This window comes from Amphiura filiformis, chromosome 2 (assembly GCF_039555335.1).
Source record: "Amphiura filiformis chromosome 2, Afil_fr2py, whole genome shotgun sequence".
NCBI classification, from domain to species: domain Eukaryota; kingdom Metazoa; phylum Echinodermata; class Ophiuroidea; order Amphilepidida; family Amphiuridae; genus Amphiura; species Amphiura filiformis.
Genome location: NC_092629.1, coordinates 67029014 through 67317371, shown reverse-complemented (window position 1 = coordinate 67317371; position 288358 = coordinate 67029014). Strand labels below are relative to the sequence as shown.

The following is a 288358-nucleotide window of genomic DNA, read 5'->3' as shown; positions in this document are numbered from 1 at the left end:
GTTTAAATGATCTTACATAGCATTAGAACGCTTACCAAGCAATCTGAATCCTAGACTTATACGATTTCTTATTGATCATGGAATGAACTGATTTACACTTAAAAGAAGATAGAGAGAGAGAGGAGGACGACCAGATACAGTGGACGTTAATGTTTACGTCGCGAAATGTTCACAACGCAAAAAACGAAACCACAAAAATAGGTGAGACCAATCGCAATCGCAATCGTAATTTCAGATTCTGTCGACGAAAAATGGCACAGTCGTTATCAGCAGCTACTGGAGTACCAGCCTTGTTACTATCTCCGAAAATTTCAGTGTTGAAACAAATATATCTGTGGGCCAAACTTTTCAAATGAGCGATTTAGTGAAGAGTATCTGCCAGTTGTCGTTGCAAAATCTTGGTCATTGTCTTGTCTTTTCACTCTTCACCGTCATAGGTGTACTTGGTAATGTAACTTTACTGTTCACCATTCTCCTTAATAGGCAACTTCTGAGTGTTCCAAATATTTTCATCGTCAACTTAACAATTGGTGATTTGGTGTATATGCTAGCCACGGCACCTTTCAACATCAGACACGAGTTAACAGCATGCTGGTTGCTTGGAACAACCGCGTGTAAGATTAAGCACTATGTTCCTATTGTTGCTCAAGGAGCATGTGTGTTTTCCCTAGCTGCCCTCAGTCGTGAGAGATACACAGCTATAGTTAAAGGTTTTGAGTCCAGACATAAAAGTTCGCGACGAACACTTTTGATAATTGGCATTTGTTGGTTCGTAGGACTCATAATAGGAATACCAGTATTGGTAATTACTAAAACAAATACATTTGGTTTACTCTGTCAGTATATGCCGAATGATGATGGATTTACGTGGGCCAAAGGATATGTCATTTTCATATTTTTAATCTTGTATATTATCCCGTTTTTTGTGATTTCGGTAAATTATGCTCAGGTAGCTCGTACGTTGTGTAATAATAACATAGCACGATTGACAGACAATAATCAGGCGGCCATCAGACATGTCCATGTAAGGAAAAGACTCGCATTAATCGTGATTATAATCACAGCATTCTTCGGCCTCTTTTGGTTTCCGTACCACGTCTACCACATGTGGTATATGTTTACCAAAAATCATAGTAATATCCGAGGGAATACAATTCAAGTTCAATTCTTCAGACATTTCTATAACTATATGTCTCTTGCTAACTCATGTCTTAATCCCTGGGTAGTTTTTTTGATGAGTTCTGCGCACAGAAGTCCACTGATAAGATGCTATAGAAAGCTATCATGTTCTGGATGGCAATCAAAATTAAACCGGCGAAGACAACCAAAGATTACTTCGATTGCTGTAACATCATCTGGGTCTTATGGGACTTCAACGTCTACATCGAAAGTATAAGATTTCGTTGTGCTGATAATACTATTGCCGAACTCAAGTATAAACCGTCTGAATTGTTTTATGAAAATCCGTTTTTGTCTTGATCGCTATAATTTGACTCGGCGAATTTGCACAGATATCTGAGTATACAGTGACCTTAAAGCACTTTTTATATGCTAGGTACTTTTTATATAATATTTTTCAGTAAACCTTTGACGAGCGCGTACTACCGTGATGTTGCCAAGTCAGAGCTAAAAACGCGTACTCCGCAAAGTTCATCTATAAATTTCCACTCTGCAACAGCAGATTGCCTCAGAAGCCAATCAGAGACAAGTGCGTTTCAACGCAGTAAATGTGCGATGTACGTTTAAAATACGCTGTGGTCAAAGGTTTACTGCAAAGTATTATAGTAAATTGATTAATTGTCGGCATTCTGTAAAAATCATATCGCTTAAGGGCTGGGGTATAGACGTTTGCACAGCATTTTGTGTGGGATATGACAGCACATCAGACATATCGATTTACATTCTGAATACGAAGAATGTCTTTCTGGTATCAAATAATTTGGATTTTTTTTTTATTCGCAAATTATTAAAAATTTATATTTTGACATTTAGTAGTCCTCAAAGTAAATTTTATAAATCTAATTATATTTACTTAAAGTGTATGTAGCTGGGAGGAAAGGCAGATGAGCATTTTTTCCAATACGAAAGATCAAAATATTTTAAAATATTTTGATCTTTCGTATTGGAAATCTTGATTTTTTTCCCAAAACACCTAAACAATTGAGGTCTTTTGGGGAGAAAAATGACCGTCGGCTTTTCCTCCCAGCTACATACACTTTAAGCACATATCATGGGTGCCACTTTTAAAACGGTCTCTTTTCTTACACAATTAACCAAAGTGACTGAACGCAATGACGTGTGACGCTATAAATTGGTCCACATGGGTAAAACCAATAGGACTATACATATCTTTTTACATTTTGTAAATATTTTTTGACTTATTCTAAGTGGACCGTATGAAAACTTTTTAATAATTTGGCATAAAATTTGTATTACATCGCCAATGTCGTATTCAGAATGCAATTCGATATGTCAGATGCACTTTCATATCCCACAACTGCTGTGCAAACGTTGTTAACAGAGCCCTTAATGACGGTTAATTCTGCCCTCTATAATATAATGTAAGTGACTTTGGGGGTATGTACATGGTCACTTGCGTCTAACTAACCTAGCTAACTGTTTAAGTGACCATGCATATACCCCAAAGTCACTTGCATTTATTATGGAGGGCAGAATTAACCATCCATTTGTTGCCGAAATGAGTAACATGTAATTGTGGACATGGCTGTGGATCACGAGATGCCCTTTTAATACTTAAAATTTGATGATATTTATCCTACCATTTCCTACCCTTTTCTGTATAGTGTTGAATGGCAAGAGGATTTGGTCACGCTTGCTGGTTTTAGTATGTCGTGCCCATGAGTCTCGTGCGTATTTATAAATACGTATTTATAAATATAGTTGAAGGTAGCTGGTTACGCAAACCAAGCGAAAACTAGACCAGATGACACTTGAATCAAACTATTGTGTAGACTGTATTCTCTTTCGTCATTTCGTCATAGATGAACTTTGAACTCTAGTATTATATAGGGCAAAATGTATACTAAAATTGGTATAAATATCATTAATAGCAAAAGTTCTCAAAACAGATCTAAATAAAATAGGTACTCACTAGAAATATTTCGATTCCTGTCAGGAATCTTTTTCACGCTGGTTTGGTGAATTGTAGTGTTTCTAGTTGTTATCTGCAATCTGTAAGACTAATCTTGATGACGTCACATGAGTTGCTTACCGAATTATGATCTGCTCGTAGATTCGATGTTGGCTCTGCTCCTTATGTAAGCGGTTTTTGTTGTTTTGTTGTTTTGTTTGTTTGTTTGTTTGTTTGTCTCTTGGTCGATGATTTTGGCCTCCTCTTACCCAATTATGTGATTGTTTGAAAACTTTCACAAGAGCACAGAGTAAAGCTGCAACTTCAGAAACATACAAATCACTCAGCCATATCAGGACATTCCTGATAGGAGTCAAATATTTCTGAAGTACCTTATTTATTTGTTTTGAGAACCTTTGCTAATAGGAACTTTTTATGAACGATCCTGATGAATCTCTTTCAAGCGATTTAAAAGGATATTGTACAGCCTGTCTCAAAATGCTTACATCTACGTCAAGGGCACAGTCTTAGCTCTCAAATACCGTTTGTTTTGTTCAATTTGCTTTTTTTAATCTCGAGATATGTTTAGTTAACAACGAAAGGGTAAAATCACAATTGTGCCACTTTTACTAGGGAATAGGGCTGTTACATGTAAATCAATGATAGCTGATGTTGATGCGTCTAACTCTAATACACCCCCCCCCCCCCCCCGATCAGGGCTCGTGCATTAGATGTGTCGACATCAGCGCGCTTGCATTATTTTGTCTACTTTCATTAATTTGTCAAATTTTATGAACTTTTCTAAGTTCATTAAGTTCACTAAGTGCAATATACGAGCGTATGTGTGTCTTGAGTGACAAAGAAAACTGTCTTTACCATGATATGAAATCATTGACATGTATTTAATTTTACAGCAAAATGTGAAATATTTATTTATCTTTTAATTTGTCGTAAGTGGAAAAAGAGAATCATTATAAAACAGTAAAAACAATCTTGTATTGTTGTGTAATTGATGCATTTTTTTAAATTTCATGAAGGAATTCTCGATAAACTTGATGCTATCATTGATTTTACATGTACAGCCCTCTTCCCTATAGTAAAAGTGGCACAATTGTGATTTTACCCTTTCGTTGTTAAGTAAGCATATCTCGAGATTAAAACAAGCAAATTGAACAGAACAAACGGTACTTGAGAGCTAAGACTGTGCCCCTGACGTAGATGTAACCATTATGTGACAACGGTATTTTCTAATTGCTAAAGAGGGCGCTTTTCACTTGCACAATTTTTTTTTGAGACAGGCTGTAGAGATATTTGCAAATGTAAATCTGTGAGGTGCATATATTTCTGTTATTGGTCGAGATATTTGATGATGTGAATCCGCAAGGTAATGAATAAAATTATATTTCTTTTCATAAAATGTGCAAGATAAAACCCAGAGAGACCTTGATGAAAATCACCACATGCATTGTGTATACTTCATGGTGTTGTCTTTCATCATTGTACACACATTTACATTTTCTCGTAATGCAAAGTTTCTCAAGTATCGCCTCAAGACAGATCTTATTTTATTAAAATGAATTTAGATAAACGCTTCAAAAAATTCGGATATTTTTCAACCGTTTTACCTTAAGGAATGATTTGAATAACAATGAGTTTTATGTTTACAAACGAATTATATATTCACTTTTTATGTACATTATGAAAATTACTTCATGTAAGTAGATTTTTCATATCAAAGTAAATATTTCATAAATGTATAAAAATACATGCTCCAGAAACTGTTTATTACTAACAAGGTGTGTGCTGATTTCTATATGCTAAGAAAGAAAGAAAGAAAGAAAGAAAGAAAGAAAGAAAGAAAGAAAGAAAGAAAGAAAGAAAGAAAGAAAGAAAGAAAGAAAGAAAGAAAGAAAGAAAGAAAGAAAGAAAGAAAGAAAGAAAGAAAGAAAGAAAGAAAGGGAGAAAACATTTCATGGATTCAAAATTGTGATCTTTATGACACGAAGCGAAAGAAAGAAAGAAAGAAAGAAAGAAAGAAAGAAAGAAAGAAAGAAAGAAAGAAAGAAAGAAAGAAAGAAAGAAAGAAAGAAAGAAAGAAAGAAAGAAAGAAAGAAAGAAAGAAAGAAAGAAAGAAAGAAAGGGAGAGAAAACATTTCATGGATTCGAAATTGTGATCTTTATGACACGAAGCGAAGTAACCAACGATATGCCATGGGAGAAGTTGACAGTGCTGCTACGGGTACTATATTGTGTTATTGATCTTCGATACGACGAATTCATTCATCTAAAATGGGTGATTTCAATGGCATCTTTCAAACGCAAAGTATCACACACATTTGAATGGGCAATGTCTGCATATGGACATCGCGTATAAATTCATAAGGGTACCTCTCGCTTGTGTAGTCGCTTTCACGTGACTTTCGTTTGATCACTTATTGACAGTAGCCTGCCTATCATAGCGTTAATACGCTGTCAGGTCAATTACCGATTTAATGGCGGAAGCCCTTTGTCCCGAACAAAAGGTACCTCTCGATGAATAGCGTTTCGGAAACTCAAATAGGCACAAAGGAACAATATGCGTTACGTAATCTATTTCCTCTCCTTTCTATCTAACCTCCTTGTGTATAACCTACAATAACAATCAGAGGACATTCCTGAACCTCGTTGACTTGGGGATGATTTGAAATGACCGCCAATTATGACTTTATTAATAGTAGTGTGGAAAAGAGACACACGTAAAACCGAAAAAGTTACCATTCTGTTGAAGGAGCAGAGTTCAACAAACTATAACCCCGCTTCTGGATATCGTTTGAAGTCAATTGATATACTATTTTAAAGCTTATGATATATATTTTCATAACACGAAATAAAACAAAATTGACCGGGGCCGACTTTACGGCTGATTCGTAGTGTCCAGTCACACATTATGTTGATAGACCGTTATTGCATCATTAACTCTTGTTATACTTATTATAACTAAATTTGCATGAATAACAACAGCTCTACTACAGCGTAGTGGTTTCATTACTGCATTGTGATCATGAGGTCTAGAGTTCCAATCTCATTATCGCCGATTTTTTTTAAATTCTGCTCTTTATCCCTTTTTAAAATTTCAAATGACAGCTTATCGATTCTGATCAATTTTGAAATATGTGAGATTATAATTTAACAATGTCTCAATATACTGGTTATGGCTTCCTTACAATTTATATACACACATATGCTCACATTAATTTCAGTGTCAAAGAACCAATTGTGACAGGTTGTTGGCACGTTAATTGGTATTTCTCAATCATTTGGATTAGAAAGTTTCATAGAAATGAGACAATTTTCAATCCTCATAGTTTTGTCCAATTTTCATCTCTTTAAAAGAATTATCATTTCAAATTTCCATTAGTGCGGTGAGTTGTGATACAACGTATAGAGATGGAGATACAGATGTGAGATACTGAAACGTTGGTGACCATCCTAGAAATGGCCGTCAGAGGGTTACTTCTGCAGGGCAGGGTGCATCTTTAATGTCCGCGTTCTCTCTGTAGAATTCTGTTTGAGTGATTTTTGTTCCCAATTAAAAGTAATCACTTTTTTTTTCCTTACTTTCTTTTTCTGCCAGTGCTTCTTATCAGTTTGCCATAAAATTTGTATTTTATCGCGATTTTTTTTAAATCTTATTTATTTGATATCAAACGGACATCCCTCGTATTCCGGTGTGTCTGATTTGCTCTCAGGTCCCACAAAAATACTGTGCAAAGGTAGGTCTGTAAGCCCTTAACGACCAATTATTTTCATACAATGGCAGATAAAACACATTGAAATTTTAAAACAAATAAATAAATCTACCAAAGAATGTTTTTTCACGTCTTTCTCTTTGAGTTATCAATATATGAATATGTTTTCTAAAAGATATTGTTCACACATTTTCTCAACCAACAGCAGGGCTGTGGTAGAAATAAGTGATTCTAAATAGATTGCTTCCATAAATGATCCAGGTGATAGTACTGATGGTGAAATAAACACAAATTGATAAATATTTTCAATAACAGAAGATGCATAATTGTTGATCAGACAAGTTATCTCCTACCCAGCAACACCTGGAGTTTACTTCATTTATCGTATTTCTTCCATACGAACTACAATGCAGTACGTTATTGATCATGTGTATTGCCCCATTGGAAAGGTTCGAATAATGAGTCTATAGACGAATCCATTTTCACGCATTCCTACACCTCAATGGCAGCCATAGCTGGGTCCCCCTTAGGTCTATCCCACCCAAAATGTGAAATGATGTGGCCTTGGATATTAAACTACATTCAATCACCCGTGTTACACGTAGACAAAAGAATGATGAAGTTTACAACGCAATACAATTCAACATCAATTTTTAAGCGGATTTAATCACCCAATTAGGCAGTGACAACACCGGACCCAATAATGGCCCACTGCATTCTGACCATCACTTGGCTCGTTGGATTCAACGCACTGAAGAGTCTATTGTTCTATTGTGTCCGATTTGAGCGCTGACATATTGGAAAATGTTGCCAATCAATATTAATGAAGTCGTGCGATCGACACCTACAACTGTTCAATTGGGCGACTTTATTGTTAGGTGCGTTTATTCATACATTGGGCGTATCGAGCTGTATCGGTTGGTCCGCAATTATATTTAATATAGTATTATAGGCCTACAAGTATGATTTGCTTTGCTTTATTGATTGATTCAGAAATAGTATGGCTATATGCTTCTCGAGTTATCAGCAAATATATCACATTTGAGGTCCAGGGTAGACTCCTATATACGCGATGCTCATGTAAAATACTATGGTAGGCCTATACATAATAAAACACGATGTGGACCGCGGCTAATGTCCTTAAAAATACTACAGTAGGAGTGATATCATAATTACTTCAAATCCGTATATGTAGACCTATTGGCAAACAATGTAGACAACTTACTTGTGTAGATTCTTATATCCGCCACACAGAGCTAGCTCGAGATACTCTAGCTAAAATACAGGTTTACATTTACTATCTTACATTATCTTGCTGTATTTCAGCTAGAGCCCCAAACAACAAGCTTCCGGTTTTTTTTGGAGAACAATACTGTTACGTAAGACGAAGAAGAAACCCGCCCGGAGCCCGCCCTGCTCATTATTTCATTGTACTTATTGCAATTGCCTCCACACATTACGTAATCAACACAAAGCTTTTGTGAGGACTAGTGAGTGGATAAGAAATTGACAGCGGAGGATACGAACGACACGCGGATTAGTAGTTGTCAATCATGAATTGCTGCAACGTTTTAGTATTTTACTGCATGGCATTCCGCAAGCACCAGACAGGGTCTAATTCTGCATAAAACCGGGCAACGTTATTTCTATAGATCTGCTGCGCATTCAAATTGCATTGTATTGCATCTTAATTTCATTTGTGTCCATGCTAATTATGTTTACACAACATGAACTCACGTGTTTTCAAGCAAATTCGCCGATAATAGGTGATCAAAAGCGATCGGAATGTTACAAAAGTACAGATCGCATTCAGCTTACTTCATATGAGATGATCTTTGGAAAAATACGGCATAATTTGAGAATTAGACCCCGTCTGCACAGAGCGCACACTTTGCCTATGCTGCTGAACTGTCCGTAGCGAAATGGTAGAGCAAAGCGTGTTCACTGAGTATAATCAACTGAGCGCCCGAACCAATTGGGGCGCTGCAATAGGTTTGTATTGTAGGTGAACCTCTGTTTTGTGTGCATGCGACAACTCACGCACACCCTTGGGATGGACTAGTACAAAAGGTATCTCTCGTTCGTATAGGCGCTTTCACGTGACTTTCGTTTCATCACTTATTGCCAGTAGCCTGCCTATTATAGCGTTAATACGCTGGTCAGGTCAGTTACCGATTTAATGGCTGAAGCCCTTTGTCTCGAACAAACATGACAAAACGTACCTCTCGATGAATAGCGTGTCGGGAACTCCAATTGGCACAAAGGAACAATAAGCGTTACATAATCTATTTCCTCTCCTTCCTATATAAACTCCTTGGTTGGATTCGTCTATAGAGGCCCTGCATGTTTTTATCGATTGGCTCCAAACAAAGGATTTGAATCGGTGTCCTTTGCCGTAATCATGGCGCAGTGTAGTCCATTCAATCAAATGTTGTCATCAACCTATTTGATTGTAGTGCATTTGTTATGTGTGTGAGACGAACTGTCAGGGTAGATTGCAATCATGCTTTTGTTGAATGCATTTGAGAAGTCCGCCATATTTACGGTATGATACGTCATATGCACAACCCTAATTACAATCCCAAAAGTCCCCCAAACCACATGACAAATTTTATTAAGACACACTGTATGCAGGATCCTTTGTATAGGAGCTACAGCAGCAAAACCTTTACAATTCGTCAGCGAAGTGGTTACCTAACTCCCATGCTCCTTTTGGAATTGATAGTACCTGCCATAGACTTTCCGTCGTTTTATCTTTTCAGTTTCTGTTTCCGTATCCGTATCCGTTTTTGTAAGTCATTGTTATTCTGAAGTGGTAGCCTCCCAGGTGTGACCAATCTTTTATTTAAGCCTTTTGTTAGTTACAAATAATTTGAAGCTCGTGAATTTCAGTTTTCGTTTTGGTAAGTTATGTTAATTTCTGACACGAAACCTTGAGATGAGAGGGTTGGTGCTAATCTAGACAAAAGAAGAGTCTAAATTTTACGGTCCTAAATTCGTGAAAAATTGTACGGCTTCAATTGACTTGCATTTGGTGTATATGCACTTAGGCTGAGATCACATATACGGTATACGGTTTATTTTCAACGTTTTTACAGAAAAAAGTGGACCTTTTCATTCGGATTAGCATTTTGTCATATTAATGTGAATCAATTTAACAATGTTAAAGAGAGGGCGCTAGACCATTAAAAACACCGGTGTTAACACCGGTGTTCCATAATCTTGTCTCTCCAGCCCTTTTTGACACAGGCATCTACCTCTATTGAAATAAGCTGATTGGTAACTTGCGTTTTCGTATCTGAACAATAGACTGAAAATATAAATACAATTAAACTGAAAATATAAAACGACCCTTTGTGTTGCGATCATTTCGATCATGATTCAGGACTCAAAAGCGTGATCCAGTTGTTATAGTGATAATCGGATTACACGTAACACTTCGCTGGCGAATTCAAATGGTTATATTATTTATAATGATTATATCGCGCTGCACTAGTACAAGCACGCGGTACCTCTGCCTTGAACAATATCATGCTGATAACTAGCACCTGTAAGATTAGTATCTTTGAAAAGAGCGGTATTGTATTCAATCTATGATTGTAGACATACACAGGTGATGAGTACAACCTGCTTGTAGTGCAGCGCGATATATTCAAAATTGTTTTCACCTATTGCTATGGTAGTTAATCCAATTTATTACGTAACTTCGCCAGCGTATAACCTTTTTAAGGAGAACACAACATGTCAAAATTCGCAGTATAAAATGCTGCATCCAGTGATATTATTTACTTGCTGAGTGCCCTTTAAAAAACAGCAACTTTTTCAAGTGTAACGATACTTTTTATAAGCAGTTTATATATCATTAAGACAATGGTTAACTGATATCAGATAACCAAAGGGACAATGGCGAGAACCCTGTATTTTTACCGGTTACCAGGGTTCTTGGATATGTCTTATACAAAATAAATAAACAAAATTGAAACCAGTGAATCCAGTAATGCTCCTTTTGCTATTAGAGTGCACCATTCCTACGTGCAAACTTACTTTGTTATCAATAGGTCATGCTCTTTATTATCAGCTAAATTAAAATTTGATGCAGATGTCAAAGTCCGCCTATGTGTTAACTCCCATTTTCGATGTTGATTGCAATACTGGAAACACAGAAGCGGAACCGTTTTCAATCACATAAGGTAAGTTTCTAAATCTGTCATGATTAATGAAGAATTATATTTCATCATTATCCAGAGATCAAGGCATGGAATGTTTAAAGGCCCATTCAGTGATTTACTCATCAGGATAATCGTAAAAATCATTAAATTCAGATTTTGGTACATCAAGTCATAGATGTGAGAATATTCAAATTAGCTATACATGTATTTGAATGGGGCTTCAACTTCATCAATACTGCTGCTTTCTTCGTTTTTTGCCAAATTTTTCATTTCAAAAATACCAAATAACAATTTGAATGACTTATCCTTCACTTTTAAGCAATTTATAAATACTTTTTTAAAGGACTTAAAGGAGAATGGTGCGTTCAAGAAACTTCATCTCATCTACAAGTATATCTGTGGCAGAGGATGATTTAAGCACTTCCCACCACGCCACTGTGTTGACTTGCGGTTAGCACAGCTGTGTGAGTGAACATGACACGACTGCTCGCACATAGCATTGACGGCCATGGTTTAATTTGAATTTGGACTGATATATTTACAATAAAAACGCAATCACAATGCTGGTCGATTTCACATTTTATGTTACCTACAGAAGGTGTGAATTATCCTTCATGCATACATCACTTTAGATCTGAAATCGACCAACTAATAATGACACACGCACAATTCTTAAACAACATTTTTTGCACAGAGTTCAATGGGATTTGAAAAGTAAAGTGGCAGTTGAAACTCTGGTGATAACACGTTTGCAGTGCATGATGGGGCTTCCTTAAATCATCCTCTGATCTGTGGAAAGCTAACATTTTTTTCTCGTTGAACCTGTGAAATATGAGGGCTGTAATACAGATTGGTATATATGTTTATACATAGCTGAAATTTCTCAATTTTGCGAGGGCACACTTACATTCTGACGTCATGTGGATAATGTTATTACATATTTTGGTACCACTGGATAGAAGATTAGGCCTAAAAAACAGTCATGATGCAGTCATGTCTACAGTAGAATTCATCTCGACCTTTGCAGGACTTAACCCCATTAAAAGCTATTAAACCAAGATAACACTCATTGAAACAGCTCAACTGATTAAATCGGATCTTCTCTGGTTGTGTACAAGTGTCTGTTTTCATGTGCGATATCGCAATAAAGCTGGTATTATAGCTTCAGTTGGGTAACCGATTATAAAGGAAACGAAAGGAAACAATGGTATGTGTACCTTTGTTCACGAAATGAGACAATGGCGTGCTTTTTGTAAACCAGCATTCTTGAAAATGAGCAACATAATGATTGTTGACTTAACACGGTTTGGAAATAATTTCTTCATATTTTTGGGTGTTATCTGTCGTTTACATATCCTTCCTAAAACACAAAAGTGCGACCCTCTCCAAACACCTAAATTAGCTAAAAATTTAGGACATGTTACAAAACTATATTGTCTAGAATTTTAGAAGAGTACTTTTAATATTGGCCGGTTATTTTTCACACAGCGACGTTAACTAGGCAATGTACTATTACCTATAACATTAACTAAAACACCAAAGTACGAATATTTCCAAACATCTAAATTAGCTAAAATTTAGGACATGTTAAAAACTATATTTTCTAGAACTTTAGAAGAGTACTTTTAATATTGGCCGGTTATTTTTCACACAGCGACGTTAACTAGTCATATCCCCATACTTTTAACATAGGGCTATTTGTAGAGGTCACGCGTCAATGGGAAAGAGCACTGTGTATTGTGTATAGGAAAACGGACAGTAACTGCAGTATGTGTTTTATTGGCTTAACATAAAAAATAGGGTAGGTCGGTCGGCATTTTTTTTAAATAATTTTTTACGCACATGTAAATTGCTTAAATTTGAACTTTTTTAACATTTTTACATTTTTTGACATTTTTTGTTGCAAAAATATAAGAAAAAAGTCTAGGGTCGGGCCTAATTTTAGGGTCGGTCGGGTTACGCCAATCAAACAATTTTTTAGGCCTTATAGCTATCCAATAGAATTAGACCGTATTGGGGTGGTATAGAAATCAATAGGGGTGTGTACCGTCCATAGTAAATCGTTTACAGCAAAATATGTCAGTAAGACAATACTTCAAGTTCTGGAGATTCCTCTCGACAGCTTTAGTTCTCAAATGATCATCGTCCATGGGCAGGAAAAACCTGTGTGTCTTTGGCCCTTGGACATGTTTAAAACAAAACTGCAAATAGGTTTATTATTTGGAGGTTTTGCCTTTTTGCTTTAAACAAAAGGAGGTTTTTCCTGCCCATGGACGTTATATCACTGTCTCTGAGATGACCTTTAGCATTTAAGGGCAACATATGACTCAATTGGGGAAAAGGTTACATCAGATGACCTCAGTCCAGCTGTCCAGAGATTGACTCAAGCAATCGATCACCAGTTGGTAATACGAGTCATGCTGGAAGTGTTTGGGACCATGTTGTAGTGTTGTTGTATGACTGATTGCCGCCTTTTTCAGCTAATAATGTTGGTGGAATATGGCCAATATGTTTAAGAGACTGTAGCGTAAATTTATTTACAACAAAAAGATTTTTAAATGACATTAACACTGCTATATGAAAAAGTATGAATAATATTATTTTAAAGTTTAAATGTCAATGTAATATTTATTACAATTTAACATTAAAGTATCGACATTTATCATATTTCCCTTCTTTTTAACAACCAGATGGCCCAAGATCTCTCACAACTGTTAGAATGTGCGATTTGTACTGAGTCCTTCGACGACTATGAGAGGAAACCAAAAATTCTGCCATGTCACCACACATTTTGTCTCAAATGCGTCGGACAAATGTCTTATAGAACCCGGAATAGAAACATAATGGTGAAATGCCCAAATGATAGCAAGATATTTGATGTTCCATCTAATGACGTTGCCAAACTTAGCAATGATCTCACGATGATGTCATTACTTGCTCATACCACGAAGACCCAAAGTGAATCATCGAGAAAATCCATGGAAGAAGATGGTGATATCAAGCGAATTTTGTCTCATCGTCTTCGAAGTCTTAAACAGGAAGTCACAAAGATGAAACTTGATCTGGAAAAGAGTCCAATTGGCTGTGACAAGGAGATTCGTGAGGCACGTGCATCCATTATGGAAAATTGTCAACAGTTGAAAGGTCGTCTTACATTTGCTGTTGAAGCCAGACAAGCGGCTCTGTTGCAAGAACTTGACTCATTTACGCAAAGACAATACGATGAACGTGGTGAGAAAGCACGACGCCAACTACAGGAGGTAACGGACTTTTGTAACAGTATTGAACGCAAGATGAATGGCTTATCGCAGAAGGAAGCAGCTCAAAATCTCAATAGCTGTTTGGAACTTCAGGAGTCTACCAAATCAACCTTCGATAGTTTGGGATCAAAGGAAACCATCGAAATTGTCACAAGATTGACTCACATCCCAGTTGACGAAGCAACGATACAGGGCTTTGAGAATCAGATCACTACGAGTGGATACATACATGTAGCAAACCCGTCCAATATGAAAGAACCACAGATATTGGAATATTTTCCAATATCTGAGGTAGAACAATATTGTGATTCCTGCGGGGGATATATAGATGAAATGGGTGAATGTGAAAATGGGTGTTATTTACAATATTAAGTGTGACCTTCGTTTTACACATAATCACGTAGAAACGTTAGCCAGCGCTCAAAAGACCGATAAACATTATGTAAGAATTCTGCTCACGGTGCTTTAGTACATCAAGCGTTTCAAATTTGCGTTGTAATGCAGAAACTGGCTTATTGAAATGTTTAGTTATTCGCTGTCCCTCTAGAAGTGACGTAATAATCGGATTAACTACCATAGCAACAGCATCACCTGTGTATGTCTGCAGTCATAGATTGAATACAATACCGCTCTTTTCAAAGATGCTAATCTACAGGTGCGAGTGAATAACATTTCTTTGACATCTATGGTTCAATGCATAGCTACCGCGTGAATACTGTAGTGCAGGGCGATCTATTCCAAAATTGTATTCATCTATTGCTATGGTAGCCTTACGTCACTTCTACAGCGAATTGATTTGCATAGCAATTTTATTAGTAAAGTGGGTTCACTCCCTAAACTGTTATTATTTTTCCCACCAAATATCTAGGCCACCACAATTGCTCTACGGTAAAACATTGTAAGTATGCTAACACTTTAAAAGTTAAAGCTTGCTTGCTTTGAACCAAGTGTTGTGCGTTTGGCAATTTGGGAGGGGGTGGGTTCAAAATGATCCCATAGGATTATACGGGGTCAACATGCACATTTCAAATTGCTCAAATATCCCTTTCAAATATATCAAATTATTTACATAAATAAATAAACAAATAAATAAATAAATAAATAAATAAATAAACAAATAAATAAATAAATAAATAAATAAATAAATAAATAAATAAATAAATAAATAAATAAATACATAAATAAATAAGTAAATAAATAAATAAATAAATAAATAAATAAGTAAATAAATAATCTGATGCTCTACCACTGAGCTATGACAGCATCTAGTGATGAGGGTCGAGTTTTTAGCGTATACAGTGTTTGTCTGTGATAATGCCGCCTCGTGAAATAAATAAATATAAAATCTCAATTTTTAATTTAAATTTATTTGATAATTTTCTAACCTATATTTTCTTTAGAGCAGGGACAAATATTTCCCCTTTTATCCAATTTGACCGCTAAATAAGAATCTACTTCTTTTATTACTGATTTAATTCCGCGATTTGTTCCATTAAGGCGTGGGGTATGGGCGAACTTGAAGTACAGGTATCTGGAGAGGGGAAGCAACGAGTTACCCCAAATCACAGCGGCAGGTAGTCAGTGGGTCGCCAAGTGCTAATATATATTTATTTTGGAAGGTTCGTGTTTGTTTTAAATTTTGGGGCGTTTTCCCAAAATTTGATGTTTTTGGTGATATTTCAAAAAAGCGACATGCCAAAGACAACTTTTTGGGCACACACTTTGTTATTGTTATTGCAGTTCTTTTCCACATACCTACGTTACCATCTGCTTGGGTGATTTAGTAATATTATGTATTTTATGTCTGCAATTTGTCGTTTTCAATGCAATTTAAGCTTATCATGAAATTAAGAAAAATATCTGCTCACGCTGCTTTTAGAATTTTTACCTGATCGTCGGCTTTTGCAGGCAACAGAATGCAGATTGGCTCACGATAAATGTCGTATTCCTCTATGTGGATCTATTGATGATAAAATTACTTTGAATTCCTTGTAACAAGATGATAACTTACCTCTGTTTATAGGGGTTCGTCGCTGTGGCATGGAAAAGCCGTGGCCGTTAGCGCCGTATCAATATCTCGAAAAAGGGTACGACTAGCGAGAATGTGTTCATATTTCCCGCATGAAAGCTTGCGTCAGCGCCTAAACTATACTATTATGGATACGTTGGTTGCCCATTATCAAACATGTGCTGTGATTGGTGCTGCTCTTTGTATAATGCCAGAACCGATTAGCAAGCCGCCAATGACCGACCTTGTTACAGACTCTTAATCTGTTATCATGGTTATAAAGCATACAGATAAAAGACTTATTGGTTTAGAAACTGGTCAATGGATAATCCGTCAGGGCACACACCACTTTGACTATGTAGTAAAATAATAATAATAAAGACATTTATAAAGCGCTAGTATGCAAGAAAGCCTCTTAGCGCTGTTATACAATGGATAAAAACATTATAAAAACACATGAGTGGAGTACACAAAGTATATAAACTACATTACAGACTTAAAAGCTACCATTACAGACTTAAAAACTACTGTTCCCCAAACACAAGTGACTGAAAATTCACAGGTTACAAAGCAATAATCTTGAGCAAAAATATAACTAAATAGTATGGTACAAACTTAAAAGTACTATTAACCAAAAACACAACATTATAAAAGGTGACCGAAATATTCACATGTCACATAGCATTAAAAAAGGCAAGTTAACACAGTAATATTCTCAAAAGTTCAAAAAAGGAACATCAGTTGAAGTGCTGGTTAAACAGAAAAGTCTTCAGTGATTTTTTGAAATGGTTGATGGATTGGATGCTCCTAATTGCTTCCGGAAGCTCGTTCCATAATGATGGGGCAGTTGAGGCGAAAGATCGCGAGCCATATGTGACAGTCCTTGGAGCAGCTGGTATTTCGAGTAGTGTGAGATATGAAGAACGTAGGTTACGCTTCGGTTTGTACCCAAAAATACCCATTAGAGAGATTGCGAAATTTACGTGAAACGTGATACGGGAACGCGAACGGCAAGCTACATTAGTCGAAAATCGGTTAGTATGCCCTCTAGAGGGTGAAATCTATTGTGAATTGGTCAATCGTGGAATTACCGTAAGGCGATTACGTTGCGGTTGGTAGCAAAAAATGACGTTCCAAAATGACAAAAAAAACGCATTATAAAATGCAGAAAATTGTTATGTTTGTCGTGTTATGAAGCAAATCAAAGTATCCAAATAGAACAAGTCAAGATCGTGACGTCTTACGACATAATGCGGCAGAATTGTCTGTTTGGGACGGGTGACAGCAGTTCGTGCAACGTCATTTTTCGCCATTGCTATTTCGTTGCATTAAACAACTGTCAAAGTGTTTTGCTTATGGATACTATTCAGCAAACACCAAAATGTTTTTAAAACATGGTTTTTGGTTTTAGTTTAAACAGTTTGATAACATATCAATATCGGTTTATTTATATAAAAATCATGAAAACTCTTTTTTTAAAACGTGTTATACTGAAAAAATAATACAACAACATTTTAAACCAAAATTCAAAATGTTATAGTAAAATATCGTTCGGCAAACATTTTGTGTACTTAAGTCTATTGTGTTAGAATGTTTTCCAACAAGTTTTGAACAAAATGTTTTTGAATGTTAAAACCTTTTTATTCCCTTTAACCCGACATTTAACGTGTTCTGTAATATATTTGTGTTTGCTGGGTAGTAATCGAACTAGGCACATTAGATTATCTATTTTCATTTTGCTTTAAAAAGTAAACAGGGTACTATTTATATGATAATGGAGTTTGTTTCTTTTTATTCGAATATATACACCACTTCCTAGGCATCCAACACCAAACTCTGTTTAGGTTATTTAGACAAATATCATACACGTGTGAACATAGACCTATGCTCATTTTCCAATAGCTCTCAAAACTCAAATATCGCTAATCTGGACTGAATGCTCAGAGCAATTATAGATACAGCCAGTCGTATTTGCATATCAATAGGGCCTACCGAGGAAAGTGGGTTTGATGAGAGAAGATAATCTTCTCTGGTTCGATGCACAGAAGGTGAATCAATGTGTGCTCCCTATATCTTTAGTCTTGGTTCAGACTCTATGCGGCTATCACAAACATAATACGAACGACGAGCGTTAGGACCGACACAGACTGGCTGTGTAGGAGGCTAGTTTGGATGTGAACGGCATTATCACGTTCTACCGCATAATGCCGCAATCCGTATCCCGTATGGCGTTTGCAGTGAACGCCTCTTCGCAATCTCTCTACTATTGATTAGGCGCGGATATTAAATGCACAGCTCCTTTGCGTGTATAGCAGAAAATTATAAATAATAGAATGTTTGGAATTTAGTAACTAAAATACTAACTGCATTCTGTATTATGTATTTATTTATTTACGGGTCCTATGTCTATTTATTTATTTGTTTATTTACTGACATTTGAATAACATCGTACATTAGATAAATATCAGTATTGATTTATTCTATTCAGCAATATCAAGGACTACTATCAAACCTCTCACAGCAAATAGCTAGTTGGCTTAGTGGTAATGCATTGAGTTTCAGAACCGCGAGGTCCCGGGTTCGATTCCCAGCTCTGCCTATTTTTTGTCAAGGCTGGGAAAAATATCAATTTCTGAACTGCTAATTTATTTGGCGCGCGATCTGAGCTATTCCTTTTCTGATGGCTGTGTCTCTTGCAGGCACACTCCCTCTGGAATCCAAACCAGGTTCCTGCCCATTACCCCTCCCTTAAGCAATATCAAAGATTAATGTCACACATCTCACAACCGATATTTAGTTGGCTTAGTGGTCTTGCACAGTGCTTTTTAACCGGGAGGTACCGAGATCGATTCACACCTCTGCCTGCAATTTGTTTTCAAGACTGGGAAATAATAACCTGACATTCGCCGCTGACATTCGTACTGCAGAAGCGGAGTTATAATTTGTTAAACTTTGGTCCTTCCGTAAAAGGGTACATTATTTTGGCACTACATTATTTCCTTTTTTCCACATTGTTGGTATTAAATATCAAATGGTCATAGAGAGAGAGGTGAATTATAAACAAAATACTGGAATAACTTACGAATTTTGGATGAAAATTCGCAAAATTCGTAAGTTATTCCAGTATTTTGTTTATAATTCACCTCTGTTTCTACGACTGGATGAATCATAATATACATCAACATTCAAATGGTCATAATTGGCGGTCACTTCAAATCATCTCCAACTGAACGAGGTTCAGGAATGTACTCTCATTGTTAATTGTTGGTTAACCCACCACTTGAACAGGATTTAGCCAAAGCAAACCAAGACTTAAGCTGTTTACTAATGCTATACATAAGTATAAGCTTATTATCCTCTTCAACAATAGGATTAAAGATTGGTGTTTGACTGGAATAAGATGAGAAACATGTCGGACAAATTAGGGACATATGAATACAACCTCTATGCATATTTTGCACTGTAACTCGAAATACAATTTGCCGACTTTACGAGCGGTTTGAGATGGATGGTCACATTATGTGCTAGTGTCATTGGTTATTGTTAAAAGGCAATAAGGTGTGTAATTGCAATATTTCCTCTGAATAGGAAAGACTCTCTACATCGAACCATGGATGCTGGTGGTTCGAATTTAGCCCGATCCTGACTCCACTTCGCAGCGCGATGCAGTGCTGCGATGCTTTTCAAACAACTCAGCATCGCGCGATGAAATTAAAATGTACATGTGGAGTCAGTATCGGGCTTTAGGAGAAGGTATCTTCCAAACCCAATTCCAAATGTGTGTTGGATGTATGCTTGTGTACTTTTAGAAGGCGATCGTAATGCGCTAGAATTAAGATTAACTTTATCTTTCACTACAAGTCAACGGTAAAAATAAGATTTTCGGCATTTGAATCACTATTCGTATATTTACCAAATTTAAATCATATAGTTTAGTTCTCAAGTTTATTTCTTGCCTCTTCGTCCTTTCTCTCTCTAGGGAATATTTATATACGAGTATACCATGCCTGCATTCTTTTATAGGATGAAACAATTAATTTTTCATTCGTGACTTATATTACTGTTCATTTGGTTTGGTATAAACAAATGCACCACAATTTGATTTGGATTACCAACGTCAAATTATGACTCTGTCTTCATAAATTTTAAATATGACGAGCATGTAAGATAGTTATAAATTAAACACAATCGTTATCCGTTAAGTCAAATAAAAATAGAAAATCAAGAACAATGTATTAATATTTTATTTACTATTGCTTCTTTTGTATTTTCATTTTAAATCCGTAATCTATCTAAGTACAGTGGTGGAATATAAATGCCACTTTGTTTCTACAGATGTTAAACGTTATTACAAAGAAATCAAAATCTTGTTCAAAGACAATGATGTCATGAATGATGAATCGCAGTGTTTGCAAATAAAGTAGAGATTTTTATACTTTATAAATCTGAAGAGGTGGAAACATTTTTAAATGGATAAAGCTTCAAATCAATTTGTGTTATCTTTAGTATAAAATTAGTGCCAGAGGCATGCATACCCAGGCCTTTTTCAGAGGGTGGTGAGCAAGGGGCCCGGGGGGGCACTTCAACTTTGGAGGTGACGCGTATGTAGGGCTGTTAAGACCCCCTTTTCAGCATCGCTGTCACCCAAAGACCCCATATTTTTTTACGAACACATGCTCTGTCACCCGAAGACCCCTTATTTTTCCATTTGATCTGTCACCCAAAGACCCTTACAAGTTCAATTTGAACAGTAACTTTCATTTATCACTGATTTTGTTACTTATTTTGAAAAAACAAAGAAATTTGAAGCCATTCAGAACTAGAAATTCGATTTTCGAGGTTTCTGTGGCGCTGTTTCGGTTCTCACCCAGAGATTCCATTTAAAGAAAAGGTCATGTTCTCACCCAATGACCCCATATTTTTTACATTTTGCTCTCACCGAATGCCAAAAATCATGCTCTCACCCAATGACCCCATATTTTTTACATTTTGCTCTCACCGAATGCCCCTTAGTGCGAAAGTGCCAGCCCAACACATATATCCATTTCAAATTGAAGTGTTGTTTCCCCGGGCAAGGGGGGGGGGGCAAGGCAACACTCAGGGGGATGACAAAAATGGTAAAGAATGGGTTAACAATGACAAGTACAAAAACGGACTAACAATCGTACATATCAGGTGGTAATAAATATGTAATTTTTGACAATATTTTCCTATAACATTTTTATTTCACATAATATTGATTTCAAACTTGGTCAAAGTGTTCCAAATGATTTCCAGATAAGTTATACATATTTAATTAGCTAGCATAGCTAATTAGCATTTATTAAGTCATATTATTAGCTCATTAACTAAACTGGCCTCAAAAAGAAACTTATATTTTTTCACAAGGTCATATCTTAAAATCCTGTCCATAAAAATGAACCAAAATTGCACACAACTTTACTTCAATACTCTACTCTAAACACGTGTTAGTAACCAAGCAGTTGCCCAACTGACACAACAGCAAAATACACTGACACATACCAACTTCCTGGACCACATTCACATGCGAATAACTGGCACCCAGCAAAAATAATTTCCAAAGAGTCAGTGGAATAGTGTGAAACGGGCTGCTTCTGCCTTTCATACACTTTCTTCAAGAAACAGGTCTTGTGCCACACTATTCCACTTACTCCCAAATTTCTTGTGTTGGGTGCCAATTATTGGGCTGTGAATGTGGTCCAGGAAGCTGTTCCATGTCTGTGCACTTTGCTGTTGTGTTCGTTGGACAACTGTTTGGATACTGACCATTGTTTAGAGTAGAGTATTGAAGTAAACCAGTGTGCAATTTTGTTTCATATTTATGGACAGGATTTTATAATATGACCTTGTGAAAAATTATAAGTTTCTTTTTGAGCCTAGTTTACATTGATTTTTGAAAAGACAATATAAATTAATATACTTTATTAAGAAAACCGCCGGAATGTCCGATTTGTTTCAGACAAAAAGCATATTGATCAGTATAATTTGTTCTATTCTATTAATCTGCTTTTTAAACATGCTCAGATTATTTTAAATTTAATGTATTGCAAAGAACATGTTGTTATATGGTGTATACGCTGGTGAAGTGACGTCATAATCGGATTAACTACCATAGCAATAGATGAATACAATTTTTGAATAGATCGCTCTGCACTACAGCAGGTTCCACTTCAATCATATACTAGATTGAATACAATACCGCTCTTTTCAAAGAGACTAATCTTACAGGTGCAAGTGATTAGCATTTCTTTGACATCTATGGTTCAATGCATCGGTACCGCATGAACGTTGTAGTGCGGAGCGATATAGTCCAAATTGTATTCATCTATTGCTATGGTAGTTAATCCGATTAACTACGTCACATGGCCAGCGTATTGTAAACCAGTGAGAGCCCATCGTTTATGAAAACCAGAAACCAGAGTGTACTTGTTACAGTACCCTGAAGGACGTTACACGTTTCACCATTAACTATGACTTTTTCTATCAGGAATTTCTTGACCCAGTTAAAAGTCATTCTCACGATTCTATATTTTCTGAAATTGGGCGATGATGAGTCATACATTACCCTATCCAATGTGTCCCAACATTTTTGAGCAGCATTGTGGCTTGTTGAAATGTATAGTTATTGATACCATAGGCGTAGATCCCGGGGATGGGGGGGGGGGTAATCCCCCCCCCCCCAATATTTTGCCAGGGGATGGTCCATACAATCATCCCCCAATGTTGACGTCTGTATGTGGGTTTCTGGTCATATTAACCTCATATTTGGCCATTTTAGCCGCGCGCATTTACTCCATTTTTCTGCCAAATAACTAGGCCAAAACAATCGCTCTGGTGTATTTTGTGAAACATCGTAAGTAGTGCTAACATTCTAAAGGCTACCTTGCTTTACTTGTTTTGGGCCCTGGAGCCCATAATATTTAGCAGAAGTGCTTCATTGTGATCGATTGCTGTCAGTGTACCAAGTTAGAGCCTGAAAACTGATTTATTTACTGAGAAACGATAACTAATTGAAATACCTAATCGGTCGAACTCAAAATGACAATGGAGGTTAAAATAACACTACATTATACGATCATAATTATTAATTTGTATTAACGTTGTCCTGAGATAAGAGAAAACTAGAACGGTTTTAGCAACACAAAGGTGGGGCCAGAGGCTTCAATCAAGTTTTACCTGTCTTAGTGGCGTCATAAATCAGTTATTTAGTAGCTAAAAAACTCTAATGCAATTTTGTGCCTGGAGTAAAAAGTTTTAAATTGTAAGGTTAAAAGAACACTGGTGCAATTTCTTGCCTTTAGAGTAAAGTGTAAAGCTATCTATATATTTGATTTTTTAATATAATGAACATTGTTGGATTATATATTGAGTGAAGCGGGGGAATTAAAGTAGGACACAAAACTGTTTGACACAGTGTCATTTCTCTTTTGATTGGGTGGCTCCGAAAAGAGCCGTTGGGTTTAATAAACATACCTACTGTTTTCTAGCCTTGGAAGGTTACTAGGCTTGACGGGACAGCTAGTCCCGTTATAAATGATGCCTGTTGAAGCCCCATTTAAATACATGTAGCTAATTTATATACTGTCAGTATATAAATTAAAGATTCGTGTTTTTATTTTGTTTTGTTTGTTTTATTTCTTCTTTAACCTGGGACACTCAATCAGTTGAAAACACAATTAATCATCTGTTCTTCCTTGGGGCACAGGGGAATGTAAATTCCTTATTTTTGTCTTATATACACGGCTGAACCACTAGACGGCTATGTTAACACATTTATGACAATGACAAAGGTACCAAAATCTGATATTTACCATCTGCTTACCAAATTCTGCTAAATGCATCGCAATTTGATTGATTTACCACCGTCAAATCGTGATTCTTGCTTCATCAATTTTGAATTAAAAATTAACCACAATCTTTATCCGTCAACGAACCCGGGAAATAGAAAATAGTTTTATTTAATATTGATTATTTTTAAATTAAATATACCGCCGTAATCTATTATAAGTACAGTAACGGAATATAAAAGCTATTAAGTTTCTTACAGATGTCATCGATATTGTAAAAATTAATTTGATTCTTCACAAAGAGATTAACATCTTGATCCAAGATAATGATGTTATGAGTGATGTGTCGCAATGTTTGCAAATAAAGTAGATATGTTTTATTATTAGGAATACATTAGGAAATGAATTAGGAGAAAACATTCTGTTAATAAAATACTATGCTGAGCCACCAGCCTGGGTGGCTCACGCTCCAGTAATTTCAGATGATTGAGCTCAGTAATACATCAAAGAATATCTTCCAATTCATGAAAACAAATAGATAATTAGCTTATCGGATTAGAGGGAAGGTCTTGCTGCTCAGCGAGTGTTTGTAATTATCATCAGGTTTTCTCCAAATTCATTCTCTAATGACATTACAAGAGGAGGAAACTCCAAATCATATATTGGTACGCGTTATGTTCCTGTCAATAGACCCCCCTTCTTTGAGCCCACACTGAATGGCCCCGTTTAGGCCCCAAGAGTCGTACTCAGGTATGCACAGATACGTCACTTTCATATTCCAGTGCCCCCCCCCCCTCCTCCTCCACGGAATATAGTTATGACTTTATGTCATAATTGCCCTGTTGACCTACAAAAGTGTACTTCGGATATATTCATAAATGCGCATTACATCATTGAAAATCGCTGTCAATCACTGAAATGGCGACCATTGAACGAGTGGTTCGATGCTAATTTGTAAACATTAATTACGATCGGGAAATGTGTAAACATTAATATGCCAAAAATCAATGTTTGAACAAAATCAACCAATTTCATATTATAAGATCGTACATTATGGCTTTAATGGCCATCTTCTCCCTGATGCACCAACTTGTCTCGTGATATTACGATAAGTTTTTTGACGAAACATGTAGAATGTCACAGATGAATAATTGATTATTCAATAAATTTTTAGACATATCTTTTATTTACACCGGGATGAAAATGCATCTTTCAATGCCGCCTAGCGGCTACTGTTGATATTCTGTCGGAACAAAAACAGGATTTCGCAATAATATGCCTAGACACCGCTCCGTTACGACAATATTAATATACAGGGTGTTCCAACGAATGGTGTGACATAGCTGGTATGCAATACGACATCACTAAGGACAGAATCATCCACATTTACATTTAAAAAAATTCTGTCCTCCGCAAGGTACCACGGGGCAATTCGAATGACACTACAATAAAACAGGTGATAGGTATGAATGGTTGTGGAATGGAACTAGAGACCTGTTCCTCTGTTACCTTAAAATTGTCCTCCAACATGGCTGCCGTTTCAATTGTTATTTCCGTTACGGTTGGTTTATTGCATACATTCTATTATAAAAAGTACATTTAATCAGAATCAATTTAATTGTATGGATTATGCTGGTTTCAGACTCTTCCCCCATTTGCCGCTGAGCGGCGTGACGCTTCATTATGCCGCGCTCGCACTTTTCTGCAAGCGGCGCGGCACGCCGCTGAGCGACAGCTGCATGACTATGAAAGCCAACGTTGCCTTATGTTGTTCTTATACGTCAGAGCAGGGAGATAAAATGACAAATGCCCTGTTTTCGTCAGACCGGCACCACTCCCGATTTGACTTGAATTCAACTCCTAGCGATATGCAGCTTTGGGTAAAACGGTGGAGTGATCAATATATTGGCTTGCCGCTGGTCACCGCTAGCATTTTTGGTGCGACTACGCAGTGAAGCTAAACCGTCGTCAGAGCGTCAAAGTGGCAAGCGGCAAGAAAGTATGTAAGTTTGTAGTACGCGAAACTGCGCACGAGTACAACTCTACAACATTTATGCACTCTGGAATTAATAGTATGTGTTTGTCAACTTTTCCGACGTCTTAGTTTGCTGTTATAAAGCAATAGAAATTCTTTGTTGTGTATGAAATAAGTTAATGAATGTAGATCCCTTGCTGTTCAAGAGATTGGACACAATCAGAGGATGTTTAAAGGCATTCCCATAACCCAATGGGGTTTCTGACCTTGGTATGTCTGGCTTTTGTACACATGTGGCAAGTTGACCATACCTTGCATTGGGATTGTGTGCAAATATCTGGTGTTTTCATCCTATTATTTAACATTCAAAACATCGAGACTTATGAATAAAATTAATGCAGTGGGACAATATGAATGTTTCCTGTAAGAAAATCAAATATCAGTCCTAAGTCTCAACTATTAGCTCGTTGGCTGCAGTTTTAAAATGACCATTTTGTGTGTGTGGCAATGGGGACTTTGCCTTTAAAATTAGGTTATATTGATCAAATTTCCCAATCATAGTGCATTGTAGGAATACCTTTAAGCCTCCTCTGGGACACAATAGTAGTTGCGTTGAATGTTGATGCGTCCGATGAACGAGCCCGCAGAGGGAATGTATTGGACGCGCTGTGAGTCCAATTTCTTATACGCAATTTATTACCCCTAAACCGATTGTGAACTTGCGTTCAAACAACTAAGAGCCTGAAAATCGATAATGACGCTATTGACATGTACGGGCGGAGCTCCACTGACTGCGTTTTTGGGGTATTTTTCACTGGTTTGCTATCATTTACTTATCATCCACATTTAAATAAAAAAATTCTGTCCTCCGCAAGGTACCACGGGGCAATTCAAATGATAATACAATAAAACAGGTGATAGGTATGAATGGTTGTGGAATGGAACTAGAGACCTGTTCCTCTGTTACTTTAAAAGTGTCCTCCAACATGGCTGCCGTTTCAATTGTTATTTCCGTTACGGTTGGTTTATTGCATACATTCTATTATAAAAATTATTCCTGACATCGGGTATATTTAATTCATTGGCAGAGTTGCGTTATCTTGACCTGAGTCACAATCGTATTCACACACTACCGGAAGATATCTTCGAATCATTAATTGCATTGATTCACCTTGACCTGAGTCACAATGAGTTTACGACATTGTCAGCTGGAATATTCACATTCTTATCAAATGTTTGGACCCTTAATCTTAACATGAGTCACAATAACCTGACTACATTGCCGGATGCTATATTCACATCGCTAGAGGCAATAGACGGAATCATTGACCTGAAAAGAATCAATTTAATTGTATGGATTATGCTGGTTTCAGACTTTTCGCACTTTTCTGCAAACGGCGCGGCACGCCGCTGAGCGACAGCTGCATGACTATGAAAGCCAATGTTGCCTTATGTTCTTCTTATACTTCAGAGCAGGGAGATAAAATGACAAATGCCCTGTTTTCGTCAGACCGGCACCACTCCCGATTTGACTTGAATTCAACTCCTACGATATACAGCTTTGGGTAAAAGGGTGGAGTGATCAATATATCGGCTTGCCGCTGGTCACCGCAAGCATTTTTGGTGCGACTACGCAGTGAAGCAAAACCGTCGTCATCAGTGCGGCAAAGCGGCAAGCGGCAAGAAAGTATGTAAGTTTGTAGTACGCGAAACTGCGCGCGAGTACAACTCTACAACATTTATGCACTTCGTGTATTTTTCTAACAACTTTTCTGATTGGCCATGTGGTTTTAGTGTGTGAATGGCTGTTACATCTACTGATGTGCCCCCAATTTAGGCAATTTCTACAGCATTGCCTCTCTCTGGAATTAATAGTATGTGTTTGTCAACTTTTCCGACGTCTTAGTTTGCTGTTATAAAGCAATAGAAATTCTTTGTTGTGTATGAAATAAGTTAATGAATGTAGATCCCTTGCTGCTCAAGAGATTGGACACAATAAATGTAGTTGCGTTGAATGTTGATGCGTCCGATGAACGAGGCCGCAGGGGGAATGTATTGGACGCGTTTTGAGTCCAATTTCTAATACGCAATTTATTACCCCTAAACCGATTGTGAACTTGCGTTCAAACAACTAAGAACCTGAAAATCCATGATGACCATAATGCAGTTTTGTCCACGGCAAATTCACCGTGACCTTTTCAGCCATAAATCCGCTTTGTGAAGATTAAACCGAAATATGCAGTACTAAACCATTATAGTAATCGATTTTCCAATGCAAATTTCTTACCACGTGATAATATTAATCCAATGAGCGATCGAATTGTCCGCTACGGTCGACTAATCCAATCGATAATGACGCTATTGACATGTACGGGCGGAGCTCCACTGACTGAGTTTTGGGGTATTTTTCACTGGTTTGCTATCATTTACTTATCAAGGCGGTCCCCCGTTATTATAAGGACTATGCTAATAATTTAAAGATTGACATATAGAAAATAAACCATACTTGATTGACAGAAAGTACTAAATTGTACCTATTACGGTTTCGTGGCACCCCTCTTGCAAATGCGACCAAGTCAGGGCGGCCCGGTGAAGCAAAATGTGCATTGGATTAACACGGGAGTTTGGATAAGATGTAGATTTCCTTTCTCATACAAATGTATGGTCCCCCGTTATTAAAGCTTGTACCGGGTTAAAAATTCAGATATTTTGAATAAAATAAGTAATTGAAACATAGTCCAAGTACTCAAATCATAGCTTTTATACTTTTTGATATATTACGCTAACTAGTTCATCTCCTATATCTATAACACAGCGCTACCAGTACGGGTCAATTGCCTATTGTGAGTGCCCCTGTGTTGTGTGCATACATGTAGTTAACAATAACTACATGATGCGGGGGAAGCACCTTCATTTAGTTATAGTATGTCTCGTCTCAAGTTGAGAGTAACGTCAGATTTTTGCAGTAGCAGATTCAGTGTGTATACGTGGTTGCATCGCCCTTAAGTTCTACGCGTGTGTCACCCCGCGCGATTAGGTTAGCGCGAAAGACCGATTATAGTTTTGTTCCAAAATATTTTACCGTTGATACAGAACATTTAAAAACTCTTTTGCTCCGTTCAAAATGTCTGTTAGCAAATGGCAAGTACAAATGAAGAGCTCTGTTGCAAAAACCCTTACATCCACTTTTGGCTGACATTGTGTTATTGACATGACATTATAGCATGTATAGTGTGGGTAAAAATACCTTCATACCACTTTTGGAAAATATTTTCTTCATGTATAATAGTAGCCTTGAATGTTCTTTAACTATTAAAACCAAAAGGAACTATTTTAGGGTCACTATGTTTGAAAAAAAAATCATTGTAATGAACGAAAGCTGTAGCTTCGGAAATGCTCAAAAACGTCATTTTCCCGGATTTAATTAAAAATTCATAATTAAAAAAAAATAAATGAGATAATTCAATTTTTCTTTTTGATTTTGAAAGCATTAGTCAAGTTACATAAAGTAGTGTAAACAAATTGGCTGAAATTTCATTGAAAAGGCGGTTTCTAGAAAAGGGGTAAATTTATTTTGTTGGAAATGCCCTTACATCCACAAAAGGCGCGATATTGAAGAAATAATAAAATAAATAGGAAGGCTTGAAAATTGTACCAAAACTATTCTTTTAATTTCTATTCATCAACAATTTATCCGAACCCAAATTGAATCAAATTGAATCAAATCGAACGCAAGTAATACTTGCACAATTAAAAAAAGCTGTTTTTCTCAAAAAGTCAAAAGTGGGTGTAAGGGGTTTTGAAACAAAGCTCTTCAAATATTAAAGCCAGACACAGCTCGTTTTCTTCTTCAGGAGAATGACCCTGAATTTCATAACCCAAGAGCCGAATCATTCAGTTACTTTGTTTTAACATATCACGGCTATATTGCATATTGCATAACTTTTAATAACAATAAAGGAAGGTATAGCTAGTCGTTGATATATAACATATAAAACCCTTTGCTCCATTCATAACTTCGCGAGGTATATGGTCGTATTATATAGTCCAATTCGCTAGGCAGAGTAAGGCAGGTGACAATTTAATTATATTTAAATTCACTGAGTGCCATATCAACGAGTTATGTAAACTATCTTTTGAAATCTGATTTCAAATATCGATTCGATATAGTAGTGGAATAAAAAAAAATGAATTTTCTGGAGAGAAGGACACTTTGATTTTCATCGGTTATATATGTAATATGTAACCAGAAGCGTAAAACAGTAATGTGTCAAAATGCATCTCCTCTTTAAGTTGAAAGTAGATGAAAATTAGTTGCATTTATTATTATAAATAATCTAAAAAAATACTATCAAATATTTTTAATATGGGGGAGGAGTCATCAGAGACACAAAACGCTGAGTGGGTTGGTGCGGGAGGCGCGAAGCGCAGAAACCTTTGAAATACGTGTATTATACCTTAAAATCATGATTTTTACCTTAAAATTATGAACTTTACCTACTAAATTTAATTATTAATATTACCCTAAACTTTACCTTACATTCTTATTCAATGGGTGCGTCTTGTAAAGAATTCACGTAATTTGATTGGTTTTCTGGTGTATAATATCTCACAATAGTTGATAGTGATATTAGTCAGGGCGCGCGCCGCCACGCAACGGCGGCACTTGTTGCTCCTCAATGATCACGCGATAATGCTTTCGCGTAATACACGTGCGAGAACTAAGAACGCAATTCGGCGGCTTAGATGTTCGTGATGGTTTCGTTCATTTAAAACAACGGGGATGTCCTCACAAAAGTAACTTTATTTTTGTCTGAAAAAAGGCCGTTTTTCTCACAAAAAATACAATAAAACTGAATAAGAATGAGAATAAAAGATAGGATTTTGTCTTTTGCCTATCCAATATCGTGTCATAATGGATGGGCTGGACAATATTTTTATCGTAGTGGATACCGGCTGCGCCGACAGCCACGACTCAAAATATTGGCCAGCCCATCCATTATGACACGATATTGAAAGGCAAAAGACTCACCTAATCGCTACGCCACTGATACTCTCCTGTACATCACTTATTAGACCTTATTAGGAAAAGTACGTTAGCCAACGTTAGCTATTTGTGCAATCCCTTAATTCGAGTACAAAGTTTATACAGGGGTCAAATTTCAAAATTGCTCAAATTTATTCAAAATATTCCTCCGGTCATAAGGATTCAGAAAATGGTACAGATAATAGGCGGCCACTGGCGGCCATTTTGCTTCGTACATGATGTTATCTACATGTCGTAATACTTTTGCAAAACAATATAAGTTAACAGGTTTACCATTTTGAATTATATGTTGAGCATACAATATCTTCTGTGGTAAATCTATGAGATATGACGGTGATTGTTGAGGTTCTTATATGCTTGCAGAATGGTCGACTGCAGATTCGTCAGATAACGCTTTTTCAATGGGGAATGAACTTTGCTGTTTGGATGATGTCACGATGTGGTTAGCATTTATTCCGTATTGAAAAGCGTGTTCCGACGGATCTGCACTCGACCGCCCTCTTGATAGAATAAAGACCGTCTAGACCAGCTAGTATTCTCCTCCGCCGTCAGTCTGATTCCAATCATTACTCCACATAGCGTGTTGGAAAGGCGGAGGAGACTAAAGCTGTAGTGACGAACACGCCTTCGTTAAAAATGACGTGTCTCAGGTCCAACATCGTTGTAACCACTCGACCCGGAATAGCTCTTATGAACTCTCACCCTCCTGATTGCACAAATGGCTAACGTTGCATAATATATGTAGACTGCTGCCCTCATTCGTCAACCATCTGGATTGACGACTGAGAGAAAATTACATGGAAAAAAGTTACGGACTTTTTCAACCACTTGTTGTTTTTAAAACTTCAGAGCGCGATCTTGTCATAACCGCGCGGTACAGCGGCTCGGTACAGAGGCATCGCTAGCAGTGTTGTAGACCTCGAGTATTGTCCTTGGACTCCTCGAGGACAGGTTTGGAATTCCTTGGTCCTCGGACATGTAGTCCTTGGCCTCAGACGTGTAGTCCTTGGCCTTGACCTTGGCCTCGGACCTCAAAGTCCTTGGTCCTCGACAACAAGGACCCGACAAGGACAGGCAAAATAGGCTTATCGTGCAGCGTTATTTAATGTGCATATAAAATTACCTTAAATGTTGATGACAATATGACCCCCGATCGGGCGTGGTTTAGTATGGTTCATTATTGTGAAAGTCCTTGGCCCTTGGACTCGGCCTCGGAGACAAAAGTCCTTAGCCTCGGAGGGTTGTCCTTGGCCTCGGACACCATCTTCTTGCCCTTGGCCTCGGACACCAAGTCCTTGGCCTTGGCCTTGGCCTCGGACATGAGGTCCTCGACTACAACACTGAGTCCGTCCGCTGGTTAGTCGCGCTACGGCGCAAAAGCAAAGTCGCAGCGAATATTTTCAGGAGTCCGTCACGATATGAACTGTAATGCTGGTTTCATACTTTCATGCCGCTTGCCACTGAGCGGCATGACGTACAGTGAGCAATGCAGCTAAATGGACACAATCAAGGCATATGATTGGCTGATACGTCAAGCGGCAAGCGGCATGCAAGTATGATAGTGGCATTAGTTATTCAGTCGTCACTACGAAGCCAGAAGCATACAAACACATGCGCAGCGTAGACGAGTGATGCGTTAGTCTATGATGCATGACCCACAAAGAGAGTATATGCCAATTCTGTTGCTGTGCTTCTATGGCCTTGGTTACAACTGATAAATAGGCTTATCGTGCAGCGTTATTTAATGTGCATTTAAAATTGCCTTAAATGTTGATGACAATATGACCCCCCGATAGGGCGTGGTTAAGTATGGTTCATTATTGTGAAAGTCCTTGGTCCTTGGACTCGGCCTCGGAGACAAAATTCCTTAGCCTCGGAGGGTTGTCCTTGGCCTCGGACACCATGTCCTTGCCCTTGGCCTCGGACACCAAGTCCTTGGCCTTGGCCTCGGACATGAGGTCCTCGACTACAACACTGAGTCCGTCCGCTGGTTAGTCACGCTACTGCGCAAAAGCCAAAAAGCGCAAGAGTCCGTCACGATATGAACTGTAATGCTGGTTTCATACTTTCATTCCGCTTGCCAGCCGATTTGTGCTCCTTCGTCACTAACAAGTGACGGAGGAACACAAACCGGCTGGGGCCGAGACAACTACGAAGCCAGAAGCCTACAAACACATGCGCAGCGTAGACGAGATGCGTTTATAGTCTATGATGCATAAAGAGAGTATATGCCAATTCTGTTGCTGTGCTTCTGTGGCCTTGGTTACAATTGATTCGCCAATCTGCATTACTATATTTCCATAAGCGACCCATAGAGATAAGCTCTTCTCTCCAGGACATTGAACATGTTCAATGGAAACTTGTGATTTTGATCTAACCCGTATTTCGAAATGACGAGCAAAGAAATAACAGTAAAATGTCTTTCGATTCCTGTATCGGCCCATTTTCCGATTTTTTTTTAATTTCGAATATATTAGAGTGTATTTGCCTTTTACACATGGGTGGGTTAAACTGATCTTTTCCGTTGACATATTTAAGGAATGAGTCAATCTCATCGCCAAATAATACAATCAATTCGCCGTAGAAGTGATGATGTAACAGGATTAACTACCATAGCAATGGGTTAAAACAATTTTGAATGTATTGCGCTGCACTATAAGCAGGTTGCACTCATCACTTGTGTAATTATATTTGCGTATTATAAGTGCAAGTGATTATAGAAGTAGCACTAATCCCTTACTGATTAGGTATAATACTTTAAGTGTCAGGGATATGTATACATTTGAACTTGGTTTATTTATGTACAAGCATGAAAATGGATTTTTACCAAGTGTTTTTGATGATTTGTTTGTAAAACAGTCTAAGATCCATGACTTAAACACCAGAAATAAAGATCGTCTGAGGCTTCCTTTTATCAAAAAAGCTTTCTGTGAAAAATCTATTAATAGGGATGACCACTGTTAATACAGTTTCCACTAGAACGATTTTTCATTTACTGTGTGCGTGCACTCACACACGTATTGTCTATGGAGAAAGTGATCGATACAAGAAATCCCAGGCCTGTTAAATGGCGCACATACTTGTTTTGATCCAAATGTAGGCCTATATCAGGGTGTTTCAAGAAATTCATGATTCCACCAGAAAACATTAACCAAACTTTTTCCTGTTTGGTCAGTAAATAGAGAGGACCTTCCTTCATGAAGAGATCAACTTTTTTAATGAAAAATTTAATGAGATGAGAACTACAACAGGTTGAAGTGACACCATTCCGTGCATCAGGTGTTCAAACGCAATTATCTCCGAATTTGGAGTGAATCAGACAAGCAAACTTACATACTCATAAAATTTAACTATTTTTGAAGACAAAATGTGCAGGATGTTAAGAAATTTAAGAATGTTTAAGCCTACCGCGGCCCATCTCAAATCTTTTACTTCCCCGTGCACTACTCACTACCTAGTCTGTGTTACAGACCGTGTACCTATATCCATAGGGAGAGAAACTACTGGGAACCACACACTCTCGGAAACCATAGTGGGCACATGCACACACAGTGTATTGCTCAATGTAGTAAAGATAACCTTTGAGTTGGAGCAAATTTCTCAAAATTGGTAGTGATTAATGTTACCAAACTTATGCCATGATGAAATATAATAATTTTTGAAGATAAAATGTGCTGACCTTAAAAGATTGAACAATGTTTAAGACTACCGCTATTCATTTGAAATAATGCACTTATTGTCCATCTCCTCTATGGAGATATTTTCCATGGCGGCCATCTATGATCATGCTTGAGGTTTCACCAAACAAACCATGGGTTTTGAGGTCTTATATATTTTTGTTGTATGTCAACAAAATCGATTAAATTTTCAGGATGATCTTATTTTCATGTTGTTATAAGCAAATATAATGTTCCAGAAAACGCCAGTTAATAAATACATTAAGAAAAAGTACCTTAAAGTTGCACTTTCTGTTAGTATTCCTTTTTGGACTTTAACTTTTTAACATGTTCTAGCAGCCCTATATAAAACCGTGACACTCGAAAGGCCATATCTCTGGAATGAAACGTCCGATTAAGATTATTTAAACGCCAAAATGTTTCTTTCATCAATTCCAAGCCAATAAGTTAGGTCTGAATCAATTTAAATGTACTTCAATTTTTAGTGGACATGCCTACTATTAAATATGCAGCTACTAAGTTATGGAATAATGTTGATAACAGCATTAAAAGTTCATCATCGATTAATCAATTCCGCCATGTATTTAAGAAACATCTTATGCAAAGTTACTATTAACTCTTATTGTATCTGGTTTATATAACCAAATTGGATATTATTTATATTTTATGTTACTTATTTGTGTTGTGCATTTTCTTATTTACTATTGTTAACTGTTATTTTCATGTATTTAGGTTAATTCATATCAAGATATGACAGCTTACTGTTACTTCATTGAAGTGACAGTCTGCTGTCATGTCAAATGATGAATTAACCAATCAAGGGATCACAGATTTTCAGGCCTCTCCTTGGCCTTGAATGAATGTGTATGTCTGCATTCATAGGTTGAATACAATACCGCTCTTTCCAGGTCTTTATCGATATATGGTTCAATGCAAAGGTACCGCGTGAACGTACTAGTACAGTGCGATATATTCAAAAATTAGTTTAACTTGTTGCTATGGTAGTTAATCCTTTTACATCATCACTTCTACGGCGAATTGAAAAAAGTTGAGGAAAGAGAGGAGATACCATTTTCACAAGGACAATATTGTACGATTTTGTGTAAAGAATGTGAACTAACATTAATTATGTATTGCTTCATATGCCTTAAAAGAAACATGCCTAACAATAAATTGGAAATACATGCCATAGACTTTGTGTTGCGATCATTTCGATCGTGGTGCAGAATTCAAAAGCATAATCCAGTCGACATAGTGATAATCGGATTACACGAAACACTTCGCGGCGAATTATCAGTAACTGTTTGATATGACCATGACGGTTTTAATGCTTAATTGTGATTACATTTAATGACACGACTTTGAACATTCTGACAATCCAACCATATATTTAGTCGACCTCAGATAACCTTTAACAATTTGGCTCAGAATTGTCAGTGATCGACAATCTGACAATCTATACTTAATTCACCTCGGATGACTTTGACCTGACCTTCAACATTTTCTCGCTTTATACACCCATCATGTCCATAACAATTTAACTCTTACAACTTCCTGTCAACTCTCTAATTCATAACTCCAAACTTCTGTCTGTTTGCTTTTTTTGTCTTTTACTATTTAGTACCCTACAGTTTTTTAATTAAATGGCTAAAACTGAAACAAGAAGAGTCTTTAACAAAGACACAGTTCGCGGATCAGGTGTAGGCTATAATAATATGTTCTAATTTTTCATATCTAATCTACTATGCACTGATTTTACAATAAATTTGTGATTTAAGGCATAATGATACCAACATCCTGACTCTGGCTTATATAACTCGCCAGCAAGGAATTCGTTGAAATACAAGCATTTACAATCAATAACATTATCATTGGCCTACTCAATTACCATGCAGATATAGCCTTGACCCAATAATTATTAGGGTTCCAATTAAGATAAGCAAACATTACTGGTAGACAGAGTAGACAACAGGAACACAGATTTTGAGCCTGCAGTGTTCAAAAGTAGAATTCAATGTCATTTGTCAAATATTATAGATCCTAAAAACTTTATTTGTGAAGGGATTTTCATCGTTGAAAAAACGAAATGTATGTTTAATATTTCATTTATAGCAATTTTCTTAGTTTTCATCCATAAATAATCACAGGGTTTTATCTGTTTACAAAAAAGGTGTTAAAAAAACTTGCCGCCTTCGGCGGCGATAAAAATAACTACAACTCAAATCTTGAACAAGCAATCATTATATTTAGACAGATATAGCAAACTTTCCATGATAGATATTGTACCCAAGACAAAGTACACCCAAATTAAGTGTCAATTCAGAGTTAACCCACCATGGCGGAAAAAAGGTATACGGGGTCAATGACATACAGCGATATATTCCACAAAATAAATACAAGCAGTTAGATTATTATATGATTCAGCGAAGTATGTAAGTTTAAGAAAAAATTCAAACGAAGCAAAATTATTTTTAGAAAAAAAGGTCAATGACATACAGCGATATATTGTGAAATATTGTTGATATCTTCCTCTTGAGATTTCTCCTTAGGTCGTTTACAAGAATAACTCAGCGACAAGGCATATTTGTTTCGATCCCCAGGTATATTGTCCCCATATTGTGTTGAACCGTAAGTGTAATCATTGATTTTATTTTCATTTTTATTTTTCAATTTAAGTGGGTAAACAAAAAAATATATCTGTATCTATAATGCCATTGAGATCATATTACAAGGCGGCATTAACAGCCAGCGTCTTAGATTACAAACATAATAACGAAATCACACCACTGACGAAAAAACAAGAATATTTCCCAATACTATAAATACGTATATTTGAACATTGCATAGCAATTTTAAATGATTAAAATCCTTCTAAAATTATATAATATTATGTGTATCATACCGATAAATGACAAGCATTTGTAGGGTGTATGGGATATACATACACCCTTGAAACGATCTACTCATTTTGAATAAAAACTTGTCACATTTGACAAGGGAATCTATTCAGATGAACGACATAACTGATTTCTCTTCAAAATAACTCATCAAACGATATGAATGAAATAATAACAAGCTATTGACTAGTGAAGTTATAACAAAATTAGACTTCTACGCTACACTTGTTTGTTTTTGCTAGCGAGGTTGAGACACCTCCTCTGATGACATCACAGGTGTTGATGACGTCAGGCAGGAAGATGTTGTGGTGTCCCCTTGGCTCCGGGGGTCAAGAGGTTGTTCCATACAAGCTCATACAGGGTCAATGGCTAACCCTTTGTCACGGTTCAGTTTAAGTCTTTTAGTTCTAATAATGGATTGCTTCCATGACCCTACGAGGGAATCCTTTGACTCCCTCTCTGACACCTTTACGTTTTCCAGTCAATCTGGTGTCCTTTTGCTCCTATCAATATGCTCCTTAATCGCTGATTTAGATTTGTGTTCTGTTAGCCCGCCTCTTTTTGAGCTTACATCCAGACTCACCAATATACAAGGAGTCACAGTCTTTGCAAGAGATGCTGTACACGCCAGATTGCTTTTTTTGTTCAGTTTTAACCTTATAGTGGTGGTGACAAGTGATTGCGTAGGGTATTCTGAGGTTTGAACTCTGTGCTAATAATAATACCTGCAGCACTATACGATACGATGTTTCCAAATGTCCATAGACCAAGTCCTTATGCTTTGTTTATTCAAATTGCAGTCACCTCAGAGAACACGATGATCATAATTATAGTTGAGGGTACCGATTACATTTATCTAACTTAATTTACTAGCATAAGAGTAAGGGGACAATTGAGGTACAGTCTGCTTTTTGGCGATTGGGAAGGAAAACAGTAGAAGTGAAAACTTCCCGGGCTCGGTTTTGAACCACCGACCCCTTGGGTGCCAAGCTAGACTTCTCCGTAGTGCACTTGCCCATTGTGCATACTCTGGCTATTACATACACAAAACTTCCTCTGTTTGTAGCTTCCCAAGTTTTTATGACCATTTTTGGAATACTTTACTTGCGCTTGCAGTTGCTTTGTGCATTTAAGGTAATAGGAATAATCACTCGAAATTAAACCACTGACAAAGGTGTTATTGGCCTGCGTCTGTCATTCTTACCTATCGTTATCCGATCCGATGATAATGGTTAAATCTCGAACAAATCGCTGGTCACCAGCACAGTAAAAACACCACCCGCATTAAAGATACACGTTTGTTCGCTAGTGACGTGATAAGGAGTCGCTTTATAGTCTAGGACAAATCAAACATGAAAACAGGTTTGCAGAAGTAAAAACACTTATGTTTATGTAAAAATGTCTCCATTAGTAAAGCATACTTTTAACGAAATATTATCCAAAATAGGCTTTCAAGTTATTTCTTAAGGGGTAGGTCAACCACCTTTGCACATTATTTTTGTGGGACTTGAGAGCGTATCAGACACGCCAAATTGCATTCTGAATGCGAGAAATGTCCTTCTGATATCAAATAATTTTTTTGAAATTCGCGATATAATATAAATTTTATTGCTAATTATTAAAAATTAAAAATTTTGAAATTTTTGACAATTAACAGTCCTCGAAGTAAACTTAATAAATGTAAAGATATGTATTTTTAAATACATATCTTTAAAAAGTGTATGTAGCTGGGATTAAAAGCCGACCATCAAATGAACGTTTTGACCATTCGTATTGAAGATATACATTTTTTTACCAAAAAAGACCTAAAATATTTAGATGTTTTAGGGAAAAATGTATATTTTCAATGCGAAAGGTCAAAATTTATTGCACCATATATCCTCCAATGCAAATTGACTCAAGTGACCTTCAGGAGCAGGTGGTGTAAACTTACATTTATGCAGAATTAAAGTGTAAACATGGTAAAGTCATATGCATGATGGGATATTATCTGAGATTGACATTTCTTGTTATGTGGTAGGTACAATAATGTTACAACTTCACCTGTAAAGTGTGATGAGGCTTGTGGATCAACGTCTAGGCGTTGTGCCTGTGCGTAGCGCACTATAAATCACTGTGCTTTTTTTCTGCTTTTTTTTACCACAGACATTCCAGAGTTGGACTGGCCAACGTTGTTTCTCCTTTAAAGGATAAAAATAGAACTGGTTCTATCTGGTTTTTTCTTTGCCCCCCCCCCCCCCAATAATACTTCCCACGAGGGGTCGAAGGTTATAATGGGCCAAAAGATAATATCTGTTCTATCGTTCTATCATGCTGTAATATACCTCAAATTGTTCCTCTCATTGCTAGGAATTAAAAGTCAATTGTTATATTGCACTAGGGTACTTAGTTCAGGATTTATATTATAAATAAGGTCAAACATGTCCAATATCTCATGCACAGACTAGCCACATTTTCAAAATGCATCGATTCAATTGAAATTTGTCTTAAATTACTCCTCTCGGCAAACAAAATAGGAAATTATGCGTCAAATGTTATGCTTGTAAGTTGTACATATTTGTATTGGACTTTGGCTGCATGAACTCTGAAGGGGGACATGACAATACATAAAATACACTTAAATTGTGAATTAAGTATATGTTTGACATTTCTTATGTTTAATTTTGACCTCTGTGTTGACTCTTTTTTGAGGCAATCAATTCCCCTTTAACATGTTTAACAATAATATCTTTTTGAACTAATAAAAGGTGACTTTACATTGTTTTATGCCAAAACAATTAGTTTATGCATTGTCAAGAGCTTGCACTGCTCCTTACAATTACGGGCCCACTGCGGTCTCTTTTCTTTGCCTTTACGGGTCCATTATAAGGTCTGTTTTCTTTGCTCTTTTACGGCCCATAAGGCAAACAAAAGTAGCGGGCCCGTAAAAAAACAAAGAAAGGAGACGTCTTTAAAAATAAAAAAAAATACAAGATAGCATTAAAGCACACACTCTAATAAATATTTTACTTGAATTTACTTTTTGCTTTTGCCAAAATGACCATCCTCGATATAATGAAATCTTCGAGAAATCCGGGGAGTGGAGCTTAATCGTGGGAACACAAATTGAAAAGTATTTTAGAGTATTAGGGCAATGCTAGTTTCCCTGCTTGACAAATTCCGCAACAATTCCATGAGAGTCTCAACATCACAAGTTCCCATCATCCATGATGATATTTACCACGTTTGAGACGTTTCAAATGGACTGGGCTTGTCATCAGAATCCATCAACATCGGCCCCCTCACCAAGCTTAAACAACATCAGCAGTGACCAAATTCAGAAGAATCATCCGGGAATGACCTCGCATGAAGCAGATATGAATAACGCAAGTGGACAGAGGTGAATGGAGGAGGCTTAGGCACAACAACCAAATTTGTTCGATCATTGGATCGACCGTCGATGGTGCTTCGATGCTTGTTATTTAAGAACTATCAACTTACTAATTAATGGTAAATGTGTATAATTTGTAATTAATTGATATTGTTAATATCATTACATGCACAGATTCATATGTTATCAAAAATAATAATAGTCAATTGAATTAATAAATAATAAGGATCGACCAAGCATCGATGGTAGATCGAAATAATGTGGTTCTATCATCTTACTCGGCAAAGGGCAAAGTGATATGACGTCCTGAGGATCTAAGTCAAGTAAGTCAAGATCCGATCCGATTCGATCCAATCCGATCCGATCCATAAAGTATTCGGCGAAATTTTAGGCTTTGTGGTTAAATCTGTTTTTGTTTCCTTGAACTCCAAGTGAAAGAATTATGAAACCATTTTTATTTTTTGCTTGCTGTCGTTTTTTACTCCATTAGTACAAAACATATATTCAAGTAAACTACGTATACGCCCAATACTATATAAATGTTAATAGATAAATCCAAGCTATACATCGAAGATGGTTGAAATTAAGTGGTAATTAATTTGGACTTACTTGTGTTGATACAGCTACGTTACTTTACAGGTCTGTTTCGTAAGGCCATAGGGCCTCACTCATCAGAAGCACATATAACCATATGAGGTAATCACAAAAATATTGGAAGGATTACACAATGTTACATAATAATAACAATAACCATTGCACTAGTGTTATGTAACATTATGTAATCATTTTAATTTCAAAACATATCTGTAAAGTAATGTAGCTGTATCAACACAAGTCCAAATTAATTATAAATGTTATATATTAATTTTCATTTAATGTCACAGAGAACATCATCACAAAAATTTATATTTTAGAAACTCTTGAATATTTCCACTTGAACCACTTAAGTAAAGTGGTATCCAAATACAAAATTGTGTGTGATTTCCCCCTGTTCAAATTAAGCTGTCAAATCAGTTAAAGTGGTATGTGGCTTAAGCATGTTAAGGGATCTAGAATGAGCGTTTATTGCGTTTCGACAGTATTTTTTGTGGGACATGAGAGCACCACAGACCAATCGAATTGCATTCTGAATACGAAGCATGTCTTTCTGATATCAAATAATTTTCATTTTTGAAAATCACAATATAATACAAATTTTATGACAAATTATAAAAATTTGATATTTTTCAAATTTTGATATATAACAGTCCTCGAAGTAAATTATATAAATCTAATGATATATTCTTAAAGTGTATGAAGTTGGGAGGAAAAGCCGACGGTTAATTGAAAATTTTGACATTTCATGTTGAAGATATGGATTTTGTTCCCAAAAAGACCTAATTTTGGGGGGTGTTTTGGAAAAAAATCCATATCTCCAATTTTTCAAAATTTTCAATTGATCGTCGGCTTTTCATCCCACCTACATACACTTTAAGTATAAATCATCAGATGTGTAAAGTTTACTTCGAGTACTGTTAAATATCAAAAATATCAATTTTTAATGATTTGCCATAAATGTGTATTATATTGCGAATTTCAAACAATCAAAATTATTTGATATCAGAAGGACATTCTTCGTATTCAGAATGCAATTCGATATGTCTGATGTGCTCTAATGTCCCAAAATAAATACTGTCCAAACGTTCATACCCCTTCCCTTAAGTGATAATTTGAACACCATCTCCTCGTCGCAAGATGTCAAGTGTCATTAAATAAATGGTGAAGGTGAAGTATTAAAAAGTATAATTATTTCAACGATTGAACACCATAAATACCATAAATCTGAACGTTCCATTAAGGGCTGGGGTATGAACGTTTGGACAGTATTTATTTTGGGACATTAGAGCACATCAGACATATCGAATTGCATTCTGAATACGAAGAATGTCATTCTGATATCAAATAATTTTGATTTTTTAAAATTCGCAATTCAATACACATTTTATGGCAAATCATTAAAAATTGATATTTTTGATATTTAACAGTACTTGAAGTAAACTTTATATACTTAAAGTTAAAATAATTTTGATTTTTTTAAATTCGCAATTCAATACACATTTTATGGCAAATCATTAAAAATTGATATTTTTGATATTTAACAGTACTTGAAGTAAACTTTATATACTTAAAGTTAAAATAATTTTGATTTTTTAAATTCGCAATTCAATACACATTTTATGGCAAATCATTAAAAATTGATATTTTTGATATTTAACAGTACTTGAAGTAAACTTTATATACTTAAAGTGTATGTAGGTGGGATGAAAAGCCAACGATCAATTGAAAATTTTGACCTTTCGTATAGAAGATATGGATTTTTTTCCCAACACACCAAAAAAAATTAGGTCTTTTTGGGAAAAAAATCCATATCTTCAACATGAAAGGTAAAAATTTTCAATTGACCGTCGGCTTTTCCTCCCTGCTACATACACTTTAAGAATATATCATTAGATTTATATAATTTACTTCGAGGACTGTTATATATCAAAAATTGAAAATATCAAATTTTTATCATTTGTCATAAAATTTGTATTGTATTATGATTTTCAAAAAATGAAAATTATTTGATATCAGAAAGACATGCTTCGTATTCAGAATGCAATTCGATAGGTCTGAAGTGCTCTCATGTCCCACAAAAAATACTGTCGAAAAGCAATAAACGCTCATTTTAGATCCCTTAAGACAGCATGCCTTGAATTTCACAATTTAATCCATCAATATCTACGACGCAATATTACATAATGTCGTTAAAAGGTGAATGTGAAGTTGTAAAAGTGAATTTGTAAAAGATTTGAATGAGATTATGTTTACAGGGTTTGCAATCTTGTGCGATTTAATACCTACTTGTGCGGCAAATCTAAACCTTTTACAATCTGACATATCGTGGCGGTCTATAATTATAATTTTGTCAGAATTTCAGTTCTGATTACATAATTTTTCACTTTCCCACTACCAAAATGTCAAACTCTGTACAAAAAATTGAATTAGGTAAAAAATGGTTTTCTGTTTTGGGTGTAGATTTTTCAACAAACTTATGGACATGCCAGAGATGAATTACGACAAAGTTATGGAGTCGGTGACAGGTTTTGTAAAACCATAGGTGTAAAAGCGGGTGTAAAAGAAATACAACTGTATGCGGAAGAATTCTCTTTTGATGCCCAGGTTTAATCATCTTTTTTTCCTAATTCGTCTAAAGAATTTTTTAAGGACCTGCAAATTTTATTTGGAGGAAAAAGAGAGGGATATTAGATCAACTATCAAATGATTACTCTGATGGTGGTTTAAGATTGTTAGAGGTAGATTTGTTCTTTGAAGCACTGTAACGTACTTGGATCAATGTTGATCTTGTTTAATATCAGAATGATATCAATACCGGTAAAGTTGAATTTTTTAGGTATGAAGAGCAGTATTATTGGTAATATTATTTTAAATCCTAAAATCTACATATATTTAACTTTCTTAGGACTTTTAGATTTTATATATTGGACGTTTCTAATAGAAGTTACAGGATATTGCGTAAAGATGGTAAATTCCAAGTTTTGACAAAACAAGCTAATTTTGAAAACCTGTAAAATTACTAACTGTTCAGCACAAGGTTAGTTGGAAAATGTTATGCAGGTACATTTGTTGTGTCCTGTTCTTATTTCCACTAAATAGTCAATATCTGTCGATTATTTATGATGGTACAAAGCAAGGTAACATCCCGCTATCTCTAAGGTTCGCTATCACTAACGTGTAAAGTCTATGGAGATCCGAATCCCGCTATCTCTAATAGAGAAAAGGGTTCGCTACACCTAAAAAAAGGTCCGCTACTTCTAAGGTTCGATATCGCTAATTTGGAATAAGGTTCGCTAGTTCTAAGGTTCGATGTCACTAATTTTAAATAAGGTTCGCTATCACTGATTTAAAATAAGGTTCGCTATCACTAATTTTGAAAAAGGTCTGCTATCACTAATTTATGAAAAAGGTCTGCTATCACTAATTTATTTAAATAAGGACAGCTATAGCGAACCTTACTTAAATTAGAGATAGCGAACCTTATTTAAAATTAGAGATAGCGAACCTTATTTAAAATTAGAGATAGCGAACCTTATTTGAAATTAGTGATAGCGAACCTTAGAGATAGCGAACCTTAGAGATAGCGAACCTTAGAGATAGCGAACCTTATTTAAAATTAGAGATAGCGAACCTTAGGGATACCGGGATTGTTAAAATTAGAGATAGCGGACCTTATTTTAAATTAGTGATAGCGAACCTTAGAGATAGCGAACCTTCAATAAATTAGTGATAGCGGACCTTATTTATAATTAGAGATAGCGAACCTTATTTAAAATTAGTGATATCGAACCTTAGAAATACGGAACCTTATTACAAATTAGTGATATCGAACCTTAGGTATAGTGGACCTTTTTCGTAATTAGTGATAACGAACCTTAGGGATAGCGAACCTTAGAGATAGCGGTCCTTAGAGATAGCGAACCGTCGCCCAAAGCAATCCCCTGTATGAAAATAAAGGGTTTGTTACGCTTGAGTGACCTTATACTGGCGGCAGTTTTGAAGATCATTATTGAGGAATGAAATTGAGGTTAAGTATGATTTGAAAATGAATCCTTTGAAATATAATATATAAAGGTAAAGTATGTCTGGGTTCAGTTCCAAACCTGGTTTTTACAAACAAAAAAGGGTATTTCTGTTACCTTAAGGGGGTACTACTGGAATTTCAGTGACTCAAGACAAGCGGTACTTTATTTATGATAAGAAAAGAGGTACCACTAGAATGTACCTCATTTCTTAACGAATATAATGAACCACTTGTCTTGAATCACTGAAATTTCAGTGAAGTAATTGGATTCTTTGCCCCTATAATATACATAACTTTTGTTACCAGTGTGTATAGTTATTTTTTGAGAAAAATGCAAAATTAGTCACAAAATTTATAGGGTGTGTAATCACCACCTTAAATCAAAATCGTATACTTTTTGGGACCGACTAAAAATGAGTAATCATGCAGTAAATTTGATTACTATCTTAATCAAAATTCATATTTATAGAAGATGTCAATATGCATCGCTCTTCTTTTTCCCTCTTCAAAAAGAAATAAAAAATAATCTCGAAAGATTTATTTATCTAAAAGTAGGCATATCACCTTAAAATAATCGCAGCAGAAACACGTTATTTAATGTTCCTACATTATTGAGCTTTATTAAAGCATCAAAAATCAAAAAACAGAATTGAAATCGGTCAATGCATTGTGATGTAGCGTCAATTTAAAGATGCTCGTAGATGGAATGAAATCCTGCCACAAATGGCTGTAATGACAAAATTGGCACATTTCGAGATTTTGAAGGTATATTTAGACGCTTGCTTGAAAAAGCAGCATTAATTTAAATATCACATGTTAAATTCCTATCTTTCCTGACTTCGTTACAGAAAACAAAATTAAAAAATCTATCATTGAATAATCATAATAAATTAACCAAATATACTATTTTAGCAATTTCGGCCAATCTGCAGACAAATTAAATCTCAAAAATGACTAAGTTCAGCTAATTAATATGCAAAATTGATGCCAATAGAAAACCGTACATGATATAAAGGTGCGGGTTTTTTTGCACACATATGTATACAACGTTCTTTCAATTGATAATTATTGCTATTATTATGCAAATTAGGCATGAGTAATTTTAGGTTTTTTTCAATATTTAATGAACGTCTGTTCATTCATCATAATTTTTAAAAGTATGATCCTGTTATGAGGTTGAATAAATGAACTGCAGTTAATTATTTAAAAACAATACAAAAAAAATAAAAAGTTTGACATTTTGACGGTGTCTAGAATATAATTTTAATTTTTACTGTAAACATGGTATGTGTCACCATTACTCAAAGCCAAGTCCGAAAAGTAAAAATTAAAATTCAGTTGCAATGAGACTTTAAATTAACATTTTGTCATCTGGATTAACATGGGAGGACAATCGGAAAAGTGAACAGCAATTTTACTGTACCGCGTATACAAAAATAGTATGGCCTTGGACACACACAATGGCTTAGAGCTATTGCGGTTTGGAAAATTACTCCCTAAAAAAACATTGATTAATGTTTTGCTTCAACTGGTTTTAGGGAAGTGTTTCATTTGTTGTCGACGGAATTAATTTACATGCTAAGAAAGATTAGTATTTCAGCTAAATGGTGGTAGTTCCTTTACTTCAATAGGCCTATATTTACTGATTTATGAGCGATTTTCAAAAATCCATAAAAACAGGCAGTAGCTCTTAAACAAAACAATTTTAATTTAGGAGGAACCGATGTTAGCCTCGGAAAGGCTTCACGCATCATATATTAAAAATTTAAACAAATTGGATAAATGAAGCATATGAAGAAATTCATTTATCGACATGGATGTTTTCTAAAATTGGCCAAATTTGAAGCGCGCCCTTTTCAATTCACTGTTATGCTTGCATGCACAGTGTAGCAGAATTATTGTGCAGCCACTGTGACATACCTACTAAAAGTCTAATTAAGGCGTGGGGTATGAGCGACCTTGAAGTACAGGTATCTGGAGAAGGGAAGCAACGAGTTACCCGTAGTGACTTGGCCGCCGAGTGTTAATATATATTTATTTTGGAAGGTTCGTGTTTGTTTTAAATTTTGGGGCGTTTTTTTTTTTTTTGATATTTTTGGTGATATTTCAAAAAAACGACATGCCAATGACAAATCTTTTTGCACATACTTTGTTATTGCTAATACAACTCTTTTCTGCATACCTACGTTACAATTCGTTTTTGTGATTTAGTAATATTATAAATTTTGTGACTGCATGTTGGCGTTTTCGATGCGATTTTAGGCTTACCGTGATTTAACGTTAATATCTGGTCTTGCTCCTTTTATAATTTCACTTTGATCGTCGGCTTTTGTAAATAACAGAATGAAGATTGGCTCTGAATAAGTCTCGTAGTCCTCTTGGTGGGTTTTTTCATGATATATTTAGTTTGTATTTGCATGTAACAACCCAAAACCGACCTCTGATTTCAGGGTTGAAGGCTGTTTTCGGAATTTCCGTGGACTCAAACAAGTGCACGAGTGGCGACTATGGTTTTATACTTCCCGCATTGATGATTGCGTCTACGCCTAACAATATACTTTTATATGTTGACTGTAGCTGGTATATACTGGTATACAAAGAATTGGTTACATGTCAATGACCATTAACTTCAGGGATAGACCCTTGGATTATTTATGCGCCTTTCTATCATGCAGTATCTTTACCCGCAGACATGTGCCCGTGTCATGTGCCAATATTGCGTAACGTTAAAGGTTAATACATTTCTTTGACTTCGAAGAAACTGTGTGATTCTATGGCCTAGCGGTCTAAGGCGTTGTGGTTTCCTTAGACAGGTGGTTCTAAGTTGCTGTTCTGGGCGTCGCTTGTTCGAAACCGTGCGTCTGTCACTTTTCTTATGCTGCTTTATTTTTCCAACGTTAGGGCCTAGAAAAACTAATTTATAATTTATTTATTTATTATTTATTTATTGATTGATTGATTGATTGATTGATTGATTGATTGATTGATTGATTGATTGATTGATTGATTTTATTGATTTTATTGATTTTATTGATTTTATTGATTTTATTGATTTTATTGATTTTATTGATTTTATTTATTTAATGACGTTTTGGGGCTCGAGAGAACGGACACATTTATTTATTTATTTATTTATGTATTTATTTATTTATTTTTCGATTGATTATTTGATGAGTGAGTGAGCAGATTTATTGATTGCTACTTTAGTTGTGGGATTTCTATGTGATTTTGAATGACATCGTACATTAGTATTGATTTTTTCCGTTAAGCATTATCAAGAATTAATATCACAGATTTTGGTGCAGATAGAAAGTTGGCTTAGTGATACTATCCGTTGATTCAGAACCGGAAGGTGCCGTGTTCGATTCCCACCTATGCCTATTTTTTTAAAGACTTGGAAAATTTCTGCAGTAATTTTATTTGGCGCGCGATCTCAGTTATTCATTTTCTGATGGCTGTGCCTCTTACAGACACCCTCCCTCTGGAATCCAAACCACGGTTCGCTCATTACACCTCCCTTAATCCTGGCACAAAAAGTATGTAAGAAAATAAGGATTACTAAATACTAAATGTTGTCTACATACTTTTGTTCAAGCCTTTCAGTGGCTTGAGAAATCAGCACTTTATGAGCTGCAAATACATAATAATAAATAAAAAGAAATAGTATATTACATGTAGTAAACAGTATGTCTCATAGCTCCAGTGCGCATTAGGAAATTAATGCCTGAATTGTCAAAAAACCATTTAGTTTCCTTAAAAAAAGTTTTACCATAGTATAAAGAAGGCCGTGATTTGCAGTCAACCGATAAAATTTCCGAATATTTCAGGTTATATTAAGGGATCTAAAATGAGCGTTTATTGCGTTTCGACAGTATTTTTTGTGGGACATGAGAGCACCTCAGACCTATTGCATTCTGAATACGAAGCATGTCTTTCTGATATCAAATAATTTTCATTTTTGAAAATCACAATATAATACAAATTTTATGACAAATTATAAAAATTTGATATTTTTCAAATTTTTGATATATAACAGTCCTCGAAGTAATTATATAAATCTAATGATATATTCTTAAAGTGTATGTAGCAGGGAGGAAAAAGCCGACGGTCAATTGAAAATGTTGACCTTTCATATTGAAGATATGGATTTTTCCCAAAAGACCTAATTTTTTTGGTGTTTTGGGGAAAAAAATCCATATCTTCAATACGAAAGGTCAAAATTTTCCACTTGATCGTCGGCTTTTCATCCAACCTACATACACTTTAAGTATAAATCATCAGATTTATAAAGTTAACTTCAAGTACTGTTAAATATCAAAAATATCAATTTTGAATGATTTGCCATAAAATGTGTATTAAATTGCGAATTTTAAAAATCAAAATTATTTGATATCAGAATGACATTCTTCGTATTCAGAATGCAATTCGATATGTCTGATGTGCTCTGATGTCCCAAAATAAATACTGTCCAAACGTTCATACCCCAGCCCTTAAGGGACCGATCGTTATTGAAAATATTTTTCTCTATGATAAATAATTATGTCAAAAACTCAGGTTTGAAAAAATTAAACAACTCAATTATAAAATTCGTACATTGTGGCTTTAAATATGTCTTATTTCCTTCCTACGAAATTTAATAATATACAATGTACCATTAAAAAATGAATGTCACTGAGAATCTCATCGTAAATCCCAACACTTGTATTTCAGACATCACTATAGACTCTCATGAATATTTTATTATCTTTCTTGTACATTATAAGAATAGTTTTATATTGAGTACAAATCTATCCAAATACTTAAAACACATTAATCTGGTGGTTGCAAGATGATATGTGCCATTTAAAGTGAATTGACAATGATTTAGCGAGAATGATATTAAAAGCTGATTCTTGTAGAATGGCTTACATCATTCAACATTACTTTTTAAAGAGTTAATAGCACATCTGGATTTATCATAGTGTTACACAAGCTCAGGATTTTATGACATAACATAATCCATGACAAAATAAAAAGTGTCAAACTTGCCAAGGTCATGACCATCTAAAAGAACATTGTGATATCTAAGGACAAGGTTACCTGCCCAAATCTTAGTATGAACATTTAGTTATTGTTGGCAAACCTGTTCCGACCATTAGGCCATGTAAGGCGGTCGCCTAGGGCGGCAAACGCAGAGGGGCGCAAAAAAAGGCGAAAAAAGAAAAAACGGGAATGGAGAAAGAAAATGGGAGAAAAAATGCAGGCGGATAAAAAGAAAAAAAGGGAGGAAAAATAAAAAGGGGGCGAAAAGAGAAACAGAAAACAGGGCGGAAAAGGAAAAGGAGGACCTGAGAAAAAGAAAAGAAACGGGGCAGAAAAAAGGAAAGAAGACACGGGCGGAGAAAAAGAAAGATGAAACGGGCGGAGAAAAAGAAAGAAGAAACGGGCGGAGAAAAGGAAGATAAAAATGGGCGGTGAAAAAAACAGAACGAAAAAAGAAAAACAGAAGAAAAAATAGAGGGGTGAAAAGAAACAGAAAACACTAAGTGTCGAAGAAGAGCAAAAAGTGGGATGAAAAATACAGAAAAGAAGGAAAACCATGGGCGTAGATCCCAGGGGGATGGGGTGTAAATATTTGGGCAGGGGATGTTGTGATGTGCCCCGAGTAATTTAATTTGATTATCTTTGTTTACAAAGTTACATGAGTGATGACATTTTGTGGGAATTCCCCTCTCAAATTGAGCAAAACAAGTTGAATCATATCTAATTTGGAATATTTGGAAACCCCCCTGAGGTTGTAAAGTGAAGATGACATGACGGGATTCCCCTCAGGAAATGATGTCATGTGAAAGGTTGATGTTATAATTAAGACTTGGGAATTTCCCAGACTGCAGAATAGTGTGAAGGTAGTAATAGCCTATTGATAGAATGGGGTTGAATTTCCCAGTGCTTGATATATAAGAAAATGCAAACAAATTATTGACACAGTTTATAGTGTTGATCTGGGCTAGCTAGCTAATATGCTTATAGTCCAATTCCTTCAAAGAAAGGAAATTGCTAACCAGAAATATTTTACGTAGTCAATACACTACTACCTGTTAGTGTTGTCGGAGAAGATCTAGAATACGTCAAAGAACGTACTTCTTCCAAGAAAGGAATATATATTCTTCTGCCGAGTTGCTGAAGTCTGGTTAATGGAGCAACACAACTGTCAATATAAGTGGGGACAACTGCATCGCAGTCCTGCTTCCTGAAGATATTGTGTGAAAGGTGGATATTGTGTGATATTGTGTGAATAGCACCAAAGCAGCGCAAGGAGTTAAGTTTGGAGAAAGCAGCGCAAGGCGATAACGGTTTGGAGAAAGCAACGCCATTTTTGTGTGAGGATTTCATACGCAAGGATATTTATAAGTTACGCAAGTGTACACTGGATTTTGCTGATTTTCGCAGGACAAGTGAATAAGGATATATTACATCAGTCGTCCAGAACATTACAAGAACTCTTGGATACTGATAGAGTAAAACTGTCATTGTGTGATTTTATCATGTATATGCGATATTGTTATTATATGTACCAATCAAACTCCGTTTTCAATTAAAGACTTGGATTTTGTTAGCTTAATCAAACAGTGTATTTGTGTTGTGCATTCGTGTGATTTTGGCCTTGATTCAAGTACGACTCGTAACAATGGTCCATACAATCATCCCCCTCCCCCAATGTTGACGCCTGTATGTGGGTTTCTGACAAATTAACCTCATAGTTGGCTATTTTAGTCCCATGAGTGCAATTTTTTTTCGCGCTTCGCGCGAATTTATTCCATTTTGGCACCACATTTCAACAGTTTGCTTCAAAATGGCAAAATTTTTCGCGCGCTTCGCTCGCATTTGTATCACGAACTTATTATGTCGCCAAAAGGTGCTGAATTCACTATACTTCAAGGATTTTTTTCCAACCCCATCCCTCAATGTCAAAAAGAAATCTATGCCACTTAGGAAAACGGTCGCAAATGGTCGTATACAAATAGGTCAAAACTGATAAGTTTTCAAGGGGGTAACCCCCTTAACACCCTTTGGTGGGGCGGCAGGGAGAGGATTTGCCTAGGGCGGCAAAATCCCTAGGAACGGCCCTGTCTGCCAGTTGACCAGGCCAACGATTTTAGGCAATGGTGGAACACTGTCAGGGTTTCATTCTGTTTCAGTACGGAATAGCACATTAGGAGAGAGTGGGGGTAAGCCCGAACACCTTTTCATTTAAAAGCCTATTACTACACATTAACACAACGTAAGATAAAATCGGGGATAAAATAAACCATACCAATATTAAGAGCGGGTAATACTTTAATTATAAGCACGTTCTCAATAATTCAACCTTAATTAGTTAGTAGATATGATGAAACCAAGAAAATAGGGGAACGGCGGGTAATCCCGAACGCGGGTAATCCCGAACGGTACTGGGCAAGCTCATTGAAGAATGAATTTGGAGTGTTAAAATGAAGTTTTGATTTAAATATAACTTTTGATTTATTTCTAGAACCTCGGTGAAAGATTCAGCTCATGATACATATAGCACTGTTAGATCAATGCAGATTAAAAAAACCACTCATGACGGTCGTTCGCGAGTAACCCGCACACGGTATCATTACTGTTTTCTATAACCGTTCTGGATTAACCCACCACTCATGTATTACCTTTTCTTAATTGTACTGATAAGTTATTTATGTCAACACGATAATTATGGTTACGTCATATTTTTAATCAATCAATCATCCTCATGTCTAATTAATTGTACAATTCACCCCTCTTCATCAAAACAATATTTCCTACGCGTCCGAAATCCGACCTGACGATGAGTCAAAAGTATCTAATTTTGTTTTTAATATTTTGTGAGAAGAACCCCCCAACCTCTTGAGCCAAATGTGCATTGTGTGGTTGCAAAAGAGGAATTTCATCTGGAGCTATCAAACAGATTTCAGGTCTTGAGCATGGATGACGCCACACCCATCGCCACGAGACCTTTGAAACAGCGGTTTGTGAAGTTGCTGAGAAAGTTATTGGCACAAAATCCACGCACAAAATATTCCAGAAAACTTGAAATTCAACAGCTATCGAGACTTAAACTTGAAAGGGATGAGGCCAAAAAAGCGGTACTCCATTTCAAAGTCTCGTCAATCTAGAGAAAGATGGAGGAACTTGAACACCAGCCTTTACAACTCTTATAAATCTGATGAGCTTGCTACCCTCAATAAGCATATGGAAAAAGACGAGATGGGGAATTACACCATCACCTCATACACTCGCTTTCTGGGAAGAACTCAAGGAAAGGGGTGAAAGTCAAAAAGAGGGATGGATCAGCCCCAAACAGTGACCATGAACTGCTTGAGGAATGGAAGGAATGTTTTAGCTCACTCCTAACATGCCTAACAACGACAGTGGCACAGCAGCTTCAGAACTTCCTGCACCAGATCTTCCTATTTATCACGGAGCCCCCAACTCGTGAAGAAGTAGTCGAAGCAATAGCAGCCACGAAGACCAACAAACCTCTCTCTCATGACAAACTACCGTGGTGTTTCACTTATGAACTAAATGTATTAGCTCACTCCTAACATGCCTAACAACAACAGTGGCACAGCAGCTTCAGAACCTCCTGCACCGGCTGTTGAAGATCTTCCTCTTATTATCACTGAGCCCCCAACTCGTGAAGAAGTAGTCGAAGCAATAGCAGCCACGAAGACCAACAAGGCAGCAGCATTGAACTGTGCTATAACTACTGAAGCACTTCAGGGAGGAGGGGATAGCATGATTGATATGATTCTCGAATTCTGTATGGAAGTATTCTCAACCCTGGTTAAAAACAAGTACAAAAAAAAGTACTGTACTTTGAATGTACTTTTAAAAAATGTACTTTTTTGAACGCGAAATAAGTACATTTAAAGTATAAAAAAAGTATAAGAAAAGAAAAGTACAGTAAAAGTATAAACAGACCAAAAGTACATAAAAGTATACTTTTTAGCCATAGGAAAAGTATACTTTATTTGGCTGTGTGAAAAGTATACTTTTAATACTTTAAATGTACTTATTTCGTGTTCCAAAAAAGTACATTTTTAAAAGTACATAAAAAGTACAGTATACTTTATTTAACGATAGGAAAAGTATACTTTATTTGGCCATGTGAAAAGTATACTTTTTTGGTCTTGTGAAAAGTATACTTTTCACATGGCCAAATAAAGTATACTTTTTCAAATAATAAATAAAGTATACTTTTCACATGGCCAAATAAAGTATACCATGCTCTACATATGGCTTAATAAATTATACTTAACATATGATTAAATTTGAAAATTTTCTTGTTGTAAGAAATTATAAAAAGAATATTTTTAACCACCATGGTTGCTTTCTTGTCCAGGTAACACCACACATGTCAAGTTCAAATGCCTTAATTGTCCCTTCCTCCGGGGCACATTATTGCAACACCTCAACAACAAATGTACAATAATACAAACAATATTATAATAATCAATACAAAATCAGATCAATGTTGAATAGTTCATGCATCAAGCCCGGGCATAGGCATTTTGGAACAAATGTGTTTACAAGTTATTTGCTTTGAAATTACACAATTATGTTCTTGGTAGAGCGAACTAAAAATAGCAGGTTGTTCCAAATTTGTGCAGCTGAAACATGAAATAATCTGTTGCCCCACTGGTTTCTGGCAACTAGCTGTTTCTTGAAGAAGTCGTTGTGTAGCAGAACGGAGATTACAAGCTGGTGATACAGTTCTGGACCTGATATATACAAAGTCTTGTAGACAACAAATTTCTTTGTTCAAAAGTAGCTAATGCAGGTCATGTAAAAACAGGTGTAATGTGGTTTCATATGTAGACCTATATGTTCATGCATGCCACTGGCAGCACTTGATACAATGTTTCGAATTATCTGTATAGTCTGTGCAGTTGAGTCTTGTGATGCCATGCAACAGAGTTGCCAATGTCTATCATTGAGGTTATTGAATTCCCCAAACATAGCACATTATACCATTGACCATATGGGTACGGAGAATTCGGCAGTGTTGTATGTTGACTGCATGGGCACTCATGAATGAAGCTGAATGAGCGTGTAAGCTTACCCAATTATCAGCATTATATGGCATTTCTTGGTGTACAAAATATTTTAAACAATAACAAATACATAGTACCTTCTTTTGTGTCCATTGAATGCAATCAGAAATCCAAGTCATAGCATAATTATATCCATGTAAAATCCACAAAATGAGAGCTCCCATCTTAATATGCCATGTCAAAAACAGCTCCAAACTGAATGGCAGTTATTTTTCAAATCCACAACAATATTGTCATGTGACAATTTGCATATCAGGTCAAATGCTAATCCAAGAAAAGTACAAATTAAGTACACTAAAAAGTATATTAAAAGTACAGTTGGTGACCTCCTAAATGTTTAAGTCCCAGAAAAGTACAAATTAAGTACAATGGTGCTTTTGAAAAAATGTCTGAGTCTGAAAAAGTACATTTTAAGTACATTTCATGAGGTCCAAAAAAGTTAAAGTCCAAGAAAAGTACAAATTAAGTACAGAAAAGTACAAATAAAGTACTTGTTGATGGGCAAAATCTTTGGAGTCAAAGAAAAGTACAAATAAAGTATAGAAAAAGTATAATAAAAGTACAAAAAAATTTAACAAAGGGGAGAAAAAGTACATTCAAAGTATACTTTAATTGTACTTTTCACTCGAAAAGTACAATAAAAGTACAAAAAAGTACACATAAAGTATACTTTATTTGTACTTATTTTTAACCAGGAACGCTGACACCGCCACGTCAATGGGTCATAAATGTAATTATTCCTCTACCAATGAAAGGCGAAACCTCTCTCTCATGACAAACTACCGTGGTGTTTCACTTATGGACTAAATGTATTAGCTCACTCAACATGCCTAACAACAACAGTGGCACAGCAGCTTCAGAACCTCCTGCACCGGCTGTTGAAGATCTTCCTATTATCACTGAGCCCCCAACTCATAAAGAAGTAGTCGAAGCAATAGCAGCCACGAAGACCAACAAGGCAGCAGCATTGAACTGTGCTAACTACTGCAGCACTTCAGGGAGGAGGGGATAGCATGATTGATATGATTCTCGAATTCTGTATGGAAGTATTCTCAACGCTGACACCGCCACGTCAATGGGTCAAAAATGTAATTATTCCTCTACCAATGAAAGGCGAAACCTCTCTCTCTCATGACAAACTATAAACCGTGGTGTTTCACTTATGTCCATTGCCGCAAAAGTGTACAACAAGATCCTTCTGAATAGGATCCGACCTCGCATTGATCCTTTGCTGAGAAGCAACCAGGCTGGCCTTAGATCAGGTCACAGCTGTGCTCCGCAAATACACATTTGAGGAGGATCATGGAAGGCTAGAGTACCAACTTTTGTGGACTTCAAAAAAGCCTTCGGCTCCATCAACAGGTCCGTCATGTTTTTAGTGCTGCGGCATTATGGAATACCGAAGGTTGTGGTCAATGCCATCCAGGTGCTCTAAAAGGACTCCAATAGTGACGTTATGGTAGATGGAAGTATCTCAGAGCCCTTCCAAGTAACAACTGGAGTGCTTCAGGGTGATGTGTTGGCACCATTCCTGTTCATCATCCTGGTCAGTAGACTAGCTTCTGAAGAAATCAACTTCTGGAATTGACGCTGGAATCGTCAGGCAAGCAGGTATCCTGCTAGGATGCTGAATTACCTGGATTTTGCGGATAATATTGCCTTGTTGGAATTTTCCATAGCCCGGCCCAGTCACAGCTTACTAGGACTGCAACTGCAGCAGCAGATCTAGGCATCGTCATCAGCGCTCCTAAGACAGAATATATGACTTCAAACTGTAACGCCCAGCCATCACTTAAAGTCTATGGTAGTACCATCAACCATGTCACAGACTTCAAGTACTTGGGTTCCAAGATGGGCTCTATAGTGTTGGAGACCTAAAAAGAAGAAAAGCACTAGCCTGGGCAGGTTTCTGGAAACTGGAACGCCTTTGGAGAAGCCCATCCCTGGTAATCGGAACAAAAATCAAGCTGTTTGAGATAACTTGTGTTACTGTCTTTCTGTACTGGTGTGAGTCATGGACATGGAAAACAAGATCAATGCATTTACAACATCTTGCTACAGAGTCATGTTAAACATCAAGCGTGTGGATCGGATTCCAAATGAAACCATCTACAATCTGACCAACACCGACCACTCCACTGTGAATAATTAGCATATTAGCAAGCCAATACACTGGTACGCGTGAATTGCATTCTGGTCAGGCATCCCGAAACAACGGCCGAGCGCATGTCCCGGTGGAAACAGGAAGTGTTCGCCTTGGCAAAACCGGCTCGCCCCTGTACACTTTTATACCCTCTATTCATACTGATTAATCTTTAAAATTCTCATTATCATTCTTGACAAGATAGCCCATGCTGTATTTACTTCGCTTAATTATTTCTTTATTTTTAGCTATATGATGCACATTTTCACATATTTATGATTTTTTGTTTTATTTTTAACTAATTTTTTAATGGGGGGTGCTCTCATAATTTTTTCATATTCCTCGTATCATGCTTGACAATATAGGTCATGTTTTCTTATTTATTTCGCCTCTTATGTATTTCTTTATTTTTGTTTTTTTTTTATATCATTATAGCGCCATCTATAGTTTGACATTAGGGGGCCTATTTGATGTATTTTTGCGGACGAATTGGTACTGGGGTGAAGTCTTCCGAATCTATTCCGATTTCATTCTATGACTACCCAAAACTCCCGTGTCGTGTAAAATGCGAACAACTGGTAGCCTGTAAAAACCGCTGTGTTTCATGATTTCTCCGGAAATACATCGACTTGGAGCGTCAAATTTCAGGATAGCAATGAGAAAAATAGTATCTCTTATGTGATACCAAAACCTCATCAACAATGAAAAAAATCGGGTGGATGATGCTGTCGATCGGGTTACGGACCTTTAATGTTCTAATATATCATAAGCCTATTATCTATAGCCACCCTATAATTTGCATAGCCTAATCGATCGTTTTGCAACAATTATTTGAGTTTGTAAAAAATTATTTTAATTTGTAAAAAATTATTAGAGTTTGCAAAAATTATTTGAGTTTGCAGAAATTAATTTAAGTTTGCAAAAATTATTTGAGTTTGTAAAAAATTATTTGAGTTTGTAAAAAATTATCAGAGTTTGCAAAAATTATTAGAGTTTGCAAAAATTATTTGAGTTTGTAAAAAATTATTTGAGTTTGTAGAAAATTATTTGAGTTTGTAAAAAATTATTTTAAGTTTGCATGTCCCTCATGGTACACCGTACACTAGGCAAAAAAAAATGTTTGCTTGCAACCAGGCTTGCAACCCAAAATCCTTTAAAATTTTAAACCCATTATAACATTTTATAATGTTTCCATATTAACTGTGTCCCATGCATGTATCATGCAGTCATTCTAATTGAATCCATTTATGGGGTGTATCTTGCGTATTGGAAGTTTGAAGTGAAGTATTTATTTATCTATTCTTTCCAAATGAACAATGTTCATTGCCTATGCCTATACAGTAATGAGTCATTAAAAAAGATATACTTAGTATATATTTTTCCGACCGACCTATCCACCCAAAAATCCCACTGGAGGGCGTGCAAACAATTTTCTTCTGTCTGCTTCTTGGGGTCTGGCCTCATACAGTCCTTTTATTTTTTCTATTTAGTGTTGTGCGCCCTTATGTTAATGTACAGCACGTGTGCATTTGTTTTGATTGAAGCGTGTGATTGCGAAACTCACGTACTCACCAAACTCGATGACGATAGCTGTTGAATTTCAAGTTTTCTGGAATATTTTGTGCGTGGATTTTGTGCCAGTAAGTAACTAGAATGTGTCCATATTATTTTAATGCGAATACGGAATATTAGGTTTTATTGTTGACATGGTGTAATTATAATTTTGTCAGTTCCAAAGTCCTCAAACGTTCGAAATTTGTACTCGTAGTTACTACAACTGGCATGACTGGATCTATGTAAGCTTATAATTCTAATACTGTACTACTACCATCATACCATGACTACATGTAGGCCTACTGTTACCAGTAATACTAACATGTAGCAGTCTATAGTTTTCAGCATGGTACTTCAGCGGTCTGCCAAAAGTGCCAATTTGGCTCAGTTTTAATGGTGTACATACGAAGTGGGGTTCTGATTCTTATTTTTTTCTTCTTGACCTTGGTTGTGCAGTCCTCGTATAGATCATGAGTATCAAATGGACTGCGAGGGTGGTCATGCGTGGTACAAGGTGATTACTGCCAGGAGGCCCTCTATGCAGTCTTGAACTCAGGGAACAGGATGCAGCTGGGTTGGTTGACAGGCTGTTCCAGTCACGGATAGTGCGTGGAAAGTATGAGTTTGAGTAAGCTGTCGAATTGCACCACGGATATTGAAAGCGGGAACCATGGCCTCTAGGTTCTGGTGTTTGAAGCTAGCGGACAAGTCATGTACTGGGAGTGTGAGAACACCTGATGTCGATGAGGTCAAACCGAATGCGGTACATCATCTCCAGCCTGCTTTGGAGACGTCTGGTAGCCAAGGTGGGCCATTGGAGATCTTGAACCATGGCCAGGGGCGTAGCAAGCGGGGGGACAGGGTGGACGAAATCCATGGGCCCCGCGGGTTCAGGGCCCGAGCACAAAAGCAAAAATTGAATAAGGGCTGATGCCGGGCTTGATTTACCATTGCCTTTGGGCCAGATGGGCACGGGTTGGGGCCCCCAAAATTGCCCTATATACATCTTTCTTTTAACTCCAATAGCAGCATGTTTTTTGGCCAAAATAGGACAAAATTGTAAAAATTTCCGCGCTTCGCGCGCATTCAAGTACCAAAATTCATGTTGATCTGGTATTAAAGTAGTCTGAAATTGATTTTTTTTCACGTGCTTTGTGTGCAAATGTCCTAGTAACATCGGAACAAAATATGTTAATCCATTTCTATATTATACGTAAACCAAAACTTGGCCACTGACTTGAGTGCACATGCCTTCCTCGGTACGTGAGTTCGGGGCCTCAAAATTTTGGCCTGGCCCATGGCCCCCATATAAGGTAAATCTCACCCTGGTTATAAGGGCCCGTACTACTCCTTGTCCATGGGCCCCTGTTGCTCTTGCTCCGCCCCTGACCATGGCTGTCACACTGCTGGAGCTACATAGTTACCGGTGACAAACCTAGCACAACTTCTCTGAACCTGCTCATGCTCATGCTCAATCTTTCTGATGTTGCGTTGTGTATGAGGGTCCCAGGATGTAGTGGTATACCGGTACGGTACTCAACTATAGGGCGGATGAAGGTTTTGCAGCTGGTCTCTTTGATCTTGTGTCCACAGTGGCCAATGTTTCTGCTAAGGAAGGCTCTGATGGAATTAGCTTTCTTTGCCACAGTGTCAACAAGCTCCAATTGAATCACATAATCATCACATCGGCACCTCATTGAGTCATTCGCTGTTCAAACTGTGTAGTATTGTGTGACCTTGTTCTTTTTACGCAATAATCAGACAGAGCAGACACTGCTTAAGTAATTTGCTGAATAGTATAGCCCGAAACATCATCCTATCAATTCACAATTCCGGTCATTTTACGTCCACTTTCACAAGTTTTATCATCATGTGAGGCAAGGTAGGAAGTGAGACTGGTACTTACTTTTTTCTGTGTGCCCTTTGTTTTTGATAGCTCCAGATTCAGACCTTTGTATAAGAAATTGTTGAAAATGCAGAGAAGAACTAGGGCTGGTTACCACTAGTTGTTGCCTATTCATGCAGTTATCGATGTAATAAGCTAGCTAGCCCAGTCGGCAGTCGGAGCCTACAAAACATGCCGCATTCTTCATGAAATCGGGAATTTACACAAATTTTAATGCAAAATCAGACATATCTAGAAAGGATAAAAATCAAATTGTCCAAAAATTCTAGTTGTGACTTGTTAAGGACTTAATTCCGCCAGTCAATCAAGAGTGGATAGTGACGGACGTTTTAGCTGGGCAACTGGTAGACTGGCAGTGGTAGTCCACTTCTCAAGTGGCTACTTAATTTGGATTGTGGTTAACATGTTTAACATGGATGTCTATGGATTATCTATTTTCCAGCCTACTAAAATTAGCCACAATGTGATTCATCTTTAAATGGATCCCGGTGGATTCAGTTTGTATTTAAAGGTAGGACGTATGACCGTTCCAGGATTTGAAAATGACCCTCAATTTCACAGTGAATTGAGGACATAAATGCAACAATCTTACCCCCTATTTTGTGCTAAATCAAGGAAAATTTGCCCCCAAATACCCCACTATTTTTATCATTTTGAGGATGCATTTTCATTTCACCCCCTTACCATGGGGAATTGTGGACATTTTTTTTCCATTTACCATTCCAAGGACTCTTTTGAATTTTGCCCCCCCCCCCAATTTCACTTGGAAATGAGGACAATTTTTGTGTGGAACTTCTAAAAGAATGGAGAGAAAAGTGCTTTTTTCTCAAAATTTGATTTTTGATCATGTTCTTTCACAAATGCAACATTCTTTTTACCGGTATGATAAAGTATGATAAAGTGGGTTTTATTGATTGGCCAATTTTGATGCAAAAGAGACTTGATGATATATTCCTATTCTTTTGTATATATTGGTCAAAAATATCATTCTAAATTCAAAACAAAACCATGATGATCAAAATTGTTTACAAATTGTCAATAACTCTGGAGCTGGGCAGGGGGGAGGTTGTATATCACAAGGACTGTCAAAAGCAGCGGCGTAGCTGGGATTTTATCCAGGGGGACAAGCCTGTATGGGGCGGGGCCCAAATGCACCAAATTTCCCTGCACTTGGGGGAGGGGGGGCCCAAATAGACAATTTTGCCAGGCTTATTGATAATAATCGTATGGTATACAAATAGTGTGATAGTACAAAATATATCATGAGGTCAAATTTTGACTGTTCTATTTCACGAGGCGTAGCCGAGTGAAATAGATCAGTCAAAATTTGACCAAATGATATATTTTTTCTACACGAATATTGGCATGTAATGTTTGTTTTATATCATGATATCAAATGGTTTCTTTTCATGCCATGTGATAGTATACAAATATTGACTGCAATGAGGGGCATGGTTAAAATTATAGGCCCAAGGTGACCTCAAAACCATGGTCATGGTTTGGAGAGCAATGCGGGCCTATAATTTCAACCATCACTCGAATAAAAAGCAGTCAATATTTGTTTTATATACCAAATCTAAAGATTCTTGTCATCTGTATGATTAAAAGCATCGATTTTGGAAAGAGAAATTAGTTTCAAAGCGAACGGCACATATTACAATCTGCGATTTCCGCGTAATTATAGCGCGAGCAAATATTAACATGTGCGTAATATCATTTTACGCTGGGAACAACGCACACGCAGAACTATGCCCGGGGAATAGTTACGTTTTTGCAGGCATAGTCAAAACTATGCCCGCTCTTTTAACCAATCAGATGGCGGGAATCTATAGATGAGGTATATAATAAAAACTATCACATGGCTAAAGTCACTGTAATCATGATATAATATTGTATATCGTATGGATTCCCCATCTCTCTGCCTCTCCTCTCCTTCTCTCCCCCTCTCCTTTTTCCTCTTTCTCCCTCCTTTTTCCTTGCACTAGGGGGCGTGGGCCCAAATAGGCAATTTTTGCCAGGGAGAAATTGCCCCCCGGCCCCCTGTCTCCCCAGCAGCTATGCCAGTAATGCCACTGGTCAAAAGTGTTCTATAATATGGACCCAAAACAATTAGGGGAGACCGAGGAGTGTTTAACAATTTAATACCCCGGGTTTAATACACAACTTTGAAAGAGTATCTGTAACCAACATTGGGTTCATAATCATACTTATGCATAGTCTGTAATAATTGTTGTATGTTCCTTTATACTTCAGTGTCTTAAATATGTCAATATAGAAACAATTAGTAAGTTTATTCTGATCCAGATAAATTATGCAAAATTACTACATTTTTAAGGTTAAACTTTATCTTATCTTCGTGTATGAAAAATTCATGAAATAGCAGGGTTCGCAGGTTTTTGCCGCAGGTGGAAAAAACCGTGGTTTTAACCGCGGTTTTAACCACTTGGCAAAAACAGTTTTTGCCAGTTTATGCCGGCAAAAATGGCAAAAACTGAAAAAGTGATTTATAGTTCAGTTTTTACATCTCAAAAATTTTTTATTAAGTTACAAAAATAAGTTCTCAAGTGTAACAAGGCCAGATTTTGTAATTATAAGCAATATATTAAGAAATTAAAGGCATGCGTTTTCATTGCCCAAGTGCATTTAACTGAAATGTGGCATGTATCCAATTCAAAACTTTTTCATTTCAAGGACTTGATGAGACAAAAAATATGTTGAATGATTCATTAAAAGTTGTGTGTTACTGTTTATGAGCTTTCTGTGCCACTTTTTAATATTTGAGTGACTATATGTGAGTTTTTGCCAGTTTTCGCCATTTTTGCCGGTTTAAACCAGGCAAAAACTGGCAAGAACAGTTTTTGCCAGGTTTTTGCCACTTTGCCGGCAAAAACAGGTTTTTGCCGGCAAAAACCGAACCCTGTGAAATAGTCATTTTGTCCTGCCCAACAGGGCCGTTCCTATGGATTTTGTGGATTTTTGCCGCCCTAGGCAAAGCCTCTCCCGGCCGCCCCACCAAAGCATACCAAAAAAGTGTTAAGGGGGTCACCCCCTTGAAAACTAATCAGTTTTGACCTATTTCTTCCCTTTTCTTTCTCCATCGCCATTTTTTCTTTTTTCGCCCCTTTTTTTTGCGCCCCTCTGCGTTTGCCGCCCTAGGCGACCGCCTTACCTGGCCTAATGGTCGGAACGGCCCTGCTGCCCAATAGCTATACTGATGCATAAGTGAGGATTCTGTGTTGATATGCGATTTCAGCTATGTTAGCGCTAGCGTCATATTGTATCATAGGCTGGCAACACCGTGTTTACATTGCTGTGATAATATACGTGACGAGAGTCAATACCGGTAGTTTTGGTTCGGTTATTTAAAGTGGTTATAAATCCCTTATAAACCCCTTTCCCAAGCCCAAGGAAATAACACATGATGTCCAGAAGTGGACTCCACCTAAGGATGCAGAAGAATTCTGAAAAATCGACGGGTGAAGAGTACAGAACGTACGCAAAGTGTGAGCACTGTAGCTAAAATAGACTAAAACTTTCAATTTTCGCCGCTCGGACAGTGCACCCAATCCACGCCAAATTTTTCAATTTTATCCAGAGGGCGCTGTTTATATACCAGCTAGTACCGGACACGATTGAAAACAAAAATCAAAATGAACTCGTTTCACGCACCAGTAATGAACTGGGACAGTCCAGACCTCCCAAAAGAATTTAAGAGATTCAAGCAGCACTGTCTTTTCACATTTAAAGGCCCACTGGCAGATAAACCAGAGCTACGTCAAGTCAATTATTTGATGACATACATGGGTGATAAAGGCAGAGGTCTACAGCACATTTGAATGGAAGCCAGCAGTTCCAGCGGATGAAGCAAATAACATTGCAGCCCAACCTGCTGAGGATGCCACGCTTGATGGAGTGTTTGGTAAATTTGAAGCATATGTTGCACCAAAGAAAAACGAAATCAGAGCAACGGTAGCATTCAATAACAGATATCAACAGTCAACAGAGAAATTTGACAATTTCGTAACAGACTTGAAAATTCTTGTCAAAGCATGCGGGTACCAGGAAGAAGACCGAATGATCCGGGACGCCATAGTGTTACGTGCTAGGGAAACGGTGGTCAGAGAAAAATGCCTGGACAAAGGAGATGAGCTGACTCTATTCAAAGCAATTCAGATTGGTCAAAACCAGGAAACAGCCAAAGAAAGCATGAAAGCAATGTCTCAAAAAGCTGAAACAAATCTCCACGCAATCAAGAAGACACAGAGAAGTCACAACCACGGTGCAAAGCCGAAGAATGGATCCGACAGAGGTCCAGACAAGAAGAAACAGATGTCGGACAAGACATTCCAGTGCAAGAAGTGCGGTAGAAAGCATAAACCAAGGTCATGTCCTGCATGTGGAACAACTTGTAAATCCTGTGGACAGAAAAATCACTGGCTGTCTCATTGCCCTTCAGCGAAGAAAGTCGACCAAATTGGCACAGCTGAAAGCACATATGAGCCTGAAGAGTTCTTCGTAGATGCGTTAGTCACTGAAGACGACGATGAAGAAGAGTGGATTTTACCAATGAAGATTAACAATATCACAGTACCGTTCAAACTGGATACTGGGGCTGGATGCAATGTTCTTCCAATAGGTGAATAAAAGACTAAAACCCAGACCAGAAATGAAGAGGGCGGAGGTGAAAGTTAAAGGGATTACTGGAGCACGAATACCCATAATAGGTGTTTGCATGGCACAAGTAACATACAAATCAGGAACAGTACTATTACCATTCCACATCTCAAAGGAGGGTGGAAGACACAATAGGTATCAACCAGTGTTAGGATTGAAAGCCTGCAAGAAGCTAGAGTTGGTCAAAGCTATCTGGAACATAGAAGCTTTAGGTGGACCATCAGTCACAAGATACAAGATCCTTCAAGAAGAGTTTGGAGATGTGTTCGAAGGCCTCGGATGTCTACCGGGTGAACACAAGATCAACGTAGACAAAGAAGTGATCCCCGTGAAGAATGCCTGTCGGAAGGTTCCATTTCCGGTCAGAGAGAAGTTGAAAGCACAACTTGACAAAATGGAACAAATGCAAGTCATTGCCAAGATAGATGAACCAACTGATTGGGTTCATGCAATGGTAACAGTGGTCAAGAAAGATGGCAACCTAAGAATATGCCTTGACCCCAGAGACTTGAACAAAGCAGTCAAGAGAGAAGATTTCAAGTTACCATCAAGAGAAGAGATGATGGCACAGTTTGCAGATGCCAAATATTTCTCCAAATTAGACGCCTACTCAGGTTTCTGGCAGATCAAGTTGGATGAAGAAAGCTCCAAGTTGTGTACATTCATCACACCGTTTGCCAGATATAGGTTTTGAGGCTCCCATTTGGAATCTCAATGGCTCCAGAAGCATTCCATCGCAAGATCCACTGTCTGTTTGAAGACCTTGATGGAGTTGACACCATGATGGATGATTTCATCGTGTGGGGTGCTACAAGAGAGGAGCATGATGAACGTCTAAGGAAAGTGTTGGAGAAATGCAGAAGTGTAAACCTGAAGTTAAACCTTGACAAATGCCAGTTCGGAGTCAACGAGCTGACATACCTAGGAGACGTCCTTAGCGACAAAGGAATTAAACCTGATCCTAAGAAGACTCAAGCAATCCACGATATGCCACGTCCAGAGTGCAAAGGTGACATTCAGAGATTTCTTGGTATGGTTAATTATCAAGCCAAATTCATACCAGATGTATCAGCCAAGGCAGCTCCACTTAGAGCACTGCAAGAGAATCAGAATGAGTGGTTATGGGGTCCTGAGCAAGAGTCGGCATGGAACGACCTGAGAACAACACTGACTACAAGTCCAGTCTTGAAGTTCTACGATCCGAAGAAACCAACAAAGATCTCCGCTGATGCTTCACAGAACGGCTTGGGCGCAGTCTTACTTCAGCAAGATTCAGATGGTTGGAGTCCTGTAGCCTATGCATCGAAAGCGATGACAGATGCCGAAACTCGCTACGCTCAAATAGAAAAAGAGTGTCTGGCGCTGACAAATGCATGTGAAAGATTTCACCAGTTTGTACATGGTATGACATTTGTGGCAGAAACTGATCACAAACCGCTAGTCTCAATCTTCAAGAAGCCACTAGCAGATAGTCCGCTGCGCCTACAGAGAATGCGCATAAGACTCCAGAAGTATGACTTCAACCTGATATACACACCAGGAAAGGAACTGTTCACAGCGGATGCTTTATCAAGAGCATTTGATCAGTCAGAGTCCGCGAAGAAAGATCCATCGCTGGAAGAAGAGGTAGAAGCATACGTAAATGCTATCATGACAACATTGCCAGTAGCTACTACAAGAATGGAGGAGATTAAGGAAGAAACCCTTAAAGATCCTAATCTTACAAAGCTAACCAATGTAATCCTGACTGGTTGGCCAGATGAAAGGAGACAATGTCCATCAGAATGCAGAGAGTACTGGAACTACAGAGAAGAGTTATCAGTAGTCCAAGGCATCATCTTCAAGGGTGATAGGATAGTAGTACCCTCAAGTATGCACAACAACGCCATGTTGGAACAGATCCACAAAGGGCACTTAGGAATTGAAAAGTGCAAGCGTCGTGCAAGGGATGTACTTTATTGGCCCAGAATCAACTCGGACATTGAAGCTATGGTACAAAGTTGCCCAGCATGCATTGGAAACCAAAGAAAACAGCAAGCTGAACCAATGAAACCACACAAGGTACCAGATCGACCGTGGGAGAAAGTTGGGGTGGACCTTTTCACAATAGATGGAAGAGATTATGTTGCTATGGTAGACTACTATTCACAGTACATAGAAATCAGCACCTTGACAAGCAACACCACCAGCAAAGCTGTAATCAATGCCATGAAGTCAAATTTTGCAAGACATGGGACACCTATGGAAGTGATTAGTGACAACGGACCACAATTTACAAGCCAAGAATTTGTAGATTTCAAGAAGGTGTGGGACTTTAAGCACACAACGTCAAGTCCACACTACCCAGCGTCAAATGGGCAGGCAGAGAATGCAGTAAAGCAAATGAAGTCCATGATCAGAAAGGTGACTGCAAGTAAAGAAGACATTTACCTTGCATTACAGATCTATAGAAGCACACCACTAGAGCATGGAAAGTCACCAGCAGAACTTTTGTTCAATAGGCGCATTAGATCTAACCTGCCAATAGCCAAAGTCCTATTAGGCACACTAACAAAGTCTTCAAATTCAACGAAGAAGATGAAAAATGAGTTGAAACGAAGACAGAAAGCAAACTATGATAAGAAAACTGCTTTCTTAGCTCCACTGAAAGTGGGAGATACTGTAAGAGTACAGAAAATGGACAAGCCTACTACTAACAATCCACTTTGGTCACAGAAAGGTGTAATCTTGGAAGTCCTTCCAAATAGATCCTACAAAGTGAAGACTACAACTGGTGAAGTTTACAGAAGAAATCGGCGTCATCTGATGAAAACAACAGAGTCAACGCTTCCTGAAGAGTCAGATGAGGAACAAGCTACAAACCAGCAACCAAGTCAAGCTACAAATCAACAGCCAAGTCAAGCTTCAGAGTTGTCGCCTGCTGCAAGCAAGTCACCAACAACAGCAACAGCACCAGTTCGTAGAAGTAGTCGCGAAGTCAAGTTAAACCCAAAATACTACAGCGAGGAGTATACCGCTTAGACATTTGTTAAAGTTACATTCATTATTGTGTGGTAGCAAGATAACTATTACATAAATAATATGTTTGTTAAGGAAGTTGTAAAACAAAATTTGGACAATTGTACATGCATCACAAGAAGTTTGAATGTATGAAATGTTTGAGCAGTTTTGTATGGTATATTATGCAACTTTACATACCATAAAAGTTTGAGTTTAAAAGTTACTCTAGAATAGTTAAATGAAACAGTGATTGGTAACTAAGCAGATATGTTTGGATTTCTTTTCTGAGAACATGTTTGGAAATCAGCATGTCCAAATTCATGCTAGCAAATTTCATTGTTTTGTCAAAAGATTTTACTAATTTGTAAATCTGCATAGTTAAGATCTCACTGCATCATACATGTAGTTATGTTTGTTGGAACTTTGAACATCTTAATTGTTAAAGCAGAACGTGTTCTATAATTCTGAAATGTTAAAAGTGTTTAAACTTCACACATGTTAAAGACAATCACAGACTCAAAAGTGACTCAAAATATAGATGTAAACACTGAGTGAAGCTTTATTCATCACTATAATATTTTACACTGCACAGGATTTGAAGTGCATATTTGTAAAGCGTTTTATGGAAAACAGCTAAAATGCAAGGATACAGCAGAACTGAAATAACTCTGAACATTTGAGAACTTTCAAAAGTGTCAAGTTTTGCTGAACTTTATCTTTTCCGTCAAAAGGGGGAAGATGTGTTGATATGCGATTTCAGCTATGTTAGCGCTAGAGTCATATTGTATCATAGGCTGGCAACACCGTGTTTACATTGCTGTGATAATATACGTGACGAGAGTCAATACCGGTAGTTTTGGTTCGGTTATTTAAAGTGGTTATAAATCCCTTATAAACCCCTTTCCCAAGCCCAAGGAAATAACACATGATGTCCAGAAGTGGACTCCACCTAAGGATGCAGAAGAATTCTGAAAAATCGACGGGTGAAGAGTACAGAACGTACGCAAAGTGTGAGCACTGTAGCTAAAAATAGACTAAAAACTTTCAATTTTCGCCGCTCGGACAGTGCACCCAATCCACGCCAAATTTTTCAATTTTATCCAGAGGGCGCTGTTTATATACCAGCTAGTACCGGACACGATTGAAAACAAAAATCAAAATGAACTCGTTTCACGCACCAGTAATGAACTGGGACAGTCCAGACCTCCCAAAAGAATTTAAGAGATTCAAGCAGCACTGTCTTTTCACATTTAAAGGCCCACTGGCAGATAAACCAGAGCTACGTCAAGTCAATTATTTGATGACATACATGGGTGATAAAGGCAGAGGTCTACAGCACATTTGAATGGAAGCCAGCAGTTCCAGCGGATGAAGCAAATAACATTGCAGCCCAACCTGCTGAGGATGCCACGCTTGATGGAGTGTTTGGTAAATTTGAAGCATATGTTGCACCAAAGAAAAACGAAATCAGAGCAACGGTAGCATTCAATAACAGATATCAACAGTCAACAGAGAAATTTGACAATTTCGTAACAGACTTGAAAATTCTTGTCAAAGCATGCGGGTACCAGGAAGAAGACCGAATGATCCGGGACGCCATAGTGTTACGTGCTAGGGAAACGGTGGTCAGAGAAAAATGCCTGGACAAAGGAGATGAGCTGACTCTATTCAAAGCAATTCAGATTGGTCAAAACCAGGAAACAGCCAAAGAAAGCATGAAAGCAATGTCTCAAAAAGCTGAAACAAATCTCCACGCAATCAAGAAGACACAGAGAAGTCACAACCACGGTGCAAAGCCGAAGAATGGATCCGACAGAGGTCCAGACAAGAAGAAACAGATGTCGGACAAGACATTCCAGTGCAAGAAGTGTGGTAGAAAGCATAAACCAAGGTCATGTCCTGCATGTGGAACAACTTGTAAATCCTGTGGACAGAAAAATCACTGGCTGTCTCATTGCCCTTCAGCGAAGAAAGTCGACCAAATTGGCACAGCTGAAAGCACATATGAGCCTGAAGAGTTCTTCGTAGATGCGTTAGTCACTGAAGACGACGATGAAGAAGAGTGGATTTTACCAATGAAGATTAACAATATCACAGTACCGTTCAAACTGGATACTGGGGCTGGATGCAATGTTCTTCCAATAGGTGAATAAAAGACTAAAACCCAGACCAGAAATGAAGAGGACGGAGGTGAAAGTTAAAGGGATTACTGGAGCACGAATACCCATAATAGGTGTTTGCATGGCACAAGTAACATACAAATCAGGAACAGTACTATTACCATTCCACATCTCAAAGGAGGGTGGAAGACACAATAGGTATCAACCAGTGTTAGGATTGAAAGCCTGCAAGAAGCTAGAGTTGGTCAAAGCTATCTGGAACATAGAAGCTTTAGGTGGACCATCAGTCACAAGATACAAGATCCTTCAAGAAGAGTTTGGAGATGTGTTCGAAGGCCTCGGATGTCTACCGGGTGAACACAAGATCAACGTAGACAAAGAAGTGATCCCCGTGAAGAATGCCTGTCGGAAGGTTCCATTTCCGGTCAGAGAGAAGTTGAAAGCACAACTTGACAAAATGGAACAAATGCAAGTCATTGCCAAGATAGATGAACCAACTGATTGGGTTCATGCAATGGTAACAGTGGTCAAGAAAGATGGCAACCTAAGAATATGCCTTGACCCCAGAGACTTGAACAAAGCAGTCAAGAGAGAAGATTTCAAGTTACCATCAAGAGAAGAGATGATGGCACAGTTTGCAGATGCCAAATATTTCTCCAAATTAGACGCCTACTCAGGTTTCTGGCAGATCAAGTTGGATGAAGAAAGCTCCAAGTTGTGTACATTCATCACACCGTTTGCCAGATATAGGTTTTTGAGGCTCCCATTTGGAATCTCAATGGCTCCAGAAGCATTCCATCGCAAGATCCACTGTCTGTTTGAAGACCTTGATGGAGTTGACACCATGATGGATGATTTCATCGTGTGGGGTGCTACAAGAGAGGAGCATGATGAACGTCTAAGGAAAGTGTTGGAGAAATGCAGAAGTGTAAACCTGAAGTTAAACCTTGACAAATGCCAGTTCGGAGTCAACGAGCTGACATACCTAGGAGACGTCCTTAGCGACAAAGGAATTAAACCTGATCCTAAGAAGACTCAAGCAATCCACGATATGCCACGTCCAGAGTGCAAAGGTGACATTCAGAGATTTCTTGGTATGGTTAATTATCAAGCCAAATTCATACCAGATGTATCAGCCAAGGCAGCTCCACTTAGAGCACTGCAAGAGAATCAGAATGAGTGGTTATGGGGTCCTGAGCAAGAGTCGGCATGGAACGACCTGAGAACAACACTGACTACAAGTCCAGTCTTGAAGTTCTACGATCCGAAGAAACCAACAAAGATCTCCGCTGATGCTTCACAGAACGGCTTGGGCGCAGTCTTACTTCAGCAAGATTCAGATGGTTGGAGTCCTGTAGCCTATGCATCGAAAGCGATGACAGATGCCGAAACTCGCTACGCTCAAATAGAAAAAGAGTGTCTGGCGCTGACAAATGCATGTGAAAGATTTCACCAGTTTGTACATGGTATGACATTTGTGGCAGAAACTGATCACAAACCGCTAGTCTCAATCTTCAAGAAGCCACTAGCAGATAGTCCGCTGCGCCTACAGAGAATGCGCATAAGACTCCAGAAGTATGACTTCAACCTGATATACACACCAGGAAAGGAACTGTTCACAGCGGATGCTTTATCAAGAGCATTTGATCAGTCAGAGTCCGCGAAGAAAGATCCATCGCTGGAAGAAGAGGTAGAAGCATACGTAAATGCTATCATGACAACATTGCCAGTAGCTACTACAAGAATGGAGGAGATTAAGGAAGAAACCCTTAAAGATCCTAATCTTACAAAGCTAACCAATGTAATCCTGACTGGTTGGCCAGATGAAAGGAGACAATGTCCATCAGAATGCAGAGAGTACTGGAACTACAGAGAAGAGTTATCAGTAGTCCAAGGCATCATCTTCAAGGGTGATAGGATAGTAGTACCCTCAAGTATGCACAACGCCATGTTGGAACAGATCCACAAAGGGCACTTAGGAATTGAAAAGTGCAAGCGTCGTGCAAGGGATGTACTTTATTGGCCCAGAATCAACTCGGACATTGAAGCTATGGTACAAAGTTGCCCAGCATGCATTGGAAACCAAAGAAAACAGCAAGCTGAACCAATGAAACCACACAAGGTACCAGATCGACCGTGGGAGAAAGTTGGGGTGGACCTTTTCACAATAGATGGAAGAGATTATGTTGCTATGGTAGACTACTATTCACAGTACATAGAAATCAGCACCTTGACAAGCAACACCACCAGCAAAGCTGTAATCAATGCCATGAAGTCAAATTTTGCAAGACATGGGACACCTATGGAAGTGATTAGTGACAACGGACCACAATTTACAAGCCAAGAATTTGTAGATTTCAAGAAGGTGTGGGACTTTAAGCACACAACGTCAAGTCCACACTACCCAGCGTCAAATGGGCAGGCAGAGAATGCAGTAAAGCAAATGAAGTCCATGATCAGAAAGGTGACTGCAAGTAAAGAAGACATTTACCTTGCATTACAGATCTATAGAAGCACACCACTAGAGCATGGAAAGTCACCAGCAGAACTTTTGTTCAATAGGCGCATTAGATCTAACCTGCCAATAGCCAAAGTCCTATTAGGCACACTAACAAAGTCTTCAAATTCAACGAAGAAGATGAAAAATGAGTTGAAACGAAGACAGAAAGCAAACTATGATAAGAAAACTGCTTTCTTAGCTCCACTGAAAGTGGGAGATACTGTAAGAGTACAGAAAATGGACAAGCCTACTACTAACAATCCACTTTGGTCACAGAAAGGTGTAATCTTGGAAGTCCTTCCAAATAGATCCTACAAAGTGAAGACTACAACTGGTGAAGTTTACAGAAGAAATCGGCGTCATCTGATGAAAACAACAGAGTCAACGCTTCCTGAAGAGTCAGATGAGGAACAAGCTACAAACCAGCAACCAAGTCAAGCTACAAATCAACAGCCAAGTCAAGCTTCAGAGTTGTCGCCTGCTGCAAGCAAGTCACCAGCAACAGCAACAGCACCAGTTCGTAGAAGTAGTCGCGAAGTCAAGTTAAACCCAAAATACTACAGCGAGGAGTATACCGCTTAGACATTTGTTAAAGTTACATTCATTATTGTGTGGTAGCAAGATAACTATTACATAAATAATATGTTTGTTAAGGAAGTTGTAAAACAAAATTTGGACAATTGTACATGCATCACAAGAAGTTTGAATGTATGAAATGTTTGAGCAGTTTTGTATGGTATATTATGCAACTTTACATACCATAAAAGTTTGAGTTTAAAAGTTACTCTAGAATAGTTAAATGAAACAGTGATTGGTAACTAAGCAGATATGTTTGGATTTCTTTTCTGAGAACATGTTTGGAAATCAGCATGTCCAAATTCATGCTAGCAAATTTCATTGTTTTGTCAAAAGATTTTACTAATTTGTAAATCTGCATAGTTAAGATCTCACTGCATCATACATGTAGTTATGTTTGTTGGAACTTTGAACATCTTAATTGTTAAAGCAGAACGTGTTCTATAATTCTGAAATGTTAAAAGTGTTTAAACTTCACACATGTTAAAGACAATCACAGACTCAAAAGTGACTCAAAATATAGATGTAAACACTGAGTGAAGCTTTATTCATCACTATAATATTTTACACTGCACAGGATTTGAAGTGCATATTTGTAAAGCGTTTTATGGAAAACAGCTAAAATGCAAGGATACAGCAGAACTGAAATAACTCTGAACATTTGAGAACTTTCAAAAGTGTCAAGTTTTGCTGAACTTTATCTTTTCCGTCAAAAGGGGGAAGATGTGTTGATATGCGATTTCAGCTATGTTAGCGCTAGAGTCATATTGTATCATAGGCTGGCAACACCGTGTTTACATTGCTGTGATAATATACGTGACGAGAGTCAATACCGGTAGTTTTGGTTCGGTTATTTAAAGTGGTTATAAATCCCTTATAAACCCCTTTCCCAAGCCCAAGGAAATAACACATGATGTCCAGAAGTGGACTCCACCTAAGGATGCAGAAGAATTCTGAAAAATCGACGGGTGAAGAGTACAGAACGTACGCAAAGTGTGAGCACTGTAGCTAAAAATAGACTAAAAACTTTCAATTTTCGCCGCTCGGACAGTGCACCCAATCCACGCCAAATTTTTCAATTTTATCCAGAGGGCGCTGTTTATATACCAGCTAGTACCGGACACGATTGAAAACAAAAATCAAAATGAACTCGTTTCACGCACCAGTAATGAACTGGGACAGTCCAGACCTCCCAAAAGAATTTAAGAGATTCAAGCAGCACTGTCTTTTCACATTTAAAGGCCCACTGGCAGATAAACCAGAGCTACGTCAAGTCAATTATTTGATGACATACATGGGTGATAAAGGCAGAGAGGTCTACAGCACATTTGAATGGAAGCCAGCAGTTCCAGCGGATGAAGCAAATAACATTGCAGCCCAACCTGCTGAGGATGCCACGCTTGATGGAGTGTTTGGTAAATTTGAAGCATATGTTGCACCAAAGAAAAACGAAATCAGAGCAACGGTAGCATTCAATAACAGATATCAACAGTCAACAGAGAAATTTGACAATTTCGTAACAGACTTGAAAATTCTTGTCAAAGCATGCGGGTACCAGGAAGAAGACCGAATGATCCGGGACGCCATAGTGTTACGTGCTAGGGAAACGGTGGTCAGAGAAAAATGCCTGGACAAAGGAGATGAGCTGACTCTATTCAAAGCAATTCAGATTGGTCAAAACCAGGAAACAGCCAAAGAAAGCATGAAAGCAATGTCTCAAAAAGCTGAAACAAATCTCCACGCAATCAAGAAGACACAGAGAAGTCACAACCACGGTGCAAAGCCGAAGAATGGATCCGACAGAGGTCCAGACAAGAAGAAGAAACAGATGTCGGACAAGACATTCCAGTGCAAGAAGTGTGGTAGAAAGCATAAACCAAGGTCATGTCCTGCATGTGGAACAACTTGTAAATCCTGTGGACAGAAAAATCACTGGCTGTCTCATTGCCCTTCAGCGAAGAAAGTCGACCAAATTGGCACAGCTGAAAGCACATATGAGCCTGAAGAGTTCTTCGTAGATGCGTTAGTCACTGAAGACGACGATGAAGAAGAGTGGATTTTACCAATGAAGATTAACAATATCACAGTACCGTTCAAACTGGATACTGGGGCTGGATGCAATGTTCTTCCAATAGGTGAATAAAAGACTAAAACCCAGACCAGAAATGAAGAGGACGGAGGTGAAAGTTAAAGGGATTACTGGAGCACGAATACCCATAATAGGTGTTTGCATGGCACAAGTAACATACAAATCAGGAACAGTACTATTACCATTCCACATCTCAAAGGAGGGTGGAAGACACAATAGGTATCAACCAGTGTTAGGATTGAAAGCCTGCAAGAAGCTAGAGTTGGTCAAAGCTATCTGGAACATAGAAGCTTTAGGTGGACCATCAGTCACAAGATACAAGATCCTTCAAGAAGAGTTTGGAGATGTGTTCGAAGGCCTCGGATGTCTACCGGGTGAACACAAGATCAACGTAGACAAAGAAGTGATCCCCGTGAAGAATGCCTGTCGGAAGGTTCCATTTCCGGTCAGAGAGAAGTTGAAAGCACAACTTGACAAAATGGAACAAATGCAAGTCATTGCCAAGATAGATGAACCAACTGATTGGGTTCATGCAATGGTAACAGTGGTCAAGAAAGATGGCAACCTAAGAATATGCCTTGACCCCAGAGACTTGAACAAAGCAGTCAAGAGAGAAGATTTCAAGTTACCATCAAGAGAAGAGATGATGGCACAGTTTGCAGATGCCAAATATTTCTCCAAATTAGACGCCTACTCAGGTTTCTGGCAGATCAAGTTGGATGAAGAAAGCTCCAAGTTGTGTACATTCATCACACCGTTTGCCAGATATAGGTTTTTGAGGCTCCCATTTGGAATCTCAATGGCTCCAGAAGCATTCCATCGCAAGATCCACTGTCTGTTTGAAGACCTTGATGGAGTTGACACCATGATGGATGATTTCATCGTGTGGGGTGCTACAAGAGAGGAGCATGATGAACGTCTAAGGAAAGTGTTGGAGAAATGCAGAAGTGTAAACCTGAAGTTAAACCTTGACAAATGCCAGTTCGGAGTCAACGAGCTGACATACCTAGGAGACGTCCTTAGCGACAAAGGAATTAAACCTGATCCTAAGAAGACTCAAGCAATCCACGATATGCCACGTCCAGAGTGCAAAGGTGACATTCAGAGATTTCTTGGTATGGTTAATTATCAAGCCAAATTCATACCAGATGTATCAGCCAAGGCAGCTCCACTTAGAGCACTGCAAGAGAATCAGAATGAGTGGTTATGGGGTCCTGAGCAAGAGTCGGCATGGAACGACCTGAGAACAACACTGACTACAAGTCCAGTCTTGAAGTTCTACGATCCGAAGAAACCAACAAAGATCTCCGCTGATGCTTCACAGAACGGCTTGGGCGCAGTCTTACTTCAGCAAGATTTAGATGGTTGGAGTCCTGTAGCCTATGCATCGAAAGCGATGACAGATGCGAAACTTCGCTACGCTCAAATAGAAAAAAGAGTGTCTGGCGCTGACAAATGCATGTGAAAGATTTCACCAGTTTGTACATGGTATGACATTTGTGGCAGAAACTGATCACAAACCGCTAGTCTCAATCTTCAAGAAGCCACTAGCAGATAGTCCGCTGCGCCTACAGAGAATGCGCATAAGACTCCAGAAGTATGACTTCAACCTGATATACACACCAGGAAAGGAACTGTTCACAGCGGATGCTTTATCAAGAGCATTTGATCAGTCAGAGTCCGCGAAGAAAGATCCATCGCTGGAAGAAGAGGTAGAAGCATACGTAAATGCTATCATGACAACATTGCCAGTAGCTACTACAAGAATGGAGGAGATTAAGGAAGAAACCCTTAAAGATCCTAATCTTACAAAGCTAACCAATGTAATCCTGACTGGTTGGCCAGATGAAAGGAGACAATGTCCATCAGAATGCAGAGAGTACTGGAACTACAGAGAAGAGTTATCAGTAGTCCAAGGCATCATCTTCAAGGGTGATAGGATAGTAGTACCCTCAAGTATGCACAACGCCATGTTGGAACAGATCCACAAAGGGCACTTAGGAATTGAAAAGTGCAAGCGTCGTGCAAGGGATGTACTTTATTGGCCCAGAATCAACTCGGACATTGAAGCTATGGTACAAAGTTGCCCAGCATGCATTGGAAACCAAAGAAAACAGCAAGCTGAACCAATGAAACCACACAAGGTACCAAATCGACCGTGGGAGAAAGTTGGGGTGGACCTTTTCACAATAGATGGAAGAGATTATGTTGCTATGGTAGACTACTATTCACAGTACATAGAAATCAGCACCTTGACAAGCAACACCACCAGCAAAGCTGTAATCAATGCCATGAAGTCAAATTTTGCAAGACATGGGACACCTATGGAAGTGATTAGTGACAACGGACCACAATTTACAAGCCAAGAATTTGTAGATTTCAAGAAGGTGTGGGACTTTAAGCACACAACGTCAAGTCCACACTACCCAGCGTCAAATGGGCAGGCAGAGAATGCAGTAAAGCAAATGAAGTCCATGATCAGAAAGGTGACTGCAAGTAAAGAAGACATTTACCTTGCATTACAGATCTATAGAAGCACACCACTAGAGCATGGAAAGTCACCAGCAGAACTTTTGTTCAATAGGCGCATTAGATCTAACCTGCCAATAGCCAAAGTCCTATTAGGCACACTAACAAAGTCTTCAAATTCAACGAAGAAGATGAAAAATGAGTTGAAACGAAGACAGAAAGCAAACTATGATAAGAAAACTGCTTTCTTAGCTCCACTGAAAGTGGGAGATACTGTAAGAGTACAGAAAATGGACAAGCCTACTACTAACAATCCACTTTGGTCACAGAAAGGTGTAATCTTGGAAGTCCTTCCAAATAGATCCTACAAAGTGAAGACTACAACTGGTGAAGTTTACAGAAGAAATCGGCGTCATCTGATGAAAACAACAGAGTCAACGCTTCCTGAAGAGTCAGATGAGGAACAAGCTACAAACCAGCAACCAAGTCAAGCTACAAATCAACAGCTAAGTCAAGCTTCAGAGTTGTCGCCTGCTGCAAGCAAGTCACCAGCAACAGCAACAGCACCAGTTCGTAGAAGTAGTCGCGAAGTCAAGTTAAACCCAAAATACTACAGCGAGGAGTATACCGCTTAGACATTTGTTAAAGTTACATTCATTATTGTGTGGTAGCAAGATAACTATTACATAAATAATATGTTTGTTAAGGAAGTTGTAAAACAAAATTTGGACAATTGTACATGCATCACAAGAAGTTTGAATGTATGAAATGTTTGAGCAGTTTTGTATGGTATATTATGCAACTTTACATACCATAAAAGTTTGAGTTTAAAAGTTACTCTAGAATAGTTAAATGAAACAGTGATTGGTAACTAAGCAGATATGTTTGGATTTCTTTTCTGAGAACATGTTTGGAAATCAGCATGTCCAAATTCATGCTAGCAAATTTCATTGTTTTGTCAAAAGATTTTACTAATTTGTAAATCTGCATAGTTAAGATCTCACTGCATCATACATGTAGTTATGTTTGTTGGAACTTTGAACATCTTAATTGTTAAAGCAGAATGTGTTCTATAATTCTGAAATGTTAAAAGTGTTTAAACTTCACACATGTTAAAGACAATCAAAGACTCAAAAGTGACTCAAAATATAGATGTAAACACTGAGTGAAGCTTTATTCATCACTATAATATTTTACACTGCACAGGATTTGAAGTGCATATTTGTAAAGCGTTTTATGGAAAACAGCTAAAATGCAAGGATACAGCAGAACTGAAATAACTCTGAACATTTGAGAACTTTCAAAAGTGTCAAGTTTTGCTGAACTTTATCTTTTCCGTCAAAAGGGGGAAGATGTGTTGATATGCGATTTCAGCTATGTTAGCGCTAGAGTCATATTGTATCATAGGCTGGCAACACCGTGTTTACATTGCTGTGATAATATACGTGACGAGAGTCAATACCGGTAGTTTTGGTTCGGTTATTTAAAGTGGTTATAAATCCCTTATAAACCCCTTTCCCAAGCCCAAGGAAATAACACAGATTCTGCATCAAAAGACAAGTACTAGTCATAGAAAACCGGTATAAATGGGCCAATAAAAGACCACTCCTGTATCATTTGTTCTGGATAGGACACATATTTAACACAAGGCCCTTCACACTTGATTATTAGTTTTTTTGTTTACCACCCACGTCCAAAATTGAAAATCTCAAAATAATTAATTATTTTATTTTTATTTCTAATTTTCTCCTTTAAAATAATTTTCAACTACTTCTACTTGCCATTTTCTGACTTTAATAATATCAACAATAATGATGAATGAACAAAGAGTACAACTCCACCTTCACTAATTTATAAAATCAAATATTGTTGTGAAATAATGAAATGCCCGCTCCAGTCAAAACGAGTCAATAGTTGCTTGTAATAGTTCAAACTAAATAAAGAAAATAAAAGATAATTAATAATTAAAAGTCACCTCGTCCCTTTTTCAAAATCTTTAACAGGAAACTAATAATCAAGTGTGAAAGGCCTAATAAAGCATATTTCAACTTTTGAAATAGCTCTGCATTAACAAGAAACTATCAATATTGCATAAAAGATCCCCAGCAATTACAATCCACTACAAACAGGGGCAAAGTCCTGGTTAAATTAGGAATATTGTAATTTTTAGCTATAAACCAAAGTTCTATGCAAAATGATACCATATGTGACCCTCGGCACAACTGAGCCCGGATGTCGCCAGTGCCACTATTGAGATATGCTCCATTGAACTTAACAATAAACAATAGGAAACAAAGGATTTATTGACTGTTTAATTGATTTTTCACTTCTTAAATGTCAAGTACTATAGACATGATATACATCATTTTAAAGCTAATTTTAAGCAGAATATTTTGGTTGAATATCTCAAAAATGATGATTGGCGACATCCGGGCTCAGTTGTGCCGAGGGGTCACATATGTGTTCTGAACAACTGGGCAATTATTTGTACACTATGTGGTTTGTAAGCATAACTTGCAATGAAATGCAAACTTTTCTGGTAGAGTTCGTTTTTTGAAATTTTTATTTTTTTGTTTGCTTAAATACCAATTCATGGAAATGACATAATTGTGCTGGAGAGGACATTTGTTAAATTGCAAACAGAATCGTAGATAGGCTTGCAAAAATGCAATGAAGACCAAATCATGTGCCACCTTGGTAGAAGGAAGGCCACTCTTCCTCTACATATTTCACATTAATCCTAACACCCAAAAATCTTACAAAATCTTACGATGAAAAATTCTGCGCATGCATGAATCCCAGGGTCTGCGATGACGCAATCACCCTAAGTGTTATATGCGCAAGGAATTGCTGGCCGGGCAGCAATAACCCGTGTAGCTACCGGTCCGTGATCGTGTGGTTCGCATGCCGGGGGTCGAAGGTTCGAATCCCGGGGGTGCCAAGTCAAAAATTCTTCTTCTCCTTAACTTTTTCGGATCTTCTTTTAGTCGGGTATCTACCAGGCTTTAATGTGCACCCCCCCCAGGACTCTACCAAACCAACTTTTTTTGCTTCCTTTTATGGTCCTATAACACATTCAAGATGTTAACAAAAAATATTTCCCGGCACTCTGGCCATATTCAAGGTTAAAGGTCAACACAGTGGTCAAATTTCAAAGTTGCTCAAATCTTGTTAACAAGCACACCAAATTATTCCTCTCATTGCAAGGATTCAGAAAAAGTATAGTTTGACCTACCTGCGACTTACCGTTCTTGAGTTATAAGCAAAAATGTCAAATTTTGAGCGGTGGTCAGTTTTTTTGGCCACACAGGGCCAAAAATTAAAAATGCTCGATTTCAACGCATAAATGGTCTCAAATTGCTCGTCATGCAAAAGCAAGTCAAAAAAGGAATTGTTTGCACTATCTAAAATGCTTCGTTATTGACAAAATTGGCCATAAAGGTCAATCCCCCATTACAGCCTATTGACCACAACCTATGTTGTGAAGTTTCCTAGGTAACGAAACATCCTACATGGTTACAACTATTCCTTATTTGACTTATTTTTACATTACAAGCAATTTGAGACCAATTTTGTTCAAATTGGAGCATTTTTTATTTTTGGCCCCTGTGTTGCCAAAAAAACTGCCCACCGCCCAAAATTTGACTTTTTTGCTTATAACTCAAGAACGGTATGTCGCAGGTAGGTCAAACTATACTTTTTCTGAATCCTTGCAATGAGAGGAATAATTTGGTGTGCTTCTTAACCAGATTTGAGCAACTTTGAAATTTGACCCCTGTGTTGACCTTTAACCTTGAATATGGCTGGAGTGCCGGGAAATATTTTTTGTTAACATCTTGAATGTGTTATAGGACCATAAAAGGAAGCTAAAAAAGTTGGTTTGGTAGAGTCCTGGGGGGGATGCACATTAAAACCTGGTAGATACCCGACTATTTGACTTCCGATCCCAAAAAGCAGTGTCCAGTGTTAGGGTTAAATACTATAACAATTGACTTCAGTTCTGAAGATGACACATTTTTAACGCAGGACTATGGTATCAAGAACAAGTGATCTATTGTATGTAAAATAAATGAATTCCTAAATCAGTGCCCTGTCCCATCAATTGGTAATCTAACATAGATTATACAGGTAGGGTAAGGGTTTATATTTCCTCTTTAATGTTAACTAGCAAAAATGGAGCCATGTACTGGAGAGGACACTCATTTTTTAAATTTTGAAACAAGAATCTACAAAATTTTAATATTTTTGCACCAATTTTCACCATTCAACTTGTGTGATGTTCCACATAATATATCAAATTTACATTGCAACAAGCACATTGCCATAGAATGTACCTAATTTCTCAAAGAATTAATTCAGAATACATGGGCAAAATGAAATGAGACTCCAAAATTGGGTTAAAATGTACCTTTTGGCAAATACAAATAATAGATGGAATTCTGTGAAAATGCCCATAATAGCTTGTAGTTTGTGGCACACTTAGAATAAAGTAGCTTAAAGTTAATAACAGTTATAACACTGCATTATCACCCTAATTATATCAACCAGATATGATAAAAGCTATTTTGGTGAATGTGTCATTTATAATGAAATAGCCTTTAATAAGAAGAGTTGTTACTTTGTTGAAGGAAATTGCCTGGGGCCCCTGTTATACTATCATGTGTTACAATCCTTGTTACCATCCTCAAGCAGGCCCTCACATTTCTAACATAAACACTGACCTACTTCATGTGAAACTACTAACCTTAATCATTGTTAATCAACTGACTTTCCTTGAAATTTACTTTCACCCTTCCTGTTAGTAATTATCTACCTGAGGGTGTTAAGTTGGTTAATACATATCTTTCTTTGAATGTAAAGCGATAATAAGTGCTTTGCTCCAGAGCGATGGCCTTAATTTTGGTAGTATTTCTACTTTTTGCGAGTGTAATGCCCAATGGTGCACTAAATACCATATGAACGATTAAGCCTGAAGTGCGCGCTTTAATTACAGTAACATTTTAGATTTTATATCAAATCCAGAGATCTCTGTCTGTCTTTGCTGCTAAGAATTTAGCTGTTAATCAGGTGTGTAAAGCATGTACTGCACTGTGTTCTAGGTACTCTGGAATGAGTATGTCGCCCTCTTCAGCTTGTCAACTTTCCTAGGGCTGAACTTTCCACCTGCTTTCCAGTGTCACTTACTCCAGTTTGCTGCCCTCTTGTGTTTGTCTCTTAGTAACAAGTTAGCCAAGTTTGTCTCTTAGTAACAAGTTAGCCATTTTACAGTAGCCCTACTATAGGGCCTTTTAAACACACTAAAACTTTGAATAAGGAATATGGTTCAACAGGTTCCATGGTACAAAATGTACATGTATTTAAATAACCCTAACATCAGTAAATACCACAAGGATCACCGTTCTGTAATGCATGCATCCCATGTGATGCCATGATGCAATCACCTTAAGTCCTATGCACGTAATCGCGCGCTGGTCAGGCCAGCGAAACCCCCTGTAGCTACCGGTCGGTGGGGGTGTGCTTGGTATGAGAGGGGTCTAAGATTGTCGAATTCTGGGGGTTCCAAATGACTCTTTGTTCATCTTCTCTACTTTTTTGTTTCTACTTCAACTGACGATAGTCTAGGTGGTCAATGGTCAGGGTTGCCATAGTAGCTTCGCGTTAGTGCAATGGAAAATTGACTAGTGCACTGAGGATGACGTGGAGTGCAATAGTCTTTTTCTTAATATAGCAAAAATAATCAATAGTAATTGACCAATCAAATGACAAGAATCTTTTTTTTTTTTATTCTTTGTATGATTAAATGTATTCAAATTTAGAAATCCATTGCTACAATCTGTAAGCATTTTCAAAATTACGATTAACTTACAACACAACTGCTTGTGCTAGAATTTTCTTCGGCTGATTTAAATCAAGGTAAATCAAATACTAGTTAGCACAATTGGGCTATATAGCCACTTTATTGGCTGAGAACTTTTCAACCATCTGTTAGGTACGAAGTTCAATTTGTGAATGTTGGTGAGAAGTAGGCCTATATAGGGCCTATTCATTCAACAAGTATCATATACTTTTCAGCCATTTTTCACACTGATCTTTTTGAATAATGCTTAAACCATTTTGACTACCATATTTTGAACAAGTTTGGTGACAAAAATGTTGTTCCAATTTCTTTTGATACTCATACTCTCCTGATGCCCATTAACTGTCCATATAATTGGATGTATAAATAAGATAAGTTACAATAAAAACATGCCATTGAGCCACAAGGAAGTATCATGAATGCAATGTCCTTTTCAGCCCTTGGGTCTTTAGGTGATGGTTACCAGCCAATCCAAACATGTGGGCTGTACTCTCATTGCAGGATAGGAGCTTGATCCATGTTGGAAACATAGATTTTCATGACTTTTGCATGTCAGTGACATTGTTTACGTGTTACGTGTGTGAAACACCCCCCTTGGATCTGTCAAAAAAATAAAATGAGGGAAAAGAATAGGCAAAGAAAGAGAGAGAGGGGGAAGAGAGAGAGAAAGAGAGGGAGAGGGAGGAGGGAGATAGGGGGTGGAGAGGTGGGAGATGAGCAAGGCATATTTAGGGGACATATTATCACAATAATATCATAGGCCTATAGCCTTAACAACCCCCACACAAATTATCTGACCCCATAACCGGTATTGACCGGTAACATATGTAATGTGTTAATTGTTGATACATGTCAACCCCTCCCCCCCCCCCCCATCATCACACCCCTGGCAACGTACGTACGTTAAGGTTTTAATTGTTAATTGGCATATACATGTTTACACCAACACCCCAGCAACGTACTTAAAAGTTTAATTGTCAACCCCATCATCACGCTTTTGCATTTCTTACACCGCATTGCGCCATGTTATCAGCTGAAAACCGTTTGCAAGCTATAGATGATTTTTACTTTGTAATCTAAATCTAATCGCTTTTTAAAAGAATATGTTAAAATAAAGCATATTTAGACAGTAGGCCTATTTTGCATTGAAATAGTGGAAAAATTATGCACCGAATGGCTTCAATTGGACCTTCATTTTGCAACATTTCTGAGGAGGGGAACCTTGTTCACGAAAGGCTTCATAGACTGTCATTTCACAAGTTTTCGGCTTTTTGAAACTAATATTTTAGACACTAATAGTGCCAAAATGGTCCACCAAATCGCTTCAATTAGGTCCTCATTTTGCAAAAGTTTCTTAATTCTCAGGGGGGCACAGCCCCCCTCAGACACCCCCCCTGGGGATAAACAAGTGGCCATATTCGCTTTCGACATTTACCAATTTGTGTTTAACATAAATCATAGGCCTACAATTAAAGGGAAAACTTGTTCACCAAAGGCTTCGTTACCGTCATTTCACAATTTTTCGGCGTTTTCAGACTGAAATTTTACACACTAATAGTACAAAATGGTCCACCAAATCACTTCAATTAGGTATTCATTTTGCAAAATTTCCTACTTCTGAGGGGGCACATCCCCCTCAGACACCCCCCCTGCCGTCGCAAGCAAGCCTTGGCGCCATATCCTTCTGCTGCCATTTAAACATTTTTTTATCATCACACCCCCTTGAAAAATTCCTGCATGCGCTACTGGTCAGTGATGCAGGGAGGGTGTCTGCACATGCCCTCAAAAGTTGGACAATTTGAAGTTACCACATTGTGGAATGTGGATGCCATTTGCATTAGTGCCAATCTGTCTTGAAATGTTGGGGATGCCTGGATTGCCAAAAAGTGGCTGAAAAGAACAAAAAATTGGTTCCCCCAGAATTGACGCCCATGGCCATTTGATACTGTGTCCACTTTTTGAAAAGTGGACATATCCTCCTGCCCCCCTCTAAGATTGATGCATGTGATGGTAGATCTCTTTACACAGAATTGCCAAGAAAAATAGTAAGGTGATTTACCTTCCACACAATTCTACCATTGCAATGAATCCCTCGGGGAAGCAATTCTTGTTTGGCCACTGAAAAACACATTTTTCTTCAAATTCAGCAGTTTGAACCTGAATGCTTTTACCATGTTTACAGAAAGCTTTATATTCTGAATGAGTCGAAGGCAGTCAGGCACTAGCACTAATTTCGGACTCTGTTGCTATTAGTATACTATCCAGAGAGGTTGCGTCTGCAACTACACGCTCGGTTGAATGCCTCGCGCGTCGGTTGCTCGCACTACACGCTCGCTAAGTCTGTGCATGGTCCGTGAGAGCATAGACCACACATAAATGGTCTATGGTGAGAGCCACAAAGTGCGGCTACCAGGCACTGGCTAGCAGGTGCTTCAGGTTTTCAACCAAATGTGCCCTTAGCTAGCTGTCATTGACTGCCATGTCTTTGAATGGTGTTGCAATACCCTGATGTGTTGTTGAATCATTTAGACCTGAATCAAATCATGATGTGTATTCAGCATGCCTCATCTGTTGATTTAGCCATAGTCTTCAAAACATCTTCAGGGTAGGAGAAACTTCTTCCTTGCTCATTGACCTCTAATGACCTCACCATGGGTTTGTTTTGTACCTTCATGTGTGTTTAGGTTTTCTAAATAGTAAATACGATCAATCAGGGACACACATGAACCACATTTTTTTCTTTCTAAAAAAAGGTGTCATTCAGTGTGGGCTCCCAAGAAAATGGGGGTCATTTGTCAATTGAATTGTATATTTATTAACAAATCACATAGCAGCCAACGGCTGAATTGCATGACATTTACATTAAAAATAGTATTATGAAAAATACATACATTATAATTAAAACACTCAAACATTAAAAAATATGACAATAATCGTGTTCACATTGTTGGACGTACGCCCGGCGGAACTTGGTCGGCGCAAGTTGCTAGGAGCAGGCCCGTACGCAGGGGGGGTGCGGGGGGTGCGACCGCACCTCCCCAAATGTGCAAAAGTATACAAAAAGTCCCAAACTGTAAGAATTTGCGAGCGTGGCAGCAAAAAATCATGTTTTTACGGTTTTTGGTCAAAAAGGTTCAAATATGGGGAAAGTCCACTTTTCAAAAAATCGCCCCCATTTGGAAAAAAAAAGTCCACTTTTTCAAAATCAGCACCCCCAAAAAAAATCCTGCGTGCGGGCCTGGCTAGGAGTAGCGGTAGGCGCTGCCAGGAGTAGGTGCAGTGTGAACGATGGTCAGCGTAAGTTCCGCCAGGCGTACGTCCGATGATTTACGCCTGACAAAAGTCAGGAGTAGCGAAGCTGGTGTAACCTCCGCCAGGTGTAAGTTGCAATGTAAACGCAGATTACGCCTGGCACCGAGTAAGTTTGACCTTCTGTTGGTCAGAACTAAGAAATTACATATCGCGTGGTTGATAAAGGTCACAGAAACACCGGAAGTGGTAGCCAATGTTTACGCCGACCAGAAGTGAATGATTGGTGGAACTAGTCGGCGTACTGCTAGGAGTAGGTTAGGTGTGGACACGCGGTAGGAGTAGGGAAAATATTTATGGAATTTTTATCAATGTTAGAGTAAGTTTACGCCGGGTGTAACTCAAAATGTGAACACGACTAATAAAAATGAATAAATAAGAACACATTAGAATTGCACTTGACAAATTTAGTGTGAGACCGTTAAAATTTGGGTGTCATTGATACTGAAAAATAACTTTTGCAAATAATTTTGCAAACATTTGCAATTTGAACGCTAAAATTTGAATCAAAAATGTTAAAATTGTTCAAAATGCACAAAGCATGATGGCCGGGAGATACGATCGGCGAGGGTTCGAGCCTTGAGCTTGCCTTAGGTGAAAATTCTCTTCCCTCCCAAAAGTTCCTATGGTCAGAAATAGTTTAGTTTCATCACAGAATGTAATTGTAGAATTTCTTCTCACCCCCATACACTGCTTAGCATGTGCAGATATGTAGTTTATGTGCGACGTACCGTGATTCGGAAGTCACATAAAGCCGCTGGTCCCGTGTTCATGAGGATTCATCCCTGTGCATGTTAAAGGGTCAGAGCTATTCAGAAAGAAAAGGGGGACCATCCACTGTTCTGATATCTGCACTCATCGTCTCTAGGTTCCAGAGTCCCTCTCGCTTGGCCCTAATAAGGTGTTGAGAAGTATTCAACTAGAACTAGAACATTTCCTGATCTGGTGTAAGCTGGAAAGTGGTCATTGGGTGTGACAGTTTGCCTCAAAAAGGGGTCTATTTGACAGGCACATGGCCTGTACCAATATGTGGGAGTGCCCACCCCCACCCCTCGATTCAGACATCCATGTTTTAATCTGAGACTTACTAGTGTCAGTTTGAATAGAAAACTGCCTCCATGTCCAGAGGGGAGGGTACTACTTGACTTGTGTGTGTGTGTGGGGGAGGGGGGGGGGAGGCTGTGTGTATTCAGCATGTTGGTTATTTGAACAATCAATGAAGTTTAAATTGGGACCTGGGATTGGGACATTGCAGCCGCGGATCCAGAGAGAAAAAAATACGGGGGGCGCAAAATAGGGATAATATTTCTAGAGGGCGACGAACCATATGGCCGTGAAGCGGTCATCGCGCCGCGCTTGCGCGACGCAGGGGGTTGTCTCAGGGGGGATGTGCCCCCCTCAGAAGTGAGAAACTTTTGTAAAATGAAGACCTAATTGAAGCCATTTGGTGGACCATTTTGACACTATTATTGTGTAAAATTTGAGTTTGAAATAGCGGAAAATTTGTGAAATGACCATGACGGCTCATTTCCCATTCGTGGACAAGTTTTCAATATTAGTGTATAAATTCAATTGCTTGCGCGACGCAGGGGGTGTCTGAGGGGGGATGTGCCCCTCAGAAGTGAGAAACTTTTGCAAAATGAAGACCTAATTGAAGCACTTGGTGGACCATTTTGACACTATTATTGTGTAAAAAAATTGAGTTTGAAAGAGCGGATAAATTGTGAAATGACCATGACGGCTCATTTCCCATTCGTGGACAAGTTTTCAATATTATTGTATAAATTCAAGTGCTTTAAAAATAAAGTTCTAGGTATCCAAAGTAAAAAAAAAAGGGTAACTTCTTTATACATACGCAGGGGGGTGTCTGAAGGGGGATGTTCCCCCCTGGAAAGTTGGAAAATTATGCAAAATGAAGGACCAATTGGACGATTTTGACACTATTATTGTGTAAAATTTTAGTTAGATAAAGTTCGGAAATGTGTGAAAATGAAGGCCCAATTGAAGCTTCCCATTTGTGGACCATAATTCACTATTACTGTAGGCCTAATCATTAAGTTAAGTTATTACTTAAAACAATATAGGCCTAAAGTGTACGGGTGTCCAAACAAGAGCTTAAAACGGCCAGTTGTTTACGCACACGTAGGGGTGTCTGAGGGGGAAGTTTTGCAAAATGAAGGTCCACTTGAAGCCAGTTGGTGCATCATTTTTACACCATTTATATCATTGCTTCAAACAAACAAAAAGGACCTGAACTCAATTTGCAAAATTTCAAATGTTACACGACTGGTCCACTGACCATGCTGACACTTTGTAAGACTTGAGACACACAATTAGGCCTAAAAGCATCCATGCATTGATGTCAGCATTGACTCCGTGTTAATACTGACTTTGGTGACATGTGACGGGCTCTGTATAGGCCTATCAGAGCTTTATATCAGCGGGCTCGCAGTACTATGATTTTCACGTGCTTTTGGGCCGAGGACTTGCCTTCAAGCAATGCCTAAAATAATCACAGGCCTAGGCCTATCCTACGCCCTATTAGGCCTTCGATAGACCCGACTGTGCAGTTTTTACGCACAAGTCTACTCAATTATGCTCAATTTAACCTTTCTCTTCTCTTTTTCTCGCTTTTCTTTTCTCTTTTTCTCTTTCTCTCCTTTCCCTTTTCTCGGGGGGCGTTCGCCCCATCTTTCCTACTTTTGCTATTTTTACGGGCGCGCCTCCGCCTCTGGATCCGCACCTGCATTGGGAAAAGCATCACAATACCTTGAACTTCCATGTTTTGGTTTTATGATTGATTGATTGATAGCAATGGAAGTGCATTCAATTCAGAATAATTTGAAAGTTGTCAGATCAAAGACTTTATTTGAAATCCATATTAAATAGGCCTACATTTTCACATTAGTTTGAAAGAAAATCCAGGGGGGGCACTTTCATGACAGATATGCATCATGTGCCTCGGGATAGACCCCCTTTTTCAAACCGGCTTGTACCCAATGACCCCCCTTTTTTGTGTTATGGTCCTACCTATTACCCAATGACCCCTTTAAAAAAATTCATGTACTCAATGACCCCTTTTTCTATTTACTGCTATACCCAATGACCCCCCTTTTAATTCCCAAATTTAGGTGGTATTTGTGTTCTCCTCCAGAAATAATGAGATTTTTGACATTTCCAAGGTGGCCATAGTTGTTTTTACGCAGTTTGGCACTTATCTATGTGTACTTAATGATACTCTTTTGGCAATCCTGTACTCAATGACTCCCATTTTACTTTTTGTTACCCCAATGACCATCCTTTTTTCAAAGTTTCATACCGAATGACCCCATTTTTATTCAGGTTGTGTACTGAATGACCCCATATTTTTGTAATTGTACATTTGACCTGAATGCCCCCTACTTTTAACATGGCTGAGGCACATCCCTGCCATTTCAGATGTGCCTCCCCCGGGAGAAAATCACAATCTTTTCATGGTTTTTCCTCATGACCTCCTTGTGTGAGTGACATCATTATTGCAAAGTAGTATTAGTAAGTGCTATTTTAGCATAGAGACCCTAGATTGTAATAAAAATATCCTAGAGGTGACTGGCCTATAATTTGTCAACTAATCATTCCTACCTAGGGAGTTGATTGTTAGCAGTAAAATCAACAAGATTTGATGAAAAACACACTGAAGTTTGCTCTAACTTGATCATAAAACATGGATAAAGGTGTACAGGCTTACTCTAAGTAAAATTTTCACATCTCTCAAAATGTGTAGGCATAAAAATACTGATATTAAAATTTTGTTTAAATGAAAAAAACAAACAAACTGGGTTGTATAATAACTTTTTCATGAGTAGGCTATTCCATCATACCTGAGTACATCTGATCTAGGTCAAACTTCATTATTTTCTGACTGTACAGAAATATGTTGGTATGGTTTAAAGTTTGAAATTGGGCCCAGTGTAAAGTCCAATTCAATTGCTATCATCATTTGTGTGTAGGGGAGAGCGGGGAGTGTTCGCCCTAGGGGCAGGTTCGCCCACCCCTTGTTTCTCAGCACTACGGCTATCGGGGAATTTGGTGATGGCAAAATTAGGTGACATAGGTCATTATAAACTTCTCATATTAGCTACCCGACATATAGGGACGTGTTCATCGAACTGCAGCCAAAACAAAAAAAATTAACACAAAACGTAATTTTTTCTTGCATTAATAATATTGTATCATCATTTATACATAAATACAGATGGTTTTAATGGAAATCTACATTGGGAACATGGGATTTGTTAAAGATTTAATGCAGTTATAAACTCCTTATTCGATTTGTATTTTGCATACCCTGAAGAAAATACAAAAATGTGCACAAGGGGCACGTTAAGCATTTTTTTGAGGATGGGGCATGTTCGCCTCTATATCTTCCCAGGCGGACTTACCCCCAAACTGGAGGGCGGACCTGCCCCATCAGCGTATTATGCAAAATATTTATAATTATACCACTAAACAAGGTAAAATTATTGGAAAACATGTTTTGTAAAGTTATGTGGTATCAGTATTACTCATACCACCGTTTATGTCCTAATCCATAATCTCCCTGAAGTTTTAAACATGATGCGTTTAAGCTCACTTTGGACCCCTACATTTTACCCTGACCCGACCCCTGCAACAAATTTAGTGACTCCCCAGAAGAGAATGAATGCGCTGTATACTCTTGCTAAATGTTTGCATTTAATATGTTATTGTTATGCAATGTTTAAACCTTTTTTGTGATTAGGGTGAACTTACACCACCATATGGTCGAACTTGCCCCAATATGGGGCAAGTTCGCCACTTTGAAAAACTGTTGTGTTTGCTCTATCTTGTTGCTATTGCAAAGCCTATAGTTCTGGGATTGTGGCCGGATATAGCTAAGACATAGGGCTTTCACATGAGCTGATCAGGTCATCCCTAACCTTAAAATTGACATCGCTAGGCTGGTCAGAAAAATATAGGGCGAACACTCCCCGCTCTCCCCTACACCATGATGTCAACTATCTCTGGTAGCAGCGCAGCTTTGCCCCCACCAGTTGTACCCCTTCCCCAACTTTAGGGGGTCAAGCTCACACAGTAATTTTGTTAATTCAGATATTAGGATGCAATTTAGCAAATAAACTCATAAACCTCTACATGCACTATATTGCAGCTCCCATGTGGCCATTTAACTAAATACACTCAGACATGTGCATGACATGTTTATGCCCCCAGACAAACCAACTCACCAGGTATGTTCTCTTGCAATTAGATTTAAATGATCCCCTTCCTCCACACAGATATCACAATCAGACGTCATAATTATAGGCATATAGGCTATATCATAATCAATAGCATAGACAAGAGCAAGGGGATGCAGCAGCTCCCCAATGTGGGCCCCCCCCCCCCCCCCCCATCCTGCAAGATTAACATCCTGGGTGAAAATGGGCAAAACAGACCCCAAAGTGTCCACTTTAGGTATAAAAGGTATAAAATGTAATTTTATTCCTGGCATTTGATGGAATTTAGTTGCAGGGTCTAGACCTACAGGTGTATGGAAAAGGGGGCGCTTTGTGATTGTCAGTTGAATAATTGGGGTACTTATGACGGCACTATTGGGTCAAATACAAAAAATGCAAAAACCTGAATACAATTGTGAGTTTTTTCTCAACATGTGAATCTTATATTTTGCATGCAATGATGTAAGTAGACTTCTCTGTAGCCCGCTCTGTAGTCCACTTGCCATTGTGCATACTCTGACTATTACATTTACACACAAGGCTCTGATTTGATATTAATTTATGCACAATTGGTAGATTTTCCTGATCTTTTCAGTCACTGTTCTCCTTCTGTTTGCATGCTAAACAAGTGGCTTTTTTTGGAGGGGGGTCATACAGTCACTAACGTGAGCAATCCCCCAAAAATAACATATGCTGAAGGGAGCCCTCTTCCAGCAAAATAAAAGATAATTGATTGTTTAAAAGCAAAGCAGGACATGAATCACTTATAATTATGCCTAGATTTGTAGTACACAATATCAAGATGATTTGACTATTTATTTGACTATTTATTGCATCTTTATAATATCAAATAAACAAATGATAAAGGTGAAAAAATGTTTATCAGGATTAATAATATATTTTTACATTTCTCAAAAACTGTGCCTATGGCATATTATCTATATCATAAGTATTGATGCTATGTAAATAATTTTGGTATCATTTTGAAGCTTGTTGTCGCATGCTTACATTTTTATTCAAATCATGAAATGTCAAAAATGCGACTTGTTCCTCATTGTCAGAACAGGTCACATGTGTTATCCATTGATTTTTACAGTGTAGCTGTACTTTTAATCCATTGGATTTGGAAACAAGAGATTTGACACATCTCTAGACAAATTAAGTCTTGTCTAACTGCACCTTTTCACATAAGATATAGAGTGAACATGATTGCATGCGACATACTTTGACAGTTTTAAGGTGGTGACCTGATTGACAGCCTCATCCCCCACTTAACTCCATCAAAATGCAGATTTTGGTATCAGGTGAATGCTCATATTTTTCTCATTAAACATATTGAAATTAGGTATTCCAAATCAGTAACTTTCCAAAGAAATCACTAAAAACCTGTCAAATTAGTCTTGACTGGTATGCCACATTTGAGACTAACTATACAGTTTTTTGGTGATTTTTTTTTGGAAATAAACTGATTTAGAACTCCTAATTTCAATATGGTATGAGAAAAATCGGGCCTTTCATTTCATATCAATATATTGCATGATCATGATGATTATCATTACTGAATAAAAACACTGTAGACTACCAGTATCACACTGTATAAATGTCAGTGATTCTATAAGGAATTAGTTCGCATGAATGCTTGAAACAGACAACATTAATTTTACGATATTTTTACTGAACAAATTAATCTGCAAGAAATGTTTTGTACATTAAACATTATGTTGCCAGACCTTTCCTGTTGTATAAAAATCTAAATTTTTTTTTTAGAAGTGCAGGATGAGGCTGTGGATTATGAAATGCCCCTTTAATATCCAGCCATATCACAGCTAGTACCAGGTCCCCATACCAGGCATAGCAAGGTGTCAGAAAAGTAGGGATCATGACACCCATCTACATGATCTAATTGGTTCTACATGCTTGATTACATAAGAACAAACTTAAAATCACTTTGAGCTTGCACAGTGCAATTTCAGGCGCCTGTTGAGTTTAATGACACAAAGTCTGTAAAAAATTAAAAAAATTTCAAGACCTTATTTTTCAATCTACAACTTGTATCAATCCATCTTGAAAATGGAGGGGGGGGCATTTGCCCTAAACACTAAACTGTCTAAAGAGCAAAACATTTGGCTGAAAAGAAACAAACATTTTTTACAATAAGTGTGTGTGCATTTGTAAATGCCGGCAAATGAGGACCCGTACCAGTACACGCCCTACACAAAACGAGGACGCACATATCCAGATTTATAAAGTTTACTTTGAGGACCATTAAATATCAAAAATATTAAAAGGTATCAATTTTTAATAATTTGCCATAAAATTTGTATCATATATCACAAATTTCAGAAAATCAAAAATAAGGACATTCCTCGTATTTGGAATGCAATTTGGTGTGTCTGATGTGCTCTCAAGTCCCACAAAATACAGTGCAAACGTTGCTATCTGATTCCTTAAAACATGATAAATTGGCTAATAAATAACATTAAAGGAAACTGTCTGATTTGACTAGGAAATATATATTACACCGTCTTGGATTTTCAATTAATTTGACACTTTGGTTTTGAGTTGAAAAGTTGAGTTAAGTGAAAATCCACATGAATGTGCATGATCTGCTTAGGTAAAGTGGAACTTTGCGTTTTTGTTCCACTTTACCCAAATTTCAGGGGGATGCTTCAAATTCCAGATCCAGGGGTGTAGACAATTTGCGGATATATCACTGATTGATTGAGTCATAATGATGTGGTATTTTTAACCTTTTGGTAGGTTGATGGAATCTGTCTATAGATTTGATCACCTAAAAACCCATTTAAAGGGGACATTTTGTTGGCTAGGCAAGCTTAGGCAAAGACTGTGGCAAGTTGTATGCAACACATTTAGCATGTTGTGTTCTGGTTTGTCTTCAATACGCATGTTACTTTGATATGCAAAATGCTGTCCCTATCTCCCCCCCCCACTTTACAGATTCCTGATTCTCGAGTACCGTCAAGAAAAAAAAAATGATTTAAAATGTTAGTCGGCAAACAATATTTCCATCCCATTATGCCTCTTGACAAAATCTCGCTCCATGCAATTTTTTTTCTGAAATCATAAAATTTGAAATTTATTTATTCGTTATTTATTCAGGAATTCCATCAATACAAATGTACTGGTCTCCCTGGAAAACCTGATTTTATATATATACATACACATGATAAATAAGAATATAAGAAATATATATTTTACAAAATGAAGGAATTAAACATGATGTAAAACAACATGCAACAATGTATAGCTCAGATTATTATACAAAACTTACAGACCAAAAGCGTGAAGATATACAGACATGAAGTACTACAACTAGGAAAGGCTTGCAGAGCTGTAAGGAAACAAACAAGTTAAGAAAATTGAGAAAAAGAATATATTAAACAATGCTTACCATCACTCAAAAATCAAATTGCTGGGAAATAATCTGGGGAAAATGAACTGGAGTATGATGCAAATGTTGGTCTTACGGAACTCTTGGAGAGCCTGAAATAGGGACCCTTGACCGCCGCACATAATCAGCTTTACATGTTAATGAACCCCCCCCCCACCCGAAATTTATATAATGTGATTTCTATGATTTTTTTTTATTACTTTTTCTTTCAGATTGTTATAGGATCCCACTTTGACTTTTGGTAAGTGTTTATATTAATTTGATGATCTTAAATATGTAAATTACACGAAATAAGGTTAATGCTCAGCATGCTAGCAATTTAGGCTCCGCAACATAAAATGTCCCAAGTTATGAGATATTTTCTCAAAATATCAGAACCACTCAATGCTAGGCTTGTTTGTACTCATTTTAATGCATTTTTGCTGTTTCCAAATATGGTCATGAAATTTACAATTCTGAAATTTTTGATTTAAAAAAAATTGTTGTCTGCAGTAGACACCTGTATGGAGAGAGTTAACTTTGGTAAGTGTGACAGTTTCATGATTAATTTTGTATGCCATGACCTGATTTTTGTATTAAAATGCAATTATTTAAATTGTAGAGCAGATCACTTGGAAGGTTAATTATTTTGACCGCCATTCCTTGGGGCCAATTCAGTTTCTGTGTTTTGTTCAAGATTACAAAGAATTGAATTGGTCATCAATCACAGCATCACAATTCGTAGAAGACTAAACAATTTGAAATACATGACTGTGTGAGGGAGTGTTTTGTGAACTACAGCAAATGAGGACATACCACAGAATTAGAAAAGGAGATACTGCCACGTGCAATCGCTACCAGCTATGGGGAGAAAATTGGGGTATTCGGGTCCTTGCCGACGGTGCGAGAGACTAACGAAAACAATTCCGCGTCTCATCATTAACGTTTTGGTATCGCGTGCAGGTCGCATCTATATCTCTGTGCGTCTCTCAAATGTACCCATCATCCATGTCGCGCTCATTGCCTCCAGCACATTCCGAGGGAAACCAAATACCCCTGTATCAAGATGGCGGTCAAGTCCTGGTTCTCTGTCTCTACTCTCTTAAAACCAAAGATTGAAAAATCAATCTTAAAGATTGTGTTGAGGGAAAAGTCTAAAATTAGATTGAAAATGCAATGGAATTTAGTTTGAATTTAAGACTGATTTCTCAATCTTAATTTGGACTTTTCCCTCACCCCAATCTTTCCATTTAAGAGAGTAAATCTGTGTTACACACACACCAGAAATGTCTGTGTTACTGCGGATGCACAGGAACTGCAGATGTTAGATTAAAATGTTTACAATGACTGCAGTTATAGGGATGAGGCTGCACTTGGATAGTGAAAATGACCATGCAAAGGTGAAAAAAAAAAACCACAACTTATATGCGGTGGGTGTCCACAGTTAGACAGTAACCCGTAATAGGGTAGATTGAAGTCTAGGGCTGCCCTTGTTTATGTTTGGGGTGTGTGACTGGGAGAGCCACATCATCAATTTTAGGTAGGTTTGGGAGCTGAAAGCATACCGGAAATTAATGGGGTCTTTCATAGCTATGGGATACCGCAAAAAAGGGGTCTTTCGGAGCTGCGAACGGTAAAAATCAAGGGTCTTTCTGGTCCAAGATTGCCTAAGAAGAACCAGACATGAGCAATTTAGGGGTGTTTTAGAGCTGAAATGATCAAAATCAGGGGGTCTTTCAGTGCTCAAATTCTCATAACTTGACAAAATACACTGGAACACATAATTGTATCACAAATAATCATTTTATTAGAAATGCTATGTCTATATATATACATGTTTTTTATTTTACCTCAATGATATACACAACCTATGGTACAAGATATTTAACTAAATTTTACAAAGTGTTCTACATAATTTTATCAAATTTTGAATAAATACAAATTACAAGGGCTCCCTGCACAGTCATATCAATATTGTTCAGCAAAACATGATATCACCACAATTGGGGTGGGGTGGAAATTGGTGTATTTCATGTTTTTGGCTTAAACTTGGGGGTGTGTGTCTTGAGTCCCTAAAGCATTTTTGTTTGGTTTGAGGCCCAGGGGGGTACTTAGTACAAATGACCATACAGGGTCGTGCCGCAAACATGGGTAGCATTTTTGGCCTTTTGGTATATCAATGACCCCTTCTAAGCCAATTTTGGTATATGAATGGGTCGTTTTTTCAAAATTGTTGCAATTTCTTCGAAAAATAGGCCAATTTTGCCTCAATCTAGCCAAAATTTTGAAATTTTCCAAACCATTTTGGGAAAATTTGTAAAAACTAAGACAATTTGGGTTAAATTTGGCCGAAAATTTTGAATTTTGGTATATCGATGGGTCCAAATTTCTTGAAAAATTGGTATATTTATGAGCTTGAGTACCCCCTCTGGGGTTTGAGGTAGGGTTGGGGGACAATTTACAGTAGCAAAATACAAGAATTAGCACCTTTTATTATGAAAATATCAACAAAATTCTCAAGCTTGTTTTTTTAATTTGAAAGAAGAGAAAACAAAAGCTGAGAATATGGCACCCATTTTCAGTGAGTGAACCTCTAGGGTTCTCTATGCCTTTGCAGTTTATTTCTTCCTTGAAAATCGACCCATGTATTATCAGGAATGGATACACATATCATTTTCTGGACTCATCTCTTAAATGCCAAACTCGGGCACTTTTAATAGCAGCACATCTACCTGTGAGTTCTTCTACAGCGCTATGGCTAAGTTAACTTCAGACCAACTGAAAGAATGGGAATATTCCAGATTTCAAATAAAATTACCCATTCAAGTAGCCCTATTTGAAATTCACACTCCCTGTGTGAAGGCGTAAGGTTATATCTTCCATAGGAGGTGTATGGAATTTAACTGGAATACCCTGATGCTTCACCAGATGGTAGTTTACATAGCATGACAATACATGAACCAAGAAAGAAATAAAGTGAATTTTGCACAGGCATACTAGGAGAGCAAAATAATGGGTTATATATTTTTTAAAGATGTTCTTTAAGATTCAAGATATAAATTTTTCAGGTTGATGTGTGAGGTAGTTTTTATACCAATATACTCACATCAAAGTGGGCCAAAAAGGACCAATGACTGACACCAAAAGGACCAGTGACATAATCATGCACCAGAGAAAAAAGACCTGAGCACTGCATCTATCCAATGAAAGTTACTAAATTGTTGTATAAGCGAATATGTGATAGACCTGTCTATTGGTTTATCATGTTTCTACACATTTAATTTTCTATCATTTCCCGTCTTTTTTACACTGGAGACCCATTTTGGTGATAAAATCATCAAAATGTGGCACATCAAAGACTAAATCATTCTGTGTAGGTTGCCACTGCAACAATGAATGGCAAATTCAGCAATTTTACATTAAAACTCTTTTGGGGATCAAAGACATCCACAGCACCAGGAAGAAAGATCTAGTCATGGAACATTAAACCACCAGCATTTCCAAGTTCAAATTGTCTTTCACACTAAAATGATTATATAGGCAACTTGGGAGTCTCAGCATAATATTATGTAGGTTATGTCACTTATGTGCCATGAATCTGTCCTATAAAGCAAAAAGGACATATCTGCTTTGTTAATAATAGTATAATACTTCCAGTTTTAATATGTAAAGAAGCATGTACTGGGCTATCCAGGGGAAATACATACACCCCCCTATGGAAGACACGATCTTAATCTCCCACACAAGGAGTGTGAATTTCAAATTGAGTTACCTAAATGGGTGACTCCATTTGAAATCTACACACTTTGTCCACTAGATTAAGGTCATGTTTTCCACAGGGGGTGTATGCATTTCAACTGGAATAGCTATTTTGGGAGCAGACTTTCAAAAACACCTGTCTGTTAACAATATTGTATATATTGAAACAACATTATTCATAGAAAATATTAATTTGTCAAAAACATGGTTTAAATTGACAAATTAAACATTTAAATGGAAGTTTTATCATTCAAGAAACTAATTTGTGATGTTGAATATTAATTTGTGATGCTATACATCAAATTAAACCATGTTTTTGACAAATTGATAATCTCAGTGCCCGGGTCTCAGTGTATATAATGAAAATAATTCAAGTGAATTCAGTTGGTGTTGTAGGTAACACTTACAAGCATCATCATCTTTTTTCACACATTTCTGATTCTCCATAAATCATGCCTATAATTACTTTCTTTTAAATAATATACATGTAATAAGTATACAACTCAAGGCACCTCTTTTTACATTACATTGTACATTACATATCTTCCTTGAATTAAAAATAATACCATTTTGATAATAAACAATAAATAAAATATAATAGTTAAAACACCAAGCTCTACATGATGTATCTGTCTATACATGTCTACCTATATCGTCTCAAGTTACAAATGTAAGCGTAACCTCATGTTGAATTTTGCCGTTTCAGATTTGAATCGTGCACATGCAAACCTAATCCGTTAAAGGGCAATATGTCCATACGAAGGTAACATAACTGTGTAAACGCACTGATTCGAATCTGCCACTGCAAAATTCAACATGGGGAGTTACTCTCAACTTGAGATGAGGTACACTATAGTCATCTAGTATCACAGCGCTGCAGTAAATAGTCCTGTGCATTTCCTACTGATGAATGAAAAGATAACAAGGTCTTCCTAATAATATTGTTTTACAAATCACCCAAGTTGGTTATAAAATAACCATATTTGGTCACATAGTCACCATATTTGGTCATTAGATCATAAGATATATAGTTTTGATCGTAATATCAAATTTCCGGGCAAAATGATGATAGTTTTGCTAGTGCGAAAGGAAGCAATAATCTTGTGGATGTGACAGATAGGACTTATATTATCTTAACCAGATCAAAGAGGGTATTTGTGTTTCTCTTGTAGTTTGTACTTTTCGTTTAAGGCGAGAGGGATGGCATGAGCCGTATTTTTCCAGTTTTAGCTATTTTACTAAAACACTGCAACATACCTCTTAAAACATTATTATAGTACTATATAGTACATTGATCTCATAGGAAATGAGTCTACATGTAGTAAGCTAATAATCACATTTACATTTCCCAGGGACTGCCTTTTTAGGAGAGCGAGAGCAATCGCTCTCTACTGCTCTCCTTAAATCTGATATACATTTGTATAGGAAAGTTATTTTTCGCTTTTCTTAGTTGACCATTCTCTCCTTACATTCTATTGTAAATGCTAACAGCTCTCCTTGAAGGCTCCAGAAGAGCTATGTAATGCTCTCCTGCAAATTCCAAAAGACATGCAGTCCCTGATTTCCATTGTGGTTCTTCAGTTAAAGACCAGCGGATAAAGACCACTAGATATCAAAATTTAATAGCTCCGTTTTTTGAAAATCACTCTCCCTCTCTTGAAGATTCAGGTTTCTCAGAGGGTGTATGAAATTAAAATGGAGCTGCCTATTGTGTTCATTCCATTTGAAATTCATACTCTCCCTGTGGAAGATATTTCCCAAATCTTCCACAGGGGTAGTATGGGTTTTAAATGGAATAGCCCATTTGCACCTGAGTGAAATTTACATTGGATTTGTCTAACATTAATCAAAATTCTATACATACAGGAATCATATCTGGCAGGTATCTCATATCTGGCATCTTGGTCTCGCACTCATTGCTGATTACAATATTCAATCATGTCTAAACCTATACCATTTTATTACACCATGCCTACATTGCAGCATAAGTATACCTTTTAACATACTAGATGTTTCTACAAATTTCAGAATGTCATACATTGTATTTAGCCTGTACATGTACTTGAGTGATGACTTGATGTGGTTTAAAAACAAAATAAATGATTACAGTGCAGCATTTTTAGAATGACCCTGTTTTCAGAAATCATGAAGGTGGCCGGCCATCATTTAAATTAATGAGGTAGAAGCCCAGTTTCGGCACTCCCAAGTATCCGTGGCTACTCATTGATTAGTAAATGAACAGTAAATGAAGAGCACCCTTTTGTCAATTTCACAAACAATTGATATGAAAAATGACCCCTTTTAGGGTTTTAATCGTGTTTCTTTATCTGAAAATACCCCCTGATTTCGCGAAATTTTCGACCAGCATGAGTACCCACAGACACATAGTGTGCCAGAACCAGGAGTAGAAGGCATCACATTTTTTTTAATAACCTGCAGGTAAAGCTTTTGAAAGACTTTCTCATATGAAACTTTTAATACCTTTCATGATCCTAGCATCCTCTTTTTATGACTTTTTTTAATAAAATTATATCCACTCAAAAATATTATTCCCAAAATTTCAGTTAATTTCGATTTTGTGTTTGTGAGTTATGTGTTTTGCACTGCTGATAGGTCACTGTGTTGTAATTTCATTGTGGTGTACTGGAATGTAATTTAAATTTGACAATTTTTTCTAAAAGAATTAATCTTCAAGAAATATTGTAGCCAGAGGTTTCCAGTGATATAAAAATCTTTTTGAGAAAAGTGGGCAGTGGCAGCGCCAGGAATTTTTTTTTCGGGGAGGGGGAGGGGCATAGTGAATTTCAGGGGGGCAAAATTGGCAAGTTTTGCTCAAAATTGCCGCAAAAAGGGGACATTGTCGTACTTTTGGGCTTTTACTCGGGGGGCAAGAGCTCTGATCCCCTCCTCGTGGTGCCGCCACTGAAAGTGGGGGATGAGGCTGAGGATCACAAAATGCCCCTTTAATTGAGATCGGCATTCTGACTAATGTCTCTTTTTCCCCAGAAGGGTAGACTGAAAAAGAACCAGTTTTCAATATTAAAGGGCAGTTGTCTTTCCTCCTCCTCTTCAACATATCAAATAGTGTACAGAACATGTTTCTATTTGTGTAGTCATTTTGAATGATGGCATATAAATCTTATAATGGATTTCAATTCATATCACATTTGAAAAGAATTCAATGAAATCATCATAATGTTACCATTGGATCTTTCATGCCAAAACATCTAATGCGAAAGTACTTGAATTGTGTGATTTTAGCTTTAGAATTGGTGGAACTAATTCAGCTTAATTCAACAGCATCAAAAAATTGAATGAATATAAATGGAGCCATTCGAATTTTATCGAAGATTTATTAAAATAATTGTATGGAGTAATGTAAGGAGTGTGCAAGGACAAATCAGTTGAGTGAATCGGTGCATCAAAGCACAGATCTATGATCAAAAGGATTGTGCTGAGAGACAGGTGATAAAATAATATTAATGTTGTGACTTAATGCATCAAAGGATTGGCATTTATACCAAATAAAAAGTAAAGAATGTATTCCAAATTTAGTGTGAAAATGACACTAAATTCTTTTTCAGTGTCCAAGGAAAAGTCCATAAAATGGGCAATTTTTGCTCCAAAATATCTGAACATACCATTAAGGGATTGGGTATGAATGTTTGGACAGTATTTATTGTGGGATATTAGAGCACATCAGACATATCGAATTGCATTCTGAATACGAAGAATGTCCTTCTGATATCAAGTAATTTTGATTTTTTGAAATTTGCAATGTAATATACATTTTATGGCAAATGATTAAAAATTGATATTTTTGATATTTGGGCAATTCCAAGCATTGCGGAATGATGCAAACTGCCTTTGTACGAATTTCTTTTTGATGCAGCAGCCAAATATGTATTAACAGCACAAGGTGAATAGCATAATGTTAAAGTATTTTTGGTTAGGTAGGAGAAACTTTTCCAACCCACCCTAATTTCCTAATTTGCATATGCAAAGTTCGCGTTGCGGAATGATGCGCACGGGACCAGTATTTTTTGCACTAAAACATTTTTGACAAACTTTGTGAGTTTAGTAATCTGAGATATTAAATTTGCCACTTAATCTAAAGCTTAGGATGTAAACTGACAATTGTCAGTATCGATTTAAAAAAATTTGGGCATCGCCTCTTTATGCCAAATTTTCCGACACTAGGTCACGCTATGGAATGATGCAAGGAGCGCTATGGAATGATGCTGTGTGTAAAATCCCATAGAAAATGAAAAGCAGTTCATGTTTGAAAATAAAAAATAAATAGATCAATAAATTTGAATAAATTGTGTTTTATATACTTGGCTACTTATGTTAGCTGACAAATATCAATATTTATCCAAAAATATTTATCACCGATTTTTTAAATCAGATAACTTGTGTTGCATGGTCACATTTTGAAACTAAAATTATGTCAACATTTTGCTAGTCTAAAATTCTTGGAAGTGAAATTTAGCACTGGGTGTTAGCCATAGGATGTAACATAACAACTATCACCATCTATCAAGAAATAATCATCACTGTTTTTATTTTATCGTAAATTTAAAGAAAAAATCCTTGCAATCCATGAATCCTTATGACGTTGCGGAATGATGCAGGGGGTTTTGTGGCGTTATGTCACTTACAATGGTTCAGGCAATGCTGAAACATCAATTTCTGTAAAGATAATTCTGTGCATGCATTTCAGAAAGTTCTAACCCAAAATTGTGAATATTTTTTTCAAACGGGCGATTATGATTATGCATCATTCCATAACGCTATGGAATGATGCAACTTTAATTGGTCGTTACCGCCGCAAAATTAGACTTTTTGAAAATTATTTTTGGGTCATTGGATAGGGATGAATAAATTTGCTTTGCATTCTAGTTTCAATGAAAATCAACCTTATTTTAAAATTGCAGTGGTAATAAATGATACTTTTATGCTATGGAATGATGCTTTTAATCGTAAAATTGGTACTCAAACAATGCTGACGAAGCTACACGTTATAAAATTTGAAAATTTCTGGTGTTTATATTTTGAGCTACTTATAAACTTTATATTCACATGCATAATTTGTTTCCAAAATTTTACAGTACCGAGCAGTTGCTGTGTTTTTAGTTTTGCTGCTTTTACCAGTCAAGAATATGCAAATTTATGCAAATTAGGATGTTTTTCTAACAATGGACACCATTTCCTCCTAAAAAAGTACGTTTTCAGAAAATATAGCTTTTTAGCTACAATATGAGACCACAATCACATACTTAACTTGATTTTTAAATTTTGACAATTTGGGCGAGGTTGCTTGGAATTGACCATTTAACAGTACTCGAACTAAACTTTATAAATCTGATGATTTATACTTAAAGTGTATGTAGGTGGGATAAAAAGCTGACGATCAATTGAAAATTTTGACCTTTCGTATTGAAGATATGGATTTTTTTTCCAAAAACACCAAAAAAATAAGGTCTTTTTGGGAAAAAATCCATATCTTCAATATGAAAGGTCAAAATTTTCAATTGATCGTCGGCTTTTCCTCCCAGCTACATACACTTTAAGAATATATCATTAGATTTATAAAATTTACTTCGAGGACTGTTATATATCAAAAATATGAAAAATATCAAATTTTTATAATTTGTCATAAAATTTGTATTATATCGTGAATTTCAAAAAATGAAAATCATTTGATATCAGAAAGACATTCTTGGTATTCAGAATGCAATTCGATATGTCTGATGTGCTCTCATGTCCCACAAAAAACACGGTCGAAACGCTCAAAACGCTCATTCCAGATCCCTTAAGGATCATCATCATTGAGATGTGTGGTTTATACATTCAATATTATCAACCTGTATCAAAAGCAGTATAAATGTAAGAAATGAAATGCAAATGGAAGGCTTTATAGGCCTTTAAAGCTTCATTTCTTCTAATTATACATGTATGGCCAAAATAATGAACACTAGAAATCAAAATAGGCTTTTGACATACTGAACACTACACTAACAGACTACACATGCTACATGTAGATAAATCAAAAATCAAAATAGTCTCTTGCAATATTATGCTTTAAATAGCATTTTTGTCAGTTTGGGTGTGTGGTGCATTTTTTTGGCAAATGCTATTAAATATTGAATTTTACATTTGGTTGCCCACAGAGCCCACAGATCATGTTCTTTCCAGGATCTGTGGGTTGCCTGGCCCATGTTAATATTGGCAAACACCTTGGTATCAAACATGTATTATGGTAAAAGATTCCAGATATACAGTAACACCCCCCCTTCCATCAGTGACACATAATGATGGGTGATGATGTACAATTCGCTGGCATAGTGCACATTAGTAACCATTGTTACTGGTTCAAGCCTGGGCTCATACACCTGTTCCGAAATATGATATACCATAGGCTTTGTGTTGTGATTATTTCGATCAGTAGGCCTAGTTCGTAACAAAGAAAGTGTGAGCCAGTTGACCTAGCAACGGTCATATTCTAATGTGCACTACGACAGCGAATTGCAACTATACATACCAGTATTCCTAGTTGAACCAGACCCAGTCATCCACTGAGTAAAGAGTTTCAGTTGAGGTGCTGGGTGGATGCACATGACATGATATACATAGCGCATCCACTCTCCACCACACAACTGAAACTTGTTAATAACTTAAATGATAATAACTTTAACCCCTTAAAAGTGGGTGTATATCATAAAAGTTGGCAGACAATTTCATTTGGCACTGATAAAGCACCCAGGTTTAGAACCAATATTAGAACAAATTTAAAAGGACAAAATTACATTAATGTCTACGCCACAACACAGCATATAGAGGTGTTCCTTCATACTCATAACCAACTAACATGCTTGGCCGATATCCAAGTCCTTGATAGAGGCGCTAGTCTCTATAAATTCATGCCTGGTTAAACTCATCTGCGCCTGCCATTTATTAATTTTCCATGACGTGAAAACAGCAGAAAAGTATGTATTTTCATTTTCTGAATATGAGTCTAAATATGAAAGTACAAAGTCTGAAAGTGAGTTTCTTCGTATTTGAAAGTTTAGCTCCAGAAGAGTCAGATTATGAAAAGATCTTGATGCAGTATGTTTGTGTTTCTCAAACATATATGTAGCTTCTTTATGTTGTCCATTGGATACTATGCTTTGGATAACTGGTATTAAATTTTGCTCATTTGTATAAAAATCGTGAGACGCTAGAAAAGTTCTCCACGATTCTTGCCACCCAAATTTAGCCGATTTTCGTTCATTTCCACTAAATACCGCAGCGTGTCTTACATGTCCGCTATGTTGATGACTTATGTAGCTTGTGACATAGTTTAGGTAATAACCATCCTGCATATGTTCGTATAATAAGGTGTCAAGATCCGTACTTGTAGCACCAATTTCCACTATGAATTCGTCATCGGGTTGACTTTGTTCTGCGATTAAAGTAAAATAGGTCTTTCCATTGATTGCATAACCATCAATCCAAGTTGGGTGGTATCCTTGTCTGGATAGAGCTTTTGTTACTATAAAGAAATGACGCTCTGGGATTTTCGGATGAGCTAAAACCCGATTTTTCGAATTTGGGAAGACAAAATCTCCACAGTCATCAACCATATGATCAACATCTGGCCAACTGGAGACAGAAGATGCCATCTTGCTGAAAATATCACGAAGGTTGTGACGATTATTATCGCTCATGATCATAACCCAGCTCCAACTGTCAGAAGTATGCGAATTTGGTTTCCCACGCTTCGGGTTCTGCTGATTTCGATGGAAGAGAACAATTTCGTTATCATGAGAATCACCAACTTGCCACCAGGTTCCATCATTACCAACATGAACACCAAGACCGTGCCAGGTTTCCGTATGCTCAAATACAGGCGGGTCTGGGTGCTTCATCATTAACCCTAAAGTAGATCTATTTATAACCATTCCTGAAGTGACGCCTGTAGCAAATCGCATCAAATCGTAAACATTTGCGAACCATCCCAAAGTCGAATCCAAAAGATCGTATTGTAATTTCACATTCTGTAAATCATCCACAAGTGGTATAAAACCTTCGGGTAGCGTAATCTTCGGAAACTGCAGACTTACTTCATCATGCGGCGATGCATGTGGTCCAATTCGTGTATGCCACATTCCCAGCGGTGTCAAAATTTCATCAGTCACAAATTTTCGGTACGGACTCCCACTGATTGTTTCAATGACACGACCGAGTATGCAATATCCTAAATTTGAATATTCATATTTAACGCCAGGTGCATGATCAAGTGGTTGGCTCAACATGTAGGTGATGATATTCAATGGGGTTAACGCACTTTCCAATCGGAGCTCTTGGGAAATATTGACAACACTGATTCCTTGCGCAAGATAGATTGAATTCATCATGGGGTCGTATAATCCTTGCTTATGCTGACCCCATCCAGAAGTATGATGTAACAAGTGTTGTATTGTAATACTATACACGCCTGGGTTAGGTTCTGTAGGAGTCGGTGATAAATGACGTAAAATTCCTTGCGGTCCAAAAACTGGATCGGACAACTGGATCTGTCCGTGTTCAACAAGTTTCAAAATTGCAACAGCAGTGATGGTTTTTGAAATGCTTGAGATTGGTTGTAAAGTGGTCGGTTTCATGGCAACACCGGTTTGCGTTTTGCCGTATCCTTGTGCGTAGACTAACTTGTCTTCTCGGGCTACACCAATGGTGGCGCCATCATAGTGGTTGTCTTTGAGGAAGTTTAACATCAGTGTATCAAGATCATTTGTTTCTTCATAGGTCGGTGAGGTTGTGCGCAACGATTCTGTGAAAAGACAAATGTGAGAACAGACAATTAACATTAATTTTAAGATTTCAACATTTTACTGAAAAAAGAACACTATTATATTAGATAATTGCAAGTTGATGGTGTGATAATAGCAGCGTACAAGTTGGGCTTTGAAGTAACCTTTTTTAAAATCTTTAAAACATTGAGGAGTAATTATAAAGGTATTCTAATTATGGAAAGTTATATTAAATGCATTTCTGTAAGTGAACATTATAATTTGGAATTGCATTATAATCAGGAATGGAAGTCCACTTTTGACAAAAAGCCTGAATAAGCCTTGAAAAACAGCATGAAAATGACCTGAATGGCCCCAAAACACAGTTCTGAAAATGAAAGAAATTGCGTAAATCTGCATGGACAACAAAAAAGCCTGAAATCAGGCAAAAGCCTGAAAACTTACATCCCTGTATAATACAATGTTCTTCATATTCTTCCCAAACTTACTCTTAAAGTTAATTTTCAGTATTTTGTGTTGTTCATTTCTTTTGTCACTTTTTGGATTAAGTTAAGGGGTGTGGTATGAACGTTTGGACAGTATTTATTGTGGGACATTGGAGCACATCAGACATATCGAATTGCATTTTGAATACGAAGAATGTCCTTCTGATATCAAATAATTTGGATTTTTTGAAATTTGCAATGTAATACACATTTTATGGCAAATGATTAAAAATTGATAGTTTTGATATATAACAGTCCTCGAAGTAAATTTTATAAATCTGATGATATATTCTTAAAGTGTATGTAGCTGGGAGGAAAAGCCAACAATCAATTGAAAATTTTGACCTTTCACATTAAAGATATGGATTTTTTTCCCAAAACACCAGAAATAATTAGGTCTTTTTGGGAAAAAATCCATATCTTCAATATGAAAGGTCAAAATTTTCAATTGATCGTCGGCTTTTCCTCCCAGCTACATACACTTTTAAGAATATATCATTAGATTTATAAAATTTACTTCGAGGACTGTTATATATCAAAATTTGTCATAAAATTTGTATTATATCGTGAATTTCAAAAATGAAAATTATTTGATATCAGAAAGACATGCTTCAGTATTCAGAATGCAATTCGATCGCCTGAGGTGCTCTCATGTCCCACAAAAAATACTGTCGAAACGCCATAAACGCTCATTCCAGATCCCTTAATAAATGCATGATAGAAGCTAAAAATATGCAATTTGTGTTATCATGGTTATGACCTTGTGAAGACACAGATCATCAATAGTAATCCTATAGAAAGGACACAATACTACATTTCCTTTTATTTTGTAGGAACCTTCATGCATCACTTCAGCATGTAATACCCTAATAAATCTTGATGTAAAGCAATCAAAAGCTTGCTTAATAATCATAAAGCTGGTATTGTTGCAGCAAATCCTTAAAACATAAGTTGAAATACTGCATGACAACAAAATGTAATGCTGTAATTGAGAAAGAATGGTATGGTAGCGTACATGTTGGAGCCATCAGGCCCGTAGTCAGGGGGTGCGGTGGGGCGATGTAACCCCCCTTAAAAGTCTGCTCTGTCTGTAAAAAATAGCAAAATTGGGCCAAAAAAAATCTACACCCAAATCATGAACTTTCTGTGAATTTGTTACTGAAAAATAGGATCTCAAAATCAATTGCAGAGGAGATAAAGGTCTACTTTCGTCCAAAATAAAGATTACTCTTGAAAAGGTCTTGGAAAATCCGCACCCCTACGAAAAAATTCTGGCTGCTGACTTGGCCATCATCTTCGTAATATCTAGACTTCTTTGCATTCCCTTTTAGATAAACAATTCATTCCATGCATAAGAGCCTAGAGGGATGATAAATTAAAATGGTCTATATTGATACTTGATACTGGGATCACTTTCCTGTGAGTTTTGAACCAATTTTATACATGAAAATACATTGAAAATGGGTGTTAAACAGAAGGTGTTAATTTATCGGTATAGAATAATGTTCTGTACCAGACTAGGGCTTGAATTTGACACTTGCCCATTGTACTTGTTTAACAAACTGTATGATCATGCACTCAACAAAAATATTTACAACTTATACTGAAGTTCAAATGCTACTTGTTAAATCACAATCATGCTTTCATACTGGCAATGGCCTCTGTGCTCAGCCTGCATTTAGTCCTAACACTAAATTGTATTGCATTCAGTTGAAAATGTTAAATCTTTGTCAATGCAATATTTACTTTTCTGGTGTTGAATGGATCACAATTTGGGCGCAAGAGTGATTGAATTTAGCATTTTATTAAGGATCACAACATTGGTGGAAAGAATTGGGAAAGTCATAATGCAGGGTGAGATTTTGCCCCTCCGCCCCAAAATTAAATTTCCCTCATGCCCCCTCTCCAAATATGGTGCTGCCATCAAATGATGATTATATTGATAAACTTACATTTGCTCTCTCTGAATTATAATATTGTGCAGGGGTGATATCTTAACTTGCTTTGTAGTTTGTATTGAAATTTCAATGAAGATTTGAGCAAATTCACATCTGCTGTGGTAGCAAATCAATTGAACAAGTTGAACCATAGGTATTTGATTGGTTGAACTTAGGTTTCTTTTTGTCACACACAAAGGCAGAAGTGATCTTTGTATACATATCGGTGTCTTTGTCTACAAACTTGTTGGTGTTTATGCTGTTGGTGGTGTTTTGTTGTTGTTATTGTTGTTGTTTTGTTGTTGTGGTCACTGAGATTGTTATTACTATTATTGTTAAGTAAGATTTAAGCTTACTAATATTATTGTTCATCAAGTTTTACGGTAGTTTTGACACATTTGAATCTAAGCTAAGGTTGGCCTTTGAAATCTAACACATCGAGGGTGTGCGTGCAGTGCAAGAAGGGCCTATCTGCAATAGCTGCCAGGTGTCATATGCATACGATATAGAATGCAGAAATGGTCAAATTGTGTATAGGGCAGCTTTTGCAGATAGGCCTTTCTTGCACTAAACCCTCAACATATCATTCACAATCCTATCCTAACCAAACTTGTAAATGGGCTATTCCAATTGAGAGGTACACCCCTAAGGCTGCGTTCACATAGAAGTATACGGTATACGGTATTCGCTATACGAAATACGCTCATTCGATCAGGCTGAGTTCATATAGGAGTATACTATGTGAACTCAGCCTGGTCAAATGAGCGTATTTCGTATATAGCTAACAGCGAGTATACATTTGTAGGTCAGTTTACCAATTTTCTTCGTCTAATCAAATGCTTGTAACTTTACTTCTTGAGGTCACATTGCATTGAATGAGGTGTCATAATGTGCAGAATTAGATAGTGCATCTATTTAAAAAAAAAAGAATTTACCCACATATGGTTTAGTTTTAAAATTAGGACGGTATACGCTGCACTAAAATCGAGCACGCACGATTCCCACTATACATGCTATACTATACTATACGCAGGTATACGGCCTTTTCGAATAATGCCTTATGTGACCCGGTACTATGAAATTACATTGCCCGATTTAAGCTATACGGGTGCACCTGCAAAACGTGCACCGTATACCCGAATAGTATACTTCTATCTGATCGTAGCCTTATGTGACCCGGTACTATGGAATTGCATTGCTCGATTTAAGCTATACGCGTGCACCTGCAAAACGTGCACCGTATACCCGAATAGTATACTTCTATGTGAACGCAGCCTAATGGAAGACATGACATTGATCTTCAACACAGGGAGTAAAGATTTCAAATGGATTCACCCATTCAAGTAAACCACATCTTAAACTCACACTCCCTGTGTGGACGATTAAGATAATTATATCCATAGGGGTGTATGAATTTCAACTGGATTAGCCCGTTCTTGCCAGTTCTCACCTTCCTCAGTAATCTCAGTTACTGTAAAAATATAGTGAATTCGTTTATATTGTAGAACAGGTTTAAGCTTCATATTTTCTTGTTCATTTAATTTTATGGTGACTGCACAAGTAATTGTAAGAATAACAGTATTAACACCTTACACAAAATATTCCTTTTGGAATTTAACCTCTACTTTTTGTAGGGTTTCAGCACTGGATTAAATCACCTATTTATTGCTTTATCAGCATATTTGCTGAACAATATTGTAAAATGGGTGTTCCACATATACCCCCATTAAATAAAAACATATTGTGGGTTCTCCAAGTCTTTTGTTCATAAAGTTAATATAAGCACATTAAAAAAATTGTACACACAAGTTAGAGGGTCCTACAAGCGTAATAAGATTCCATTGGCCCTCATTTCTAAGGGCCTTTGACCACAACCCCTAGGCTAGCCATGGTTGAACCAGGGGCTATTTTTGCAACTTCAGCAATTCTTGCCTGGAAATTGTTATAAGAATTTATAGCAATTTATCCCGTAATTTACTCGCAAGAAATGCTGGGCTTAGCCAGGCAGTACATTTGTAGGGATTGTGTGTAGTGTCATATCACAGCAGTGTATAGTTTGATCAGCTCGTAATCCTTATAACATCGCAGATTAATATCAATATATTTTATTTAGAGAATTGTTGCTAGAAGTATAGGTCCTACACAAATTATTGACGGCACCAGGAATTTTTTCGGGGGCATGGGGAGGCAAAGTGAATTTCAGGGAGTGCAAAATTGCAGCAAAAGGGATTGTAACTTTGGGATTTTTCCTCGGGGGCAAGAAAAATATTGTGGCAAATGCCCCCCCCCTTTCCCCCGTAGTGCTGCCACTGATTATTAATTGAAGTATATACTTTGTGTACTTTCTTTAACACACAAAATATAGACCAGACAAATAAACTACACCAGGCACAAAAAGAAACTTGTCAGTTATATTCATCATTGCTGTTCAATAACTTGATAATTTTGGATTATTCTGAAATATACATTTTGTTAATTGGACTTTTCTTTCTCATTTGACAAAATTATAATTTAGTCAATCATTTGACACCCTGTTCGTGAACATTGAGCTAGAATTGACCAAGATACGCGCCTCCAAACTCTCAAACCCCAAAATGAAAAGTTGCAATTTTAACGATTTAATTGTGCCTGTTACACCACAGATATGTGTGCTTTATTGATTGGCTCGTGGTGCTTGTGTGCAATACAACGATGCTTCCCATTGAAAATCGTTGAAAATGCAACTTTTGATTTTGGGGTTTGAGGCTTTGGAGGCGATATCTTGGTCAATTCTTGTTCGCTTTTCACGAGCAGGGTGTCAAATGAGAAAGCTAAATCAAATTAACAAAATGTATATTTCAGAATAATCCAAAATTATCAAGTTATTGAACAGCAAGGATGAATATAACTAACGAGTTTCTTTTTGTGCCTGGTGTATATCACTCTTAAAGCGGGTCTAGTGGTAGTTATAAAAGCCTAATAATTCCTGCCGATTAGAGCTGATCAAAGTAGGCAGCTTGTTTTTAAACAGCAAAGACGAAAATGGATCACAAAATGTTAGGTTTTATAAAGGTTGTGAAAACATTGTTAAAAGGATTTACAAGCAATTAACAGGGACTACAACAATATTTAAAATATTGCCAAACTGTTATTGTAAACTATATTTTGGTGAACAATTTTGCAAAATATTTTGTCAACATTTCAGTAACATGGTCATGCATGGTAAAAAGCTTTGCATCAAGTTTTCCCTGAAATGTTTTCTGACTGTTATTAAAACATTTTTACCCTTTATATTTAAATCAACATTAAAACATTTTCTGGAAAATGTTTTGTGTTTGCTGGGTAACCATTGACTATGTGGACTAAGTCACTCTAAATCTTACCCTTCCCAGAATCCTTTGCAATGTAGTGCATCACTTCATTACATCATATGACACTAGTACGGGTTCCCTTTGTTTTCATATTTAGAATAGACTGGCTAAACATTGGTCAATTCAATAGATAAGAAATAAACATATACTCTTCAAGATCTGGATGTGCTTTGTTATAAGGCCGAGTAAAAAAAAATACATGTTTCTCGTCCGTGCCCTCCTCCTTTTTTGAAGATTTTTCACATTTCTTTTTATTTTGTAAACTTTCAGTTAGAACTTTTTAAAAAAGATGTTTCAGAAGTTTAAACTTACTTTACAGCTTTGTAAATGCATAATACATCATTTAAAGCCTTAATGTACGATCTTTTTAAATTTTTAGATTTTTCTTTTTTTCTTCTAAAATGATAATATGCAATCATTATGAAAGTTCCCAATACATTTGGACGCTTGAAAAACATTGGGAATTTGCAAAGAAACAACATCATAAACTTCACCTCTATCACTCGAACATCTCGCACTATTTGGATTAGGACAGCGAGTGCGGCCTCAGAGTTAGTCTCCTACGCGGTCAGTTTGGTTACGCTCCCTCCACATGTGGACCAACAGAAAATCGTCCCGTTTTACTACAAATAGGACGAATTTGACAGTTTGCTCATAGATTTAAGTTAGAACATGTGTAAGTATTACAAATATGCCAAAAAATCGGTTTTGAAAAAAAATAAAGGTAAATTCTGAAAAAGATCGTACATTATGACTTTAAGAAGAGTTTTGTGATCACTAGAGGGGCATACCTCTCAAAACAATAAAATAAAAAGGGCCTCCTCCTTTTTCTCAAATATCAATCTGTATGTCGAATACCCAAAATATGGTGCCAAATACAGGTATTTAGCGTCGTTTTTGGATAAAAAATAGAAAATAAAGAGCCCCTCATCCTGCTAATTTTTAAATACCCGGACGAGAAACATATTTTTATTTTTACTTGGCCTAAAGCGAGGTCAATTTCTTCAGTGTACTGACAAAAAATTGAAATGGAAGAAATGCATTGTGGGAAGTGTAAGATATCTTCTCTGCTCTAGCCTCTTGGTTCTAAAGATGATATCCATGTAATTCACAATAAATGATTAACAACATTTTCTTAATACCAGCTTAATAATATTATACCATAAGACATTTCTCTCAGATGATACATTTTGAATAGCTAGCTCTTCTTTTATATAAATATTATTTCTAGGGATAAAAATTGGAACAATATGGGATGAGGAGGTTTAGCACCAATGGTGTGGAAAAATCTGAGACGAATGAGATTTAATCATGCATCATTAGAGTTTGATTATGGATATGTTATACAACACATACTTCTGCAATCTGTACAAGATACTTGTGAAATAAAAATCTGATTTAGGTCCTATATCCAGGGGACACTCAGAAATGACAGCGTACACGGTGCTCGTACACGGTGCCTGATCAAATGTTTTCAAAACGCTCCCTAAACAACTTTCCCTCTGTGAACAAAAACCCCTACATGTAAAGCAAGTTATTTCTGCACACTTTCAGCCCGCCTGCTTTGACTCCTTAATTTTCTAAATAAGGGGACCAAAAATACCCTGTGAATCAATTTTAAAAACTACTCTTTTTTTCATAAAAATCAGTGTTTTTTTACCAACATGTTTTTAAGCCAATTTTCACTGTTTTTTGCTGATAAGGGAATGTGCCCTGCTTGCCAGAGTCAAGATTCATCAACTCAAATTTCTCGGCCATATACTGCCTCTTGAAGACGACGAGTCTGTGAAAGAATATGCCCTTTATATTCCACCACATGGGAAGAGGAAACCGGGACAGCCGTGCACACTGTACTTACAGTATGTCCAGTACCTCCTGGGAGATACTGAAGGGATGCTGCAGCCAAACAAAATTGTTTCGCTTGCCCAAGATCGCAATAGTTGGAGAAAGTTTGTAGTTGCCTGCTCCGCAGCCAACTGACGATGATGATGATGGGAATGTGCAATCAAATTGGAAAAATTGTCAAGTTGAAAATTTTGCACTTGTTTTGAACTAGTTTTCTTTTACTTTAATTTCAACCACTTTCGCCAGTCAAACAGAGGTGTACTTGAACTTTGTTAGAAAATACATTTTGGAATTACAAAGCATATGATTATGGTTTCATTTACAGGGTGTGTATAATGGTTAATCCAACTTGTTTAAAAACTTGAACAAAAAAGAACAATACTTTGATATTTTACAGTGTTACTACACCATTTTCAACTGAATAGGAAACAAGAAAATCAGAACAAAAACTCTAATATAAATTTCAGGTTAAACCGCCTTGAAGCCATTGGATCTATTATACCAGTAATAGTATTAAAAATGCCAAAGTTTGGCCATTGTTTTCAAAACATGTGTGACACCATTTTTACAAATTTTTACCACCTTTGCAAAATGTCCAAAGGCTATCCTAAGACCCGTTGAAGCTGATCAAACCAATTATGATGGTACGATGTAGAACAAAATTACAAAAGGTGCTTCCGGGGTGTGCGGCAAACACAGCAAATAATTGTGATTTTTGCAAAAAGTTCTGCCCATTATGTACTAGGGCAAACGGTCAAATTTAAAATGTTAACAGGTACAATGTACACAAATTGAATAAAAGAGCTTTCTTATTATTTTACAGATTTTCAAAAATGTAGGAATTTGACTGTTTTACCTATACTGTTATATTGCAAAGGTTTTAAGGTGGGATATGTATTATGCGGCATTTTTTGGAAAAAAGTTTTGAACAGAGAGTAGAGATTTCTGAGAAAAGTATATTAATCAATATGCCTTTTGTTTGAAGCAAAATTTATAGGACACAGGTTTCATGATAATATATTAAAATAGTTTAGGCCTATTATTTTTTACATATTGGCAAAATTGTTGGCAAATTTATGAACACTTTCAAGTCATATTAGCTCATTAGCTGCATTGATTATTGATAACGCAAAGAAAATTAAAAAGTGTGTCTGTGTATAATGAAAACCGTATTTCTGTATTCAAATCTGTTAAAAAAATACTTATAATATTTTCAAAATGCCTGATATTCCACCTTAAACTTAGATATTTCCCCACCCACAACACCACCCATGACTTATAAATATCTCATACCCATCGTCAAAGTCCAATGTTTTCTATATAACAATCATAGGTCGAAAGTTAACCTTAAGTTATGGAGTATGAGTTAACAACACAATTAGTCCGGGCAATTAGTCAGTCAAGTGTCATTTTATGAGTACATGTAGGATCAACAAATGGCTATTTCAAAAATGAGATTTTTCACCTTAGATTTATTATTAAGTTCAGTTACTAATTTCTAGGGTCACTTGTTGATAAATATCCAATGGCCACACTTAAACTTTGCTTAGGCCATTCAGGACATGGGTCAACTTCAAGTGGTCAAGTATATAAAGAGAGAATACAACCCATATCAAAGTCCAAATACCTCAAAGTTATGCCATGTAAGTGTCTGTTAACAACTGTTAAATCTAAATTAAACACTTAAGGGCGTAAACCACCAAATAACTTCTCCATTGAAAAGCACGTAAAAATCAACTTTTTCAAACGGCGTTTTCTACCAGGCGTGACAATATTTGTCACTTTTTTACGTCATCCCTGTATTAATTAAGGACTGAAATTTTATTTAAGCTTCAATTTTGGGGAACTTTATAGAATCAGTTTTTTTATTAAAAAATGTTGAAAAGCGCCGCCGCTATTTCAACACCAAAACTAGCATTAAAACTTGTTCCGTTAGCAGTAATTCGGACAGGGCCTACTTTTCTTGTGAAATCGATTTGTATAATTTCATATCTATTTTAGTCATTAATAGGCTAGCATCTTTCATTTAAATCAGAACATGTCAACCTCACGAAGAACATGGTCCCTAAGGACACCACGTTGTCTCCAGTAGCCATATACGTTTAACCGGAACTCATCACCATTGCACCTTTCGCGCAGTGATTTAGTGTAATACGCCCTTAAGGGGACTTATTTGCCAAAATAAAATATATAAAACAGCTTTTGAAAATAAAAATTAATGAACAAGAAAAAGTAGAGGAATAGTCATACAAAACGTTTTACATTTTCATAATCTTATACCATTTAGTGCAGTTGGGGACCAGAGGGTTGGGGACTCATCCTGCCAAATGGGAATTTGAAAAATGGGGTTACCATGTTTACCTGAATGGGCAACTCCATTTGAAATCTACACTCCCTGTATGGGAGATTAAGGTCATATCTTCCATAGGGACATGGATTTCAACTAGAATATCCCATCTCACTTCTTTTAGCTATTATCTGGCATATTCTGTATGGCAACATTCAGAAAATTATAAAAGACATGTTATTACAAAAAGAAAATCATATTTTCAACTTTTTTTCAACAACAATAAACAACATATAAAAAAAGATGATATTTGAAGCAGTCAGTCTTACCTTTGAATGACTATTTAGGTGCCACATTTGTTGTTTTTACTCAGAAATAATCTCAGGAAGATGTGGCCATTATGGTTTTCTGGTGATTGACAAACAGTCATGGTTCAAAAATACCTCCACAAAAATGTGGTTCAGGTTCAGGGCATTGTCATAGCACACAGCAAATACTATTGTAAGACTTTGTAGAAAGAGCCCAAGACTTTTGAGACTTGGTTAACTTGGTATATTGATGGACCAATTCTTTGATTATCTGTGGAGGCACGTACCTCACCCAAGCAAACTCAAAAATGTGTTGTATAAACCTATAAACATTTTAATAACATTAATATTTTGTAATTTTTATCTTAGAATGTTTTGCAGCAAGTTTTCAAACAAATTTTGAATGTTGTTAAAATGTTTTCTACCTTTTCGCCAGCCCATCGGGCTGGTACCTGTTTCTGGGATGGGGTCAGTTTGCTCAAGAGATTAATTTTTATTGGTATTGGAATGACTTTTTGTTAAAACTTTTTGTGGTTGAATTTTTTAAAAAATATTTTAATTCGATGTGTAAGGAAAAGTAAGTATGTTTTGCTGTTTCAACGAATGAAAACGAGTGAGTATTACCAAAGTTATGTTTGAATTAATATGACTTTAAAAGTTTTAGGTATAGGCCTAAAATGTAACAATAATAGTTAATATACAGCATCATATGGTCAGCAGAAGAAAAGTATGTCATTTCAGTGTCTTTGACCCGGGGTCCTTGACCACTGAACAGCTTGATATCATGTTGATAACAGATCTAAGAATCAAAATCTTCATCATATGGACCATATTGATGTCAAAGTAATTATCTATCATATCCTGTGTCGTTTTATGGATAAAAATGACTCAAAATGCTATTGATGAAATAGTTGCTATCATGAACATCAGTTTTGCCTTTTCAACGGGAAAAATCCGATGCAAAATAAAGTTTTTAGGGCCTAGCTATAATATGGGCATAATTTATGCATGTAGGCCTATAGTATTGAACAATGTACCCATTTATATCTTGGTGTAGATACCCATTTGACATGCACTTATATATAAATAAATTGTCTTACTTTATTAATTTAATAACTTCTATGTTATAAATAAAATGACACATAACGTAAGTGAAGCTACTTTCTATCTTTTTTATTTGATTCATAAACTTACAGTCAAGACACACAAGAGTGAAGATTGCAGTGAGTAATCAGTCCTTTATAAATGTTCTTGCCACCATCTATCATATAGTAAACTATACATTGCGAATTAGTATCAAATTATTTTAAAATAAAAAATGTACATGTAAGGTGAGTTTATATTATGTTATATGGCGAATTTAAGGAGTATTTCGTGATCCTAGCATCCTCTTTTTATGACATTTTTCAGTAGATATCCACAAAAAAGCTTATTCTAAAAAATTTCAGTTGATTCCGATTTTGCCTTTTACGAGTTATGCATGGTTATGTGTACACAATGTGTTGCAATTTTGTTCTGGTATACCAGAACGAAATTCAAATTTCACCGATTACTTTGCTAACAATTAATCTGCAAGAAATATTTTGTACATAAACATTATGTAGCCAGAGGTTTCCAGTGATATAAAAATCTCAACTTTTTTGAGAAAAGTTAGGGGATGATGCTGTGGATCACGAAATGCCCTTTTAACTAAAACCTGCAGTCAGTGCAGTGTAGTATTTGTGACGTGGTATATCGAAAGCAGACACTTTTGGGCAGGATCGTAAATGGAGAAATAGCCAAAAATCTACCCGGGTGATTTTTTCACGATTTGGGTTTATGATGTTATTAATGTTTAAAATATTGTCTGATCGTTTCAGACCGGAATATAACTGGCATGTTGTATTTTTAAGACATTTTTCAAGGTAATTCCTACTTCTATTATTAATATTAAAGGCCCATTCAGTGATTTGCTCATCCGGACGATCGTAAAAATCATCAAAATTTTGGTACCGTACCTTTGTTATTACATAGATGTGCTAAGTCTGCGAATGGTTCAGCCAAAAGCCGTGTAGGCCTATTTAAGACAAAATAAGACATTTTACATTTAATCTGTATTTTTAGATACTGACAGTATCTAAAATTAGCTACTAAGTATTTGAATGGCGGGGCTTGAACTTCGTCAGTACTGCTGTTTTCTTCATTTTTTGCCAAATTTGGCATTTCAAAAATACCAAATGACAATTTGAATGACTTAGGCCTATCCTTCTCTTTTAAGCAATTTATAAACAATTTTAATTTTTTACTCTTGCACTGGGATCACTGAATGGGTCTTTAAGAAATATGGTGTATCATGTCAAAAACAGACATCTTTTGGACAGCTTATAAATTTGGACGCTTTCACATAAAGAGCTATTTTGCTCCACAACGCCGTTTTCCCCAATAAAATCGGACATTCCTAAGCGAAGAAATTGAGTTCGTAAGTTATGGTATTAAAAAATTGGAAATTGAAATATCGTGGGTAAAAAGCTGAAAAGACAAATAAAACCAGAACAGAACAATTTAGAGAACAATAATGAATTAATAATAATGAACAATAATGAATTAAAGAGTTGACAGGAGATTAGGAGTTAATGTTTTCTGCAGTTTCAGTGTACATCTTCTCACCGTTGATGGTTTGGTGGACTGTCATGTAACATGGATGTAGTAAGCCGTGATCCTAAAAATGCCTTTCACATTGACCAAAACTAATTACAAGACCTCTTCTACATTGAGGCTGGCTTTCCCTTTTAGAGGGCATTTTTATTGGCTCTTAGCGTAGCTAGGTGAGCCTTACTCATTGCACTCAGTGAGGAATAAATTTTTGCTACATATTTTGGCCACTTGTGTTCTTGCTTTTTATGCTAAGGTTTCTTTTGTTTATGATATTTGGCTTTGAATTTACGTTCCAAGGTTTGCTTAGTTATTTAGCAATCGATTGCACTCCTTTAGAAGTGGATTTGGGGTGGGGAAAGTACTTATTTTGAAGTGAGAAAAGTCAAAAGTCGTCTTGAGAAACAAGTCATTTCTATCGTTTTGCTTGGTTCCCTGTATGCGCTAGAGATTATTTTGGTCTGAGTAATTTAAGTTGTGAGATCATGGCGGGAATTGCCGGATTGCACTATTTTTCTTTGGGAAAGTGACCTTTTATCATGAATTTTTGCGGTGATCTCACATGGATAGAAACGTGATTGGATGATTCCTTTGTCCAGATTGTTTATTGAGTTCTCAGGAGTTTTGTTACCATGGGACAACACTTCAAAATATTTAGAGACCAGCGGCGTAGTAATTTAGTTAAATTAACGCTAAATAACCAGGGTTGCCAAAAACATTCAGCCCGAATCGCAGGTCAAATAATCGAAAAGTCGCCCAATTTTTTTTCTTTGCCCTTTGTATTCTATAGGGCAGGAAATTGTCCCGGGGAAAATCTTCAAAAGTCGCCTAATTGGGTTACCAAATCGCGGGTTTGACAACCCTGAAAACAACGTCTCGGCAGCGAAGGTCACATGGCTATTCATTATCATTGTTTGTCTGGCACGCTTTCTACAGTGTGGGTTGGGAATTCTGAAAATCTGTAAAAAGGTGGGAAATAAATTTTGCGGAATAAAGGGTGGGTTTCTAAAAAGCGTGGGAGCAATATATAAAGCGTGTGTGTAACGCTACCAATTAAAAAAAATATAATAAAGTAATTTGATGATCTGTTGAAAAACATTCATATTTTCTTTATAAATCTGGAAAGAAAATGTCAAAAATTAATTTGCTGATGTTTTCAATTCGTACGACGTCACCCGTAGTAGAATCGACGCGCCGTGAGTTTTATGAATGAATACAATTTTCAGTCTCTACACCAGCCGCTTTGGCCCGCTCGCTCACACTAGAAGTGGAGCGATCTGAACCACAGCGGCTGTGTAGAGAGTAGAGATCAGGATCTCAGCCCTTTGCCAAATGCCCATGTGTTTATGATAAAAATCTAAAGTCGGATCTTTTCGAAAGATGATTGCAGTGATGCAGTTTTGCCAATATTATGTCGCAAATGTTTCAGATGAATAAGAAAATCATGAGTGTTTGATAGATGGGGATAAATTCTGCATCAATTCGGATTCTGAAATGGATTGATGGCGCAGATAGTGATAAAATAGACCCGGAAGTGACTGTATGAAATGGCGGTAGCGCCGATGTTCAGTCTTCCGAATTTGATAAAGTAATGCTGTAAACAATCTAAAGTCGTATCTTTTCGAAAGATGATTGCAGTGATGCAGTTTTGCCAATATTATGTCGCAAATGTTTCAGATGAATAAGAAAATCATGAGTGTTTCATAGATGAGGATAAATTCTGCATCAATTCGGATTCTGAAATGGATTGATGGCGCAGAAAGTGACTGTAGGGGAGAGCGGGGAGTGTTCGCCCTAGGGGTAGGTTCGCCCACCCCTTGTTTCTCAGCACTACGGCTATCGGGGAATTTGGTGATGGCAAAATTAGGTGACAAAGGTCATTATAAACTTCTTATATTAGCTACGTGATATATAGGGACGTGGTCATCGAACTGCAGCCAAAACAAAAAATTTACACCAAAACGTAACTTTTTCTTGCATTAATAATGTTGTATTATCATTGATACATAAATACAGATGGTTTTAATGGAAATCTGTATTGGGAACATATGGGATTTGTCAAAGATTAAATGCAGTTATAAACTCCTTATTCGATTTGTATTTTGCATACCCTTAAGAAAATACACAAATGTGCACAAGGGGCACGTTCGCCCTTTGAGGATGGGGCATGTTAAGCCCTATATCTTCCCAGGCGGACTTACCCCCAAACTGGAGGGCGGACCTGCCCCATCCGCGTATTATGCAAAATATTGATAATTATACCATTAAACAAGGTAAAACAACTGAAAAGCATGTTTTCTTAAAGTTATGTGGTATCAGTATTGCTCATACCACCGGAGTATTTCCTAATCCGTAATCTCCCCGAAGTTGTAAACATGATACGTTTAAACTCACTTTGGACCCCTACATTTTACCCTGACTCGATCCCTGCAACAACTTTAGTGACTCCCCAGAAGAGAATGAATGCCCTATATACCCTTGCTAAATGTTTGCATTGAATATGTTATTGTTATGCAATGTTTAAACCTTTTTGGGGATTAGGGTGAACTTACCCCACCATATGGGCTAACCTGCCCCAATATGGGGCAAGTTCGCCACTTTGCAAAACTTTTTTGTTTGCTCTATCCTGTTGCTATTGTAAGCCCTATAGTTCTGGGATTGTGGCCGTATATAGCTAAGACATAGGGCTTTCACATGGGTTAATCAGGTCATCCCTAACCTTAAAATTGACATCGCTAGGCTGGTCAGAAAAAAATAGGGCGAACACTCCCCGCTCTCCCCTATGACACGGCGGTAGCGCCGATGTTCAGTCTTCCGAATTTGATAAAGTAATGCTGTATAAAGCTTTGGTCACTCACAAACACTGCATAAGTATGGGGGTTCAATTTTTGATCAAAAGGGTGTCTGTCTAAAAAGTGCGGGGGAATATAAATGGTGGGGTTTGACCCCTGACAAACGTTCGAAATTTGTAGTTGCTACAACTGATCATCATACTATTTTATTCACTAGAATCTGTTTGTCTGTGTCTGCCTCTTTTCTCAGACTAGTGTAGTAATAAATGGTGAGGGTTTGACCCCTGACAAACGTTCGAAATTTGTAGTTGCTACAACTGATCATCATACTATTTTATTCACTAGAATCTGTTTGTCTGTGTCTGCCTCTTTTCTCAGACTAGTGTAGTAGTAGCTCGTTCACGTAGTGATTCCGTTGTCCCACTGGCCTACTAAAGCTAAACGTAGATTGCATGGCGATCGGAGTGTTATCGTCAGAGCACCTCAGACTAGCATAGTAGGGAAGCATGTTCCTCAAACTTGGTGGGTGGATGCATCTTTAGTACAACAAGTCACACGTACATTATTTTCTCAATTCGAATTTTATCCTTTCTGGGTATGACTGATTTTGTTACCGTAAAATTTGTGTCAATTCCCGATATCACATATTAGTACCGCACACCGTCGACGTCCTATACGATAAATATAAATTTAATACTCCGTTGGTGAGCGACGGGCGAGTGGTAGTGAGCGACAGGCGAGTGGTATTTCACTGAACGCAAGAAAAGGAGTTCTATCTGATTGGCTAGAAATCGATCGCTTAGGTCGCTCAGTAGTCAACTACAAACTCATGCATTCAATTCGATTGAAATCGATTATTCTATTATTGACGAAGATAAAGAGCGTGATAGTGTGTCAATAATGTACATTGTATTGCACCTGGTTTTACCAGCATTCCTTTATAAAATAATTTTCTCAAAGAGTTAAATATTATCAAAATTTTTTACTCAGGATTTCAAATTTTTTACCCGCAAATTGCAGTTAAACATATCCACAGCAAAATACCGGTCCTCACTAATTAGTACATTTAATTTCCAGTTAGTAAATTTAAACGAAACCTGTGATTTACGTGACAACAAATAAAATTTTCTTACAATAGAAATATCATATGGGATACTGATATGGTAGGCATAACCGCCACAACGTGGAGCTGCTACTGCGTAGCTGACTTTTTTGTTCCGTGGAGCCAAATTGACCAATCATGTTAGAGTTTTCATTACTCGGAGGTAAAACTGACCAATCAAGTACGACTTACTCATTACGTGAAGCGAATTTAGTCATTAAGAATTTGCCAGGCGAGCTTCACGTAGTTGCAAGATATCCTCGGTCACGATAGTTATGATTCAAAAAGTAATTTATGAAAAGTACGAACCGACTTATTATTAAGATGGACATGCACTCACAAGAAACTCATACAGTATTGTACACAACTATATAGCTAGGCAGGGTGGTGGTAAACCATGCACACAATTCTGCGATCTGCAGTGTATCGCCGGGAGCTGATTTGTACATCTTATGCGGCGTGGCCTCGGAATTCGACCTTCAGCAAACCAGTTCGGATTTACTTTATATACTAGTAGTAGGCCATACATACTGTAGTTACGGTACTGCCCGTTTTCCTATACACAATACTCAGTGCGCTCACCATTGACGCGTGACCTAGTGTATGTTAGAAGTATTATGCCATTGCCTATATGACGTCACTGTGTAAAAATAACCAGTCAATATTTAAAGTATTCTCTGAAATTCTAGAAAATATAGTTTTGTAACATTTCCTAAATTTTTAGCTAATTTAGGTGTTTGGAAATATTGGTACTTTTGTGTTTTAGGAAGGATATGTAAACGACAGATAACACCAAAAAATATGAACAAATTATTTCTAAACCGTGTTAAGTCTGCAAACCATTATGCTTCTCATTTTCAAGAACGCTGGTTAACAATAAGCAGACTATTGTCTCATTTCGTAAACAAAAGCCCAGACAGTATTGTTACCTTGCGTTAAGCTTTATAATCATTCACCCAACTGAAACTATAATACCAGCTCATTGTTCATTGCACAGGTAAAACAGACACAAGTGCAGTGTGTATTTAACCAGAGAAGATCTGATGTAACATAGTTGAGCTGGTTTCATTGAGTGTTATCTTGGTTTAATAGCTTTTAATGGGGTTTAAGTCCTTCAAAGGTCGTGGTGAATTCTACTGTAGACATGACTGCATCATGATTATTTTAAAGTCAACAACATTCAACAATATGATCACCGTGATAGTATGACAGTATCAGTACCGTGGGTGTCAGTGATCCTGGCCTGACACAGTAGACAAACAAACAAACACGCCACACACATGGCACATGCATGCAAGGTAACATTGACTATACACTAATCAAACAATGGTATTGATCCTGTACAACTGTTGGTGGTTTATTTACATTCGATTCATTTAAAATCCACATAGTAAACATTAATTTTGGCAAGAGTTTTCTCTCTCTGGAACGATGATGCATCAACTGGCTCCGCGTAATGAAAAGATCTAACATGATTGGTCAATTTAGCTCCGCGAAGCGAAAAGTAAGCTACGCGTAGCAGCTCCACGTTGTGGCGGTTACGGCCAGCCATATAGGCCCTACTGATCATGCGAAAATCGTAAAACATAGAATAGAAACAGTGTGGCCGGCTCTCAAAATCTCAAATTGTATGCATAGCCTGAGTCGCACGGCCTATCTCGAACAAAATCACCATGCGTAGTTGTTGAAAAAGCGTGAGGATTTATCGTACTACCACGGCAATTTTTAACACGAAGATATAGGGATGATGACGGTGTGTACCGTACACTATAAATGTACCACATTTTGTAGGCTCCAATTGCTGATTACATAAATGAGAACAACTGGTAACCAGCGGCACTGTACAGTACCGGCCTGTTATTCAATTGCATTGTGTGTGGGTTACGTGTATTTATGTGTAAAATGCCTTCTGATGCGGTGATCCACCCAAAATCCCTGTACTAGGTGCATCTTGACCCCAGCATAAGTTTGTATTGGTTAGTGGGTCAAGGTCACCTGAGGTCATCCAGGGGTCATCTGAGGTCAAATTTGCAAAAACTGTTGTAGGGGCATGAAACTTGGTGGGTACAGTCAAGATTTGGAGTCAAATTTTAGGAAGGTCATCCGGGGTCACCCAGGGGTCATCTGAGGTCAAATTACTAAAAACTCGTATGAGCATGAAACTTGGTGGGTACAGTCAACATTTAAAGTCAAATTTTGGGAAGGTACTAAAAATTGTCGTATGGGCATGAAACTTGGTGGGTACAGTCAACCTTTGGAGTCAAATTTTGGGAAGGTCATTTTGAGGTCATCCAGGGTCACCTAGAGGTCATCTGAGGTCAAATTACTAAAAACTGTCGATGGGCATGAAACTTGGTGGGTACAGTCAACATTTGGAGTCAAATTTTGGGAAGGTCATTTTGGGGTCATCTGAGGTCAAATTACTTAAAACTGTCGTATGGACATGAAACTTGGTGGGTACAGTCAACATTTGGAATCAAATTTTGGGAAGGTCATTTTAGGTCACCCAGGGGTCATCTGAGGTCAGATTACTAAAAACTGTTGTATGGACATGAAACTGGATACAGTCAACATTTGGAACCAAATTTTGTGGGGTTGCATGTTCCTCGAACTTGGTGGGTGCATCTTGACCCCAGGCAGACCAGGTTTGTATTGGTTAGTGGGTCAAGGTCACCTGAGGTCATCCAGGGTCATCTGAGGTCAAATTAGCAAAAACTGTCATATGGGCATGAAACTTGGTGGGTACAGTCAACATCTGGAGCCAAATTTTGGAAGGTCATTTCAGGGTCAACCGGTGTCACCCAGGGGTCATCTGAGGTAAAATTGCTAAAAATGTTGTATGGGCATTGCTGGGTACGGCCAACATTTGGAGCCTAATTTTGTGGGGTCGCACAGAACAAGTTTGTATTGGTTAGTGGGTCACGGTCACCAGAGGTCATCCAGGGGTCATCTGAAGGCAAATTAGCAAAAACTGTCGTATGGGCATGAAACTTGGTGGGTACAGTCAACATTTAGAACCAAATTTTTGGAAGGTCATTTTGGGGTCATGCAGGGGTCATCTGAGGTCAAATTAGTAAAAACTGTCGTATGTGCATGAAACTTGGTGGGTACAGTCAACATTTGGAGCCAAATTTTTGGAAAGGCATTTTGGGCTCATCCGGGGTCACCCAGGGGTCATCTGAGGTCAAATAAATTCAAACTGTTGTATGGGCATGAAACAAGGTCGGAACAGTCAACATTTGGAGCCAAATTTTTTGTTGGAAAGGCATTCTGGAGTTATCCAGGGTCACCCAGGGGTCATCTTGGAAGGTCATTTCGGGGTCATCTGAGGTCACCATTTAGAGCCAAATTTTTGGGAGGTCATTTCGGGTCGTCTGAGGTCAATTTAGATGAATTCTAATAGTTGTCAAGGCTTCCTATAGTTGTTGAAAGCTTCAAATACTAAAAAAGGGATTTTAAAATTTTGCAGAACAAATTATTCTTGCTGGTTCAGTAGTAATTTCCACAATAATGAAATTTTCAGATTTTGCAACTCTAATGCGGCAAAAAATAATAATGCGGAGGAGGAAGATTGACCCGCATCGAAGTTTCAAGGACCGTATTGAATATCTGTCGGGATTTTTTTCAAACTGGAGGTTTAAAAATTGATCGACCTACCCAACCTTTCCATAAAACTACCAACTTGTTGCGCATTCGACTCCAAGAACAATTGCTTTCCCACAAAAAAGCGTAGAGCCACAGCGCCATTAGTGCTCTTGTTTATAACCTGACCAGGGCCTCGATTTCGTCTTGGTTTGCGAGAATCAACATTCATCATTGTCGCTGTACTTATACTGTATTCAATGAGAGAAGATGATTCTTGTTACAACTGAATCTTACAAGAATCATTATGACAGTCAATTCTGTAATTATGAAAATCGATTCTGTGATTCTCATCACAATCAAGGCCCTGCTGACATTAAAAACATTTTTGGAAAACGGTTTGTGTTTACTGCATGGGTTATTTATAGTTCTGCAATATTGATTGTTAAAATACTGATATAATTACCATTATATACCTCATCTAAAGATTCCCGCCATCTGATTGGTTAAAAGACCGGGCATAGTTTTGACTATGCCCGCAAAAGTAACTATTCCCCGGGCATAGTTCTACGTGTGCGTTGTTCCCAGCGTAAAATGATATTACGCACGCGTTAATATTTTCGCGCGCTATAATTACGCGGAAATCGCAGATTGTAAACTGCCGTTCGCATTGAAACTATTAATTTCTCTTCCCAAAATCGATGCTTTTAACCAAACAGATGACAAGAATCTTAAGATTTGGTATATAAAACAAATATTGACTGTTTTTTATTCGGGGCATAGTTAAAATTATAGGCCCTCGGTGATCTTAAAACCATGACTATGCCCGGCTACGCCTCGGGGCATAGTCATGGTTTTGAGATCACCTAGGGCCTATAATTTTAACCATGCCCCTCATAGCAGTCAATATTTGTATACTATAATAGCTATTGAATGTTCATACAAAATAAGAATGATAATATTACAATTAAGTTATGACAATTACTGAGACTATGAAATAAGCACTGTAGATAATTAAATAAATGTAATATTTAAAGTTAATTTATTTATTGCAATTGACTAGGAATCACATTGTTTATTATCAATCCATCCACAACATGTGAAATGTATTCACTTAATTTCTTTTAGGAAACAACAACTTTGTAGGGCCTATATTTTCAGTTTTGTTATGAAGACCTATATAAATGAAGGTACTGCATGCATAGTGGATAAAATTAGACTGAACTATTTTTAGCTGAAAGCTAAACACCAGCATGTATCATGTGTATTATTTGTCCTGTATCAATGACAAAGTCAAGGAAGTTATGAAAGAGTCCTAAAGGAAATTATTCTGATTAAAGCTACGATAACATCCTTGGTAACATCACACAGTCAATTAAGGTTTAACTTTACCTTGGACTTTAGTTAGGTTTGGCACCCTGAAATGTCCTGGATTTTGGCCAGACAGACTGGACTTCAATGTAGGGTCAGTTGCATTATGGGTCAGTTGTCAGGGGAGGGGGGAGGGAACATGTTGAACCATTACTGTCTATTGGTTGAACAAAGAAAGTTCGGTTATTCCTTCATGTAATTTTACATGAAATTAGGGTTAAGGTTAGGGTTAGTTTAGGGTTAGGACTAGGGTTAGGATTAGCCTACACAAAATAATTACATGAAGGATCGACCAACTTTACTACCTAAATCCTAGAAGTAAATCATTAAAATATCAAGCAGAATGCCACTTCTGTTTTGGCTTCCCCATCCCTTTTGTAATGGTGTGACTTGTACAGTCATTCCATGGAGAGGGGAGGGGAGGGGGTACAGAGCCTGATGGAGGGGCACCTGTATCTTTTTGGCAAGTTTCAATGAGATTTTTCACAATGTTCACTTTGATTGGGGGGAGCATATGCCCCCTTTATGTCTCTGGTTTATAGATCTAGCTCCCAATAATTGCCAATAACCAGAAAAATCTAAAGCCATTGGGATGGGAGACTAAATTTACTCTGTGATTAACTTTTTCTTATTTCTCACAAACTTTTGATTGCTTACCGAGAGGAAGCTTTCATCCAGAATTCTCTTGGACGTCTTCAGCCCCAATAACTGGCATGTGAATAAATTTACTATACTTTTGGAAAAAGTTACTGGTACCCTTTTCCTTGTGGTATATACATTGTACATATCTTTTTCCATGCAAACTTTTCATGGAACACCAATATTATATTGTACAAGTTGCCTGAGGACACCATTCTCAAAAGAGGACATGCCTGATTTAACTTGGTGTAAAAAGTCAAATTCCAGGCACCTTTTTGATCATTTTGATGACAAATTTTCCAAATATAGGACCCATGGCTTTGTGTTGTGCAGTGTATCTATTCAAAGAGAGTGTAATTCAGATTTGACAGTTCAATTTGTCACTATTAAACTTTTTGTTGTAGTAGGAGCACTAGGATCCACAAAATGCTCATCTATCAGGGCACAGTTCTTTAACCTCAATACATTTACACATTCATTGCATGACCTTTGAAAATGTGGGTACAAAAACTCATACTCTGCAACTTTAGGATAAATTTGGCACTATGATTGTTTAATTGAGGTTATTGAACCATGCCCTTTGGATGAGGCCAATGTGGTCTACAGTGAGGAGCACTAGGATCTCAAGCAACCTCACCTGCCAGGACACAGTTATATCCCAATATATGTGTCATACCGGCTGCTCAGCGCCAGAAGTGTGTAAGTGCAATAGCTGCCACGTGTAGATAGAGTACAATATACTGTGTGTAAAATTGCCAAATGTTCACATGGAAGCTATTGCACTAAACCCACTTCTGGCACTGAGCAGTTGATAGTACAGTCATTATGAACCCTGAATTTTTATGATTGGTATAAAAACTCATACTCCACCACTTGAGGTCAACTTTTGAGCTATGGTTGTTGAGGAGAGGTCACTGAACTGTGCCACTGCCAGTGAGACAATTAATGGACTACTAGTATAGCAGGGACGGGTATTCCTTTGATCATACACCAAGGATAAGTTAGGCATGCTGATTCTTTCATTGTCACCTATCCACAAAAGGCCTAAACTTCATCAAAACAAAAAAGTTACATTGCAGAAAATCCTATGGAATTTCTTGCCAAATTTTATAATGATACATTCAACCTTTGAAATGAAACAATATTCGCCCAATTGGCAACTTGTTTTCAATAGATACAATAAAGTCATGAATTTCATGCAACTTTTGTTAAGTTGTGACATCTCCATTAATAACCTATCCACAAAGGTCACAACCTCAATGAAAACTTAACAAGCAGAAAATCGTATGGAATGTTATTCTGAAGTTCATGATACACAACATTTCTAAATCTGTTACTGATTTAGTACAATAAATGTGTGTGTTTGCAGTAGCGTAGCCAGCGGGGGGGGCACATTGTAACAATATAAAATACCATTTTTTTTCGCGCTGAGCGCGCACATCATCCCAATAAGGCCTTTTTCGGGAAGCTCAAAGACATACAGTATGATGCAACTACAATTTTTTTCGTCTGTGCCCCCAACATTTTATTTTGCCCCCCCCTGACCAAGAAAGCTGGCTACGCCCCTGTGTGTTTGTAAAAGGATTTGATAATGGTGGCTTGCGATTTTGTAATTTTGTGATATTCAGAGTTGTAGAATGTCATTATTTTGACGAAGTGATGTGGTACATCCTTCATTTAACATATTTAACAAAGGAAAGTTAGAACAGTTTTATTTTGATGAAGGTAAAGTTAATAATTTTAAGGTAAAATTCATAATTTTAAGTTAGCATGCATAATTTTAAGGTGAAATTCATAATAACATTTGTAGACATTTTAGGCAATGCCATTCTTCTAAAGATCCCGGATCCCGCCAAATCCCATGATTTCAATTTACTGTGTCATTTATCAATATATTTTCCTATGCAGCTGTACAACGGGGAAGCTTCTGTAATTATATCAGACAACCTGTAGGCCTATATAATGTGTATGAATAGGCCACTATAGGCAAAATCAAATTGACATGACTCAGTCTGTCAAATACGCTTACCTGTCTTATCCAAACTTTTATAATTGTACTCAAGTACTGTGAAGTACTTGTTATTATAGTTTAGTTCCCAAATCAAACCCAGGTCCATTTTATAACTATTTAGATAAAGACCACTATATGGAATGTGTATACACTTATGCAAGGTTCTTAATTATATGCCCGGTGTCGTCACTTAACATTGACTATGTGTACGCATGATCGTTCCCAATTTCATGAAAAAAAGGGTTATTTTTAAACTATGTTCGCGAACATTTTATGTTCGCGATGTTTAAAAAATAGGGTTGTTTTTGACCACGATGTTCTCGAAATTAAAAAATAGGGTATATTTTTGTGAATCATGATAATGTTGAAATCACATGATGCATCCTATTGGATGTATTTGTATATATTTTTCTGTTATTTTCCTCATTTATATATTAAAAGGACAACAGAGTTCTCCTCAGAAAAGACAATAAATCAGAACAAGTGTTTTTGTGTGTGTTCTTGAAATGTTAAAAAGGGGTACTTTTGTAAAAGTGTACTTGAAATGCAAAAAATTTTTTAAGGCTAATTTGTACCCGTTTTCGTGTACAATAGGGGTAAAAAATTACGAAAATTTTCTTGAAACCGCGCAAAATAGGGGGGTGTTTTTGGCTTAGGGAACGATCATGTGTTACGCCTTTGAATGTTAAGTGACGACACCGGGATTATATGCAACTAAAAATCCGTGACAAAAAGTACCTCAATGAACAGAGCACATCCAGATCTTGCAAATTTTTTTTATTTCTTGACTACCCACCCATGTTTAGCCAGTCTTTCTCAAAATGAAAACCAAGGGAACCAGTGGTCCATTTCACTAAACTTTTTTTTTCATTTCACTCAACTTTTAACCCTTCGTAACTCAAGTAACCGTCTAGTATTGGGTATTCATAACTTTACAAAGGGTTCCTGTAGTAAATCCCTATTACTTACGAAGGGTACCGTTCGTAAGCGATATAGAACTTACGACTCGTTGTAAGTTACGAATGATTTCCAGACTGATGAAGCTTCGTAAAGTTTAGTGAAATGGACCCCTGTACAAAGTAATGGAATTTGGGAGTGTCATTCAATGTTATGAGGTGATATATCACATTGCAAAGGATTCTGGGAAGGGTAAGATGTCTTCTCGCGTACCCAGGTGCACATTTCAAACACTTCAATTTCCAACTTGTAAATATAACAGTGGGTGTTTAATGTTTGAGGTTTAAGTATAAATGACTCTATTGTCATGAATTTAAATGTCCTTGTCGTTTAATAAATTTGTTTAACTTCTTTTGGATTGGTGTACTTGTTTAGGTAGCTGGTAAATGTTAAATTCCTATACTGGTAGTGGTTGCATAGTGCAGAAGCGGGGAAAAATCCCCTTAAAACCTGCCACAACAAGCAATTAGGCCCTATGCATAGGATAGACAACTGTGAACTTCTTAACAAAATCGGAGTCACATTCAATTCCTCATACAAAACACAAGTAGGTGCAGACCAATTTTTTTACTGACCATTTTAGAACAAGATTTTGGACTTTCTCTAAGTTCAACAGATCTTTTTTTAATGAGGATTCCATATTTAATACAATTATTTTCCAAGATAAGATTTGTAGGACGGACAACGTTTTTTGTAGGAAAATTAGATCAGGACAGGTATTATAAAAACATCTGAATATAAATCTTAAAGAAGCCGCCAAATATGCACATTTCAAAGAAACTGAAAGTTATTATGCACAACCTTTTGCAAGAGAGATCTAAACAATATCTTAAAATATGGTCTTCCCAGATTAAGGGTTCTAAACCAGTGGGTACTGACCCCTTTTGGGGTTCATGCTCTACCCAGATACAGTTTAGACAAGATCATAGGTTGTGACATGAGTGAGTGAGGATGGGTATACCCATAGATTTTAAATATGGTATACCATATAAACTGATTTGATATTAAAGCTTGCTGCCCAACAAAGATGGGAAACATCTGTCTTGGATACTTCCCCATATGACAGTAGCCGTGTTCAGACGGTCAAAGAATCCTCGAGGATCGGTGTGCTCGAGGATTGCGATTCCCAAGTCAATCCCCGAGTGTGCGTCCACACGACTCCATCGAGGCCTGTAATCCTCGAGTTTTGCAATGCCTGATGACTTCAGCTCAAGAATTACAACCGGAAGCTAAATCATAATGGGGTTGGATCCAGTCCCTGCATTCAGAGACGCTAAATGGGAATTATAAACAAGACAGAGAAGTATGTTTAGGCCTAGATAAAGCTTTGAAGGTGAAAAGTTCATAAGTAATTAATAAATTAGATTAATTGGAATTGGTAGATAATTAATTTGGTATTTGAAAATTGAAATACAAATGTAAGAGATGTAGGCTATATAAAGTGAATGAAATTGGAGATCTAAGAATAGATAATTTTAAAAAACGGCAGTCGTGCAATATGAGTAGGTCACAGGTCAAGCTCAGTGATCAAGAATCGCAAAATGAATCGTTCACACAGCAGTAGAGCTCGAGCATCACTCGGGGAACTTGTGAAATCCCCTAAATTTCTATGGGATAAATTTAGGGAAAAACTCGAGGACTGGAATCCCCGAAAGCGTTCAGACGGCAGATTTCCCAGAGTCTGTGCTCGAGAACCGCGGTACTCAAAGCAAATAGCCCTCCATGTGGACAGGACTAGATGTAGTATGGCCAATTTGAATTAATACTAGTAGGTGTGTCACAGCCCCTCCATAAAGTCTGATCTGAATAGCATGACTGTCCCATCTGTCACTCTGGCCATTAGACCATTAGACTGAGACTCTAGTTATGAAACTTATCACACCATGATCACTGTGCAAAATCACAGATCCTGGAATAACACCGGCGTGTCCAGGATCTTTTCCTGCGGGGGGCTCAGCCCCTTTTTCAGATTTATGCGGGGGGCTTTATGGCTAAAATCGCCTAAAAACGGCTGATTTTACATGATTTTTAACAAAGTGCGGGGGGCTTCAGCACCCAAAGCTCCCCCCCTGGACACGCTACTGAATATTTATAAACCTTGGGTCATAGTGCCTGGAGACCTACTGTGTCCTCAATTGACTGCTGACCATTACCACTGATGTGACCTTTATCAGGACATCAAAGGCTCCTCCAGCTCTGTCAACCATGTCAACCTGCCTCTCACATGTGTCCTCAATTGACCACTGACCATCACAGAGCTGTGGAGCTGACCGAAGTTACAGATGATCTGAAATTTATCATGATGATCAGGGAGTGACATAATATAATACATGTCTTCCAGGGTCTGCTTCATAACCCCATTTGAAATCACATTTCAATATCAATTCATCTCCCAATACTCACAAGTTCAGAAACCACGCCCATCAAAAACCTTGATGCCCCTAGAAAGAGCTGTCACTGGGACCAGGATGGGTTGTATTTTATCATAGATTTTAAAATCTATGATTTTATGGAAGGGCATAGCTGGGCCTGGTTCCTGGGATGAATTGTTAATCAAAAAGGAACTGTAAAGCAGTCTACGTCTAGTCAAATCATAGAATGTTTGGGACGCAGCCCTGGTCTATCATGCTATGACACATTTTGAATATGTGTAGGCCCGTTCGTAGCTTATTAGCTTTCCACAGGGTTCTGAATCAAGTTTCACCCTTTTGAAATGAATATAGGCTGTCTAAATAAGTGTACCAAAAATAAAGTATGGTAAAGTACTCATAAGTATCCAATGTGCCAAACATTTCAACATGTTCACATTATTGTATGTGATTGACATTCAATCTGACACTATACTCCCCCTCATGAACACACTTTGTACTTTTTATGACATTTCATATATTTACACATGATACAGGTTATCATAGTAAGTTAACATTATTATCAGAAGTGTTGACATAGGACTCTATCATGAATTTCTCATATTCATGACTACATTTTGTGTGGAACTAGCCCGGTTCACAAACCGTGACGCCCCTGGAATAACACGAGCAAAGCGAGCCCGGCTACTGTATTGGGCTATATGAGTATTATAGGCCTATGTATCAAAAACACACTAGTACATGATGTATAAAATACATTGTTCACTTTACTGTATTCGGTTTATGCCTACAGTACAATTTGGCAAATCGGCCTACGTTTGGTGCATTCAGCCAATCCGCGCCGGGGTCTCCCTGTCAGTCCGAACCCCCGTCAGTCCCAATTTTTAGGGTTAGGTTTAGGGTTAGCGATAGGGTTACGAACCCTAACCCTAAAAATTCGGACTGACGGTGTTTCGGACTGACGAGGTGTACCAGGAGCTCTTAGGTGTACCCATCCCCGCCTGTATCCTGCAAGTATGCTCACAGCCTGTATGTTTTGTCCCACGTTTTGTATATGCTTTACATTACAATAACCTATTTTGCAGATTTCCAAGTGGTTTCCACCAATGAGTGAAAGCTTATTATGTGGGATTGTGGGTGCAGCTGGGCACTGTATCAGATGTGTAGGCAACCCAGGCCACAGGGCACTTAAGGAAAACAGGATGCCCAGTTTTCGATGGGGTGTCCTTTCCAAATGAAACATGACACCCCCCCCTAAGTCTACAGAACCACAAGGTTGCTCAAGCATGTAGGCCTAGGTCTCAAGTGAACTACATAATTGCACAAGTCTGGAGAGGATGAGCCTCTGTTCAGCTGCACTTGAGACAGAAAGATGCCATTCTTCATGTATTATTGTACTGCTCCTAATTTTATTAAGTTTATAAGCTTTATCTTGTTGGTGCCCAGGTACTCTGCAAACACATGTTTCCAAGTTTTACTTTGATTTAAAATGAAAAGTCTAGACATCTTCATTATATTGATGGCCCTACAAAGTATTTTGAGTGGTTTCAAAATCTTTTGAGGTCCATCTTTTATCCACTTTAAATGGCCCCTCAAGTGGTATCGAAATGATATAGGGACCAATGTAATCAATTATCTTTGCAAAGTCGTCATAATACTATAAATTGATTTTTAGTAACCCTATATTTGTAATTCATTGATCTTCTATATCTAAAAATTTTTTGAAAATGAAATTATTGGATCAACAAAGTGGCTTTTCACAAAAAGGAGTCAACTCAAATTGAATCTAAATGTCAACAACCAGGAAATTATAGATTTCAGATATATTGCAATTAAGTCTAGCTGAGGTGGCTACATGGAAAATGGCACAATCAGGTGTAGCCATGTGCAGCACTTATAGCAGCTGGTACATGTAGCACATGATCACAACAAGTAATTACCCCAAATGACCATATGGGTATGATTCCCCAGAAAGACCCCCCTTTTTTGTTTTCGCAGCTCCGAAATACCCCATATATTTGAACAAAATAGAGCTCCGAATTTTGATAATTTCAGCTCTAAAAGACCCCAAAATTGCTCATTCCTCATATTTCTGTTTTTTCAGGCAATTTTCAAACAAAAAAGCCAAGAAAGACCCTTAATTTTGACTGAGTTTGCCGCTTCAAAAGTCCACATTTTACTTATTCGCAGCTCCAAAAGACCCCCCTTTTACTGGATCGCCGTTAGTTCCCAAAGACCCCCACATGAAAATTCCGGGGGAACATACTCACCAAAAATTTTTGATGTGCCCCCTCCGAATTACCCCCTGCATTACAAGATAATAAATCAAAATCTGTGCATCCAATTTTAAAATTGAAATAGCACAAATAAACCCAGTTTATGCACATTTTGATACCAAATTTGTCTTAATAACCCAAAATGTGTCGCCATGGTGACCATTTGAATGAAAAAGATTTAATTTCAAAAGTTGCACTATAGAACCCCAGTATATAGAACCCATTGAAAATGTTGCTTTCATTAATGCTGGAGTGTCTGTCTGGTCATCACTGGTCAGTGTGGTCACCACAGGTTATCCAACTTATCCTTCACCAGTAGAAAATGTCGTCATCATCAGTCGGCTGCGGAGCAGGCGACTACAAGCTTTCTCCAACTGTTGCAATCTTGGGCAAGTGAAACAATTTTGTTTGGCTGCAGCATCCCTTCAGTATGTCCCAGGAGGTGCTTGACTGATACAAGGAATCCCCATGGCTACAACTTTTGAGATATGCAGACAAAATTAGGTACCAAACTTGCAGAACTTAACTGGGTTTCTTTTTGATATTTTGACTTTGATGCATCGATTTTGAGTTATTGTCTCGTAATAAGGGGGGGAGTACTTTTTGTGATGTGTTTAGTTTTGTTAAATCAGAGTAATGTATTTAGTATGTAAGTCTGTCCCAGGGTTGCTAAACTTGAAATTTGGTAGCCCCTCAAAATAAATGGCATTTTATACATAAAATACATGTAACATTTCTGCATCACTGTGATCAAATTTGTCTAAGGCCGTATTAGACGTATATTATTTGATGTAGCATATCTACGTTATTTAATCTATCGCCATTCTATTTCCAGTAATGTTTTAGTTCTAACGAATGTTTGATGATGTAAAATCAATAATATATTTCTACCATATATTATACATAACATATTATCGATTTTACGTCATCAAACATTCGTTAGAACTAAAACATTATTGGAAATACCATACGTCTAATACTCGGAGTATTCTGCATACGACCTAAATATGAGTGAAATCAGTACTGGATTTAATACACATGTATCTGTATTGTATTTGGTAATCAGATTAAGATCTTCAATTGATATGAGAGATATTAATTTTTAACAAAGTAGGATGTTGTGGATTGATTGGTATTAGTACTAGTCAGTCTCAAGAGTTTAACTTGATTAAGAATATCAATAATCTCCACCATCAAAAGAATTTATTTTTATATTAAAAATAGCTCTATACATATAATTCTATTTACAAATAATTGTATCAGCTTTAAGTATCAATGAATATTCATACAAGTTTCAATAAAGTCCTTTTCTAGGACCTAATCTGGGATTTTGTACAATTTTTGGTTTTACTGCTTCATGAATGGATCTGATTCATATTTTGTATAAACATATCAATTAGATCTAGACATGCTCATATAAATATAAATTATAAGTATTGTGCTCTTTTTTACAAAATGTCACACTCGTAAATACTAGCTCCTTTATATGTTTCTGAATTATTTTGAGTATTTTTATGGTTTTGAAATCTTATGAGTACTAGTATCATTGCATTCAGTAAATGTTCAGGCAACTGCACACTTGTTCCACCAAGTACTGAATTTTTGTGAGTAGTGTAAATACTGCCTAGTGATGCACCAGTAGGCCTAGTACCAGGGTAGGGGGGGCACTCACAAAAACCTGTACAATGTCAGCTCCCAAAGACCCAATGCCTCAAAAACTTAGTGTGGGGACATACCCACTAAAAATTGTGATCCCCTCCCCCGGGCTGTAGTAATATAGGCAGGGTTCGATTTACTTCGAAAAATGTGCGTAGCAATTTTTTAGCGAAAACCTTATTTAGGTGATGTCCTTATAATATTAGCATATGTTTACATTGAAAAAAATTGCTATACAAGCTGAAATTTGTGTAGCAGGTTTTGCTCCACGACACAAGTTAAATCGAACCCTGAATATAGGGCTTACTGTATACAAGAATACTTTGCTGTATAATATGTAAATCCTGAAGGAGGATATTTGAATAATATATTTATAGTTTTTATGGCAGTTCATTTTAAGGTGACTAATTAATTGACTAATAACAAGGTTAAGCTTAATTGCAAATTGACATTGAGATTAATTAATTGGCTAACAGATGGTTGAGGATAACCATGTGTATAACATTTGAGCTGGGACTCTGAGATTGATTCCTGTATAAATGATTTAAGATTTTATGTGCCTGTCAATTGCAAATTCCCACCCCGGGACCTGGGCAATAGGGGCGACTCAGCCTGGGATGTAATAGCTCATTTGGGCCCCCACCCCACGTACTCAGCCGGGACTTTTTGCGCGCTGCATCCCGGCGCTGCATGCACACATCTCCCAATAAAGCCTAATTTACAGTGATGGCAACTGAATTTTTTTTTCGTCTGTGCTCTCTTAATTTTATTTTGCTCCCTCTGACCAAAAAAGCTGGCTACGTCCCTAAGTCATCTGGCCTATTTTGTTTAGTTCAAGTCAAGTCACTGTATGTACAGATGGTGGTACAAAGTCAATGGGGTCAAGTTAGCTGAATATCAATCAAGTCAGTCACTTATTTCAGGCTCAAGTCACAAGTCATGACTCTGTCTAAACAGTAACACAGGCATGAGAATTTTCAGGCTTTTGTGTGAATTCAGACAGTATTGTTGTACACATTTTTATTTTTTCAACCTGTTTTGCCTTTAGGCCGAATTCATACACTTTTCCTGGCAATTTTCAAAAAAAGCCATTATCATGCCTGGTAACAAATTTTATAGCACAAAGTCATACTACATAATTAATGATAAAAATCAAGAATGTCCATGCTACCAAAATTTGCACCATGTCACGTAGGCCAAAGTGTATATCTTATTGTGAATAAATATTATTGTAATAATGTTATCTAAGTTTATTTTGTCACTTAACTGTTTGCATTGACATTAGATAATGTTAGGTCACTTGATGTCACTGGGTGGGTAATTTTAATTTATATCATTGTCGTGATTATTGCATCATGTTCATAGACAAATTTTGTGACATGTGTGCTACTGCTCATTGCTCTAAATGAGCCAAAATCTTTAAGGGGGTACTACACCCCTGCCCAATTTTGCGCCTATTTTTGCATTTTTCTCAAATATTATAGCGCATTGGTGACAACTCACAAGTAAGATATATATATTATAGGGGCAAGGACTACAACTACTGCACTGGAATTTTTATTTCAGCACAAACAACAGTTGTGGAGTTACAGCCAAAAATGAGGGAAACCCAATATTTGATCAATAAATCAATAACTACTTGTCTTGAGTCACTGAAATTCCAGTGTAGTAACAGGATTCCTTGCCCCTATAATATATGTAACTTTTTTTTACCAGTGTTTTATTAGTTTTTGAGAAAAATGCAAAAATAGTCACAAATTTATCAAGGGGTGTAGTACCACCTTAAGATGGTTTGAAATCTAGCCTTGTCAATTTTCATGGACCCAAATTCAAAATTGTAATATTTTAATGTTACATTGGTTCACATTTATTTGTGATACGACTTACCGACTATGTGCTGTAGAAGTGACGTAATAATCAGATTTACTACCATAGCATAGATGAATACAATTTTTGACTATATCGCCCTGCACTACAAGCAGCTTGCACTCTTACAAGTGTGAGTGATCAGCATAGAAATTATGCATATTCTATAGAATTATACAATCCAGGTCGTTATCCCTGTTCTTTGACATCTATGGTTCAATGCATAGGTACCGCATGAACGTTAAAGTGCATGGCGATATGGTAGCCTGAAGTCAGATCTACAGCAAATTTGGTTTGGGACCAATTTTTTATAAATTGCGGTTTACAAAATTGCAGGGCAGAGTGTGATGGTGGGCTCACAGTGATTTTCACTGGCTTTGGCCCTACAGTATCATGGCCTAGCTGTCTTATTTCCAGCAGAAGACCAAAAAAGTAGAGAGAACCAACTCTTTGCGTAACACCATTTAGATATGCCTACAGCAAAAAGAGGTACCATCATGGGCTTCAGGTACAACCGTCGTGGGCGTCAAGTACTACAATCATGGGCGTCAGGTACTGCCATCATGGGCGTCAGGTACTGCCATCATGGGCGTCAGGTACAGCCATCATGGGCAAAAATCTTGGGGGCACCTTTCAGCAAAATGGCTTATTTTTAACAATTTGGGGTGATTAACCCCCTCCCCTCGTCATAATTTCAAGACAGATTGACGCTAATGACTACCATGAGACTGGGAGACACATCATAAAAATATGGAAGAAAGAGTTAAGAAGGAAACACAATAATCTTATTCAGTATGTTAAAGTAAGCGCAACTTCTCAAGTGTTGATAATCGACTTTTCTGAAATTAAATCAATACAATGGTTAGAGATAATATTCTACAAAGTGGTGAAATTAAGTGTTTCATAAGTTTATAGATTGGTTATCATTTCCTGTGGAACTCCCATGGATAATGGAATTATAGGACACATATTGATCAGTTATTTTGTCTTGATTGGAGCCTGATTAGGACCACAACCTATTGATTTCCATACAGAAGAGGAAATTATCAACATTTTTATGAGGTAGTTTGTAAACTAAATACTGCACATTGTTTTGCCATTTGACTTAATTTTCCATGCAAGCTAAGTGCTTGATTTAATACATGTATATCTGTATTGTATTCAGTGGCGGCACTGCCAGGGGGGGGGGGGTGCCCCCACTTTTGAAGAAAAAGAACCCCAAAATTACATAAATTTCCAGTTTTTGCTGCAATTTTATGCAAAATTTGTCAATTCCCCCTGAAATTCACTCCCTCCCCCCCCAAAAAAAAAAAAATCTTGGTGCCACCACTGATTGTATTTGGTAATCAGAGTAAGATCTTCTATTGATATGAGGAGAGAATTTAATTATTGACAAAGTATAGGATGTTGTGGATTGATTGGTGCTAGTCAGCCTCAAAAGTTTAACTTGATTTTAAAGAATATCAATAATCTCACCATCAAAAGATTTTTTATATTAAAAGTAGCGCTGAGACATAATTCCATTTCTAAGAATGTTTTCATCAAAATGTTGTGTTTTAGATTTTTCCAGGTGAGCTGTCAACAGCCCCCATTGAGGGTATTTATTAAGGAGAGCTGTTCTGCAGATGCCTCGAACTAATTTTGTACAATTATACATTAAAGTTCATGTCTTTGTGAAACACCGATTTTATGCTTAATTAAATGACATTCATGATTATAGTGCGATAATATTGTGGTCAGGTAAAACCCTACAATCGCTTCTGATATTGTAATATATTTCTTCAAAGAATCAACCCAGCGGCATATTTGGTATTTTGTAAGAAACTGCCCTGCATGGAAGCTCATGGATAGGATAACACAGATTCTACTGAACTTCCCTAGAATCTGTGATACAATATAGGCCTAGTTAATTTCTTGGGCCATTTTTTACCAACGTTCACACGCGTACATGTATATTTCATGTTTGTTTTGTGTTTTGTTGTTGTTTTTTCTTCAAAATAACCTTCGTTGATTCCACACTTGTTGCAGTTCCTGCTCCCATCTCGAAGGGCTGGACACTAAAGCAACAGAGCCCGAAAGTAAGGTTTGCATGCTTGGGATGACGTCACAGGAGCGTTCTGACACAGCCTAACAGAGCCCAAAAAGTAGGGCTAATTCTGACCCGAATTTCAACTTTTGAAGAGATGAAGAAGAAACATTAATTTATTCAGAGAAAATACTGAAGACCTTCAGATTATGAATGCAGATAAAATAGCATAAGCGTGCATGACGATTTCAAGTATAGCTAACCTGCTAATTTAAGCATCATTTATTTACAATAATGAAAGTTGACTAACATTTCTCAAGATTATTCTTGTTTATCGATTCTAACTTTAAATTCTTGATGGAATTAGTTGAATAGCAGGACTCTAACTGGAGGACTGTGTTAACCTCTTTATTCCATGTACTAATGCTCTGTCATAAAACGTCTACAGAAATCGTAATATGTCGTATGCACACGGAAAGCTTAACCCATAGGCTATATAGCGTCAAAATGTAACTTGACTGAAGTATGGCAATTGAAACTTTTAATAACGAACTTTTGGCTCAGGCTTCAGCAGTTCAGGTACAACGGAGTACACAGAAGTGGTCCCGTATTTGCTTATGAGATGCATGCGGATAAATATGTAAATTGCAAAGACAATGTATGGTAACAATCGCAAATTACACGCCAATTTAATTTTATACAATGTCTGTATAATTGTACAACAAACACGCCAAACGTCGGAAGAAATCGCTGTTAAATTTTGTTCACCAATAACAAAAACTAATTTTAATTCTAAATCACCAAAGCCCAATAACATCATTTATGCATGAATGCAGTGCACGATATGCATGTTGCATGGGGTTTACATGCATGGATAGGCCTATTTCTATCGAAATGCTTTCTTACGATCGGATTTAAACATATATTTAACGCCCGGCGCCCCATCAACGCATTAACGAAAAACACTAACATTTCTATTATGTTCATGAAGTTTAGTGAGCCTTCTGTTGCTAATAGGCTGACAAAAATAATGCAGCCCCATCCCTTCTCAATTTCTGGGAATTGCTAGATTTTTTATAGATTTATCAAAAACTCGTCCCCTACTTCGAATGCTTTTGGAAAACTTCATATACATAAACATAAGTTTATTAGAAAATTAAGGATTACTTCCAAGTCTTTTTTTTTTTTGGTATTTTAGGGGTTATCTAGACAGAATCTCACATTTTGAAAAAAGAAAAAGGGCCTCCTCCTTTCTTCAAACACTATAATATAGGAAAAGGCCGAAAACTATTACATAAATGCTAATTTCATATTGAAGAAACAAGTTTTACCGACGCCCAAACTATAGCTGCGCAGGTGAATTTGCGAATTTATAGATCAATTTCCCGGTGCGTTTAAGGGATCTGGAATGAGCGTTTTGAGCGTTTCGACAGTATTTTTTGTGGGATGTGAGAGTACATCAGACATATCGAATTGCATTCTGAATCGAAGAATGTCTTTCTGATATCAAATAATTTTCATTTTTGAAATTCACGGTATAATACAAATTTTATGACAAATTATTAAAATTTGATATTTTTCACATTTTTGATATATATAACAGTCCTCGAAGTAAATTTTATAAATCTAATGATATATTCTTAAAGTGTATGTAGCTGGGAGGAAAAGCCGACGATCAATTGAAAATTTTGACCTTTCATATTAAAGATATGGATTTTTTTCCCAAAAAGACCTAATTTTTTTTGGTGTTTTGGGAAAAAAATCCATATCTTCAACACGAAAGTTCAAAATTTGCAATTGATCGTCAGCTTTTCATCCCACCTACACACACTTTTAAGTATAAATCAACAGATTTATAAAATTTACTTCGAGTACTGTAAAATATCAACAATATCAATTTTTAATCATTTGCCATAAAATGTGTATTACATTGCAAATTTTTTTAAATCAAAATTATTTGATATCAGAAGGACATTCTTCGTATTCAGAATGCAATTCGATATGTCTGATGTGCTCTAATGTCCCACAATAAATACTGTCGAAGCGTTCATACCCCACCCCTTAATACATCTTGATTCCCGGGGGGGGTACTCAAATTTTTTGGGTAGGGGTGTGCCTCCGAAGATTTTGACGTAGGACCCATGGCTATACCACTTCAAACCTGATTTTTACTACCGATGCATATACCAACATAGAATAGACACCCATGACTATACCAGTTGAAAAGACAAAAATACCACCCATTGATATACCAACCCCATATACTGACCCATCCATATACCACTATACGTTTAGAATACCGTAACAAATTTTCATATCATATTTTTTATTTCCAGTATTTTTAATTCTTTTATTCTAGGTTCTATCAAGGGTCTATCATTTATTAATTATTATTATTTTGTTTGTTAGGGGTGGTGCAATAATTATGTGTACCCCCGGGGTGGTGAATTATAGGGGGGGCAAAGATTTTTTGGCACGGCCAAAGGGGGGGGCAAGAGAGTTTTGGCAGAACATTTTGAGAATTCACCACCCGGGTACACATAATTGTTGCACCACCCCATATTTCGTAATGAATACAAATCCAAAATATATTTATTGTTGTTTTGTTTTCTCAGTTTCCTTCATTTATGTTCGTTTGTCTTGTAGGGGCCAATATCTAGCCTAGTTTGTAACAAGTATTGTGTAGGGAAAGATGATTCTTGCACTTTATTTTAAATTTTATTTAACAAAATACAAAAACCACGAAAACAGTGGTGCAGCCAGTGACGCCCCCCCCCCCCATCATACCCTGCATGGTGAAAGAAGAACGAAAAAAAAATTAATAGAAATTTTGAACATCAACATGAATTTTTTATTTTTTTGTACAGTACCTTTTTTCTTCCCACTCATGATTTATTGAAATTTTAAACGAATTTAATATTCATGCATTTCTGTTCAATGCAATTGCAATTATCATTGAATTACGCGAACCAAAACAACATCAATTTGACCCATGCATATCGATCGTGTATGATCTTGGCAGTGCTGTCGCGTGTCATGTCAGCTGAATTCGGCACCAAAAATAACACTCAACTTTACACTAAAAACTTACCCGATTGTTGATAAAACCTATTTATATGATTCGATGCATTTAAAAATCGGCAGTTAATTTGCTCAAATTTTGCGATCCCGAGTTCCGAGAGACAAAACTGACTTAAAAAACAGTGTCAGTGATGAAAAAATTGCTGTTGTAACTTCGATACGATAGTATTTCAGTGATTTATCAAAATTGGTTGGGGTAAACAGAAGTAGTGCTGGGCTCACATATACTACACCGGAAGAGTGTCGCCATCTGTTTGCAATGACAACTCAACGTTTGCTAATCGGACTATCAATTGATTTGCCCAGCTCTGAATTTATGGTTCTGATTTGCCTTATTTGGATAGCGATGTACCTTATTTGGAAACGATCAGACAAGTATTTTCGTGAAATTCATGCAAGCGAGTTTAAAGATTTTCGACCCATTGATATACCAAAATCTGATTTAGACCCCATTTCAATACCAATTTCAACTCACTACCTATGCGTATACCACAAAAACGGAAAAAATAAGGGGTCATTGATATACCAAGCGGCCGAAAATGCGACCCATGTTTGCGGCACGTCCCCGTATGACCATTTGTACTGAGTACCCCCCCCGGGTCTTGATTATACCAAAACAGCTCTTGAATCTAAAGTTTATATAAGAAGGCACTTCATATATTTGCAGATAATTCATAAGTGTTTGTAATATTCAACCCAGGTGAAAATATTTATAAACGGACAGTTAAGTGCTTTTCAAAGTAATTGGGATAATGTACCATTTTGACTGTAAAGATAACAATAGATGCTTAGGACACCTGTGAACAATCCTGACGTCTGAAGGAACAGCAACTGGAGATGTTAACGTTCCATTGGATATATGAATTTTATTACCTTGTGTCTTTTATGCAAAATATCGGAGATCGACTGTTCAAAGAATAAATGTAATTTCATAAAATAAAGAAAATTGCGTGGTTAGGTATTGATAACAAAGGATTAGTGACACGTTATCGTGACACGTTGGTGGTATTTTAGCATTTCACTCACAACAACTCAATATTAATTTTATCTCTGTAAAGTCTTTTCTTGACCACCCAACAATCTGAATTTCCCCGTTTTTATTTCCTCTCCAAAACCCACTGTATAGTACTAATAGTAATAATAAATTGCGTATAATCCGAAAATATAGCAATATCAAATGCCTTTTAAATACCGAAATATTAATTTAATACTCGCCACATGGTGATGGCATGGTAGTATATAATTTAAAAGGATATTTCGTGATCCACAGCCTCATCCCCCCACTTTCATATAACTTTTCTCAAAAGAAGTTGAGATTTTTATACCACTGGAAACCTCTGGCTACATGAATGTTTATGACATTGCAGAAAAGTCGTTTAGCAAAAATATTGTCAAACTCGCAAACGCTTAATCGGAATCAACTGAAATTTGGAAATAAGCTTTTTTCGTGGATATCTACTGAAAAAATGTCATATAAAAACGGATACTAGGATCACGAAATCCTCCTTTAAGAGGACGCTTGCTGTTCCGCTATTCTGAAAATTGTTCGGAATACCGAGTTTCCATATGAGGGTTCGGCCCGAATCGGTCGGTATATCCTTCGGAATACAGTTCAGGGGCCCTTGGGATGCTAGACTGTCCCACAGTCTCAGTTCGGTCCGGCCTGGATAATGGAACGATACATAATTACATAATAGCCTACCAAAATATGCCATAGTCCTTCACCCCCCGATTCTAAATACACAGCCCAAAACCTCTCTCTACACAAATTAGTTCAAATTGATGCCACTACACTGATCACACCTCGTATATTGAACGCTAAAATTCAGTGACCGCTCCCCACGCCGATGTATTGGGTTGATTTTTAATGCTATGTAATCTACATTACCAGTCGTTCTCCATGGACCCGAGGGAGGGTCTATTGGGATGCATGATGCAGTGGACTCAGAGAACTCTGGCAGTGGACTGTACGTGTAATGATGATTTTGGAATTGCAAGCGCTAGCGTCACGTTCGAATGTAACAATTCTATCAAATGAAAAGAAGTTCTACAGTTAGGCTAATGAAAGTTGATTCCTTGTTTCCCGTTACCCTACTCCGCTCAAAACCAATTGCTGGCCAAATATTTCATTATTTTGAATAAAACATTGATTTCTAACAAACTTTAACATACCAATAACAAATTGTGGTTTTAAATATATCATAAACCTCTTTCTGTTGATTTTCAGGGATTTCCTTTGCAGTAAGAGCATAGCATATGGTTAATAATGAATTAATAATGAATACCTACTCACTTCTCTGTCCCGCACTTTTTGATCTGCTCTGATCTCATCCCGTAAAAATATTGTGAAACTTTTGATAATAGTTGTACAATCACCTTCATGTGGTTGTAAACTACATCTGTAAACTACAAACTGTGAGTTTATCACATGTATACATGGGTAGTTATTGGTTTACACGTGTAACAGATGCAATAATGAAATGGTATGAAATAATGAATAATGAAAAATGAAATGGTCACCTACACAGTCATGAAAAATTGTGTAACGGGAAACAAGGAACTGACTTTCATTGGCCTTATGAAAGTGTTGTATCCAACATTCCCGGATCGTGCAAACAAAAATTATCATTTTCGGGATTAACAATATGCCGATTTATATAACCTTTATCCTCAATAAATAGATAAAAAATAATATAACGAAAAATGTGTAGAACTATATATTAGGTGACAATTATTTGGTCTACTTTCGTGTTGCATTCTCATGGTTCCCTAGATGATTACTGACTGGCTATGAACCGCTATGCACGCGACGGGGATATAGTTTTGGATTCGAACAATGTCAGGTTCGTCACAGGGTCATTAACAAACGTGCTTAATTTCTTAATAGATCGAGTTATGTAAGTTTTTGCTGATGCAAGTACATTTTCCCCTATATATTATATATCTAAAAGTATAGTAATAAAACAAGAAGTTATAAGTACGTGTCGCGATTCTTGATAAGTAAATCCCTATGCAGACAACAGCATGCATTATTACTGAATCATATTAGTAAGATCATAATTAATAATGATGATAAATTGTAATTTGCTGTATGATAGACCTAAAGAAGTGTTAACTATATAAATGACCATACCAAACCCGATTATGCAACGCAGTCAAGCTTACATTAATTTGACTTATGTGTCATAAATGACTGTATCGACAAGGCATCAGACTTATCGAACATTATGATAAATTTATAGGGCTTTTAAAAGGCAACAACATGTTAAAACATCAACTGCTTTGTGTTCAAAAGTTGAAACATCAAAATTATTGATCTCAAAGAGTACGGCATACAAAATTCTTCAAAAACGATACAGTAGATATTTTGTAGAACTGAAAATTTGAAATAACAACAGAAATACGACATTCCAATGCAATGGACCAGAAAGCACGATTTTTGCAAACAATATTTATTCTGTCAAGAATAATCTACATAATACATTTGGATTTAAATTCAGTTTTCCTTATTGTTGATAATCTGATATTGATGAACTGCATAAAAATCAGAAAATATTACAATTGTCATTTATTCAGCGACTTTTAACACCTTGATATTTTCTCTAGCAACGCATTTTGACACCGCCAAAGGGTCTCGATAAATAATAACTCGCTTTATATTATATACACACCAAAATCATGAAAGCAACATAATAAAACACAAAGAAAATAGTATACCGGAATTCGTGACAATAGCATTTGCGCCAAGTACACGTATTTAAGTAAATTGTATTCTTTATTTCCTGCATGTCCTGGGGATTTTTTCAAGTTAAACATTCGGAACAAGGTGTCTAAGCAACCAAGTACAATGATTCGCCCTATATTTCTAGGCTGTTTTTGCAAACATTTCAGGACATTGACCAAGCATGTAGGAAGTCGGGTCTGCCTTTTCTTTACAACATTTGAAAAGAGCATTAACAATTTTGCTCTTGGCTAACTTAGGCCTCAAAAGGGCAGTGTTATACAGAAGTTCAGCTCTACTTTATAAAAGAAGTGTTCTTATCATGTCAATCCTAAGTTAAAAGTGTCACAGTTTTTAAGGAAATACTAACCCAATTACTACTACTATATATTCAACGGTTTTGGTCAAATTTAATATACGAGTCAGGCAAATTTGGTAGATTTTGCAATACACGCAAAAAATTGGGACATGGGCTTTGTCAAAATCAACCGCATGCATAGTGTTAATGTCAACATTAAGTGTCAGAAAGGTGATGTGTCACCTTGTGATGAGGATATTGGTCCCGACAAGCAGTCAATTAAAAATCGTTTCATAAAAATTTTAAAAAAAGCTTTTCGTTCTTGGGTGATGGTACTTTTTTGGTGCAAGACAGCAATAATGTTATAACGGTGACACTTCAAGTTATTTCAGCACATGTATTAGCCTACATCAAAGCTTCCTTTGGGCGCCTAATCCTTTTTAAAGGAATTCTTCTATACGCTCACAAAAAAGACGAACTTGTCTGATGATAATAATTATCGAAAACCATTCAACATTTGCAATAATTATTAATAATGTCGTCCATTCAAAGTTGATAAACTTTGCAATTATCACAGTGGAAGCAATACCACATCATTCCACATAAGTGGTCAGGAAAATACAGGCCTATATAAACATGATAAAGGCTATATTGCTTATGAATTCTTGACGACGAACTAATTATCCTGGTTATATTAAAGATGTGAGGACCAAAATTATCTGTGAATGGTAACTATCACACTGGGAGGCCTAAAAATAAAATAAATTGTACACACTTTCGTGATGCGTCATTTACCATTAAAAGGTTTGTATTGTTTGAAATCCGATCGTGAAATATTGAGAATTGGTCATAATGCAGAAAGATCCGGGGGTCTCTATCATGCATTTCTATTGAAATACATGAATAATTACGCTGGAGACAAGATAATTGTCATAATAATGCGTGAAAATCGTCTATAATTTGGTAAATCCATGAAAACAAATTATAGTTATGTGGTGGGGGATCTTCCTTTGTAGTATAACTTAAGGTGAGCTCCTGGGCCGGATTTTTGCAAATTTGCGTCTAAAGTATTAAACATGTTAAAAGTTTTAGTACTTTAAAGAAGACGACGGATTAGAAATCAAAACTCGACCGGCGGTTGAACCGCGTTCCGTTGTTTAGAACAGTTTAGAAACCGGCTCCAACCGGACGGAACCAGCGGTCGACCGCCGGTCGAGTTTTGATTTCATCTAGATGACTACCCCCGGTAGTCGTTAATTGCAGAAAAGAACACCCAGAAAACTATTAGGGCCTATAATTAAGTTATCGATAATATCATCCTCGCCATCATCATCATCATCGATATTTTCTCTATATTTCCCTTCATCAAATTCCCCTTCAATTTGGTCAAATAAATGGTTTTGCTAAACATTAGTGTCATTGTTAACATTGTTAATATGATAAATATTGGATCTGTGGTGGAGCATCTCAGTGTGTGGTGACGCCTTTGAACACCATCCTATGCAGAAATATCTCAAGAACGACAAATTCGATTGCGATTTGATTAATCAGTTAGAAAAATAGTATTATTTCTATGAATGACACAGCGTGAAGTGCTTAACTTTCTGGCGCTGGAACCAGGGATATGATGACTGAAGTAGATTGAAGTACAGATTAATGATTATCCGTTTACTGTATCCCTCCTATTTATAAATAATACAACTAAACATGCTGAATGGAATAATTCTGGAGTTTCATAAGCAAAAGTACTTCTGAAAATCTTCCCTATTTTGACACACTTCCTTAAATTGCTACCAGACACAAATTGTTTTCGACACATGAGCTTTTCTACATATCGACTGAAGCGACAGCAATTTTGGCTTTTGGTCGATAGGTAATAGGCCTACTATAATAATATCAACCGATTAAAAACTAGTAGAAGTTGTCAACATACTCGACTGATGAACAACTTCAAATGAGATGCACGCGCGTATAGCCTAGGCCTATAATCACATTTTGCAAATGGACCCCGATTTTACGGAATGCAGGCTTGATGTATAATTCTTATTGTTACAGCCAAAGAGGAATGATATGTTTATGGCGAAGTTTCAGGATAAACCGACCTACAAAATAGGATGTATCAATTCACTAACATAACAATTCATACACGAAAACAGTCATGACAGTCCTAGTCGTTATTTGGTTTCCTTGCGGAAACACGCATAACCTTAATGGGCTGCTCGATAATTATACATTGGAGCCTATGTATTTCGCGTTCTGTAAACAAAAAGCCACTGGATAATATCAGAAGCTTAACAATATTATTGTACATTTATTGCTTAAATTAACAAACACATTTGACCTGTATTGTTCAGTGATCGTTCTATATTAATTACTCACGCTATTTGTAAATCTTTGTTTTATACAAAATAATGACAAAGACAAATGAGTATATAAATCAATCATACAATTACAAAACAATTATCCAATTGACCGCTGTTTAATAAAAACAATGATAATTATGCCCAAAATATGGACCTTCCCGCCCTCAAAAAGGAGGAAAAATTGCTTATAAAAATGCATGTGGCTATTTTGAACATGCAGTTCATCATCATGAACTTATTTTCCTCAATTTAGTTGCTGCATCCCCTGACGATAATTATTAATAATGCCGCTTATATTCTTCTTTTATACGCTAGATCATAATGGATAGGCCTATCATAAAAATATTTTAAAAATATCAAATTGCAATTATATAAAACATTGCAGTAATCACTCAATCCCTGTTTGTTCATTCCGTCACGAACGTGTAATCAAAAACAAAAGTTATCTTTTCGGCAGATAAAATAGATAAAAGGTACAATTTGTTTTGAGTGATTAAATCGTAATATCAAAGTGATTAGTGATAATTCTTAGGTCAGTTCGTGTTTAAGCTAATTTATTCGCACCTGACTGTTATACTCTGATTTTTGTATTCGAGGGTTTAGAGCCACAAAGCCTCAACTCACAACCACCTGCTCCCACACACAGTGTCATCGCCCCGATATCTTCATGGCAGAAATCGCCATGGTAGGTTGAATCCACCGCCACGCATGCCCATTTAATTTTGTATCGACCTGTTTAATAGTTTTGAGTCGCATAATGGGCCGAAGGACATCTGACTATGTAGCGTCATAGGCATGATAGGGGCACGCGCACGGGGGTTCACGTGCCCCCCCCCCAATCGATTGCAAAATTTAGAAAATCCCATAGAAAAATTGCCAAAAACGGCTTGTGCCCCCCCCATCAGACCCGGTTCCCCCCCAATCGGATGAACCACGCTACGCCACTGAGGCCCCTCTAATGATCTCAAAATCCTCAAAAAGTGTTTCTTGTATAATTATTAGGGCCTACTATTATAATAAAGGCTGTAGAAAGTATCTCAACTTCCTACACTAGTTTTTGAAAAGTTGTTACTAAATTTCAAAAAAGTAAAAATACAATTGAAACCTTTAAAAAAGGAAGCGGGAGGGGACGTGACGCGTGATAGATGTTTATTTTTTTATTTGCCCTTATGTTAATAATTTTGTTCTGCAATGTGGGCCATCGTGGTCAGCGGGAAAAGGATAAGGGGGGGCTACTTATTTTGACGCGGGTGTGCGGATTGAGCTGCCGACCGTCGTTTTTATCAGGGCCTGGTTTTAACCATGGGCTATATCCATATTTCTACCGATTTTATAGTCGTAATTGGGTCGCTAAAAACTCATTGTTAGTAATTAGTAAGTATGAGAAAAAACTCTTTGAGTAAAATTTTTTTGACGAAACTGGGGTAAAAATTAAATGAATGGCCTATAAAATCTAAAATACAGGGCGGTCAGCATCCTACGAGGAGGGGGGTAAACTTCTGACATGGGCCGCGAGCTGCCCCTGGCCCCCGGCTACTGTTACACAACTTGATGTTCTGTTTGATCGGCTTTAATAGTATAAATAATACAAAAATGTTTGGGTGAAAAAAAATAACTAAAAATCCAAAAGGATCAAAATTTAGCTATCATTACTCGAAATGTCATTGCTTTTTATGGGGTGGGTGTACATAAACATAACATTAGAATAAAGGATATGCTAGTTTGCCCGAAATTTATGATATATCGCGAATTGCACACACAAACACTTTTTATTGTTTGGACGTGCTCTCATGGAATTTCCCACTTACAGTTTTGACAAAACAAAATTTTTATTACTTAGTTTACCAATTTGTGTATGTATTTGCATTTTTCTGTGAATTTTAAACAACATATTTCGCAACAAACTTGTTCAGAATTACGCTTACCTTTACCGGACGTTTTGTCCCGAAGAGGTAACGGTGAATTACGGCCAACGGGAACTTGATTAAATCGTCTGTGATCACCAGTAATTCCACGCGGTGCTGCGATCACCATTACTGCAGTTGTTAGAACTAGAAGAAACATATGTCCATACATTTTATCAGAGTGTTATAAAAGTTCCGGAGAAATAATTATTCCAAAATGTTATGATAAAAGTTTGTGATATTATTCCAATTTTTATGGAGTCCAGAAGTTAGTATAGTTCTCACAACACTGCGATAGAGTGCAGTGCAGGTACTTTGCACAGATAGTGCACGCGAACTTTTACCTGTCGTAGAGGGCAGTGTAAGTGTATCACTAATGGTACGTGTCAATCAATTACATAACGTAATATGATTGGTTGATTGATGCGGGATGCACCTGCTTGACCCAGCCCACGAAAAAAACTTTCAGTGACCCGTATACCCAACATTGGACATGTATGTAGGCCCCCTACTATTAATAATTACAAGGCCTATCGACTGACGTACGTAGCAGAAACCAAATTTTTGATACCATCTTTTTTCAAAAGACTGAGTAAGTTCATGTAAAATTGTAATGTCCAACCAGAGAAGAGCTTCTCTGGTCCAACTGATGTACTATGTATAGCGACCGAATTAGTAATACTGGTTTCTAGTGAAAGGGGAAAACTTCTTTATTGGCGATGAACTTACCCTACCGAATAGGGAAGCTTATATAAGTTTCCTTGTTTAGGTCGCCATTGCCAGGTGGGTAGGGGTAAATATAGGGTCCACAACTTACAAGTTCCCCCTAAATACTTTTTAAAATAAATCGAAAAATATTTGACAAAATGCAAACGTGTAAAAAGGTATGGGTAGCCGTATTTGTTTTACACATATGGACCAAATTAAAGCGTTACACGTCATTGTGTTCAGTCACAATGGTTCATGTAAAAAAAGAGACAGTTTTAAACAGTGATAAAAGTTGCATCTGAGTCCATAGGAGTCAGCTCTCAAACAATACAGTAGGGCAGGTCTATTCATATGTTTGTTAAAGAAAACCTGACTGCTATGGGCTCGGGTGCAACCCTTAAAACGGCCTCTTTTCTTATACAATTAACCATTGTGACTGAACACAATGATGTGTGATGCTATAAATTGCCCCCCCCCCCCCTGGGTAAAACAAACAGGGCTAAACATATCTTTTTTACATTTCGTGAAATATTTTTTGAATTATTCTAAAAAGTATTAGGGGGGACTTATAAGTTGTGGACCGTATAGTTTAGTAATAGATGGAAGAAGTGTAAATATGAAACGCTCAATTTAGGCTAAATAAAATTAAAAATTCGTCAAGTTTCCACCTTTTTGGAAAAGTGGAAGAGGATTTTTTTTTTCTAAATCATGATTGACAAAATAGAGCAGTTTCCCCACAAAATTGACACTAGCAGTTGTAGTTCTCAGCATATTTCAGGAAAACTTTGAAGCCTTTTTTAGATTAGGGGTTAGACCCCTTAGAGTTCCACAAAAATACTTGCAAGAGAAATTACAAAATATACATTGGTCAAAGGTCATTTGAGGTCAACTTGTAAATTTGGTCTTATGAACAATAATCAAATCCTATTGCAACCAAACTTGGGTCATAGCTGAATTTTGGGAGCCCTCATCTATTGGCGGTGTTCAAGGTCACATATTGAGGTCAAAGGTTATTTGAGGTCAACTGGTAAATTACCATTATTTAAGATTGTTAATGAACATTTGGTCTCATGAATAAAATCCTATGCAACCAAACTTGAGTCATAGCTGCACTATGGGAACCCTCAGCTAATGGTGGTATTCAAGGTCATATACTGAGGTCAAAGGTCATTTGAGGTCAACTTTAAATTTGGTCTTATGAAATAATCAAATCCTATTGCAACCAAACTTGGGTCATAGCTGCATTTTGGGAGCCCTCATCTATTGGTGGTTTTTCAATGTCACATATTGAGGTCAAAGGACATTTCAGGTCAACTGGTAAATTACCATTATTTAAGATTTTTGTGGTGAACATTTGGTCTCATGAACAATATAAATCCTAATGCAACCAAACTTGAATCATAATTGCATGCATTATGGGAATCCTCATCTATTGGTGGTGTTCAAGGTCATATATTGAGGTCAAAGGTCATTTGAGGTCAACTGGTAAATTACCAAATGTTATTTAAGACTTTTGGTTAAAATTTGGTCTCATATGAATAATTTAAATCCTAATGCAACCAAACTTGAGTCATAGCTGCACTATGGGAACCCTCAACTAAATGGTGGTGTTCAATGTCATATACGGAGGTCAAAGGTCATTTGAGGTCAACTTATAAACTTTGGTCAGACGACGGTGGACTACATTATTCAATGTGGCAACAGCCAAAAGCGTAAACAAAACAGACAATATGACGGCAACACTGCCTGCACGATGGACGCAATTATTTTTCCCGGAGCCAAGATCCGTTTTAGCTCTATTGGCGGGTGGCCCCATTACAGAAAAAAAAAAATGCACAAAATATATTTCCCAGTGCAATATATACGTTTTCACATGAAAATAAATAATTTTAAATTCAAAGAAAAAGAAGAAGAAAAATTTTAATCATCGCCGGGATGGGAATCGATCTCGGACCCTCTGCGTGGGGGCGAGATCCGTAACCACTACACCACGTAAACTCATTGATACATATAGGGGAAATTTTCAGTATATATAGTAACATATCGTGCGTTATTCATACCAACAAAAAAAACAACAACAGTACTTACAATGAGGTGAACCAGTGAACCTCAACGGATTTAGACTGATAAAATAGTGCTTAATAACATACGTACAGTTTTGGAATAATTTGAGACATTTTTGTGTTTACGTGTAAAACCAATGACGACGTCAAAATTGAGCCAATCTTGGCCGGCCCCCCCTGCTTTTGGTTAAAATTTGGTGCAAACTTAGGTCAAAGCTGCATTATGGGTACCTTCGTGTATTGATGGTGTCCAAGGTCACATACGGAGGTCAAAGGTCATTTAAAGCCATATCATAACATTTGCTGAAGAACGCCCTCACTGAATTTTTAAAATTCCTTTTTTTACACGATTAAATTGTACTTTATTAAACCAATACACCCTGCCAAAATCCAAGATTTTGAATAAAACGCCGGAACCGGCGCTTTATTATTATGATGGAATTATCAGTCGAACGCATACACGATGTTCATAACACACAGTACGTACACGGCGTGCGGGACGGTGATATACACAACAATGACCGAAGGAGTGGTACGTATTGGCGACATGTGCGCTGGTAGTAAATTCCAATTTTCTTTGCTTTGCCGTAGTAGTTCGGCTCAAAAATAAAAGGGGATATATCTGACAGTAAAAGCTAACGTTTTATGGCAAATAAATGCTAATCTATTTTGTTTGAAAATGTTATAATACCGTATGGCTTTAAGGTTATGTTTGTTTTTGTTTACCACTCATACAGTGTGAAATTTAATAGCTGATATTGTATAGACCACTTGACATGTGACGTCATTGCCCGGCAGTATGCGCACGCATTATGGTACTTTCCATTGTTCTTTGCCCTGCAGTGTGCGTGCGCATCGTAGTCTGCTCAGGGCATGTGTATTTTAAATCTCCCACCACATTTCATATAGTACAAGAAAGCCATTGAACAGTGAAGCGGTTCGTTCGGGCATATCGACAGACCAATCCCTCGCCTTTGTTGATAAACAATGATGTAAAGTGGTCTATACAATATCTTGCCAAACTAAAGTCGCCCCATTGTTGCCAATGTTACTGAAAAAGTTGGAAATGCAGTAAAATGTATAAACAAATCAAGGAATTGTCCAAAATGAACTCTACATTTTGAAGATTTCCTATTTTGAACCATTTCCAGAAATCCGAATTCCTCCATAGGGGTGTGCATCTATTTTCTGGAAAAGCTCAATTAGGCATGATCCATGATCCAGACCATTGAGCCGGGCCAACAGTGGGATAGATATGAAGTCCTATGGTATCTGGGAGTTACTGTTCCCCTGCTACCATGGTCCATGGCTAGAGTATTGCATGCTGGGAAGGCATCAATACACCCACTGGATGAAAAGAAGAACAACAGTGTCAAGTTTTAATTGGTCCTCCTGTAGGTTCATGGTTAATTCTGTTTAGTTATTAATGTTTTACAATTGTTTGTGTGAATTCATGTGTAAGTTTGTTTGCTTGGGTTTGTCTGCACTTTACCGTTACATGTCATGAAAGACATTGGAAACAGAAAATGCTACTGAATATTATTGGAATCTGTTAAAAGCATCGGTTTTAACTTAGGGTTCATGCTTAACTTTAATCACCTTGCCAATTGCAATATTAGACCAATCGCAATCACAGTTGTTCATTAATGCCCTACAAACATTTCAAATAGCACAGATTGTTTGTGTTTTTTTTCAAATAACTTTATTTTGGTTAGGCCAAAAAAAAAAAAAGGTTAAATCTCAAAGCTTTTGTAAAATCCCACGATTTGACAAAAAACAAATTCGGAAATTTTTTTTATTTAAAAAAAAAAATATATATTTTTTTCCAGAAAAAATCGGCGAAAATCAGACTTTTTTTCTCAAAATACCATGAAAAAAAGTCGGGAATAAAAAAAATTAAAAAAATCGCATTTCTTGTGAGCTTTGAGACAAACCTTTTTTTTTTTTTTGGCCTTATATAGACATGATTGGATATTTTGGCCCATGAAAACTTTCATTGTTAAATGAGTGCATTGTGTGAGATATTTTAGATGAGGTTCAAATTACGGGGGTTGGCCCGTTACTCCAAAAGGGCATTATTCTGAATTGAGAAAAACAGGTTTCACAACGAGGTCATTATTTCAAAACTTGGGTTGGGGTATGGGTTAAGGTATTAAAGGGTTATTATTACTGGGTGGATGATGCATGCACTAATGTTCCGAAGACCAATGTTTTTAGATAGCTTCAGTTCATGTGCCCTCTTTTGATAAACATTTTCAGCTTTAAAATTGGCCAAGTTTCAGCTGGGATCCTGCTTATGTTTAGTAAATCCGTCCCCAAAACCCAGTCCCCACCCAGGTGGTGTATGACGTGCAGTCCCTAAATTCAGTAAATTTTCATCGTCAACCGTGTAATTGAATGGGATTATTTTGAAATTTTAAAACGCTTGAAATATCACAAACAAATAGGCCTATGTTGATAAATAATATAAATACAAGCTAAAACCGTTGGGGTTCGATAATGAACCCCACAAAACTAACAGTATATGGAAAATGCCATACGGCGGGCGGTTTCACGAGTTGCCGGCTCGATCATGTCATCCGCCGCCTGTCCCCCACCCTTTGAAAATCTGCTTGGCAAATACATGCTAGAACATCATTGAGCCCCCTCCCCCCAACCAGGACAATCAGGGAGTCTCAACTAGCCAGATTGATACCACCACCAACTGAAACTGGAATGATTATGTGAATCCCCAACAGATGAACCAAGTTGGCGCCTTTGTTCACCCCCCTCCCCCTTGTGCTGTCCCTACCCAAAGTGATTCTCATTGCATCTGACAAGCTGTAGGCATATTTATGTAGTGGAAGTACATCATCATTCAGCAAAAGCAAAAGGAAAATGGAACTGAACTCAAATTCCAATCAACAGGCATTTTGACATAATGAAAGTTTTATGAGGCTTGTAATTACAAACAATGTCAATTATAAATGGTTAGTTAGCAGAACAATTCATCTATTTAGTATTTACAGAGCGATTTACTAAGGTGGTTTGGCCATTTATTCAAGAGGTTACAGAGTTGAGGTCATTGGCCCTCAAAATTCAAGAAATTTTGGTAATTTTGTTGGTTCTTGGTAAGAGTTTCTTAACTCTTGGAGATACATATTATTATTCAAAATAAAGGAGAACACAAAGTACTGCAATTTTGCAAATTGTATTTGAGGGTGCTGTTATTAAAGATGCTTTCGCTACATTGAGAATAATATTGATTGATCTTGTATTTTGTCAACATATTATAACTCATTTTATTTGAAAGAAGTACTCTTTAGGATTCATAAGGCCTAAAAAATTGTTTGATTGGCATAACATTAGGGTAGGTTGGTAAGGATTTTTTTTTTACTTTTGAAGCTGTATTGTATTTGATACTAGACTATGCCATAGTCGAATTTTATTAAAAATATGTTATTATTAGTCATGATGAACCCATTTCGTTGAACTCAAAATTATACTGATGTTTATTAAAATTAAAGTATTCAATAGTAAAATGGTCATAAAGAGTTAAAAATATCAGATGATTAGCTACAATAAAAGTAATTGAATGCAACATTATCTTGCATAATTATAATGGCTCACTTTAATACTGAACAATTCTGATTTTGGAATCTACCAGTTTATTGATAGCGAACCCGAAAATCCGACTATGGACTTTGAATTTTAAGCAGAACTTTACCCGGGACTTTGCTCTCTAAAACACACTGTCAAGCATACTTGTTTATCAGTCCATTAACCACAAGTACTAAGCATGGTATAGTACAAGACGCGCTAGATGTTTGATGAGAGATTAACTTTTGCATCAAACAAAAGCGCCGCAAATACCACAGACAGTTGTTTACGGTGTAGTCAATGGTAATGGCGCAGGCCCGGAAGATTTAAACCATAGCGAGATATGGGCGACCAATCACAAGGCAGATCCATTTAAAGATGCATTACATCATGGCCAATTTTAGTTAGGCCAGAAATTGGCCTAACTCTCCATAGAGTCCCGTGTTACAAATTTTAACCGCAAGGCAAAGTCAGTAGTCCACTTGGGAAGCTAACAAACAGAGGGAGTGCGGTGACTGAAAAGATCAGATACAGATGTGAAAATCTATCAGTTGCACACAATTAATACAAATCAGAGTTTTATGCTTAAATGTCTAATTTGATACTAGCCTTGGAAATTTTTTTCTTCTTTTTTTTCTTCTTCTTTTTTTATGCCAATCAATCAACTTTTGAAGCAATTGCCGAATAGGGTGCAGCTCTACTCATTACAAGACTGCCCTACCCCAACCCTAAACCCTAACCCTAAATTCCGTAAACGAGGACTGGACTCAAGTCTAGCAAGTCAGTGCACCCTATCCGGTAATTTTACTCAAGTTTTAGGCCTTATTTCCAGTTTTGGCAATATTCAGGGGCTGGAAATATTATTGTCAAAAAGGAAAACCTTAGGAATTTGAGTAGTTTTAATACCAGGGACATAACAAGAGCTACCAGAATTGGAAGTCTTCCAGAAGCATGTGCCTTTATTTTGTAGCGTTTTGTTTGGCAACTTCAGTATTCGTCCTGGTATTCATTTTAGGAGAAATGTGGCAAAACTTGTTTTGAAAATTGTCTAAAATTAAAGTCATTTGTCCATGTAAACTCACTTGACCCTTGTACTATGGTTCAGTGGGAAGCTTTGATTGAGTGTTAAGTTTAATATTAAGTTGCGGCAAATGATTCCTTTCAATGAAGTTCAGTAGGGAGTTAGGCCACTAATTTGGAACAGCCTTTTCGATAAACATTTTAACTGATGGGTACTCATTATCTTGATAGACATTGCATGAACAAATACAGGGCTGTAATTGAGCGAAACATATTTCAAATGTGGACTGTACCACGGGACTGTACCCAGAGAAGGTTTCTTACACTTCCCAGAATCCTTTGCAACATGAGATATCACAATAGATGATGAACAATACACTTTCATTACTTTGTACAGGTTTTCATGTTGAGAATGCAACTGGCTAAACATGGGTCCTTTGTCATATAATTAACATATTTTGCAAGATCTGGATGCCGGATGTGCTATGTTCATTGAGGTACTTTTTGTCACTATATCAACCCATGTTGCACTTGATAGCAAATCAGTACAGAAAATTGGAATTGAAGAAATGCATTGTGGGAAGTGTATAATATCTTCTCAGGACTGTACCATGGGCGTGGCTACAAAGCTTTTATCAAACACTATGGTTTCCTCAACTTTGGTTAAACTTTATTATGCAGAGTTCATAGTACATAGAGCTTGAACCATGCAGTATTATGTGGTAGGTCCCAAACAAGTTTCAAGCTGTGATTGGTACCGATACCGTACCCATCAGTTTTCATTGATATTAAATGGGTGAGCCTGACACATCAAAATCTAACAAAAGATCCAAGTAATTTGTAGATTTATTGTAAAACAAGTCTACTATACATTCTTGAGATTTCAGGAGTATCAATGTTGTATTGGAAGAGACAGGCTTTTCAATAAACATCAAAATTGATGAGTACCAATCATTTTGATACACCCTGTATTAAGAGGTAGTTTTGGGGGGGGGGGGGGGTTTCAAGGATTTTATGGGCACCCATGCTAGGTGCTGGGTTCCTGGAGCTAATCAATACCGGAACTAATAATAACTAGAGCGGTTCTCGGCTTTCGCGGTTCTCGGCATTCGCGGTTCTCGGTAGTGTGGGTTGGTCCGTATGTGACGTTTCTGTTCAGAACCTTGTGTGACCCTTCCCCCAGAAAAAAAATCATCCGCCACCACTGGTTATAACAAGGGCCTTGTAAATGCAACTGGTGAGACAGAGCCTCGAATGACGTTTGTGTTTTCAGTCTGATTTCAGTTCCCTAACAGGTACAAAGTTTACGCATTATCATTAGGCCTACCAAGTATTGTATGTCCTAGAATCTCTTATGTATGACATGGATCTTTACCATGATTGTGCAAGCCAAAAAAATATAATTTCAATACCCCAAACATGCGTTAAAAAAGACCATGTTTTACACATGCAACCTCAAGTTTAGACATATAATTTAATTTTCCCTAAACCCTCTTGCAGGAAAAATCATGCCGCCACCATTGGTTATGACAAGGGCCTTTTAGGGTGCACACCAGTAAATAACCCCCACTGACTTTCTGTACAGACAGGGGCCGGGAAAACAACTCAGTTCTTCAAAACTTCCCCTTTCTGCAAGCAGAAGGTCAGATGACGACATGTCGACATCCATTGTAAAAATTAATATATGGATTTCAGGATTTTTTTCCAGAAATATTGTAAAAAGTTCAACCTATAACCCATACAGCTAACGCCACCTCACAAACAGCTTGGTGTTTCTGAAATGTAACACATTTTGAAAGTCGTCATAAAAAGTCAGATCCTGCTAAATTTACACAGACAATCTAATTTACAGGCCTAAATGATGATTAAATATGAATCAGGGCCTAATAGTTGCCTTTTAAGCCTTTTTTAATGTATTACATTAAGTCATATTGCACATTTCCTCGTTTCAAATACTGTTTTTTTCCCTTCCAGGGTGTAGCTAGACTTCTCCGTACTCCACTTGCCAATTGTGCTTCTGGCTATTGCATTTAAGCTTAAAACTCTGATTATTATTTGTGCACAATTGATAGATTTTCACATCTAATCTTTTCAGTCACCGTCGCCCTCTGTTTGTTAGCTTCCCAAGTGGACTACTGACTTTGGATTGCGGATAACTTTTTAACACGGGATTCTATGGAGAGTTAGGCCAATTTCTGGCCTAACTAAAATTGGTCATGATGTAATGCATCTTTAAATGAATCTGGCTTGTGATTGGTCCCCCAGATATCGTTATTGATTGAACAAATTCATCAGGATCGGTAGAGTAAACTAGTAAACCAGAGTTCGTAGTATCTGATCCAAGAAAATGCACTTACTGTGTACGTTTCAACAACCACTGTTGTCTTTGTCAACACTTGATGAGGAGTGACTGCAATCTACTGACAACCAACGCTAGAGGATATGTAAAATCAGGCGGTTTTTGGCGATTTTAGCCATTAAGCCCCCCCCACCGCATAAATCTGAAAGCCCCTCTGAGCCCCCCTCCTGGAGACGCTATTGCAAAATCAATGGAGAGAAACTATACTACCTTGTTTCTTAATAAAATGTAACGGGGTACATCAGGCAACTATGAGAGCCAAAAAGGCCTCAAATTGAGCAAAGAAAGACATTAATTTTCACGTGCATTTCAACCAAGGCGCTTCATTAGTGGTGTTAAGCCCTTAATGTCATATTATCATGACCGTTTTATTTTGTTTTATGTTAAGGGCTGGGGTATGAGCGTTTGGACAGTATTTATTGTGGGACATTAGAGCACATCAGACATATCGAATTGCATTCTGAATACTAAGAATGTCCTGATATCAAATAATTTTGATTTTTGAAATTATATGTAATACACATTTTATGACAAATCATTAAAATTGATATTTTTGATATATAACAGTCCTCGAAGTAAATTTTATAAATTTAATGATACATTCTTTAAGTATATGTAGCTGGGAGGAAAGGCCGACGATCAATTGAAAATTTTGACCTTTCGTATTGAAGATATGGATTTCCCCCCCCCCAAAAAAAAATAGGTCTTTTGGGAAATAAAATCCATATCTTCAATATGAAAGGTCAAAATTTTCAATTGATCGTCGGCTTTTCCTCCCAGCTACATACACTTTAAGAATATGTCATTAGATTTATAAAATTTACTTCGAGGACTGTTATATATCAAAAATTTGAAAAATATCAAATTTTAATAATTTGTCATAAAATTTGCATTATATCGTGAATTTCAAAAAATGAAAATTATTTGATATGAGAAAGACATTCTTCGTATTCAGAATGCATTTCGATATGTCTGATGTGCTCTCATTTCCCACAAAAAATACTGTCGAAACGCTCAAAACGCTCATTCCAGATCCCTTAAGTATATGTCATATTACATGTTTCACATTTGTACGATTTTAAATAATTCTTTATCGTGTTTATAGGACATGCTCTGTTATATTTTTATATCCTCTTTTCATTCTTGAAAAGATAGATCATGCTTTTATTTCACCCATTGGGTATTTCTTTATTAATTTGTGTTTATATGGCGATTTCAAGTGGGATAATAACTCCTGGATGACGTAAGCATAATGTTGATAGATTTAAATATCATTATAAATAGGCACTTAATAATAATGATATTGAAATAAATTGATAAATAGATAAATTAATAGATAAATAAATAAAAGATATATAAGCCTAGATAAATAATAAATAAATGATAAACTAGGAGTAAATTGCAAACATTAAATATCTTAGAGCAAATGAGCATTTAATAAGTTTTTTGCGACAAATATTTTGCCCCTTCTTGTACGTTTTATCATTATTTTATCTTTTACTAATTTTTTTTGGGACATGCTCGCTTATTTATTTTTTATGTGTTCCTCTTATCATTTGTGAAGTATTTCTTTATTTTTGTTTTAGTACAAGTGATCACTGAGTATGTTTAACTGTGGAAATATCGGTAGATAAGGTGTTTTTATTTCACCCTTGAGTATTATTTATAAGTGTATCAACATACATTTCACATGTCATGATTTTTCATTGTTTTATTTTAAAGCAATTCTTTATTGGGGTGCATGCTCTCATATATTAGGTGGTTTTTTTTTCATGTTCCTCTTGTCATTCTTGATAGATGGCTGTTTATTTATGTCGCTTGTTAAGTATTTTTTTAATTTTTGGTCGAAGTGTATAATTATCATCACATGCTGTACGCTGTTTATTTATTTCGCCCTCATTTTCTTTACTTTTGTTTTTAGATCTTTAGTTCTTTATTTTTGTTTCTGTGAATATCATCCGAAAAGTAGGCCTTCTGCACATTATGATTTTTCCTTGCTTTATTTAACTCTTTACTGGGGTGCATGCTCTCTGCTGGTTTTTTTCATGTTCCTCTTATCATTATTGACAAGATAGCACCTGCTGTACGCTGTTTATTTATTTACGCCTAAATTATTTCTTTACTTTTGTTTTTAGATTTTGAAGTTGATATCATGATATCACACGCTATGTTTTATACCAACCGCATTGTCTGGTTAAAGACAGTTCTTGTTTTAAATCCTGAATACAATGTCAACATTCAGTTCGTTCACCTCACAATGCGGTGCGATGTTATATAACTGTATATATTGCAGGGTTGCCAAACCCGCGATGTAATAGGCCTAGGTCAATAGGATGAGTTTTGAAGATTTTCCTCGCGACAATTTCCTGTCCTATAGACACCAATTGATGGTTAAGAAAAATATTGCATGACTTCTCAACATTGGCTTACGCGACTTCTGGTAGTTTTTTATCTCATAGAAACCAACGGTTGATAAAAAAAATATTGGCGACTTTTCAATGATTTGACCCAGCGGTTTGCCCTCATTTGTTTGGCAACCGTGGTCTGTGTTAAGTGAATATATTTCGTAAGAAAATAATTATCATAGACCATGTAGACAGAACGGACAATAGTCATAGGCGCTCTCCTCCATTTTGAGAAATATACTTTTACACACACACTACATTTATAATTAAAATGATCAGCCTTAAAGTTTTACCTTTTAGTGGGTTAAGCCAAACCTAAGTGGATGAAATATAAATCAACACTTCTGGCACTGATTGGTTTCCGTAGTTGTTATATGGAATACGAGCTGTCTGTAGCTACAAAATTGTCTGCAAATCGGCTTTTGCCGGGCCTCTCTTTTCGGCGTTTTTCTCATTAAATTAGGGTCCCGTTCAAATAAAAAATAAACTGGTGTCTAGATGTAATCACAGTTAACACACCAGGAAAATTATAGAATATACAACAACCTAGTTACACCTGTAGACTGCGAACAAACATGCACCTGGCCAGACCTGGCCGTAAAACAAAGTGTTCTCCCTACGGATACCCTTAAGGGTCACACAATAATGTACACTTAATAAAGTGCCAGTATCTGTCGAGAGACGCTCATGGCACTTTGCAAAAAACAACCATGTACAATGATACAAACATATTATAACAATTAATGCCAAAACAGTTCATCAGTGTTGTATAGTTCATGGTATGCATTGAGTCAATTAAAGGCATTTTGGAACAAATGTGTGTTCAAATTTGTTTTGAAAGTACACAAGCTCTTGGCAGAGCGAACCAAAAATGGCAGATTGTTCCAAATGTTTGCAGCTGAAACATGAAATGATCTGCTGCAAAGTCCTTTTGTAGCAAACTATTAGGGCTTTTACTGACCAAAAGGAGGATGCATGTACATGTACATGCATCACTAATTTTGGCCTAGTTTGTCCTGGTAAATGAACAAGAGAGGTGGGGGACTTTCTTTCCTGGTCAGCACATAGCTGTTTCATGGTCAGTTTTCAGAGTCTCAGGTGCACAGCCCTCAGATTGAAAATCAAAGAAAGGCAGATGCATGGTCACTACCAGTGATAAATGGTGATATTCTGTCTTACTGGAGAAGACGTGTAGGGCAAGTTCACATAATTAACCTTTCTAAACATCATCAACCTTGTACATCTATCAAGGAAATATTGCTCCTCTAATTGGCACACTTTTACCTAATTACAGGAGAGCCAGTCTAAACATTTCAATCAGTGAACTTCACTGGCTCCTTGTGTGGTGGATATGTAGTCGGACCTTTTGTAAGGGACACCCAATCCGCATCAAATAATTAATCCAGATTAATATGGACTTGGGTAGTACACTTTAGGATATAGGCCTACACCTTGCAACAGTGTTAAAGTGCATATCATATCATAATAGCAGTTGCAGCGTGCAATTAAAAAATCGCTACTGATTAAACGCTGGTAGCATTTCACAATCGCCAGCAATGTGCAATCGCTGCAATTGTTGAAGCATCAAAGTTGCCTTGAAGTTAACTGCCTTGCGACTTGATGCTCGGGCATGCTGGCGACTTATCGATATATTTGCCGATGTCAGCAATGGAAATGACGTCATAAAAACTACTACGCTTCTAGCGATAGTTTAGTATGATATACCCTCAGCCATGCTCAGCCCTATTATTAGGCTCTGCAGCTGTGCTAGCTCTCTGAGACCTCTATTATCTTACATAGGCTAGTCCAAAATGTTTGCTGATGACACCCTGACTTAATGCAACTTGCTTCTCTGTGTAATTCGAGGGGGATTGCAGTTTACAACGGTTGTGCATTGTTGAATGTTGCAACTCTTGAAAAGAGCTGAAATGCTTAAAACAATATGGAAAACGCACCAAAGCATTGCATCTATAAGATGCAATCACGATCCCTGATTCAATAAAGTTGCATTCAGAGAGTTGCTTGTGTAAAACCAGTTCAATGTAGCGAGCTGGGTTAGGGAAGCCACAACGTATCATTTTGATGCACATCACTATGGATCTTGTGTCTCGATATGGAAAGACCCAATCATGACACCTTCAAAGGCAAATCACCTCTGATTTTGAAACTAATTTATTGCAAAAAGTGTTAAATAGTATAAGAAATTTGTCTCCAACAAGAACTGAGGCACCCTTGAGAAAAGGCTGGAAAAAAGAGGCTTTTTGTAGTGGAGTGTATAATATTGCAATTAGCATATAAGGGCTCCAGTAAGACCACACAGTTGGGACCAATTTAAGAACGCAGTCAATTGAAAATTAAATTGTTAAGAAGTGGTACCGTAGTGCCTCTGATCATGAAGCTAGTAGAAACTACAATTTTCGAAAAAGTACTTGGAACGCTTGGCACACTCTGTTGAAATTCTGTGCAGAATTTCATATTATCATGGAAATGACTGCATATTTTGCTGGGGAACAAACATGACATCTACAACAATGATTTACCCTTCTCCTCTCCCCGTCAATCAATGTTGGAACACATTGGGAAACCGCTGAAGAGTGAAGACATTAGCATTTCTCAATATTGCACGTTGGAGAGGGGGTGACAGTTTTTCGTTATTTACACGCAAGCATTCCAAGACTTATTTCGATGATTGTAACTTGATGCTCTGATCATGCCGATGCTGTGATAATATAAATGATGATAATGATGATGATGAGCAATAGCGTAGCCAGGATTTTGGTGATGGTGGCAAAGCCAATTTTTTGTCCGCATTTGTCAATTTTGTGTTCATTTTAAGGACACTTTATTCTTTGCTGCCCCATGTGCGTCATTCCTGGGGGGATGCTGTCCCCCCTTTCGGCAAAATGGCCACTTTTTTGTTCTTTTCAGCCACTTTTTGACAATTCGGGCCAAATGTTCCCCTACATTTCAAGCCGGATTGGCGCTTATGGCCGTCCCCATTTTTTTTCTAACAAAATCTGTGCGGGGGGGGCACCTCCCCTGGTTATGCCACTGATGCTGAGCAAAATTTAATTGATACAATGATGGTGATGATGAAGATGATAATGATGAAGATGATATTTAATTATTGAATATGATGTGAATATTGATGTTGTAAGTGAGATGGTGCTGCTGATAGTTCTATCAGCAATGGCTCAAGACCGATGTAGCTAGCTGGAGGAAACTTATGTACCATTTAATTAATGCCAGGGTCCCAACGGGTTATTCCTACATGTAATTTTACACGCAATAATAATTGATATACAAAATACCGTACACCATGATACATGAACTTTGTCTTTTTTAAAGACTATTCTTGTTTACATCTGAACTCCTCATTTTTACCTGGTTTGCACTTTATTCCCTGTTTTTACATAGATGACTTCCTTGCTGACAAGGTCAATGTCTTTTAGACTACTGACTTTATAAAAAGTTTTGTTTATCAACAGGGGTTGTGATCCTGTACATCTTGTGTTTATCTATTCCAGTACAAAATACTGATATCTCATCTCTAGTCAGGACAGGGCACAGTTCTATAACCCCTATTATATTCTACATATATAATGACCTTTGAATATGTTGGGTACAAAAACTCATACTCCACAACTGGAGGTTACATTTGAGCTGTGAAAGGAGAATGAACTGTGCCAATAGAATTGAGGCTATTTTGGTTGATATCATTTGGTAGTAATGTAAGATGGATCTATGCATGAGATGTTTACATCAGACCAAAGATACTTTGATCAGACCCCATCAAGGAACTTTTAAGGACACCAAAAACACAACGATTTTCAAAGGTTTAAATATTAGGTTATATGGGGGGTCTATAAAGCGTATAAAAACGTTTTAATAACATTCATATACATTTATTTTTCAAAACATGATACAAATATTTTAACAGAATGTTATTTACCTGTTGACAAAATATTTTGCAAACATTTTGCCCCAAAGTACTTTTTTTGGTAGTGTTTGTTGGTAGTGTTCGGTCCTTGTGCTTGCTGTATTTAAAAATGGAGGATGTCCTTTTTTCTTTTTTCAACTGTGAGATTTTGTAAGAAACTAATTTATCTCCCCCCCCCCCAGTGTTTTTTCACAAAGATTACTTGATAGCATAACAGAAAATAGAAAGTAGGTAAAAAGTCGTAATTTCACTTCAAGTTCTGTGTATATATTGTGATAAAGTTGCAGTAAAATGAAACAATTACCTTGACCTGACATGAAATTATTTTGTAGGAACAATATTTCTTTGATGTAATCTCAGATATATCACAATCGGTGTCGGATAAAGCAACCAATTCATTCTGTAATTTCTTTGTATGCAGTTTAATAAGATCATTATCAAACTTGGTTGATTTGGAACAAATGCGACACAAGTCAACCAGGACAAAGCATGGAGTTGGTAGGATTTGATATAATCTGTTATTGCTAGAAATAAGAGGTCCTATGCGTGACTTTTAAACCAATTATACCCCTAACCCAACCAAAATCCACAAAAAGCTACAGCACCAAGGAACTGCGGGTGCAAGTATCCCATGTGATGCGCGCGATTGCATTTTCATGTGAAAGCACAGGCACAGAAAGTTTGGCTGACCAAGGTTACTCCCTGTGGCATGCATTATCGACGAAGGGTCAGGGGTCATAACAGCATGTGCGAAAATATTTCTCTTCACCTTTTTCCTTCCTTCTATGCTTCCTTCATTCCCACTTCCTTCATTCATTCATTCGTTCTCCTTAGCCAAAAAGCCTCCAATAAGTTCCGGTTATGCAATCACTGTAACCCTAACTCAACCAAAAGCCACAAACAGCTGCAGCACTAAGGAACTTTGAGCCCAAGTATCCCATGTGATGCGACTGCATCATCATGCAAAAGCATGCACATATAGCAGGTAAAGCATGGGCCTCCAATGGTACTTCCTTCCCCTCCGCTAAAAAGTTAGGTTTAGTCTTTTTTTTAAATAATATGACAGCCTGTTGACCAGAACTCAAAATAAGCAATAATTTCTGGGGGACCATTTGGGCTGCAGGTGTAAATGTATGCGGGCCCAAACAAATTCCTGAGGGCCTGAATAGCAAATTGAAGGAAAATCTGTTATTAGGAGCTATTAGGGTACAAAAGAAAAAACTGCTCTCTGTGAACAAATTGAGAGAAAAAATGTGCAATCTATTCAGGCCCCCAGAATGTCAATGATTCGGTAATGTCAATGCATCTTTACAACTAAATGTCCAAATAAAATGACCACCTAAACCCCAGGGATGGATCCAGATGGAGGCCCCAGCCCCCTTTTTTGACAGCTAAAACATGCACATTCAGCCTGTTTTGTGAATATATCAGCCACTTGTCCCCCTCTTCTTACCAGTTTAGACACTCTACCCTCATTCCTTTTTATAGAAATCCTGGGTCCGCTTTGGCTTGGGACTGTGATGATTTTGACTTCAGATTTTGACACACTGTATTTTTGGGGCGCCCGCTATGGCGGCGCCCCATTATTTGGCTTGACTTTGCAAAAAGCTTCTAATTTCAGTCTTGCTAGATTTACTTCGTAACTGTTTTGCTTAAAAGTATGCCCAGCTTAGAAATAAAACCACAATATGCTTGGATTTTATTTTATTATTGTTTTCTGATATGCACGGGATAAAATGTTGTGCGTATATTCTTTGTTTAAAATACAAAATTAATGGACTTATAAAAACACCAAATAAACCGTGACCTTTGTATGGTCAGGTATGGTTTAAACCAGTTTACCGCCTCTTAGAACCCGATACACGGTGACATTTGACCATTCTAATTATGTATGTTTTGAACATGTTTGCACATGAACTAGTTGTTTACAGTGTGAAGAATCTACAACATGCTCATCTATCAGGGCACAGTTCTTTAACCCCAATACATTTGTGCATTCATTGAATGACCTTTGAAAATGTGAGTACAAAAACTCATACTCTGCAACTTAAGGTCAAATTTTGCACTATGATTGTTTAATTGGGGTTATTGATAATATGCCACTGGAATGGGGCCATTAAGCAGTATACAGACTTTTTATTGTACGTACAATATTGTATGTACAATATGTACGTTATTTAATCTATTGCCATTCTATTTCCAGTACTGTTTAAGTTCTAACGAATGTTTGATGACGTAAAATCGATAATATATTTCTGCTAGATATTGTATGTAACATATTATCGATTTTTCGTCATCAAATATCGTTAGAACTTAAACATTACTGGAAATAGAATGGCAATAGATTAAATAACGTACATATTGTACATACAATATTGTACGTACAATACTCGGAGTCTGAAGCGCGCTTTATGGTCCATATAGTGATTGCAGTAGCAACAGGGCCGTGACCTTTGCACACCTAATCCTTAAACCAAACCAAACAACCACTGACCAATCATGAAATCACTAATTGGTTTATGTGCTTGACTGCTGATTGTGACCAAAGATATTAGAACACAGCTCAGTATCTTTGTGGTGACTATCTCTGATAAAAAACATTAATTAAGTTAACGAATTTCAATTCTGGTCAGCAGAGAAAGGAATAAATTCGAAAGACATGACTGTGTTGAAGGTCAGAAGTGTATTTGCAACCAGAGTTGCCAACCCCGCGATATGGTAGCCCAATTAGGCGACTTTTGACTCGTGGTTCACCATTGTTGGGCAGTTTAAAGCAATAATGTACGATTTAGGCCTACGTCATTTTGTTAGTGTTTACCCAAAATGCTGAATGAAATAATATTTATTGTAATATGCCTAACTGCTGGGAAGGGTTCCTAGCAAGGTAAAGTGAAAGAAACCCCAATGGCTATTTTGTCCGTTTAAAATAGAGTTCTATGGCGATTTAAAGTCATAATTATGACGTAATTTTGATGGCCTATTTAAAGTCATAATTATGACGTAATTTTGTTATTTATTAATTAATTTTTAGCAGAATTAATAACATAAAAATGGGCTGTAGGCTACCCGTTTCATGAAGAATGACGATCGATCTTACCCTTGATTTAACAGGCCTGTCAATTTCTTGGAATTGTTTGATATGAAAGGAGGGTATGATTTTTGTGTATTAGTTTAAGTATTTCCTAGCCTCTCTTAGCCACAGGGTTGGCTACAAAAGACACAGAGTATACCTTAGGATAAACTGGCATGAGTGCGCCGACCCCAGGTTTTCAACATTTCAGGATTGTTTCTGGACGGAGGTTGGGTGAAAAACGAAATTACGTTTACATGATTTTGTCGAAATTCGTCGTGTGACAAGAATGAGTGTATAGATGACTAGGGGGGAAGCGTTACTTATTTGTGTCTTCTATACTAACCATCATATACCCTAGACCCTGCATAACGAAATTCAACAATATTCAATATCCAAAGCAATATCCTCACTACAATAGGCCCCCAAAACAGAACTCCCACCCCACATAATCGCAAATTGACACGAAAGCTTCATTCCATGAAGCATTTCTCTCAGATTTGATCATCATATCCCGTCCAGCTCACATTGGGCGCCCCATTCCTTTTTTAAAGGAATTTTTATTGTGTTTGTGTGTATAAATTCCCAATTTTGACTTTCATAATTATTTTAATAAAGGGGATCGACCTTATTTTGGATTTTCCCATGCATTGCAACCAGCAAAATATGGCTAAGGTCAAAGTTATCATAGAAAATATTTGTCTTTGTCAAAAATTATGCAAAAATGAGTAATCTTTAATCTGAAGCCTTAGTCTGTCATTTGAAGTCCAAACATAGATTTATTTTGGCTTAAAATTATTCCAAAGACTAATATATGACTTGAGCCATATACATGACCTGACCGAGGACACACAATTAATTGTTACTTAGGAAAGTCAAGTTTATAAATAACAGGCTAACTGATATATTTATGATTGCTTAAATTCCTGATTTAGTATAATGCATCTACATGATCTACTAATTTGACAGAGAAAGGGTGGTCCTGGTAGATGTTTGCTACAGGTTGGTTTTCATTTGTGATCAATTAAAGATTAGAAAGAATCAAATTGAGCTGGATTTTCTGGATATGTTTATTAAGTCAACTTAGATGGACCGTGGGGGGGGCACATCATACATTTTTGGTGTGCTCCCCTAAATTTTGAGGTGGTGGGTCTTTAGGAGCTGACGTCGCGTAGTACCAGTAAAAGGGGGTCTTTTGGAGCTCTGAAAAAAAGATAAAACAGGTATAAGAGGGTCTTTTCGAGCTGCGACCAGTCAAAATCAAGGGTCTTTCTTGGCTTCTTTGTTGAAAAAACAGAAATGTGAAGGAAGAGGTCTTTAAGAGCGGGAACTTTAGAGAGTTTTTCGGAGCTGCAAAATCCCAAGTAATTCTTGGCCAAGCTCAAATGTATTATGAATGTATGTTTATTGCAGAGCTACAAGAGTGCCGAGTGTTCAATCGTGGCCAAGAATTACCCAATTTCAGCAGTCGTTAAATTTGAACATACAAAGAAGTAACCAAAAACAATTATTTATTTTGGTTCACATTGGTTTAGTAGTTCCTAAAGCAAACCTCAATATTATTATTTAACCTCAATATTATTATTTAATATAGCACAAGTGGTCTGTCTACTATAGTACTCAAGATTCCGAACCTTCACTGAACCATTTTATTCCATCATGTCCAGGTCATGTTGTATATTATCCATAGTTGATTTACCACAAAATACTTCCACCAATCAACCTTTGCACTTTAATTCACTTAATTAAGTCATTGTTCTATCTAAACAATCATAACAATAGCACTAAATAGCAGCAATTAATCTTTCCACACACAGTGGTCAGAATTTATTTGACTTGTGGGTTTGAGCATGGTTTGAGGTAACTGATACAAGTGCAGTTGTGGGTGAAACAATGAACTTTAAAAAGACATTCAGAAAACTGTTTGCCAAATTGCTCCCATGAATTGACCAATTACCATAAATTGGTCAATTTGATCATCAGGGCAGGGAAGTGCCACCCTGATCAGGGCAGCATAAAATAATTTCCTTTCTGGGAACTTGAACTGCTGTTTAATTTTTTTTCTGTGAGGGCAGAACACACACCTTAGGGGCTGTGCAATAATTATGAGCCCTGGTGAGAGGGCTGGGGGGACATTTTTGACAAGCCAAAGGGGGGGGGGGCAAGCAATTTTTGACAAGCCAAGAGGAGGGGGCAAGCATTTTTGGCACACATTCATGGGCACCATTTAAATAAAATCTTCCAAAAAGGCTTAGGAAAACAGTATGAAAACGCTTAAATGCAAATTTTCTGCTCCCCGGACTTGCAGCATATATCTAGACCATTCAGGTTTGCAAATTGGGATCCAAAAAATTTGGCATCTGCAAAGGGGGGAGGCAACACTTTTTTAGCAGTACCCCTAGAAGCTCCACCATTTGATGCAGTTATGCTTTTCATGGACAAAAATTAGCATCATTCTTTGCATTATATGACATTCATCATAACTCAGACTCATCATAAATTTGTACAAATTGACCAGTTAGCATTTCAACTATTCATGTCCTCTGTATAATTGTGTACATATCCCAAACTTTCTGACTAATTAATGTAATTTATGGGAAACTTAGAAATTAACACTTATCAATGCAGTTGCCAATTCAATACTGAGTGATGAACAGCTAAAACTTTACACTTTCCATGTCCCAATTATGTGACACTATAATGATCATGACATGATGAGTTTAATGTGTTATGCACTAATGATGCACAAAATGTCATCATGTGGGAGGGTGTTAAGGGTAGACGAGGTATTGTTGGTCGAAGCAGACAAAAAAAATGAATTTTCATAAATTTAGATTATATAGGCCTATTATAGAAAAATAACACTTTGATATTTTGCAAAAGTTCATTCTGCAAACCATATACTTTTGAAACATGTTTGATTTATTGTTGTAAATGAGTTATGTACGTTTTACAAAAGTGTTGTTGTTTCAGCTCTCTTTAACCATAACTCAAGAACCACATGACGTACAAAAGTATATCTGTGATATTTGAATTCTTCTAATGCTCGCTATTAATGATCAATGCAATTTTTGCCAAAGCTCACTACCATTCACAAGATGCTGTGAACTACCAAATTGCACCAGTTTAAAATAGTTCCTAGCCTTAATGTATCGTTTGCATAAATTAAATTGAGGAGAATGTAATTTTCACAATTCCAAGGATGCTGCAAATGAAAATTAAAATGAAATTCTGAAAATGTAATGGGTAGTGTGATCACTGTTGCATTATTTGCTACATTATGCCTTTATTTAATTCCTTTAGTTACAAAAAGTCAAACGTTTAAGTCTCCAAATCAAATCAAACAATTAAACTTTTATGACAGTTTCTGTAAAATATAGAATTTACAATGTGTGTGTGATCATATGGTGATTGAACAAAATGGTAACATGTTCACATAAAAGGTATTTTATTAGTTTGCAGCATGTAAATCAGAACATGATGTGTGGAGGCATTTAATGTAACTTGAACTGTTTGTGCAGTCATTTGTCATTGTTTATGCTGTGATGTCCATCTGAATCACATTGAAATGTAGAAACTTGAATTGGGAAGAATTAAGGTGAGGCTGCTGATCTGGCCAATCTGTATTAAAAAAAATTGGCCTTATACAAAAAGAACTAAAGTATTTCCAAAAACAATCAAATAATGTAGGCCTTTGTGACATGATTTCTCAAATTTAGATTTTGTGGAAATACGTTGTGGGAAAATATGGACTTGCATCCCCACCCCACACACCCCAAAATGACACTTGCAAACTGATAAATAAGGTCTGTTTTTGCAGATCCCCTCATACCTGACCTCCCCTGACCCCCCCCCCCCCCTGCCACACAAGGGTGATGTGTACTGCCTCACACAGATTAACAGCACCATGCACTACCTATACTGTATAATACACAACCTATAAGGATGATTTGAGTCAATCCCCTAACAGCCTCCTAACTTGAAAGCCTGGCGATGGACCTGGTTACCATAGACCACTTGACATCATTGTTTATCAACAAAGGCAAAGGACTTGTCTATCGATATGCTTGAACGAACCACTACACTGTTTAATGGCTTTCTTGTACTATATGAAATTTAAAATGCACGTGCCCTGAGCAAACTACGATAACTTGGTACACACACTACAGGGCAAAGAACAATGGAAATTGCCATAATTCTCGCGCATATTGCCGGGCAGTGACGTCACATGTCAAGTGGTGTATGCACTAGGACATTTTATTTATTTATTTATAACATTCGGCCGAAGCCAAGCTAAACCCAATAGTGCTCAGAGGCTACTAAATTCAAGGGATACCATCCGGATATGACGGGACAGGGATATATGGGAAGAGGTCCGATTTTAGATGCAGGAGGAAAACCGGAGCACCCGGAGAAAAACCTGCGAGGACGAGCATGGATCGGCAACCAAACTCACATGTGGCACCGCGGGGAATTGAACCCCGGCCACTGTGGTCGTATACATATACACAGAAGGAGAAAATTCAAAATAAATAGGCAATTCCACCATCGATCACCTTAAATACTTGGCCTATGTTTTGTGTTGTTACAAATGAAGTATGGATTTGCAGATAGGAAGGGGAAGTCAGCTGCAAGTAAACCATACATCCCTATGGCACCTGATGTCCCAGTTAATAAGTAGAAATATATGGGGATGTCTGAGTGTCACTAAAGGGATAAAAGGACAAAAGGTTATATTTAATATAAATGCATCTATCTATCAAATGATTAGGTCTATTGTTTTTTTGTTTTTTGATTTTTGATAATCTTATTCTAAGAGTGGAGACAAAGAAGATTTCCTTCAGTCTTTTTTGCTGGGAAATCACACATTATTACTTTAATCTTTTCAAATATTTAATAAAAACATGTTTGTTTTTGTATTCCTTTCTCTATACTTTACAGAACGTAAACTACCAGCAGCATAAAGGCATTACAACATGGGCAAAAACAAGCAGAAGAGTAAGCTGACAAAGCTGAAGGGAGGAGGGGGAGGGGGAGGAGGAGGGGGACAAGGAATGAAGGGGACTCATAAAGCATTCAAAGTTAACACACATAAAGCAACAAAAGCAAAACAGAAAGCAAAGGCTGTCACAACAAACCTTAAACGGGTAAGTATCAGAGATGGCATAGCCCTAGGGTCAGGCTTAGGAATTAGGAAGGGGGGGGGGCGGGGTAGATTGAGTTATAAACCCGAGGGCCACTTAAATATGAAAATGACGTACCTGTACCTACCGAACCACGACATTAAGGGTCTATCAGTGGCGATTTTTGTGGCACTAGGGGGTCATTCAGTGGCAGATCTAGGGAAAAGGGTTTTTTATGTGTGGAAATGCTAAAAGCTGGGTGTCATTGTCATTGTCAAAAATGTGCACAATTTTGCCATTTTTAAGGTAAAAATGCTATAAAGAATGTTAAAATTAATTGATAAAATGTGTGCAGAGCACCCAAAAAAATCAAAAAATTGTAGTTTTGGTGTATATAGGAGTGCCCCACCCCCCAATGCTAAGAAAACCAAAACCATGATTATCTCCACCAAAATCAACCTCTACCCGGACCTTCTTTTACAACTTAACAACCAACCCATTGAAAGAGTGACAGACATCACCTTCCTTGGCATTCACATTTCTAGTAAAGTAAATTGGAACATTCACATTGATGTCCTTTGTAAGAAGGCTCGTCGGATGATTGGCATGATACATAGGAACTTCCACCTTGCTCCTCAACATCTTCGTCGCACCTTGTACATTTCTCTGGTCCGTCCAGCTCTTGAGTACAGCAGCTCAACCTGGCACCCACTCACCAAAACCCAAACCAACCGTCTGGAATCTGTTCAGAGGTTTGCCTGCCGGGTCATATTACAATCTTGGGACCTGGATCATGACAGCCTCCTTTCCCAAACTAACCTCCCTCTCTTGAGGCCCGTCATGACTCCTTTACGGTGCGCCATGTGTTCAAAATTCTTGCCGGCCTTTCATCTGCTCCTAATGTATTCACACCTCATTCGCGTTCCAACTCAAGATGTAACCATTCCCGAGCTCTCTACCCACCTTTCAGCCGCCTCACACTTTGTCAAAGAAGTTTCTTCCACCTTGGTCCTATGTTATGGAACGAGCTACCAGAAAATGTTGTCTGTTGTCCCACCTTGTCCGCTTTCAAGGCTGCAGTTAAAACCCTCCAATAGTTGTCTTTTTTATCTTGTTTTTGCTTTTCAGTTTATTTTTGTTCGCTTTGTATGTAGGGCCTCCCTTTAATTTAGTGCTCTTTGAGCACTATTGGGTATTGCCTGTGCTTTTTGCCAAATGTAATAAATAAATAAAATAAATAAATATTGCAGATGCCCCTCAATCATCCCCATATCCCCAGGGTCAGCCTTGTAGCGGGAGGTATAGAGGGGCCATGAAAATGCTACCCATATTTGCCACCCGTCCCCGTCTGGTCATTTGTACTGAGAACCCTCCCCCCCCCCCATATAGGTCCTATAAATTGGTTATTTTTGCATACAAATATTTCTGCGATTTCTGAAACAGACCGGGGAAACAGATAACCTTTGTGGGTGAAATCAAAGATACTCAATACAACCAAAGATACTCAATACATTGAGTATCTTTGGTGAAATTCATGCCTAAACAAAATTTCATATGACAAAATTTCGCCAAATTATTTGTGTCAATAAAGCTCTCACAAAAATTACCACTTCTGCTGTAGTACATTGACTCTTCCACAGGTAAATCCAAATAAACTTTGTTGGGTAACTAGCAATCATGTAAATATTATGGACACCAAGTGCCACCAAGAAAACCATTATGTATGCTATTAGGTCAAAATAAATGTCCAAAACCTAGATTTTGTGTAAATATTATGATTAACATTATGCACATAAGTGGAACAAAAGGGTCAATGGCGGCAATAACATGTAAACTTGGAGCAATTTACATCTCTTAAGTTCAAATGCTACATAGTTACCATTGTTTGTAAATTAAACAAACTTATTTTCAAATCAAACAGATAAGCCAACCCACACATGAGTTTGACATTGACTTTGACATTGACTTTGACATTAATACTTTGCAAAAAATACAGAGGTGATTAGAATATCACACACATTTCACCCCAAAGTCAGTGGCGGTGCTAGGGGGGGCAAGGGTGCAATTACGTAAATTACGGCAACTTTGCACAACACTTGTTGATTTTGCCCCCACCCTGAAATATACTTTGCTTCCCCCCCCCCCCAAAAAAAATCCTGGTGCCGCCACTGCCCAAAGCTAGTAAGTCTCTGAACCAGTTGCTGAAACCACTTTTCAAACCTTTCCCACACAGCCCTGAAATAAAAGATATGAGCCCCTCTATCCAAGGGGTTCCCTTTGGTTGCCTTTTCAGCAATTTTGGTATCATATAATATTGATGGGTGGGTTTTTTGGTATCATATCGATGGGTGGGTTTTCATTTGGGTAAAAGTGCACTTCAAAGCGCCCAATTTGAAATAAAATTGGATCAATTGAGCCCATATTTATTGGTTGTGCTATGAGTTTTAAAATATTGGACGAGACGTATAGTCGAGTCCAGTGTTTTAAAACTCATAACGAGACCAATAAATATTGGGTGTAAAGCATCCAAATTTATCATCAATATGTTTTGGATCCAATAATTTCACACACTTGGATTCTTCAAAACATAATAATGGGCAAATTTTGATTCGTTTTGTGAAAACTCACTTGTAAACGAAAACTTACTTACGAATGGTACCATCTTAAGAGCTCTTAAGTAATAATAGGGATTTACAACAGAGGCCCTTCGTAAAGTTACGTATATAGTATTACGTTACTTGAGTTACAACAGGTTAAAAGTTCAGTGAAATGGACCCCAGGCCTGTAGCCAGAATTTTTTTGTGGGGTATGCATTTTCCAAATGCAGACCCGGGATGCAGACCTTATCAACCATTTATCCATGAAATTATTAATTTTTTGATCTAATTTTTTAACACATTTCACAGAAAGTTCATGATTTGGTGTAGGTCCTATATTTTTGACCCAATTTTGCAAGAAAAACAGAAAAGGCAGGACCTTTTGCAGATTTAGGGGGGGGGGTGTTGTCCCCACTGCACCCCTAGCAACTAAGCCTAATCACTGGATAGATGTGTGTTTATAACATCTACCAAGGCTCAAACTCATGCATGTTTAATTTTGCTTCTGATTTGTGGCCAATTATAAAGCAAATCATCCATGCTAATGATGTGCTGAAAGATGATGACATATTCCTAGTGTTGTTTAGCTACATTTTCTTCTGGAGCCTTCATCAATGAAACAATTCAATTTAATTCAACTTCAGCTTTGCTGACATAATGCTTTCCTAGTTAAAATCCATACACCCCCTTCTCTCTAAATGTAAAAGAGTGAATTTCCACTCTTTCAAGGAGTTGAATGAAGGCCTACCCGTTTTTAAGTGGAAAACACTCTAAAATGAAAGAAAGTACATTTTCTTTAGGCAGTATTCACTCTTTTGAGAGTATACAGACTACCACACTTTTTTCAATCCTTCCTTATAGAGTGAAATTTTTCCACTCTTTCCACTTAGAATCAGATTGATTGGCCTGTGTACATTTAGAGAGTATGGAAGACATGACCTTAATCTCCCACACAGGGAGTGTGAATTTCAAATGGGGTATACCTAATGGATGACTCCATTCCATTTGAAATATACACCCATGTGTAGGAGATTAAGGTCAAGTCAAGTCTTCCAATGTATTGGGGGGGTGTATGGATTTCAACTGGGATAGTTCATTCTTGTTATGAACTTGCTAATGATACAGAATTTGACGATAATGAAGTAAAGACAGATGATAAGTTATGATTTGCCACATTACCAAGGGTATGAACTTTATGTCACTTCTTGAAATATGATGAATGGGTTGGGTAATTTTGTAATTGTACACAATATGAGAAGAAAAAAATGCTTGAGAAATCAGGTAATGAAGTATATTATCTATTCTAGTCAGTGGGAGTGGTCTAGTTTGTAGACTCATAATCTGATTGGACACTTGCATGATTTTGGGTGCCGTCTATCAGGCCGTAGACGACCCCACGTCATCATGCGGCTTGATAACGCGTAACACGCTTCTAGAGGTGCGAGTATGTATCACGTTGTATGGGTATACTAGTGTGGAATACGTGCACGCGCTAGCAGTACGCGTAACAGAATATGTGAAGTTGTTAACAAGTTTCGTTCATTTTATAATAAGGGGAGTTTTTATGACGGTAACTTAGTTTTTACTTTAAAAAATAGTTTACAGTTATTAAAGTAATATTTAACAGACTAAGAATGAGAATAAACGATAGGAATTTTTGTTTTTACTATCCTCTACCTATGATAGACGACAGGCAGGTCGTCTATCACACGGTATATGATAGTAAAAACAAAAATTCCTATCGTTTATTCTCTAATTCTGTCATGTCAAAATTTGCATCACTATAACCTCTCCATATTGGCATAAGGCAGCTGTGGTGGTTCAAGCCCGCTGGCACCACTTGGTACCCGTACTTGGATTACTGCAACCCCCTCCCCACACACACACCCCACACCATGATGCACCAGAAATTTGTCTATTCTGGGCACATTTGAACCACTCTGCTTCTTCCCCCTCTCCAATCAGCTGACAGCCCTCAGGATTGGAAGTCTTATTCACCTGCCCTGCTTTCTTCTAAACTATATAGTTCAAATACAAAACATATAGACCAGAAGGACTTAACTTCCCCCATATATATATGAGTCACTTAAATATTTTGGTATGGGAGGGGACAGAACTTATTAGGAGTAGATCCCCCATTTTTATCTATGCCCGTGTAACAGGGCATAGATATTATCTATGCTTCCGTATGCCCGTGCAACGGGCATAGATATTGTATTTGTTGTGTTTAGTCTTCGACTTCTCCTTCTCCTCCTTCTTCTTCTCACGCTTCCTTTGCACTCCTCTAGCTCAAGAACCAAAGTGGCCTCGGGGTCCATACTTGGTACAATGATGGCCCATGACCCCTAGAAATTTCCTATGGTACCCCCGACCCCAGAGGTCAAAGGTCATAGGCTACAGGGGGCAAAATGTGTAAAATTTGAAACATCTCCAGCTCGAGAACTATAGCGCCCTCAGGGTTTATACTTAGTACAATGATGGCCCATGACTCCTAAAAGTAACCTATGGTAGCCACGAACCTAGAGGTCAAAGGTCACAGGCTACAGGGGGAAATATATGTAAATTTTTAAAACCACTTTCGCTCAAGAACTATAGCGCCCTCAGGGTTCATGCTTGGTACAATGATGGCCCATGACCCTTAGATATTTCCTGTAGTAACATCGACCCCAGAGGTTAAAGGTCATGGGCTACAGTTAGCAATATGTGTAAAATGTCAAACAGCTCTAGCTCAAGAACTACAGCGCCCTCAGGGTTCATACTTGGTACAATGATGACCCATGACCCTTGATGTATTCTATATTAGCCGCATCCCCAGAGGTCAAAGTCTAAAGGCTTTAAAAAGCAAAATAGGTATTTCGACTTATTAACACAGTGTAGCGCAATAGGTAGTATTTTGTTAGCTACCTGTGTTTGCAATGATAAAGGTCTGAATCGACGTCAAGGAAATTGATCACTTGACAAAAACTTCCTTAAAAGGGAATGTGTAGGCATTTTGATTCGTTTGTGAATAGGGAAGGGGGTTAGGTGTGGTCACGGGCATAGATATTCGTGTTTGGTAAAACACATTACTGTGGCATTTGTATTTGTTGTGTTTAGTCTTCGACTTCTCCTTCTCCTTCTTCTCACGCTTCCTTTGCACTCCTCTAGCTCAAGAACTAAAGTAGCCTCGGGGCCCATACTTGGTATAATGATGGCCCATGACCCCTAAAAATTTCCTAGGGTAGCCCCGACCCCAGAGGTCAAAGGTCATGGGCTACAGGGGCAATATGTGTACAATTTGAAGCACCTCTAGTCCAAGAACTATAGCGCCCTCAGGGTTCATACTTAGTATAATGATGGCCCATGACCCCAAGAAGTAACTTATGGTAGCCACGACCCCAGAGGTCAAAGGTCACAGGCTACATGGGGCAATATGTGTAAATTTTTAAAACCACTTTAGCTCAAGAACTATAGCGCCCTCAGGGTACTTGCTTGGTACAATGATGACCCATGACCTTTAGATATTTCCTGCAGTAACATCGACCCCAGAGATCAAAGGTCATGGGCTACAATGAGCAATATGTGTAAAATTTCAAACAGCTCTAGCTCATGAACTACAGCTTCCTCAGGATTCTCATTTGATACAATGATGACCCATGACCCTTGATGTATTCCATATTAGCCGCATCCCCAGAGGTCAAAGTCTAAAGGCTTTAAAAAGCAAAATAGGTACGACCTATTAACACAATGTAGCTTAATAGGTAGTATTTTGTTAGCTCCCTGTGTATGCAATGATAAAGGTCTGAATCGTACGTCAAGGAAACTGATCACTTGACAAAAACTCCCTTAAAAGGGAATGTTTAGGCATTTTGATTTTGGTTCCTTGGACCACCTCAAAAGGTTGTCATGATGGGACAAGGGGTGTGGTTGGTTAAGGGGTGGGGTATTAGAGAGAGTGTGGTTCAGTCTGGTGGTGTTTTAGAGAGAGTGAGGGTCTGATGGGGTATAAGAGAGAGTGAAGGTTTGGTAGGGTATAAGAGAGAGTGCGTGCCAGTCTAGTGGTGTTTTAGAGCGAGTGAGTGTCTGGTGGAGTATAAGAGAGAGTGAGGGTCTGGTGGGGTATTAGAGAGAGTGTGGTCCAGTCTGGTGGTGTTTTAGAGAGAGTGTGTGTATAGTGGAGAATAAGAGAGAGTGAAGGCTTGGTGGGGTATTAGAGAAAGTATGGGTCAGTCCGGTGATGTTTTAGAGTGAGTGAGTGTATGATGGAGTATAAGAGAGAGTGAAGGCTTGGTGGGGTATTAGAGAGTGAGGGTCTGGTGGGGTGTTAGAGAGAGTGTGGTCCAGTCTTGTGGTGTTTCAGAGAGAGTAATGGTCTGGTCGAGTATAAGAGAGAGTGAGTGTCTGATGGGGTATAAGAGAGTGTGGTCCAGTCTGGTGGTGTTTTAGAGAGAGTGATGGTCTGATGGGGTATAAAAGAGAGTGAAGGCTTGGTAGGGTATTAGAGAGAGTGTGGGCCAGTCCAGTGTTATGAGCATAACATGTATATCAAATGAAAGCTTAAAACAAGTGCTTTCACATGGTGCTCACCAAGTTTTCGTTTGTGAATAGGGGAAGGGGGTTAGGTGTGGTCACGGGCATAGATATTCGTGTTTGGTAAAACACATTACTGTGGCTTCTAGTTTTTATTGTATGTCTTACATTTGTGTCTCCTTCATTTGACACCACCGGGGGATTATATCTGTGTGGCATTTCGAGATATGCCCATTTAAGACCAAAAGGTTAGTAAGTAGTTAGTAAGCAAGTAACATACACTTCAATAGGGTGTGCCTGCACGGCCCCCAAAAATGAATATGGTTTGTGCTTGTACAAAATTTGAAAGTGCATATTAGGTCAAGATCCTCCCTGTGTGTCTTATCAATCTAGAATTGATTAATAGTATTATGAAATTACTATAATTTGTTATTTCCAGCATTAAAATTATATGTGGTACCCAATAAAACACCAAAATGCTTGTAAAACATTATAAAGTTGTTTTGGTCTTGGTCAAGCCTTTTAACAATTAAATGTGAGTATAAAGTCAAGAAAACACTGTACAATGTTTAAAAAACAGTGGCATAGCCAGCACTTTTTCAGAGGCTGGGCAAAGGGGGGGCAAACATTGACAAACATGGGCTAAAAAGTATAGAAAAAGACTTTAAAATCTTACATATCGGGGCAGCCACCATTCCACCGAGGGGGGGGCAAGTAGGCTAAATGTTTTCTGACAAAGGTTTTGTATTTGCTGGGTATAGATCCACAAACTAATGTAAATTCACTGTATTTATTGTTTAAAAATTATGACTCAAAATAACCAAAATCTAGGTACAATCCTTGGCAATTAAGTGGTCAATTTCATTAGATAATAATAACTGACTTTGGTATGCCATATATTGCTGTAGGGCAGAAACAAAGAAAATGCTTCACTATTAAATGTAATTTAAACTTTAAATTAGTTGTAATAATTGGCAAATTACCCCAAAGTGAGTAATAGATTGGATGTCATAATTTTCATATTACCAAACTTCATTGGATACAGTTGCTAACCATAATTGGTCATTGGTCCAAGTTAACCTTTTGCTTATCGCTGCCCAAAACATTAATATCCTTTAAAACATTTATTTAAAAAAACTTTAAAAAGTTATAAAACTTTTAAATAACTTTGAATGTTAGGATATTACAAGATTAGTCAACATAAAACTTTTAAATAACTTTGAATGTTAGGATATTACAAGATTAGTCAACATCTTTGTCATGTTGTAAAATGTTCATGAAGAGATTCATCAGGTTTGTTGCTAATCATATTTTGGAATTTTTATTTTACAAAACCAATGCAAAATTTATTGTAAAAATATTTTTTTGCAAACATCAACAAAAATCTTGTCAACACTGAAAATATGAACCATTTGTTACAATATTTGCTGGCAACTTGTCATCAAAATGTTTTGAAATTGAAATGTTTTGTGGCAACCTTTGTGCACCCTTTTGCCAGGGGGTGCAAAGGGAGCTACACCCCCACCACCCCCACCACAATTGGTCAGTGTGTCAGATCTAGCCCAGGCCACGGGTGCTTATGAGTATGTGAGAACCCCTGATTTAAGCCCATGTACATGTATGGTTGATGTGAATTGCCCGTGAGGGGGTACATTTTGTAATAAACATTTCCTGGCATTAGGCATGTTTGTACTCATTGTGTAGGCCCTGTGTAGTACCACTCTACCAGTAAGATAATTTGAAATTGTAAATTTGAACTTTGTGGAACTTTTATGGATTTTTCAATATCAAGAACTTGATATGATCATTATGGTTGAATTGGTGTTGATGGATTAACGAAAATGGATATGGTGAATTGATTTGTAGAATGAAAGCTGGTAGACCCACCCATCTGATAGTACATCACCTGGGTGTGTCACCATGGACTTGACCTTAACATCACCTCTCAGGGGTAGTAATTGTGTGCAGCATGAGACAGTTTGGCATTAAATATTAACTCTATATCTCTACTAGACTATACACAGCACAAAGTGAAAAGCCCGTGAATCCCATGTGATATTGCATAATCATCTGAACACACATACCGTATTTCCTCGAATAGTCCCCCCTTCAAATAAACGCCCCATCACTTTTTTTTAACCAAGATGTTTCAAAAATGCTGATATTTCCATGCTATCTTGTGTCTTAAGCTTAACCAATGTACACCCATGGTCGCTACTTAAGGTGGTTTTAAATGCAAATTAAAGATCTATGGATCGTTTTCATCTTTGGCACAGAAGAAGATAATAATTTTTTTAAATTTTCAGCAGTGTTTGCAGCACCCTACCTCCTCTGATTATTGCTCTCCAGGGACCGAGAAATTTCAGACCTGGATACTGCCTTCATATGGTTGAAATTGCACATGTCCAAATAGATATTGGAATGGTGTCAAATCGTTCAAGAACATCACAAATGACCTCTGCTGATTTTCTCGTAAAATGTTTGTAAGTAATATGGAATCTGTGGCCAAAAAACAAAAATTTCACTTTGACCCCCCCGGGGGAATTCCACTGGGATTTTTTTACAGGAAAATCAGTGGAGGTGCGCAGGAACGTGACTCAACATGTGAGTATACTTTTATTGGGACAAATGAAGTGATTTGAGAAATAAGTACCGTCGGATCCGTAGCGGTCGCTGCGGGACAAGGAATTCAATTTTGCAGTGTTGGTGTCTTTGAAGCAGGTTCAAGTTAAATTTCGAAACAAAAATTTCGGAAAAAAAAAATTCGAAAAAAAAAAAAATTTCGGAAAAAAAAATTAAAAAAAAAAAAAAAAAAATAAAAAAAAAAAATTAAAAAAAAAAAAAATGGGAAAAAAAAAATGCTGTGAAAAAAAAAAAAAATCGGAAAAAAATTGTATTTTTTTTTCTCTTTTCTTCAAAAAAAAAAAAAAAAAAATTTCGGAAAAAAAAAATTCAATTTCCTTAATTCTCTTCAAAAAAATCCTAATTTCCTTAATTCTCTTCAATTTCCCTTAACTTCCCTCAATTTCCCTCATTTTCCCAAATTTCGGACTGAAACTCTTTTCCAGTATGGGGCCGGTATAGGCCCTCCCCTCACCAAGTATCATAGCCATGCGACAAACAATGTAGACGTAACAGCATTTTTTAGCGTTTGTTACTAACGGACTAACGGACGGACGGACTAACAGACGGAGAGACATGGTGACTTATAGAGCTGCTACCCGCAGCTAAAAACAAGAAAAAAACAACTTTTAATGTGATTGGTCAAAAGCCATTTAGCGTCTGCTTGGTTACCATGGCAATGGTTTTATTACCTTTATAACATGGCCAACATATCCCTACATATAAGTGCAAACTCACTTGAGATTGTATCATGAAATGTTTTGGAGATATTTGCAAAAATGTTGGAATTCATGATTTCCCTAAACCTTGCCTTTAACACCACCTTAATGGTGTTAGTAATTAGCAAATAGGCCTATCTGGTTGTAAACCCGGAAGTGAACTAGAAGTCATCATTCCTAAGTTCATAGTTTGTCATTTCAGCGCAAGTTTTCAGCTTACCTAGTGATTTTAATGGGATGGGAATTACCGTTCTAAAATTGACCTCTAATAAACGCCCCCCCCCCCCTTTGGAAAATGCAAGGCCCTCTGGGAGGACTATTCGAGGAAATGTGGTCCCGGAATACGGTAGGCATTTAAAAGGCTATAGCCATAGTTGGTATATATATGGCCAAGCCTGGGGGCCAAGCTACACACTTGTAGCTGTCTCTTCCTCTGCACTGATAGCTGATACAGGTACTATTATTAACTAGAATGGTTATCACACCATAGCTGAACCATGGGGCTTCAGCAGCATATTGTGGTATTCCACTGTCACACATTTCAAACCTTTTCTTTTTCATGTTACACCATCAGGAGGTCTCACCTTTTTATTTTCGAGATATTTAATGTAGAAAAGACACAAAATATGAGACAGGTATTGACCTGGGTCTTATGAGGAGTGTATACAATATTTTTATTGTATTTGTTACATCTTAAAAGACCAAAAAAGTGAGTGAATAAGTAAGTTGGATAGACTATAGTAATATAGGCTGATACTATTCATGGTTCAGCAAAAATGAAAGAAGGGGATGGTTTTAAGTAAACCAAACAGGATATGTGGTGACAATTTTAATTGTCACCACATATCCTGTGGAACAACTTAAAAGTTGAAAGTTGTTCAAAAGCGCATATCTGTGTTCAAAAGCGCAAGTGGACTCAAAATAGGGGGTCTTTATGCTAACACTTAGCATGTGTTATATACGACATGAGTGACCCCCACAGATAAATTCAATACACTGTGAGCTATTGCAATTTTTGACGATCACAAACATCACATTCTGTCCATTTTTACCTGTCTTCACCTTGCCTTGTCTTCAATCTATTGAGTCTAGACTGCAAAATTAGAAGCAGATAATGGATGGGGATCTTTCCTGTGAAATACAGAGATAAGGCACACCGGGGAAGTAAGGAAAGGGGTAGCTCCCCCAGGAAAGAGTGTAATAATCTGTACCATGGTCATCTGTGCCACAGTGGAGCACTAAATAACACATTGCACCTAATAATGTGTGAATGCTTTTAAGTAACATACTTTTTGCCCCTTTTATATTAGCTGTTAAACATGTGGAATCCAATGGATAGCCTCATTCCCCAGTTTTACCCCCCCATCAAAATGCAAGTGTTTATATGCACACATATTTTCTTATTAAATGTTCTTTATATTTTAAATTGCCTGTATCTCAATTCAGAAAAATGGATATACCGGTATCACTTTTTTGCATCCAAACTTTTAATTTTGGCCATGCATGAATCCACTATCGCATCATCCCCATGCTATTGAATATTAATGCTCTGCATGCTAGCCATAGGCTTCAAGACAAAAACTCCCAAGTTTTGAGATATTTTCCAGAAATATCAACAGCTATCTTTGAAGAACCACAGAGCCAATTCTGAAATTTATGAATTTAAACAAATCGAAACTTGTCGTCCAGTACGTCATACACAAAAAGTACAATGCAGAATAGAAGTTGTTGTACACGATCTGATAAACAGTACAGGAGTGCTTAATAGTCTGTTTATGTTTGACCACTTGATACCAAGAACTTTTTATATCAATTAACTGATTTCTAATTAGTTTCTTTATCATGATAATTGATAAGACACATATCTGTGTGGAGACAGTTGGTTTAAAGCAAGACACATTGCAAATTCATCTTGTTTAAAGTAATATAAAAATCCAGCATTCACACTTTTCAACAAATTTATCCCCCCTCCCCCATGCTCAATCCAACAGGGGTACCCAGTACAAAATATGACTATATGGGGGACGTGTTGCAAATATGGGTCTCATTCTCCACCATTTTGGTATATCAATTACCCCTCCTAGACCAATCTTGATATAAGGTATATGAAAAGATCTTCTTTTTTTTTCAAAATTTCGGCTATATGGATGGATCCACTTTCCAATTCTCAGAAGTACAGCCTTACCCGAACCAAATAAGAGTAACTACCCAGCAAACACAAAAACGTTTTAAAAACGTTTTTAAATAAGTTATATTTTGGCTTTTGGTTTAGGTAAAACGTTTTAATAACATTAAAATGTCGGGTTATATAAAGGTCATGATAACGTTTTAAAACGTTTTGTATGAAAACACACTACAACAATATTTTTGAATGTTTTCAAAAAATGTTATTGTAAACTATTTTTGCAAACATTTTTGCCAAATATTGTGTCAATACTTAAATAACATTACGTTAAAATATTTGAACCAAGTAAACACAGAAATGTTCTTAAAATGTTTTTTTCAAAACCTTTTAATAACATTTAAATGTCGGGTTATATAAAGGTCATGAAAACGTTTTTAAAACGTTATTGAAAATATTTTGGGCAAACATTTTTCGCAAAATATTTTTTCAACTCCCAAAATAACATTCTGTTTAGAATGTTTTGTATCAAGTTTTCAAGAATGTTTTTGGAATGTTTTTAAAACGCTTTTATACCCTTTATATAACCCGACATTTAAACGTTTTCTGTAAAACATTTTTGTTTGCTGAGCAGTAGATTGTCTAAAATGTTTTTTAAGGTTATGAAAACGTTTTATACTCTTAATATACCCTTTATATAACCCGACATTTAAACGTTTTCTGACAACCTTTTATAACCTTTTGCGAATGATGTCGAAAACGTTTTGTGTTTGCTGGGTACCCACCTTCCCACGAATCTCCCCACCAGTGGTTCCAGTATTATAATCTAGCTCTTAAATTGTCTGTTTATTATTTGATACCAAATACATTACGGTAAATATCAATAATCCAAATTGATGTTTCTTAATAAGACATGTCTCTGTGGAGACATTTGGATTTAAGCGGGCACGTTGCAAATACATCTTGCAAATATACATACAAAAAACAATAAGCATTCACAATTATCCACAAACAGATCCGTACAAATATTCACATGCATCTGTCAAGATAAATAAACAATTCCTCCTGCTTCAGTGCTTGCTTTTTCCCTCCCTCCCTCTCTCTCTCCCCCTCTCTGTTTGTTGCTAAACTAAAATTCCTCCCATCTCCTTCCTTTTCTCCTTCTCTCCCCTCCCACTCTTATTACCCTCCTTTTCTCCCTCCCTCCCTCCTACTTGTGTTTCTTTTTAAGTTAGGCGGGCAGCCTAACTTATTTCTTTCTTGCTATTTAAGTTAGGCGGGCAGCCTAACTTATTTCTTTCTTTGCGTTTCTTTCTTTCTTCTTTCTTCTTTCTCACAATTTGCTTCTTCTGCCACATCCTTGATCTGATTTCGACCAAACTCAGTCACAAGCAGTATTGGGTAGATGGCTACAAAAGTTATGGGGTTTTTCAACTTCGAAGGTCATCCAGGGGTCACAGGGGTCAAAAAAGGTCATTTAACTGAAAAATGCTCCAATTGAGCTGACATTTTAATACAATGATGCTTATGACTTTCTAAACATGTTAAAATATTCTGATATCCATTTAAGGTCATTTAGGGGCCATAAAGGGGTCAAAGGTCAAGTTTTTCAAAATGCTCCAATTGAGCTGAAATTTAAATGCAATGGTCCTTATGACATTCTTAACATTTTAAAAACATTTTAAAATCCAATTAAGGTCATTAAGGGGTCATAAAGGGGTCAAAGGTCAAGTTTTTCCAAATGCTCCAATTGAGCTGAAATGTATATGCAATGATCCTTATGATGTTCTGAACATTTTAAAAACATTTTAAGATTCATTTAAGGTTATTAGGGGGCATTAAAGGGGTCAAAGGTCAAATTTTCAAAATGCTTCAATTGAGCTGAAATTTAAATGCAATGATCCTTATCTTATCCAGCACAGTATTGCTGCTTCATCAGATCGTCACAATCATCAGCCTAACTTACCTCGTGCCCTTGCAAAGGGCACAGTTGCTCTAGTTCTTTCTTCTTTCCTCTTTCTTTCTTTCTTTCTTCTCACAATTTGCTACTACTTCCACATCCTTGATCGGATTTCGACCAAACTCAGTCACAAGCAGTATTGGGTAGCTGGCTACAAGAGTTATGGGTTGTTTAAAGTCAGAGGTCATCCAAGGGGTCACAGGGGTCAAAAAAGGTCATTTTAACCCAAAATACTCCAATTGAGCTGAAATTTATATGCAATGATCCTTATGACATTCTAAACATGTTTGAAATATTTTAAAATTTATTTAAGGTCATTAAGGGGTCATAAAGGGGTCAAAGGTCAAGTTTTTCGAAATGCTCCAATTAAGCTGAAATTTAAATGCAATGATCCTTAGAACATTTTTAACATTTCAAAAATATTTCAAAATTCATTTAAGGTCATTAAGGGGTATAAAGGGGTCAAAGGTCAAGTTTTTGAAAATGGTCCAATTGAGCTGAAATTTAAATGCAATGATCCTAATGACATTCTAAACTTTTTAAAAACATTTAAAAATTCATTGAAAGTCATTAAGGGGACAAAGGTAAAGTTTTCAAAATGCTTCAATTGAGCTGAAATTGAAATGCAATGATACTTATGACATTCTTAACACGCTTTAAATATTTTAAAATTCATTTAAGGTCATTAAGGGGCCATACAGAGGTCAACGATCAAGGTATATTACAACGGCAATTAATTAAATAGTCTTATTAAAATTAATCCTTTCCAGTACAGTATTGCTGCTTGATGAGATTGTCACAGTCATCCGCCTAACTTACCTCGTGCCCTTGCAAAGGGCACAGTTGCTCTAGTCTTCTTTTTTTTTCTTTTAAAGTGTTCAAAAGTTTTTAAAAAAACCAAGGTAAATATCAATCATTTATAACTGAACATATGAACAATATACACACTTTTAGTATCACAATGCATCTGCAGACACAACTTTTTATAAAAATCAAGCATTTATCCCAAAAGTGTACGTCCGCATGCCAATTTTTTAAATATTTTTGCTAATTTTTTTTCAGTTGAATGTACAGAACAGACAGCAGGTTAATCAGAGTGATGATGTATTTGCACAACTTCAGAAAGATATGAAGATGACGCATAAAGACACACAAAAATCTGTAACCTCAAAAAAGCCAGATAATTCACAAAAGGTAAGCTAAAAACTCAGTGTACACCAGGAAAAGGTTGCAAAGCGATTTTACCCCCCACATGTCCAGTTTGAATGAGACAGAGGATTGGGGCATCTCGGGCTATTCCAGTTGAAATTCATATACCCCATATGGATGACATAATCTTAACCTTCCACATACTGTGCGTGAATTTTAAACACGTTGAAATCCCGGGGGGTCACTCCCATTGTGGCCTGTACACCATCCGCAATAATCAACTTTTGAAAAGCACCCTAAACAAGGATTTAATCCTTGGCTAAAACGATACCCTAAACAGGGATTTTATTCCTTGCATCAAATTTCATACCCTAAATTTCATTTATGCGCATTAGCAATTGCAATTTTGCTACCCTTTTTCCAATTTTTCATGTTTTTGACACCCTAAACGTGTTACGCGCGTATCGTGCCTACCCAGGAAAAACTACCCTTTTTACGCGTTTTATTATATCGTGGATGGTGTACAGGCCACAATGGGAGTGACCCCACCCCCCCCCCCACCCCGGTTGAAATTAACACTCCCTGTGATGGGAGATGAAGATCTTGTCTTGGGTGTATGGATTTCAAATGGAATTGCCTAATTTTTCTATAATTTGAATAGATGTGCTCTTTTTGACTAGGGGGGCACAAAATCCTCCCCCCCCCCACCCTAATGACTGTGCCCAAAAAGCTTGACCCAATTTTTGTTAGATGGTTTGAAAAAGTAAAGAGCCAAAAAAAAAAAGGATTATAGGCACTAGCGACCAAAATCTAAATATTTTGTAAACCTCCCAGGGTCCAGAAGCTCCTGGATTTTAGGGTTTATAACCTTATATGTGTACATCCATATCAAAATGATGCACTTGTCGGCTGCTACATGTGTCTCATTTTGAATAATAGCTAGGAATAAAATCAATAAATACCAGATTCAACTCAAGTGGAGGTCACTTCAAATCATGCCAATTCATATGGTTTACGAATACAGAGAACATTCCTGAACCATGTGACTTAGGGATGATTTGAAGTGACATCCACTTGAGATGAGTTTGGTTTTTATTCTCAGCTATTATTTGAAATGAGACACATCAGAGAAGATGAGAATCTCTGGACACATGTAGCAGCCGACAAGTGCATCGTTTTGATATGGATGTACACATATATGGCCATTTGTAAAGGGTAAAGATTATTATATACGTTTGATGCACTATTCAGTTTCATCTTAATGATCTTATCAGAAATTTTTCCGGCTCTCAGTGACCACTCCAGTTCCCCCAAATAACCATTTCCCCGAACTGATAGGTCAACTCCCCCCCCCCCTTTGCACACGCCACTGCTTTTACACTCTTAGCAAATTGAAGTCCTATTCAGGGAAATTAGAAGTTGACTCTGATTTGAATTCAGCGATGCACATGTGAGAAACACAAAATTATCTCCCTGCCCTTTTGACTATCAAAAGGAGCAATTCAATAGTGACATAAAATAGTCAAATTGAATTTTGACTAAATAAATACTCCTACTCAACATTAAAGTCATAATGTACAATTTTCATTAATTTTTTCATTCGTTACTTGAAATGCTGAAATAATATTAGTAATAACTGTCAGGAATCGTGTTTCTGTCCATTTCAACCCAAAAAACAACCAGATAAAGTGGAAGAAATCCCACTAGCTATTTTGGCTTCAACGTTTGATAGCGACTTGCACTTGCACTGAATTCGACAGTGAATGCATCAAAACCAAATTGCAACTTCCCCAAATTGCAACTTGTGTACTTAACACAAATGACCATATGGATTCAGTTACCCTTTTGGATTTCACAGCTCCGAAAGACCCCCTATATATGACCAAAATAGAGCTCCGAAAGACCCTTGATTTTGATCATTTCAGCTCTAAAAGACCCCAAAATTGCATATTCCTTGTATTTCTGGTGTTTTAGGCGATTGTTAACCAGAAAGCCAGGAAAGATCCTTGATTTTGACTGTTCGCAGCTCCAAAAGTCCCCATTTTACTTGTTCACAGCTCCAAAAGACTCCCCTTTTACCGGTACACCGTCAGCTCCCATTTTAAGACCCACCACCTCAAAATTCCGGGGAACATACCCACCACAATTTTCTGATGTGCACCCCCCCTCCCCGATTTTTCCTAGGGTAAATGCCAGAGGTAGGGTGACACTGTTGTTCTCCAATAGTGTGTAACTTCTACACTGCAAATAATGTTGGTCAAAAAAATGACCAACAGTTTGGTCTATATACAACACATGAAACAGTTGGTCAAAATTTGACCAACAAGAGTTGTACAAAAATTATGACCAACAGTTGGTTTACAAAAACTTGCTCAAATATTGGGCAAAGTATTTACCCAACACAGTTGGGCAATTTGTTTACCAATTATTGTTCAAAATTTGAACAAACTGTTGGGCATTTTACACGGTATTGGTTCATATGTTGGTTTATTTTTGCATAACTGTTAAGCAAAATATTTGACCAACATAGTTGGGTAAATATTTTTCACTAATTGTTGGGCAATATTTAATAAAACTGTTGGGCAAATAGTTGACTGTACCAATTATTGGACAAAATTTGATTAAACTGTTGGGCATTTTACACATTATTGGTTCATATGTTGGCTTATTTTTTGCTTAATTATTTTAAAGCAAAATATTTGCCAAATTAGTTGGGCAAATATTTTTCAATTGTGAGGTGAGTTTTCTCTAAATTAATTATAAATACATACAATATTACACGGTCTTACTTGCCTCATTTCATTCTGACCACTGTGTATGAAAAAATACTGAGAAATTTAGTGAAGTTATTTTCAAATACTTGATTGATTAATAAAAAACTGATACGTAAGCTTATTAACTGCTCAGTACAGACTGCCATCATGCATGCATGGCTATGCGTGCATATCACGAGTGTCTGACTCGTACATATTGTAAAACAACTTCACTAAATTTCTCAGTATTTTTTTCATACACAGTGGTCAGAATGAAATGAGGCAAATCACACCGTGTAATAATGTATTTATAATTAATTTAGAGAAAACTCACCTTTAAAGGTGTCAATTAGCTGTGCCAGCCCCCGCTCTGCCAGCACCCATGTCATCCGCCATTTTACGATAAGATCGAAAATGTGCTTTCCAGAACCGGACCGTGCGAATGTTGACCAACTGTTGTTCAATGAAAAGACAACAGTGCGCATGATCGAAAACTTTGCTGAACATTTTACATCTTTTTGCCCAACAACTTGTAATTCATGCAATTTACTACAAAGTTGCCCAACTGATGTGATTTATTTTGCACAACAGTCGTATATAAATTACGTGGCCAAAAACTTAACCAACTTTACTCCTCTCGTAGTAAAATAAAGATAAATAAATGGTCAAAATGAGAGGTTGCCCAATAAGAATTTAGATTTAACTATTATTGGGCAAGCCGTGACCAACAAATAAATAAGTAAAAGAGGTTGCCCAACCAAATAGGTAGAAAGATTTGACCAACTTTTTTGCAGTGTATGATTTCGCATTACAAAGATTCCTAAAAGGTATGCACAATTTTACAAATCACTATAAACTGTCAAATATTATTTTGCAAAATTAGTTTATCGTTGAAGATGTTGAGCTAAAATTTGAAGACACTCAAAGAAAATAACTGCAATAAGGCATTTTAATAGATGACGTGACTGTATGCTTCTTTGGTGAAATGTAATTATAAACAGACATCTCAACAAAATAGAAGTTTTTTCACTTCCTTGTTTGTCATTTAATCAAAATATTTTTAAGTAATTCCATTCTCAGAGCAATAGTCATGATTCTCTAATTGGCAATAAAAACTGAAATACCTTTTCATAATTTGATTGAATAAGGGCTTGTTATCTCTGCATGAGTTTTAAGATGATTATTTCAAAAATGATGAATTCAAAGAAACCCTTGTCTACATCAACTTAATAACATGTCATTCAAAAGGATTTCATTTTGATTTTGTAAAATTATTAGGAGTTTTAAAGTTTCAAACCCTATTATTATTTCCAGTCGATTTTGTAAACAGATTAAAAAGCAACCACTTCTGCCTCTGATATAAGATATCATTTCAAGTGAAAAACATGCTTGTAGTTTTTGGACTTTTCCTAAAAAAGGTACCGTACATGGAAATGTTGATACAATCTCAGCATGATTGTAATAAACATACAGTCACATTTCAAACACTTCCACCTTCAAAATTAAAGGGGCATGGCCCAATCGCTAATAGCCTCATCCCCAGGACCCGAATTTTAATTTCTTGGTACCATAAGAAAGTTCATATTTTTTTGCGAAATTTGAGGGCTGAAAGGCGTTTAGTGTGGATTTTATGAACTAAAAAGTTGACACATTTTGGTCGACCAATATTAGGATTACACAATATTATATATACGGATTCCAAAATCACACTTTCAGCTCTCATATCAAAACGGATTGAAATTTTAGTGTGAAAATTTGCAGATGGGGAATTTGGGTCAATGTCATTCATTCACAATGAAAACCGCAAACAATTAAATCGGGCCATCCCCCTTTTAGTTTCTAAAATCAGGTGTTAAATTGGCGAGTAACTTGGAATGGGTAGGCTACAAATCCCTGGTTGCATACAGTGAGCCCTTAAGGTTGATATCAGATAATCATTTAATTAATTGTCAATTATCTTAATCACAAAAATAGCAATCACTAATTACCCACTTACAGTCCCAACCTATTTAGGCCAAGTTTAATAGGGAATGGACCAGCTTGGATCATGACCATATTGGATCTTGACTATATAGGCAGTATAAACTTAATGTTTTGTTTCTCGTCCAGAGTATTTTCATGAATTGTTGAGGGAGGGAGTGGTTTTTTTTCCTTCATTGTAAAATTAGCATTGTTAGTATATAGTTTTCGGTCTTTTCCAACAGTACTTGAGGAGAGGACAGGCTCCCTTTCTTCTCTTTTTCAAATGTAAGATTCTGAGGGATAAACCCCCTAGAGTACCACAAAAAGATATGGAAGTGATCCTTGTTCTATCAGACATGAGAATTTTCCTTTTTTTAAAGGAATTCCCTTTTTTTTTTTTTGTTTTGATTATTTAAATAATAAACTTATAGGTATAACGTTTTAAAGCATTCCAAAGTCTTAACTTTTTTTTGGTACAGGAGGAATACTTGTCATTCACTATGGACCACAATAGCCTCATCCCAATGGCATAGTTCAATAACCTCAATTAAACAATCAGAGTGCAAAATTTGTTTTGTTGCAGAGTATGAGTTTTTGAACTCAAATTTTCAAAGGTCATCCAATGAATGTGCAAATGTATTGGGGTTATAGAACTGAGCCCTGATAGATGAGCATGTTGTGGATCCTAGTGATTGTAATCAAGGGCTAGTCGCAATGCATTTTGGGCATGGTCCACTATCTCTTCCCCATAGCATCACTAATTTACAATTTCCCTCACAAATTTCCTGCCAACATAGAGCCTGTTCCGAGCCTGTTGTATCAGCTTGTTACTCAATTTCATTTTTATGCAATATTAGGCTTATGATAATAACTCACGCTGGTGTTTTTATGCAATCACGCTGTGTCCTTAGGTAGAATCATCTGTTTCGCACGAAGGTGGTCAAAACGAAAGAAAAAGAAAACTATTTTTGTGGCGAATATCATCATGGTAAGCTTATTGGAGATATTGTCGTAACTGGACTGAAATTTCATCAGCTTAAAATATAAAAATGTTTTGGCTACTTCTCTTGTACTTTTATTACGAGGCTGTCTGGAGAGGGTAGTGTATTAAGTACATTTATTCTCTCTCATTTTGGTATAGGCCTCATTAGATTACCTGGGAGGGGTCATGTTTTGGGGTCAAAAGGTGCTTTTTTGCAATGAAGGTTTCAGATTTAAACTTTGATTGTAGAGGTAGTACAATTATGTTGAATGTGCTTTGCTTTAATTTACATTGAAGAACAAGCAGAGAAAAATGAGGAATCCATTTTCAACATAACTTAATTAACACTGCCACCACCCAAAACCTTATTAAATCCTAACCCCTAGGCTCTTAAATTTCCCTATCCTAACCCTAATGGATTTTCCAAGTAGGGTCAGTCTGTCTGAATTTTTTTGCTGGAGGCTAAAATAACCCTAAAATATCACTGAAAGCTTGAAAATTTGATTTTGAAAATGTTCTGAATTTTATTCAAAAAAAAATCCAGTCAAAATCAATAAATTGTGGCTCCCATGGGCGATTTTACATGATTTTAGCAAAAAGTACAATGAAAAAAATGTGTCCCAAAACGCAAAATCTGGGTCGGTTGGGCCCGTAAAAAAGGGTGTTTTTTTTTCAGGCCTTCCAACTCACCACAAACGTTGGCAACCATAAGAGTTACCAAATCTTTCAAAGACCCCCTTTGTGGCTTTCAATGACTAGAATTTCAAACACCCCTTTGCAATGACTAGAATTTCAAATATCCCTTTTCAATGACACTATAAATATTGACATAAAATTACCGGATTTTCTCAAGTACCCCTTTTATCCAAATTTTGCGGACAGTCCAAATTAAATACCCCCTATTTTGCCAATTTCGCGGTCCTTGCTACTGGTAAAAAAATTCCTTTTTTTCCGCTATTTTGGTAACTCTCATGGTTGCCAATTTTGGGTTGAGCTGGGCCGGGTTTTTTTTCCTTGCCTTATCTTATTAACCCTGAACCCTAATCCCAGGCCCTTAACTAGGTGGGGAGGCAGATGCCCATCGTCAAAGTCCCCTTCTTACCCAAAAAGTCCCAAAATAGAGGTTTTATACCTTTTTGGTCAAAAAAGCATGGCTTGGAGGTGGGGAATTTGGGAAGCTCCTTCCCAGGAAATGTTGGTGTTTGGAGGGAAATTCTGGTATTTGGAGGGAAATTGTGGAACTTTTTTTGCATAACTGCTATCAATTGTGGGAAATTTAGCTTGCTACTTTTATCACCAATACTGGAACACATTTTATATCTATTTTGTCTTTAATAACAAACATTTTTAGAGCAATCTGCCAAAACAGCATATGACTTTCTTCACTCTTGTTGAATTACCCTCTCAGACATAAATCAACACAAGTCCATTATCCCATTATGAAACAAAACAATCCAGTTCCCACCAAATCTCAACTAAAACTTGTCTTGTCTAATTTTGATAAAACCCAAATGCTACATATTTTTGTAAGTCTTTCGACCCATTAACCTAATTTATGCCAGAGGATGACAAACAAACAATTTATTGAATCTGACAAACAAAGTAATGTCAAGAGTGCACTCATCATTGTTGTTTTGGGTTGTGTTGAAATGAGGACAAAAGCTTGAAGGTGTTTCCAATTTGGCAAATCAGTGATCCAAGTGAGAGCTGTATTCAAATTGTCATTTATATCTGTAAAATATTCTTCTTCTTCCTATATACGTGCATACCTCAAATTGAGTATTGTCGCACTGGCTTAACGTGCACAGTTTTTTTTACCTATGCACGATCCTAGAACCTAGGATTGATTGCAGATATCAGAACCAGGGATGGTCCCCCTTCTCTTTTCGAATAGTTCTGACACTAAACGTGCACAGGGTTTGACTCTTCCTGTACACGAGACCAACGGCTTTACGTGACTTCCGAATCACGGAAGAAGCACATACACTACCTATATCTGCACGTGCTAAGCAGTGTATGGGGGGGGGGGCAAGAAGAAATTCTTTAATTAAATTCTGAAATTAAATAACTGAACTTAATTGAAGGATTCCCGACCATATACCGGTATATATTTAGCCCAATATGAAGGTACATTTTGATTTTACACTATTTTGGCCCATCAAATTCAAAAAAGTGTTTGGGGGGCTAAAAAGAAAAATGCACAGGGCAATTTTTGGGGCCCCAAAGTTTGGGGCCCATCTGGCACATACACTACCTATATCTGCACATGCTAAGCAGTGTATGGGGGCGAGATGAAATTCTTCAATTAAATTTTGAAATTAAATAACTGAACTTAATTGAAGGATTCCCGACCATATACAGGGTGTAACAATAAAATTTGTACAATTTTGAAAATAGAATGACACAAGTATGCCGCCTAATTTTTGGTTTGATATTAATATGTCTATCAAGATAATTTCTTTAGCCACCAGATAAGCTTTGTTCCAATAAAATCGTAGGTATGCAAGTGAAGATATAGCCAATTATGTAACCTAGTCTTAAAATCGCTTGGGCCACTTTTTGCCTAAGTGTTACAAAAGTGACTGAATAGAGTTGAATGGACCAGTTGGACGGTGCTCTTACCGGGTGCTCTTATGATAGGTCGATTTAAACAATGGGGTATTCGAAGTGGTAGAAATGATTACATAATAGAATATCTCTTGAGCTTTTGAAAGTCACAACTAAGCACTGGCATAACAATCTCATTTACTAGCAATCGTGGCTGCAGCTCAACACCTTCAGCCCCAATTCACACTGGAAGAGCGTATTTTTATGGTTGTGACATTCGGTAGCACATGGATTCAAGCAGAAACCATAAGATTGTTTATAGCTCATTTTCCAAACTCACGTCTTCCTTCAAGGCACACAATTACATAATAACTATGAGAAGTATGTAAAATTTGTTAACAGAAATGCTGGCAATATAGTGGTTGCCCCAATTCACACTGGAAGAGCGTATTTTTATGGTTGTGACATTCGGTAGCACATGGATTCAAGCAGAAACCATAAGATTGTTTATACCTCATTTTCCAAACTCACGTCTTCCTTCAAGGCACACAATTACATAATAACTATGAGAAGTATGTAAAATTTGTTAACAGAAATGCTGGCAATAGTGGTTGCCCCAGAACAGCTAGATGCCCAGCTGAACTTTATGTCAAAATTTTATTGTTTTGTACTTATGGGTGCAAAAACTGTTCTCAGTTTTACCAATGATATCTCAGGGATATGAGAAATTACTTTATTTATAAGATAATTTGAAAGAAATTTCATGACTTTATTTATAGATTTTAAAGAAATATCATATTATTATTAAGTTCATGTAAATTATATGACTAAACACCACTTATAATTCTTTTGTGTCAGTTCTTTGATGTTTAATGCACGATAAGCACAATCTCACGCGGTTCAAACTTGATATACACTAACATGGCAAAAGTGGCCCAACACGTTTTCTGGACGATTTAATTAATCGGACATAACTTTTGAACCAAAGCTAGTAAAGAAACCAACTAAACGTCTTCTTTTAGCCAAGATATTACTGATTCTCTATTGCATATAACATTTGTGCCCTTACTCTTTTAGTTTTTTCATGAGAAGTCAAAATGCAATTGTACAAATTTTATTGTTACACCCTGTATATATTTAGCCCAATATGAAGGTACATTTTGATTTTACACTATTTTGGCCCATCAAAATGGTGTTTTGGGGGCTAAAAAGAAAAATGCACAGGGCAATTTTGGGGCCCCAAAGTTTGGGGCCCATCTGGCCCAATGGTAAATTTGGCCCTGTTTGGAATTTCATAACATGTAGCTGCTTCTGAGTACATCTTCACAGGCACTGTCAAGTTCACTTTCAAGAGCAAGAGCCTTGTGGGCCATGGACAAGGAACAGTGGGGGGCCTTAACGTCTCCTTTATTAGCCCTATCCTTTCTCTTTTTCCACTTATTTCATTTTTGCTTTTGCTCGGGTCCCTGAACCCTCGGGGGACTTTGTGTCTTTGTCCACCTGCCTGCTACACCCCCTGACAACTTGACTTGCAATCCTCTGAACAAGCAAAGATAATATCTTTGGAACAAGCCTATTGTACCTATTGTATGGGTATATGACTTCAAGTGTGTCTAGCCTTTAAGGAGGCAGGAAGGATGCTAATATAATGTAAAGTGGGCTTTAAACAACATGACAAGTGTGCTTATAACTTCACGTTCAGTATAACATTCTCAATTGAACTTAAACAAATCCTGTCAAATTGTCAAAACCATGGAAACAACACTGAAGGAATTTATATTATTAAGGAGAGTGGGGTGCAGTAACTATAGACCACTTGACAACAGAGGGAAGGGACTGGTCTATCAATATGCTTGAATGAACCGCTACACTGTTTAATGGTTTCCTTGTACTATACGATATGTGGTGGGCGATTTAAAATGCATGTGCCCTGAGCAAACTACGATGCGTACACACACTGCAGGGCAAAGAACAATGGAAATTGCCATAATTCGTGCATACTGCCAGGCAATGACATGGTCTATAATTATGTGCTTTGCATTTGGGAAAAGCTCACATTCGATCATGTCACAAATTAGTGAGTTTGAATATGATCAAGAACACCATGATCAAATGATGCAAATTAATCAAATTTTCACCCATTTTAGCATTTGCACATTTTCACAGGCTTGGTGCGCATTTATCCCAGCAAAGTAACTACCCCACCCCCTGGAAATGTTATTTTACAATTTTCAGCATTATTGTTACGAATAGCTGGAAGAAATGTGTTAAACATTACAACTTGTGGAAGTGACTTCTGTATAATTATTTGAAGTGTAATAAAGTAGGGTAATTAACAGGTTTTGATAACCTTAGCCTATTTACTTACAGTGACAAAAGTGCAAATTTTCGTCTGTGTTATTTTTCACACTTTGCCGATAACTACTTTGCTTGTTTTTAAATTTGTGATTTTTTAGTTTTCTTACATCATTGCGGGTGCTGACTGCATGCATACGATGAGTATAAAAATGTCTTTAAAAATTAAATTTCAGAATGGTAGTAAATTTTCATGACCATATTTGGAATCAGTATGCATTCAAATAAGTACAAACAGACCTAGTATTGGTTCAGTGGTAATATTGAGATAGCTCTTGATATTTTGAAAAAAAAAGTCTTAAAACTTAAAGCCATAATTATGTGTGATTTGCATAAAGAATAGATTGCTATTTAAATGTTAGTTTTCACTGATCAAATTGTCCGACGATCAATTGAAAATTTTGACCTTTCATATTGAAGATATGAATTTTTTTCCCAAAAAGACCTATTTTTTTTGGTGTTTTGGGAAAAAAATCCACATCTTCAATACCAAAGGTCAACATTTTTAATTGATCGTCGGCTTTTCATCCCACCTACATACACTTTTTAAGTTTACTTCGAGTACTGTTAAATATCAAAAATATAAATTTTTAATCATTTGCCATAAAATGTGTATTACATTGCGAATTTCAAAAAATAAAAATTATTTGATATCAGAAGGACATTCTTCGTATTCAGAATGCAATTCGATATGTCTGATGTGCTCTAATGTCCCACAATAAATACTGTCCAAACGTTCATACCCCATCCCTTAAATGAACATGAAAATATCTGTAGTTTCGACATGCTGTGTTTTGTGTGAAAATGCACACTTTATAATAGTATTGCAGAATTTGCTGAGTAGTCGAGAGAGAGAGAGCATACAGTGAAATGGCTCAAGTGAGGGCAGTCAACAGCTTTCAAAAGTGATAAAGTAGTGGTTATGGAAATAATGTTATTCAAAACAAACTTGATTGAAGAACACTATACAAATCATATTAACTTACATTTTGTCCTTATTGTGTTGTTTTCGTTCATATCACTTAGGCCTACATGTTGTGATTAACACTACATACAAAGAGGCAGGCAAAGATAATTTTTTAGTTTTTAGTGATTCAGCGAGAGTACCTTTAAAATATCAACAAAATAATACACAACAAATCTAGGGCACTAAATAGTAGTCCCATAGAGTCAGCTATCAAACTCATCAGCATTACAACACATCCTATAAGGCCTAGTGATTAATTCAATCCCTATGTTGATATTGAGAATGGTTAAGATGATCTCATCTAAACACCTCATCCTATGATCTAAGCCCATTGCATGCACACTACTTATTATGTCAATCAATGCCTGATGTCTTGTCAGTTTTAATCTGTTTCTTTTCCTTATCAGATGTGGTTAAAGGTGGTGGAAGTTCCATGCAATATAATCTAGCAAACAAAACGTTTTTAAAGCATTTTAAAGTGGTTATATTTTGAGTTTTGGTAAAAATGTCAGGTTAAATATGAAAACATTTTTTAAACTAAACATGTTATTGAAAAATATTGTCTACAAAAAATTAAACACTTATTTAAGTTAGAATATTTTGCAGTGAGTAATCGAAAAACGTTTTTGACAGCTGTTAGGCCCTTTACAATAAAATTCTTAGTTTACTGTTTAAGATTTTTTTAAAGGCATGAGGTAATTATTTAGAGGTTAATTACTGCGCATCATCAGTTGTTTTGAGGGTATTGTGAAAGCACAATGTTTAGATATTTCACAATACCCGAAAAATAACTGAGGCAAAGTCATTAATCTCTCATTCATAACTGTCACTTTTCACTTTTTAAATTAATTTACGTCACATTTTCTTCTTTTAAATTTGAAAACAGAACACAATTATTTTAACTGTATCTTTCGTTTTCCCTGTAAAAGATCGAATAGCCCATTAAGGCAATATCGCTAGCGACCAATCACACTAGCACGCAAATATGCGACGTCCAAATACGGCAGCCAGCGTCTGCATAAATTGTTTGATTGCATAACACGTCATACGCCGCGGTCATTGTAGGGCGTACTTTTAGCTACGTCACGAGACGCGGTCATTATAATTTTTCAATGACCTGCATTTGTGTCCGCGTATTGAAAAGTTATTGTCTGTGATTGGATCGTACTTGCTGCGTATATTAATGAGGTTATGAATAATTATTATTTACTTTATTTTGAAACTAACAGTAAACTCAAAATCAATTGTGAAGGGCCTTATGAAAACACATTTTATACCCTTTATGACATTTAAACCCTTTCTACCCTTTTACAAATAATGTCAAAGACGTTTAGTGTGTGCTGGGAAGTTGTAATGTTCTCTTATTTAAAAGAACAACCCAAAAGTTTGATGAAGTCCTATAAACGAAAGTTATTTAGGAGGGGTCAAAAAGTCTGATTACATTTGTAAAAAAGTAGTTAAAACATCGGTCAAAGTTGATATTTTTTAATGATTCAATATATAATTTTAAAATTTTAGTATTTTCTGAAATACGATATTGACATTTTACAGTGGTTGCTTCAAAATGATTTCAAATCAGTATAGATATTTAGAGTGTAATTCGCAACCTGCAACTTGTAAGTTCATTGTGTATAAAGCAGCTGTACCGCACTTTGATTCTTTTTTATGTGAAAATCCAGCAAATCCTATTTTTTTTGTGCCAAAAAGGTATTAATTAAAATTAAGAAAAATATTTTAAAAAAGAATATTAATTTCTTCCATAAACGTGATCAATAACCTAGCATTGTCGCATCCCTCCACAACCCCATCCACCATAGCCATATTTTTTGAACACTGCATATGCCTATCCTTCTTCACCACCAGTTGCAGAATTTTGTTAGCAGTTGGGGTCATCTTGAGGACATGTGCACAAATGGGACTCCAAAAAGCATGAAGAGGGGAGGGTGGGTGGGTGAAAAGTAAAACTACTATGGAAAAGCAAAACTACTATGGAATTCAAATATCACACTTTCAGATACAAGTTCAAACCAGGTCAATAGGAGTAAGTTGGTACACCATTGACATATATCAGGGCCATGTAGCTTGGGGCTGAAGGCTGTCCATCCTTAAATCAATACAATGTTATTCATGCATTTGTATTTATTTGTATGGGAGTAAAGAGGTGTTGATTTTGGTTATTGGGATGATAAATATTGTGGCACTGTCTGACCCAACTGACCCCAGATCCTCAAACTACTCGAATTAAGATGTTGTAAGGCATCACAACTTGCACTTCAAAATTGCTTCGCAGTGTGATGCCAGTGGCTTGGCTAGGACTTTTTCGGGGGGATGGGGTGGGGCAAGACTTTTCACAGACGAGTAGCTTTCTTCTTGGGTTCACCACTGTGTGGGGTACACAATACAGCTTTAAAATGAGCATTTCATTGCAGTTCATACTCCCATTTTCAATCAACAGAAGCAGGGTGCAAATTTGTCAACACAAGTTAGAAACGTTATTTGGTTTGTCTGATCCCTAGTACTTGAAGAACCACTGCCTGTGCAATTATGTGAATTCTATCTTTGACAGATCAATGCCCTTCCAAACAAACAAGGAACTTTTTGTAAATATAAATTTTTATCTTGTTTTCAACTAAGGCCCTTTACAATTGAATACCTGAGTGGAAGAAGGGCCCAACTCCATCAAAACTGTTTTTGAGATATTAAGAAAAAACTTAATATTTGGAAAAGTTTTATAGACAGAATGTTTTCATCTTCAGAGGACTTTTAATACATGAACATACAATACTACATACATTCGAAATTAAATATGACAAGGGCGTAGCAAGGTTGAAAAATGTGGGGCAGCCATCACAAATGTGGGGCAGCCAAATTACAAATATATGCCCAAATTGAAATAAAGATATAAAGAAAAACATAACAAATTTCTCAAAAAGTGGGGCGGCCATGGCATCCCCGGCCGCCCCGCTTGCTACGGCCCTGAAATATGATGTTTCCATGGCAACGGTACAGGTCTTAATACCAGCTGGAGTTGGGCCCTTCTTCCACTAATATACTGCAAGTGCCCGTTCCGTGAGCAGATATGGTATAAATAGCCACAGATATTTGATAATTATCCATTAATTGCACAAGTAGAAGCATGTAATATGTTAGCAAGAAAGTTTATTGTAGTGAAAAGCAGATTTCATGGGTGAACAAAATTTCTCTTATATTCCAATATTTGTGGAAGAAGGGCCCAACTCCATGGAGTTGGGCCTTTCTTCCATAAAAACCATGATTAAGTGTACATGGAAGACTATTTGGAGAGTGGATTTTGACTCATCTTTCACACACAAGGAAGAACAGTCTGTTGGCAATAGAATGTTGGGTCAAACTCATTTTTGTAAAAAAATGGAGTTGGGCCCTTTTTCCACTCAGGTATTCAATTGATTCTTAGTTTCCTGTTTCCCGCCCGCGTCCAAAGAAGAGAATTGCAAAATATTTAATTATTTTATTTATATATTTTGGATTTTCTCTTTTAAAATAACTTTTAATGACTCCCACTTGCTACTTTGATCACATCAACTATAATGATGAATAAATAAAGAACATAACTGTACCATTACTTATGTATAAAATCAAACATAGTTGTAAAATAATTAAATGCTTGTCCCTTGTCGAAACGGGTTGATGTAGGTTGCGACCACTTGTTTTAAAATAAAGAAAATAATAGATAATCTATATAAATAAAAGGAAGGTGTGCACAATTTTGGCTCCCTCTCTAAGCCAGACCATGTTATTGTTCAACTCCAAAAGTGGGGCACTTGGTCATCTTAATATAACTTAAAATTTAGGCTACTTTATTGGTCATGACTTGAGAGATAAATAGTAGTTTATTTGATTTGGTCAATTTTGGAATAAATTTACAGACAACACTGGCAGTCTTATTATCACTATAGAAATACACCTTGGCAGCGAGCCAATGCTTACTGGAAGTAGAGGTATATTGTGCATTGAACAATACAGAACCAGTAATGTTTAGTAACAGAGCTTCATGTAGGTTATAAGCAAATATTTCCCTCTATTCAGTATCGAAGTTACGTAATGTTACTATGTCAACGGGATCACGCGCTAGAGTAATGAACCACAATCGAAATGATCACCACATAAAGTATATGGCACTCGAAGGCATACCAAAGTAGCGTGATCCGGTAACCAAGAGAATTACGTAACCACTTCGATGCTGAATTGCCCAACAAGTTGAAACAGTAGAGGAATTTTGTGTTAGAGCAGGGATGCAAGTCAGAGTAGTTGTCTGTACTGATAAAAAAATCTGTCTCCATATTCATGTGTTGAGGTTTATAATAATACCTAAAATGTTAATTCAATAATTTAAAATTAGGGCAATCATTTTAACCCCAACACAGTGATGTAGACATGATCATAGTGTTTCACAGGGGGTTCAAGGGGGGGGGCATTTGTTTAAGAGGTGGCCTGGGCAGGGGGGGCAGGGATATATTTTTATTAATACATTCCATACCCGGTATAAAATCAGGGCAATCTTTTAGCCCCAACAGTGGTGTAGACATGACCATTAAAGTGTCTAGAGGCCCCACAATGGGGGGGGTGTAAGGGATATATAAATTTGTTTCAGAGGTGGCCCAGGGAGGGAGGGGGGAAAGGGAATATTTTTATTATTAGGCCTACATTACATAACCCGCATTATTTTACATTTCGAATGTCGCACATGTACACAATATAAAACATGATAAAAATGACTTTTTGCACATAACGGGAGGGGGGCATATGATGTGCGGTCGCAACTTTCAACATGGGGGTCTGGGAATTGAGGGAATATCCTGAAAAAAGTTCGTCGGGGGAAGATTCTCAATTCTAAAAATTTCCAGGTAACATATTTATGACAGTCCAGGCCTGGAAAAAATAGGGAACTCAGGAACCTGGTTCCCAGGAAATTTTGGGATTTGGAGGGACATTTTCAATTTCTAAATAAAGAAATATTACATAAGAAATAGTGGGAAATCTCATCTATGTTCCTGGGAAATTGTGCACTTCCTCCAGCCGTGTATGACACAATCACTATCATAGTAATACCACAAACCACTCGCGTTTACTAACCGCTCCCTTTTACTAAAAGTCGCCTCATCCCTTGTTTTCAACCATGAAACAGGAAACTACGAATCAATTGTGAAGGGCCTTAAATGGAAAATGACTCGAAGTCAATGAGATATAATGATATTCATCCAATTTATTTATGTGGCAATGATGAAGTGTTGAATTTGCCATTAGGACAAGTTGACCTATACAATATTTAACTTATTATTTTGTATTAGTGGACATCAAGTTTACTTTGGACCTGGATCTTTTATTAATGAGCATTGAAGCTTTTCTGCTTCTTGACCAAGGGAAGGTTTCCAGTCCACTAGTGAATGCCCTCAATTAAATGGACTATTCCAGAAAATAGATGCACATGTACGTCCTAGATAGATAAATTCAAATTTACAGACTTTTTGACCAGTCATGATAGTTGGAAATCCCGACTTTCAAAGTGTATTAACCCTAACACTAAAAGTGGTGTTGGGCTATCAGAAAGGAAAGATTAGGACCAAAAACGAGAGAATATGAACAAAGAAGTTACTTGGCACCCAGGATTCGAACATTAGACCCCTCGGGTGCCAAGCGCTAAATCATCGACCGGTATAAACCATGTGTCTTTCGCTGGCCCACCCAACAAAAGTGTGCCACTGTGCCTATATGACTTAAGCTGATTGCGTCATGACATCAAGTGGAATCAATGCATTCATGTAATATAGAGTCAGGGTTATTAATAGGCGTAATACATGTCAGTTTGATAGGTCTGTCACACTACGACGGACTGGATCAACGTACATCACCGAATACAAAAATATTTTATTCGGTGGAAAAATCACCAGTCCGGCAGAAGATTCGTGGGATTTTGGGTCCGATTCCGTTCGTCTCTCTATGCGTTGTGGCCGCTAATAATCCTGCAGGCGTCTTATATCCGATCGTTCAACGTCCGACAAATGACCGGATTTGGGGTCCGATTCCGTTCGTTTCTCTATGCGTTGTGGCCGCTAATAATCCTGCAGGCGTCTTATTTTCGATCGTTCAACGTCCGACAAATGACCGGATTTGGGGTCAACGTCCGACAAATGTCCGGTTTGGGGTCCGATTCCCGTTCGTCTCTCTATGCGTTGTGGCCGCTAATAATCCTGCAGGCGTTTTATATTCAATCGCTCAACGTCCGACAAATGACCGGCGAATCCGTCGCATGTGGCACCAACAGGGACGTCCACCCTATCAGAAAAGTGGGGGAGGAGAGGGTGTTTGAGAGGGTTTTTGACCCCTTAGAGGCAGTGACGTAGCAAGCACTTTTTCAGAGGGTGAACAAAGTGGGAAAGACAACTTTTAAGGGGTAAATTTTGACGAAAATGGTCAAATATTGGCTAATAAGTACAAAAGGGCTACAAATCTGATATATCAGGGCAACCAGCGTCCGGGGGCAATAGAGGTGAGAAACCTTTGGACAATGAAGGCCCAATTGAAGCCATTTGTCATTTTTTGGATCAATTTTAGCACTATTATTGGGTACTATTTCAGTACCGAAAGAAACGAAAGCCTAATTGAAGCCATTAAAAAGTTTTCACCATTATTGTATAATATAAACAATTGTTTTAAAAATAACACTTGGATGTCCATAGCAGAAGCAAAAAGGAAGACTTGTCCATTTTTGAAAATGAAGGTCCAATTGAAGCCATTTGCATGGGGACTGTAGGGCCTATTTACATTATTAGGCCTAGGCCTATTGTGTATAAATTTAGTTTTAAAAATGGAAAATTTGGAAAATTGTTTTTAGTGCATCATTTTTACACTATTATTGCCTGAAACAAAAAACAAAGGCGGCCCGATTTGAATTTGCAAAATTTAAAATGTTACACTGATCCACTGACACTTCAGACTCGTAATTTCAGGTAAAGCATGCATGGATTGATATGTTAAAGTCAGGAATAGACCTATAAGTCCGTCTTAAATACTGACTTTGGTGACAAAATATCACAGGCCCTGCATATGGACTGGACGGCAGTAATTTTCACAGGCTTTTTGGGCCAAGGAACCACATTTAAGCACTGTCTGTAATAATCACAGGCCTATACTTAGGCTTACTAGTACTACTGTCCTGGGCCTACTCAATAACGTATACAATTTAACCTTTCCATGTTTTGTCTTCTTTTTTCTTTCTTGTCAATCACTAAAACTGGTAGGGATTTGATATTGCATCCTCTACCCTTCAGAAAGTGCCCCTCTCAATACTACTTACATGCATAGGCCTACTACTAAATTACGTGCAATTTAACTTTTTCTCTTCTCTCCTCTCTTCAATTTTTCTCACTTTCTTTTCTTTTTTTCTCCTTTCCGCCTTTTTTTCTACTTGTCAGTCACTAAAGTACTGGGGAAATATGATATTACGTCACACACCCTTCAGAAAGTCCCCCCATGATCGATGCACATGTTCGCCATAGGCCTACATCCGCACAAGCGCCTACGAAACACCCATGGTATATAAACGAAAGAATAACGAACAAACCCAGGGTATATATACAGAACAGTACGAACACACATCGGACAACTTCCGAACATGTGTATTCGGCACACTCCGCTTCAAGTTTTGTGCATGCACAAAACTTGAAACGTATTGTCGACGGACTAAACAAACATCACCTAACACGAAACGCATTTGGCGGATAATAACAGGACATATGAAGAACATAAAACGAACATTGACGAACACTAACGGATTTACTAAAATACCATCCGCTTCTTATACGGAAGACCGATCCGTGTAGTGTGACACTAAGACGGTCTGGATCAACGTACATCACCGAATGCAAAAATATGCTATCCGTGGTAAAGGCCTCACAAGAACGTATTTACAATTGAACACGGGCCGAGTGCAGCGAACAAAGAACGAACATGAACGAAAGGAGAGCGAACAAACTCCGCAATATGCAGCACCATACGAACACACATCGGATAAATACCGAACATGTGTATTCGGTACACTCCGTTTCAAGTTTTGTGCATGCACAAACTTGCCGACGGCCTTAACGAACATCACCTAACACGAAATGCATTTGGCGGATGATAGCAGGACATAAAAAGAACATAAACGATAATTGACGAACAACAACGGATTTACTAAAATGCCATCCGTTTCTTGTACGGAAGACCTATTCGGTGTAGTGTGACAGACCTATGAAGATTTAAATGTTATTCTGGTCTACATTTTGTGACAATTTCTAAGATTTTCAGACTCAACATGTGATACCAAATAGTAAAGCCCTGGATTGATGTTGAAGGCGGTATTGAATCTACCACATTGCTTTTGGAAACACAATTTCACAGGCTAAACCATTAATAATAAAAGTTCAACATTAGATATAGACATTGACATTTGCCCTGCATTACTTTAAATCCCCATCCATCCAAGTATTTAAACCTCAAAACAAACCAGGCTTTCGCAATGTAGCTAGTTTTGAAGAGTCTTAAATGGTACCGTACTTATTTGATTTTTTGCGAACCCTGTATGCTATGATACAGGTGTCATTACGCTAGTGATGTTGAGGCAACTGTTTTGCGCACCTTTGTGTGGTGTCTTTAAGCATGTGCGTGTATACGCCAACGCTTTGAGTGAACACTAGCAATTTGTAGCTGCGCCCATTGAAATTCACACTGACGTCACTGTCACATCAGGTGGAAACTGGTTTAGGTGGCATCTTCAGTCTTTATTATTTTCAACTCCTTTTTATCTTTCAGACTGCAGCTGCTGCAACGACCACACATGCGCCACCAAATATGGAAGAAGCAACCAAACTTATGGAAAGTTTATGACACAAGTCTACTACAGAAATATCTGGAAAAAACAACTTTAATTGCACTACATGTTACATACTAGTGTTGTAAGCATGCTGGAGAACCTGAAAGAACCATACTTAATTTGCTGATCCTGAATGGACATTTGAAGTGATTGCCACCATCCCCATCACAGTTTGTTGTCATATGCGACACGATCAAGGGAAATGAGTCGGATGTCGCTAATATTGATTTTGAGATATTGGCAAAGAAAGCATGAAATTTCTTTTGTTTTCTATTGTTTTCAGTGATTGATAATTTGAAGTAACTTCGCAAAGGAAAAGTCTTATCAACATGGGATTTCAGTTTCTGAATGCTCTAAATGTTCTCTTTAGAAATACATGTGACTCATTCCCCTTGATGTCACATATTACAAATGAAGAGATCAGTGATGTAAAAGCCGATAAACGACATTTTCATAAACATTTGTAGTTTAATAATATCTGCCATGATGAAATCAGATGTATCATATTCTACAAGCAATGTATATTGTTTTAGATTCTGAATGCTATTTTGGTCCCGATTGTGACAATCCAGTATGGCAATTTGGGTTACATACATGTATGAAGACTGAGCCCTCAGTAACTTATGACATCTTTGATTGCATATTTACAAAAAATAAATATTGTTACTCAACACCTCAAATAATAATTTGCTTTCATTTATTAAATATAATTTACAAGTATATATTTTAACATAATTTACACATATTTGTGATGTATTTACATATCAATGTGGAAGACAAAACATGACAAAAACACACCCAACTACATTTTACACAAAAAAGTCACGCCTGCATCACATGATGCTACACAGATTAATCAACAAACGAGGTGCCGACGGATGTGATGGTGATGATGCGATTCATTTGGCCAATTAGAACACGACTTCATGTTTGAGTCATAGACTGCACCAAATCAGACAATGTGAAAGGTCTTTGCAAAATAGTACATACCATCCCACCTCAATTTTTGGGATGAGTCAATATTTTTTTGCATTTTTTTTAAGTTTCAAAAACGTGATGACTTTGGAATGCTTCAGGAAAACTTTATCCAGCTAAACAAATTTATTAGAGAACAAGGATCACCTTCAAGATCACTGCACAGATGCCACTTATATTATAGCACTAATCATTCAATCAAAGTCCTTGAAACTTCTGGTGAAAACAGCATAAAATAGAACATGAATCTGGTGTAAAAAGTCCCAAAAATGAGCTGAAAATGTGCAGAAATCTGGACTTAAGAAAAATACTGAATTTGGACTAAAACCTAAAGTGGTACTTCCCAGTCTGCCCAATCATTCTTAAATTAATAATTCCTCTAACACATCATAGAGATTCATAACTTTAATACTGCTTGAGCTGCTCAGGAATACCAAAGGTCCAGAGAAGACATCTTGCACATCCCATAATGCATTTCTCCCATTGCAATTTCCTGTAATAATCTGCTATCTAGTGAATCATGGGTCGATAATGATGAATTCCACATCTTGTAAAATGTTTGTTTTTTAACTATCAACTCATATTTAACTACAAAATACAAACAATGGGAACCTGCACAAAGTAATCATTGATGTAAGGATAAGACCTTGTATCTCACTTTTTGGTGAAGTTGAGATTTTATACCGATTTTGTAGCTAGCAAGCCAGGCTTTATACTGGCAAACCTTGTTTGTCTACCTACAACAATAAACCCAAAGTAAAAATTGAAATGATAACAAAACCTTGTATCTAATATAAAGGATATAAGATATGGTACATGGTTATGAGGTTTTGTCATTACACATTTCAACCAATATTGAAAGGAATGTCTTGTGTGTGTATCTCCAAACATAAAACATCAAAATTTGCAACTCCATTTTTGTGTCTGTGTTTGGAGTTATTGTAGTCATGACTGTAGCAAAGCAAGGCAGTCATTGGTGTTAAAATTTCAAGACAGCAATGTTTGTTTTGCCCTCCTGAACATTTCACTTTTTTGACTTGATGAATTATATCATGTTGCAAAGGATTCTGGGAAGGGTTAGGTATCTTCTCTGACTAAAGTCCCAAAATATGACAAATGTACATGTATATATATTTCAATGGTAACTTGAAGCAGAACTGGTGACAAATCATAAATGACACAGTAAAATGATCCAGGCCTATTCAGGGACATGCAAGTCCCACAGGGTCGGATCCAGGAATTTTGATAGAGGGGCGCCTTTTGGTCGATTTACGAAAAAATGGTGTTAAGGGGTTACCCCTCGAAAACTCAACGGTTTTGACCCATTGTTTGCTGTTCATGGCCGAATTTGTTCATTTTTTTAATTTTTTTAAATTGTTTGTATTTTAAGTTAGGCCGGCGCCCGTTTCTAGTCGAAAAATAGAGGGGGCACGCGCCGGCTGCGCCCCCCCCCCTAAATCCGCCCCTGTCCCAGATAACACAAAGATTTCCATATTCAAGAGGAAATGATACCAGAATGGACCAGTCATCCATTGAGTCAGTGTGACATCTTTTTGATTTGTACAGGATTGCAGGAGCTGATCTGGCATATCATATCATCTTTTTCAGGACAGGAAAATCACAAGTATCAAAGTAACGTTTGATAAGCTTGAAGGTCAACAGTGTGCTGTTGCCTGAACTGCAACTACAATCTTGGAAAAAAGTACTTGGAATGCTTGGCAAACTCGGTCAAAATTCTGTGCAGAATTTCTTATGATCATGGAAATGATGTATCTTATGTATGGGAAAAAAACGTGACATCTACAGCAATGATTTACCCTTCCCCTCTCCCCATCAATCTAGGCATTTCTCATCATTGTACAGTGGAGAAGGTTGACAGTTTTTTTCATTCTTTACATGCAAGCATTCCAAGACTTATTTCCAAGATTGTAGGTTAGTCCTACTAAATCTAGTATAATACCTTGAATCGCTGCAATTTTCAGTTTTCCACTGTGATTGTATGGCATCTGCTGCAATTTTCTGCTTCAATGATCCAGAACAGCTAATTAGACTGAAGGGTCGTTAACCAGAAAGGGTTAAAGTTAGGGTTTAGGGCATTTTAGTTAGGATTAGGGTTGGGGATAACATTAAGGTTAGGATTAGCATTAAGGTTAGGACAAGTTGTAGGAATCGAGTCCTAGTTAGCTTAGGATTAGGGCTTAGTTTATGGGTTAGAGTTAGAGTGATGTTTAGGGTAAGGGATAAGGTTTATAACAAATGGTAGCTATGTTCAGTTTTCGACTGCTCAGTGCCAGAAGTGGGTTAGTGCAATGGCTGCCATGTGTACCTATCACTTACAATACTGTGTGTAAATTGCCAAATGTTCACAGGGCAGCTATTGCACTTACCCACTTCTGGCACTGAGCAGTCGTATTGTTTTTTTCCCATCATGTTCCCCAGCAGAAAAAACACTATGGCACTGAAAACGCCGCAGAAAAATGCTGCATTTGTTTGTAAAATGTTAAAACCGACAATAGGATCTAAAACATGCTCACTGTCATATTATATTACACAGTTCTATAAGCCCAGGTGTGATTGGTACAAAAACTCTGCTACATCCACATTCATTTGTGCATGATATCCATTTTTCACCCTGATGTGGCAGTGACTTCAGTGCGCATTTCATTGGGTACAGCTTCAAATTGCTAGCATTCACTCAAAGTGCTGGTGTACATGCACACACTTAAACTCAACATGTTGACGTCACCGCCACATCAGGGTGAAAAATGGTATAGATAGCCACTGGTCACTTAAATGATTTGACTGTTACAAGACCCAGTCCATTTCTAGGAGACAAGTGGTCATGTCTAGGTCTATGTGACTCATGACACCTGTCATCAGTCCCTATGGGTGTAAACACCAATACAGATTTACATGATTTCACATTTCACACCACCACCTGTCATACCTAATCATTATCAAGACAGATAATGATCACTAAATTGATCATCAATCATCAAGACCTTAAGTTACCAAACCAGGAGTGTATTTCACTAAACTTTTAACCTAACCATGTAAAGGTTGGCAAGTTACGACCCATTTACTAGAAGTAACTTTATGAAGGGACGAAGCTTTGTAAAGTTGAGTGGAACATGGAATGGTCCCCTGAACATAATTGCTGCAAATCATATTTTTTTGGGCAGGGCTCTTCAGCGCTGTTTATGGTGTAAACACCATAGGCGGCGGAAGCAGGGGTGGACAAGGGAATACATCCTTCAGCAGAAATCCCCAATGTCAGGTATCATATTTAGGTCTCATTGTCAGGCATTTTTGCCAAAGAGGCTAATATCAAAATACACATTGGCATTTAGCATGTAAAATAAGCAGGCTTTGGTAATGATAATGAATGCATGATCCCTTTATTCCACCTCTACTTTCAACAGTGGAAGGAGTCCCCTTCCTTCCAAAGGAAGGTCAGTGATTAGGATTTGTATCTTCATATGGAAGTAGGACATTGTTTGAACTGCAAAGACCTTTTTAAGGATGACAAATGGTCTTTATGGCATCATCCTTAGCCAAATTATTTAAAATAAACCACTTCTCTAAATTATTCAACAAATTCTCAATCTAAGTCCTCTATATGTCCATTCAATTTCTGAATATTAAGTCATAGAACTACTGTCATGAGTATACGGTAGAATGTTCACGATTTGTATTATGTTCTGAAAATATTGATGTGACTATGTAAGATGAGTAAATTATTCAACACATTAATTTCTTATTTTCTAATTGAAGTGGCAAATACACATGGCATAGACATTAAGGTAGGGGTGGGCTATGCCACTACACCCCCGCACCGGAGGTTCACTGCTAAATTGGGTCCCAAAGTGTGATGACCCAATATGGTGGACTAACAGGGCTATTCAGAGTCCACAAACTCTGTCTTATTATCTATTCAGCTTTGACACATAACATACACATGCATCCCTGCTGCATTAAAATATTCTCTTCCATTCACCAGATATAACACCTGGCACATTACATCTGTCATGTGAGATCACTCTCAAGATCGCTGAAAGCCTGCGTCAGTCGTCGTACTTTGGCTTCCAATACTTTCTTCTGATTGGCTGACTCGGCAAGTAGTTGACGCATCTCACCCTCAACTTGAAGCACCTGCAGAATAGGAAAGAAGCCAGAACAAAGTCGGTTGCATTAATGGTGTTTATAAAGAACGGAAATTGTATTGGCATACATGTATACAGGGACATATAGCAGGGTGTATCTATGTTCCTGCCCAATACTATTTTGATGCAAAAAAGCAATTTTCTTGTAAACAAGGGAAGAGGCTTACGCATCATACACTGGAACATGGAAACATTCAAACATTACAAACTAGTGCACAAGATCAAATTATAGTTTGATCAGCTCGTAATAGGCGGGAAATGTTAGGCGTTTACCACCAGGGGTGCAAATTGTGATTTCTTCCTCAGGAGCATGGTTTTTAGGCTCAAGATATCCTCAATCATACCATGCATAAAATAGCTTTATTCTTCACTTCAAAAGATGAGAATGTTAATATAGGGTGTATTTTTAGAGCGACTCTCTGTTAGGTCTTCGAACTTGCCAAAAAGGATTTAAAGAAGAAAATGTGCGCGCATAGCGCGCAAAAATTTGGTATTTTAAACTAGTTTGGAGTCAATTTTGCTGCAACAGAGGCTCATTTCCACTGAATTTTCTCTTTCATTTTTTGTCAGAGGGAGCACAACTTGTTCAGTGCTTTATGGTTCTTCTTTTTAAATTTCCTCAATATTTTCCAGTTTGTCCTCTTCTCCAGTAGCGTAGCCAGCAGGGGGGCAGAGTGCCACCCCTGACAAAAAATGAAAGAAAAGAGTAGGCCCCTACCCCTCTGACAAAAAAAATAAGAAAAAAGCTGGAGGGCAAAGGAAAAGAAAAAGGGCAAGGAACCCTTTTTCCACCAAAATTCAGCCAGATCATGGGCCAAAATAGGGTAAAATACAATATTTTTGTGCGCTGCGCACATTGCCATAATAAAGCCCCTTTCATCACAATCATGGGCAAAAATAGTGTGAAATACAAAAATTTGGCGCGCTATGCGCGCACATTGTTCCAGTAAAGCCTTTTTGGAATCTCCAAGACATGTACAGTCTCTCCAAGAAACAAAATCGGTTATGCAACTGCAACTTTTTTTCGTCTGTGCCCTCGAAATTTTATTTTGCTACCCCTAACCATGAAAACTTGCTACTCCCCTGCTCTTCTCAGTGGCATTAGTATTGAAACACTGAATTCCTTCATGACTTTTGTTCCCATGAAATCCTCATTGCCGCCTCATAAATTTCCTCAGATATATGATTGCCGCCTCTCTGTAAATTTCCTCAGATTTGTGCAGTTTCCACCTGCATTCATCCAACACCTTCCTTTTGCTCTTATTTCTTGAACAATCAGTGTCTTTAAAGATTTCCTCTCTTCCATTCAGTAGCTTCACTGCCTCACAGCCCTCCCCTATTATCTTTTACCTCATTCCTCTTCTTTTTCTTTCCTCTTTTCCCCTTTCCTCTCCCATTTTCTTTTCTTCTCCCCCCTTATTCCTCTCTTTCTTTTTTCTTCCCATGGCATTATTTCCTCAATTTTGACTCTCATTTCCTAGGAGCGGTGCTCCCCGCTCCCGCACAATTTGCATCCCTGTTTACCACTACGCCGAAAAGTAGACCCATGTTAAAGAGTGCGATTAGTTGACCTGTCTGGTTTTAATTCTGTGTGTTGAAGAAACCAGATAAAGTAAAGGACTTGAATTAATAATTTGTGATGCTTCTGGCAAGATATCACAAGACAATGCACAAAATATAATATTTTGATATTAATCCGCGATGTTATAAGGCCCGCCGATTACCAGCTGATCAAAGTATAATGATGCTTGATCGTTATTCTTGATATATCAATATACAGAGGAAAGAAGAATTATGCATCGCACACTAGCACAATTAAACATGAATTTACAAATTGAAACATTACATGTGTAGGCAGATATACCAGAGTAAAAACTCCCGACATACCTGCCTGTGCGGGGACTTGAACCCCAGACCAATTTTCTTGTGCCCAGAAACAGGTCTTGCAATGATTACAGGTTGATACCAGGGGTTTCTTTAAGCATTTTGCTGAAGGTATATTCCATTTTTTGTACCCTTTCAACTGTGAATTTTTCAGCTGAAGGGGTATAAAATGTTGCCCTGTTGGTATTTTAATTTCTAACAATGTGTGTCTCAATTTAACTGAATAGTTGACCCCTTTTTTTTTCTTTTTTTCGCTCAAGAGTTGGGGTGGGGTGGGGAGCATACAGACCAAATATTTTCGCTAGTAAATACCTTTTATTATTTCTGACTCATACACCCTGTACCTAACACTAACCCTAATGATAATCCTAACCTTAACCCTGGCATATTATGCCCTAAACGCTAACTTTAACCATTTTCAGACAAATGGGCTGTTCCACTTGCTGTTCATCCCTGCCCGGTAGCCTGGACAACCAAAATTTGATGTCATTAGACCAAAAACACTAATGTCTCAACCCTGCAAGCAACTGCAATCCCAGACAAAATAGTTTGAAATCTTTGACATGGGTAGTTTGGTTACTTAAAATGAGCCCCCGCTTCTCCCTACCTGTTCAATGCCCTCTCTCTTCCTAGAGAAGCCCAATTGGTGGGGAAGGGGGTCTGATAAGTTATGTACATTTACAAAAGTGTTGTTGTTTCAGCCCTCTTTACAACTTAATTCAAGAACCACAGGACCTACAAAAGTATATCTGTGATATTTGAATTCTTCTACATACTCGCTATGAAATGATCAATGCAATTTTTGCCAAAGATCATTACCAAGATGCTGTGAACTACCAAATCGCAACAGTTTGAAATAGTTGCTAACCTTAAAGACTGTCCTACTTTCACACAGGTTTTCCAGCTATTTTAGGAACAAGCCCAGTACTAAATTTTGGCCAAGTTCTTAAATAAAATCAATGCATTGCTCTCATATTTAAGAACAAATATAAAAAATATCAGTTGATAATTAACATTCCACACTTATAGATTTAAAATGACAGATATGATTACAATAATACTGATTTCCGACATGAACAATAAGGTGCCCATCAAAACAATATATCCTGCACTGCATGCTATGCATTGTCTGGTCTACTCTATTGTAAGAATTTAGGTGTTAAGGCTTTGCGAGGCTTTAGGTGACTATGTGAAAAATATCAAGTCGGGTGAGTAGACATGCCCAGAAGCATAGCCAAGGGAGGGCAGAGCCCCCACCCCGCACAAAGTCTTCCCTTTCCCCCTTGGAATCTGAATGCTGGCCGTCCTGATGGTTAAGATTGTTAGGCCTTTACCTATGTACTTTCTAAATGAAAAGTTTTTTGTTTGTCAAAACCAGTTGAAGAAACTTACATTTCTTGCTGACAGTTTCGTCAGTGCACCACTGACTTTCTTTTCACCAACATAAGTTAGGTCGCAGCTACCGCAAGGGATTTCGTAGACACAATTAGGGTTTTTTACCGGCTCTTGCTTGTCTTTTGGGTGGACCACCATTTTTCGGATCGTGCTATGTGGTCTCATGGCCGTTGCGATATCATGTTTCTTGAGTGTTCTGCTAATTCTTTCTGACACTCCCGCTACATAGGGGATCACTACTAGACCTTTACTTTTTTTATCAGAAGTAGTGCTCTTATTTTTCTTAGTCTTTCTTTGTTGTTTTTCTTCCCTTTGTTTCTTCTATTGTCCATTTGGGATAGCCACATTTGGCTAGGGCCTGCCTTATATGCGCTTCTTCTTTGATTTTATCCTCCTCAGTTACTATTCTATCCTTCCTGTCAAGTAAGGTACGCACCACACCCATTTTCTGGTGGAGTGGATGATGGGAAGTGAAAGACAAGTATTGGTCTGTGTGAGTCTTTTTTCTATAAACCATGAGTTTGATGGACTTGTCAGGTTTCCGTACTATGAGAGTGTCTAGGAATGGGATTTGTTGATCTTGTTCTACTTCATATGTGAATTTAATACTGGATGTGGTGTCAACTTGGTTAAGATGTGCCGTCAGCGTTTCAGCCGTGTCTCTTTTAACAATTTCTAGCACGTCATCCACATAGCGTTTCCATACGCTGGGTTTACACTCTAGGGGAGCAGTGAGGATTGCTTGTTGCTCAAGCCACTCCATAAAGATGTTGGCTGTAAGAGGACTAACTGGTGAACCCATCGCTGCACCAAATTTTTGTTTATAAATGGTGCCCCGGAAGGTGAAGTAAGTGGTTGTTAAGACAAACTTCATTAAAGACATAATGTCTTCAACCTCAAGTAGAGTGCGTTTTTTAAGATCAGGATCTTTTTCTAGTCTCTCGCGTATAATATCAAGGCATTCGTCAATAGGAACGTTTGTAAATAATGAGACGACATCATGAGAAATAAATTGCTCATTCTCCTCTATCATAACACCGCTTAATTCTTCTGCGAGATCATAAGAATTCTTTACATGATGTTCTGTGGTACCTACGATCGGATTGATAATATCAGCTAAGGCTCTGGACGTGTTGTAGCCTATGCTTCCCGTGTAATCCACGATGGGTCTAAGCGGGTTATTGGGCTTGTGGATCTTGGGCGTGGCGTACAACCTAGGGATCACTTCCCCCGAGGGTCTTAAGTGGTCATACTGAGCTTGCGTGATCTTAGATTTATCTCGTAAACCAGTGAGGATTGACATAAGATCTTTTTTGTATTTAGTGGTAGGATCTTTTTTCAACACTTCATACGTTTTGCCATCATTTAACATGTCCTTCACTCTATCCTCAAAATCATAATCATATATCAATTGGGGGGAGGCAAAAATCTTAGAGAGAGAAAGTGATAGGAAAGCGAGATGGATAAAAGAATCAATTCAGATCAGGAGAAGGGGCGAGGAGTTATGAACAGAGACGAGGGGTCTACAATCTGAGTCACGTGTTTGATCCACTGTTGGAGACTTGTAGCAAGACTAACCTAGCTACCGGAAGTGATATAACTTCCGCCAGTCATCAGCTGTTGGATCATCACAACAACACCAAGCTTCGAGAAAGTCAGTGGTGCACTGACTAAACTGTCAGCAAGAAATGTAAGTTTCTTCAACTGGTTTTGACAAACAAAAAACTTTTCATTTGTTAATTACCAAACCTGATGAACCTGTTCCAAGATATGTACTTTCTAGTCCATTTGTGATCATTTTCATTGAAATTTGCCCCTTGATAGACATGCCCCCTCAGAACTCTTTCCCCACACTGTTTCCCCAGTAAAACCCAAAATTCCCACTTTTTGTGGCAATTTTGCACAAAATGTGTTGATTTTGCCCCCTCCTGAAATTCACTCCCCCCCACCCCCCCAAAAATATTCCTGGCCCCACCACTGATGACAGCATACACATCTTGCAATCAGTTTACAAAACTGATGAAGTAGTGAGTTGCCAAAGACAGACTAGGGAAGTTATACATCATGACACATGAACTATCCTTCAAATTGGGGGAAAGGAAGACATACAACATGTTTACTTGACATTGGCAAGTCCCACACCTGTCTTTTATGAAAATTCAAAGTAAATATAATTTTCTATGAACACTTGGGGGAAAAATGAACCATCCAATTAAGCCGAGATCTTTGCAATGTCTGTTGTGATGCATCTGTCTTGATTCATCAAACTGATTCATTACTGATGGTTAAAGGGATTATACAAGATTTTTTGCCCAAATATTTTGTCTAAAGGCACCACCAAAGGAAATATAGACCAATATTTTATGTTCATTTCATAAATAACTTGCTGTTGTAAGGCAATTATCCAAAAGTTTGACGACGTCTTATCAATGAAATATGGGGCAAAAAGGCCAAAAAAACTAGTTTAAATATTGGTCAAAGTTGATCTTTTGCTTTAGAATTTTCAACATATTTACACTTATAATACGCTTCTGGGAGGGAGGGGGTCAGCTTCCTAATGAATGCTCTTTTATTTATAAGATATGAGACCTTTGGTTTGTTACCTATAAATGTAACTTGCTATCCCCTGTGTTGACTCCATTTGTTTACTTCATCATATCTATACTTATTCAAAAAATAAAAATTTCTTCTCATGAACGTTTGGATGTTCTGGTTTGGCAAATTATGTGTCCATTTGTTTGCTTCATTAACATTATGTGTACATCCATATCAAAATGATGCACTTGTAAGCTGTTAGATGTCTCTTTTTACATTATCTTTAAATAGCAGACTCATTTCAAGTGGAGGTTGCTTCAAATCATCCTGAACTCACATGGTTTAGGAATGTTCTAGCTGTATTCCTAAACCATGTGACTTGGGGATGATTTGAAGTGAGATAAGTCTGATATTTATTCTAATTTCCTAGCTATTGTGTAAAGAGACATATGTAGCATCCATCAAGTGCATCCTTTTGATGTGGATGTACATTACATCTAGGCTTGTTCCAGTAATGCAAACATCTGAATGGGATGAATTGTAGGGTGTTCTGATTTGACATATCCTAATAATCCCTTTAAGTAAGAGGGCGCTGTTCAGAGGAGTGGTTGTGCTCGAAAATCGGGAAAAAATATCATCCTAATTTCCCGATATTTGTGCTTGTCATCATCCATGTTATTGCTCGATTTATTGTGCATTTGTGACATCTCGTGGCTAGTTATTTGTTCCGTGGAAGGTGTATTTTAAATCATTCTTCCCACGTGCCATTGCAGAATGGAACTACATCCCAGAACATTTGATTAACATAGCCACCACTGACAATTTCAAGCAGCAAGTAACAGCACATTTAAGAGAAACACCACCAAAAGACTACTAGAAAGCTCCTCTGTACGCCCTCACTACCCTCTGCGGGTGACCTCATCAGGAGGAGTTGCAGAGTAACCAGTCAAAGTCAAACTACCTGCTTATCTAACATTGCCTCTGATTGGTCAATTACATGATATCTTTACTTTAATCACCAATCAGAATGGAGCTTTGCAAATAATTCACCCCAATTTTTTTAGCATGGTGAAATTATTCTAACAATGTTGCTGATTGGGCCAATTGATAATGAAAACTTCTTTTTGACCAATAGGCAGGTAGTTCTCATGAAGGTAAGTGACAATGCCAAGTGTTATATTACCCTTCCACAATTGCATGATAGTGGAGATCTATTCCCCAATTAAACTGAACTCTGAATTGTCTCCCCTCACTAAACTTCTCCTGATTCATACAGATGATTCAGTTGCTGCAACAGGTTGTCAATCTAAATGTGCCAATATGTTTGGGGTTTCAGAGAAGATACCTTACACTTCCCATAATGCATTTCTTCCATTTCAATTTTATGTACTGATTTGCTATCTAGTGCATCATGGGTCGATAGTGATAAAAAGTTCCTCAATGAACAGTGCACATCCAGATCTTGCAAAATATGTATATTTGACTATTGACAAAGGGAACCTGTACAAAGTATTAAATAGGACAGGAGTGTCATATTCGTAATGAGGAGATGCGTAATGTTGCGTAGAATTCTGGGAAGGGTAATATATCTTCTCTGTTAGGGTTTCATTTCCGCACATGATAGTCAAGTTTGCAATCATGTTGCAATCATTTCCTCCTTTGATTGACAGAATCAATTGGAGAGTTATTAAAAAGATAAGATATCATATCCATTACTATCCAACTTCAATGTTAAAAAGTAGCCAAAGTTTGCGTGTGTCGAGAAAAAAATACCTCACTTTTTCACCCTGTGAGGATATCAATCAAATGAAACACAACCATGCAGGAATATTAAATTGATTACCTATTTATTAGTGTCTCTTTAGTAATCCCTAACTCCTGTGGATTTTTGTAGCATACAATTAGTATGGATATCCATTAGTATCCAACTTCATTACTTAAAAGTAAAGTACCGGTAGCCAAAGTTTGCATGTATAGGCCTACACACCTGTAATTAATGCACTCTTTTTGTGCACTTTGAGCATCCATTTAAGGTAAAAATGGTAATTGAGTCAAACCTGTTTATGAAAAATGTTAGTACCCATTTATACACCTGGGTAGAGGAGTAATTGAGGTAAAGCACGCATGGCCACGGCCTGCACTCTACCGCTAGACGCCTATTTAAATAAAATTAAAAATTCCAATAAAAAATGTGTTTAAATCACAAGAAAACAGGGAAAGCTTCATGCAGTGAGAAGAATCATACAATCAGTATATTGCAATGATTCTCCTAAAATGGTTTTGCAGGAATCAAATAAAATCACTTTTTGCACATACACATTACAATCTTGCAGTTGGCAGTTCCCTTTTGATTCTTCCAAGATGACTTTGCAAGTATCAATTTTGTTTCCAGTTAAGTGTGACAAAATTGAGCCCCTGGATGGAAAGGCCCTATACATGTAGCTCTGCTCAAATGTAATACTGGGCCTATTATACATGAAGGAAGAAAGGTTTAACAAAATTTCTTGATTTACTGTTTAGCTGTGTTACTTCAGCAGACCTTACAATGTCAACAAATATTACTGAGAAGCTGGTCTTCAGCTGGTGAGGAAACAGTTGAATTCAAACAAGTTGGACTTCCGTGAACCACTGTTATTTTCAGGGAGTGTCTATCTATCAGGCTTTATTGATCTTCCAGTCCTATCCCCCATAATATTTCTTGTTTTGTAAATAAGTTTGTCGTTTCGATACTTTTGTAAACATATGAGAGTGTGAAACTTGTTCCCACCAGTTGGTAGAATTTAATTTCTGTGTTATAACCAAATTCACATTCTCCAGATCATCAGCTTTTATAAAATGTGACATGATCTGGTCCATGGGGGCCAAAGGCGGCAAATTTGAAATTCAGATAAAGGCAAAAATATGGGGTCAAAAAACAATAAAATACATTATAAGAAAATAGGCATCACAAACCTTCATAACTTTAGAACAAAGCATGTTGTTAGATAGTAACTCAATTTTCAAAAATGCCTCCTTTGCCTCCCCCCTCCCCGGACCAGATCATGTCACAAATGATATAGTCAGTGTTGATTTCTCACTTGGTGTTCAAAAGTTCAACTTTTCCTCAAGTTTTTCTTTTCTATTGATTCGTGGCATGTATAATGGCTCATATCTACATAGTAACTTTTCGCTCATTTACTGGGAACAAGTTTCATCATGAGATGTTAAAATTATGGAAGTTGAAGGTGACACAATTCACTTGTTATGTACAACAGCCTGTACAAGTAAATTGATCGTGTCATTCAGGATGTGTACTGTATCACATCAATATGTTCTGTGCAAACCGCATGGGTGTGTTGAGTTAGTTGTTAATTAAGATGGTACCATGTATACATACATCACAAGTGACTCAAAATTGAACAAGTTTCCTCTCCTAAGAATTGAACAAGTCATTTTGTAATGAAGAGTTGAAGTGCAAAAAGCGATATATCCAATTTTCTCAATATGGAATAACTGGTTGATCAATTTGTAACAGTGGCGTAGCCGGTGGGGGCAGAGGGTTGTGAAAAGTCTTGTAAGATTTTAAGGCCTTTTTTGTACTTTTTGAGCCTGTTTTTTGACCATTTCCGTCAATGTTTGCCCCCTTAAAATTTGTCTTGCCACCCTTTGCGCACCTCTGAAAAAGTGCTGGCTACACCATCAATTTGTAATGAAAATGGGCTATTTAAATTTTCAATTTAAAACCCACACTCCCAGTGTGAAAGATTTGAATAAAGTCTTCCACAGAGGGAGTATGGGTTTCAAAGAGAATAGACAATTTGGTCAATTCTATTTGAAATACTCAATCGAGTTGTGAAAGATATAGGTAAAGCCACAGAAGGGGGGGTATGGGTTTCAAAATAATTAATTAATAAATAATAAATTAATGAAAAACATACTCCCTCTGTGGGAGACTTTCTTAAATATTCCACAGTGGTATGGTCACATGGTATAGCCCAATGGTCCACTTCTATAGGGTTCACAAGTTCCCCCTAATACTTTTTAAAATAAGTCGAAAAATATTTTACGAAATGTAAAAAGATATGTACATATAGCCCGATTTGTTTTACACATGTGGACCCATTTGTAGCGTCACACATCATTGCGTTCAATCACAATGGCTAATTGTGTAAGAAAAGAGGCCGTTTTAAAAGTTGCACCTGAGTGCATAGCAGTCAGGTTTTCTTAAACAAACACATGAATAGACCTGGCTGACTGTATTGTTAGAGAGTTGAATCCTATGGACTCAGCTGCAACTTTTACCACTGTTTAAAACGGTTTCTATTTTTACACAATGAACCATTGTGACTGAACGCAATGACGTGTGACGCTATAATTTGGTCCGTATGTGTAAAACAAATAAGGCTACCCATACCTTTTTACATGGGGAACTTTTGGACCCTATATGACTACATGTTATGTAAAATGTGTCTATTCGAAAGTAGCACTTGTTCAGTGCCTGTATGGGACCATGACAACCCCTCTCTGACATTACAAAATCCACCAATCCTATCTAGTGCCTTGTTGGCCGCTTCACGGCCATGCGCACTTCGTGCGCACCCCCCTCGAGGGACTAGAACTTGTTCTATTCAAGATTGTAAATTGTGTGATTTTTCCAAGAAATGTCTCTTGTTCTCTGTAGCTGAATGTGATTTTCTAGTTCACTGACAAAACTCTTACCACCTGTAAAGTAGATTGTCCTGAAACAAATTTACTAACTAACTAACAGCATCCAAGCAAGGAAATAATAAAGTCCAGCTCTGAACAGAACAACTTGTATTATACATTTGGGTGGAGTTATTCGGGCTATAGGGATTATTTACTAATAAATGATGTGATGACACAATATCAAACTAACAAAACACTACTGCGCAACTATTGGCTATTCCATTTAAAATCCACATTCCCTCCTGGAAGACAACACTGCTGTCTTAATTCTAGTTCAACCATATGGTCAATCTAGTTGAAATTGTTTGCATTGAAATTATGTTAAACACACTTGAAACTGAAAATGTTGAAATCCAGCTGAATTTTGCACAATTTGGCCCAAATCTGAGAAATTGTATATAGAATTCTAAAATATTCCACACATTAACCACTGTTTTTTTAATCAAAATTGTTAGATCTGGCTTGGCTAAAACTGTTTAATTTGATTAGAAATTCTAATTTATCATCCTCAAGGGGTGTGCTTTTTGAAATAGAATAGCCCAACTATGACAGGGTAGAATATGATGAGCTTCAGGCTGGTTAGTATCCATGTCAGTCCCCCTCTGGGATGAAGCCCTAATTTAAGCTATGACATAATCTGTCAATAACGTGGTGTGAATCACTTGTTTCCCCTCTCTGGTCAATTACTCATTATCTTCTTCTGAAGTGAGATATTGGGCTATTAATTTTCAAGCTCCAATGGGCTGAAGCACTGGGGTGAACAGGTGTTCGGGGCATGCAAGGGGTGCAAATGAAGTATGTTATTGTTTGTGTGTTTGAGTACTTTGTATGACCACACAAACCAGGACACACACATGAATCGCACATGACAAATGTGGACCAACAACAACCGAGGAGGTCCTTGGTGAAATGACTACATGCAGAAGATTGCAATTAAAACAAAGATACATATGCCATAGGTCCACTCTTGAGGGGTATAGGTAGGGACGCAGCTGAACAGTACAGATCATGTGTATTTCGGGTTATTTTAAGGTCCAAAGTATGGCAATTAAACATGTCCTCGGTTAGATAGGATTAAGTTAGATCCAGAATGAGGTCCTCATTTGCCTGTCCACACAAGTACGGATGTGTGTACAATCAGTTGTAATAACTTACAAAGCTTGACTCCCTATACTCTACATTCATTGTTGGGCAGGAAAAAACTCATTATTCACTTGTGGCCCTTGAACATGTTTCAAACAAACCTGCCAAGAGGTTACATAGGAGGTTTTGCTTCAAACATGTTCAGGGGCCAATGACACATAGGAAGTTTTTCCTGCCCAACAATGAACACTGCGCAACACAGAAGGCACCACCAGCCAAACCACAAATATAGGTTGACAATTACTTGATTTTACGGGAATGAGCGTTTTGACAGTATTTTTTGTGGGACATGAGAGCACATCAGACATATCGAATTGCATTCTGAATACGAAAAATGTCTTTCTGATATATCAAATAATTTTCATTTTTGGAATTTACGATATAATACAAATTTTATGACAAATTATTAAAATTTGATATTTTTTCACATTTTTGATATATATAACAGTCCTCGAAGTAAATTTTATAAATCTAATGACATATTCTTAAAGTGTATGTAGCTGGGAGGAAAAGCCGAGGATCAATTGAAAATTTTGACCTTACATATTGAAGATACGGATTTTTTTCCCAAAAGACCTAATTTTTTTGATGTTTTGGGGAAAAATCCATATCTTCAATACGAAAGGTCAAAATTTTCAATTGATCGTCGGCTTTTCATCCCACCTACATACACTTTAAGTATAAATCATCAGATTTATAAAGTTTACTTCGAGTACTGTTAAATATCAAAAATATCAATTTTAAATCATTTGCCATAAAATGCGTATTACATTGCGAATTTCAAAAAATATCAGAAGGACATTCTTCATATTCAGAATGCAATCCGATATGTCTGACTCTCCAAACGTTCATACCCCATCCATTAAGAAAGCCAAAAAAAGTTGACCTATTTACAGTGAACAGATTGATGTACTCACTCTTTGGTTAGCTTGATCTATTTCATCTTGCTTCTGTCTTGTCAAATTCTGCATGGTTTCTTGGTGATTTCTTTCTGCTGATTGTAATTGCTGACAAAATGCATCATCCATGGACTTCATCTTCTCAGCAATCAACCTAAAATTAAACACACACAAAAAGCAATGTCAAAATGTTTGGTGACTTTTTTCAATTGGTTTTTACTTATTGGCAAAATACATCATCCACGGACCTCATCTTTTCACCAACAAGCTTACACACAAATAAAACCATTTCATTATGACACAGAAAACAGTGTATGTTTATTGGGGTGTCTTTCTGCTGCATAATTTTGCAACTGCTGAAGTAATATACCATAAACGTTCGCCTAATGGGGCACCTGGTCTCCTTTGCCTTGGGGTAAATTTCATGTACAAATAGAGAGCTCCCTCCTCTAAAAATCCCAAAAAGAATTAAAGGTATGTGCCCTTATTTGCTGGTGGGATTTTTATGGGAGGGCACTATAAGTTTGGGTCTAAAATTCCAGTTATGTCAAGGGAGCCCATAGCGTCATTAGGCAAACGTTTATGATATCGCCCATATACCTCATTTTTGTAAACCATAAACCTGTAAACAAACAAAACATGTGCTGACATTTTCTGTTTCATATTGTCTCTGCTGCTTGCTTGTAACCATTGGCAAAATACATTTTAAGAGGTTTGGTTTTCTGAAAAAGTAAGCAGTAAGTCTATAAACAAACAAACTGAAAACATTGTCAACATTTCTATGATTTCTTAACTTGGCTCTTCTTACCAATTAGTCTACAAAACAAAGGGGACAAAAACAAAACAAATTTCCTGAGACTGATTGTACTATATAAACAGCTAAAAACATCATCCATGTACTTCCAATTTCTCAGCAGTAGGAGAAGTTTTACAATGTAGGAAGTTTGCACAGGCAAATAGGCCAAGACCATTAAGCTCCATATCAAATGTTACATTGTACTAGGCCTATTGACTGACCAATTTTCGGGTGTAACCTTGGGAAGCAAACTTCCTACATAATGTGAAACCTTATTATGAATTATTATGCTGAGGAAGAATTTGAGACCATTTTGACAACAATCAGAGCAAGTTTTCAAATTTGACCCCTGTAGAGGTCAAACCTTGACCTTTGATCTTTATAACTTGAGAACCATACATCATAGATGGGTCAAACTATACTTTTCCTGAATCCTTAATGAACAGAGGAACACTTTAGCGTTGTTTATAACTCAATTTGACCAACTTTGAATTTTCCCTGTATAAAGTTTGATGACCTCTACCCGCCATCTTAATGGAATGAATTTGGTCCCGGATCCAAATTTGTCAAGCATATCAAGAGCTACATCTGTGCCAATTTTGGGGCTTTTCACCAAAAGTGAACAAAACTTTTACTATTCTGCAGTGCTATGAATATTGCAAAGTTTTTTGAAACCACTTCTCCCACAGATGTATTCAAAGTCCATGCTTCCACCTAATTCAATAATACCTTCATGTGTAGACAAGTACAAGTAATATGTACTGCAAAATACTACTTGATATATGCACTGTGTGTGCATGCATCCCACGAGATGTGGTGAAGCAATCACAATAAGTGATATATGGGCATGCTTTAGTTGACTGGGCCATGGAAAGATCCGTGGCTAAGTGTCGCCAGCATAGTGGTTAGCATGCGAGGGGCCTCGGGTTCGAATCCCACACAGAGCAAACAACTTCTTTGTTTGTTTTCTCTGTTTATTCCTTCCTTCTTTCCCTTCTAGTCACCAAAAAGTCCTTGGGGCATTGTTTTCTCTCTTTATTCCTTTCTTTTTACCTTTCCAGTCGCCAAAAAGCCCTTGGGGCGTTAGGGTTAATAGGCATGTTACAATCAATCCCTATTATTAATTGTACGCATAGCGAGAAATTAATATCGTCCTTGTGCAGGGAAAACGTTGCACGTTTTCACTGGTGCCCATTTGGAAAACACATAAAACACAAAAAAATGCCAAATTACAATTTATTGCTAAATGGAATGATTTGTCACAGTTACTTAATTGCCAAATAGGTCACAGTGAAAATAAACACATGAGGTTTCCGTCTCAGCGATGTATTTTATTCTGTATCACAAACAAAATTAATATTGATGCATTCATCTCACTCACAAAACACTAACCCCCTGAGCACTACCTGCCGATCTAACATTGCCTCTGATTGGTCAATTACATGATATTTTCACTTTAATCACCAATCAGAATGGAGCTTTGCAAATACTTCACCCCAATTTTATTGCATGGTGAAATTATTCTAACAATGTTGCTGATTGGGCCAATTGATAATGAAAACTTCTTTTTGGCCAATCGGCAGGTAGTTCTCATGGGGTTAAAAAACGTAATACTTCTGTGTGACTGTATCAATATAACATGTTTGGAAAGAAACAAGCCACATACATGGTTTTGATATTTGGTCCCAATGTGAAAATTATATTATTAACCATTTCTGTGCAAGTGTTCTGGGAACAATCCCCATCCTGTTGTTTTTTTCCCTTCCAAAATATAGTTGTTGGGTGCACATACAAGGAGGTGTGTGTTTAACTTGAGCAAAACATAATAGTGTCACATCTGGTGCTTTGAAATATCAAATATGATCAAATCATCCCACGCCAAGGACTTGAATTTATCTCATTTTATGAGATGAAACTAAATGTTTCAATTTATAGTACACATGTCAGATATGAATATTATGATCAAGCATATCATTTCATAATTGAATCATTTTGCTTTTACTTTTGGTTATAAAATCAGGTGAAACCTGTGAATTGCCTTAAATATCCATAGGCATAAAAGTATTGATCTCACAAATAACAAAAGACAGTCAATAATGGCCCCAGATCTGGGGATAAAAAAAATCAGGTTGCAGTTGGTGTTTTTTGTCTTTTGTAATCAACTTATCACAATTAACTCACTGTTATAGTTGTTGAAAAATCTTGAAACGTGCCTTTAAATTCGAGTCCGAAGTTTTCCGTTTTACGGAAAACGGAAAAAAATCACGGAATCAGAGGTACAACACGGAAAATGACATTTTTGTATGATGTGACAAAAATTGTTAAAAGATAAGAGAAATAAATTTTAAAAACAATCATGAGTTGTGTGTGTCAATTTTTATGATAAAAATACTGTTTAATAATACCGAAATAAAGGTATATTACCAAGGCACAGGGCCGTAGCAAGCGGGGCGGCCGGGGATGCCATGGCCGCCCCACTTTTGAGAAATTTGTTATGTTTTTCTTTATTTCTTTATTTTAATTTGGGCATATATTTGTATTTTGGCTGCCCCACATTTGTGACGACCGCCCCACATTTTTCAACCTTGCTACGGCCCTGCCAAGGCATGAACCCTTTATATTCCTCCAAACATCGTAAGAGTCGGCCTATTGTCGTGAGAATATTCCAATGAGAGCATATTGATCGCGATATTGAACACTTTATTGTGACATAAAATATCATTGTTTATACATTTTAAGCTTTATTCATGACACGGATTTACAAATTTTACAACACGGATTACAACACGGAAAAGGGATTTTAGAAAACGGTAAACTTCGGACTCTACTTTAGATCAATACAACCCGTTTTCAGCTTGATTATTAACTCCTTCCATGCGGTACAGGTGTCGACTGCAGATGACAAGTTTCAAATTTTACTAGATTTTCAGAATTGTAAATTTTCATGACCATATTTGGAATCAGCATGAAAAAGGCATTAAAACGAGTACAAACAAACCTAGAATTGGTTCAGTGGTTCTTAAGATAGCTCTTGATATTTTGAAAAAATATTTTTGTTAAGTCTATTGGCTAGCAAGGAGAACATTAACTATACAATGATCTTGACTATTTCTAGTTACTATGCTATTCTATATTGAGCATGCCACATTGTATCAACACACTTTTGGGCTATTCCAGTTAAAATCCATACACCCCCTATATGAAAGACATGACCTGAATCTCCCACACAGGGAGTCTGAATTTCAAATGAGGTTGCCTGAATGGGTGACTCTATTCAGACTCCTTGTTTCGGAGATTAAGGTCATTTCTTCCACAGGGGGTATGTGGATTTCAACTGGAATAGCCCATTGCATTGTGCTCTACATCTTTTATGTTCAATACATAATGCATTCATGATGCACTTTCATTGGTATTTAATGTTCCGTTATGTTTCTATTTAATATATAAAATGAAATGAATGTGCAAAAATAAAATATATTGGAAGAATTTCAGCAGACAAACCACCTTACTCTTGGCTTGTGCATTTTGTCCTGATGGCTACACATAGATATACCACAGTGTGGTGAGGCATACAGAGGTAAACCATCTTAATCAGGGAAAATATATTGGATAATATATAAAATAAGTGAATGATTCACTGTGCAACTGTGCTAAAATCTAATATATTGGAAGAAATTCTGCAGACAAACCATCTTACTCTTGGCTTGTGCATTTTGTCCTGATGGCTACACATAGATATGCCATGGCGTAGTGAGGCATACAGAGGTTAACCATCTGAATCAGGGAAACAACACAGACACCATCAGGCTTGGTGTGTGATTTCTCCATAGAGGTTATCCGTGTTCTATAAGCTGCATATCCTATCAGCGACTCCTATACCTTGTTTAGGATTTTCAAAGAAGTACCTGCATGGCAATAATGACTATTTTAAAATAGCCCGCCGAAGTCATGCAAGAAACTCTGAGGTCGTGCATTGAATTGGTTTGAATGAGGAATACTACGGGAACCAGCACCTTTTGTTAGAAGTCACAACTATAGGGAACAAATGGAAATTGTACTCACTAAATAGATTCATCAGGTTTGCAAGGAACATAGACGAAGGGGCCCACTACCTGAGTCACATGCATGATCTTCTCCTGACTGTAAATACACCCTCTACAGTCGGGATACGTCCTACCGGAAGTAAGGATCTACCAACATCATTCTGATGATGCCTATCGACCAAGATAGGCAAAACTGTCAAGTGAGTAAAATATTTTGGTTTTGTGCATAAGAAAATTATTTTACTGGAAATGGTACATCGCATCTCCATGGTGTTTTCATCTAAATGGTGTAGCGACATCAACGAAAAAGCATAAAACTTCACCATCCGAGATGTGTCTGAATCACTGCATTTTAAGTCGTTACTGAAACTACTGGAAAACACATTTCCATCACCGAATCGCATTGGTCACAGAATTGACTGCAGCAGCTGGTTTCATATGTACCACTTATAACTGTCCTTTTTAAAAAGAACAGACCAAGTTGTATATACCTTGTACTTTGATCAGACTGTGTATATTTCAACATCATAGAATATCTGGATTCAAAATGAGTGGAGAATCATCATTTTCAAACAAATGTGAGCCAACATTCAGTTATAATTTCACTGCTCATCCAACGGGGGCTTACAGGTGGCTTTTCTCTAGCGCAGAGATTTTAACCTACAATATCGGTCTACCCATAGTTCTCGCAATCGCTATTCTTGGCAATGGTGCTTTCCTGTACGTTGTTGCACGGATTGATCGTCTCCATACAATCACCAACATCTACTTGACAACTTTAGCCTTAGTGGATCTCACCTTTGTATCATGCACCATAGGTAGTTATCTCTACGCTTATCACGCATCTCCCGTGCGATACGACATTCCGTGGAATACGTCGCTGGGTTGCTTATTCGTTTTCGGTATCAATTTCAGCGCGTACTTCATCTCTATGGGACTGGTCACGCTTGTCACCCTGGAACGGTATTATGGAATCTGCTTACCACTTAAGCACCGCGCAATCGCAAGTAAAGAGCGCACAATGAAATTAATCGCTTCGACATGCGCAGTTGGCACTTTGCTGGGTGCTCTGATAACATTGAACTTGAAGTACACCTGGTTAACCACAATATGCTTTGTGTGGCCAAATTTGACCGATTTTCAAGGATGGCCGGAAAGGATTCACGTATGTTTGCCGATTCATCCAACTGCATCTATTCTAGCCGATTTTGTGGACACAATAAGCCCAATCGCCATTCTAACTTCCGGTTTTTGAGAGCAGTTTTAGGACACTTTGACCTCTGACATATCGGGAAAATTTACTTAATTATTATTAATTTTCTTATTATTGTCACAATTTTGATCATTAAAAATACCAAATAATTAATTTATAAAACACTAATATTTTTTATATTTGTTTTAAATATTGTAAAACATTTGTGACATGATCAAGGGGAATGAGTCACATGTCGGCCCTGGTCAAAAATGAGTTTTACGCATGTTTCTAAAGAGGACATGTAGAGCTTTCAGAAACTGAAAACCCAATGTTGATACGACTTTTCTTTGTGAAGTTACATCAATTTATCAATCGCTGAAAACAATATAAAACAAAAGAATTTTAACACTTTCTTTGCCAATATCTCAAAATCAATATTAGCGACATCCGACTCATTTCCCTTGATCGTGTAACATTTTAGATTATATTTTGAATGTACAAAAACCCAATATTTCTGAATTTGCTGAAAGGTCAAAGGACAAAGTGTCCTAAAACTGCAAAAACTGTCCTACAATGCATTGCAAACTTCCAATGCCGATTGGGCTTATTCCATTCTTTGTTGCATTATTTGGAAATGGATACATGTATAGCAAAATCGTTCACCGTCTTGGACACCGCGAATTGGTTACCGACAAAGCCAAATCAGGAACTGAGACACAATGGGCACTCGAGTCACAAGCTGCCAAAGTTCATAAACAAGTCGCACGAATGCTTATCATCAATGGAACCATCTTTTTCTTCTGTCATATCTGGGTTCGACTTGTTGTAATTGATAGCATAGCCAAAGGCATCTTAGGTGTTACCGACACTGTGTTATTCAGAGCTGAACCCAACAGAGGACTGATGCAGCTGGTAGGCCGTGCTATGCTGTGTCTCAATTCGTCTTTTAATCCCTTCATTTATAACATTACAAGTTCATTTTATCGTGAGGCTTTTAAGGAAGCATTTTATTGGAAAGACTGTGGTTCAAAGAAACAGGCTCCTGCAGTGTCTAGAGTCAATGACAAATCAATTGAAAAACAATTGGACACTCAAATTTGACATGTAAATTTCTTATTTTGCTTGAATTACACATTTATACTAAAGGGGCCAATAACTGATCCTTGTGGCACAGTGATGACAGAATCTCATATCAAGACACACTTTAAAATTGCAAATTTTGGAGCTTTACATTATTTCTTCATAGCCTTAGTGTACTTTATGAGTATTTGCATAATATGAGTTTGCATTTATATATATTAAGTTTCAAACCCTGAAAATTTCAACTTGGTTCAAAAATAAAGATGGTGACTTTGCCCTCAAGCACTTTTCTTTTCGGCTCCCTCAAAAAATAAACATAAGGCAAAAATAATTTCAGATGTGATGTCAAGAACAATTTGACATGTTGAAAACATGTAACCTCTGAATACACAGATAACTAGAGCGTACTAGGCACCGCCAGGGTTCGAACCTGCAACCTCGGGACTCGCATCATAGCCGAACGCCTTATTATTAACTTGACTACTAACACCCCCGGGGGTGTCTATTCGAGGAAATACGGTATACATTTTTGGAAAGCTGCTAGAATTACCTGTTTAAATAGTATGATGTATCACAAAATAGGCTCTAATCTTTTCAAAATTAAACTTAAGCTATATTTTTTGAAAGCTTCGTCATTATACTAAATTCAAATATAACACAATTATTGCTCAAATAATTTCAGTGAAAAAAAATAAGGTAAATTACATGGACAAGTTTTCAAGCACTTATTTTTTTGTTTCACCCTGTATATATTTTGAGCAACCCTGTCTATCAACTTGAAACTCAAAAAGTTATTATCCCTGTATTATAAGATCTCTGAAAATATATACTTTTACTATTGTCAGATTTATGGAAAAAATGTTACAGCACTTTTTGCCACACCACCTCTGATTTTCAAAAATTTGTGACATGTAACACAAAGGTGTCCCAACAACACAAGACCATATGATCAAATTAACCAATTTATCTCAATTTACGAGATGAAACTAAATGTTTCAATATGATCAAGCACGTTATTTCATAATTGAATTATTTTGCTTTTACTTCTGATTATAAAATCAGGTGAAACCTTTGTATCCTGAGGCATACAAGTATTCATCTCAAATTAATAATGGCCCCAGATCTGGGGATTCAAACAAAATATTAAAAAATCAGGTTGCAGTTGGTATGTTTTGTCTTTAGTTATCAAATTATCTCACTGTTATAGTTCCTGAAAAATCTCGAAACATGCCTTTAGATCAATACAACTTTGTTTTCATAAAGCTTGATTCCTAACTGACAATGACCTTGACCATGCCACATATTGACACATTAATTACGTTATTCCAAATGAAATCCATACACCCTCCTATGGAAGACATAACCTTAATCTCCCACACAGAAGTATGAATTTCAAATGGGGTTACCTGAATGGGTGACTATTATGAAATCCACACTCCCTGTGTGGGAGATTAAAGAGGAAGCCCCACCAGAGCAGTTCTTCTGGGGTGAACAAACCTGTCTGGTTATCAGTTTAATCAGTGACAAAGTTATCTTATTGGTACTTATAGGTGCTTATTGATGTTTTAATAATATTGCATCAATTAGCACCTGTCAAATTCAGAAATAACTTTGTCACTGATTAATTTGATAACCAGACAGGTTTGGTTCACCCCAGAAGAACTGCTCTGGCGGGGCTTCCTCTTTTACGGTCATGTCTTCCAGGGGGTGTGTAAATTTCAAAAGGAATAGCCTACTTTGTCTCGTTTTGTTTATTTCTCAATCTCAAGGTGTGTGTGTTGTGTTCTACCTTTTCATGGTCAATATAATGCATCCATGAAGCATTTCCGTTGGTATTTTTGTGCTTCTTTATATTTCGATTAGATAATATATAGAATGAAATGAGGAAAGATTCACTGTGCAAGAACATTGGAAGAATTTCTGCAGACTATAGCAATACTGGGTTCAAACCATCTCACTCTTGGCTTGTGCATTTTGTCCTGATGGCTACACATAGATATACCATGGTGTGGTGAGGCATATAGAGGTAAACCATCTTAATCACGGAAACAACAAATTATACATCATCAAGCTTGGCATATACATGTAATTTCTCTATAGGAACAAACGCAAGTAAAGGTACATCTGATCTCCACGCATGATGGTGTTTTCATCTCTAGCGTGTATACATCAACACAAAAGCATATAAAACTTAACCATCAGGGATGTGTTTGAATCGCTACATTTTGATTACTGGGTTACCTGGAAACACACTTTGCTCACTTTAATCTCACTGGTCTGGGATAACCTACTGGGAATTACAAACAATGCTGGCAGGTATTAGCATGAGCCTTTTCAACAAATATAATCAAACAAACTAAACTGTAATCCAATTTGTTCATTATTATGCAAATTAAATGCATTCCTAAAGGTACCAGGCTGTTATGCAAACAGGATTGATTCCAGTAGCTTATACCCTTTACAGCTTTCATTTTTGAAGAAGACACACCAAGTTGTATACATGTATACCGTGTATTTTGAACAGATTGTGTATATTTTAACATCATAGAATATCTGGTTTCAAAATGAGTGGAGAAACATTTTCAAACAAATGTGAGCCAACATTCAGTTATAATTTCACTGCTCATCCACTGGGGGCTTACAGGTGGCTTTACTCTAGCGCAGAGATTTTAACCTACAATATCGGTCTACCCATAGTTCTCGCAATCGCTATTCTTGGCAATGGTGCTTTCCTGTACGTTGTTGCACGGATTGATCGTCTCCATACAATCACCAACATCTACTTGACAACTTTAGCCTTAGTGGATCTCACCTTTGTATCATGCACCATAGGTAGTTATCTCTACGCTTATCACGCATCTCCGTGCGATCGACATTCCGTGGAATACGTTAAGCTGGGTTGCTTATTCGTTTCGGTATCAATTTCAGCGCGTACTTCATCTCTATGGGACTGGTCACGCTTGTCACCCTGGAACGGTATTATGGAATCTGCTTACCTTTTAAGCATCGCGCGATCGCAAGTAAAGAGCGCACAATGAAATTAATCGCTTCAACATGCGCAGTTGGCACATTCTTGGGTGCTTTGATGGCCTTGAAGTACACCTGGTTAACCACAATATGCTTTGTGTGGCCAAATTTGACCGATTTTCAAGGATGGCCGGAAAAGATTCACGTATGTTTGCCGATTCATCCAACTGCATCCATTCTAGCCGATTTTGTGGACACAATTCCATTTTTTGTTGCATTATTTGGAAATGGATACATGTATAGCAAAATCGTTCACCATCTTGGACACCGTGAATTAGCTACCACCTATAGAGCCCAATCAGGAACTGAAACACAATGGGCGCTACAGTCACAAGCTGCCAAAGTCCGCAAGCAAGTTGCACAAATGCTTATCATCAATGGAACTATCTTTTTCTTCTGCCATATCTGGGTTCGATTTGTCGCAATTGATAGCATAGCCAAGGGCATCCTAGGCATTACCGACACTGTGTTATTTGGAACTGAAGCTAACAGAGGACTGATGCAGCTGGTAGGTCGTGCTATGCTGTTTCTCAATTCGTCGCTTAATCCCTTCATTTACAATATTACAAGTTCATTTTATCGCGAGGCTTTTAAGGAAGCATTTTATTGGAAGAAAGACTGCATTTCAAAGAAACACATTCCTGCAGTGTCCAATGACAAATCAACTGTAAAACAATTGGACAACCAAGTTTGACATGTAATTTCCTACTTCACTTACACATTTATAATAAAGGCACCAATGACTGATTCCTGTGGCACAGTGATAACTGAATCTTACTTCAAGACGTACTTCGAAATTATGACTTTTGGAGCTGTACATTATTTCTTCATAATCATAGCCTTAGCATACTTAAACACTGCAGATTGTTTTTTTGTAGTTTTTTATATACACACTCACCTTTCAGCTTTAAGAGCCTTGTCTCGTTCCTCTGTTAGTTTCTTCTCTTTATCATCAAAGGTTTGTTTCACCTGCCGCACTTGCTTTTCTAATTGGTCGATCAACCCTCCTTTTTCTTTCCATTTGTTGTCAAGGGCTCTGTAAAGGAACAATAATAATAATGGTAATAATCTGTCTTCTTGTGATGATGAATATAATATAGTAAAATAAGCATGCAGAGCTGCAGAGGTACATTGCACAGCGTGCCATGACATAGCCCAAAACGACCGCTAGTTAATATCAATCACACAATGCCCAGGTATACAGCAGTAAAGCATTGCAAACAATCCAGACATTCCAAATTAAAAAATGAATAAACCACACTTTGTATGAGCACTTGGGGTGGTCTACAGGGGATTGTCATGAGCAAGCGAGCTTGGCCATGCTTAGCAATTCCTGACTGTGTGCTCGTTTTGACTTTTGAAAATGCATCAATTTTTTTCCAGAAATCTTGAAATTTGCTGAAAACGTGCATCCCTGATAATGCCATAGTCGATGTTGATCAATATAAAATATGTGACCATCCACCACAAAAGAGCCCAGAAGTCGGCCCTTCATAAAGTTGAGATTTTTACAGATTTGGAAAGATCATACCTGAAGCTTCAAGATGACACTTCAACCAACTTTGTTCGATATCCAGAAGTGAAATTAGATTTCTTCCAATTTTGCCTTACAACACATATGGAATTTTTTGATATTTTGCACTGTAGCTGAAAATCACATTTGCCGACTTCAAGGCTCGTTTGTGGTAGATGGCCATTATGTTATTAATCATGATGAACGCATTCAGTTGAACTCAAAATTATACAGATGTTTATTGCAACTAAAGTATAATTGCTCATAATTTTAATATCTTATTCTAATTTTGATAATTGATTATAAAAGAGATTAAAAAATGTGAATGCATAACCTGAAATTAGTCTTTGTATAAGTCTTTGGGTTTGATTGTTACAGCATACAAAAACATCCTAAAATGCATGTTTTAAGCCCTTATTTCCAAATATTTACAAAATATTGTAAAATCTGATATTCATTGCCAGTTAGAACCAACTGAATGATTAGGATTTAGCTACGTTTCGTTTGGCTAAACAGGATAAAATTTCTTTAATACAGAAAATGTAGTGCTGTATTTATCTGGATTAAAATACATGTAGTGCTGCAAGTTGGGTTTTTAGACATATACCTATAGGCTCTTTTGCTCTCATCAAGCTCCACCTGTAGATCAGACACCTGTTGTTTCAGTTCTTCTTTGCGTTCTGTCAACCTCTCTACCTGTTCATTCAGATCTTGATTGGTAGCTTGCTCTGTGGCCAGTTGATCTTCTAGACCTCTTTGAACCTGCAGAGCTTCTTCGCGAGCCGCTTTGACTTCACTGTCCCGTTCAACTAGACCCTACAAATGAAAGAGAAATATATTGAACTGACAACAAACTTTTAATACACTTCAAGCGGGAATAAAATGTTATCTCAATAAATAGTAGTAGCATATAAAGCCCAGATTAGCAGGCTTCTTGGACACAAGCCATTTGGCACATCCCTTGTTAAATTACCAAGTACATTTCTTGTTTCAAGACTTGTTTCAAGAAATGCCAGTTATGGACAAGGCTTCCACTGACTTTAAATTTCAAATCCCATTACTTTTCAATGACTGTGAAGCACAAGATTCCCGATTGACAGATACATACTTCAAATTTGATGGCATTTTCGCTGTCAAGCAATTATTATTAAAGGAGGAAACCGGAAAAGTGATCCCACCTGGGAATTCAACCCAGGACATCAGGTTCATGAACCTGCGCCTGAACCACTTGCCCAATGGAGCTTCATGATTAGGCAGACATGTGCTTCAGATTAAAGCAGACTGAAAATTCAACCTATAAGCAGTCGCTCAACCCTACCTCCTTCATCATAGTTTGCTTATTCTCAAAAAAAAAAAAAACCACCCTTTTTCATTTCAAATATTTTAGACGACTTTGTCTTCAACTAATGAAAAAAACAATCCTTTATACAAGTTTTGTTGCATTCTCACTTTCTCTATGAAAAGAATTCCATGAATTTTAACCTCTTTCTCTGGCATTTCCAAGACCAATATCACAATTCCACGACTTTCCCATTTTTCAAAATTCTAGGACTTTGCAAGAGTCTGTGGGAACTCTTAACATATCCCACAAAATTAGAAAATACTACTTTTCAATTTTCAGGAATCCTCACAAAATATCTTATAATTTTCAATACTTATTTGGTGTAGCCTTGATTTCAAGGCGTAAGTGCTTCTAAGATAGTGGTTTCTACACAGATACTACTCCGAGATATTTTGTCATTATGCTGATAAACAAAAGCCACAGTTAATCCATGAACTACTAGTGTATAGTGTTTTCATGGTTTTTATGATATTAAAAATAATATAGCCACAAGTCATCTATGGTCAACCACTATGACTAGGACCATATGTCCAAATATGTCAACTGTCACTCTCTCCTTCAGTTTGCACAAACTTTCTGGACAACAGCAAGAACTCCTTGAAGGCCTGTCACTATATAAAACAGCTGGAGGGGAGGGAGAACATATCACACCTATTAATCTTCAGCACTTAAAAAGAGATTAGGGCAATTAGCAAAGATAACTAAAGATTATTGGCACACGACAAATATTACAGTATAACCAGCATGATCAGGGACTTTGGACACTGGCTGGGTATACATGTACCAATGGAGTAATTTGGTATGTATATAGGCCTATTCTCGTAGGCCTATTTTAAAGATGTTAAAGAACTGTGGCTTGGCGATGGAGTGACCAGGGCCATATAAACGAAACAAAAGAACAAGATATCATATCACAGACCTCAGGTCCGAAAGGACTTGAGCAAGTCTAATTTGGTGTTGCCCCTCAATCTCCACACAATTTGCAAAAATCTTCCTACATATGTTACAACTTTACTTTTCCAAATGTTGTCGTTGGGCAGGAAAACCTCCTATGTGTCATTGGCCCCTGAACATGTTTAAAGCAAAACCTCCTATGTAACCTGTTGGCAGTTTTGTTTTAAACATGTTCAGGGGCCACAAGCACATAGGAGGTTTTTCCGGTCCAACAATGATATATATAAATATGCTGCTTGCAGGACACCATTATTAGAATAATGTAACAATAAAAAGTTCAAACTACACTACAACACAACACAATAAAGTAAGCATTTTACCTCTTTCAATTTTCTTATTGTGTCCGTCTGATCGTCAACCATCTTGGTTTTGATTTTCAATGCGTCATTCTCTCGTTCAGACTGCTTCTTCAATGACACAACCTCCGCATTCAGCGCTTCTATTCTTGACTCTAAGCGCCCTCTATCTTGAGCTAAAGACGCACCTAAAAAGGTACATAGAAAAGAAATCTGTAAGAGATGATGCGTTTACTTGTCTGATAGCAAATACAGATATTGAAACAACTTCAAAGTTGTAAATGTGTAAGTATAAATCTTCGGTCGCAACACATAGTGGCATAGACTGATTTTTGCAAATGTTCAGTTTCACATAGTGAAGTACAGGATTAGAGCTAGCTATATAGTATATATCCTATAATAGTTATTCCTTTTTAACTATTAAAGATAGAGTTTAATAGTTTGGACCTTCAATTTCATGGAATCGAGCCTCTGACAGTGGAGAATTATCCACTTTATTAGTAATAATAAAAGGTATCCTTCAAATATGTTTTTCTCAGAAACATATTTTGTCCTTCAAATACGCCACTATGTGTTGCGACTGACAAAATAATAAAAAGGTGATAAAAAGACACTTCAACAACTCTTCCTATACTTTTGTACAGGAGCCAACCGTTGTTAATCTGTGATGAATCCACACTTTTACAGTAAGCGTATACACGAACGCCAGTGCACATCCGCGTTACGCATGAGCGCGTAAAATTCGTCATGTCTGGAATCTGTGTGCGTATCACGCTTACAAGTTGAATTCAGTATTTTGGAAGTATCGGATAAAGATTGCCGTTTTATTCAGTTTTATTGCTGATATCAACAGAAATCACCGATCTTTTTGTAAGGCTGACTGTCAATGATTAACTGACATTCCTCACAAAATAATCAAGTGAATTATACGATCTTTAGCTTGTTTTCGTTGTTGAAAGGGATTCAATCATGTTTCACCGTTGTTCATCGCCGATTAACAACTCGCGTCCGGCGCGTCTGCGTGGTTTACCATGCAGACGACGCTTTACCTTACTTTATTTCATCCAATATATTATATCTGGGTTTCTCTACTCATTTGCTCCCTCATTTCATTATCCTAATTCTTAACCTCTTGTCTATATAGTTTTATATTATGCCATGATTATATGCACAATCACAATATGATTGCATCATCAAGGTTATCCTTACAGGTGAGTTACTTGCAAGTCTTGTTCACCCTGGTCTAACATTCGAAAATAGGTCGCTACATGTAAGATATCTTACATGTTCAATCGTCAAAAGTAACTTGCATGTAGCTATATGCGAGTGCGTTTAGACGGGCACTACTTGTAAGTTTGCATTCGAAAGTACTTACATGCGACTTTACAAGCGATCATCTGAACAAGCCTAATATCAAACACTACCCACTTACCTTGCTGTGCTAGTTCCTGACCCCATAGTTTCCTTTCAGCCTTGAGACCTTCCATGACAGACTCTTGTGCTACCAGCTGTGAGGCCAGCCGAGACTTCTCCTGTTTCAAGGCATCCATCTGGACAAGTCTTCTTTTGGCTTCATCTAGATGGCTTTCAAGGGTTTCAATGCGATCCTGGAAATTGAATAATTAAAGTTTATTCTCATATATCAGCATCATTTACAGATCTCTTTTACATTATTTAACACACTTCAAGCACACATAATAAAGCCTGAAAAAATTAATAATAAATTAATACAAAAATTCAAGTAAATTAAAAATTATAAAAAATTATAAAAAAAAGAAAGAAAAAAGTTCCAAGGTCTTTATCAAACGCAATTTACAACTTTATTTTTTTTATGTTACACCAATCAAACAATTTTTTTAGGCCTAAACATGTTGAGACACTTGCTTCTTGTTTGCCAATATTTTTTAAATTTCCACATGTATTGTGAAACCTCCTTGAAACCATTATATGGGCTATTCCAGTTGAAATCCATATGCCACCTATATGGAAGACACAATCTTCCACACAGGGAGTGTGAATTTCAAATGGGGTTACCTGAATGGGTGACTCCGTTTGAAATCTACATCCCTGTGTGGGGGCGATTGCATCTCTTCCATACAGGGTGTATGGATTTCAACTGGAAATCCCCCACCCCAATAATCAGTGTTGCGGGGTCAATTCATGGCTGCTGGTGACATTCCAAGCAACAATGTGGGGGAAGCTGCATTGCTACCAAAAATAGTTAAGTAGTTGATATCATGGGCCACACAAAACCAGAGTGGCTTTTGGCGGGAAAATGTCACTGAACTTTACACAGGGTCAAATTTCAAACTCGATTCTGTTTAAAACTATACCAATGTATTCCTCTAGTCACAAGGATTCAGAAAATATATAGTTAGACCTATCTAGGACGCATCATTCTTGAGTTTTACCAAAAAGGTCAAAGGTCATGTTTTTGGATCTATGGGGGGGTCATCAAAATGTTCAAATAAGTGTGGGATTGTATAATCTAGGATGTTTTGTTACCTACATAATGCATCAAAATAGGTCAAGGTCAATAGGCCTCAATGGTACTTGACTTATTTTGCTGTATTATCTAAGTATGACTTTGTGCTGCATAAACATTACCTTAGCATTTGCATACGCTTCATGTTTAGCCTTGGAGATTTCTGATATACGACCCTTCTGTTCTTTCACCATCTGCATAGTAACAAAAATTTCATTTACAATCAAGGATAAACAAATGAGCAATCGCTGTGTAACGGTGGATACATAAGAACTGCTGCTGGACATTGATTCACTAGATTGCAACTAGCATAAAAAACGATCCTTCATCATTGTTCATGTAATTATTTCATGTAAGCTAATCCTAACCCTAATCCTACTTTTGTATAACCCTAATTTCGTGTAAAATTACATGAAGGAATCACCATAAAAGCATATGATAAACATTGTCTGTCGGGTGTGTGTGTACACAGTCAGTGGTTACACCTCAAACATGTAACAGTAGAAACATGAGAACCACTAATGTCTGCGCTTGCAGGACAGTGAATTGCTTAATCTTAACTAGCATAAAAACATTATAAACCATGTCTGATAGCGGTGTGTAGATAGTCAACGGTTACAGATACTGAAAAAATTTAAAACTTTTTGAAAATTTGACACAGAATTTTCAGTTGACACTGGAGAGTAAATAAAAGGACAAACTTAACACAAAACTTGACACTAAGTCCAAAGAGGGTACATCAATTTTATATCTCTGGATATGTAGGGGTGTGTTTGTGTGTGAAGGTAGGAGGGGTGCATTTGTTTTTACCAGTAATCATGGACTTTTTTCCACCAACCAGGGATTTTAGTCCCCGAGTTATTCAGAAAAAATGAACCGCTGAGGGTCATTGGTTCCAAACTTGTGCAATAGACTAAAAATACAACTATTGCAAATTAATGATACTGATTGGCCGTACAAGGTGCATCCACGGTTGGCCTGTTTTTGTGTTTACAAAAATTCATAATTGCATGCATAGTCCTCGTTTGATTGCAAAGGTGTCAGGTTATGTATGCTCTGGAGCCAAGCCAGTTACAATACTACTTACAGCAGTCAATTCATTGACCATACTAGATGCTCTTGTTTCTTTGTCAGTAACTGTCCCCAAAGCTTTCTTCTGTGAAGCGGATTCATGAGTAACACGTTGAAATGCTTCTTGCAACTGGGGAAAATAAAACATATCAATTGAAATTAACTGTAGTTGGCACACTGCGTTACAGTAAATTTGCCATAATGAATCGTCATGCTTGGGATCCAAACAGTGTACCTCTACATGGCATTAATGGGCAAAGGCCCAAAATCCAATTGCTATTAAAAGGGTTCCCGCACCTTGAAGCCTTTAAAATTCAAGGACTTTTCAAGGACTTTCAAGGTCCAAAAGCATGATTTTCAAGGACTTGCCACAACACAAAAATCATGATGCGACTCTCCACATATTAACACAAGTGACAGCTCCTCTCCACTCCCCAAATTTTGCCAAAATTATAATTTAGCTAAAATTCCAATTTTCAAGGACTTTCAAGGACCTTGTGCAAATTTCCAGGACTTTCAAGGCCTTGAAAAGGTGTTTTCAAATTCAACGACTTTCAAGGACAGTGTGAACCCTGTATTAAGCTTGAGCATTACAAATGTTTGTGCACATACCCCATTCAAGTTCCAGATTTTGCCAAATGAAACAAAGCTACATCTTAATCCTTTAGGTGAAATGGGCCAAAACATGCAAAAATTGGGGTAAAGAGCAGTTACTTGCATTACATTTTTAGTTGTTTTCAGGTTGATATCTTTGAAAACAGACTTCATTTTCATTATTTTTGCTTCACATTCTCATTATTTTTTCTTCATTTTAATCTTTCTCAAGGAAAAACATATTTCCATAAATTTCTGTGTTTTCTGTTTTTTTCTTAAATTCCATGGATTTTTCTGTTTTTCCTTGACACAGAGAACTTGCCACTGTACCTTCAACATAAACCTCTTTGCTGATACACATGCTATAATCTAATAAACAGTTAGGTCTAGAATATCTTCTTAAATGAATCTTTTAAAATTAAATATTTTCAAGATACATTATCATAACTGGAAATAATAATTTAGAAATTCTTTTTTTTTAAAGTTTTCCAGATCAAGAGCACCTACCTCCCTGAATCTATCAGCTTCAATCTGCAAGGCCATGCGAAACTCATTCTCCAGATCTGAATACTGCTTTGTTAGGGTCTGTATTCTGTGTCAAGGAGACAAAAGCATTATTTATCTTTGTGGATATCACATCATATTTTATAGCTGTCCAATTAGGTACTGACTTATTGATGTAATAGACGAATCCAACTTAACACATTCCTACACCTCAATGGCAGCCATAGCTGGGTCCCCCTTTCCCCCGTTTATCCCTCCTGAAATGTGAAATGATGTGGCCTTGGCGGGGATATTAAACTGCATTCTATCACCCGTGTTACATGTAGACAAAAGACTGATGAAAGTTTACAACACAATACAATTCAACATTGATTTTTAAGTGGATTTAATCCACCTAATTGGGCAGGAGCACTAACAACATCAGTTGGAAGCAGACAGGACCCAGTAATGGCCGACTAAATTCTGACCATGACTTGGCTCGTTGGATTTGTCTATATGTATAGATCAATCACAAAGATCACCTTTCTAGAAATATAACTATAAATAATATATTATACTCTTGCTTTATTCACTCTTTTTCCCTGCTCAGCGACTATTGTAAAGCATGAAAGGTTCATGTGCATGACAATTTTGCAAATTTCGCGAGTGCAGTCGATTCGCAAAATTTTTATACACATTAATATCTTCTTCCTATCGACCTTGAAGGAAATGCACAAATTCACAAAAAAAATTCATTTTGCAGAAACGTGGGTTCTCTCGAAAACGCTTAATAATTTAATGACGCAAGGTTTCTTGGATCTTGGATTTAGATAACTCCATCTATATTAGCCTGCCCTAACAAATGTTGACATTCTGAAACAAGACACCGGACTTGGCAACAGCAATGCAAGACAGGAAGATATGGAAGGCCATCACAGTTCGAGGACACCACTCGACATAGGCAGGTAGGCATCTTTATTATAATGACTATATAGATGTCGACATTACTGAATCTATTGCGGTTTGCGTTTGAAGAGTCCAGTAAGATACTCCACCACAGCTTAAAATACTTTCTTTTGATTACAAAGGACATTTTCAAGTAGCCTGTGTGTGTACTTTATGCCATTGACAAAATATTCTGAAATTCACCCTTAGTCCTGTTCTTCATATGTTATATGGAATGTGCTATATTCCAGTTGAAATTCATACACCCCCTATAGGAGTTACTACCTTAATCTACCACACAGGGAGTGTGAATTTCAAATGGGGTTACGCGAATGGGTGAATCTATTTGAAATCACACCCCCTGTGTAGGAGATTAAGGTAGTATGAACGGCTACGGTGTCATGCTCAGATTTGCTTGAAAATGATACAGAATGTGGGGATGGGTGAGAAAAACTTACCTGCCAATTTTTAATTTTTTCCAAAAGAGCGTTTTTGACTTATTATGTAATTTTTTGTGATTGGAAAACTCCATAGACTTTGCACACGGCAAGTTTTTGGCATGTTGCCAAGTTCTTCAAATCAGCTTAATTTTTTAAAACAAGTAATTTGTTTAAATGTGATTTTCTCTCCTTTATACCCACTGCATAAATCTGGTTTTTAATTCATTTTATTGCAAAAAGGCTACTTAATAAAGGACAGCAATTTTTGTAAAGATATTGGCCTTAACAAAGGAGATATAAAATGGTAATGTTAGTACTTTTTTCGATTTTCTTGACTTTGTCTAGAAACACTAAATTACCTAAATTCTAGAATTTTTTTTGAGCTAACTATAGGTCCAATTTCAACAAACAAGGTGTCATATGAAAGGTAATCAAATTTAGAAAATTCTCTCGCCAGCTTTTTTTAAATAAGTGTTTCTATTTTAAGTTATAGGTGTTTCTAAATTTCCCTAAAATCAAAAATTTAAAAATTATTTTTCTAAAAATTAAACACTTTATCCAAAAAAAAGCTGGCGAGAGAATTTAGATATTAAGCTTATACACCATCCCTGAAAGTTTGGAAACCATAGCACACTCCATGTAGGCAAAAAAATTATAATGTGGAAAAATTTAGGTAATTTTCAAAAAATAAAGAAATACATAAGAAATTGTAAAATTTTTATGAAACTCTAAAAATAGGTGTAGTGAAGACTTATCTTTAGTTTGTTCTAAGTTTTAAATTAATACACAATTCCAATTTGCTATTGTGGCTATTTTGCTGCAAGCTTGATTAGCCGTTCATACTACCTTAAGGTTGTGTCTTCCATTGGGGGTGTTTGGATTTCAACTGAAATAGCCCAATGGTTTATCCAAACAAATCTCACCTTTCTTGATATAACTTATTATCTTGTTTTCCTCGTTCCTTTTCTCTGTCCAGTTCTCTCTGGATGACACTTTGGATCTCGCGACTGTCCAATCTGTACAGATTATCTACTTGATGTCTGAAAGGAACAACAAATGGGTCATGTAATAGTGGATGTTTTTTTGTTCAAAACTATAAGGGAGGGCAATTTGGCGCAGCGGTTATTCCCTTGCCTTGCACCACTGAGGTCCTGGGTTCAACACCCGGCGCGGCCCAAGGACTCACCTGCACTTGGGTTATCCCGATTCCATGCATGTTCTCGCAGGTTTTCTCCGGGACCTCCGGTTTCTCCTGCTTTCAAAAATCGGTGATTAGTTGTTTGGTTATCAAAAACTTCCTTCACCCAATGGAATTTGGGAAGCTGCATAGATAATCGATGGATGTTACAATCTACAATCTAATATACACAAAGCGTTCTTGAACAAGAGAACTAGTACCATGCTTTTTTGACATATTTGTCTTTGTTTAGGATATGAATGTACAGGAGTAAACCTGTACCTTCACCCTAGAGCCCCTTAACATACCTATGTTCCTGCTCCCTATTGGCCAGTAACTCTTGTAATTGTTGTATCTTTCCTTCTTGCTGCTTGCATTGAGTTTTAACTAAATCCAACTCGCGCCCTACAGCAGCAGCTCGCATCTGGTATTCCTGAAGTCTTTTTGTCTATTTAAAAAAAAAAAATTTTAATTGAACTCGAAGTTACACCTTGCCATTTAATGATAACATGATGATATTGATAGTTGAGCCAGCATGATTGTTGTCTGGCAGTAATGCATTAGAACTTACACTAGCTTCCACAGAAGAATGGCACTCTCTTGCTCTGAATGTTGTGTGTGTCCTGTCAATCAGGATTACTGGTCTGTTGTTCTGATTGTGTGGTGCCTTTCATCCGATTGAACCAGCAAATCACACCCCACTGCCATGTTTATGCTGTGTACGTTCAAATTCACCACAGGCAAGAGAGTGCCATTCTTCTCTGGAAGCTAGTGTAGAAGACAATAATGCTAACTAGAAAGTGGCAATTGTCAAAGATATCATTCTCAAAAATTTGACAGAAAAAGTGTCCTAGTGCGAAATGTAGTATATGAGTACAACATTATGTGTTAGCGTACACATCATTAAGACAGGTTACACATTAAAGGATTATCTTGTGATTCTAGCATCCTCTTTGTATCACATTTTTCAGTTGATATCCACGAAAAAAGCTTATGCCTGAAATTTCAGTCGATTCCCGATTTTGCATTTGCCAGTTATACATGGTTATGGGTATTACACTGCTCAATTCGACACTGTGTTGAAATTTCATCAAATTTGACGATATTTTTGGCAAGCGCATGAATATGCAAGAAATATTTGCACATAAACATTTTGTAGGCAGAGGTTTCAAGTGGTATAAAAATATCAACATTTTTTGAGAAAAGTGGGGCATTAGGCTGTGGATCACAAAATGGCTCTTTAAGGCCCAATAAAATAATGGGCTTGTTGCCTTATGTTACCAACCTCATGTGCTTGCTGTTGAAGTCTCTCGGTTTCTATCTTAGTAGCCGTACTCTCCATTGCCTGCATGGCTTTACGCTGATCTTCTTCTGAATTTTTAGATGACTCTAGAGCTTTGGATAAATCTTTGATTTGATCCTGGATACAAACACAAAGATGACAAGATTTGATATTATTTATAATTACAATGTATACACGTATGTTGTTTGTTTGGTGTTAAACCATAAAATAAATCTAATCTAAATTATTCAACATTAGAATGAAGCTTGGGGTCAGCTGGTACCGTTTGATGTGATCTGCTATTTTGCCGTAAGTAACAGGGTAAATAAGGATAGAACAACCTGCTCGCCAAATCAATGAAGTCATCCATTTCAGGCTGCTTGTTGCTGGTTCATTATAAATCAAACCCTGAATTGTTCGCTATGAAATAAGACACTGTACGAAAAACAGTACGAAATATGACTAAATTAGCCAAGATATTTACTCTTTCGTGTGTAGATAGAAAAAGTTGAACAAAATCTGTATTTAAACACATTAAATTTCCATGCGTCCCTCATTTTTGGTACGACTTGCTTAATAAGAGGAAAGCAAGCAGATCATCAAAATCTAGTAGGTAACGTTAAGTGTTGCCAGAGAAAATACACCACTTTGGCAACAGTTGGATTCATTCACCAATGGTGTCTTTTCTACAGCAACAGAACTAATTTACTAGATTTAGGAATGTGCTTGCCTTTAATATTCAGCAATACTATGCTAAATTAATGGTACAGAGTTAAGTCGAATGTGCTAAAATACATACTTCCACTTTTATTTTATATATCCATACATGCTAGAGTAACTACTAACTTCACTCACCAGTTTAGTAATATTTGGTACTATTTATATTAGGTCCCTGCACTTCACAGCGCATTGCTCAGGGTGTAATTTTCAATGAAATGGCAACCCACTATAGCTTGCACTCCGCGATCTATGTTGTTAGCCATTAGTTCTACCTTATGCACAGATGCCAACATTAACATTCAGCAATTAGGGAGGTTTCACACAGACATCAGGGAGGTTTACAGAATTACATGCAACCTAATGGGTACAAAACCTTCCTGAATCAGGGAGGTTTTCAGAATTACATGCAACCTAATGGGTGCAAAACCTTCCAGAATCAGGGAGGTTTTCAGAATTACATGCAACCTAATGGGTGCAAAACCTTCCAGAATCAGGGAGGTTTTCAGAATTACATGCAACCTAATGGGTACAAAACCTTCCTGAATCAGGGAGGTTTTCAGAATTACATGCAACCTAATGGGTGCAAAACCTTCCAGAATCAGGGAGGTTTTCAGAATTACATGCAACCTAATGGGTACAAAACCTTCCAGAATCAGGGAGGTTTTCAGAATTACATGCAACCTAATGGGTGCAAAACCTTCCAGAATCAGGGAGGTTTTCAGAATTACATGCAACCTAATGGGTACAAAACCTTCCAGAATCAGGGAGGTTTACAGAATTACATGCAACCTAATGGGTACAAAACCTTCCTGAATCAGGGAGGTTTTTAGAATTATATGCAACCTAATGGGTACAAAACCTTCCTGAATCAGGGAGGTTTTCAGAATTACATGCAACCTAATGGGTACAAAACCTTCCTGAATCAGGGAGGTTTTCAGAATTACATGCAACCTAATGGGTACAAAACCTTCCTGAATCAGGGAGGTTTTCAGAATTATATGCAACCTAATGGGTACAAAACCTTCCTGAATCAGGGAGGTTATCGCATTTGATTGTAGGAATGTACAAAAAAATTAATTAATTTCAGGGAGCCTCCCTGAGAGTCAGAGAGGGTTGGCATCTCTACATAATGAACTTTCACCAGGCTCCTTGTAGAATCCATACCTTGCATAGTTGAAGCTGTTCATCCAGTCTAGCTTTAGTCTCTTTCTCATTCATCAAGGCATGTTTTAATCTGCTTGTAGCCTGTATTGCAACATCTTGTAGTTCCCTCTCTTCTTGTGCTATGGGAATAACAAAGAATAAGAAAAAAACAAATATACATTGTCTTGTAATCATAGACTAATAATAAATAGATGGTACACCACCTAGCAAAGCAGGGATGCAAGTGTTACTTGCTGCTGCGGAATTCTGCCATTTCGTTTCCTTGTGACACATTTATATTTGTCCCAAACCTTAAAACCGCGCTTTTATTTGTCTCAAATCAAATCCATGTTTCTGCCGTCTAATGAAGATAATACATTGTATGTCCCTCTGCGTTGTTGTATATATGTATGAAATGTATGCATTGCGTGCATTGTAAGTGTATGAGGCTATATGATACACAAACATGGTAGCAGTCACTGTATGTTACACGTACATGTGTATCTACCGTAACCACCCGGGTATAAGCCCACCTTCAGGTATAAGCCCACCCCCTATTTTTCAAAACATTCTAGGAACAAGGATGCACTCGGCTATAAGCCCAGTACTAAATTTTGGCCAAGTTCTTAAATCAAATCAATGCTTTTCTCTCACATTTAACAAAAAATATCAGTTGATAATTAACATTCCACACTTAGAATTTTAAGAAATTGACATAGATGATTACTGGTACATTGGGCATATACAAATGGGTTTGATTTTTCTTATTTCTAAATTCCAAGTACTAGCCCCTCCCCGGTTATAAGCCCACCTACATTTGGGCTTATACCTGAGTGGTTACGGGTATGTTCGCCAAAAGTTGCTGTGGTGATGATGTTGATGGCGGCCAATGCTAGATTGTTAACATGAGCGATCTTTTTGAATCGTTTTACAATCCAAGTCATCGATCTCTACGGAGAATTCTTCTATGCGGAAAAGGAAGGAATATGGCATCTAGGGACCGCAATTTTATTGAACGGGAGACAAATATGGATTCAGCATCGCTCAAAGCAGATCAGAAAGTCCCTTTGGTTAAAAACCTACAGTAGAAGTGGGAATGGCGATTACTACTATAAATTTCCCCATTTTTGATCTGAGGCCACATCCCTGAGAAAAGTCAGGCATCATCTGTTGAGAGCCAATGGTTCCATGTAGTGCGAGAGACGAAAATGCAATTATTTTTTAAGAAACGCAACATCATACATAAGTTAAGTGCAAAATTCCCTGGGACACAACCCAATTAGTAATTTTGCTTGCCAAAACCTGTAAGTTTTACTTACTAATATTTCGTCCATCTCGTCGGAGGACTTCATCAGATGTGAGCATCTGATCCACTTTCCCGGGAAACTGGCATCCGGTTGTGAGTAGTCTTACTTCCAGTCTTCAAAAGTGGGTCAAATATGTGACTTGGGAAATAAGTGCCTACCTCTCTATTCATGGTCTTTGTCCCCCTCTTTCTGATCTCCATCGCTTCTCTAGACTTTCTGACATGTTCCTTGCCACTACTCACAACGGGAAGCCAGATCTGATGAAGTCCTCCGACGAGATGGACGAAATATTAGTAAGTAAAAACTTCCTGGTTTTGGCAAGCAAAATTACTAATTAATTTGATGTACAAACCTGATGAATCTATTCAGTGAAGTTCCTTGGGACACTTGTTCACTTAAGTGCAAAATTCCCTGGGACACTTGTTCATATTTGGCGCACATGGTTAATTAAAACCGTCCATGTGAAGTTCACCATATGAAAACTAGGCCTGTCAAAGATTGTATAGACTCTAACCTATTGGACCCCTCCCATCGCCACCAAGCAATGTTGGAGCAAACATGCTACGCATTTCAAAATTGAGGCGTTGGTATACAACGTTGAATGAGGGGAGCGGGGAGGGTAATTGAACTGTGGAAGTGTCCTAGCAATTTTGTACTTGATTGTAGGTCAGCAGCACATACCTTTGCTCTGCAAATCTTTGACATGGTCTGCCAATCTTATAGCGGCTTGTTCAGCTTTCCATCTTCTCTCTCGTTCACCGTCCAACTCTTGCATTAAGGCCTGTTGCAAACAATTGCAAATTTTGTTACTCTGACTAGTCTGACATAACGTATATGAACAGGGTTCTTTATTTTTCTTCAGAGCAGCGGCAAGGAGCTAAAATGTTGCACTCTTTACAATGTAAATAACATTTGAAACGGTACATCTTATCATACTCATGGGGTATAATCCTGCCATCCTATCGTCTCCAACATCCTAAGCATGGAGTATGGAATTGGGTTTCACTTGCAATACACTGCATTTGGTTGTTGAAACATTTCAGTACATGTAATAGGTATCTTTTAACTGTGCATAAATTGGCAGTAATTTAATACAGTACATCTTTGAAATAGTAAATCAACAAATATGGCTTTTTTTTTTTTTTTTTTTTTTTAATGGTTATAACAGTACCCTATTTCCTATGCATAGTAACAAGGGCAGTGTTCAAGAGGAAGTGAATGTCTTCCATATGTGATGCGATCAAGCAAAATCAGTCATGTAGTAAAAAGCATTTACAACGCTGCATTTTGCAGAAACCCCCATTGAAATTGAACAACCACTTCCAAAGATATGAGCAGTTTCCAAAACAATAGGAACAAAAGGAAATATTTCCTTTGTTTAGCTATATCTCAAAATCAATATTTCCGAGTTCCGATTGATTTTGCTTGATTGCATCACATATCATGATACTATATTATTACATGTTAGTGGCCATCCTCTTAAGGCCAGTGTAATGGGAGAGAACATTGACCTTTTCGAGCATCATTATTTCTGAATTGTATGTCAAAAGTATATAAAACTATACATTTTTGGAAAGGAAATGAGTCAAGGAATCCCATGGTGACGTCAGATTTGTTCAAGAATCTCGAGTTTTTGAAAAAATCACAAAAATTCACTTTTTTACCCCAATTTTTTTGTGACAACTTAGAAAAAAATCCGTTCGGAGTAAAAAAAATTCAGGTAGCTTTTCATGAAGAGACATGAACTTAGGGAAGGTTTTTTTATTTTTTTGAAATTCGTCTCTTTTTTTGAAATATTGAAAAAAACATGTGAAAAAAGCAATTTTGTCACTCTATTAAGCTAAAAATTGAACATAATGGTGTATATTTTTGTTTAAAACAAATATTTTGAAAAAATGAGAAAACCTTCCCTAGACTTTGATGTACTCTAAACGATAGTGCAAAAAGTTTACCTTTTGCTTGCATATTTTTCGAGTTATCTTGTCACAAAAATCGTGCAATATTGTTAAAAGTGAACTCTGAGAAATCGACGTTTTAGTAAAAAAATGCCAAAATTATGCACAAAACGTCCTTATATTTTAAAACGGTAAGCCTTTCACGCTTGTAAAATCTGTATCTGGTGCATGGTCTAAATATGCATCTTTTTGCACCAATAAATCTATAATGTCTGCTTTCAGTGCGCCAAAATTCAAAATAATTAAAAAATCCAAGTGGCATTTTGACTGTAAATTTTTGTTTTGTTTACACCACATTTGCTGGCGTGAACAACAAACCGAATGCGCCTAGACTGCGTTGGACATACGCCAGAGAGTTGCGCCAGCGTCACACGCTAAGCGAATCGCAAGACGTAATCAAAATATTTCGCATTCACGCATTTCTGACTCATTATTTCCCGCCAATTTACTAAGCTGTCTTGAGCCATGTGACTTTTTAGAGTTGAAAAGAGTGAAACAAATCAAGCAAAAATACGAGTAAATATTAGCAAGTTGTATTTTATCAGTTTCAAGTGAAAGAATACATCTTAGTGTTGATAAATATCAAGAAATCTCAAATTCGGGCGTGAACGAATGTGTCTTCCATTACTCTGGCCTTAAAGCCTACCCCAGCTGTAGTTCCACCTTACTGGTTTTCAAAACTGTAGTAATAATTAAAAGCCACACATGCCAGTGAAAAATAAATAAACTTATTACTTACCAATTTTTCAGCATCTTGATCAGCCGTAGTAGGCACAACTCTGCTTGCCTCACGATATCTGGACACATCTGGACCACTTGTAGGAGAACTTGTAGTGGCTCCGTCACTGGATTTCTTTGTTGGCCTAGTAACATTGACTGTTTTGCTGGATTTATCAAGGAGGGTTTTAACAAACAGAGAGTGTGATTATGTCATGCTTGGGACAAGGTTAACTAAAAAATATTATTATGTGACACCGATTTGAAAAATCAAAATTAAAAAAAATCTCTGAAAGTTTTGTATTTTGATCGACACTATATATACTATTATATTATATTATATTATATAGCTTAAAAAATATTTTGAAGTAGCAATTTTTAAGAAATGTAAATTATGAGAAATTTTGATTGATCGTGTAGTCAGTTTTGGCAAAACTTCTTGACACCAAAGTGTTTACCTGGTTTGTTCTTTTAACCTTGCTCTGCTGGGTTTCTGTTGTTTTCTGTTCCCTGGTTTCTTGGTATAGGCACCACCACTTGTTTGTCGACTAGTATGTCTATGTTTCCCAACATTTGGTTCTACATTCTCTTCATCACTTTCTTCTGTCTCATCAGTGTCTAAAGCAAAATTTTAAAAATTAATTATGGGGAAAAGAATAGGCACTCCATGGAATCGAATGTACTTTTCTGATTTGAGTATTTGTTCAAGGACTAAAGCCTATTGTTACATAGTGTTATAATAGCAAGAAAATTGGAGGGGTCTGGCCTAGCCAGACCCTATCATGTTTCAGCACATGCATGGCGACAAGTTACTACATTTTTAACTAGCAAGTCAACGGGCAAGCATGGACAGACAAAGATGGGACAACATGGGCTAACACCATGTACAGATGGGATAAATAACAATACATGACACAATATAAACGCAATAAAGAGTAGCACACACTGAATGAGAACACTTAACTTTCTGACCTGACCGAGATCAGGTCAATATGTTTTGGTATGCCTAACTACGGTTTAGGAAAACGCCATTTTGATGTGATTGTTCACATTATATATAGCTACTGTGGCTGAAAATGTTACCTCTTTTGGCAGCTTTGCTTTTCTTCTTCCCACCATTACCCATCCTTGACTGAGGTGAGGTTGAATCTGATTCTACCACTCCAGCGGTAGTCTGTGAATAAGATATCAAATACAATTTACCACAATAGCAGGGAATGAGTCTTGAAAATAACAGGCATGTTACAAATTGCACTTCTGGAAATGTTAAGGCGGGCTATCAGGTGTGCTATTAAATTGCACTTGGTAAGACTTTTAGGAATTGAGGTGTGCTATACATCGCACTTGGACATGGAATTTAAGGTGTGCGATCGCACTTCACGGCTGTTTGATGTATATATAATTGGCTTCATTATTAACTAAAAGCAAACTATAGATGGCGCTATTTATCCTAAATCATATTTCTTTATTTGCAAGGGTTAGGTGATAAATACCGCCATTAAAACAGCTGGAATAGGTGAAACGAGCAACAAGGACATTTTATAAACATATTTTATCAAACAATAAAAGGAATTATTTGTATTAAAAGCTTGAAAGGGTAATTTCCAGAAACTAAATAGCGCCACCAATTTGGGCATGAATGCATACATTTTATATCAGAAAAAGCTTTAAAAAATACTATAAAAGTGAATCATTTTGTAAAAGATGGGAAATAAAGTTGGGAACGACTCAAAAGCATCTGCATACATTAGCACGATATCACTTTTAGCTGTTTTCGCCTAAAATTTGGTTATACACGATGATTTGTTTGAAAAACTAATAAATGATCCCATCAAACAACCGTGACTTGGGTGCCTTTTTTTGTTTTGGAGTCTTTGTATAACACTGTACTCCACACCCTTTTAAAAACGGTGCATCAAACTAAGCCCATGCGTGGCTTACCTGATGATTGTACAACAAAGCCTTTGTTTCAACATTTTTGGTGAGTTGGTCCAATTCATGGGTGTCTTCCTCAAATTTATTTGAAAATACCAAAATAAATTATTCATTTGTTGCCAGGTTATTGACTTGAGGGAACAGCTGGATACTTGGTATGTAGTTTTCTTTCTTAAGGGCTGGGGTATGAACGTTTGGACAGTATTTATTGTGGGACATTAGAGCACATCAGACATATCGAATTGCATTCTGAATATGAAGAACGTCCTTCTGATATCAAATAATTTTGATTTTTTGAAATTCGCAATGTAATACACATTTTATGGCAAATGATTAAAAATTTCTATTTTTGATATTACTCGAAGTAAACTTTATAAATCTGATGATTTAAACTTAAAGTGTATGTAGGTGGGATGAAAAAGCCGACGATCAATTGAAAATTTTGACCTTTCAGTATTGAAGATATGGATTTTTTCCCCAAAACACAAAAAAAAAAATTAGGTCTTTTGGGGAAAAAAATCCATATCTTCAATATGAAAGGTCAAAATTTTCAATTGATCGTCGGCTTTTCATCCCAGCTACATACACTTTAAGACTATGTCATTAAATTTATAAAATTTACTTCGAGGACTGTTATATCTCCAAAATGTGAAAAATATCAAATTTTAATAATTTGTCATAAAATTTGTATTATATCGTGAATTTCATAAAATGAAAATTATTTGATATCAGAAAGACATTCTTTGTATTCAGAATGCAATTTGATAGGTCTGATGTGCTCTCATGTCCCACAAAAATACTGTCGAAACGCTCAAAACGCTCATTCCAGTTCCCTTAATGACCATTATTGCCATATCAAATTCGGCATCTTAATACTTTCTTCAGCTCATTATAGACAAGACTCAAAACATTGTGGATTGATTAATATAGAATGGTATAAACAGTTGGCTACAGTACCTATATGCACTTGGCATAATGTGTCAATGAATTCATCTGGATTCAAACATTTACTTAGCAGATGTACAACTCAAAAGACTTATTTAAAACCTATACTACTACATGATATCGTCTCTCTAGTATATCTGCTAACTGTTACTCCAGGTGTTCCAACCTTCTCTCATGGTCTATACTAGGTGTTGTTGATTGCTTCATCATTGTGACATGATTTCGTTTCTCTAGTATATATATATCTGCTAACTGTTGCTCTGGCTGTTCCAGCCTTCTCTCATGATATATGCTAGGTGTTGATTGATTCATCACTGTGCCATTAACATCAGGAGCTAGATGATTAGCCTACGATGTACAACTCACAAGACTTGCCTACCTGATTTTGTCTCTCTAGTATATCAGCCAATTGTTGCTTACCTGATTTCGTCTCTCTAGTATATCAGCCAATTGTTGCTTACCTGATTTCGTCTCTCTAGTATATCAGCCAATTGTTGCTTACCTGATTTTGTCTCTCTAGTATATCAGCCAATTGTTGCTTACCTGATTTCGTCTCTCTAGTATATCAGCCAATTGTTGCTTACCTGATTTCGTCTCTCTAGTATATCAGCCAATTGTTGCTTACCTGATTTCGTCTCTCTAGTATATCAGCCAATTGTTGCTTACCTGATTTCGTCTCTCTAGTATATCAGCCAATTGTTGCTTACCTGATTTTGTCTCTCTAGTATATCAGCCAATTGTTGCTTACCTGATTTTGTCTCTCTAGTATATCAGCCAATTGTTGCTTACCTGATTTTGTCTCTCTAGTATATCAGCCAATTGTTGCTTACCTGATTTTGTCTCTCTAGTATATCAGCCAATTGTTGCTTACCTGATTTCGTCTCTCTAGTATATCAGCCAATTGTTGCTTACCTGATTTCGTCTCTCTAGTATATCAGCCAATTGTTGCTTACCTGATTTCGTCTCTCTAGTATATCAGCCAATTGTTGCTTACCTGATTTCTTCTCTCTAGTATATCAGCCAATTGTTGCTTACCTGATTTCGTCTCTCTAGTATATCAGCCAATTGTTGCTTACCTGATTTCGTCTCTCTAGTATATCAGCCAATTGTTGCTTACCTGATTTCGTCTCTCTAATTGTTGCTTATATTTTGTCTCTCTAGTATATCAGCCAATTGTTGCTTACCTGATTTCGTCTCTCTAGTATATCAGCCAATTGTTGCTTACCTGATTTCGTCTCTCTAGTATATCAGCCAATTGTTGCTTACCTGATTGCTCTCTAGTATATCAGCCAATTGTTGCTTACCTGATTTCGTCTCTCTAGTATATCAGCCAATTGTTGCTTACCTGATTTCGTCTCTCTAGTATATCAGCCAATTGTTGCTTACCTGATTTCGTCTCTCTAGTATATCAGCCAATTGTTGCTTACCTGATTTTATCTCTCTAGTATATCAGCCAATTGTTGCTTACCTGATTTCGCTCTCTAGTATATCAGCCAATTGTTGCTTACCTGATTTCGCTCTCTAGTATATCAGCCAATTGTTGCTTACCTGATTTTGTCTCTCTAGTATATCAGCCAATTGTTGCTTACCTGATTTCTCTCTAGTATATCAGCCAATTGTTGCTTACCTGATTTCGTCTCTCTAGTATATCAGCCAATTGTTGCTCCAGCTGTTCCAGCCTTCTCTCATGGTTTACGTTAGGCGTGGATTGCTTCATCATTGCGACATGAATATCAGGAGCCAGGTGACCAGTCTGCAACGTATACAAAAGAAAAGTACTTGGTTGAAATGGGCATTAGGCCAGAATTTTCGGCAGTTCTGAAGATGTATCTGGAGTACCCCATCGCATTAACAAAACGGTATCATCAGCATTCTGGCAAGTAATTGGGTCAGTTTAAAATCCAACAAATACAATGTAGCCTTGTCTAGTCTTGTTTGGTTGCATTGAGTATCCTCAGATAAACTGTATCTTTAGTCAGTGGGTATGGTTTAGCTTAAAGGATGAATTTCATTGGTTTGTGATTTAATACTGCGTGATATTGGGCTACTCCATTTCAAACCCACACTACCTCTGTGGAAGATTTTGGAAATATCTTCCACAGGCTGAGTATGAATTTCAAATGGAATGAACACATTAGGCAGCTCCATTTGAAACTCACCGTCCCACTGTGGAAGAAGAAGGTTGAATCTTTCTCAGAGGGTATAAAAAATTCTTATGGAACTGTCCAATGTGTTCATTTCATTTGAAAATTATACTCCCCCTGTGGAAGATATTTCCAAAATCTTTCACAGGAGTAGTGCGGTTTTTAAATAGAATAGCCCATTTTTGTGGAATTTATTTTTCATGATTTGAACTGTTCAGATCAATTTTATGGTTTTTAAATTCAGGCTTTTAAATTCGCAGTTCTGAAATTAACTGCGAAAATAAAAATCTTGCTAAAATAGTAGGTGGTGAAATCAACTTCTGCTTGGTGGTTATACAATTTGTATACCCATCATTTATCAATGTAAAATCTTGAACAAAAGAAGTTTGATAAATTAACAGATAAGAAAAATAATATGAAGAATTCAAGTACAGATTTTGGTGAACTACCAACATATCCTACAACCGTATTTCCTTGAATAGTCGCCCCCACCACTTTTTTCAACCAAGATGTTTAAAAAATTCTGATATTTCCATGCTATCTTGTGTAAAGCTTAAGTTGTACACATGGTCGATAATGGCATTGATAATTGGGAAAAATTAGGTCGGAAGTGAACCTGAAGTCAGTGTTCCTAAGTTCATAGTTTGTCATTTCAGCGTGAGTTTCAAGCTTCTAATGATTTTAATGGGAATTATCGTTCTAAAGTGACCTCTAATAAACGCCCCCCTGGAAAATGCAACGCTCGGGCGACTATACGAGGAAATACGGTAAGTTGACAAGTGGACAACCAGCTTATTTTTATTTGGAATTCTGAATATCAGTGTTCCCTCTAAGGAATTTGCATCTGGACCAATTGAGCAATTTGAAGAGTATTTTGGCCCAGTGACCAAATTCAAATGAGGTCATCTGCTTTTAGACTGCCTCCACGAGTGAGTGCAGCTAGCCTCACGCTGCGCTATAGTTCGCACATATAAAATCAGAATTTTTGTCAGTTTTTGAGCTCAATACGCACTCTTCTTTCTCAATACGCAAGCTAACGACTATCATATCCTTTTAACACATATGTTCAAGTGCAAGGAAAAAAATATGGCTTCTTTAGAATAAAAAAATTACGGGAGATATTCATCATTTTCTACCCCGGTATCCAAATATTTATCGTCTGAATATCAAATCGTGCATAGCACATTCACATGTATCGATCCCGTGTATTCATTTTAGTGTCTCTGCTGTACAGTGTAATTATTAACCAGGCGATGTCGGTGTGGGGGGTCACTGGTGGATATGGTACCTTATTATCTTGTTTCATCATAGTTACTCTAACATCTTTGCCTCGTCCAGCATCCATGTCTGTAGTGGTGCTGGCTTCTGATGACACCACAGCTCTCTGTTTAAACTTCTCCAATGCTTGGTCTATGCGTGGTGTTACAATATTTAAGATGGACTCCTGCAAAGAAAAGGGAAAGATTTTGTTACTAAAATTTTAGTCAATAGAATTACAATCGACTTGTTTGATACTTAGTGAATAAACGATAGGATTTCTTGTTTTTACTATCCTCTACTATGTGATAGACGACAGGCAAGTCCAATATTTTGAGTAGTATGCTGGCACAGAATTTACATTGACATAGTCTTGCAGGTTTGGAAACTTAATTACAACAACAGGAACTACAAAATATTTTACAAAAACTATTGTTATGAAATATTAAACCCGGGGAGGGTACTCAAGCTTGGCTTGGGTGGAAGTGCGCCGCTGTGAATTTGAAAGTTTACCATCAATATACCAATTTTTCAAGAAATTTGGACCCATCGATATACCAAAATTCAAAATTTGCGGCCAAATTTAACACAAATTGTCTTAATTTGTACAACTTTTCCCCAAAATTTTGGCACAGTGAGGCAAAATTGGGCCGCTATTTCCTGAAAAAATTGAGAAAAAGGACCCATCCATATAACAAAATTGGCCTAGAAAAAGGGGTCATTGATATACCATAAGGCTGAAAATGCTACCCATGTTTGTGGCACGTCCCTGTATGGTCATTTGCACTAAGTACCCCTCCTCCCCGGGATTAAACAAAGCCACTGTCCTCTCACCTTTCCTTGCACAGTGCTTGATTCAGAACTTAGTAGGAAGTCCAAATATTGTTCTAAACCTGCAAGGGAACAATAAGGTAATTAAAGCACTCATAATGCAATGATTAAAACAATGAAAACAGACAAAACAGTCAAATCTCAGCATCACGCAATAATGAGATTGGTCCATGAAATCCGACAGGCGAAACTGCTACGCACGTACCACCTATTTTTACGCCCTTTTGCGAAGCCACGCAAAGCTCTATCACGTAAGGCACGCAATGCTGGCGTGATTTTAGACACGGCACAATCAAACGATCGCCATCATGAATATGCAAGAATTCACAGCATACAATGCATAGGGACTTTGACTGTTGATAAATAGTCTGTAGTAGTCTGTGATCAGGGTCAGAATTTTGGCGTGAATCAGAGAATCAATTCTCGCAAAAATCCTCGTAAACAGATTTGCGTGAATCAAAGTTGATTCCTGCAAACGTTTGTAGTTTACACAGAAGTTTATTCTGCAAGATTTATTCTGCAAGAATCAAGATTGATTCTCGCACTGTGAAGCGAAATTCTGACCGTGTGTGATGGTGGCACTGTATGCATTTGACAACTTTCACAGGTTTAATACTTAAAGAAAATGTCTTTTGAACAAAACCAAATATTTTACTCACTATTGACAATTTTGCCTATCATAGGATGTATAGTCATAGAATGATGATGGATGATCCTTACTTCCGGTTGGATGTATCCCGACTGTAGAGGGTGTATTTACAGCCAGGAGAGGATCATACATGTGACTTAGGTAGTGGGCCCCCTCGTCTCTGTTCATGACGTTGTTCACAATGCAAGCTTAGACGTCAAAGAATCTATATGGATCAGGAGAGAAGAGGAACCAATGTCATGAACAGAGAAGGGGGTCCACTTTCTAAGTCACATGTATGATCCTCTCCTGGCTGTAAATACACCCTCTACAGTCAGCTTATGGAATAAAGCTGTATAATCCTTTAATAGAAGTAATTCTGTGCAATGATGAAGAATAAACCAAAAATTCCACAAAAAAGAAAAATGTTTTTACCACATGCCTAAAAGTGAATGTAAACTGAGGTCAAAGTGGCCTCAAAGAGCACTCTCTCCATGTACATAAACTTGCATGAAAACAACCTCTTGACAAAAATGCCCATCAATTAAAAACATGCATTTTTTTTAACAAATAATAATTGCACAAACTAGTCTTTTTAATTCTGTCTTTGATTATGAATTACACACCTGGAATATCATCCAAGTCGCCATCTTTAACAACCTGTCTACTATTCCTATCCATTCCATCTAGCACCTTCAGTCTTGGAAGCGAGTGTAGAACAGATGCTCTGTATCCTACAAAAAGAAACAACAAATCAGTTAGTAGTTACTGGCTATTGTATGGAAGAACAGCTGTTGCAGAAGTATATATTATATTCCAGTTGCAGGCACTAGCTCCCCCTGTGGAAGATTTTGGAAATATCTTCCACACACTATTTAATTTTGACACTGAAAATCACACTGAAAACCATTACTCAGTATTTCAGTGTAATTTTCACTCTGGCTATAGAGTCATTGTGACGTCAATGCCGCCATCTTGTGGGTACGGGTGCCTTGTTGCTAAGATCACCGTGAAGAGGTGCGTCAAGCGCTGCGACTTCCGCGTAATCGGGGGCGTAATGTCTAACGCATGACATGCAGAACGGCAGTACCCACAAGATGGCAGATCCCGCGGAAAAGGCTGACGGCCTCTATTGTTCAGGGATTAATGTTCATAACAATAGCATGGTCCAATACATTTCAGTGTGATTAGCACCATTCCAGTGGGATTAATGAATGACCACTCATTTTCAAAGTGTTTCATTCCATTTTTCAGTGTGATTAGACCATAGAGGAAAGAGATAAACAGAGAAAGTACCACCAGTCAAAGTCCATTAGTCCCTGTGTATTGTATGCTACCAGTTCTCGCATATTCATGAGGGCCGATTGTTCGATTGTGCCGTGTCTACCAATCACGCCAGCGCTGCGTGCCTTTGCGTATAAAAGCGATAGAGCGTTGCGTGCTTTCGCGATTACGCGAAAGACTGTGAAAATACGCTGAAATTGCGTAGCAGTCTCGCCTGTCGCATTTCATGGAACAATCGGCCCTCATTATCGGATGAGGCGGAGACTTTGGCTAGTGGTACGCGCTCTGTAGTCCTCTGTGGATTAGACATTGAAGCCATATTATAACATTTCTGTAAAAATAGATTAGTATAAGTATATTTTCCATAAATAGCTTTTACTGTCAGATATGTCCCCTTTTAATTTTGAGCCGAACAAGTGAGGTAAAGCATAGAAAATTGGAATTTACTACTAGCTCCCATGCATGTTACTCCCGGTTTGTAATACTGATACGATCCTCGGGTGTGTGTGTATGTGCATCCCATACGCCGTGTAATGTGCACTGTGCATACGTGTTCGACTAATATTTCCATCGTAATAATAAAACGCCGGTTCCATCGTTTTATTCAAAATCTCGGATTTTGACAAAACTACAGCACCTAAAGTCTAAAGTACATTACAATTGTGTAAAAACCAGAATTTTAAAAAAAGATTTGAGGGCGTTCTCCTCAGCAAATGTTAAACTATGGCTTTAAGCTGATAACAAAAGAACTCTTTTCAGTGCTATTCCCCATAGAAGTGATGATGTAACAGGATTAACTACCATAGCAATTATTGTTTTAACCTATTATAGGTTAAAACAATTTTTGAATATATTGCCCTATACAAGCAGCTTGCACTCATCACCTGTGTATGTCTGCAATCATAAATTGAATACAATACCACTCTTTTCAAAGATGCTAATCTTACAGGTGCGACCGTGCGAGTGATCAGCATGATATGAATATTCTATAGAATTACAATCCAGGTCTTTATCCCTGTTCTTTGACATCTATGGTTCAATGCAGAGGTACCGCGTGAACGTTCTAGTGTAGTGCAATATAATTATTCAAAAGTTGTTTTAACCTATTGCTATGGTAGTTAATCCATCATCATTTCTACGGCGAATTTCAGTCTAGTAATATAGATACTTCTGCAAACTTTGAGACAAACCTTTTTTTTGGCCTAATCAGGGACTAATTTACCTGGAAGCTGACATATGGGGTTGCTACTCCCATCATGCATCAGTGTAAGACTGGTCAAATGAACCAGACCCCTCAGACTCGTAATCAGGTGTTCCACTGACCCTATCTGATTCCCTTGCAGTTCCAGATGGCTTAATGCATAACTGGATCCGTGTAAATCAGCAAGACCGCTTACATCGCTAATCTTGTTGTATGATAGATTCAGTCTTGTCAAGGACCTGAAATATAATGCAATATATTTGTTAAGCATGACCGACAAGAGGTCATATACACACAGCATCGGTACTCAGTCTCAAAGAACATGTGAGAGACATTAATTCTGATGTAATTTTCTACCGCACCATCAAAATCAGAGTGTTATGAGTTTCTAAAAATCCTTTATAGGGGGTCCAAGTATTTGACATGTTCGCTGGGAATTAACAGAGGGTGTTCTGAATGTAAACATGTGACGTCACAGGTCACCCAGTCTATACCATTATAGGTTACTCACCTTAATATAGAATTTGGCATATTCCACAAGGTTGGGGCCAAGGCTTTGTGGTAGCCAAAAAGACAGTGGCAAAATTATAAAGTAGTTATGGGTGCCAAAGCAAATGTGCGCACCTGTTCAGTATCAAAATATCTTGTACGGTATTACTGTGCAGTATTGACAATTTGTGGTATCGCTAAACGCTTCATATTATATGATAATACAATTTACTCACCTTAGACCGGCCAATCCTGTGATAGCTTGTATACCATTACATGCTAGATTCAATGTCCTGAGCAATGTCACTGACTTCAAACCTTTAATAGCTGTAATTTGATTGGAGGACAGATCTAGATGTCTAAGTGTGTGTAACTCCTGGATGCAAAAATGTAAGAAGGAAAAAATAAAAGCATTGGTTATCAAATGATAATGATTTACCATAACTGCTCTGTTTAATCAAGAGGGGTCTCAATATGTGGTCAGCGGGCCAGATCCGGTCCGCCGATCAATAATTGTGTTGGCCCTTAAACAGCTCTGGAATATACAATATAAAACGTACATTAAATTGAAACAAACAAGGTGTTTTTGACCTTAATCTTCCACAGAGGGAGTTACAAATAGGGTTACCAGTTACATAAATGTGTGACTCCATTCAAAATCTACACCCCCTGTGTGAAAGATTAACATTGCATTGTCTACCATAGCGGGTGTATGGTTTTCATGGGTTATTCCAGCTGAAATCCGATACACACCCTCCCTATGGCATGGCCTTCATCTTCCACAGGGAGTGTAAGTTTCAAATGGGGTTACCCGAATGGGTGACTCCACTTGAAATCTATACCCCCTATGTGAAAGATTTTATCATATTGTCTTCCATCAGGTATATGGTATCCAGCTGAAGTCCATACACATACATGGATTCTCCCTATGACATAACCTTAATCTTCCATGCAGGGAATGTGAGCTCAAATGGGGTAACATGAATAGTGACTCCATTTGAAATCTACACCCCCTGTGTGAGAGATAAAGGTCATGTCCTCCATATAGAAGGTGTACATTGTATATGGTTTTCAACTGCAATAGCCAAATAAGTAACACTTCTCCTACCTCTAAATTTTCAATCTGTGCAATCTGGTTACAGTGCAGATTTAACGTCTGGATATTCGCGCCGAATAACGGCACATCCAAAAGACTTTTGATGCCTGCATCAATCAGACATAATTCATGATCTGGACTAGCGCCCTCATCATGGTAGGGTGCGTACGCCTCGTTAGACCCTGGTAGATCCACACCCGTCAGTCGCACTCTCAGTCCTGATGACCTTGATGGTGGGTGATACATTGATTCGCTTCAATGCAACAAACCTCCTTGTATAATTTTTTAATATGTATGTCGGTCATCCCATATATTTAAGACCTGAAAAAGAAGGGAAAAAGTGTTAAATATACAACAAGTTTTTGTGTTTTTAATATATAGGCCTATACATGTGACATGATCAAGGGGAATGAGTCGCATGTCGGCAATTTTCAATTAGAAGTTTTTCACATCATTTTCTGGCAATTTATAAATGCTACATTTTGATGCAAACCCCATCAAAATCGGACATCTAGTTATGAGCAATTATGAGCAACTTATCAATGGCTGAAAACAATATAAAACAAAACAATTTGAACACTGTTTTTGCCAATATCTCAAAAACAGTATTAGCGACATCCGACTCATTCCTCTTGATTGTGTCACATATGTGAGTGGACGCGGCGAATCAGCCGTAAACTCGGCAAATTGTATTCTGAGTTAAAGTGTAAAATGTATGTGAAGGTTGTATTCATTGGTGTATCAATTCGTTGCGACAAGTATCTTATCAAACGCTGTTTAAATCAATCAATAATACTACTGCTGAAGAGGATAATAAGTTTCTACCTATTTCTATAGAATAGTTCTTGTCTTTGTTTGCTTTGGCTAAATCCTGTTCAAGTGGTAGATAACAAAGCATTGTATTTTGTCTAGGTATGTATAATCAACAATGAACAATGAGAGGATATTTCTGAACCTCGTTGACTTGGGGATGATTTGAAATGACCGCCAATTATGACTGTTGGATATTTATTACCAGAAATGTAGAAAAAGAGACACATGTAGAACCGATAACAAATACAATTTTGTCGAAGGAACAGAGTTCAACAAATCATAACCCCGCTTTTGGATATCGTTTGAAGTCAAATGATATACCATTTTAAAGCTTATGGTATATATTTTCTAAACACGAAATAAAACAAAATTGACCGCGGCCGACTTTACGGCTGATTCGCCGCGTCCAGTCACATATGCAACGTTATAATTTGTGTTCATGTCATATTCTCTCAATGATTTCAAAATGGATACAAATTCAATGCAACAAAAAATAAAATTTTACAGATAGGCATCTGACAGATAACCTGCAGTGAATTTCTGGTCATCAACAACAGTTTTGGGCATCACGAAGCCAGGTTTACCACTTGTATTGAACATTGGACCAAGCCTTAGGCCCTATAAAGCCAAGTACTAATTCTTCCTCCTATTTGTGCTAGCCTCATATGTACAATGATACTCGTATGTACATTTTTGAGGTATGCGTGCCTTCAAAGTTGGCACAATGTGTGCGTCCGCGTTGGTACTTTAACACTAGGATCATTCATGGTTGACCTTAGAAAAAAAATATATATTTGCACGATGTTTTGTGTTTTTAATATGAAAATTGATCCTGGCTTTGTTTTCATGTCATACTCTATATCAAAATGCATTGAATTTGAATTGGGGGGGTCAACCATGAATGATCCTAGCATTTAGGTCTCGGTCCAGGGACACTACAAAACCAAAAAAAAAAAAAAACTTTTTTTTTCAATTTCGAGTTAACTGTTATTCAGATTTCCTTTTACAAATTAAGCGTATTGTTCCCCGTCCAGCACATATTATTTTGCACATGGTCCAATGCACACGCTTGACGTCGCGCACATATATACGCGATGTTTAATTTGTAAAAGGGAATCTGAATAATACTTTACCTAGTCGGGATTTTACGTTGTCACTATTACATTCGCATGGACGGACATTTTTTTGCAGGCTCGCTAGGATTCTAGCGAGTAGATTTCTTGCAATATTTGGCTTATTATCCAATTTATATCCTTCAATGTACCTGTAATCGTTAGCATATCAAGCGCGGTCAAAGAAAGTTTTTTGAGGTTTCTGATCGTCACGATGAAACATTTTTTAAAAACCATGACTTTCTCAGTTCTCCCAGCCATTTTGTTTACTCGTTGTTATCGACGTCACCAATTAGTCTCGACCCCACTTGTGCAACCGTGCAACGTGTTACGTGGCTGTATCGCGAACACGACTTGACGACAGAAATCGGCTGTAAATGAGGTGGGTCATCTCGTGACTTGCATTGTTTCACCACTGATCACGCTCGTCGGACATAGGGGGGTCGACAGCTTGGAAATTATCTTTTAAGTATCAGAAATTCCAAGTTTAATTTACTTGGATACATTGAATAAGATAACTATGATTTTGGAGATCAGAATATGATTGTGAACTCGTACCAATTTCATATAAATTGACAAAATATTGTTGAAATGTTTGAGCTGCGCAAAAAGTTAAGTGCGTAAATCCCATTCACACACAAAGTGGCATAAGCCAGTCTCAGTGTACAAACGGCGTACACGAGACTGGCAAGCGAGTCTAACTTTACCCGGTTTATAGTTGTTTTTTTATACCCGCCGAAAAAATGCGCCGGGTACCGTCCCGGCACAAAATTACCCGAAAATCACCGGCACAAAATTACCCGAAAATCACACCTCTAAGTGATATACCATTTTAAAGCTTATGATATAGATTTTCTAAACACAAAATAAAACAAAATTGACAGGAGGTGGAGGAATTTACGGCTCATTCGTCGTTTACGGTCACCTTATTATTTATAGCCCATTGAATTGGTGCCGAATTCAACAGCCTTGACACGATTATGAGTGTACGAGTCGAGTACTGAAGCATACAAAACACGGATATATCGGCCTTTTTAAACAATACACACGCTTCTTAATGACATTAAGATATTCACTGCTTTACCTCTTATGGAGTATCTTTTGATTTAAAGAAGAAACATGCATAATTTCAAATGAAAACGAAGATAAATACTGAAGTTGTTGTCAATCAAATCTACCGCTGTCAGCTCAATTCGCGATATATCGATACGTCGATACTCGATTATCGATCTCAGCCAGCCTGGGCCTAGGAACTTCGCCCCAGTGCACGTTCATCCCCATACACTTTCATCCCCTGTATTTTAAGTTCACCCCATGCCAACGGTCACTGGATGAATTATGAAGAAACCCATCGGGAGACGATTTTTTCCCCCAGGCATACTGTGCACTGCAGGGGTAGTGTTTGAGCAAAATGCACACCATGCCCACAAGGTGTGCTTCCTCCCTAAGCTCATGTTGTCAGCGCCAAGGACTTGTAGAGTTGGTACTGGTAATTGATTTCATAATACACCATGAGCTACCATGGGCTTTCAGTTATTTTTTAAAATCTGGGAAAGTCCATTTATTTTAGGTTTGTACTGCAAATTTATACACAAAATGTAAAAAGAAATATATAATATTGATACAAATAATGCCACTTCTAGCTTTATGATAGTTAAACTTGATTTCCCGAGAATGTGATATAGTTCTTCCTATATATAGTTGAACATTTCTTAACAAAGCCATTAATTTTTTTTTAATGAAATTCAAAGTTGGTCCTTTTTAAAAGTTATGATTCCCAAATAGCAGTGACTTAAACAGGGGAAGCATATGATTGGTTTCTTCTGATCTGTGTTGCAGATCATTTATCCCCCCATTCATTTGTGTAGGGCCAGATTTAATCCAATTACAACCCCGTCAAAGCTTTAATTCGTCCTACACAAAAATTCTGACCTGACTAAAAATCTGAGGGAGTCCAGTAAAAGGATACTTTGACCATGGGTCCTAAGAAGAGCATGAATAGAGAAAAAGTAAGGAGGGGGGGGGAAGCCCTGATCAAGGCTAGTTCGCCCACCCCTTGATTCTCAGCTCTACGGCTATCCGGGAATGTGGTGATGGCAAAATTAGGTGACATAGGTCATTATAAACTTCTCATATTAGCTACGCGACATACGGTATAGAAACGTGTTCATCGAACAGAAATGCTCAAAACATAAACAGTTTTGTGTTTTGCTTACAAGAGCTTTGAAACTTTTCTCGAAAAGGCGCTTTACAAATGTTGTAGTATGTAGTATGCAATATGTTTATGTCCTTTCACTGCTGCGCGGCTCATTTCGCGGTGCGAGCTATTATACTGAACCTACATGGAGTAACTATAGAACATGGAGATAAATTAAAAAGTAACTTTTCATTAAATTGGATCCGGTATTGCAGGTGTTATTTGAAGTTTTAAAATATAAAAAAAGGAAATAACTGTTGTCAGTGTTGATAGCACAATGTCTGAAAAAACTTGAAACTTGAAATGTCAATATATTTTCGTTTCAATATTCGTATAAAGTTAGAGTTAACGATTTTATTAGCGATTGGGAAAAGCATCGGGAGAGAGTTGAATTCGGTATTAGTTACGCCTGGTGCATATGTTATTTGAAGTAATGTTGTTAAGTATAAAACATTGTGCTAACGATTTCAGAAATCTCGTGTTTTTTGTTAATATCTATGTATAGTTAATTTGACGTGTCTTATAAAAAAATCAACTCCGGAAAAGCTTAAGCATGAATGGGGGGTTGGTTGGTTGGGGGGTGGATATTACAGTGGTTTATCAATAGGGTATGGTAAAAAGTACAACTTAAAATCATAGTGCATCCAATGACGTTGAAAAACATAGATCGCTGAGCTCGAACTGGTATGTTGCCGTTTCATTGACAATCACGATCACACACTGAGCAAGTAATCAGCATCAAAAATCAGCATCAAATACAACTAAAATGGTAACAGAATTTACTCTAGCATGTACAGATTATTAAAAGTAATAAATTACATGTTTTTGCTGTCCACTGTACTGTGTACCATTGTTTTATCAAAAAAGTGCTGAATCAGGCAAGCATGCCGGGCGCTACAACATCGGCGACTGAAGCCGAAAAGGGGTAGAATCAAGGAGGTTAGATATAGAAAGGAGAGAAAATAGATTACGTAATGCTTTGTTCCTTTGATGCCGATTTGATTTTCCGAAGGCCAGTGTTGTGAGTCGGTAAATTACCGGTTAATTTACATGGTAAATTACCGGTAATTTACCGCCATCTTAATTTACCGTGGTAAAATAGGGTAAAATAAGTAAATTAAAGCCATATTATAACATTTTCAAACAAAATAGATAAGCATTTCTTTGCCATAAAATGTTAGCTTTTACTGTCAGATATATCCCTTTTATTTTTGAGCAGAACAACTACGGCAAAGCAAAGAAAATTGGAATTTACTACCAGCGCACATGTCGCCAATACGTACCACTCCTTCGGTCATGTTATAGTACGACCTTTTGTTGTGTATATCACCGTCCCGCACGCCGTGTACGTACTGTGTGTTATGAACATCGTATATGCGTTCGACTAATAATTCCATCGTAATAATAAAGCGCCGAATCCGGCGTTTTATTCAAAATCCCGGATTTTGACAAAACTACAGCACCTAGAGTCTTGATTTTTGCAGGCCATATTGGTTTAATAAAGTACAATTTAATCGTGTAAAAAAATGAATTAAAAAAATTCAGTGAGGGCGTCCTCCTCAGCAAATGTTACAATATGGCTTTAAGTAAAATATGAAATGAAAGGATTTTTTTATTAAAACTTCAAATAATATTGCTTTTTGTTTTGTTTTTTTATAGTAGATGCCAATTTTGTTTGCAATATTTGCTCAACTTACTTAAAATAATGATTTTGTAGACCCCAACAACTTAACTGCCCATAGGTTCCATACTGTACTACATAGTGTACAATAGACTAAAGTAGCAAGTAGAGAAAGTGTCAGTTATTGTGCATTCAGCTGATCAACATGTTCATTTACTGCATTTTAACACTCATTATGCAAGAAATAAACACCTCATTTATGAAAGCACTGAAAGCAGCAACCCCTCCCAAACCCCCTTGATCATGTTGATGGTACTTCAGATTTTGAGGGGTTAACCATGGCTTGACTATGTCATGAGCTTTCTATATTTTATAAACATAATGGCTGTTTTGATTTCACATCATTCTGAATATAAATGCTCTTTGTCTCTGTTTTACCAAAGTATTCCCTTCATTTTCATTTTGCTTGTGTGAATTAGTTTTTGTTTCAAATAATTATATTCCCTGCATATTTTGGGTACCACTGTAAAACATCATCATCATTCATTCTACATGTAAGTTGTGATTAGCATCCTTGAAGTATAACTTTTGACAAGTTTACTTTTAACCAGATCCAAATATTATGAATGACCAGGTTAATTACCGTCAGTCATGAGATAGGGTCTACAGTGGACATTTCAATTGAATGAACACAGCCTGACAATTTTTTTTTTTTTTTTCAAAAACTGTGTTCATTCAATTGAAATTCCTAGCATAAAATGTTCTACCATGAAAATGAAAACGGAATGTAGTTTTCTCTGATGTTATAGTCCAGGACTCCTGTGCCAAGTGGCTACACAGGCTGAGGCTCTGTGTCCATGTGTTGTTTAATATGAGAGAAAACATTGTTCAAACACTTGTTTAAAATGTACGTAAATTACTACATGACTTTTGTTTCACTTCTTACAACTTCAGCTTTATTTATGAAGCTGATTTTCATCTGGAAAGGTATATTCAACAAAACAGGACTGTGTTCAAGTGATAGCTCAAAAGAATTGAATTTTTATTGTTCAATATAACTCTTTTATAATTTACTTAATTTACTTATTTTACCATTTTTACCGGTAATTTACCGTAATTTACCGGTAATTTACCGCCATTTTTAATTTACCGGTAAATTAACAACACTGCCGAAGGCTATTCATCGAAAAGTACCATTTGTTCGTGACAAAGGACTTCCGCCATTAAATCGGTAAGTGACCTGACAGCGGATTAACGCTGTGATAAGTAGGCTACTGTCAATAAGTGATCAAACGAAAGTCGCGTGAAAGCGCCTGCTAGAAAGAAAAGTACCTTTTTGACCAAAATAAAGCTCCGAAAGACCCTTGATTTTGATAATTTCAGCTCTAAAAGACCCAAAAATTGCTCATTCCTCATATTTCTTGTTTTTTCAGGCGATTTTCAACCAAAAAGCCAAGAAAGACCCTTGATTTTGACTTTTCGCAGCTCCAAAAGACCCCATTTTACTTGTTCACAGCCCGGTTCGCAGCTCCGAAAGACCCCTTTTACCGGTACGCCGTCAGCTCCCAAAGACCCACCACCTCAAAATTCCGGGGGAGCATACCCACCAAAATTTTTTGATGTGCCCCCCCCCCCCGGGGTCTACATGGTATAACTATAGAACATACTATAGAACATACTTGAAAAATATCAATATACCTAGTACTTTTACTTCAAATATAACCGCATGTAAATTTAACATGTGTTTAACGATTTGATTAACAATGTAATATATGTGAGAAATGCACCAGCGATAAGATTGAATTCAGTATACGAATGTTGCTTTTACAGTAAACCTGCGTGTTAACGATTTCTAAAGTCTCATGTCTTTTAGTAAATTTATATAGTTAGTTTGATTCGCGTTATTAAAATCAACTCCGGAAGACCTTGAATGAATACATGCTCAAATGTGCACATGCTAAAATTATATATTGCAATGAAGAAAGAAGAAATTTTTCGTTGAGCATTGAGTGTTGTATGATCAAAAGTGCAACATAAAATCAGAATGGAACCGAGCTCGCACGCGACAGTAGGTGTCATCCCACATCATAAAGAACAAAATTGCAAGATAAAATAAAGTGGCATTTCGTATTTTATAACGTCCTCTTTTTAAAATATGTTTCAATAGATATCTACTAAAAAAGCTTAAAAAGGCTGATTTCGTCGGGTTCATCACATAATGACATATCGTGATTTTTGGTAGTTTTTGCAATTTTTGTTATAATAATAGGTTTTAAATGGCATTATCTTCAATTACGCCAAATCCCAAAGCTAAATTAAGTAAATAACTAGTAATTAACTAATAGTGGCGTATCTACTATACGTATCACAGAGCGGCGTATAGTCATGATAGTAGATACGCCGTACGTGATGCATTTGTTCCTATTTACGGCATATTTTCCGTTTCACACACTGACATATAACTTTGGAATCCTTTTTAACCCTTGTTAAAGCTAAAATATGAAGTAAATATAGTACAATAAGGTGCTTTAAACACTTGGGAACAGTTTTCATACAATTTGAAATTAGTGCAACAATACAACAACAAATCGACATTTTAGTAGCCATTTTGGCGGCCATTTTGGATTCCGGTTAAAATGTTGGTAGTTATAACAGTCAAACAATCAGACAGGTAGATTGGTGACAGATCATTCAGTGACTTGTAGATGTATAAGAGGATTTTGAATATGATGCGTTTTCGATGTGTAGCCAGTGGAGGGAGTCAAGAAGCTCGGATGACGAGTGGCGGCGAGGACTTGGAATACACCCCGGGGGGAGCACTCAAATGTTTTTTGGTAGAAAATTGGTGTATAGCAATATGTTTTGGAGTTCTTCAAATCTACCAACTTAGAACTCAACTTTTTCTATATAATTAATGAGATATAAAACTTTGATTTTGGTCTATTTGCTGGGTTTTTTGTTAATTTTGTGTTTCACATGCAGCGCTATTCAACGAAGAAAGTTACTTTTTCCCATTCACTAGTGCGTCACATACCGATCTATACGGTGATCCACGCATCAAACAAAAATCAGTTTTGGAATCATTGAGTTTGAGTTTGTTTTGTGTCATCCAGCAACGTATTTCTTCCACAAGATGACAGCTTGAACAGAGCATTAGCTGCTTCACCTGGAATACTGGGATTGAATATGAAATACAATTGAATATCATCTGCGTAGAGATGATATCTAATACCATGATTTCGGATTATTGAGGAGACAGGTTGAGCATACATAGTAAATGCTTTTGGACCAATGACCGATCCTTGAGGAACGCCATAATTCAGAACATGAACATCAGATATTGAACCATGTATACTGACATGAAATGTGCGACCGGTCATATTATGATTTGAACCAATTTAGAGCTGCGCCTTTGATACCAAAGTCAAGTTCAAAACGATCTAAAAGAATGTTATGATCAATGGTATCAAAGGCAGCAGATAAGTCAAGCATGACCTATGTGAACTTGGGCTTACGAGCAGCTGACTTTTGCGGTCAAAATCGCCAAAAACCTATTCTTTATCGTGATGGACATGATAGAGTAGCACTGGGTTAGTTCTGCGGTGACAAGCATCTAACACTACAAATTCCACCCAATTTGTCGGTCGCATCACATACGGTTCTATTCGAGATTTTTGACTTTTTTGAGAAAATTGGTGTATAGCAATATGTTTTGGAGTTCTTCAAATCTACCAACTTACAGAACTCAACTTTTTCTATATAATTAATGAGATATAAAACTTTGATTTTGGTCTATTTGCTGGTGTTTTTTTTTAATTTTGTGTTTCACAAGCAGCGCTATTCAACGAAGAAAGTTACTTTTTCCCATTCACTAGTGCGTCACATACGGATCTATACGGTGATCCACGCATCAAACAAAAATCAGTTTTGGAATCATTGAGTTTGAGTTTGTTTTGTGTCATCCAGCAACGTATTTCTTCCACAAGATGACAGCTTGAACAGAGCATTAGCTGCTTCACCTGGAATACTGGGATTGAATATGAAATACAATTGAATATCATCTGCGTAGAGATGATATCTAAAACCATGATTTCGGATTATTGAGGAGACAGGTTGAGCATACATAGTAAATGCTTTTGGACCAATGACCGATCCTTGAAGAACGCCATAATTCAGAACATGAACATCAGATATTGAACCATGTATACTGACATGAAATGTGCGACCGGTCATATATGATTTGAACCAATTTAGAGCTGCGCCTTTGATACCAAAGTCAAGTTCAAAACGATCTAAAAGAATGTTATGATCAATGGTATCAAAGGCAGCAGATAAGTCAAGCATGACCTATGTGAACTTGGCCTTACGAGCAGCTGACTTTTGCGGTCAAAATCGCCAAAAACCTATTCTTTATCGTGATGGACATGATAGAGTAGCACTGGGTTAGTTCTGCGGTGACAAGCATCTAACACTACAAATTCCACCCAATTTGTCGGTCGCATCACATACGGTTCTATTCGAGATTTTTGACTTTTTTGAGAAAATTGGTGTATAGCAATATGTTCAACTTTTTCTATATAATTAATGAGATATTAAACTTTGATTTTGGTCTATTTGCTGGTGTTTTTTTAATTTTGTGTTTCACATGCAGCGCTATTCAACGAAGTAAGTTACTTTTTCCCATTCACTAGTGCGTCACATACGGATCTACACGGTAATCCACGCATCAAACACAGATCTATTCAGAGCTTATTTACGTTGGTAAGCTACACACGCATCACATAGAAATTTTTCTTTTAAGAGCCATTCCATGTCAACTCCAGGGATGTGCACCGCAGCACCTCTTCAGTTTTTTTCTTTTTCTGTGTGGTGGTAGATATTGATGAGAAAGTAAAATCCTGAAAATTTGAGCTTCATACTCCATTTCGTTTTCCCGTGGCATCAATTTCAAATTTAGGGGGATCAGCGTAAAAAATGTGTCGCAACGCGAAAGACGATGTTTGGAGGTCCATAAATGTATAAAGGGAAGTATGTATCCTGGGGTACTTTTTTGTGTAGAATTCAAATCTGGCATCAGAAAACTTGTGACTCCTTTACTTTTAAAGATATAGGGCCCTCAAAATGCAACTTCGTCCATCCAGGACCAACTTCGGGGGGTCAGAACTCCAAAAGTAAAAATAATTTTTTGTCAATTTTTTTGCCAGTCAGAGCCCTTTGGTAGGAGATTACTCTTATCCCATATTGAGCCTATTAGAATACTTTTAGCTGAGATATTACCCATGCAAAACTCCAATTGTACATTATTTGTACATTTTGACCCCCCTGAAAACCAATGTCAGACAATTCGCCCCACCATCAACTTCAGGTATGTTGAAAATATGTTCTTGGACAACATTTCTGAGAGATATTGGCTTTGGGACTCGATGACTTTGCTTTAAAAACATCAGTTAGGTTTGCCTACTCACATATATGTCATTCCAACCACATCAACAAAATGGGTTGGTTGGTCAGTGGTCATCCCCTCAAATTTTGCTGAAAATCATTTCTAGCATACCTCTATGAGCATAATGAACACGGTTTTGGAGATATGGCTTGTCAAAATTTGGCCCAGGCCCCCACTTTTTGCTCTCTCAAGTTACGTCGTTGAATTAGTAGCGTTTTGGAACACTCATAATATTGACTTTGCAAAAAAGATATTATGCTGAAATGTACTAAGTGGGGTGACTTTTACCCAGAAAAACATAATCTGGCCTCAGAAACAGTGTGTCTTATATACTTAAGAAGTTATGCACATCCCTGGAGTTGACATGGAATGGCTCTTAAATGAAAAAAAAAAAAATAATAATAATAAAATAATTTACTTGTTGGGCAAATGCCCACCTATTTAACATGTTATGTACCTCCCTTTCAAATAGTATGAAACGGAATAAATTTTCGCACGCTACGCGCACAAAATTGGGCAAAACCGATGCTCACTGATCAATTTTTTTTTCTTGCGCCCCCCTGCCGACAAACAGTTCAGGCACGTAACTGATTTCAACTCCTTACTTTTGGGCCCAAGATGTTTCCGCCACTGAATTAAAGAACACACACCGAGGAGATAAATCGGAAAGTAACTTTTCATTAAATTAGATCCTGTATTACCGGTGTTATTTGAAGTTTTATATTAATAAAAAAGAAGTAAATTTTGATCGTTAGCAAAATATCGGAAAAAACTTTCCTTGAAAGTTGAAAAATGTCAATACAATTTCACTTCAAATATATTCTTAAGGTAAATTAAACGATTTCATTAACGATTTAATCTAAGCGAGAAATGCGAAGGCAGAGCGTTGAATTCGGTATTAGTTACGCTTAACGCAACTTTTTTTTAAAAGTTTTGTAATGCAATGAAACTTTGTGTTAACGATTTCTAAAATCGCACGTTTTTTTCTAATATCTATATATATTCAGTTTGACTTGTCTTATTAAATTCAACTCCGGCAAAGCTTGAACATGAATGAATACTGTTAAAAGTATATATTGGAATGGAGGAGAAAAATTATTGACTTTTTTGGGAGGGAGTCGGAAGAATAGAATATTCAGTGTTTTATCAATATGGTAAAAAAGCAACATAAAATCAGAGTGCAACCGAACTCGCCCGCGTCTGCAGGTGTTATCCCTTTAAAGTACTATGTAAATAATTGACAGAAGGGATGCAATGCCTTCACTTTGTAGCAGAGACTCCTCAAGCAATCACTTTCAAGGTATTGGCTTGTATTCATCTCATTTACTAACAGCTACTACTACTATAAAGACAAATTTGATTCAACGCATTCTTACACCTCAATGGCAGCTATTGAGTTCGGCCATCCCACCTGAAATGTGAAATGCTGCAGGCTTTGCGGGAATTTTAAACTGTGTTCCATCACCCGTTTGACAAAAGGATACTGAAAGTTTACAATTCAATACAATATAAGTTTGATTTTGGAGCAGCGCTTTTCCACCCAACTGGGCAGTAACAACAACCCCAGTTTATTGCGGCCCCCAGTAATGGCGGAATGAATTCTGGGCCTGGGGCGACCATCACTTGCTCGTCGGATTAGTGTGTAGGGAGAGTTAGCTAGTGGCGAACTCCTTTAACCAAATGCTTGTAGAACAAAACACAAACACAACACAAAAAGAACGTCCTCCCTTATGTAACGCGTCATAAATCGAAACCTGTTTATGTTTTGAAGTTTTGATTGACACAGTCGTGTGCAGCATCTTGTTAGCTCTAAATTGATACCAAAAGCTCTAAATTGACAAAGATTGAAACCAGTATGTGAAATTCGGTGCATTTGTAAAAGTTGCGCCATGAATAGTATATCAATTTATTGAGATGAATGTTTGGATCACAAAAGTCATTCACAATATTTTTATGTGAACTTTGGTAGTGACCTATGACCACTTAAAATTAATGAGTGGGCATAAAATGCATGAGTTTAGTGATTTTGGACATTTTGGCCAAAATAGACCCTTTTAGTTATTTGTTTTAGTAATTTCTTGCATTACAAAAGTTTGTATTGTACTTCATAATTTGATAATAAACATGATAAACAAGGTTTCTTTAATTTTAAGATAATAAAAAAATTCAACGATAAGGGAGTACCCATGGCAACGGCCATTTATACTCATTGTCAGCTACTTTCCCCAAAGAGTTGACATGAATGAATGAATGAATGAATGAATGAATGAATGAATGAATGAATGAATGAATGAATGAATGAATGAATGAATGAATGAATGAATGAATGAATGAATGAATGAAAGAAAGAAATACAAATAAATGAGTAACTTATTAATGTAATTCTATCATTTTACTGTCCATTATATAAAATATCCGGATGTGATCTGTCCAAATGTGTCACATGAAAGTCGTCTTCGAATTATTTTTTATTACCTTGGGTGCACTTTTGCACCCCATTTTGCAAATTGTGGTGCAATTTCATCTGACGCAGAGCAATTTGAAGTGTTGTCTCGGACAATCAACACATAAAGGCGTATCGCAATTTTTCACCACACTTTTAACGTTGTATTGCAACAGGCGAATTTTGGGTTGCAGATTGCACTGCGATAGGGCGGGCTTATTTCGAACGCTGCGTGAGCGTCTCATATTTAAAATATTGTGCCCTGATTGCGCCTGGAACAGGTAATAGTAATATG

At 37.1% G+C, this 288358-nt stretch overlaps 4 protein-coding genes across 4 annotated transcripts; 2 read left to right on the top strand and 2 right to left on the bottom strand.

The window, feature by feature from the left end:
- The first annotated feature begins 352 nt into the window (after positions 1-352).
- Positions 353-1887, top strand: LOC140171800 (neuropeptide CCHamide-1 receptor-like). Its single transcript, XM_072195136.1, has one exon. It carries the CDS (start codon positions 353-355, stop codon positions 1394-1396), a length of 1044 nt encoding a protein of 347 aa, XP_072051237.1. The 3' UTR covers positions 1397-1887.
- Positions 1888-59393: 57506 nt separating this feature from the next.
- On the top strand, positions 59394-216732 carry LOC140136621 (uncharacterized). The gene is made up of 5 exons (XM_072158312.1): positions 59394-59528; positions 96801-96829; positions 180064-180269; positions 195837-195968; positions 216319-216732. The coding sequence occupies exons 3-5, from the start codon at positions 180099-180101 to the stop codon at positions 216391-216393; spliced, it is 378 nt and encodes a 125-aa protein (XP_072014413.1). The 5' UTR covers positions 59394-59528; positions 96801-96829; positions 180064-180098; the 3' UTR covers positions 216394-216732.
- LOC140146545 (uncharacterized) lies at positions 106694-156302 on the bottom strand. The gene is given in 3 exon segments (XM_072168421.1): positions 106694-107231; positions 107234-109141; positions 156000-156302. Coding segments are annotated over 3 exon segments (2154 nt in total). The 5' UTR covers positions 156151-156302; the 3' UTR covers positions 106694-107136.
- Positions 216733-218827: 2095 nt separating the features above from the next.
- LOC140146544 (leucine-rich repeat and coiled-coil domain-containing protein 1-like) lies at positions 218828-277534 on the bottom strand. The gene is made up of 25 exons (XM_072168420.1): positions 277444-277534; positions 274447-274755; positions 273575-273714; positions 272871-273088; positions 270991-271098; positions 269740-269798; positions 268937-269092; positions 267132-267257; positions 263708-263798; positions 263083-263242; positions 262647-262791; positions 260634-260733; positions 258667-258785; positions 256786-256920; positions 255809-255948; positions 255247-255363; positions 252963-253047; positions 251878-251991; positions 250913-250984; positions 249738-249912; positions 248330-248493; positions 246321-246529; positions 245099-245236; positions 234078-234213; positions 218828-221506 (listed from the first exon to the last, which is right to left on the bottom strand). The coding sequence occupies exons 2-25, from the start codon at positions 274678-274680 to the stop codon at positions 221381-221383; spliced, it is 3267 nt and encodes a 1088-aa protein (XP_072024521.1). The 5' UTR covers positions 274681-274755; positions 277444-277534; the 3' UTR covers positions 218828-221380.
- Positions 277535-288358: the final 10824 nt, after the last annotated feature.

Coding starts and splice junctions, on each gene's coding strand:
- LOC140171800 (XM_072195136.1), top strand. CDS start 353: ATGAGCGATTTAGTGAAGAGTATCTGCCAGTTGTCGTTGCAAAATCTT.
- LOC140136621 (XM_072158312.1), top strand. CDS start 180,099: ATGGGCAAAAACAAGCAGAAGAGTAAGCTGACAAAGCTGAAGGGAGGA. Junction 180,270..195,836: donor TCACAACAAACCTTAAACGG/GTAAGTATCAGA, acceptor ATTTTTTTTCAG/TTGAATGTACAGAACAGACA. Junction 195,969..216,318: donor AGCCAGATAATTCACAAAAG/GTAAGCTAAAAA, acceptor TTTATCTTTCAG/ACTGCAGCTGCTGCAACGAC.
- LOC140146544 (XM_072168420.1), bottom strand. CDS start 274,680: ATGTATCACCCACCATCAAGGTCATCAGGACTGAGAGTGCGACTGACG. Junction 246,530..248,329: donor CAATAAGAAAATTGAAAGAG/GTAAAATGCTTA, acceptor TTTCATTTGTAG/GGTCTAGTTGAACGGGACAG. Junction 245,237..246,320: donor GAGAGCAAAAGAGCCTATAG/GTATATGTCTAA, acceptor GTTCCTTTACAG/AGCCCTTGACAACAAATGGA.